Source organism: Cuculus canorus, chromosome 8 (genome assembly GCF_017976375.1).
Source record: "Cuculus canorus isolate bCucCan1 chromosome 8, bCucCan1.pri, whole genome shotgun sequence".
NCBI classification, from domain to species: Eukaryota; Metazoa; Chordata; class Aves; order Cuculiformes; family Cuculidae; genus Cuculus; species Cuculus canorus.
The window spans coordinates 5,131,073-5,359,120 of record NC_071408.1 but is presented as its reverse complement, the minus strand read 5'-3'; the positions used below and the strand labels follow the sequence as shown (position 1 = coordinate 5,359,120).

Below are 228,048 nucleotides of genomic sequence, written 5' to 3'. Positions count from 1 at the left end.
CCCCCTGCTGTAAACTGCTGGCAGGAGAAATGCTGACTCAGGAGCACTCAGCTGGAAGAAATTAATTTGGTTTTTAGCACCGGCATGGCCCCGTGCCAATTTGAATCACTCCTGTTCCAGGAGCGGAGGATGGCCCTGGTAAGTGCAGTTCTGCACCTCATTCCCCAGGGAATATCTTGGTGCCAAAACAAGATGACATATGCTGGTTCCAGGCAGTGTGGAGGTCAAGGGGACCCACCGTACACCTTTTGATAACTCAAAATGATTTCTTGGAAGCTTTTGGCCTCTCCTTCACAGGCCCATGAGGTGCCTTGGCTACTGATGCTACTTTCAGAGGCAGCACCCCGGAACTCCTGCCTACACCCAGGGACGATGCCAGCCCCATTTCTGTGCCACCGATGCAGTCACCAGCACGCTGTTAGTCTGGGAAAGTCTGCAAACAGCCATTCCTCCAGATCCTCAAGTAGGCAAACTCCCATTTCCCTGAGCTCAGCAGCCCAGCCCGATAAAGGATGGGATGGAGCCGCTCAAAGAAAAGGAGAAGAAAAAGCTTTCAGCACTGGCTCTCTGCCCATCAGATAGAGAGAGCACAGCTGCACAAAGTCCCTGAAGTATGGCTCTGGGATGGCCCCATGGCCCCAGAATGTGGCCAAGCCAGGCAGCAGTGGCTGCAGGGAGCAGCCTGTTCCACCCCGAAAATAGCTGCTAGCACTGGGGTGAGCCAGGGAGAAGAGGTATGACTGCCAAAGCCCATGTCGCAGACACACTAAACCTTTACCAGGCTCAGCTGCAGAAGCAGCTTCACCCCAGCACCTAAAACAACATCCAACCAGCTCCATGGTGTCTCCAGTACCTGTTCACGGTCACATTTCCTGCCTCAGTTACCTCAGCCATCAAAATCATACCCCTCCAGGCCTGGCAGGAGCCAGGCTGGGCTATTTCACATCTTGGGGCTGCTCCCCCAGGCAGGACAGGAGGGCAGCAAGGGGTGCCCCTGCCTGCCTCCCCACTTGCCTTTCCTGCCTGGGTGGCAACAGGGAGCCAAGTTAGCCCACAGCCAAGGAACATCTCCACTAGGCACTCATGCTGCCTGAAACTGTCTGGCATCTGCAAAAGAAGCTGGTCCCCCTGTCCCCAAGCTGCCAGCCCAGCAAGCACCTACCTGCATCTCTGCCTGCAGCTCTCGCAGGGCAACATTGCCATCTGCTGCTTGCTGCTTGGCAGGACACGCCAGCCTGCCTTTGCCACCCACCCTGGTGCTCCTCCATCCCTGCTCGCAGGAGAATGTCCCTGCAGGGACCTTCCAGCACACAGTGCCACAGGCACTGGGGCAGCTGCCACCCCCACACCAAGCCACCTTTCATGGGTACCCCACCGGCACCAAACCCTGGGGCAGCAAAGAGCTCACAGCTCCAGCCTGGCAGCAAGAAGGGAGCGGTGCTTCAGTCCCACCAAGTCCCTCCATGGCCATCCTACTCAGGGGCTGGGTATGTGCCCGGTAGGCTTATTTGTGGCTAACGAACATGCAACCACCCAGTAGCACAAAGACAGCAGAGTCGTGCCCCAAATCAGAGCTGTGCCCCCTGCCAACAGCCCAGCTTTGCAAACACCAGCCTTACCGCACGAGGAGGATTCATCAAAAATCTGTCAGCACATTTTAGAAGAAGGGCAAGCTACTCCCTTAAGCTCACTGGCATATTCAAAGCCAGCAACTGTGCTTTTACTCTTATAAGCAAAAATATAAGATCTCCGAAGCCAAGTGATAGCCGTGTCAGCAATCCTGGCTCCCTGTGGGTGCTGAACCTGCCAGCAGCTCCTGCCTGAGGTGGCTGCATGGCAGTCAGCAATAAGATATGACTGTAGAGCCTGCTTATTTACAATAAACAACTTGCAAAATACATTAGAAATGGATCTGGACAAGAACTACCGCCTTTGGGTCAAATCAGTGCCCTGAATTGCTGCAGAGCAAGAGCCAGGTACTGAGCATTGCCCTCAGCTCTGCTGGTGACTCACTTGCTGAATGAGAACACACACCTCCAGCTCCTTCTTCTACCTCGGGTTCTTCATTTTCTAACTCACAGCCATACCAAGAGCCATTCACTTATTTTAAACTTTGAAGCACCTACATATTGTTTCTACAGCTTAAGATAGAAGATGCCATCAAATGGAGGAGAAGAGTGGTAATTATCTGCAGTTCAGAGCCATTAGAAAAGAAAATAGGTTTCCAGATATATTTGTTAAATGTTTCTAAGCTGATCTTTTCTAAGAAGCTGTGCAGTTTATAATTGAGACTACCCAGCTGAGAAAGGAGGTTTCCAGAAGCAGGCCTGGGTTTATAGGTCACCAACACAGGCTAAGGCTGACAGTTGCTCTGATCTTTGAGAGGAACAGGGTCATGGAAGATAGCATGGCAACACGTTGCTGGGGGGTCACTGCAGGCAAAAAGCAGAGGAGAAATGTGGATTCCCCTTCCTTACATGATGGTGGAGACGATCCCTGAAGCCTGGCTGAAAGTCAACAAGATGTATTGCATGACGTGACCCCTGCAGGGGCGTAGATGACTTCTTACATGAATTTACCAAAGCAGCTGTGCCTCTGTAAGAAGCGGTATACAATTTCTCACATTAACCAGTGAAGGATGCCAGGAGGAGCAAGTACCAGCGCTGGTTGCTGGACGACACAAGATGGGGAAGCATACCATAGGGTTTGTGCAATTGCTGTTGTAGGAGGTAGAAAGCAGGGATGCAAGAGATTGCTAACCTTTATACTGAATAGCAGTGAGGTCTGAAGAAAGCACTAGAGTGAATGAATGCGATCCTCATTATCGATTCCCACTTTATGCTTGAACAGCAGTTGGATCCACCTGACAAAATACAGAGTGCTCGAGGACCAGCCGAGCCCAGCAGGTCCAGAAGGCTGAGGGCTCAGCTTTGAAATCCCCTGGTAGGATCCGAGACAACCAAGTGCTGAGCAATACACTCAAAAACTGATACAAGATGTGGAACCCAGCCCTTGGACCATGAGCAATACACTCAGAAAGAGAAGTTATCCAAGATGTGGAACCCAGCCCTTAGACTAAAGGGGCTTGCTTTGTAGGCCAGCTGCCGTGGCAGAAGTTGGAAGCAAGAAAGGACCTTGAACAGAGCAGGAATGTCAGTAATAAAATAATTATAAAGAAAAGATAAAATCTAATTTTAAGGTGTTTCTCCATCTCAAAGCAAGAGAAATTGCTTTTCTCAGCGGGAATGGGTATGTCTCCTATTATCAAGAGTGAGCACAAAGCTAACGAGTACATCTGTCATCTTCACTTTAGGGCTGCAATGAGTTATTGCAAGAAATCAGTAACATTCACACTCCAGGATGCCAAGATTAAGTGAGGTGTCTGAGCTTACATCGCTGTCAGGTCCAAAGGGTGCAGAAATACATGGTCAAAAGCAGCAGGGGGACATCAACATAACTGCAGCTCATGAGACCTGAGGGAAGCCGAGAGCCAGTGCCCTTTGTCCCTGTTGTGTCCTAAATGGGCCATCCAGACAGACGGTGACTGCTGGACAGGCCACTTGGCCATAGGCCTTGGTGCTGATGTGCCCACAGCCATGGGGGAGGGAGTGAATGAGTGAAGTCAGGCTTGTCCGAGAGCAAGACCACCTTCCCCTCCTATCAGGTCTGGCACCGAGATTTGATCTGCCATTGCTAAATGCTGCAGCATGATTTCCTACATTTTCATCCCACGTGGGCTCAGACACACCATCTGCCCAGCAGCTGCCCCTGGATCCCAGTCTCCCCATCTGCTGGCACCTGGACATACTGCAAGCACAGTTGTAGCACAGACCCCTGGGAGCTGACCTTGGACATCACCAAAAAGCAGGGACATCAGTGCCAAAACGGCTCAGGAGAGCTGCTCCAGCTGCCTCATCCTGATGACCCATAGAACCACAGAATAGTTTCGGCTGGAAGACCTTAAAGCCCATCCAGTTCAAACCTCCCTGCCACAGGCAGGGACACCTTCTGCTGGATCAGGCTGCCCAAGGTGCATCCAACCTGGCCTTGAACACCTCCAGGGATGGGGCCACAACTTCCCTGGGCAACCTGCACCAGTGTCTCACAACCCTCATAGTGAGGAAATCTTTCCTTATGTCCAGTCTAAATCTGCCCCTCTCCACTTTGTACCCATTGCCCCTCACCCTGTCACCACAGCCTTTGTAAACAGTCCCTCTCCAGCTTTCTTGTAGCCCCTTCAGGCACTGGAAGGTCACTATAAGTTCTCTTCAGAGCCTTCTCTTCTCCAGGCTGAACAACCCCAACTCTCTCAGCCTGTCCTCATATGGGAGGTGCTCCAGCTTTCTGATCATCCTTGTAGCCTCCTCTGGACCCGTTCCAACAGCTCCACCTCCTTCTTATGTTAAGGATTCCAGAACCGGACATAGTACTCCAGACAAGGTCTCACAAGAGAGGAATAGAGGGGCAGAATCACTTCCCTCGCTCTGCTGGCCACACTTCTTTTGATGCAGCCCAGGATACTGTTGGCCTTCTGGGCTGCAGGCACACATTGCAGGCTCATGTTGAGCTTCTCATCGACCAGCACCTCCAAGTCCTTCTCTGCAGGGCAGCTCTCCATCACATCACCCCCCATCCTCTACTGAAATGGGGGATTGCCCCGAAACAGATGTAGGACCTTGTATTTGGCTTTGTCGAACCTCATGGGGTCTGCTGAGACAGCCCCAGATTGTCCCTTCCTCTGGGGCTGTAATTTGGGTTCCCATCTGCCTTTATGCCTCTGACAGCTCCTACAATGGGCATAGGAGCAGCTTGGGCTGGGTACTATTTGGGCTCCCCCTCCACCATTGCTCTTCTGTAGGTGTTCAATGCAGTTTTAATCCCATAACCTAGCACTGGTAACCAGGGAATATACCGGGTGGATCTCAGAACAGTCCAGGAATCGCAAGGAAAAACAGAAGACTTCACAAAGATAAAAATGCACTTACCCGAGTGCTGTGGATTTTGTGGCATCATTTTCTTTCTAGCTCACTGTTTTCTCACCCAGGTTGTATGACTTCGTGCTTTCTTAGTATACAGCATCTCACAAGGCTTTCTCTCGGCTGCATATTCCACACAGAGCAGCTCTGCTGCAGCAAGAAATCAGCCCAGGACAACACGTTACTCACAGACCTGAGCAGGGAGGACAGTTTATTGTCTTTTTCCTTGACAGCATTTATCTCCTATTTCAAGAGTCCAAAGTGGAAAGCGATATTCATCAAAATTATCCTTTCCTTCCACAATATTTCTTTTCCTTTCAAGCTGATCATAACAGCATGCCTGCCCTGGGCAAGGAAAGCGTTCTGCATTGAGGGGGTGCCTCCAGATGCCCCTAAATACCCAGAGTGTCTGGAGGGGGACCAGCAACGTCAGACTCACCAGAGGACCACATCACCCTGGCACTACTTTTAGCAAACTCTGTCAAAGAAAGAGTTCATCCCTGCTCTCTTTGTAGCTCATGAACAAGCCTCAGCTGGCTTCAGTCATGATGCCCCTCTCACTGTAACGAGTTGAACCTGTATCCAAGAGCTCTTTCCATAACTTTCACTTGCCTCCTGGTTTTTGAGCCATCCCTGGCTTGTGTTCAGTGACAGCTTCTCCGCAGGTTCGAGTCCTGATGCTATTCCCCAATTCGAGTTAAACCCTCTGCTTCACAGAGATGCTGCCATGATTCTGCAAATGCTTTTTGCTGATATGGTGTGGTTTGCTCCAATGCAACAGGAGGCTACAAGGGAAGAAGCATGGGAATAAAACTATTAGGAGAAGGACTTAAGACTGCCAGAAGTAGGGGCATATGGAGAATAGTGTTTGGGAAGCCAATTCATTTCTATCCCATCCCCATAACTAATAATAGTCTCAACCCCAGGAGTGCAACAGCAGCCTGCTCATGAGTGCTGAGCTGGGTTTGGCTGAGATAGAGTTAATTTTCTTCACAGTAGCTGGTACAAGGCTACGTTTTGGATTTGTGCTGGAAATAGTGTTGATAATACAGGGATGTCTTTGTCACTGCTGAGCAGCGTTTACACAGTCAAGGCCTTTTCTGCTTCTCACTCCACCCCACCAGTGAGCAGATAGGGGGTACACAAGACGATGGGAGGGGACACAGCTCAGACAGCTGAACCCAACTGACTCAAAGGATGTCCCAGACCATATGATATTGTTCTCAGCATAGAAAGCTGGGGGAAGAAGAAGGAAGCAGAGAGACCTTTGGAGTGATGGCGTTTGTCTTCCCAAGTAACTGTTACATGCAAGGGAGCCCTCTTTTCCTGGAGATGGCTGAACACTTGCTTGCCAGTTGGAAGTAGCAAATTAATTCCTTGGTTTGCTTTGCTTGCACGTGTGGCTTTAGCTTTACCCATTAAACTCTCTTTCTCTCAGCCCACAAGCTTTCTCACTTTCACCCTTCCAATTCTCTCCTACATCCCCGTGGGAGTAGTGAGCGAGCAGCTGGGTGGGACTGAGTTTCTTACTGGGGTTAAACCACGACAGATGCTCGTGTACACTGTCACTCAGCTGCAACCTCGTGGCCCAGTCAGGACCGTCTCCAAAGAGAAGGGTTTGTTTGTCTCTGTTTTCCTGTGGGCACCACAACATTATTTCCTTCCAGTTATTGGATTTTGAGCCATCTCCAAGACACATGCTCTTGTTCACTGCATACAAGTTGTCTAAGAGAGGAAAACCAGAGACATGAGCACCCAGGGAGCAGATAGTGGAATGGTGACAGCTTTGTCACATGTTCACCCGGCAAACAGTACTGTGCCCTGCATCACCTTCAGGACGCTCCGAATGCAACCCGGGGTAAGTACCTCTTCCCATGTGCTCTCCTAGTTCTTAAAAGTAGGATCATATCACCATATCAGCAGTGAATATTTGCATGTGCAAAGCCCTGATCAGCAGTGCAGGACTGAAGGCTGCTCTGTAAGGTTTTTCTTTAAATACTACCTGTTGCCGGGATTTCCGAGGGCTTCATTTATTTATTTATTGCCAAGAACACCTTCACTTTGCGGCTGTCTTTTGGACTCAAAGGAATGATCCTGCACGTGTTAAAGATCCTGTATATAGTAAAAAAGAAAATCAGCTGCAAAAAATAAGGCAGTTGTGACACAAAAGGTGGACCTGGGGGCAGGTGGCAGTCTCACAGTGCAAGACGGGGGCAGAAGCTTGAACTGGTCTCATTTTCCCCCCAAACTTACCTCTTCCCTACTCTGCAATTTGCTGCCCTTGGCTGTGCTGACGCTGGGGGCATCAGCTTGCACTCTCCAGGTGCAAGCAGCAAACTACATCTGCATCCCCTAATTCCAAATAAAACAACAGTGAGTCCTTGGTGCTGAGATTGCCTTCGAAGTGAGTCAGCTCAAAACAAGGGGAGAAGTTTGATTCTGATGCCACAGAGGAGACAGAAATCCCCACTGTGAGGAAGGGAAAACCAAACAGCGTGTGCGAGACAGGCAGTAAGAGAAACAGGGAGGAAATATCCCTGTGGGAAAGCTCCCACACCAGGGAGAGACAGAAATACACACACTGGACTTGTGGGCAGGGAGAAACCACTCATGCTGTGGCCAAGGAACAGGCATATGGGGATAAACACATCTTGAAGGAAACGAAAAGCAGGGATTTGGTGCAACACATGGGAGATGAGTTGAAAGTCACAGTGTGAAGTCCTGGGAGGCTGGCAGGGGTAAAGCACCCAGCAAGCACTGCTGGCACTGGGGAAGAAGTGGAATAGAATCTAAAAGCCAGGAGCAGGCAAAAGCCTCCTGGCAGGTGCAGCGGGAGGCATAATCCAAGCAGGCAGCCAGCGCTCTCCGTTGCTGGTGAGGAGGAGAGGTGAAGGGCTCAGGCAAGGCAGCCCTGCCGCGTTTCCCAGGCTGCTCTCTGCAACGCAGGCAGCACAGTTTGGCTATGGAAAGAGGCCTCACCTCTGGAGGCTTTGCAATTGCTCCAATGGGTGCAGAAGGGTGAGCCAGGCAGCAGCACGCTCATACAGGATGCTCTGCACAGGGGGCTGCTCCGCACAGGGGGCTGCTCCTGCCCACCCATGTGCACCCATCAAGGTAAGGCTCTGCCAGTTGGAGCTGGGAGAAGGCAGGCAGGCAGCCTGAGGGCGATGGGAAGCAATGTGGGGGAGTGAATGCAGAGAAGACACAGGCAAGAGGTCACAGGGGTCTATCTCCTTCTGTGGAGACCTCCAAATACCTCTGGCACCACCTAGTAAACCGAGGGTGGATTATTGCCATTGGAAAGCTGCTATGGGGAAGGAGCTTCAACCTTGTGGTGTATGAGGCTTTCCCTGCAGGTGCTCTCCCACCTCTCTGCATCAGTGAACAGCCCCTAAACCACTGTTCATAGCTTTCCGCTTGGGGAGCAAGCAAATAGCTAAAAGCAGCATTGGCATTCCCCAGCTCTCACAAGGGCTGTCCCTGTCAGCAGCAGTCTCGCCCAGCCTTCAAGCCATCCAGCAGCCTCTGAACAAGGGTGCTGGGGAATAATAGTAAATCAGCATCCAAAGAGGAATTCACCGCACCTCTCCTCAGTGAGAGGAATGAGGCTTTTCCCTTTCTCTGCTGGGGTTTGCAACCAGTTTTGACTTCCTGAGAAGCAACTGCTCATATGTCTTCCTGCCCGCACCTCCCTGGCCTCGCAGCAGCATGGGGAGCAGATGCACATTGCTCCTTGGACCCCTCACACAGCATGAGCTCCACAGGCTATTTTGCACACACACGTGAGAGGAGGGCAGAGTCTGCTTACCCACTTGCAAAACTGCAAAGAGCACTGATGGAAATACAACTGTCACAGGCCCAACCTCTCCTCCTTGGCCCTGCACATCCCACAAACTGGCTGGCTGCATCTGGCTCACGGTCAGGGTCTGCTTTTAATTCTCCTTGAACATTCTGCATAAAAAGTGGGGTAGAAATGTGGCTGCATTGCTGCTTTTGTGCACAGGGGGAAGAGGCAGCTTGGCTTGCCCACATCCACTGCTGACAGCACATAGGGCATCTGCTCTGCTGAGCCAGCCCAGAGGGTCTGTCAGGCAGCTTTCCCACCTTCCCTGTCACAGCTCCAACCTGATGTCCTTGGTTTCTCACCTCCTTGCTATTTTTCTCTGGAAATGCTCTGCCTGGCCAGGTGACCTTTATTAAGATTGTATTTTTCATACTGCACGATTCTGCATTAACATGGAGCTCTTTTCTGTGCTGGGCACTCCAGGAATGGGAGAAGCAGCTACCACTTGCCTGACATTGTAACACATGATGTCCTTAGCCATTAAGAGAAACAGCCACCAGATCTGAAACCTGGCAGAGCATCAGGGCTCTGAAATTAATGATGTCTGCATTTTGTTTCCTGGTGGTTCTGTATTTGAAAAAAGCAGAAAAATAGCTAAGAAAGTGCAGAAAATGCTCTCAAATCCATGCTCTCAAATAAGCATTGCAGCCATCAGAAGAAGGAAAAAGCAGATGTGATCTAAATGTAAATCATGGTGACCAAAGACAAAACCAGTTATAGATTAAGAACAGCTGCCTGGTTGCTTTGTGCTCCTCATGCCTGTTCCTTTCTGCTACAAAATCCAGGTCCCCTACAGCAATGGCCCAGGCATGGAGAAGCCTTAGACACATCCATGTCTGATGCAGGTGAGGAGCATGGCAAGCCCAGAGCCCTCTGAATGCCTGGACCAGGAGTACACTACATGGAGAGGAGGACTAAGGCAATGCCAATGAGCAGGAGACTGAGGAAAGCAATAACAGTGATCCAGGGAATGGCTCAAGGGGGGATGTGCCTGGAGACCCACTGTGCTAGGAAGATGAGGTCTACAAAACCTTCACCCTCATCAATACCAATGGTGTGGCCAAGAAGCTGAAGCTACTGGTGAGCATTTGTGTCCTGGGTGGCGTACACAGCAATGGGGAACCCCTGAGCCTGCAGTGCCCATCCCATCCACCCTGTGGCCCCAAGGACACTGTGGTGACCCTGTGGAAAGGCATCTAGAGATGGTTGCTCTGGCCATATCACCAGCCCAGGCCAGGAGGTCCGTGGGCAAGCACTTCAGAGGGGCATCTCTACAATTGCCTGCAGTGTGGTTGGTCCTTCAGGAAGTCCATCAACCTGCTGAGCTACTGGGAGATGGACATCAGGGCCAAGCCCGACACCTGCAAGCTCTGTAGCAAATCCTACTCGCACCAGGGCACTTGCATACAGGCGAGCAGCCCTATCCGTATCCCTTCTGCACCAAAACCTACACGTGATCCTCAGACGACCACATCCATACCCACACCACCACGTGGCCCATCAGCTGCATGGCCACCCTCAAGCAGCACCAGCACCTCCATGGCATCCCCCTACACCGGCACAACACCCCAACGGCTTTCCCCATGACACCCCACCAGCCCCTCTGCATGGACCATGATATTCCCTGACATGGTGCAGAGGAGCCCTGGCCTCCCCAGCTTGGCTGGGGGAAAACCACACCTGGAGCTGTGAGTGCTCCTGCACCCCATGCAGCTCCTGGCGTGCGGTTGGTGGGAAGGAGGCAGCGGTCAGTGAAAAGCAGGTTGCCTAAGCACGGGGCAAAGAGGCAGGGCTCAGTCACTCAAGCATTATTTATTTCTGATCGCTCTCCCTGTAAGAAAAGAGGATTCCAGCTTGGCTAGCATGGGATCCATCCCCCTGGCAAGGCTGAGCACCTTGCTCTGGCTGTACAAAGACACTGCACATGTTTCATGGCACAGTGAAAATTCCATCAGCCCTAGGGTTAAGCAAATACACACCGGGTTTAAATTCCACATGGAAATGGGCAAGGGAAAGCAAACTGAGGCCCAAACCCTCCTGTGCTGCCAATGAGATGAGCGTTGCAAAACACAACCCTTTCCTTTCAAGCAGACTATGCTGGATACAATGGTTACAGGCAAAATATTTGCACCCCTTGCTCTCCTTCTGGGAGAGCCCGTTTCCAAAGCAAAAGTGCACTGAGTGTTTCTACCACAATAAGCTGCTTTCTGAGACCAAGAACAGGGACTAGACAGTCAGGAAAAATGGCCTTTCTCAGGTACCTGATAGCTGAGGCAATTAAAAGAATATTAAACTGCCATTTCTAACTTGCAATGTAAGAGAGATGTGAAGTGGTGAAATAATTAAAAGTTACTGCTGGGAACATCCTGTTCTCACCAATCTCTTGCAAAGAACAAAAGGACAAGAAGCATTTTGGGCTTCTTTCTTTCTTCCTTCCTTCTTTCCTGATAATTAATTGCTACTTATTGCTGGGCCCCCAGATGCAAGAACCCAAGTGTTTTCTAAATGAAGACAGAAATATTTAGTGGTTAGTACCTGGTTTATCCAGCCTCAGCGACAAACAGCCAGAGCTCCCTGCTCAAATTTTTCACATGAAGAGCTCAGAGCTTCATTTTCTGGTTTATAACACTTGCCTGAAAGGTCTTGCCAGCAACTGCCTGGGAGCAGCTCCCTGATGAAGCTGCAGTCCCATCCCTTGCTGTCTCTTACTCTCCAGCATCATTCATTTCCCCATCAGTCACACTGGTACCAGCTGCATCCGAGCCTCTAAGGCAGGGGAAGCGGTTCTGCAGATGAGAACCTGGCTTGAGCATCCTTCTGCAGATAGGGCTCATGCTGCCCGCTCCTCCCAAGAGTTCGGCTGGCCACCTCTGGAAAGGGACTTCCCAGCTGTTTTTCACAAGTCCATGAACACAGGGTTTGGGAAGGACACTATCTAAGTGTCTCATGGGACCAGAGGTGGGCCTGACAGACAGGGAATAGCCAGAGGACACAGCAGAAGTGCCTTGCTGATCTCTTTGTTGCAGCAAGGGCCCTGGCATGTGTGAGAAAACAAAAAGTCCCTTCCACCTTTCTCATCAGCTTAAAAAAATAGAGTGGCATTTATTACCACCACTGGATACCAGTTTGGTCAGGATCCAAGTCCCAGAATGCTCTTCACATGAACCTCATACTTCTTGACACAACTCCAAGTCATCCTTTGCCCTCATCATTACCTCCAGCAGCCATGCCTGGCTTATGTTTCAGCCCATCACCCAAGGACGTTCCTGCCTTTCTTTCCACCCCTCCTGCTAGGCCAACCCAACACCAAGTTCATTTGCAGGAGACAACAACAGTATGGGAAAGTACCTGAGAATTCCCAAATCAGGGTATCCCCAGATTTTAGTTTCTCTCATCCAGATCATGATTTTAGGACAATAGCCCCTTTCCCCCACAGGATAAGCAGGTGAGGGCTGAAGCTCAGGAGCGTAGCAGGCATGTGTTGCTCTAGAGTCCATATCACTCTTTTACCTGTCCAATCTCCTGCTTGCAAGCTCTCCCAGGAATGGTTTGGGGACCACCGGTCTGGAAGAACATGGAAGAGGCATGCTAGGCTGACTCTATCATTCCCACTGCCAGGGGAAGTGGTTGCGTTTTACAGGTCTGTATGCAGTCAGCCAGCAAGATCTTTACAAGACAACAGAAAAATCACTTAAAATTCTTCCTCATGGTGTGCTGATGAGAGAAGCAAGAAAAGAAATTACAGTAAAATATTAAATAAAAAGGAAGTCAGGTCAAAAGACAGGTGAGTGCATAATGCACTCAGCAAGGCTCTGCACTGGAAATTGCTAAAAGCCTCCCCCCTAAATTGCTTCCCCTTTTTGAGAGTGTGAATAAAACAGATCAAGCTAGGACTTCACAATGGCAGCAACAAATGACATCAATTTGAGTGAGCACATCCAAAGAGAGAGTTGTCCTTATTTCTAGTTTGGAGAGGAGCAGAGGCCTTTGATCTTGCTGCCTTAGACCTCTACAATGACACTGCTGCCAGTACTACACTCCTGCACTCTGGGAGGATGTCCCGCATTGCTTGGATGTTGCTTCTGGATTTCTTATCCTGTCCTTCACGGTGGTAAAAATGCGCTGAAGAGATGAGCTCTGGTCTCAGACCACTCGGCCGTGCTGTGCTATTGAAGGCCTATAAATGTATCTGTAAATGATGCTATATAAATGTGCTTATAATAAATGTGCTTGTATTGTAACAGTATTGTAGCTGCCAGGACTGTCCAGGCAGGAGCAGCCCAGTATTATTTTTCACTCTTGCACTGATTACTGTCTGATCATTACAAACTCAATTCTGTATCATAGTATGTAAACTGAGAAAGAAATAATTTACTTAAAATTGGGGATATTCCTTATGTTGACATGAACTTCCCAGTCCTGGTGCTATTTTAAAGCTGCTGCTATGTCTCAAGTGAATACACTGGAAATAAATACTCCATATCTACTCATGTGTGCCATGAACAGTCTAAAAGTAAATCTCTTGCGCTTTTAACTCTTGGTCTTGAGCCAATGCAGCTATTTGTAAGGATACATAGCATATTTCAGTGTCTATTACCATACATGAGAACTGGGCATCTGCACATGTCCAGAAGTGAAGCAGGACATGAGGTATTGCAACTACTCACAAATATCTTCCTGCACCTCAACGCAAGCCTGCAGGGAAACCTAGGGGAGAGTTTTGGTGGGTGAGAAGCAAAGGCTGGTGGGAGGCTTCATGGTGGGTGTGCATGCAGCCTCGTCTCCGTAGAGGTTCCATTCCACGTGCAGGGCCACAACCACAAGTGCAGACCTCAGCTTTCTCCATGTACTGCACTTCTGTCATGCTCGCTCGCTGTTGTGCTGTGACCTGGAGCTAATGTGCAGGTGGAGATGGGACCAAGTGACCACCACTCTGTACTCAGGAAATGCAGCCCCCAACATCCCAGTTCTCTGGGAAGGAATCACCTCCCAAAGCATGCTGCATCAGGTAAAAAATATCCCCAGTCTGCTGGATTTGGTGCAGGAACTAAGTCTGTGGTGTAAGCATCCAGTCTTTCCCACAGTGCTCCAACGCAGCCATGCTTTCTGGCAAAGCCAGATTTCAGGCAGTAGAAGCACTGTGCCAGCAGAAATGCTCCCGCAGGGTTGCACTGAACCACAGTACAGAGCACAGACTCTTCTCAATGCAAAAGTCAATGCCTTCTTTTTTTCAGGCTCCTGGGCCAAACCATTTTGCACAGTCAGCAGACAGACTCCTAAAAGCAAATTATCTTCTTTTTAAACAAGTACGGTATAAATATGATATACACTTAACAACTGGTCCAAGAGCTTCTTAAATGCAAGTATTAAAGACATAGATACTGGCAGCCTTCCTAAAAGGTCCCACAAGGAAGATCTGCTAGATTACACTTTAATCTCAGGTGTCTTGGGAGACCAAATGCTGTATCATGCCTTCTCCCAATTCCCCTTCCCAAACAATGAGGATAAGACATACATCACTCGCACCACTTACCAAGCAAAAGACGTCAGACCAGATCCTTAGTTTTATAACAACCGCTGACACCTCAGGTTTTTAGTAGCTTCTCTTTCTAAATTGCTGTCAGTCCACCAAGCAATCCAAAAGAACCTACTGAAGTCACAAAACCACCCCAGCTCACACCATCAGGGGCGTTTCCAGGAGCAGCAGCAATGCTCAAGGTATGGAAGGAAGAAGAAAATTAGCACAGCCTCTCTCAAGCAGAAAAAGAGAGGCTGGGCAAGCAGGCCAGCAAAACATGCCAATTCCCTTGGGGTAAAACTTAACTGACTCAAAAAAGAACAGCCTTGCATTGAGGAATATGTTTCTTTTCAAGACAAGCCAGGTAGTTATGGGAAATAGCTGTTAAATGGCAAGCTGGTGGCTACCTTACCTGTGTATGGCTGTGAGCCCAGGGACCTCTTCCTGAAGAGTGATTTGCAGCCAACAAGATGTGTGCCGGTAGCTTGTGCAGAAACAGACCTACTCAAATCAAATCAGCACTCCTGCTTTCAGATATGAAGCACATAATAAACTATTAAGATAAAACTCTTAATGAGAAAAGAAGTTGATAGCTCTGATGTTTTCTTCTAGCAGAGATACAAGAGGAAAGCCATTCCCCTGCACAAGCATTTTCCTCTGGAAAACAACATTCCCAGGTAGAGGGGGGCAGTTCAGCAGCACAGCCATCCTACAGTTAATTTCCAGGTAGGCTGAATGTTGGCGCAGAGACCAGTACTACCCACCTCGTGGGCTGGCTCCCATGCTGTGGTTGCTCTTTAAGACAACTCTAACCTTGCATAAGCCCACAATTTTTTAACTTCTCAAATCATCAGACACATTTTGGGATCACCAAAATAAAAACACTGTTTTCCTTTCTATTTCCAGTATGTTGTCCTAGGAAAATGCTATTTATCTGCCCTTCTGCTGGTGAGATTTCAGCCCCTGCTCATTCTCAGTATGTAAGAAGAAAAAACGCAGTGAAGGTTCCTTATACCAACAGAAACTTTACAAGATCGGAAGCAAATCATCATGTGCTGAAGCCTCCCTTTAAACAAAAGCTGCCTGATCCGGGCATTTCAATGCCCTTTGCTGAGATTAATTGTCAAGTGAAGTTTTACTCCCTGCTTACATCAAAGACTCCTGCTTCAGACTCCTCCACACTAGGAGAAGGCAACCAGCGTAAGGGAGAAGAATGGTCTTCAGAGGAGCAAGAAGCCTTAAAAGTATAAAGCAGTAGTAGCTTTTCCTTTGTGCAAGGTGCTGTATCTACGCCCCACATATTTGCATATTTAATGTGCAACACCTTTGTTAACAAAGTAAGAAAATGGTACCACGGCTGCCAAGGACTGGCCGATGATTCCTGGTCAGTGAGAGAGGTCAGGAGTACGCACAGTTGGAGCTATTATAACTTCTGAGTCTTCAGACAATTTTCCTGTGATGAAAAATGAGTAGTGAGGGGACAGAAAAACTAGCAAAGAGCAAGGGGTACTTCTATGCCCCATTATTCAGAAACACCACTCAGCAATCAAAATTACTCACGCAATATGGATCCTCTGTCTAGCTTAGAGCTCCCTCCCCGTGCCTGTTGAGTGAGTCCTCTGCAAAGGATAGCATCAAAGCAAACAGCTTCTTCCATGGCCTTTGCAGGTGCACATGAGCCAACAGATACACAGGTTATTCTGAACAAGGAAAAATGACTTCTGCTGAAACCACACACTTCAAAACCTCCCTGATGAAGCAGTGCTGTAGATCAGGTACATTTGCGCACCAACTCTCTGCCTGCTTCAGCTAGATATCGTGACGGCTACGTCTGTGGTAGGCCATAAGGAACTCAGATGGACACTGTGAGATGTCAAGGCCTGGGAGAGATTTCCAAATCTCTATATTAAAATGTAAAGTGCATAAGTGACGATCTCTAGGTTAAATTAAGCTCCAAGAGATTTCCTGTAGCTTACACAGGAGTTAGTGCAAGTTTCTTTAAAGAGGATCCCACACTCTTCCCAGAAGCCATCACACATTTTAATCTCTCCTTTCACACATCCACTTGCACTTCATATGCAAGTCAACCTTCCAGGCAAGTATCTTTTTAATAACCTCTTAGTTAAGCCTAGTAGTTCTCATTTCACCAACCATTTACTCTCCCCATTAAACAGATCTTTGTTCAAAACACTTTCACCGTTAGGCTCTTAGAGATACAAATTCCACCAACTGCTAACACCAAAACGCAGAATAACTAGATGTTCCCAATTACCGCAACTGTCTAAGCAGAACAGTCACACATCATAAAGGTGTGCATAGTGATGCAGTTTAATTGTATATTAAACCCCCTGCAGCAAGAGAATCGCAAACCCAAGAAAGAAGCAGGATGCTGAAAAGAGAAGACTATAGCCGACAAGTTCAAAATGGGTTTAGAAGATGAGCATAGAAAATTAATGCATGATAGCTTCTGGAATGGCTTTCTCACCTTGCTATCCGCCCTCTCTCCAAGTCATTTCAGATTGTGTTGAACAGCATGACCACTTCTCTCTGTAGATCTTTTAATCAGCATCAACTTTCATCCAGGATTTTTTTCAACGCAAAGACCTTTCCTCTTAGACAGGCTAAGCAGCCCTCAGATAAGACTGACCCTTTGCTAAGGGGGCCTTTTCAGAAACCTAAAATCACACTGAAACTACCTGCAGAGGGGAGCCTGGAGAAGTCTCACTCACAGCTGTAGCGCAGGGTCCAGAGCCATCCTGGCAGAGAGATCTGCGTAACAGAAGCACATCCTCTCAGAGACAACACAACCATCCCTAAGAAGCGGGATGCCAATCACTTCCCTAATGTGGAGACTTGAGGAATGAAATTAAAACCACACATTAGTGAGGCCTGAAGACTGAGTCTCCCATTCATAAGGAAGCTGAAGTCTTGGGGAGGACAGTGATCTGAGCCAAGGACCTCACATCAAACAGGACAGTACCCACAACTGCAAATCACCTGCTCTGCTGTTGCATAGGTGGAAGCTGCTGCACAGTCAGCACCCACAAACATTTTAGCCCAACTTCTCAAATATGGAGCTTGGATTCCATAATACTGCTTAGAAATCTAGAGGAAGGCAACAGACATTTTTCAGTCTATGAATTATGTAAACAAATGGCACAACCTGTGCTTTACATTAAACATCCTGGTAGCACTTACATTACCCTGAGGCTTTACTTTCACTCTATTGAACAAGTTCCTGCTGAAAAGGCAGAATGCATTAAGAAGAAATTAGTGAAGTTATGGCATCTGGCAGGAGGAAGGAAGCCAAGCTTTCCGACACAGAAAGGAAATTAAGGCTGCAACTTAAGGACAAAGTGGATGCTTCCACCACAGAGGTTAACTGTAGATTAAGTATCATTAATAAGTTCCAGAGTTAAAACTCCCACTGCCATAACTGAGGCAATATAGGCTTCTCTGGATTTACAGCCTTGGGGCACTTGGCAGCACCTGCCTGAGCCTGACAGGCTGGTTTCTAAGGAAAGTCTTCTTCATGAACCATTTGAATAGAAATCAAAGTGAAGAGTCTAGCAGACACTTTGGGTCGTACTCAGTCACATCACAGGACACAAACCAAGGTTTTGTTATAAGAAGTTTCCTTACGTGTGAAAACATTTACATGAAGATGATGCCTACGCAATGTGTAGCAAAGGTGGCTTAAATTTGGTCCTCCGCTTTCTGAATTTTGTGTTCTCAAACGTTTCCTACTGTAATACTCACTCAGCTGGACAGATTTAGAGTGCACGGTTACATCAGAGACCCAAATGTATTCAAATACCTCACCCCCAAAACATGTACTGTCATAGCAAAAATAAAGCTTTTTCCATTATTCAACTGATCACATGGAAGTGCATAAGGGACCAGTACTCCCTTAGATAGAAATATTTATGAAATACAGCTGGTAAATGCTGATTTTATTAAGGAACCGATTTGTGGTGCGTTTTTTTTTTTAATACTCAACATGACACTTCCTCTTCAAATAAAAAAAAAAAAGGGAATGGAATGGAAAGAAAAATCCAGCAGAATGCAAGGAAAGAAGGGATAGAGGGACAACTCCAGACTGTTCTGCCTTAGCAAAGACCTGCAACAGCAGATCTCCAAACCCAGTGCCAAAGAGCCATCACACTTGAGAGGGCAGGGCTAATTTGTACAGTGACCAAGACTGCAGAGAGAAGTCTCACAGCCCTTGCATCCTTAAAAAAGCTCAAGCTGATGAACCATCAGTTCAGCAAATTGAGACAGTGCTAGCACATGTGAGTCATTTCAGTCTTCTCAAGCCTCAAATTTTATTACTCAGTGATAATCAGGTTATTTTTTCATACAAAGCCAGTTTAAAGCCAGCAAGTGCAATCTGTACCAGTAAAAGTTCCAGAGATCTCCACGATGCAGCGTTCCCTGTCAGCCACTGGTGAGAAGTAGGTCTGGACTGGCCAGAGAGCATGCAGTGAAGTGCCTTCTCCAGCCCAACTGAGCAAGCCTCATTCAGGTAAGAAGCAACCAAGGAGACTATAATCACAAGTGAACTTTAAGAATTAAGATTTGCCCAATTTGTGTGTGCGCTCATGCCTCCAGAGGGTACCTGACTCGGTGAAGGCATGACCACAGTAACGGCAAGAGTAGGGCTTCTCACCGGTATGGATACGGTGATGGCGCTGGAGCGATGTCAGCCGGGTGAACGTTGCTCCACACTCCCTGCAATAGAAGGGGCGCTCCCCAGAGTGAGTCTGCTGGTGTCTTTTCAGTCTCAGCAGCTGGACAAACGCCACGCCACATTCCTGACACTTATAGGGCTTGTCTTGTCGATGGATCACCTTGTGTTTGGAAAGCAGGTTAGGCTTACCGAAACCTTTGCCGCATGTTTGACAGGCATAAGGTTTACAGTCATCTTCCTCAGGCTTTTGGGTTTCTGCACAAGGCTGATCCATATACTCAACAGCATGTTGGTCACGGTGCACTATGGACCATGGGTTCCTAGCCATGCCGTTTCCCAGGATCACCATGGAGCGCTCTATCTTGTGCACACTGCGTAGGTGCCTCCAGACATCAGCCGTGCGAATGAAACCCTTATCACACTCTGGACATTTGTGTGGCCTGTCACTAGAATGAATGAGCTTGTGCATTCGCAAATTTGCCGCACGGAAGAACTCTTTGGCACAGATGGGACATCGGTATGAGTTTTCCACAAGGTGAGTTCGCTTATGTTCCTGCAGCTCGCTCATATCCCGGAAAGAGCAACCACACCTCTTGCACCGGAATGGCAAAGCTCCCCCAGAGTCCTCATCAAACACATCAGCAAGAACAGTGTTCTCGCTATCACCACGTAGTCTTCTCTGCGGTTTCTTGGACTGCTCAGAGGAACGGTGCTCTAAATCTTCATCTTCATGCTGCAAGTCAAAGTCAATATTGGAAGGGACAAACACCCCAGCTGTACTCTCACCTCGTTTCTGGTGATAGGTCTCATAAGCTTCTTTTTCTTCACGCTGCAGCTCTGCAGGAAGCTCCTTCTTACTTGAAGGTCCTGCAGAGTTGCAACGAGGACTGGAAGGCTGCGAGTAATTCACATCTGCCTCCTCCTGGAGGCTAGGCATGTGGCCTACCTGCTTAGTGCTCTTTCTGGAATAATTTGCATGCTTCTCACCTGTGTCATAAACATTATTCTCAGAATTCCAGTCCATGTTCACATCCATCCTCCAAGGTGTATGCCGCATTCATCTGCAGCTCGTTGATGATGCGTAGATCAAGAGCTTCAGGTCTTTCATAGTAAGTCCATCCTATTCTCAGTTCATTTACAGCTCTCCCTAGAAAATAAACCACTCATTTAATCCATGATTTTTCTGTTATTAACATGAAGTTATCACAGCGAAGATTTCTTTTCCTGATTAAAAGAATGGGACAAACTATTAGTCATACTGCAGAAGAAACAGAATCATCTGCTATCATATATATATAAAATATATATTCAGCATAAAAAATACAGACAGACTACATTCAATGAAGTTAAATTCTCTATCATAATCCAGCCAAAATGATAAACAATTTCCATTTTAAACTCTCCTAAAGACAAGAAATCTTCAGAACCCTGGGGTGCAAATACTTTAGGCAAAGTCCTACACCACAGCTGTCCTCACCACTGTTCTTTTTCTCAGGACTCATGCTTTAATCCTTGATTTTCCTTTGCTAAATATGAATTAGGAGCACTCACCACAAGGTGTTTTCTTTCACAAACTAATTAGGTAATGCAATGAGACCCAGAACCTGAGTCAGTCAAACAGCAATGTATGGGACAGGGTCCTGCAAAGCTCAGGAGTGCCTTTCACCTCCCATCCTGACCAGCATCATTGTAACTCTTGACGGTATTTGTGGTCCCTGCGCCACTACTAGCTACCCCCGTGCAAAGAAGATACACGCAAGGAAAGGCATGAAAGAGCTGTCCAGAAAGCTTGCTAATCACCCTCCCAGTCTTCAAAGCACAGCTAGCAAATCCTCCAGAGCTGGCCCACTGGAACAGCTTCAAATGCACTGGATAAACTCCTTTTGCAGACCGGCCGTTCTAGCAGAAAATATGAGCAATGGTTGGAAATACCTGTCTGAATCACAAACTTTCTTGTGAAGAAGATGCTTTCATTTGTGCCATATCAAGTGGAGATTTGCAAGAGGTTTTCTACATTTGTCCCGGTGGCCTCCTGACAGCAGCTCCACAGGGAGATTTCACTCCTCTGGTTTAAACCTGCATTCCCACTGAACTGCCAGTCTAAGCTCAGAAACTTCACTTTTCCCCATCCTGACCGATACCTTGGCTGCTGCTCTGACCCCTACCTTCTCCTTCCCACCCACTCTTCATATTCCCTTTACTCCCATTGAACAGGTTGCCCAGAGAATTGGTGGCTGCCCCATCCCTGGAGGTGTTCAGGCCAGGTTGGACGGGGCTTTGAGCAGCCTAATCTAGTGGGAGGTGTCCCTGCCCATGGCAGGGGGGATGGAACTGGATGGGCTATAAGGTTCCTTCCCACCCAAACCATTTCATGATTCTATGATTTTCTTCCTCTTACTTGCTTTCCTCCAGGTAAGGCTTCTCCGAATACAAGCACATACAGATCTAAAACATATGTACGTAGAAACACACACATCTCTGTATCCCTGCGCACATAAAGCTTGCCTATTTACTCTTACTAGATTATAAAGACCCTATAGCGATGTGCATAAAGTGAAAGGCCTCATCCACCTCTCCAAAAGGCCAGCTTTGTTCACAGAATCATAGAATCATTTGGTTGGGAAAGACCTTTGAGATGATCATCGATTCCAACCATACCTGCACACATAGGTACGACACGAGCTGCGTTATCTCCATCTGTGAAAACAAACCTCAATTAGCCTTCTAGTCCTGATCCAGTGGGAGGTGTCCCTGCCCATGGCAGGGGGTTGGAATTGGATGATCTTTAAGGTCCCTTCCAATCCAAACTGTTCTATGATTCCTCACCTGTCACTGCCTGGAAAAGAAGAGCTCAAGTGACCCTCGAACTCCCACCCTTCCCGTTGATTTCCTGAGGCGTGCATGGTCCATCCCTCACCTCCTGCGAGGGGCTCAGCACCTCCAGCCTCACCGCGCCGTTTCGGATCCGCTATTCTCTTTGTGGAAGAAAAACTTTCCAAGGGATGCTGGCACCGCCTGGATGAAGAAAAACATCGTGACAACAGCCCGCCCGGCTTCCACGGGAGGCAGGGGGGAGGTTTAAATCGCCATGAAGGCTTCAAAAGGACACCTCAAAGGAATGAGAAGCCGGTGATGGTGCTGTTCCAGGCACGGCCCCCCCCATCGCAGCCCCCGCGCCGGCGCGGAGCCACCGGGAGCGGCGCAACCGCACCTGCAGCGGGGCGGCACCTCCGGGCACGGAGAGGGGCCTCCTGCTCGCTGGGAGCGAGGCCGGGCGGTCCCCCAGCCCCGGCCACAGCGCGGCGGCCATCGGCCTCACCTGCGAGCGGCGCCGTGCGGGGAAAGGCCTGCGGGGCTGCGTCTGTGCGCCCGAGCCCGGGGAGGGTTGGGTGGGAAGGGACCTAAAGCCCATCCAGTTCCGCCCCCTGCCACGGGCAGGGACACCTCCCGCGGGAACAGGGGCTCCAAGGCCCATCCAACCTGGCCTGGAACACCTCCAGGGATGGGGCAGCCACACCTTACCTGGGCCAGGGCCTCACCACCCTCAGAGTGAAGAAATTCCTCCTTATGTCTGGTCTAAATCTGCCCCTCTCCAGTTTATACCCATTGCCCCTCATCCTATCCCCACAAGCCTTTGTGAACATTCCCTCTCCAGCTTTCTTGTAGCCCCTTTCAGGTACTGGAAAGTCACTATAAGGTCTCCGTGGAGCCTTCTCCAGGCTGAACAACCCCAACTCTCTCAGCCTGTCCTCATATGGGAGGTGCTCCAGCCCTCTGATCATCTCGGTGGCCTCCACTGGACATATTCCAACAGTTCTATTTCCTCCTTCTGTTGAGTTCTGAGGAAACAGGTTCTGCTCCTGTAGGGAAGGCTGCATCCATGTCCCAAGTTCTAACCACACCAGTTCTGCTCCTGTAGGGAAGGCTGCATCCATGTGTCACACCCCGAGGGAGACAGAGTAGGACCCAGAACTGTATTTAAACATTTAGTTTATGATGTTACAATTCTAAGTCAAGAATATGAGCTTAAATCTAGACCAATATTAGCACCCTATAAGGATTTGTGAGGGACTATACGACCTGTATGGAGTTCAGTGATAAAGTCTTTAGATGTTTCCTCAAAGAAGTTGCTGCAAGTGAAGTTTCTGCAAGCGCTCCAGTGTTCAGTGTTTGTAGATTGTTGTCGTCGGTGGTGGATCTCAGACCAGCTGAGAAGGAGCTCTGATTAAGGCTTGCTTCTCTCATTCTCTTATAGTCCATTCTGGAGTGATAACATCTGGGGTACCGGCTGGCCCATCTCCTTTACTTTTGTCAGTGGTGCCGGACGGTAAGGGCCACAGTGGATTGCTTCCTGTCAGTGCAATCCCTACCAATGTGTAGGAATCCAGAAAATCCAGGGTCATAGATCAGGATGTTTCCATCACAAAAACTCATAGTCTAAATCATCCAAGTACAACATATGTAGATTTCTATTCACAAATCTTATTAATACTTTTGTTTTGAGGATCACCTCTGAGTCTTTGTTCTGTAGCTATGGTGTAAATCTAACAAGTCGTCCCCTCCCTTAGTCATCCTGACAGGCAAAGGAGTGGCAGAGACATAATGGCTCATTCTCCCCTATTCATCCTTGCTGCACAGGTGGGCTTTGATATGGACGCTGATGTGGAGTGGCCACCAGATCTCCATCTGGCCCCTCTCCACCCTGCGACTCAGCAAGGCAGCAGCCCTCTTCAGCAGCTTCAGGGTGGGGAGGGATATGTCACCATGTCCCGAGTTCTGCTCCTGTAGGGAAGGTGCATCCATGTCTCCGAGTTCTGCTCCTGTAGGGGAAGGCTGCATCCATGTCCCAAGTTCTGAGGAAACACACTCTGCTCCTGTAAGGAAGGCTGCATCCATGTCCCAAGCTCTGAGAAAACAAGTTCTGCTCCTGTAGGGAAGGCTGCATCCATGTCCCAAGTTCGGTGTCCCACTTCCACTTTGCATGAATATTTCCTTCACCCTCAGTGCCCAGAACTGCACTTGGGAACTTCAGGAAAGTCTCACCAGGGCCTTTCCTGCCTTATTCCTAGTGGAAGTCCTTTGCCTCACACATCCAAGGATCCCATTTGCCTTTTCCACAGTAGGATCACAATCTGCAGGGTTGCTCAGGCTCCTTTCCTCCATCCCTCACAGCCTATAACCCACCAGTTTGAGGCAGAAGTTATCGCTATTTCTCTACCACTGTTACTGGAAGACTTCTCATTCCCCTGTGGCTCTGCAGCCCTCCCTTCTGTTCATACTCCCTGTCAGCACATTCCATTCCCACATGTCCATTTTTGCATTCCCATCATTAACATTAACTGTTCAACAGGAGTCACCCAAGGTCTAAACCCTAAAGGAGCACCTTTGGGAAACTCCCAACAGCTTCTGTTTGATACAATCAGTGGTCACTCACCCAGCCCCCCTCCTGCTCTGCGTTTGTTTCCTCAACTTATCTTACTGACCAATTCTGCATTTCCTCTGTTCCGAACGTCTCTCCAAAGTCACCGTGCAATCTCACAGAGATTGTTCCTGCTTTTAATGCTGCAGTTATGTTCCACACTGGACAGCTAAAACAATACTCTTACTTTGGGAAATAGCCTTCTACAATTAACAGCAAATACAAACTCTAGATTAAAAATTAACAAAAGTGTACATTTCTAGCGAAATATGCAAATATAGCATATAAAAACACTCAATGTTCTGCTGTTTTGTGATCTCACGGATCTTTCTAAAAGTATTCCGCTTTTTTGTAATCCCACAGATCTGTCTGAAAATAAACACGAAACCAGAAACTATTCTGCTGGGAGTTGAGGGTGAGGAAAAGAAACGTACTGACTGCTTTCACACGCAAAAGTGAGCTACTTCTGAAAGCACAGTAAGTGGCAGTTCAGTTTCTTCACATTAGGCAGTTAAAAAATAATTTAGCAACATTCCTTTAATGGCAGTCATTGAATCCATGAGAAACCCACATGCTGCTTAGTATGGCAAACTTTGCAGAGAAAGAACTGTCATTCCAAGTCTCCCAAACTATGGAACAAAACTCAGAAGGTTTTCATTATTTTTATTATGATTTTTATGACTTTAAAATTCTTAGACATTTCTTACTGCTGGGCAGGGCCGTGGCTTTTATCCACCTCAACCCAAGATCATAGAATCATAGAATAGTTAGGTTTGGAAGGGACCTTAAAGTTCATCCAGTTGCAACCCACCTGCCGTGGGCAGGGACACCTGCTGGATCAGGCTGCTGAAAGCCCCATCCAACCTGGCCTTGAACACCTCCAGGGATGGGGCAGCCAGAGCTTCCCTGGGTAACCTGTGTCAATGTCTCACCACTCTCACGGTGAAGAAATTCCTCCTAATGTCTAGCCTAAATCTGCCCCTCTCCAGTTTATACCCGTTCCCCCTCATCCTATCACCACAAGCCTTTATGAATAGTTCCTCTCCAGCTTTCTTGTATGCCCCTTTCAGGTACTGGAAGATGCACGGAATCATATATGCTTTCCACCTCTCTTATGGAGGACAATCACACAAACCTGCCCTTCTTCATCACTTCTGCTAAGGCAAATTCCGGTAACATATAAGCACATGCAACACCAATACCTCCACAGCCAAGCATGCTTGCATGGGGTACAGACAATAAATGACCATGTGTAAAATATCCAAATCACAGTTTATTACAACTACGGCCTTAAAAAAATGAGAGGATGTATGGAGAGAAGAGATGGATGAGTCATTCTGGCCAAGTGGGCTGTGCAGCGTAACAGTGGCACTACTGCAAAACCAGCACCAGAGGGTGTTGATAATACAGACAGCAAAAACGTAACTTAAAGACTAGGTATGCAAAAAAAGCTCTAATTAAAAGTGTAGATGCCCAAATGAGTCCAGCCAGTCCTAATCATATCCAACAACTGGACATCTCTGGACTTCAACCTGATACAATGGCAGCATTTTCTCTTGCAGCTGCCAAGGAATAGCCTAATGCCAGCAAATAGTGGTCTTCGTCATAGGGATGCTGGAGGCAATGATCCTCCTCATCCCCCGCCTCCTCCAAAGTATCAATAAGAACAATGCTTTCATCATCCTCACTTATCTGAGTCTTGAGATTCCTCAGATTGTTCAGGGGAAAAGCATTCTAAACATTCACCTTTCACACTGCAAGTCGAAGTTTGTGGGCTGGTTGAATTAAATGTCTAGTAGCAACTTTCAAAAGTCTCAGTGTTCTTTATACTGCAGTTCTATATGGATTTCTTGTCAGGCTGAAGGTCTGCCAGGATGCACCCAGGATGAGAAGGTGGTGAGTAATCTGCCTCCACCTCCAGCTGCAGGCTGGCTTTGCAGCTCACCATTTCTGAGGCTTGTCTGGAACCACCTGAGTGCTCCTCACCTATGTGCTCCTCACCTGCGTGACAACTGCCATTAAGAGAAACCAAGTCCACCTCTATTACACAGTATCACACAGTGGTTACTCGTTAGTAATTGTGGAGACAGGCAGAATAAATTCCTGTGACCCCTCAGGGCCAGCTTCTTTCATGTCAGCATCCTTAGAATGAATTTCATTACCTGCCAGGCAAAGGTAGCATTTAAGATGTCAGTTTAATTGAAAATGCTTTAGTAGTAGTACATAATGCAGAACGCTCCAAATGATGCCTCTTAGATCGAAGACCCAGGGCAATTCTATTCAGTACATGTGTCTCTGTTGTTGGTCCGAGGTGAGACAGAAAAGGGCTTCTATGGCAAGGTAATAAAACCAGCAGGTACACACCCCAACACTTAGACCGACAAAAGTGTCAACATACTCATAAAATTCATGAGCTTAGTCCTAAAACCGGCCACTCACTTTCAATAACGAAGAACAGGCAATTCTACTAATGATTCTCTTTAAGCCTAAGATAAAAAATGAAATTTGAAGGTTTGATTTCACACAGGTTTGTATCCAGACTAATACACGTAGCTCTATTGAGTTCCACGTATTTAAATTTTAATTCCTGATACTGAGGTATTTAAAATGTCCTCTGCCTTCTATTTCATCTGCCACATTTATAAGCACGCGCTTTCATTAAATTCTGCATTCTAAGCCTTTCCCACTGTCCTTGATGACACTGAGATACCGAATTTTACAAGAACACCATCACAGCACCCTGAAAACAAGCTCTATCCTCAAGGGGAAGGAGGCGAAAAAACAAGTACAACACCTATCTCTTTACAATATATGATGCCTGTTAAACTTACGTTATCGGTGTTCTGTATCCTTCCTACATTTAGACTCCTAACACAGATATATGGATCCCAAATCCTTCTTTTTATTTATGCTACCTCGTTTTTATGTGTTTTAAATGTGAAGAATCTGTCAGAAGAGCATCTGTAACCTATTTGTCAGCTAGACTTGCTTTGGAATGTTGGGTTTTTTTTAAAGGATCAGACTCTACACTCTCAGGTTTCTGTTAAATTCACTAAAAAGTACAAACTTGCTTGATGTCCCAGTGGGGGCTTAATATTTTTATGAAGGATTTAAAATCACATCCTATCAAGTTTGAACTTTTGTTGGCCATATAGGTTTGTCCCCTGACATCTGGCTACTTTGTTTTAGGACTGCCACAAACACTTAAAACATGTGGAGGTTCACACTCTCCTACATAAAACAAGCAAACAAAAACCCAATCAACTTTTCTAAGTAGGATCTGAATTTAGAGAGACTTAGCTGATACATGGCTGAAGCTTGAACTTTAACTCCTCAGGGGAAGGACAGGCTTCCTTTAGCACACTGGACTCTGGCGAAAGGTTAGCAATAGCTGCTTACCATTACAGGCAGTGAATTTTAGCAAGAACACCATCACAGCACCCAACAGCAAGTGCTCTCCTACCCAAGCTGATTACACCACATGCACCAAGCTACAGCGAGCTGCGAACGCTTCAGCAGCACTCTGCTAAGAATCATAGAATCATAGGACAGTTAGGGTTGGAAGGGACCTCAAAGATCATCCAGTTCCAACCACCCTGCCATGGGCAGGAACACCACCCACTGGCTCAGGCTGCTCAAAGCCCCATCCAACCTGGCCTTGAACACCTCCAGGGATGGGGCAGCCACAGCTTCCCTGGGCAACCTGAGCCAGGGCCTCACTACTCTCATGGTGAGGAAATTCCTCCTTATGTTTAGTCTAAATCTGCCCCTCTCCAGTTTACACCTGCTCCCCTTCATCCTGTCACCATAAGCCTTCACACAAGAGTGTGATTAGAAGAAGGTTTGGGATCTCTGATGCTGTCCTCTCTCAACTCACCTGGAGCAAGGAATTGTTTCACTGATTTGAGCCAGCTCTGTAATTGGAATGTGCTTTTTCTCTGCGAAGCTTGCCAGAACTTTCTAGGTCTTTGGGTCCCGGTCAACTCAGGAATAAGGCATTTGGGAGAAACAAACACATTGAGAAAGCAAGTCCTAACTACAGCCAAAGTCAGAGAGGAGTACAAAATCTAGAGCCAAGCTGTGAAGAACATAGAACAATTAACTGGAGAGAACTAGGTGAGGGCTACAGAAAGCATGTTAGTAAAGCAAAAACATTCTGGCATGCTCTTGTTTCTCAAGCTCGCATTTTTTCTTTGCACATAACCCTTGAAACGGAGATTTGTAAATGGTGAGATAGAATGTCAACTGCAATGTGTTAAACCAAGATTAACGACTAAAATAACGATAATAACCATCATCTTCTTGTCAGTCACGCTTTCAAGTCTCTGGATGGGATTAATTTTACCCTCCTGGATACGTGATGAGATTCCAGGAATAATAATGGAATTCCAGGAATAATGACAAATGCTTGTAATTTTGTGGAAAAGTTATGAAGACATCTCAGTGTATATAAAGTTCTCTGAAATCACTGTTGGATAGAAGCACTCTGAGGCCAAATCCCAGGTCTTCTCCAGTGCTGCATGAAGCGTACCTGCCTGAAAAGTTAAATTAAAACTATTAAGAGTAAATTTCTTTGTTTCACCACTCAGCATAAAGGATTTTCACTGCAGAACCTGACCGAGCGTGAGTGGGATGCTCTCTGCGGGCGCTTCGGAATTACAGCGGTACCTGAGCGAGCAGCTCGGACACAAACGAAGCGACATTCCCAGCGCCAACCGCAGGCTCTGGGGACACAAGGGACAGCAGGACCCCCTTCCCCGCGCACGTAACCCCGCCCGCTGTGCCGGGACGGGCGGGAACCCCCGCCCCTTGCGCACACGACCACGCCCCTCGTGCATGGTCAGACAGGAGGCCCCGCCCCCAAGCATGTGACCCCCCTCGTAGAGGCATAACTGGGAGCCACGCCCCTCCAGTGTAGAGACGGACAGGAGGCCCCGCCTCCTATGCGCAAGGCCACGCCCCATATCAGGACTAGCAGGAGTCCTCGCCCCCTGCATATGTGGCCACGGCCCCTTCGCGCAAGGCGAATGTGAAGCCCCGCCCCCTCACGCGGCCCCGCCCCCTCGTACCCAGACGGGCAGGAGGCCCCGCCCCCCGCGCAGGGACAGCCGCGGGCACCAATGGACGGCCCCGGCGGTGACGCACAAGGAAGCGGGATCTGTCACACACACCCCGCCCAGCGCTGGGGATGGGGAGGGACCGGCCCCGACGCGACTACAGTATCACTGACCACCCTGGCACCCCCCCAATGACTGACACCAACCGGGGACAGCCCTTGTGACACCTACAGTATGACTAATACCACCCAGGACCGCCCCTGTCACCCACCCAGTGACTGACACCACCAAAGACCTCCTCTGTCACACCCTCTATGTGACTGACATCACCAGGGACCATCCATGTAACACACACCCCTCCAGTGTGACTCACACCACCAAAGACCTCCTCTGTCACACCCTCCATGTGACTGACATCACCAAGGACCGTCCATGTAACACCACCCCACCCCTCAGTGTGACTGTCACCACCAGGGACCATCCATGTAACACACACACACACACAGTGTGACTGACACCACCGTGGACTGCCCCGTCACACACTCTATGTGACTGACACCACCAGCGACCATCCCTGTCAGATCCCCAGTGACTGACACCACCGGGGGCTGCCCCTGTCAGCTTCCCAGTGTGACTGACACCACCAAGGACCTCCTCTGCCACACCCTCCATGTGACTGACACCACCAGGGACCACCCATGTCACATCCCCAGTGTGACTGACACCACCGGGGACGGCCTCTGTCACCCTGCCAGCGCGACTGACACCACCAAGGAACTCCTCTGTCACACCCTCTATGTGACTGACATCCCCAGGGACTGCCCTTTTCACCCTCCCGGTGTGACTGACACCACCCTGCTCTCCCTTCCCAAGGTGACTGACACACCAAGACCACCTCCAACACCCCTCACTCCTCTGAGGCTGACACAGTGTGACTGTCACCGGGAGACCAGCCCTTGTCACACCTCCAGGACAGCCAGCCAGAGCCCAGCTCCCGCTACAGCCCCTCCGTGCAGCTGACGTGCTGGGCACCAGTGCACCTTCCCTTCCAACACAACCCATCCTATAATTCTGTGAAAACAAATGAAATACCCCATCTCTGTCCAGCCCACCCGCTCAGTCCTTCTCTGAAACACACCCGTGAGATGGGAAGGATATTTGCCTGCTGGAGGTCTTGAAAATAAACACTTAAATGCCCACAAATTCCTTAGCTGCTGGATGAAAATCATTGGCATGCAGCTGCAACAGAGTTAGGGATGCTGAGGTGCAGTGGGAGAGTGCTGCTTTCCCTGGACCTCAGCCTGATTCCATGCTGACATCCTGCATCCCAGCTTCTCAGGATTCCCCCCAACCCTGCCCTGCAAGTCTTACACAGGTTCCACAATTCTAGGGACAACTTGTTACTAATCAAAAGTCATAGAATCATGGAATAGTTCGGGTTGGAAGGGACCTTAAAGATCGTCTGCTTCCAACCCTCCTGAGATGGGCAGGGACACCTCCCACTAGTTTAGGCTGTCATTTCATAGAATCATAGAATCATTTGATTGGAAAAGGCCTCTGGGATCAAGTCCAACCCTACCTGTCCACTACCAAACCACATCTCTGAGCATGTCTATATGTCTTTTAAATACCTCTAAGGATGGTGATTCAACCACATCCTTGGGTTCCAGTGCCTGAAAACCCTTTCAGTGAAGAAATTTTTCCTGATATCTGATCAGAACCTCCCCTGGTGCAATTTGAGGCCATTCCCTCTCATCCTGTCACTTGGTACTTGGGAAAAGAGACCAACACCCACCTCCCTACAACCTCATTCCAAGGAGCTGTAGACAATGATAAGGTCTCCTTTCAGCCTCCTTAATCAAGCTAAACAACCCCATGTCCCTCAGCCGCTTTTCATAAGAACTGCGCTCTAAACCCTTTGCCAGCTCTGTTGCCCTCTCTGGACGTGCTCCAGGACCTCAATGTCCTTCTCGTAGTGAGAGGTCCGAAAGAGAACACAGTATTTGAGGTGCACCAGCACTAAATATAGGGGAAGAATGACTTCCCTGGTCCTGTTGGCCACGTTGTTTCTGACACAAGCCAGGATGCTGTTGGCCTTTTTGGCCACCTGAGCACACTGCTGGCTCATGTTCACACAGCTGTTGACCCACACTCCTAGGTCCTGTTCCACCAGGCAGCTTTCCAGCCACTCTTCCTCAACGTCTGAAGACTGAACACTCTCCTGGGAACATCAGTTGCCCCAGCTTATCTGTACAGCCTTCATCATGGCTTGTTACAGACAGTCAACGCAAAGTTTTTCTTTCACATAAACCCTGCACATTAACACACATCTTAACAACACAGAATGTTGAAGATGAATCCTGAATTTAAGAAGGATATGGAGCTGCTGGAAAGGGTCCAGAGGAGGCTACAAAGATGATCAGAGGGCTGGAGCACCTCCCATATGAGGACAGGCTAAGAGAGTTGGGGTTGTTCAACCTGGAGAAGAAAAGACTCCAAGATCTTAGAGCAGCTTCCAGTACCTGAAGGGGCTACAAGAAAGCTGGGGAGGGGCTGTTTACAAAGGCTTGTGATAGAGGATAATGGGTATATAAGGAGAGGGACAGATTTAGACTAGACGTAAGGAGGAATTTCTTCACTATGAGGGTGGTGAGGCTCTGGCACAGGTTGCCCAGGGAAGCTGTGGCTGCCCCATCCCTGGAGGTGTTCCAGGCCAGGTTGGAAGGGCTTTGAGCAGCCTGATCCAGTGGGAGGTGTCCCTGCCCATGGCAGAGGGTTGGAACTGGATGGGCTTTAAGGTCCCTTCCAACCCAAACTATTTTATGCTTCTATGATTCTATGTCTAATTACGGCATGGAGCTCCCCCAGCAGAGGCCATGCCCCCACGCCGGGGTCTGGCATGCCTGTTGCACTCTCTGATTTATTCTCAAGCCAGCTGAGCTGCCCACAGATAACAGAGAAATGACTGCACGAGAGAGTGTGAGTACACAGTGTATGTGAGCAATCCCCTAAATATACCAGCTCTATGGGAGAAGCCTCCAGATCCAGAACTCTCTGCTAAATCAAGGCAGGGGTATGATGCCTGTGCTATGCAGATGAGCTGTCATATTGTCTCCCACACAAGACCGTCTCCAAAGGAACCTACACCTACTGCAAATATCCTGCAGCATATGGACATTTATAGGTCAACCTGGAAAAAGCGAGAGTAATGATTGTCCAAAAAAAGCAGGAGGAACCCAAATAATTTCCCGATGTTATTTTGGAAAAAGCAGACACGGAACAGGATGAATTATACATACCTGAGAGCCGTTAGAAAATGTCAAATCACCTCTAAAATGCATAAGAACAAAAAAAAACCCCTCCAGCTTTCTTGTACAAGAGGAGAATGCAGTATGTAAATAAGATTCCCTAATAAAAATTTGTGCTGGACTGAATTTGCAGGCAGATTCTAATCCTCTCTGGGGCTGGGGACAGAGTCTGGGGTCTTATTCTCACAGCCAGAAACACCATCAGGCTGAAACTCATGCAGCAGAGCTACACTTCCATTGCAGGAGTAACCGTGATGTATAATCCAGGAACTCCTCCTGCAACAATTTCAGAGCAAACCTAGAATATTTGTTACCCTTTCGAAACTGAGCTGGAAAAAAAAAAATAACTTCTGGTGCCAACTCTATGAAAACAACACATGTGTCTTGACAGCATAGTGTTAGATGATTTAAAAATGAAGACCTACCAACAAGGCAATGTTCTAGTGTTGGGGGAAGAAGGGGACTGGCAGACCCTGAAGCCTTTTTGCATTTTCAGATTCTCAGTGTTCACCTCCAGCATGTACCTGCCACATCTCCCAGCTGTATGCACCACCCTTAGTGTATTCTTCATTCAAAGCTTCAGCCTCTGCGAAGAGCTGAACCTTCTGTTGACTGATGCTTCCGCTGAAGGACTGAGATTTCTATAATTAGCGTCAGAAAGAATTTGAGGAAGGAGCTGTCTTTTTTTCCTTTTTTTTTTTTTTCTTGGTAAATTTGGATGTTGCACATTTTCAAACAAAACGTTTTACTTAAACATCAGCACATGGGTTCATAGTTGCAGAGTGGGAAAGAGGAGTGTGTCAGTAGTTGGAAAAACATTAAATTTGCAGGGAAGCAACAGAAGTGTTTGCACAGAAGGAGGGCATCTGCTTGCATTCAGCTGTCAGGAAGCTTGTACAGCAGAGACTTACCCTTTATAAGGGAAACAAAGGGGGGAAAAAAAGGAAAAACTATAGAAACACCTGCTTTCCCTTCTCTCGTATGTGTGCAGACTCTCATTAGATGAATTACTGGACCGCAGTTTGATCAGTGGAGACCATCCCTTGCCACTAGAACAGAACATTCTCACCTCTGGTGGGATCTGCACGCCCACTTGCAGCGCTCTGCTGGGAACAGTGTTCACAACAGTTGCATCTCGAGGGAGAGGATCCCTCTGCCCTCAACGTTTTGGTCACAGCTGGGATGACCAAGGCATCTATCTTTGCACGTTTGTATTAATGCCATTTCATTTGTCTCCTTTTTAGTTTTCTTTATTATAATCCTCCAGAAGAGTCAAACCACTAACATCCCTTGCCAACAGGCAGGGATTGAGCCCAGACTGGCCAGTTTTTAGCCTCTACAGTCTACCATCTCCCATGAAAGAGAAACACAGAGTGAAAATGGTGACACGGGACTGGGCACACTTGAGGCAGCAGAGAAGCTTTGCCTTTAGCCCTGCAAACACTCCGTAAGTGCCCTTCTCTAGCAAGGGGCTGCATCTGTACTGTCCCACGTGTACGAGGCAACTGTGGCACGACTGGCAAGGTCTGTGCTAACATCATAGCTTTCCAGGCTGAACTGCTCCAGCAAAATCCCTTTACACTGCCCACAGCTGCTGACTGCCCGAGAAGGATGCCCAGCTTATATTAAACACACAAATATCCCAGCAAAACCTCTCTAACCTATGAGGGACAAAAGGTCTGGTTTGATTTGCAGTTAGTAGCCTTCCCGACCTGAAGTCTAACAAGCACAATAGGATCTTACACCAGGGAGACATCACACGATGCTTACCTGAAATAGAGGCTTCTATTCTCCATCTGGTAAGAAAACAAGCTTAACATTTAAAACTGTCTGCAAGACAGGAGCAGATGAAGTCCTGAATGAGTGCAGAAGGGAACAGAATGTAATAAAACTAAGGAGGTAATTGCTGATAGATTATCTGGAGACACAGACTAACATCAGACAAACCAGGAGAGAGCTTAAAAATAACCGATAACCAAAGCACTGCTCTGGCGCACAGTGTGGTAACAGGCGATCTCGTTCTTAACATCTCTCTATTTGCTTTTTTTGAAATGCTGCAGTTCCTGAGATTAAAAAACATCACTCGCACCAATCCAGCTAATGTTATTCACATCAATGCTCTACAAGTGCATCTGTGACTTTGCACAGAAAGTAAAACTTGCTTTATCTAAAATGATCAACTTGCCAAGCAAAATGTAAGTTGTCCTACTTCTTTTTTTTTCCAAGAGAGCTGAAACTTGAGCTAATGAGTCAGAAAATGTAAAACGATCGGAAAACACCTGGAAAAAGAGGTTAAAATAGTTATTCTTGTTCAGCTGAAGAATCTATTGGTTATCTGTCTTAGATTTAATTAGTGAAAACCATGAAGATTGGCTAGCTCAGCACAAAATTTCTGACCTGAGCCAATTTCATGTTTGACAGGATAAAATACTGCTACTTAGAAGAGCTAGCTGAACAACACCTACGAAGTGTGCATGCTGATGAGCTTCCAGAAGGGAAACGGCTTTACAAACCCAGCCCCATTTTGAGGAAACATGTTTGAGAGATTCAGTAAGTGTGAGGAGCAATGGGCGCACAGCCTGGGTTCCCTTCAGGTACCCAGGGCTGCTCTGGGGTGAGATTCTGACTGCTGTAGCCTTTTGGGTGACTCTTAAACTGAAGGATCATGGGCAACACAAAGCAGCCAACATAATGAAAGCCACTGTCATAGGTAATAACTTCAAGATTCCCAAATTGCTTATAAGTACATGATACTCATATAAAAATTAATGACCCATCGATTGCAAACAGCAAAGTACGAAGCAAAACCAGATTTGTTGATGCATCTATTTGCCATTTGCTGCCTCTCCTCACACTAAAAGTGTTTCTGGTTATGGTTACTGTTAATTGGTTTTTATCTAACAGTGGAGCCAAGAGGTTTCAGCTGAGATGGGGTTTCACAGTGTTAGGCAATTACACAAACGTCCAAATGCACAAAAATTCCCTGGTTTGTAATCTGGACAAGGCAGAACACAATGTGTTATCTTGAGCCCAAAGAGAGGTTTCTGATCTTGGAAAAAAAAAATAAAAATGGGTCTGACTGGCTAAGGAAGCATCAGGAAAGGTGAAAAAATGAATCACTGCTTCCTTGTGCTTCGTCTGCTACAGCTCACAGATTAAAAATTCAGCCATGGTTGCCTGAATTTTAACTCATCAACAGGAACACACAGAAGCATCGTATTTTCAAACACTCCACATCTTCTGAAGACATTCCTCCTAAGGAGGGCTTCCTTGTGCAATGTCATTATCTCCGACAGATCTGCTTTGGAAATTTCCTCTCGGGGCTCCTCCAAGTTGACAAGTGAATTCTCTGCATCAGAAATATTTATTCAGAGGCTGCCAGGCTCATCAGTCACTTCCTTGAGAAGGAGGCAGTCCCAGGGGAGATTCTGCTTTTCCTCCTCCTATTGCCCCTGTAAAAATGATGCTGTTGAGGGTACAATAACTACAGCCACATGGCCAGGCCACTTGTCTCTCTGTGCCACCGCTAATTTCTCAGTGTCAGGGCTGGGAACAGCACTGCTGGCTGGCCTTAGTCCTTACAGCTAAATCACAAACACAACAAAGGCTAGAGAGCAACCTGGATTAACCTAATACAGTCTTCCAGCTCCTTGGGCACGCTCCTGCTCTCAGGGTTAGGAAGAAAGGACCCTGCCGACTGCCATCCTCTGACACAGGACTAAATTTTTGATACCTATCCAGGCAGAAGGGAAAAACAGACACAGAACTGTGCCCCCAGCACAGGGTTGCTTCATACGTACCTTTGGTCTGATGGTAATTCTTCACGGACTGGACAAGTGATTTACAGCATTGCCGTGTAACATCATCGGTGGACAAGGGGAGGATGGCTGGATCTTGGGCAGCATCCAGACTGCTGGGCTACCAGAGGCCTCTAACAGCTCCTGATTTACTTAATGAAGAGCTCATTCCTCCAGATTTGATTGCCGCTTCATCATTCATCATTAACAAAGCACTTAGATGTCTTATCTCTGAACAGTGAGATTTCTTGTATACACATAAATCAGCCTTTCTCTAGCAGGAAAGCTCAGCTTTCACCTAGCCAACTCTTTCTGAATGCAAAGGCTCTGCCACAAGAAGGAAAAACACCTTCCCCTTTTCATTCTCAGACATACTACATGACAGTCTTTTCCCTTTGAAATCTCATTCACTACTTTTCATTCCATGTTCACCAATTATTAAAATGATTTTGCTTAGACAGAGACAAGCAAAGTATAGTGTAGTTTCTTCCTGGGTTTTTTTTTTTTCTGTCTTCTGTGTTTTTGTCACCCAGATGAAGTTGTGATTCCATCTCTTTGAAATATGCCTAAGAACTCATTTGTCATGATTATTCCACTTGCAAGCTGGTGCTGCTCTGCTACACAACTGAAACCAGATGAACCCAGTGGTGAACACGTCAGCTTTTGAAAGGTGCCACAGGAGGAAAAGCGTTATTAGTTCATCCCGCTAACAAAAGTATCATGCTGGATTTTCAGCCTCACAATTACTGCTGTGTCTATGGCTTCTGAAGCCAAAAGATGAAGATTCATTAATTAATAAAAGAAGCTGGGAGATAATCTTGTGATTGAGTTATTGGAGTGGGACTTGGGAGAACTGGGTTGATTTCTCGGTCCTGGACTGGCTGCTATATGATCTCATTCAAATCACTGCATGGAGATAAACGCACCATGGTGGTATTACCAGCTCCCCATAGGCTGCAGACACTTTGGGCAGGGACTGCTGCACATTATATTTTTCATTATTACCAGCTGGAACCTCTCAGTTCTGCTGTAAGACAAGTGGAAGAATAATCCCTCAACTCCAAATGCATTTTCCCTTCTGCAACTGGCCTTTGCTCAAGCTTCCCATTTTTCCAGAATCTCCTATAGCTGATTAAATCAGTCCTTTTAATGTTTTTTTTTCCTTTTCTTCTGTTTCCTAGTGAATGGCTTTACCTTCTGTCTGTTGCAAATGTGAACAGTTTTAATTAGGTGCTGTTGAAATGTCTTTTGCAGTTTGGCATCCTGTTTGGTTTCTCTCCTCTCGTTCTCTTTGCAGTTCTGTTCCTTCCCACATTGCTTATGTTTTCTTGTTTGTGGAAGCTCTTCTTTATATGCATAATTTAATCATGCTGCACTTCAATTTCGCCTCTAATAAGCATAAATAGGGAAAAGGGCAAGTGAAGCCCATCTCTCCAGATGCTCCTTAAGTATTCCTCTTTTCCTCTAGCGTGTCGCTCAAATGTTATGGGTTTCTAGCTGAGCTCAAGGACAAAGCACTCAGCTCAGCTCAATGGATTTGTTGTCTTTTCAATTATATTCCTAAGTGACTTCATTTCTTCTATGACTTCAGAGATCAGACTGCACCTACACCTTCAGCTGAGGTCCAAAACAGCAGGGAACTCAACAAAGAACCAAAACCCCAGGGGTGGTGCAATTAAAGCCAGTTCCTTATCCCCTCCTTTTTCTGCTCTGGAATTGAACTAATGGATTTCATTTTTGCTCAAGTTATCCTTATTGTGTCAGCAACAAATCTATGTGGTCTTCTTTCCCTGCAGAGATTCACTACTGGTGTCTTGTCACTTCATCCTCAGTGCTCTACTTTGTGAGCACTGGATATCGCAAGTCATTTTTCTGTATTAACCAGATTGCTGTTGATCTAGTTACATTTAGCTTATCTAGGGAAGTCAGTAATTGCAATTAAGCTGCGTTATGCATTTACTTCTAGTTTTATAAGAGAAGATTGACTTTCCCTTTTATTCTTCCTGATCTCCAAGAGCAATACTACAAATATCATTAGAAATAGGGCTGAACTGCACGGCAGAGGTCTGACAGCTCACCTCACTAACACAGTGGTGTGGTCATCTACACCAATATCTGCTACAGGAAGAGAATTTTAACCGGCTCCACACACAACCTCTCAGATGCAGCCTGTGTAATCTCTCCCACAATCTGCTCTAGCATTTATCCTATACCTATCATGACCATGTTTTCTTTCCTTCTCCTGTCATGTTCAAACCGCATCTACTTAGCTATTCTTTAAGCCTACAACTTTTTCTCCCACCAAGCCCATGTGTGATGAGTGGGATCTTTACAGACGTGCAGTTTGTCATCAGATCTCCCCCTTTCCTCCCTTCCTAGCCTGCTGCCCTGAGCCGGTCCCCATAGCGAAGTGGCAGAGGGCAGGCGCTGTGTCCTCTGAGCAGCCCAGGTTTGGGCTGAAGTCAATTCCACCAAAAAAACATTGTTTGTGAAGCAAGGATTAGCAAGATGAATTTTATGAGAACTGGATAGATTAATAGCGACACTTCTTTGAAATTCATTTTTCTGAGGCTTGACATAAACCACTCAAGCAATCGACTCCCTTCATGTTATCAGGGACAACTGCCTTGCTGCAATGAAATCATTTAGCCATGCGTGCAAGAAGAGAGGATTAGACAGAAGAAGACTCGATGTGTGATGAATGGGATTTACAGGCAAACCGGAACACTGCACAGTTGCTGCCCTGCCGCTGTCCATGGAAGGGTAACGAATATGGAGTTGATCTCTGGCACATCTTGTCCTGGTGATAATTCTGGTCAGATGGTGAATGATGTTGCAAGGCTCTACTTTGTGTTTTGGAGTACCACCAAACCCCTCTGAAGGTGTTCTGAGGTGGGATACTTTCCTTTATCCTGACCTTGGGAAGTACATAGGCTTATCCCTTCTTCCACACCTTCTTTGCAGGAGCGCTCCAGTGTGGCTGTTCACAGCTAGCTTGTTGTAGCAATTCCATCTCTGCAGTTAGGACTTCTGTCTTTATGCTTTCTAGCCCAGGTAAAGAAATTAATTTATGTTGTTGTGTCTTAAGCTATATTAGGACACATCCTGTAGCTTCTCCCCACCTCATTCAGCGAGTCCTCCTAGCTCTGTCCCGAGGGAACACTTGTTGAATTTGATTCTCTCCTGTTCTTAACTACTTATTGAAAAAGCAGCAGCCACATGCTGGAAGCTGACAAATCTGTTCTAGGTCCACGGTGAAGAACCAAACCATTAACAAGTAACCTTTCAGCCACAGTGGATGAGATCCATGCCCTAAAAATCAATTTCTTCAACTGCATTTTTCAGGCTTTCTTTGACTGCTTTGGAGGATTCAAAGCCTTGATCTGATCTGTGGCTTGAGTCCTTTTTTTCCGAACAATGCATATGTCTTCTTCAGGCTCCAGGCAGAGACAAGAGGGGCCAAACCACCAAGAAAGGCTCTGGGAATGGGATGGCACAGGCAAGAGCAAAAGGCTGTTCAAGAAACTCTTCTCAGAGCTGCTTTCTGCTCAAGTTTTCAAACCCAGCATTGGAGTGATCTCCAAAATTATTCAGTATGCAGTTTACCTAGCATGAGCTTTCACAAGTTCTAGATTTGCTCATGCTTAACTGAAATAGGAGGAGCCGTGGGTAACAGCTCTGACAGGCACAGTGACATTTTCTTTCTACGAGGGGAAACCTTAAAGACCCTCATGCCTGTTAAGGTCTGACTGCTTCCAAATTTCACGTTTACAAGGGAAATACGTAAAAATATCTACACCTACTGGAGGAGAAAAAGAAGCTGTGGGAAGTGAAAACCCTATCTTCAAAATCAAGGCCGTTCAAATCACCCTTTGCTTTTCAAAGTGCTGGGCAAAAAGCTGCTGTCTGATGTTTGCATGTGCAAAGTCACCATACAGAAAAGGAAAGAGGAAAGATGTCTTTGGAAGGACAGCAGTAGCTTTATGCACAAGAAAACACGTGGCTCCTTCCAGTCTGAGGTATGTCATATAACACATGCCTGGATGGTGGAGCTGAAGGCATCGCATCCAATGGGATTTCTGGCTGTCAAAAAAAACCACTTTGGGCAAAATAGATCAGTGGTGTTAAAACTAATATTGGGATCACCTCAGCTGCAATGCTTGGTCTGCCCAAGCTTTTGGTGACCTTGCACACCTCCCATCAGTGCAGGAAAGCTCAGTGTAATATGGAGGTTTCTTTTTGCTCCTGGGTCAATGCCATGACTTGTCTAACCCTCACGGTGTGACTGTTCAACATCACCACATCTGCAGGACCAAGTGCACTTCTTGTGACAACATAGATGCAGAGAGTAAGTTCCAGTCTAATGGAGGGCCTGAGATGGTGCACATTAAGAAAATCAGCAGTCACAGCAGAGAGAAGGATACCAGCAGCATTAATATAAGGGCCAGGGAGCCCTTACAGATGACGATGACATGGTTAGATAAATTTAGGGTGGTACTGCAGATTAAGTGCATGCCACTAAGCTAATGAAAGCACAGTCTGCATTTCCAGTGGGTCTCACTGGAGTATTAGCAATTAGCTTGTTTCTGCTGATCAGGACAATGGTAACGGTGGGGCAGCAATGTTAGAGAGCAAGAAATACTCTGGGAAGTAGTGATAGATAATTTCAAGAGACCCTTAAAATAATGCTATGAAAGAGATGTAGATTAAGCTATAAAAACTGACCTGTAGTGTTAACTCCCTTCTTCATCATAGAAAAAATCCCATGGTCAACAAGATGTTCAGCTCTACGATGAAACAAGATGGATAGGTGCTTAATTAGAATGAAAGATGGGGAAAATAAATAAAAGATTAAACTCTTTGAATGCATGGAGGGCAAACCCCAGCCAGCAGGACCTCTAAACCTACACTGGCAAGAAAATAGACACTGCTGATCTGGCAATAGGAAAAAAGCACAGAGGAAAGAGTTCTGGGTGCTCCAGTCACACCGTGAGCTACATCAGTACCTGGAGTCAGGCTCCTCTGCTGCTTGCTCCTGGTACACCAAGACTCTGCTCTGGGAATGAGAGGCTTGTCCTGGCCATGGCAGCAGAGCGAGGCTGTGTGGCTCTCCCCTCCATTCAAAGTTATCTCCCAACTGCCAGCTAGAAACCAGACACCACAAACTCCTTTGCTTATTCGCCTTCATCAATATTTTAACAGATATTGGGTTTTACTGTAAGAGACATCACTTCTTGTTAATTTGAGTGCTGGAATTGCGCTGGCAGGCAGAATATGTTGGCTCCAAACAAACCCTGAGGGGAAAAGGGAAATATATTCCTAAGAACAACAATTGGAAAAATCTAATTCAATAATAGATTTTGTTTGGTATCATTCTGGCACCAGCAGTTATCTTCCTGTTATTTTTAGGTTCTGATGACGCCAACAAGTTTTGTGTTTTTTCCTTTATGGGGTTTTATTGTCGCTGCTATGCAAAAAATCCCAAGGAGAAATTTTCCATAGTTTCATTGAATGAAATTGCAATTATTTCTAGAATTTAAAACTTTGTACTTCTAGATCCTCAGCAAAATACGCAGAGGTTTGCCTGAGACCAGAGAGGAGGACAAGAACTTCTTGATTAGCTTTTGGGGGAGGATAGAGAGATGAGACAAGGACAGAAAGCAAACACATGTTTACCTAGCAGGAGACTAACAGGGTTTTAAATGAAGCATATTACACAGCCCAAGAGGCAGAAATTGTGTTTATAAATACAAAACAAACATCAAAATCATCTTGTTTCATGTGACAGCCTCTTTCTTTGTGTTTTTCTTTCCAAGGGATTAGTCACAGAAGTATTTATTTGGGGATATTTGCTGCAGCAGCGATACAAACCGGGCACCAAATATTACGAATGCCTAGTTCAGTATTGTTTGCGCTTTCCACTAGGTCGTGGAATTCTTGATCTGTAAATAATGGGTGTTTTGAAGAGCTTTTCCCCATGATTTCTTTTGCTTTGTTCATCACGAAGAATTTTTTGTGTGTGTTTGTGCTAAGTGGCGTGACAGCAGGGTGGACGTTGCAAATCCAGACTAAGTCAAGAGGAGGTTGCAGGGAAAGCTAAGGCCAGAGGAAACCTCTCAGCATCCCTGTGCAGCACGGTACTCAGGGTGCTGTGACGGGGGAGAGGAGCAGCTGCTGGACGCCAAACCCCTTGCCTTTCTTGGCTCTGAATTTAGGAACAGTTACAGATGGACACAGTCGGTTGATAGCGACAGGGCCATGCAGTTCCTGAACTGTATTGCCTGATGCAGACACCCACTCACCAAGGTGCAAACGGATGCTCACCTAGCTGTAAGCACAACTGCAGCACAGCTGAGCATTGCAGTACAGCTGAGGTATCTCCATCCTCTTCTCCATTACTGCAGACTTCTTATTCTTCAGTGGAAAAGCCTCTTCTCTCGTTTCATTACTGTGGAGGACCAAACAGAGAGGGGTTTCACTGAGCATCCTCATCTCTTGCCTGGACTACTTGGCCGACGGAAAAGCAAGAAGGAAACAAAGTTCATCAGATGATTCTCTCAGGAGCTGCTCCTGTGAGACTTCACCTGCAGTACTGTGTTCTGTTCTGGAGCCCTCAGCACAGGAAGGACATGGATCTGTCAGAACAAGTCTAGAGGAGACCACGAAGATCATCTGAGGGCTGGAGCACCTCTGCTATAAGGACAGGCTGAGAGAATTGGGATTATTCAGCCTGGAGAAAAGAAGGCTCCAGGGAGACTTTAGAACAGCTTCCAGAACGGAAAGGGGCTCCAGGAAAGCTGGGGAGGGGCTCTTGAAGAGCGAGTGCAGGGATAGAACGAAGGGGAATGGTTTTAAGCAGAAAGAGGAGAGATTTAGGCTATATATCAGGAAGAAACTTTCTCCTGTGAGGGTGGTGAGACACTGGCACAGGTTGCCCAGAGAAGTCACGGGTGTCCCAGCGCTGGATGTGTTCCAGGCCAGGTTGGATGGGGCTTTGAGCAACCTGATCCAGTGAGAGGTGTCCCTGCCTATGTCAGAGGGTTGAAACTGGATGGACTTTAAGGTCTCTTCCAACCCAAACCATTCTATGATTCTATGTCTCCTTTCAATAGTGACAACCTGCAGTCCAAGAAAGGACATTATTGTTCCAGGGCTGGCCAAACTGAGTTAGTCAAACATCTACAAATGAGGGAATTGGTACTTAGGACCAGCGGGATCGGTATCTCCTCATCACATTTACTGCCAGATTTGAGGAATTTCATGTTGTTCCCTGAGCACTTGGGATGAAGAGATCCTGGTTATAAAACTGCTTGGGTATGAGGAATAAGATGCAAACTGTAAATTCATGTTTTTAAGTTTGTTCAACTTAGATGTCACTTTTGGTCTTTGAGTTATGCAAAATCAGAGATTTTTCAGGGGTTAATAACATGTAAATTCTTTCTGAGTTGGTTTTTTTCTTCCCCTTCCCTTTTCTTTCTTTCTTTTTTTTTTAATTTTTACAATTACAAAAAAGGTATTTGCAAAACATTTTTTTTCCCCAGATAGCTTCTGGCTGCTTTCAAGCTGAATCTTGGCAGTCAGCATGCATTTCTTATTCAAGAACAGACATAGATTCTGTACTTTAAAACTTGCGGTGGGTACAAACCCAAGAGATTTTTTCTTTTCTTTCAAATCTGCATTAAAAATCGCATGATTTTTGTGGTTTTTTTTTTTTTTTTTTTAAAGGAAAAGCTACAACACAAATCCGTAGGATGTGTATTAACAGCCAACGAGCCACGTATTGCCTGGGTGGCTCCTGTAGAGAGGGTTTTCATCAATAATGGAGATCTGGAAGCTGATGAATTTTACAGTGGGACAATGTAATATTAGGAACCAGAATGCCTTGGATGCAAAACAGAACTGAGGATGTGTGGCTCTTTGTATGTCTTGGACCTTGTCCAAAGCCAGCCCACATCAGCCCTGCCTAGTGGTGTTACTGCTTACCGGTCTGTTGGGATTTGATGATGGATGCCCATGAGGTGAAGGACTTGGAAGACTGATGTTCATTAGCATCGCTGGAGGGGAACCACTTGGCTGATCCTGCTCCTTCTGGGCTTTTTCATTTATCACCTATTTCCCTGGAGGGAGAAACATCAGAGAAGAGGAAAACGTGCACGTCTAATTTTAACTTTGAAGTGGGGGAAATAACAGTGGGTTTCTTCCTGGAGCTCCTTCTTATTCCCCCACCCCTTTGCCCCAAATATCTTTGCAGACTTTTTAAAACCTAGTTGGTTTGAATATGCACAGGCTTCTTAATATTTGCTAGGACCAGTGCCTTTGGGTAGCTTTTTGAAAAACATGAGAAATTAACATTTGAAAAGGTATTCCCACACACTCTTTGAGCAGGAATTGTGGCTTCCTTCTCCACCCACTTTATCACTAAGCAGCTTGGAGATAAATAATGGAGACTTTCACGGCCATTGTGGTTAAAACCCCTCATCCTCTCTGGGATAATCTCTCCAGCGTGTCTTTGCTGAGCAGCAAAATTAGATGGGGAGCGGCACCTAGATATCCACGTATTATCTCAGTCATTGCAGACAGTTGCCTACGGACCCCTGCTTAAAAAAGGGTGAAATGGGAAATGCAGTAAATGAAGAAAGCCACATACAGAAACACTCACCTTTCAGCCAGTGCTGGCCCTGCCAGGTCTCTGTTGCTGGGCACCACAGCCATTAGCACTCAGTAAGGCTGGAGAAGATGCTGTGGTTCCTTGCAGCCTGTCCTTCTCATATACAACCTTGGGTCCAGACACACAACCAAGTTATGGCAGCTTAAACCTACCTCCTGGCATCTGAACAGGTAGGTCAAGCCTGCCCTGGGCAAGGCAGCCTGCTTTCATAGAGTTGTAGAATCACCAGGTTGGATAAGACCTCTTGGGTCATAGAGTCCAACCACTCCTATCTGCCACTAAACCATGTCCCTGAGCACCTCATCTACCCATCTTTTAAACCCTTCCAGGGATGGTGACTCCACCCCCTCCCTGGGCAGCCTCTGCCAGTGCCCAGTGACCCTCTCCATGAAGAATTTTTTCCTGATATCCAGTCTGAGCCTCCCCTGGCACAGCTTGAGGCCACCCCGCCTTGTCCTGTCCCCTGTCAACTGGGAGAATAGCCCAGCTCCCTCCTCTCTACATCCTCCTTTCAGGTAGTTGTAGAGAGTAATAAGATCTCCCCTCAGTCTCCTCTTCTCCAGGCTAAACAACCCCAGGTCTCTCAGCCGCTCCTCATAAGACTTGTTCTCCAGCCCCTTCACCAGCTTTGTTTCTTCACTGGACACTCTCCAGAGCCTCAACATCCTTCTTGTAGTGCCCAGAACTGAACACAGGGTTAGAGGTGTGGTCTCACCAGTGCCGAGTCCAGGGGCAGAATACCCTCCCTGGACCTGCTGGTCACGCCATTTCTGATCCAAGCCAAGATGCCATTGGCCTTCTTGGCCACTTGGGCCACTGCGGGCTCATGTTCAGCCGCTGTCAACCAACACCCCCAGGACCTTCTCCTCCAGGCAGCTCTCCAGCCACTCTCCCCTAGTCTGTGGCTGCACAGGGTTGTTGTGCCCCAAGTGCAGGGCCCGGAATTTGGCCTTGTTGAACCTCATGGCATCGGTCTCAGCCCAGTGGTCCAGCCTGTTCAGATCCCTTTGGAGCCTCCCTACCCTCCAGCAGATCGACACTTCCTCCCAGCTTAGTGTCGTGTTGTCTGCAATCACTACTGCTTAGGGTATCATCACGTGAACACACTGCGCTTGGGTGTAGGGCTTGAGTTAGTAGTTCCTCCAACTGCACATCTTGGACTGACAGAACAGCTTGCTTTGGAGTGGCATGGAGAAGGGACTAGAGGCCTTGCAGGAAGAACATGCCTTGAGGCACAAGTTTGAGAAAGGGTCATGAGAGAGCTTAATGTGTAAAAAGCAAACAAATATTTCAGGTGACCTACTGCACCAAACACAGAGACGAAATTTAGACTGTTGAAGTGCAATATCTGGGAGCCAAAGCCCTCCTGAGGGCACTTTTCAATGCAGGTGTGAGCAGGTAGCTGTGAGCAGCACCTTCACAAAAAAAAAGGAAAGAAAAAACAGACCCAATTTGCCATCCAGGCCTCAGTGTTTTCTTGCCCATTTTTGCATGTGCACCAATCTGCCAAGCCAGATGTACAAATGTGGTGTGTGGGCAAACAGGCACTTGTATGGGCAAACATTGCCTCGATGCGTGCGTTCTTGTGGGCATGAAATCAGACAGTACACAGAGGCGACGAGGAGAACTGGGGCTGGGTGAAGGCTGGCCCTTCTCCCTGGGCACAAAATCCCTTTCTCTACTCCCGAAAATCAGGAGCCTGGGACAGCTAAACTCAACAAGACTTGGAAAGCTGGGTGATGTCCTCTTTTCAACCAGTTTCCCCAGCAGGCTGAACAGTTTCTGACGTTGCCTTGGGCTTTGACAGGCTCCCATGCCTATCCTGAAAGCTGTGTGTGACTAAATTGCACCCAAGGTGATGTGATCAGCTTGGATGCGAAATGAATCACATCAAGGTGCTTACCTCATCTCATGTATGAATTCCTGTCTTCTTCAGGCCAAGAAAGGACACCCAGGGAAGCGGGAAAGTGCTATACCACCCTAATATCACAGCAACACTGTTTATCTTCTAGCATCTATGAATAACCTTGTATAAGCTGTTAAAAACAGGTGTGAAGTAATGCATTTGCTACACTTTCACAAGCTAATTGGGAGCTTTACAACAAATGACTAGGTAATTAACCAGTGTTTCAACCCCAGTAATCATGTATTGTAATTCTAGCAGAACCACAAAAACTCTGTAATAGTCACTCCTTTTGGAAGGAAGAACCATTAGCATTGTAGTCTAAATTCCTGTTCTTAAAGCAAATAGAATTCTCCCAGAAACAGCTGTGGGAAGGGAGTATTTTCCATGCTCAGTGCTCTTGGACCTGGCAAACTCCAAATACCAGCCCTGACAGCTCCAGTGGAGCCTCTTGGCAGAGTGGGTAGGGGAACGGGTGAGATGGATTTCATCCAGAGCAAGCCTTAGCTGCAGGGTAGCTACACGTGGCTGGTATGGGCTCAACACAAAGAATTACTTAAAGAAGAGTGGATGGGAACAAAACTCTTATAGCACATCCTTCATGGGCCAAGGAGCCTCTGGCCAATGTGATGGGCAGCAGGACCAAATCTAAGTGGGGAGAGGACACCAACTCCTGGTCAGGGCAGAAGACCCTTTTTCCAGAACGAGAGAGTCAGGTGCCACCATGGACTCATCTTTGTGTCAAAGGCCATTTACATCTGATTCAGGGCCCAGTTCACCCTGTCTGGGTGGAAAACAGAAACAGCTGAGAGCGTCCTAGACGACCCCAGGTTCTGAGCATTAGTCTACTGCAGCTTGTTTTGGATTTAGCAGCCAACACAGCCCCTGGAAAGGTCCAGGGTTGCTGAATATCAAGGGTGAACTCGCAGCAGAAGAAGCTGACAAACACAGCTCCCTCCTGCAGCTCTGAGCACGCTTTAGTGCACTGCTCTGTCTGGTGCAGAGGATGCCAATCTGGCACTGAATTCCTCCTTAAAAACATTCTTCTCTCAGATCCTAAAGCATCTCCCTCCTCCCCCCATAATAAATAAACCAGCTAGAAAACTCACAGGCTGCGGGCAGGAAGCTCTGTGAGATGACGAGCTCCAGCGTCCCACAAAGGCGGGGGCTTGTGCATCCTTCTGTCTCGTGGCAGTTTCCGGCTCCTTTGCATCACACCCTGCAGCTCCTGCTCTCCCCCCACAGCTAACACGGAGGTGACTCACATGCACCCTGTAGCACTGTCGCAGTGGGTGCAGTCAGGACGCCATGACGTGACGAGCACTGGGTGACCTTCAAGAGAGCCAAGGTTCTGTAGGGCTGGTAGTTCACTGTGGAGATGTGAAATCTGCATTATTAACTCTAGGAAGGAAGGATTTCCCCCCCATTCAGCACCCCCTCTACCCAGCTGAGCCAGGAAGAAGGGCTGTGTATGTCTGGCGTCAAGTCCAGCAAAGTTGAGAGAGCCAAGAAAGGTCCATCTCAGCCTCCGTCTCCCATCAGCAAGGGCAGGACTAAGGGATGCTAAAGCAGCTCCCGTTGTTGCCAGGGCAGCTGAAATGTCTCTCCCTGCCTAAACCTCATCTGACCTTTACAGGTTCCCCTTTTTCCTCGAGAGCAGAGAAGCAAAGTGAAAAACAGAGGCTTTATTACAAACTGTACTTGTTTCCATAGAGATTTGCTTAGAAAAATACACAAGGCAAAGATGGAGGTTAGTGAGGTGAACACAAGAGCTTGTCCTTGTGCATCATAGGAGACGTCTCACCCACCTGCAGCGTCCAGCAGCCTCTCTTGGATGGGCCTGAGTGTCAGTATGTGGCAAGACCTTCAAGTCCATTCCTGCTGGACACAGGAGCTGATGTCCTCTGCCACAGCAGATCTGCTGGCTGGTCCTGGCACACCTTACTGGGATATCCACTGGGCAAATCCCACCAAAGCTCAGAGGAGACGAGGCCAACTGTGAAAAAGCAAGAGGATGAAAGGCAGAAATGACATTTTCTTAAGGGAGAAAATGAAAGTGTGAGGCAGAAAGCTGCCATCCTCCTGCTGCGAGGGGCATGGACAGCACAGAGCCCACCAGTCTGGCAGATGTAACGTCCCACCCCACCACTGCAGCATCACCCTGCAGCACAGCAGCTTCTGGGAGAAACCTTTCTACATCTCTATCCATGCTAAGCGTTGCTCAGCTGCAGTTGCTGTTCTGCGAGGGATAGGGCAATGCATCAGCGTCGGTGGCTGCCTCTGCCCAGCTGTCCCTTTGTGGGATGTCTTCTGATGGAACTTTGCCCATTTCTTCTCACGTGCCCAACAGAACACAAGCGACTTCCAACGCTGGTACAACACCGCTGACACCAACAGTGTCACCAGCAAACACACTGAGAGCTGCCACTTCTGTTTAACGAGAGATGGATAGAGAAGTTTCCTTGACTCCACAGAATACAGGATTTTCTTGTTCTCTGGTGAATTATGATGCCTCTGGAGGAGGCAAAAGCACAGATACAATTAGATTGTCTCCTATTCACCTTTAATCAGCTCTCTGAGGAAAGAAGCTCTGTAGGAAATTGTTGCAAACACTTGATGATTCCCACAGCTTTCCAGAGAGAGAAAAAGAGTTGCAAGACAGACAGGCAAGGTGGAGAAAAAAGAAGCGGGAAAGGGCAGGCTTGCAGGATCCTACACCAGTGCCAACCACCAGTAGGTGATATTGGCTCAAACTGGTAAGAAGCAGCTATTCCCCTTATCAAGTAGAGGATTGGAGAGATACTCTTGTCCCACTATTTGGTAAAGGGCGTATGTAGATGCAAGCAAGAAATTAAAGAGATAAGAGACTTTGTCAGAGTGTGATATACTATCTCGAGGAAGGGCAAGCAAAACCCAAGAGCACTGTCGGGGTGGGGTCAGGCTTGGGGATGCTGGCTTTCAGCTAGTGAGGCTGGACTGCCACAGCACACGCCTGTGCCAAGGGATGGGTCTGCGTGTACCAGGGTAGGGCATAACCTACACTGCCCTCATCTGCACGCATCCTCCTCTGAAAGCAGGAGTCCTTCCCCTGCACATAGCCTGAGCTTTTGGGAGCCCACAGGATGACTTCAGCGTTTGAGGACTGCCTGATTCTCTGATGGGAAACCAAAGATGGGTTTTATTGGCACCTTCAGCTGCCTGGAGTCTCTCACATGTGTACCAGGCTGATCCATGAACGAAGGTGTTAACTGCCTCCCAACGCTACGTCCCTCGGGTGAGGTGACTGTTTTTACAGAACAGGGATATATGAATGGCAAACAAATTCCTCAGCTAAAGAAACCCACGGATTCACAAGAAGAAAATTACAGCAGTCTCGAGAGGGGCACAGACTTTGCCGCACAGGGAGAGAGACCATTTGGGGCCAAATGAACCTCCTCCTTTGAAGAACAGCAATGACTCAGCTCCACCAGCCTAGAAAAACAAGCAGACGGAGCTGGGCACTTTCTCGGCACAGGAAAGCCTCGCCGGGGAGGGAGCAGGAGGCGGTTGTCGCTCGTCTCCAGCCTCTGTGAGGCATACAAAGAAGAGAAGCCAACTGTCCTGTTGTGCCTTCCAGACAGTGGGACAACCTTCAGCACCAGCAACCTCCCAGCCACTCTAGAGTTCCCCCTGGAGCGCTAGGTGCCCCTTTGCTCCCTCCACTCCTGGCAGAAAGAGTGGCAGCCGGGCTAAAACCAACTGCTGCTAAAACCCTCCAACAAGTGGGTTTGCAGGCACACACCGCCCATGGGAGGAGAAAACAGCGGTGCATCAGCTTTTCCCAACAGGGCTGGGAAATTAAAATGCAAACAAGATTATTCAGTAATATCTTAGCTGGGCACATTGAGGGATCATCTGGCTTTTGCATTCCTGTAAAACAAGCTGTGGAGCCTGGCAGCCTCCTCTGCATAACCTTTGTTTAAAAAGAAAGAAATTCAGCCACCACCCATGGGCTCGGTCTGCAAGACCAGCACCCAAGAAGGCACACAGCAAGATAGCTGCAGAGTGACAGAGCATCAGTGCAGAAAGGGCAAGGACAAGCTGCTTTGCACATGCCCGCAAGCTTCAGATGCTGTTGTAGTTTGAGGTAAATCAGAGTCAGTTTTGTGACTAACTCTGTAAAGTAAAACTAACAGTGTAAAGTTACTTCATTTTTCTGAAAGCTAACAGCGTGTTTTAGAGAGAGTGTTCTTCTCTAAAGTGATAGCACAGGGCACTGGTATGCAAAAAGACCAATGCTTCTACTTAAACTTAACCAAGGCCATCCTTGAGCTGGTGGAAAAAGGCTGGACCTGCGAGGAGGGGTGAACAGGACAGGTGACCCTAAACCGACCAACAGAGAATTGCATCACATCTATGTCATACTTGGCATAAACCTGAGAGACCACGAGGGTGTCACTCTCTTCTGCAATGGCCAATGTCCAGTGAGGACATAGTCTGTCCGGTTGTTCCTCATCCTGAACATGTGTGTTCCTGAGCTCAGGTCCCTCCTGGCCACGGAGCCATTCCTTAGTGTCTATAGTGTTTGTGGTGACACAGAGTCATTGAGGGGTGGGATAGGGGCCTGATCTCAGATATTTGTTTATACTTTATTACTTTCTCATTATTTTCATTATTGTTATTGTTATAATTTCATTAATGCTGTAGTTTTAGTTTCCAACCCATAGGTCTTTTTCCTCTCGTTTCCTTCTCCCCTTTCCCTGAGGGGTGTGCTGGGGAAGGGATTTTGGAGGCTCCACTGAATGGTTTTAGCTGCCAAACTTGGCCAGGTGGAGCTAAACAGTGACAGATGCCCACAGAAGACAACAGTGGCATCACACAGAGCTGACCAGAAACTCAGGCCACTTGGTCCTCCGAACAGCAGCTGGTATTCCCAAGGGATGAGAGCCATGAGCGTGAGTCACCCATCCGTGACAGTCCTACCGCTTAGCAGACACCAGGGGACAACTGGAAGTGCAGCAGACCGAAAGGAAGAAGGAGCAGGTTTCATTTAAAAAACACAGACATTGTGTTCACTTGAATGGTTCAGTTGAACTGACCAAAGCCCGGTAGGATCCACACCTGGATGAGCAGGTTGTCAGGCACGCGCCGCGATTGCTGTGGTGATTCAGCCAAGAGCACTCCACTCCCTGACTCAACGCTGAAACATTCCTGCTGAAGAGCTGGTGTGGTCCCTACAGGAGAGGCTGTTAGGAGACGCTCATGGTGATGGCTGCTGATGGAGAGCTTAGAAAATGCCGCAACCGCATTTTTGTGGGGGATCTTTGCCCTCCTGCTCCATAAAGCCCCTGCTGGGTGAGCTCTCAAGGTTGCCGCATCTTCACGGAGCGCCTTGAGTCATCTTTTTCAGCTGCAAAGCCATTGCTGTGCAGCCTCTTCTGTTGAAGGGGGAAGCCACACGAACTTCTGTGTGACTGAAAAGCCACGCTGGGCTGGGACACACAAGATACATCTCTTGAGTAACATCCCCATAACACCATCTCCCTGTAATATCCCTGATTCAACCAAGCCACAAAGCATGGCCCAATCGCTGGCTGCGCTTTGATAAGCTGTGGAAGGATTTTGAGCCTTCATCAAAATATCGGCAGCCGTCCTTGCCCCAGGGAGCATCACACCAGCCAACGCGTGGCACGGGAACCCAACCAGGCATGCAAACAACCAGTCTGCGGGGAGCCAGCCCTGTGCCAGGCAAGCTCAGACTGCAATGGGCAGGCAACCACTGCCTGTAAGGCAGGCAAGCAAGCTGCCCGCGAGCATCTGCTCTCACTAAAGACACATTCTGCTCTCTCCACCCCTGAGATCGCATGCGGCTGGGTTAACTCATGCTTAGACCCAGAGCTGGGGTGCTCATGGCTGCAAGCAGAGCGTCTTTCCGTCTTCGATGAAGCTATTTGTGCCTCCATAAAATAAGATCTCCTTCTCCCACCCTGAGCTGACACGTTTCAGGGAGCAAGGGCTGCCCCCTCCTGTGTGTCCAGATGGCAGCACCCCCAGGGGCCCCATCTCTGCTGAGAGGCAGGCTGTTACTGCAGCACGTGGCAGCAGTGAGCCCACGGCTGCTTGACAGCATCAGAGGAGCACTGAGAGCGCTTCTAGTGCAAAAGTGACAGCACCTTGCAACATCTGCCACCATGACCACACGAATACTCTGCACAAGCATCACAGCCCTATGGAGGAGTACGAAAGAGAATCTGTGGCAGCTCACTCCTCTTATTTTCTCTAGGAGCAGTTCATCCTCATGCTCCTGGGAGCTGTGTTTCTCAGGACAGGGTCTGCATAATCATCTTCAGCCCTGCTGCTCTCCTTTTGGTTTGATTTTGCTCTCTCTTCCTTTCCACACCCATCATCCATTTGTTAGCACAGTGACATTTAATCCTGCACTGTGGCCCATTCAACCAGCGGCACTGAGGTATCAAGCCAAGCTGAGGTTTGGATTAATAGACCAAAACCCACTAAAATCATCCCACCAGCTGGTACACCCCCTGGTTCCCAAGCCACTGCTCACAACTAGCTCTGCTGTGCTAACACCAGGAGGGCTATGGGCTCTGCCAGCTGCCCAGATTGCCCCAGCAGGTCAGCGATATAGAAACTCATGGCCATTTAGTGCATCCTGTGCTGAGTACACCACAGGACCCACGTTTCTGCCAGAGCCCTAGAAATGCAAATTAAAACATGACTGCTTAAGGGAGATTTTGCTGTTCCCAGGCTCTAAACGGAGCTGCACTTCACAGCTGTCCCCGCACGCCAGTGTCAGACACAAAGCACGCAGATAGGCTTAAGATAGAATTCCAGGTGCATCTTGAAATAAATCTGTCTGCAGTTTTACCACTTACCTCTCAGTTGTCCTCTTGGTCCTATCGCTCTCCGTCTCACTTCTCTGACTGCCAGGACCAAGGAGGAGTGGTGGAAGCTGACAGGGAATGACCCTGTTAAGAGTAAATCCTTTCTCTGGGGGTACAGGAGGGGCTGCTGGAGCAAACGGTGAGGAACGAGGGAACTGAGCAGGAGAAGGACACCAAGGAGGATCCCTTTTTGTGACCTTGACAAATAGAAGCCCTCCCTCCTCCTTGCAGTACATCCTGGCAAGGAACCACATCATCAGCATTGGGGTGGGGAGGTTGGTAGCTGGGCTACCGTCTTTACTATGTGGTGTCTTTGCTTTATGGCACCAAGACAAGGCTCCATGCTGTAGGAACAGCCAACGTCAGGCCCATCCAGTTCAGTCCACATTCCTTATGGGAACATTATTGCATCCTCTGTGCCTCCCTCCCTCAGCACGAGGAGGAAGCCAATACACCATGGCTTGGTTTTCTCTTCTGCAGGACCCAGCCTGTGGGCGATGAGGCTCACTCCTGCATTTCCACCAAGCAAATGAGAGCCCTCGCTTTGCTTTGGGCTTCTGGAGGTTCTTATGAACTACAGAGAAACATGAACTTATTAAAAATTACAAACACTAAATAAGCTCTTTCTGCCTAAGCCCCCGCTTTATATTCAAGCTATCATGACAAGCACTTTTCCGGAACGAAGGATACAGCATTCTCCGTCTGCAAGATGTCTCCTTTTGGCAGCACTGGCACAATCAACAACTTGTTCTACTCATGGCTGTGAAATTTAGCCTGGGAGGTCTGCCTATCCCTCCTGACCTCCAATTTCCCAACTAAAATAAGCTTTTGTTGCTGAGATAAGAGCCAGACTCCCTCCCCTTCCCCAACCTGTTTGTAGGACAGTATCCTCCCAGCTCCCCTTTGCCTGCAGCACTGCCAAGGGTGGTGGAGCCAACCCCTTGCACCATGAGCTAAGGGAAACTGCAAAATATGGAGGGGGGGGAAAAAAAGTCTTATTTTCTGGTCTGATTTCAGGCAGGAGATCATTGTAGAACATCACTTATCCATTTCCTTCCCAGACTGAAACCTGATCTGTTCTCATGGCCTTTAATAATATCTTTGAGTTAATTTGCAGGAGCTGCAGCAGCTTGCATCCAAAAATATGACTGAGCCTCACTCTCTTGATGTAGAGGCAAGTCTGAGGGGTAAGTGAGAGTCCTGGGGTCAATAGGGGCAGCAGCTCAGCCCCAACACACACAGCCCTGGCTGAAAGTCCCCCCGATAACCCTTGCAAGCAAAGCAAAAAGGTGTTTCTACAGGGGGGGAAATTAAAGGAACGGTATAAAAGCATTCAGGCAGTGAGCACCAGCTCCTGCCAAGCCCAGAGGAGCAAAACCTTACCCACTAGGAACCGCTGTTCTCAGTCTTACCATCTTGTGCCTCAGTTTCCCCATATGTGAGCAGGACTGGACTAAGGGATGCTGAAAGCCTGCCCTGGCTAGAAGACAGACCCATCCTCCCTGTGATTGGCTGCACATCCTCCAGGAGAAGGGCAGCTAGAACCCCTCAGCCTCATCACTGTTATTTAAGAGGTGACTTAGAGGCCACACCTGGGGACTGCAACATCTCCACCCAGCACAGCTGTGAAAGGGCTTCCAAGCTTGGAGCCAGCGCGGAGCCTTCTGCAGAGCATTTCACAGGAGACCCTGGGCTTGCTCAGTGCTGGCAGCTCTGTCTCCAAACTGCCCGAGCCTCACGGTAGCACGTGCGCGTTGGTGGAAGGTGTGTGCATGCAGCAAGTGCAAACGACAGGGCCTGGGAACAGCTAATCCCAGCAGGGGCTGCAATTTTTATCCGCAAATTCTCCTTCTGCTCCACTCTTCTACAGCCTACTTGCGTTGGCTGAATATTTCTAAGGGGTCCCTCTAGCATGGGGGTGTGGTGGAGGCAGGGCAGGGCATCAACAGCTTTACAGCCAGAGGCGATAAGCAATCATAGAACGAGTTCACGCTGATATTAATTGAAGTGTAGCCCTCAGAGTTAGTGGCTAACCCCAGCTTTGAGCCAGTCATCTCCCTCGCCCCTTTTCTTCAGGCAGGCGTGCTCAGGGAGCACACACAAAGGAGAAGGAGGTCTAATGAAAGCTGCCTGCTGTGGCGGAGATGACTTCCCAGCCATTAGCTGCTGTCACCAGAGTATATCTCTAAAGCTAAATATGAGAGCAATACAGGAGATGGGAAAATTAGCAAAGGAAATCGGGCAGGTCAGCCTCTTTTCATCATACAAATGGGGGTGGGCTACATCTGGGGCACTATAAACCTAGGTGGGAGCTGGCAAAGTAGCTTCAAAGATCTTTTCCCTGTGAAGCGCTGGGCTCTCCAGCATCCAGGGAGGCTTTCCTGCCAGGAGGCTCCTGGGGTGCAATGCGGAGGAAAGGCAGCCTTGCTCAGAAACGTCCCGTCGGATACATTTAAACACCCACCAGCTTCTCACAGACAGCAGGAAGGAGCTGATCGTGTCAAGCATCAAATTGCTGTTGCTTGTGCAGTCTGAGAAGCCGCTCGAGGAGTTAATGTAGAGAAAAAAAGAGGCTAAAACAAGAAGAGAGTGATGGCACATGTGACTGATAATCCCATCTGCCCATTTTGCTATCAGCCATAGGTCTTCATCCCTGCTGGCGCTGCTGAGATGTTGCAGGCGCAGGAGAGCAAGGTGGTTCTCTGCAGCACCCGTCCGCTCGACGCAACATGGGAAGATGTCCCTTCTTCCAAAATAGCACCAGGCAAAAGAGGGAGCCAAGAGGAGTGAGTGGGTATAGGTGGATTTTTCTGCCTGGCTTTGCAGCCCTGATACCTGCTGGGGCATTTTCTACCCTTAAGTGATGACTGAGACTTAGGGGCAAGGATGTTTGTCCTTGCAACAGGGTGGTCCATCCACCGTGGGAAACACATAGCTGGAGAGGCATTTGGGGACACGGAGCCCACAGCAAAGCCCCTGCTCGCAGGCCTGGTGTGGATAGCTTGGGCTGTGGGTGGCAGACTGGCTGTGATCCGAGGCCGCATCCTTGAGTGGAAGCAAGGATTCATGGCCTGTCTCATTGCCCCCCCATCGCACCCCCTCCGCTCTCCCTTCTCCTGCAGAAAGCAGCTGCAGCTATTTCTGCTGGGAGGTGTAAGACGGGGCTTTGCCAAGGGGCAGGGGAAGCTTTGCTGATTCACAGCTCTTTCGCACAGCTCACACTGGTTCCCTAATGCGCTCCTAGCTGCTAAAGGAGGTGAGACTTGCTGATACGGCGCAATATCACATGCTGCAGAAACAGGGGCTCAGGCTGGGACAGGTCCTTAAAAATCATGCCTGTGTAAATGAAGCTCACCCTTCGATCAGCGAGAAAAACCTAAAAAATCTGGATTGCACATCTCCCCGCAAAGTAAATTAACAATGAAATGATGATGCCATCTGCAAGCCCTTGTCAACTCTTCAGAAGCCATGGGAAGGGGCAGCTGGGAGCTGAGGCTCTGGCTGATGGTGCTGCACGTTCTGTGCTTTGCCCAAAGGGCTCAGCAGTACAATGCTGTGACTCCAAGGCCTCCTGCTTGCCCGGGAATCATTTGCTGAATTTAGCATAGGATTAAACTCCGCTGAGAGGTGTAAACCTCCAATTTATTCACCTCCTTTGCTCCTCCCCTTTTGGAAAGGAAAAAAAATCCCACATCCTTCTTGATGACCATGATGCAGATCTGTGAAAATCAATCTGAAAATCACATCGTCTATGGCAGATTGCTCCTTAAATTGACTGACTGCATCCCAGGGGAGGGTGTGTGGGAGGGAGAGAGAGTCTAGCTTAGGCCTGGCTTTAGCAAATAACTGCGCATCCTTAACCCTTATCACTGTCTCTTGCCAAGGAGCACCGATACCTCTGCTGAAGTTTGCCAAATCGGTGATCCGGGTGCATCATATCCATGAGGTGGTCCTTAGGACAGGTTGCTCCTATACTGGACTGCTGCAGAGGCATCCAGCTCTCAGCCCTGCTGTGACTTCAAGATGCACTGGGTGATTTTGGCTCAGCCCAGCCCTCCCAGCACCTGATTGTCTATAGCCAGTGGTGCCCGGCCCCTGGAGAGCCCTGCTTTGGTGAAAGAAAGGTGTCAGCTGGGGAAGGAGAGCAATTAACGCTTTTTGCATTCATTTAGAAGGCAGAACTGTGTTGGGTTAGGGTGATTTTTATTTTTTTTTAACTATCTACACAGAAATAGCAAAGGCAAATGATCATTGGGCTCCTTCCTATTCAGCAGGATTTAACCAGGAGGTGGGGCAGTAGAAACTGGGACAAGACAAGACCATGGAAGAGGCAGGGATGAGACTAGCCCTGCCCATCTCCTTGCTCCCTGCTGACTGCAAAGCCAAAGGTGGCACAATGCAGTCACCCAAAATCACCTGGTAGGTGGTATTTGCCAGCTTACTCTTCCAGGTGATGGTAGGGGCCAGTTTCCAGGGCGGACCAAGGGATTTCACCTGCTTGCATGGGGTCTGACCAACGTAGCCAGTGCAGATGTGCAGCACTACATCACCGAGCAAAGAAGATCGTTCTAAAAAGACATAAATAAATGAGAACAATGAAAAATAGAGGTGCTGGACCAGGCTCGGCTCTTCAAGCCCTTTAGGAAGGATAACCCTCATGAGTGTATCTCATTTCCCTGGGGAGCCACGAGAGCGCCAGAAAGGAGCAGTGATTGCATGTGCTTGCCCATGGAGAGGATGTTCACCCGTGGAGAGGGATAATGACCCGTGGCGGGGGATGCTTGTCTAGGGAATGGTTAGCACTGCCAGCTCACAAGCCAGCAATGCCACGTAGCTCCCAGCATGAGTAAGCACCAGCCCCACTTCAGAGCCCACACACATCCTTGGTACTGGGAGAGCATGCTTCTAAGTACCACCGTCAGAATGGAAGGGGAGGGGGAGGATGAGAGCCATTCCTGGCATCTTCCCTGAGCCATCAGCTGTGTCCCCAGAGGGAGCAAACCCTTGTCCATTCAGTCTTGTACATATGGATTTTAAACACCTCTCTGGGACTGGAAAAATGAAGACAAAAGATTTTATTCTTCCAAGTTTCCCAGTCCCATCCTCCCCCCTTGCACCTTCCTCCCCCCCAGTACTTGTGTTTGACTCCAGCATCCTCACATCCAAGTTTCCCTTGTTTTTCTGGAGGAGTGAGCAGGCTTTTGACTGAAGGGGTCTTCCACTGCCCGAGGACTGGAGCCCCACTTCCCTCCCACCCCCCACAGGTTGCACAGTTGCTGGCATCCTGCCTTAAAAATAACCTGGGGAGCCTTTATGATAGAACCAGTGACTGTGGTGTTACTGATGCGGTAACAGTTACCCCGTGCATCAGTGCCAGATGATGCCACGCGCCTTCATTTGGCTTTGCGAGGGGCAGCAGGAGAAAAGCAGGGCAAAGACAGAGAGAAGAAAATCTAATGAATGGGAACTCTTCCCAGGAAGGGTGGTTTCTCAGGAAGAAGAGCCAGGTTACAGCGTGATAATTTGCAGCAGCACCAATAAAAGGACTGTTTGTGGCCCTCAGGTACCTGGATGCAAGACAAGCTGTGCACAACACTCCCTGCAATGCCAGGACCACAGGCAGGGACTGTTGCCCTGTCCCGGGAGCCCCAAACCACCTGGGTAGCTCTGCCAGGACCTGGGGCTGCAAAGGGCCATGAAGAACCCATGAACAAGGTGAGGGGAGCACACACAGGCGCGGTCTTGGTGCTTCTGGTGGTCCTGTCCCCTGCGGCTCCCCAAGACTGGTGAGGAGGAGCAGCTCCAGCACTTCTGCCAGCCACACGCCAACAGCATCTGTTTCTGGGGTAGTTTTATTCCCGATTTATCCCCTGTCTCCTGAAGCTATTATAAGCAGGTACAATCTGCATTGCCATTGTTATTCAGATGATGTACAGATAATTTTAACCTTTCTGTTCCATTTGTCAAGGGGCTTTTTTTAGCCTCTCTGCCTGCCAGGCAGAGCACTGGCTCTCTGACAGCAAAGGCTCCCCATTTCACAGCATCAGTTTCTCTTTCTAGGGTGAAGCTTTGCCTTCCCAGCGTTGCTCCAGATATCTTTTTCACGGCCCCTGATATGCTGGGGGTTTTGGGGAAAGGTGGTAGAAGAAGTTAAGCATTCAGCTAGCTACATCCATCACTCGTCCTGGCACCAGCCTCCCATGGGATGTCCATCAGAGTCTCAATTTCAGAGCCTTGGGGGCAACTAGTACTTGAGACGCTCACTTCAAAAGAAGTTAATGCAGGACTTTTGGCTCACAGAGGAGAAGGTCCTCTCCTTAAACTGCTTCCAGCACCAGTGCAAAGCCCTTGGCGATGAAAAAAGCATCAGCATCCTGCCGAACCTTCCCCACAGTCAGGACATAGATCATTTTTTTGGCTAAAAGATAGGAATGTGCTTCCCAGCCTGAAAAATGCTGGGTTTTGCTTCCAGCCTCTGGCTGTCACTGCATCCATCACTCAGGCAAGTGCCCTCAAAGCTGGGCCATCTCCTGGGTTATGGCCCTACGGAACTGTACAATTACCACTGAAAACATGCTTTCTAGCACTTCATGACCCAAAGAATTGGAAACCAAACCTGGCAGCATTTGGGAGATAAAGGGAAAGATGCACAAAGAGAAGGGCAACGGAAAGCCATTTCCTATAGGTCACAACGTTTGGCCCTGGTGGTACCACACGGGGAGGGGCAACAACGTGTGGGAGACACACAGGATAAGCTCATCTCAAAGTGCTCCAGAGGAGCAGAGCAACTGACTTCATCCTTCCTTAAGCAATTCCTGGCACAGCACCCTCCCATCACCGGGAAAGAAGAGTCCTGTTGAAAAGCCATAAAATATCCCCGTCACCCGTGCTCAGCCTGCAGACTGCCACAGGCTGCCGACTCGCTTTTGACTGCTGGAGAACTTTCTGTACTTTAAACAGCTCTGCAAAAAAAAAGAAAGATAAGACCTGACTTCAGCATCTTTGCTTGACAACTCACCCGTGAGCTTTGGACCAAGCAACAGCATCTGAATCCACTTGACATCTCCCAGGCGCAGGCATGGAGGGGCAGCCAAGTTGTTTGAATCCCCCAAAGCTCTGGATCCCAGCAGGTTTTCCAAGCCCTCAGTTTAAAGGCTGGTGCTCTCTTGTGTTTCTCCAGCGATACGAAGTCACCACAATGCTCTCAGTTTCCCATAGCCGCTTTGCCACTGTTAACAGGCTCCCGGCTCCAGCTCTCTTGGTGCCCCCAGACCCTCTGAGCCTCCCATCTGGCAGGTCTGGAAGCAGCCAGGCACGAGCCACAGCTCTCCCAAGGTGACAACCCTTCCAAAATGTGCTCCCTGCCTCCCCCATCTGCATCCCCCCCACCCCTCTTGGGGACCAGAGGGGCGCCAGGGCAGTTCTGGCAGGGGATGGCACCTATCCTCATGCTGGGGAACACCCCATCCTGTGTGATGGGGCTGCCCAGCACAGGCGGTGTGCCACCCCCTTCCTTCCATGGGCACCTTTTGCAGGGCCCAGCATCTCACCCGGGGTCCCACCAGCATGAGGGGGTGCCAACGAGACAGGGTCCATGATGGTTCTTTACAACAAGGTTTTATTTTTCTTTCCTTTTGACAAAAAAAAACCCAAAAAAAAACCAAAAAAACATTGAAGTTGTACATTGCTGTCAGTTGGTTCGGTTCCCCATTTGGGGCCGAACGAGCAAGTTATGTTACAACATCCTGCCCCAGTGCCAGCAGGCTGAAGGCAGGGCATCTCCCACCCGCCCTCACTTGGCCCCAGGAGCTGCCAGCCCCACACCAGGGCATCTCTGCCCTCCGAGGCCTCACAGGGTGACAGGAAGATGAGGGTGGGACAGCCAGCCTGGCGGAGACAGCGAGGCTCCATGCTCTGGGGCTGCCTCATGTCCCCACACACCCTCCACAGTCCCCTCAGGAGCTCGGCAGGGCTTTGAGCCCAGTCCCAGCACCAAACTGGGAAACGGTTGCATGCTACTGGTAAATTCCTGCCTGGGCAGGTGCTTGTCCTATGCAGGCAGAGGTTGAAACGCAACCTTTTCTAGCCTTCTTCCTATGGTCAAACACAGCCAGCAGCGATCGACGGTGAGTGCAGTGGCAGATCCCCGGTGTCCATGAGGTGAAGAAGTCCAAGAGCCCATGGACAAGAGATTGTACGGCAGCAAAGTGAGTCCAGTGTCTTGGAAAGAGAGACACAGGCTGCAACGGCACCTCAGGGCTGGTTTTCCTTCCCCCTCAATACAGTCTTTTCAGTAGTTTTGGGGGTGGTTTTTGGTTTGACCAACGTGCTTTGGAGGTGCCACCTTGTCCCCGCGGGTCCCTGCCTGCCCTCTTGCCGCAGGAGCAGGACCACTGGCTATTGCAGGAGAGACAGGAGTGGGCCATTTTCAGACCCATTCCCAGGGAAAAAAGGGGCTCCGGTTTGCTTCATAGTTTCTATACATTAGTAAAACACAGGCCTTACATGCCAAAAAGCTCAGGTTTGGAGACCGCAGCACCGCAAAGGGCTCTCCCCCAGCCCGTACCACCACTGCAGAGCATTGCCGCGCACCGCTCGCCGGCCCAGTGCTGAGGCCAAGGGAAGAAAAATGCCCAAAGCTTGAAATCTGCATTAAACGTGCCCCCTTCTTTGAGAGCATCCCTCCCTCCCACCCACCCAAGAGGCACAGACACAAAAAGCCGCCTCCTCCCCTCCCCGTGGGCTGTTACTCAGAGCCCGGTGTATTGTCAGACACCTTTCTGCATTTAGAAGTAGACGATGCCGGCACCTATATTTAGAGCACGTACGGCATCATCTCCCCCGGCTCCCAGCACCGCTGCATCCCTGGCCTCAGCCCCCGCACGGCCCCGCACTGCCCATCAGAGCCAGCTCCCCCAAACTCCAGCACAAAGACCTTCAGGTCGAAGCCACAGACCACTTAGAGGTGGCTGGATGGGACAGGTGATGCCCCAAAGGGGACAGGAGATGCCCATGCCACCAGCCAGCACTAGGGACCTTCCCCGTGGCTGCATGAGGCATGGCTTGCCCCCAGGCACTGAGATGAGGGATGCAGGAGCTGGGCAGGAGCAATGGAGGGGGTTTCCCAGGAATTTTTTTTATCATTTGGCAGCTGGAAGTGTCTGCTCCGAAAGCGTGGAGTGAGCAGGGACAGCCAAAGTGCCACCTGCCAGCAGGGACTGATCAAGGCAGCAGGAGGTTTTGGCCCCGAAAGCAAAACTTGCTCCTTGGGTGCGCAAAGGACAGTTCGACCATTAGAAAGAGGGTTTGGGTCCACGATCAAGCCCAGGAACCAGCAGCCTTTGGAGCTGGCGGGATTTGCTTCTCACAAAGCAGAGCTCGTTTCGGGGAGCTCACAAAGCAATTGGGACAGAGGCCGATCGGCACATGCAGGATAGGGGCAGTGTGCGCCTATAGCATTTCTTTTTTTTGGTCAGGAGAAGATATGGGTTATCCCAGACCGTGGGGAACAAAGCGAAGCCTGGCCAGGGCTGTGGCTCAGCTGGCTAGAGGGGCGAGAGGGGCTAGAGGCAGCCCCAAGGACCCAGACCACAACAACTCACAGCAGAGAAAAGCCACGGGCAGGAGGAAGGGCAGGATGAGGATCATGCCCAGTCCAACCACACCAGTCCGACCTTCAGCACCCTTCCCTGAGGCTCCAAAGGCCCAACACCCTATGGCTCCCCAGGACAGCGCTTGGCCGGATGACAGACACAACTCGCTGCACGCCCAGCAGAAGCACCCCAGTCATCACCAGTGTGAGCCACTCATCACCACAAGGACTCCAGCATCTCCCTGGGCTGGCAGGTAAAGCATCACACCCACACCAAGGGTACACATAGATTGTTAGAGCTGAGGGCACACAATTACCAGATTAATTAATGACCAGCACTGGAAGGTGGCCCTGTACTCCATCTTCAGTATTTGGAGGAGGTACAAGTCACCCTGCTCACTCCCTGGATCACAGTGCTCTTACAAATCTCCGCTGGCTCTCGAACACCCACCTGCCTCCATGCGGGGGCCATGGGGTTTGCAAACCCCACCACCCCCACGGCACGTCCCCTCCAAAGGGGGGGAGCAGGCAAGGGCTGCAGGGGAAACTGAGGCAGGGGAGGTGCTGAAGTCGGGCTCCTCTGCTAAGAGGCCAGATCTTAGGGTACCGTCATAAACTCACATCATCTTCTCTCCCCTGCGGACACAGGAATCTTCTTTTCCTGGGAAAACACAGTAAAAAGGCCTCTGAGAGATTTGCCATCACCCCGTTGGCACCACTGGTGCCAAATGAGCCGTATCCCAGCGACAGCCTCGGTCTTTTCCCTTGGGCATTCCATTCCCATTGGCACTGCACAGCATGGCCGGCAGCAGAGCTGCCCAAAGACCCCCCACCTCTAACAGAGAAAACACAGTTCCCACTGCCAGAAACATCTGGGATGGGGCGAGGGGAGCTGGGTGACATTCCCAATGCAACGGGTGTGCAGCAGCCCCCCTGGCAGGCTCGGTCTTGCCCCCACCAAGTGGGGTGCAGGCAGTAAAAACCTGAAGGAGGGTCCCCAGGGCTTCTCAGATGACTAAAACAAATTCATGTATGTGTATATCTTTATATATACAGCATATAAATATATATACACACACATACCGTATATACACACAGGCACACCTAGAATTCTCTGTATAGAAATAAATATAAGTCGGTGGGAGATGAGATACATTCGGCAGCGCTGAGCCCCTTGCCCTGCTCCTGCCTGCCCCAGTACAAACCAGTTGGCTTTGGTTTGCCTCCCATCCCAGCAGGCAGAGCCACTCTGGACTACCTGGTTGAGCCTGACCCCGCAGTCCCCCACTCCCTGTCATCACGTCTCACCCCCTCAGGGAGGGACATTCAAAGCCATAGCAGCATGAGGTTGAGCGACAGAGCGAAGGGGACCCCGGTACCCCTCGCTGGGACTCTCCAGCCTCATCGAGTAGAATATCATCAGGATGAACCTTCCTGGGGGTCCCGCCGTGGGGCAGGGAGCGGGGCTGCAGCTGGGGAGGCTCTCACTCGCACCCAGTGAGGCCGCTCCACCACCCATCAAATGCTTCTCTGTGCAGAAAAAAAAAGTGATAGTAGTAAAGGAAAGTCGACAGATTTTAATTTTTTTTTTGCACAAAGATTTTTTTTCTCTTTTTCTTTTCCCCCTCCATTCTGGTCGGTTTGGTTTTCTCCTTTTCCCCTGCATTTGGTTTTGGTTTTGTTTCATTCCCAGGCGTGGCAAAGAGCATGCATTGGAGAGGGGCAAGGCGGCGGTGGGGCGAGGGAGAGCTGAGACGGGGTGGGGGGCAGCTTCTAGCACTTGTCATCTTCCTCGGTGTCACTGAGCACGTCGATGCTGGCCCCACACATCATGCCCTGCCCTGCTCCTCGCCTCCGCCGCCGATAGTGCCCGTTGGGCATCTGCCAGCTGTGCCGCAGCGGTGGGGCTGAGCCGATGGTGTTGGAGCGGCCGAGGCTGGTGGCGACGGCCGCCTCGAAGGTGAGCGTCTCCTCCTCACCGCAGTCTGAGGCGTGCGAGTCGTCGTGCAGGGCCAAGTAGGGCTCTGAGATGTAACGTTGTGGGGTGGACTGTCGGCTCTGCTTCCCCGCTGGGGAGCTGGAAGACTCGGTCAAGCCGGCAGTGTTGGGCTCCAGGGTGGAGGAGAGGAGCGGGGACCCCCCCTCGCTCTCCTCGGGGGGCGGCGAGGTGTCTCCGGCGTGCCGCAGCATGGACGCATAGGAGAGGAGGGGACGCGGCTTGGGGGGCACTGGGGGGAGCTGGCGGCGGCCTCGCCGCGGGGTGCTGGTGTCCGAGATGGAGGGGATGGAGCTTTCACTCAGAGAGCCCGTTCCCTGCAACACACCAAGAAATGCTGGGGAATACATGGACAATGGGCAGTGCCATGCGCCCACACCTCCCCCCCGACCCTCAGCATCCTCCTGCTTGGAACAGCCCCCACCATGCCCTTGCCTGCCCCATCCCTGCCTCCGGGTCTGCTCCAGGGGTGAGGATGGTGTCTGTTCTTAGTGGTCAAAAGTAGTAAAAGCACCTGCAAACTCAATGCAGGAAGAGCTTGTGGTTTGCCAGCTCCTGGGCAGCATCTCCGTGGGCTTCAAGCACATTCAAGCACTGGTATCTCCAGGCTTGTGTAGCTGGGACAACTCAGTCTTGGCAGGGAGAGGATGCCACAGTGGTGACAGCATCAGTGTGGAGAGCCAGCTCTCTCCCCAAATGCTCTGCAGCGTTCCTAAGCAGCCCCAACCTGCTCAGCTCCCAGGGGACATGGGAGTGCCTCACTGGGAGGAGTGCCGAACTCCCAGAGTAGGGGCTTATCTCCCTGTTTTTTGGCTCCTTTTTGGCAAGGAGCTTTTTCTATGCTTCCTTTTGTGCTTAGAAAGAGGGTTTTGTCACCCACCTGCCTGTTGGGTGTCTGTGACCTGCCCTCGCTGGGTGACCGGGACTCGCGCCGCCGCTCCGGCGACTCGTCCTGTGCCTGGGGACTCCTCTCTTCTGAATTGCAGCGGGAAATATCAGGGGACAGCAAATGCTTGCGCTCTTTGGATCGGCCCCGCTCCCTGCCGCCCGAGCGATGCCCATCGGATCGGTGGCCTGCAGAAAAAGTCCATCAGTCCCCACTGTCCCATTCCAAGGAACAAAGGATGCTCAGCTGGGGTTTTTTTTTGCATTGGTGGGGGATGGGGCCAGCTGCCCTTGCTCACCTGAGTCAGCGTTGAGGCGTCGGGCGGAGAGCTGGAGTGAGGAGTGGTAGCTGCGCCGGCGGGACTTGTAGGTGTTGTCACTGCTGCGCTCCATGGAGAACTCATCCAGCCAGGAGCTGTTGGTGCGCTTGTCCCGGATGGTGGAAAACGATCGCCGCATCGAGCTGCTGTCTGTCACCACCTGCAAGTAACCCCGGCCAGCAGGGAAGGAGGTTAACGCCAGGGATGGTGGTGGAGCAACTGGTTCATCCGCCACCACCAGCATACCCGTCCCCGGGATGGGGAGATTCAGGGTAGCGAGGTGGCCAGCCCGAGCACAGCCCCCCAGATAACCTTTGCACAAATCGGGGCTGGGTGAGGAAGTGGGGTTTAGCTTTTGCGTTTGTGGGCTCCCCTGCCCCAACCAGCTTGGAACTGTGCTCCACAAGCAAAGCCAGGGACTGCGATTCGAGCCAAGGCGTTGCGGTGGGGGAAGAACAGCAGCACCCCGCCCCGGCCGTGAGGACACAGTGGGGACTGGGGTGTTGTCCCCAGCTGTATCAGCACCCCTCAGCGCCTTGAAAACCAGACTGAGTGAAGCAAACAGAGACGTCGAAGAAGAAATCACTGAGAGGGAGGGGAACCTCCGGTGCCTCTTGCTCTGTGTTTATTTCCCTGACTGCTGCCACTTTTCCTGGGGCAGTAACTGGTCCTACTTCGTCCTTCTTTATTCCTGTGTCCCCTTCACCTGCACTCAGCCCCTTTCTCCACACTCATGCTGTTGTTCTATCATCCCTCTCCTTTCCTTTCTTCCTTCCATGCTTCCCCATTCTACTTTCTCCTCTCCTTCTAGATTGTGTTCTCACACATTTTGTGGAAAACATCACCTTCTTCTATATTTTCCTTTACTTTATTCTAGCAGCTTTTTTCCTCCGCAGCCTAGGGCCATTCTCCCTATCTCCTCTCCCAGGACTATCCCCTCCTGATCATCCCCCTCACACTGCCAAATGATCAATAAAGTCCACAAAGCAAAGCCTCCCTTGCTCTTCATACCCCTCCAAAGTGCCAGGACACGTCACACAAGCACCAACACCAGGACCTCTGTGAGAAAGCAGTCCCAGAGACCTCACAGCCAAACTGAACCCCTTAAGAGCATCTGTGTCTCAGTGGAGGCTGAGTACAAGACAGAACAACAGAGAAACTGGAGAGACAAACGAGGAGGTGAGATGTGGCCTGGGTTCCCCCGGACAGATGGAGAAGCATGTGCTTTGGGACAATGGGAAAGAAAGGAAAAAGTATTTCATCACCTGGGCTGGGACTCCTCAAACCTCAGCCATCATCCAGAGCTGGAGAAAAGAAGGGGTGTCCCACTGCAGGGAAGCCTCCAACCTCCCAGCATGGCCCTCCTCCACCACGAGCCACCCACATGAGCCAGGAAATCAATTCTCCTGGTTGCTGGTGTTACACACGCAGGGCAACACCAGTTTTCCTACTTGTGCAGCACCCAAAAGATGGGGAGATGGTCTGATATTGGGGTGCTGAGGAAGCTGTGGGGCTCAGGAATCGCTCAGCGTGGAAAGAAGTCCCAGTGTTACCTGGTAGGCTTTGCTTGCACCCGGCACCCGTGGTGGCTTTTCTTGGTTTTACCTGGGGATCCACAGTGAGACGAGGCATGGAGGAGGCCCTCCCAGAGACAGCATGATCCTGAGTGTCCACGGGAAGGTAGCTGCCACGGTTAGAGGGCTGCACTCTTTGAAACTCCCTAACCTCTGGCTCCTGGAAACAAACACACAGCCAAGCTCTTGGGATGGGGTTGGAGCAGGGCAGCGCGCTGCTTCTGCCCCATTTACAGGGAATAGCCCTGCTCGCTCAGCCAGGAGCGGGTATTAAGTGGGCCAAAAAGGAAGCCTAAGACATATCATCTGTCACATCTCGGCTGAGAGATAATCTCTGATTCACAATCCATTGCAGGTGAGCCCAGATGTGGTGCTTCAGGCTTGCCTGATGTCTGGTTCATCTTGCACCTCTTTCCTTCTGACAGCGGCAGTGGAAACCCTGCCTGAATCTGATCATGACCTGACTGCAAAGGCTTTAATGCTGTTGCCAGAAGGGGACAAACGTGTGGGATTTTCTCTCTGACCCTTCTTTCTGGACACACCTCTATTAAAAGAAAGCGTGCCGACAATAGCACCTTTGCACTCTAATTTATTCCCAATTTATGACACTCAATTTGGTGGTACAGGGAGTGACCCTTGAGACCTGCTGAAAGGTGACTTTGGGGAAGAGGTTGTCATCTGCCACCTCCCAGCCTGCAGGGTGGTGGCATGGGCAGGGTGGCCAGGGCAGGGGGTGCACGGAGTACTACAGACCCTGGGGACACGGACCAGGCACAGTGATACAACACTGCATCCGACAAGCGTCAGGTTGGTGCACGAACGCGCACACACAGACATGGAGAGAGAGGTATATATAGATATGTATATATATATATACACACGCAAACAGACACTGCCGGCCGGCATGTGTGTGAGGCCGGAGGGGTGTGTTCCTGTTGGAGACAGTTTAACAGCTTGGTTTGGGACTGGGGACACCAGCACTGACAACAAAATGAACATGAATTCAAGAACACCAGATACCATCACTCAGCACGGGGGGTAACCCACTGAAACGAGCGCTCAGTGGAAAAAAAAGAGAAGCCTGTGAAGAAAAGGATATTTTACTGCAGGACATCAGACCCACATCACAGCTCTTGCCCCAAAAGCACTTGCCTGGCCTCACCAGCCAGAGCTGGTCCATGGATGGCTGCGTCCCCTTGCCCAGACAGAGGCAAGGGGCCAGAGCCCCAGCTAGGGGACACGCAGGGATGTTCGTCCCCTGCTTTGGATCCATGTGTGGCACAGCAGCTGCCATCGCTACACTCTGCTCGCTGTTATAGATGCAGGGAGCAGAGTTTCACCACCATGCCAGCAGTCCTACACCCCACCTCCCCACGCCCACCAGCTCTGGGATCACAGGTGAGCGCCTGCCAGGCAGTGCATGACTTTACCAGAGACTGGTGCTCCTGGAACTGCTCGTGGGCTGGATCCATACACGCCAGCTGGAAGATCTCCTGTGGTGAGAGCGGGCTCAGCGAGGGGAACCCACTTCGGCCGCTCCTGTAGAGACAGTCCAGCTTCAGAGAGGCCACAAGCTGGGTGGTGCCATTGTTGGGCATCACCCCTCCAGTGGCTCAGAGATGGAGAGCACCCATGCTTGTCTCCCAGGCTGTCGAGTCCCCCAGGACAAACATCATGTTATTTGGAGAGCTGAAGTGGTGCCCAGGCAGAAGAGGACACCAGTGCCCCAGGTCCCACAGCAGAAGTGGGGACACACCAAGTGCAATGCCTGCAGCTCTCACCATCTCATTAGAGTCATAGTTGGGTTGGAAAGGACCTTAAAGATAATTGTTCCCACCAGCCAGAGTGCTGGGATTCTCCACCAACCCCACACCACCCAGGGACCCACCGCTCCCAGGTCCATCCCAGACCTCCTAGGTAGGAGAGCTTGCAATAAGTGTTGGGATGGTCCCGAAAGAAGGTCTATGCAGACACCTGGCCATCCCCCTTAGCCACCCCTGCTGCTGTTGGTGATGCTGATGCACACCAGCTACCCAGGATCCTGCGAAAGCTTTGTGCCAGGAACTTTCTGCCCTGGATTGGGTTTCCCCTGCCCCTGGCAGCTCTTTAACCCCCAGTGCTTCTTGTTGCGAACTCCAGAAAACAAAATGAGGGCTGCAGGAACAGAAAAGAGACAGGTCTGCCTCCTTTCTTCTCAAGGCAATACTCACAGGCCTGAGATGGTGTCCTGCTGGAGGTAAGGCAAAGCCTTTGCATTCGAGATGATTTCCTGTGGCAAGGAGGAAGGCTCCATGCGCTGGAACATGGGGGCGTTTTTCTGTATTGAAGAAAGGAAGAAGCTGAGACTGTAGGAAATGCAGATAAGCTTTCCAGTGCTTCCCCAACCAAGCCCCCACCACTTGGGGAGGCAACAGCATGCTCATGTTTGCTGTTGGTGACCGAGGAAACACACACACATGCCTTGTAGTCACCAAACCTCAACCTGCGCTGCCATCTTCATCCCTTGACTGCATTCCATGCAGCTGGCTGCACGCTGGGTTGGGATGTGGTAGGAAGCAGCACCGTTACTCTGAACATCCTCATCCTGCCCACCGCGGGCTCTCGTGAACCTCACCTGCTCCTCCAGCTGCTGCCGCTGCTTCTTCGCTTTGCTCTGCTTGTAGTAATCCATGATCATCATGGCTGCATATATTTTGCCAACAGTCAGGTCAGAGGCTGAGAGCATAAGAGGGGAAGGAAGGAGGAGACACTTTTGTCTTAACAGAAACAGCAGGTCTGAAGGCACCACCGTGGATCTTGGGAAGAGCCCTGCTGTGGGTTACCCCAGTGATCCTTAAACTCTGCTCACCGCTCCGAAAGAGAGAGAGTTGAACACTCCACAGGGGGATACACCGCATGGAGATGGCTTGAAGGCATCATAAACCACCAAGATGCACATCATAAGATATAACAGAGCAAGTGATTGCTCCTTCCCTTACATGCTCTACAGATGATTTACAGGAGATTCTGGGTTTGGCAGAGTAGATCACTGCAAACGGCCTGTTTTTCAAGACGGTTCCGAAGCAGCCAGGCAGAGCAAGGCAGAAGCCAGCTTGTAGCATCGTGAACTCTCTTCCCACTTCTTCCCCAGCTGGGAACAGATCTGACCAGTTCCCACCTCCCTTTGGGAAGAAGTTGCTGCAGGTATGATGGGAATTGAGCCGCGATGACAGACGCCACAGAGACTTACTTTTTGGCATGGGTACCAAGAGGTCGAGCATCTTCTGGGACAGGTGAGGCCAGATGGTCAGGATCTCCTTTTGAAGCTCAGAATCTAACTGCTGCCAGTCTGCACCACCTTGAATAACAGGAGAAAGAAATGGCCACCATACATGAAGACTTGGCTCCAAGATCCAACTGAAAACATTACTTTCCCATCCTGAAGTTCAGAAGCAACAACCAGCTTTCTGGGCTGTGAGGGCCATCTTGCATCAGTGAGCCTGGTCTCCTGCTCTCAGAGGGAAACTTTCCTACCATCCTTTCCATATGTGCCTCCATCTCCCCATCCCCTACCCTCCCACTCAAAGCTGCCATCTTCAAGCTTGCTTTGGGCCCGTCTCTGCAGCTCCAATCCTACTCCAGCCCACACACACCTGCTGCTGCCCCACTTTCTCTGGTGAGCAGATCATGTACTGGTGAAAGAGCAGCTCCACTTGGTTGAAATCCTTAAAATACTCGGTGATCCTGTGCAAGGAACGCAGAGCTCTCTGACCAGTGGTGAAGGGATTTGCTGAGCTTAAGAAGACCCAGGTTCCAAGGGAACCATCAACACACACCAACCAGAGACATACAAGGCTGGGGCAACTCAACTGAGCTGTCGGAGGCATGGTTCAAATCTCTGCTTTATCTACATGGACTTGAACTCAAGGAGCTGTCTGAGCACTGGGCTTTTGCTGATAACTTGCCCTGGGTTGAGTTTTCTTCCAACAGCTGAGCTGTTCCCAGGGGACGCTTTATTGAAAATGGCATATTCCTGCAGAAAGCTTTTGATCTGATGAATCAGAGTGTTTCCAGTGCAACAACAAAGCAGATTTTCCTGCTCTGAACGTTTTATCTTCCTTAAGAGAGAGATTTCTGTGATCTTTTCCCTCTTGGTTTGGTTTTGTACATGGAAAGGAAAGGGAATACTCTCTCTCCTCTCTTTACACAGTGGACATCAAGATGTTTCTGCTTTCTAGAAGCAGCTTCTAGTGGAAAACTGGCCATTTCCTCCTTAAAGAAATACAATTTTTTTTTTTATACAGAGTGGCAGAAATTTGCCTGCAAGGTAATCACTTCCATCCACATACCAGGCTCTGGGCAGCCAAACCCTAATTTGCCTGTGATGTCCTCAGCCTGCCCAAATGATGAGTGCTGGTCACACCAAAACTCTCCTGGCTCGGTCTCCTCTCTACCCCACCGACTCTACCTTTGGCAATTTTGATGTCCAAGGCTGTGCGTATCAGTGCCATCAAGGTGGAGGTAAAATGGACCGTCATGTCCTCAGCCACAGGCATGTTCATCAGCACCAGTCTCTGTGCAAGAGAGAGAAGAAAACAGCGGACGGAAAACAATATCGAAAAACACATCGACCAGGCTGGAGGAAAAGAAATTAAACATTAAACAAAAGGGAAAAAAAAAATTAAAAAATAAAAAGCAACAAAGAGTGTCATAACAGCACAGCCAAAAAAGAAGGGCAAGGATCACCCCGCCACCCCCCTGGCTCCTTCCACCCCAGGACACCGGCTCACTGCCTTCCAGGGCTCCTCCTGCACCCCAGGAACAGCCCCTGAGCCCCCCTCCCCACAGAACCTTTGGGAAGACACGCCTGATCCGTCAGGGATGCAGGCATGGGGAATGCTCAAGAAGAGGAGAGGGGCTCAGGTTTCCATTCCCGGGTGGTTTGGCTTTCCAGCTCTCAACCCTTCCCACCTGGGGCAGGGGAGAGGAGGGTCCCTAACCTTCAGGGACTTCAGATCAGCTGGATTCCTCTAGCATGCTACATACTGGCGCTCCCTTTTTGCGTCTTTCAGAGATGAGGTTTGCCAGCACATGCACAGGGTCCAAATTATCCAAGGGTGGGGAAGGAAAGGAGGGGTAGAAGTGCAGAAGGAAAGAGAGAAGGGCAACCAAGGCAGGTTAGACACGCCATGCTCCTTCGCCACCCTGGGCAGGCGGGGTGCAAACTGAAGTGACCAGATCCACTTTCCAGAGAGTATTTTTTGCTTTGTGAATACCTTCGGTCAGCCCTTCCTGGCCCATTCCTTTTCCCCTGGCTTCTCATGTTCTTTCCCTGCCTTGAAGCTTTCCTTTTTGTCCTGGAAAAGCACGATGCTGGATGTATGCATGTGTGAAGAAACACCTGGGAGCTGGAGAGGGTGGCAGCGTGTTTGCAAGTGTGCAGAAATCCCCCCTTCATCAGCCCTGAACGCTGCTCTGAATGCAGGCAGCAGCCCATGGCCAAGAAAAGCTGGTTTGCTCCAGACCTGGGCAACACGTTGCTCTGTAGCTCTGGGTCTTGTCCTAGCAACTGCTGCCCTTACCAAAGCCACACAGCTCCCATCCCACACCCTTCAGGGCTTCCTGTTCTCCTGCTCCATGAGAGCTGGGAGCGTGCTGTGAGCTAGCTACTGAGCACCAGCCCCAGGAGGAACAAGACGGTAAAACTCAGAGACACCTTTTGAAAGCACCTAGCTTTGCCTTGCACGTGCCATCCTTGGGAGAGCTTGTGGTGATACATGTGGCCTCTCACGCGCTCAGAGCTGCTCCTACGAGATACGTCCCTGCTGCACACCTGCTTCCCATCTCCATAGGCCTGAGCTCCATTTCTGCGTTGGCCGCAGCAAGGACAGTTCCAAGCCCAGGGGATGAGCTTGGGTCAGTGAGCTCCTGGGGTCATCCCACCATCCCAGCCGTGCTACAGGCTTGCTCTTCACCTCATCTCCTCCAACCCTCCTACTTCCACGCTATTGCTGATCCTGCCTCTCCTCTTCCACTGGGGTCTTCCACCTCAGGCTTGCAAGTGACAGCAGCAGTGTCACATCCTTGGGCTGGCCAGCACGGCCAGGACTCTTCTGAGCACACCTGGTTCCTCAGGAGCGAGCTAAACACGCGTTGGATGCCCCCAACGCCTTCCCAGGTCCCGCCAGCACCACCTCCCCCAGCTCCCTTGAGCCCCAGCTCCTGCTTGGCTCTAGCCCCCGTAGAAGGAAGGGTTGATCTACCTTATAGGCCACTTTGGAAGGACATCTCTTGCCGAGGCCTAGCGGTGGTGACATAAGAGTCAGCATTTCATACATCTCAGTGTAATGGATTCGGCCACTGCTCATGAAGGGGGAAGGGGAGGGAGGGAGATGCAGAGAGAGAGGAGGCATTCCCAGAGAGCAGAAAAACGTACAAACAAAAAATAGTACAGGAAAACAGGAGAGAAAAAAAAACAAACGGACAAACAGGAAAAGAATAGGAAACCCGTTAATCAAGGCAAATCATACATGAGAGACTGTCCTGATGTCGATTTATAGCACTGCTCACACAGACCCAGGAATGGCAGCAGAAAGCAACTCACCCCTCTTCTCTCTGCTGCTGGGCTAAAGCGCCTGTCTCACTAGCAGTCTGGGACTCCTTCTCTGGTCTCAACCCCTCTCCTAAAGCCCTCCAGCAGCCCCCAACTTGTCCCACAGGTTCCAGGGCTGTGTGCGAGTGGTATAAATCAGATACACGGCACTCAAGCCATGGGTTATTTGAGGTAACGGTGGTTTGCACCACAGTGCTCTGTGGCCTCCGTAGCGTCTTCCCTCCCGGGGGGGATGCCTGGATGTTGCTTTGCAGTGCCACCTAACCCATAGCCAGAAGGCTGTGTATCCCCAGCTCATAAGGTCTATGCAATTGGGAGGCAGCATCTTGCATAGAAGGCAGTGGGCCAGGGTCACTTGTCAAAGGAAGATGCCCAGTTGCTTCCGTCTGGCTCTGCGGATGGACCACTTTCCCACCATGCACCAGTGCAAAAGGCATGCTGAATTGGCTGAAAAAACAAAACCGGGAGGAAAAGTTGTACATGCCATGCTCCCGCCCTGGCTCTCTCCCACATGCGGCTGCAAGTTCCACCAGGTTGGAGTTTAAAGAGTCTCAGCAGAGGCAGCTGTTTGGGCCTTCCAACATTGGAGTTCGTTTGGGATTCCCAAGGGAGGCAGCTAGGATGGACCCCCACCTCGTGCTCCTCTGCTCTGTAAGGACCTGCCTAGGGCTGCTGCAGTGAGGAACGCTACTGAAAACGGGCCACCCAATGATGACTTGAGTCCTCTGCTGGCTGAGATGTTTGGGCTGCGCTCCCTCTCTCTGCATATCCAGGAGGCTGCTCAAGTATATCTCCCAGGGATCCTGAGCTTGGCCACCTCTTCTTCCCCTCACACCAAGCTTCTAACCAGCGCTGCAACATCGAGGATGGTTAGTGGACAAGAGCAACCTCGCAATAGGAAGGGCGTCAACCCTTTCAGCTGGACTGGGAGGATGCTGCTGGAGAGGAACCTATCTCAGCTAGAGTGGTCTGGGAGAGAGGGCACTGCCAAAAAATCAAGCATTCCTTGTGGGATCCTGGCCAATTCTCTACCTGTGGGCTGAGAGCAGTGTGAAAAGGGGGGAAGATGATATCTCTCCTCCTCAGGGGGTACTGGCTGGCTTGGAAGCAGCCCCCTGTCCAGAAAGACCCCCATCAAGTTATGTCCTGACATTCTGGATGTGAACTAGGGATGGTGATGATCCACAATGGGAGCTGTTTGGGGTGCAGGCAGAGAACAGGCTGGGCAAGCCATCGCTTTTGAGACCTGACACACCTAAACAGGTTAGAAAGAGGATTGATAACAATGCTGGAGACTGAAGTGGGATGATGAAGAGGAAATAGCCAGGTCCAAGAGTCCATAAGCAGTACTTTGGCAGAGCTGGATGTGCACAGACAGGAGGTGTCTGAAGGGGAGAACGTGAATCCAAAATTTTCATGCATGAACTCCGTGCAAAAAGGAAGCAAAATTGTGATCTTCACGCAGAGGAAACAGCAGGGGAGGATTTTAGTGTACCAAGCACATGTCAGACACTGCCTTTTGTTCTGAAATTCTCTGCACAATAAAGGAGGAATGGATTTCCATGAAAGGAAGAGTTTGCATCAGTAACCAAGACAGATCACGCAAGAACTGTGTTGTTTTCACAGAAGGGCTGCACGCTTTGCTGCTTCTCAAAGTAGAGAACTTAAAGCATTTTGAGCAGCACAGCATGCCCAGAATCCACATTCCCATGGAGTGAAGCACAAGAAGGCAGGTGGAATGACATCCATCTGAACAGGATGACTCCCAAGAGCTGATCCCAGCACGGGCACGTCCTTGAAGCCAATTAATCTCTCATGCATCTGGATGGAGATGTGCCATAACCACAGGATGGTCTGTAAAACTGCCAGGCAGCAATGACTTGTTCCCAGTGCTCTGAGAGAACCCTGTGAAGGATGAAGGAGGAAATCCGAGGGACATCTGTCCTCCTGTGGTTGGGAAATAAGTACTGTGCCGTACAAGGCCATTTGGAACAGAGCATCAGAATAGCAAGTGATAAGAGAATAGATTCAGGAATAGATGTCCACGGCAACATGAATGTCTGTGGAGCATTTGCCTGACCCGTGACCATCTCAAGGGCTACTTTTAGGGGGGCAACATGATGCCTTGGCTCACTTTTGCATGACTGCTAGCAGCAGAGGCGGTGAAGAAAGGCACAGACAGCCCCAAGGAGTGGATCGGGCTGCCAGTCACAGCAAGATTTGGTTAGAAGACCTGCTCTCCCCAAGATAAGGACTGATCTTGCTGAACATTAGCAAGAAGTCTTCCTGCATCAATACCTCTTTGTTAGCCTACCTACGGATGGCTTGGTGGATACGCTTCCATACCATGCAGCACCACTACGTTGTGCCCTAAACTTGCCCAAGCACCACCTTGTCCAGAGAAGGCTGTCCACCACTCCATAAACAAATCGGTGGTTATTTCTTCAATTTGTTGTCGCATTGCTTGGCAGGACAGAGGTGTGGGCTCCAGGAAGGTGAATTCGTGCACTGTGGTATGTAGGACAGGCTCACCAAACTGAAAGGTGAGCAAGTTGGGTTGGCATTTTGGGATCTGGACCATAGCGGCAAGATGCAATGACAAATGTGTGTTTTCTATTTTCATCAGTTGCCTTTTGGGAATTGTTCCAGGGCAACAGGAATACTTGAAAATCTCTCTTGTCCTTGAAATACCCCCATGCGAGGGGAGGAGGAGAACAAGGTACATACAGAAGAAACAAGGATGGTCTCTCTCACGTGACAGGAGGAGCTGATCTCGCTTTCTCTGCCTCCACCTCCTCTTGTATTTATCCACCTTAGATTCTGCCCATCCCACAGACTTAGGAGAAAGCCTGGACTACTGCAGAACTCCTGCTTCCCAGGAAGTATTATAGATACCCTTCTGAGCACCAACTGATCCAGCTTAGGAGAGCAGCATTTGCCAGTGAAGACCTGATGTCAGTTGAGAAAGACCAGAAAATCATTCTGAAGGTGTCTTCAGGATCCTGAGCAAATGTCCTCAGGAAAGCCACCATCCTTTGCAGGGGTGCAACAGGGAAGAGGAGAAAGACTGTAATGAGCTCCTCCTTGAACAGATGAGTCATTTGAGATTCTTGCAAGAAATCCCCTATACCTAAATACCTCTTCATAAATGAGACAACCAAGACTCCAGGTCTTGTCTTGCTCGCTCTGCTTTACTTCTGGCGGCCTACTTCAAAATTTGAAATGTGTGCATCGTCCTCATGACCAGCTTTGGAGGCTGACAGAACTGCTCCAAGGATGCTGGCTGGAAAAAGTATTTCTAATGTGGTGAGAAGGATGTGATGGCTCCACCATGCCACACCAAAGAATCCTCTTCCCTACAGAGCCAAGACCAAGGGCTAGGGGCGTCTAAGTTCCCCTCATACATCTCCTCAGATGCTGCGAGGGATGCAGAGAGAAGAGCACGCTCCGCAGTTCATCCTTTCGTGCCACGGACACAGATGTAGGCATCACGGCCTATGGAGTTGGACTCAATGATCCTTGTGGGTCTCTTCCAAGTCAGGTCATTCTGTGATTCTGTGATTGTGGCACTTCAGAGAAGGTGGTAGGCACAGGATTTTGCTCAACTGTCACCCCAAAATAAAATTTAAAACCATGCAAGTCAGAGAGACAGACAAAAGGAGGCCAAATTGCTGCTGTGGACTCATGGCTGGGAGCTTGGGTCAAGCAGAGGGAGAGGAGCTGTTGAGCTCCAGAGGTATGCTCAGGTGTCACCACCTCCCAAGCAGATCCAGCAAGTTAAAGGCAATACTAGCAAGAGTCCTGCTCCCCAGAGATATGGTTGTGTGCCCTCAAAGTGCCACACCTGAGGAAGTGTCTGCAGGTACAGCACAGCACCCTCCACGGAGAGAGAGAGGTCACCCAGTTCTCCCTATCCTCCTCCCAGCCCTTACTCTCCAAAACAATGGCAAAGTCCCCAACATCCTCCTGCCTTTGCTCCCTCATTCCCTCTCCAGGAGTAAACCATATCTGAACCCCAAAAAACCTCCTGCTCCCACGTGAGGGTGCATTGAGAAGCCAAGCATGATGGTGGCATTTGGCCTGGCACCCTCCAAGGGCTGTCTGCACCAAGAGAGCCGGGGCGGGGCGCTGGACGGGGGACACAATTTGTCAAAACCCACCCTGGGAGGCTCTAAGCCCCCCTGGCCCCACTCGTGCCTCCCCTCAAGGGGGACAGCTGCTGGCTCTGGGAGGCCATGGACCTCTTTAAACTCGAAGGAAAGCAACGTCAGGGTTCCCTCAGGAGGTGCGGTGGTGGTGGAGCAGGGGGAAAGGAGGGGTGGATGGTGCGTCCCGTGGCCAGGTTGTGGCAGAGGACTGGGAGGCAAACCTTGCACGCCACCCTGTAGGGGCAGTTCTCTCCTAGGCCCAGAGGAGGCGAGATCACCCGTACTAATTTGTACATATCCTTATACGAGATCCTGCCGCTGCAAAGGAAGCACAGGTGGGTTAATAGGACACTGAGAGGGTGGAGGGGGGGATGGAGGGCTTAACCGCAGGATGCTGTGGTCATCTGTGGGGCAAAGCCCCTGTGGGTGCATGGCTCTTCTCCTTCTGGCTTTGTCAGACCCAGAGAGGAGAAAGCTGTGAGCATCAGCTACTGCCTTCTTCACCGTGAGTCACCTCATACCTCCTCACGTAGACCCATCTTGACCCTGGAGAAGGACAGCTTTGGCAGTGAAAACCAACCCATCTCCCTTCCTCTTTGTGCCCTCGGCTGCCTACGCCTGATGGGAGAGGGCTGGAATTTCAGACAGGATTAGCTGCAGCTTGGTTGGGTTCTAGCCACCATGAGACCTTTGGATGGAGTTGTGTCCCATTACACCACCAGAGAGCCTGCCTTAACACAGCCAACTCTCTGGTCCTCACCAGGTCTCAGGGAGGTTGGCAGCTGAGTCACTTGTATCTCCAATATCTGGGGAACCTGAGACAGGGAGAGATAATGTGACCAGCTGGTGACCAGCGGCTATGGCACTAGCATCTATTTCCCTCACAGTTCAGTCCTGTGCTTTGACCACCAGACCACGCTCTGCCAAGGGTACACATTATTTGAAGCAAACCCTCCCATACACACATCCCTTCTCGCCCACAGAAGCACACATCCTTAGGTCTGGATGTAGTCATCACAGGATAAGGCCCCGTATCCCTTCTGTACCAGCTGAAATAACAAAGCAGTCGAGGCAGAAAGCTGGCTGGAAAGGATGCAGGGGCCATCAGATGCTGAGCTCCCCATGCTGCTCCAGACCAGAGCCCTTCAGGAAGCAGAACCACGTAGGGTAGAAATGCTGAGGTGCAGCTTGCTGCAGCCTCCTGGGCATCCTTAGACAAGCTTAGAGGGAAACCACGCAAGGAGGCAAAGATCAGCACCACCATCCTACCCAGTGCCTTTGCCTCTGGTTTCTCCTTATTCTTCTTCCATCCCTTCTTCATCGCTGGCCAGAGCTAGCCCAACTGTCTTGGTAAAATCCAACCCTGAGCCCCCCCGGTGTTGAATGGCCTCCCCAAGAGACCTTCATGTGATAGTCCCTGGTGTCAGGATGCAGAACTGCTGCCCCACTCATGTGGTGGGGCCCATTCAGATGTACTCACCCATTCCTCACCCAGTAATGGGGGCCAAGGTTGCCCCCACGGGCCCAGCACCACCGACTCCTGTGCACATCCCCTAACCATCAGCTACATATCGTGATGGAAGAGCATGGCTCGCTCAGAAGTCAGAGTGGTGCGTGGCTTCAATGGAACAGCTCAGGGATGCTTTTACAGTGACTGTCCTGGTGTCCCCAGGCACCAGCGTGGGGAGTGAGAGAGAATGAAGTGCCTGGTGTGGAGAAATACTTCCCAAAAGCCACACGAGGAAAGCCCAGCACTGAGCAGCTGAATTTTTCACTTCTCTCCCCTCCTCTCCCCTCTCTAGTAGGCCATCGGGACATCTACTCACCCATGCTGACCTCATCCCCCTTGCACAAGGCATTTTCACCCTCTAACAAGCAAACCCGCACTGTGCAGGGAGGAACCTGGTCAGCACAGAGCCCTCTGCACAGGGTTGGAGAGAAACAGTGGGGGAAACTGTGTAAGGAGCTGACGACCTTAGGCATAAAAATGGACATCAGCAAGTGAAGGCGAAGAGTCTTCAAAGGGAGAGTGTGTGGCTACCAAGGGCTCTCAAGCTAAGATCTCTCATGGTCCGTAGCACAGCAGTCATGGCTCCAAAGAGGCAGTCTTTGGGCTGTGGGAGGGCGGAACGGGCCACACAAGGCACCCTCGAGGTGCTGAGTGGAGGGCAAACATGCTCCCAGGGCTGCCAAGTGCTCCACACTGCCCTAGAGATGCTCCAGACTATCCTGGGAGGAGCGGTGGAGAGCAAGTGCTCTGCAGCAGCGGAAGCAGAGACAAAGCCCAGAAACCTATAATATATACGGCCCGTGTGGACTTGTCCCGTTGTTGGGAACACACTGCTGCCTGCAAATGGGAGCCTTGTTTGCTGGGGTCCTCATCAGCAAAGGCATGAGTGCTGGAAACAAAGTCCTCCTATCTCTAGAGGGGTGAGCTGACTGGCCAGCATCGGAACACGATTTCCCAAATCCGCTCCAAACAAGGTGACTTGGCAGGAGCCTAGAAGACTTCCAGAATCTCCCCATAGTTGGGCACAAGCCACACTCAACCCCGCTCTGGTGAGGAACTGTGGGTGTTGAGGACCAGGCGATGGAGCTGATCTCTGGGCAGAGGCACCCTGCTGGTGCATGGGAATGGGGAAGGAGGCTTAGAGGAACCTGCTCACTGGCTGGGGAGGAGAGAAAGAGCAGGAATCTCCAGCACTGAGGTTAAACACCGTGGCATACAGTGAACATCACCCAAGATGTCTGCGCCACCAGGTCTTGTGGGAACCAGCTGCTGTCCTTGTAGTGACTGCAAACAAGAACAGCCCTTCCCTGACTATCCCAGGCATCAGAGCCAGTTTCCAACAGCAGAACTTAGAGGCGTCTATTTAAAACCAGCTCTGAAAAGTTGCTTGGGAGAGAAGGAGCTGGCTACATACCACGCGGCTCTGTCATACTCTGCCCAAATCCGGACAAATTCATCTAGATGGTGAGGTCCCAGGATGGAGGAATCACGAGTCAGGTATTCAAAATTGTCCATGATGACTGCCACGAACAAGTTGAGCATCTAAGTGAGAGGGGAAAAGGCAGAGAGAAAGGAAAGTGGAGGGGGAGGGAGAAGGAAAGGTAATCGTGGGAAGATGGAAGATGTCTGATGACCCCATGGCAGGGGTGCAGGTTGGGGTCTGATGAGAGGGACGTTCAGGGCTCTCAGGGAAGAGGAACTCACCAGGAAAGAGCAGAAGAAGATAAAGGAGACAAAGTAAACGTAGGCTAGGTCAGTGCCGCAGCGCTCATTTTCATTCTGCCCAGACGTCGCCGTCGTGTCTGGCTCGCAGCCTTTGCCCTCCAGGCAGGACAGCATGATCTCCTGCCATGCCTCTCCCGTGGCACTCCTGTGCCCAACACAGCCACAGTCAGCACTTCATGGTGGTACAGGATGAAGCCAGACCAAGATAAACCCAGCAGAAGCCTCTCAAAAAGCTGTGCAACCCTGTGCCCAAATTAAACACATCTCCAGCGTGCAGAGGAGCAAGGCACTGGGTCAGCAGTGACCAAGCCGGACCTGCACAAGTCCTGCACCCCCCCTCCTGGCATGGGGGGCCAATTTCCCCCCACCAGCCAGCTTGTCCAAAGAGCTGGGAGACAGATATTCATTTTGGGTCAGGATGGGGAAAAAAGGGAGTTCTCGAGGTCTTGCGGCTGTGTGTTTGCTGAAAAGCTGACTTCTACCAAACAGCCTGCATTAAGAACTGCCCAGCCCAGCTCCTGGCATGCCTGCACATAAAAACACTGTCAAAAAAGTTTTCTATGGTTGCTTACCTGAAGAGGAGCATGAGCGAGCCCAGGAAGCTGCGGAAGTTGTTGTGCCGGTTAATGTGGCTTTCCTCATCTAGTTTGATATTGCCAAAAACCTACAGGAGGGAGAAAGGGGCTCAGCGCTTCAGGCAAGAGCATGTTGGCCAGAGAAGCAGCTCATCCCCGTGAGCACACATCCCTGTGCTGCAAGGACCAATCCTGCCCCAGGTCCATCACCCTCCAAAGCAACCAACAAACGCCCTCTCTGCACAATTCCCCATGGAAAAGCATCCCAGTGCACAGCCAGCACGTGAGGAAGTTGGTGCAGAGCAGCTATTCGTGAAGGAGACTTTTCTCTTCTTGGCAGGGTTGTATGGTGGGTGGCAAAGGCTGCAAGAGGCTGAGCTGCTATGGAAACAGGAGCACGGAGGACCTAGGCTCAACCAAATCCAACCGATCCACATCCATCCTTCCAGGCGGCATGTGAGCACCACATGGCAGCTGGCAGTCCGAAGCGTGCTGGAGGTGCAGGGACAAGTTGCACCACCGTCGGTGGCTCCTGGAAACTCAAGGAAGCCTCTGCCTTCGTGTTGAAATGATCCGTGATGGCAGGATCAGGCACAGTGGTGCAAACAGGCAGGGGGAGCACTCAGTGAGGGAAGGACAGACCAACTACTAGACCAACACAGACAAGCAGACAGCTGGGACCACTGTCCTCAGGGCCAAAAGAGGCAATGAAGCCTCAAACATGGACAACATCCTAATAACGACTCACAGCCAAGGCTGTGGTGGGATATAACGAAAGTTCATCAAGCGCCTCAAATAGGAAAAATGTGCTGTTATTACTGTTAAATATTTATTCCACTTTCCGTGAACCTAAAAATACACTAACTGCAGAGTATTTTTTTCCCTGTACAGGTTTTTTGGAATGTGTAATTGTGGAATATTTTCTGCCTCCAGCTATTTTGCTCAAATAACGCCCACAGACTTTACTGCTTGGGGATTTGTTCACAATGGTGTTAAAAAAAAAAAATAAAATAAATCAAATACTACCACACAGCAGGGAGGGGAGCTGAGTCAGATGGCAGTTGTTTAGCATGCAGAACACCTGGAGCCGGTGCTGAGATGTGTAGGACAGAGCAGCCAAAAGCAGCCACGCGACTCTCGGGGTGGGAGAAAGGGGGTGGAAAAGACTAAACACTAGCGCTGCCAAGCAGCCCGAGCAGGGGGCCACCTCGCTGCCCACTGCCTCCCCAAAATCTGCCTGTCCTAGCAGCACACATCAGGCGACGGCGCTGGGTACTGCGGCAGCTCGCTCATCAGGCAGCTCAGGATCGCAAGTGTTCGTCGTCGAGGATGCTTTGTCAGAACTTCAGCGTGGGATTTAGTCATCGCAGAACTGAGCCAGTCCCACGGCACGTGTGGAGCTGAGGGTTTTAGCTCACGTGCTTCTTATTTACCAGCTGGAGCCTGGAAAGCTCACACCTTCCCATGCTCTGCAGACCTCCCACCACCTGGCAGGTCATCACAGGTACCTAAGCACGACAACCCAAGCAGACCACCAGTGGCACAGCTACAATATAAACCCTCCACAGAGGCATAAGGTGGATGGCAGGCTGCAGGGATCTCTGCCGTGATCCAGCTGTTCAGATGGGAGAGGCAGAAAGCCGCTTGCCAGGTCCCTCAGGCATGAAAACAATTTCTGGGGGCTGCTAGGGAGTTGGAGATGGAGTGTCATTTCTGAAATTGAAGTGCCTATGAAATGAAGGTGTGTCGGTTGGAAGCAGCTGCTGCACAGGACGCTCAGCTGTTCCCCGAGGCCATACTTCTACAGGTACAAGTAGGCAAGGCAGCTGTGGAGCTTGACTGAAGAAGCTTGGTGGTAGCTCCTTCAGGGTATGCAGCTCTGCAGCTCCCAAACAAGCTGTTAAACCCTCAGGACCTTCCCGGACTTCATGACCGAGTGAAGCACTGGCAGGTGAGCATAAAGCTGGCTGTTGTGCATAATGCTGAGGACATGCTGGTTCAGCCTGTCCGACCCAGAGGGAAGCGCACTGAGATGTCTGTGCTCACCTGCATTCCAATGATTGCATAGATGAAGAAAAGCATGGCGATCAAGAGGCAGACGTAGGGGAGAGCCTGCAAGAGAAGCACATCAGTCATCCCATTTAGCACAGGTTCAGCTCCAGAGGAGTACAAAAAGGACAGCAAGCAGCTAAGCTGTGCCAATCCACCTCTACCACCAGCTGACAAGTCAGCAAGACCTTGGGGACAGCCTGCATTTGAGAGAATCACCCCAGCACCATGGCCTAGGAGGAGAGCAAGGGTACGTGTGACTTACCTTGAAGGACTGTACGAACGTCCAGAGCAGTATGCGGATGGTGTAACCCTGGCGCAGCAGCTTGATGAGCCGAGCAGCCCGGAAGAGCTTCAGGAAGCTCATGTTGAAGCTGCTGGTGTTCACTAGCTAGGAGGAGATGAGAGGGTCAGAGGGAGATGGGAGCTCCTCACCCCACAGCAGCACACCCCACTGCTCCCAGCCCTCGCTTCACCTTGGTATCCGTCAGAATAATCTCTGTAATGCTGCCAATGACGGTGATGAAGTCAAAGATGTTCCAGGTGTCCCGGAAATAATTCTACAAAAGAAAGGAAAGAGGGAATGTGGGTTTAAGCTCAGGGATGGTAGATTTGAAGGGCATTGGGCCACGGGCCAAGGCTGCTCATAGACAACAGTGGCGGCGGAGACCTTGCTGCCCATTTGTATGCAGCCAGGGTCTGGAGCATCTTCCTGTGTCTGAGAAGGTGGCAGACCTGAGTGTCTGCAGTAAGCAGCTTCTCCTGGGAGATGACTCACACATTCAACAGGACACCCTGGTGAACGGGAACAGGAAAAGCGGCTACAGCCAGCCCCAGTGAGGCTGCAACAGCTCATCACACCGACCCTCACAGCCATGGGGCTGCTTTTCCTTCCTCGTCATGGGCACCCAGACCCCACCTCAGCCTCTGTTTGAGCAGCAGCTGGTGCAAGACTGGGCTTGACCATGGCTGGGAGCAAGGAGGGTGGCTAGAAACCCTTCCTGACACTGGACATCATCTACCAGTATAGGTTAGAAACAGGAAAGAAACTATAAAAGAGCAAATCTGACAGTTGCTCATAAGCAGCAAAGTGCAGCTGAAAGAAAGGCAGTCTGTGGCTTCAAATCTGAAATGGGCAGCTGGGTACTTGAGGGCTGTCAATTAAGCAGGGAGGTCTCACTGCTGCTCAGGTCTTGTCCAAATGATGTAGCCCAAGGACAGCAATGCACTGGTACCTCGTGGTTCCCAGGGACAAGGGATTGTAGCCACCAGCAAGACTGCAGCAGCAGCTGGCTTTTGCAGAGCGGCTCTACAGAAAATACATGGTCCAAGCACCACAGAAACAAGGCAAAAGGTAAAGAAACGGTGTGGCTTCTCCCATAAGCACCCAGCAGCAGGAAGCTGAATGAGAACCTAAGGAGTGTTTCCAACCTAAAAGCAGCTCTTGGGCTGAGACGTAAAATAAATAGCAACAACCTCACATTATTAACACCTTCTCTCTGTGATCTGTGTGCTGCCAAAGACCAAATTAACACCCTTGTCTAGAACAGGAGCAGCAACTCACCAGGAAGCCAAAAGCAATGATCTTGAGGACGCACTCCAAGGAGAACACCATGGTGAACGCAATGTTCAGATACTTCAAGGCCAGCTCATAGGTGTATGGAGCAGAATAGTACTGACAGAAAGAGAGAGATATCACTAGCCAGGAGGGGGCCTGCCAGCCTTTTGGCTGATGTGAATTCCCAGGGAAGAACTGCAGTGACCCATGTTCCTTGCTCTAGGTGCCTCAAGACCATCTCCTCCTTCCCCATCCCCCTCCCAGGACATCTGCCACTGTTTCTAAGAAGGAAGCACAGAGTAAATCCAGATTTTTCTGCAGTCGTTAAGAGATTCAGATCATTTAGGTCATCTGGTTTTGTGAAGATCTCGCCTCCAGTTTGGGGCATGTGGTGTCTCCAGTGACTATGCCAAGGGAATACATGCTAAGACTCTGTCTTAAAGCATCTCCTAATACCAAACAAAATACCCTCTGGTCACATTCCGACTGATCCTTCTTTTCCCCAGCACCCCAAACAGGACAGGCTCACCCTAACTGGCTCACCTTCATCATCAGCACCACCGTATTCAATGCTATCATAGCCATGATGGTGTACTCGAAGGATGGGGAGACCACAAAGTGCCAGACCCGGTACTGGAAGGTGTGCCGGTTCTGGGGCATGTAGCGCGTGAGGGGCTTGGCGCTGATAGCAAAGTCAATACAGGCCCTCTGGAACAAAACAACATGCATCAGACCCTGGCCAACGGTAATGTGGGGGACAGTGCCTGCCACGCTTCTTTCCTTCATAGGCTGGGCAGGCAGGTGGCTTACTGGTTGCTTATAGCTGGGGAGCTCTGGGCTCCCAAACCCATCTGTTACCCCAGAAAACCCACTAAAATGTCCTATTTCCCCATCTCGAGACTGTACCTCGTTCTTCTCCAGACTGCACTCCTCCATCATTTTGTCTCCTTGCTCTTGGAACGTAATGATGATGAGAGCCACAAAAATGTTGACAAAGAAGAAAGGGAAGACCACAAAATAGACGACATAAAAAATGGACATCTCCATGCGGTTGCTGCGGCTGGGCCCACGGTCCTCCTCTGTCACGTCCACCGAATGCTGCAGCACCCTGTGGGCAGACAAGTGAAGAAAAGCAACCAGAGATATGCCCATCAGGACTGCCTCGTGTGATACGTCTCATGGGATCCACTTCGTACAGCCAGGTCTGTCTGTCCACACTTGTAACAATGATATGATAAAGCTCTGTCTTAATCTGCTTTACAAAGACAAGCCTACGTTATTGCTATGACTTGTTTTACGGTGGTTTGCCCGTGCTTCTGATGGAAAATGGATTTTCCTGTGCTCTGCACACAGAGAAAAAATTGCCCAAGCTCACAGAGCATGGAGAAAGGTCTAGTCCTATGGTTGTCTCTAAAATTGACCTAAAATATAGCTCAGGGCCACACAGGACATGGAATTACCCATCACTCACTCCCTAGGGAAGAAGACAACCCCAGCCACGGTTCCAGCTTCACATGGGGGTTAGAAAAGATCTCATGTCCTGACATAATTTCTCATCCTTCCTCTCCTCCTACCTGCCCAGCAGTTCCTCTCTCAGTCTCACTTGAGCGTAGCCAGTTATTAAACCAATCACCCTAATGAGGGGGGGGGGGTGATTATCCCTATTCAAGGGGATGGGCAGAGCAGAATACTCACTGGGGCCAACCTTCGCCAGTGGAAACTGTGAATAAGGTGAGCAAAGCCCAGATGATATTGTCATAGTGAAACTCGTGGCGTTTCCATTCCCGGCACTTCACCTCCATCTTGTTCTTCTCGTGGTCCACATAGTTCCCTCTGCAAGGTTGGGAGAGAGCAGTGACCTCACTTTTTGAATTGCCAGACTGTGAGACAGTGGCTCCAAACCCTGGAGCAGTGTGTGTATGCAGTGAGGGAGGGAACACCTCTCCTCTTACTGGGCTGGGGGGAGAAACAGGGAGAGACTGGATAACAACTAGAAGAGAATGGCAAAGAATAAGGGAAAGGAGAAGGAAGAAAGAAGAGAGGAAAAAAACACAGGGCTCTGCATCCCGCCTTTGTACAAGGATTCACAGTGCTGAAACAGCAATGGGGATGGGGCTCACCCCATGCTGTCCACCCCAAAACACGCTGGCCAAGAGCAAACCATGACCACGGACTTAACTGGGAACCCAAAGGGGACATTACCCAGCACCCTGCCTTTGCCAGAGGTGTCAGCAGCATCGCATCAGACCTACTGAAGAGAGCACCTACATGCAGTCCTTCTCTGTGTCCTTAGAGCTGTCAGTACAGTAGAAAAACTTCCCCTTGAAGAGCTGGACGGCAATGACAGCAAAGATGAACATGAAGAGCTTGTAGACAATGAGGATGTTGAAGACGTTCTTCAGGGAAGTCACCACACAGTCGAAGACAGCCTGCAGGAGAGGGCATTGCTCACCGTGGAGAACCCACAGTCTTAGCAAAGGGACCGAAACCTTCCTTAAGACTACCATGGGTAAAGACATTTCGCACTCCTGGGGGAGAAGGAGGATACGGCTAGGCCTTCTCATGGGCAAAGGGCTATTTTATGGATGTATCCGAGACCTGGAGTATACCCCAGCATGCACACAGACACGGAGCAGCCCTTGAGGCAGCCGCAGGGATGGATATTTATACCCTCCAACATTCTCTGCAACCAGGGTAGCAGACAGGGGACCGCCCCAGTGATGAAATTAGCAGCAGCACTCAAGACCAATTAGGAAACACTTCTTTGTTTCACATCACCCAGAATAACAAGGCAGAGCTAATACTTCTGCTTGCAATAGCAGCATCTCCCCAGGCTGTGCTCACAGCCCTGGTTCTCATAGCACTTTAAGAAGGAGACAAATGTCCTTATCCCTGCTTCACAGTGGAGGCAGAGGTGTCCAGAAATTAACTAACATGGTCTGCATCCATCCACCGCTCAGGAAGCAAAAGCTGGGGTCAAAATCCGTGTCTCTGGGGTACCACCCTGGGTCTCATCCATCAGCCATATAACCTCTTGTGAGAAAAAAACCCAGGGCTTCCTTGTTCTCTTACTCATCTATCTTCTATATCCCATCAGCTAAGGTAGGGAAAACCATAATCCTACCTGCATTGCTCAAATAATCTCCCTGTTTGGTGGGAAACCCCTCTCCGGTGCAATACCATGACAATACAGCACACAAAATCCCAAGTTGTTTGTAAGCTGCTCTGGTGAGAAAGATCATAAACTCTGGAAAGAGACCTGAGCTCTTCCAAAGCTGGGGCAGCTTTTTTCATCAGAAGAGCATCTGGGCTCCACTTTCGACTCCAGCCCCACTTTCCCTGACACCTTACTCTGACACCTTGCAGAGATCCAGGCTTGCTTTTAACAACTCATTGCATCTCCAGATGTGAAGCAGCTTGAAGGGCAACGTGTTTGAAAACAGGGCTCCTGAAAACAGTGAATGCTTTGAAAACTACTTGTTCATCGCTCATGAGCAAATCAGTGTGTGTGGTCCCTGCACCAACCAATCCATGCCGGAGAAGACAGATGTACAGCAGGAGATGGGGATCATTACCTTCAGCTTTGGCAGTCGCTTGATGGTTTTCAGGGGCCTCAAGACCCGTAGCACACGAAGAGACTTGATGGTCTTGATATCCCGGCCCTTGTTGGTCCTACCACATCGGAGGGAGGCACACGTACCCAAAAATGAAACGGAAAGACAATAACCCTAAAGACCTGGGGCTGGATGCTCTGAGGGTTTCAACTGATGACAACCCTCCCCAGCACACGTAAGGATGGGAACACAAGGGCCACAAAAGTGTGACTGCTGAGCACTCAGCCCACCCAAACGAGTCTCCTCCAACACACACACTGACAGCTGGCAGAGATGAAAAATCAAGCAATCCTCTCCTCCTCGGGGTTAGCACCTTTCCCCTTCGCTGGGGAGGAGCAACATTAACAAATCCCCTTAGGAAAGCAGTGACATGGGGCAGGGAAGGTGATGACACACTCTCCCTAGGCAAGGCAGTGCTGTCCTTCCTTGTGTCCCCAAGCCACACTGCTCAACCAGGGCAGAAGATTTGCTTCCCTACTGCAGGTATGTGCTATTTGCAGTCAGGGCTTGCAAAAGGCCCCCACTGTTTCAAATTGTTTTCTAGTATTACTACTGGTTCCAAGAACTTCCTAATAAAATGAGGGAGATGTACTCAATGGTGTCTACATGCAGGTCTCTTGCCAAGAGTTTTCCATCCTGGTTTAAACTCAAGATTCACGGTCCTTGCGGTCACCTGGGGAAGCACCAGCTCTGGGCTTGGTTTCTTTGCACTAATGTTTCAGTTTTCGTCCTTTGCCCCATCCCTGGAGGTGTTGAAGGCCAGGTTGGATGGGGCTTTGAGCAGCCTGATCTAGCGGGAGGTGTCCCTACCTATGGCAGGAGGGTTGGAGCTGAATTAACTTTAAGGTGGCTTTCAACCCAAACCATTCCATGGTTCTATGATTCTATGCTGTCTCTTACAGCTTTCAGCCTTATTCCATCAGCACTACCTGGCTTGGTCATCCTGGTCTTTCATCTCACAACGCCTCAGCCCTTTCTTCCCTCTCCAGATCAAGGCTACGCTTGCCTCCACCCCAAGTCAGCTGAGGGAGGCAGAGCTTACTGTTAAAATTACTTAGAAAAGCAGAACTAAGACCCCTCTTGGCCCTCATTTACTGAATATGGTGATTAATCCCAACCACAACATGAGGGCTTTTTTCTTGTCTTTTAGCTAAAGCCCATGGGCTGGACCCTGGCCTGGAGTAGAGAAGTCCTGGTAAAAGCAGCAGTTTGTGTACACTGGGCACCCTCAAAAGACGCCAAGAAAATTACAACAGTCAGTCCCAATTACACAGCTCCTTTGCAACAGGGAGCACCATAATGGGCTTAATCATTAAGAGATGTAAACAAAGCCACTAATTAATAATCATCCCGAGGAGCACAGGCCCACAAATGCATGGAAAGCAACCGTACAAACAGCCCCAGGACTCACTTAGACCCTCTCATCTTCTACTTTGCTCAGTGTCAGGGCCTAGGTGAGTGGTTGGGGCACCTGACTGGGCGCTGGGGCGAGGATTTGAGGGCAGCACTCAGCTGGTGTGAGCTGCTACCAAGGGCAACTCAACTGCAGTGGTTTACATCTACTTAAGAGAACCCTCTTTAGAACTCAGGATGTCCCTGCCCATGGCAGGAGGTTGGAACTAGATGATTTTTAAGGTCCTTCCGACTCAAACTATTCTATGATTCTATGAAACGCCCTGGTATTTGCTTGGGATTCAACACAGATCTGGGATATAGAGCTGCATAACATCTGGAGGAAAGCCTGGCCTTGCTGCATCTATGGCCAAAGCTGAGCTATCCCCAGGGCCCTAATCTTGGCATGAACCACGTCCCGTGCCCTTGCAGAACCTCAGGGCTGAAGTCCTTGCAGTGCTTCAATACCAGCAAAGCCCCTTCCAGGGCAAAGCCTTCAACTCTGCTGCAGACTTCACTTTCCCCAAGCTTGCTCTCCAGGGTGTGTTCCACACCGTCTTGATGTACTGTGCAGACACCGAGATCCACGACTCAACCAGCCACCTCCAAAAGCAAGTCCTTGCAAAGAAAACCTCTCCTGCGCTTCCCTGGAGCACATCATCTTTAATGCACTCCAGGACAGTAGAGGGGTGTGTGCAGAGCAGCATATTCTGATCTCTATGAACGCAGCTAAGGACCAGCACAGGTGTTGGACAGACAGACACCCGCCTGCACGCATCCCCCTGCACTCCCCAGGGTGGCACCCTGCAGCAAACCGAACGGTATAGTTACCCCAATGCATTCCTGTCAGCGATCCAGCCCGGCAGCCACCAAACAGCACCAACAGAGAGAAGGAAAAAGAGAGAAGAGAGAAAAAAGATAAGAAAAGCAGTGGGGGAGCCGCGTGCAGATGACCACAGCCTCTCGGGCAGCCCAGACCCTCCAGCAGCCCTCTACCACCCCACACCTGAATTGAAAGGCACAATGAGTAGACCATACTGTGTCCTCCGGGATGGAGCTTATGTCCAGGTAGAGACTCATCCAGAGAGCTGGGAGTCTCTGCTCTCCCTGCTGGAGGTTTTGGGAGGGAGTGTGTGTAGTGAAACTTTTGCTGAAAGAGGAACCTGCAGAGAGCGGGATGGTGGGTGACAGCGGGCAGGCGCGTGGTCCTCCTCAGTCAGGAGTTGGGGAGGGATCTTGAGGTTCAGCCCCAAGCAGCCAAAGGCAGCTGCCCCCAAGGGAACCCTCCTGCAAGGCCACAGTTGCCACCCAGACAGGCTAACTTTAGTAAATCACCTCCATCAAGAAATCCATCGCTTAAGAGGCTGAGCTGCAGCACAGGATCTCCTGCAACCCAACAGGACACTTGCTCGGACAAGCCAAAGTGGTCTACAAGGTCCCTAGTAGTAACCAAACCTTCCCCGCTGATTCAGGTCAGTCACTACCACTTGCAGGCTGAGGGCTCAGCACTGGGGTGAGCCTATGAAGTAAAACATTTCTTACAAAACATAAAAGCAACCTCAGGCCTTGGCCACGTTAGTGAAGCAGGTGGAAGGTGCCTTGAAAAGGTGATTGTCTAACTCTGCAGCACTTCTGTGATGGGCTATCAGACCTCTGTCCTGACCAGCCTCATATCAGGCTTTTTTTGCCATATACAGGGGTCCCTCTTGCTTCCCAGACACCAATAGTGATGAGCAGAAGGAGGTGCTGCTTGGCAAAGAAAGAGGCAGGTGTGCTGAGTACCTCTGTGTGGAGAAACTCTTGCCCTTACCAGCCAGGCAAGATGACAAGGGCTACAAACCAACCACCCTTCAACCTTTCCACCGCTCAACCTTTTCGGCTGCTGCAAGCCTACGGGCATAGATATCACCAACTCTCGGCAGCTCCGCAAAACCACAAGCAATCGCTGCTCCTCTGTGCAATGCCTCCTCGGAGAGGGCCACGGGAGGCAAAAGAGAGCAGGGTCTTTAGTTATGGTTCTGGGTATTTCAGCTAATTTAATTTGAAGTCTTAGGAGATTTAGAGTTTTATATTGGGCTTTTTATTTAGGCTGCATTTGGATTGACGTATTACCCTTCCATGCAGAGAGCTATGGATGAACCGAGATGACCTCTCGCTCAGGATGTACCATCTCCAAGAGGGCAGTGGATAAGCCACGACTGCACATGGAGACACGGCTTTACTTGTGGGCATGTGCTCATTGGTGATTTCAATGTGGCACTGACTGCCAGTCGATGATGGTGGCACCACTGAACCAGCTCAGAGTTGTGCCCACGGTTACCCAAGATCCTTGCAGGTAAACCATACCGCAGTGGGGAGGCAAAAAAACCGAACAGCACCATGTGTCCCAGTACTTCTACCAGCAAGCACTGGACCTGGTCACCAGCCATTCTCATCCAGGTAGTGGCCACAGTGACTCTGTGGGCCTCACTTTGTTCACCCAGCACCATAGAGGAGAGGAGGGACATGGAGGACACGTTGCCTCCATGGCCCCACATCAAAGACCTTACAGAGGGAGAAGAAAATAAGAGGGATTCAGATGTCACTGCCAGTTTTCTCCTCTTGAGACCAGGATGGAGGGAGGGTAGGTGTCAGGTTGGGACATGTATAACTGGCAAACACCCTGCTGCTCCCAGGGCTGTAGCGGTGACAGGCTGCCAACGGGAAAGGCAGGTGTTCTAATAAATGCTTTATAATGTATAAATCTATCAGCGATCACTGCGGTTCCTTTGTTCCCCTCACCTCTGAAGCCATGAGATCACCTCCTCCGGCAGGAGGGACCATCAGATGTGGGGGAGATCAGGTATACATTATAAAGAGCCATCATCCACGACACAAGCAACTCAATATCTACCCAGCTACAGCTACAAGAGTGGGCAGGTGACATAGATGCTTGCTGCAAACATATGTGGGTGCTGCGGCTGATGGAGATGCTTGTCCTTGAGAATTCAGCTATGCCATGCCCAAAAGGACCTGTCCTTCCCTCAAGCAGGGTTGGAAGGGGCATGGCAGCTTCCCCACATGCTCGGTGGTGGCACATGGGGACCCCACCATCGCCAGGGCAGGGGCCTCTCCACGAACTGTGTCACCTTTGTGGGATGGGGAAAAAGGGACAGTAATGACAATGAACACTGATTACAGTACTGTTGGTGGTGGTGAGGAGCACCCATCCACACAGGAGCAGGCTGAGCCATCAACCTGCCCTCCTTTCTTGGAAGGAAAAGGTTCTTTTGTCCTCCGCCTCTCAAACCACCCAGCGCATCTTCAGGCTGCTGATATCCTTCAGCCCCAGTTCCAGACATGATCTGAGGGGCTGCCCTGGCAGAAGTGGGATCAGCCAGACCCTGGAGATGCTTGATGCATCCTCATGGTGGCCTGGGTGGCCTCCTAGAGGCTCTGAGCAATGTCCTCAGCCAGGAGACCTGCCCCATGTCCCTTCCCCATGCCAGGGTCGGTGGTCAGCCCTTCCCCTGCCAGGGGCTGGTTCATCTGTGTGCTGAGTGAGCTGAATTCTCCCGTGCTCTTCCTAAGGAGAGAGCAGCAGCTGAAAGCACCAGGTGAAGAAGGGGGTGAGGAAGGCAAAAGCAACGAGCCAGGGAGGGTGCAAGTGGGCGAGAGTGAGGGGAAGGAGCTACGACCCATCTGGGGCCAGGTGAAAGGGATGGATTACAGCCTGTAATCCATCGAGCGACTTCGGGGCTCACACCCAGCAACCCCAAGAGCCTCGCACGGTACCTGAGCTGTGGAGAAGGACAGGGCTCCAGTCTGCGCTGCTGCCAGGCCCTCCCCTCTCACCAGCACTAACGCCACTGCTGCCAGTGTCAAGGCACAAAGAGAGAACAACAGCGTGACAAAGGAGCGTGAGCTAAGCCTCTCTTCTCTTCTCTTCTCCCTCCTTGGGCACCAACGGAGGGCAGCAAGGGGTGCTCGTTACCAGTGAACCTCATGATAGCACCAGTTGTCCCTCCTCAAGCTTACACTGCACCGCTTGCCCCAGCCAGCAGCTCAGAGGAGGGCAGAGCAGCATGAAACTCATCCCTAGATGTTTCTCTCCTCCGTGGCAGATGTCTAGCTACCTCGTACCCACCTGCAGAGGAGGACTCGCAGGTGCCACAAGCTCAGTACCAGAGCCCAACCACAAGGCCATGCTCAGCAGGAGCACATTGCAGAGCAGGCATGCAGCACCCTGTCGTTGGCATGATACAGTGGGGGATGTGGGCACAAACCCCACCGGCTTCATGCCCATCCCCATCCAGCTCCAGGGCAATGCTCTTCCTTGGAGCAGAGGAAAAGCCACAGACCGGGGTACCGTTTCCAGCACAAACTTGTTCAGAGGGCAGCTCCAGCTGACAGGCTGCTGGTTTTGCTGTCTCTGTGTGCCCTGGGATGCATACCAGGTATACAACTCCAGCTCTGCCATCGTTAGGTCTTTTTCCCCCCCTCTAATAGCCCCTTCTGCCCTCTGTGAAGTTCTCTTACACCACCAACCTCTCCTAGCAGCTCCAGCTTGCCTTGCTTGCCCTCTGCCTTCCTGCTCACCAGCATTTGACAAACAAGGAGAAATATATTTCTGGAGCAGCCACACACCATCCCAGAAGCTGAGCAGAAGGGCGCAGAGAAATAATAATAATATCAGGAAAAGCAGGATATAGTAGCTATAACACACAGTTGCATCCTCCTCCCACCTCGGCCAAGGGAAGGCAAAAAGCTTACAAAGACAACGGCCACTTACGCCAAGGCAAAAGCCACCAGTGCTCCCACCACCACAATAAAATCCAGGATGTTCCAGAGGTCTCGGAAGTAGGACCCGTCCTGCAGGATCAAGCCCTGGTCGATCATCTGCAGGGAAGGAACAGTGAGAAAAAAAGGCAGGGAATGAGCAGCTTGGTCATCAAGCAGAAGCAGCCACAGGTGGGATGTGCTGGGGACAGGGCCATCGCTGGGGAGTAGTGGATCTGTCCCTGTACCCCAGGTGTGTGTCAAGGAGCAACAAATTCGAGGAGCCTGGACACTGATAAAAGCAGGAGGAGCCTGGCACTCTCAGCTTCCAGCACGAAGAACCAGGCTTTAAAGTCTCCGTTCATCCAAACTTAGGACCAGAAGTGAAAAACTGAGTTATTTTGCCCCCGCTGCAAGGATGCCGTGGGACTGCACTCCTGGTGCAGCCAGTCTGCAAGGGTTCTTACCTTGATAACCATCTCGAAGGTGAAGACGCCAGTGAAGACATAGTCAAAATACCTCAGGACCTGCAGAGAGAGGGCACAGGTGCTCTGCAGCCACTGCCAAGCAAACAGGCTCACTGGTGCCCACCCAGACCCTGTGAGCAACTCGGATCTGTTTGCTTCCCCCAAACCCAACCCGTTGCCTAAGAGTTCAGGACAGCCTTAAACGCAGCCTGTGTAGGCGAGAGGGAAAAACATTTCAGTGTGCGGTGCAAGCAGCTCTGAAATCATGCTGTGAGCCGGAATCATGCTCCCTGATACCAGTGCCTGTGCACACCAAGCATCTCCTCGGTTTAAGCTATTTTACTGTTGACAAGGTGACTTGGTCGGCTCGCCAATCTCTAAACTTTGTGTGTGGGAGGCTGAGGGGGATTCCCAGGGTTTGTAGAGTAAGGTAATGGGGAAGAAGTCAAATCCCACAGCACGGTGTGAGCACTGCCACAGGCTGCCTGATCCATCTCCCACATATGCCCCACCGTGGAAGTTAAAATCCTACAGGACCCTCTGTCTGCAGGATAAGGGGAGCAGGGGAGGTTTGCAATCACTTTGTTGCGGTCGGAATTGGTAAGGACAGGATCCTCTGCCGCGAGGGCGATGCTGCTGGCGGCGATGACCAGGAGGATGCACATCTCAAAGTAGCGCAGGTTCACGATGTAGTGGCAAGCCCTCCGCACCCTGTGGGGAGACAGTCCACACTCTAATCTGTGAGACTCTGGCATGACCCAGGCATGACCCACATGTAGAACCCATTTCATGTCACAAGTTTCCAGGGCAGAAAGACAGGCAGAGAAGCCTGAGGAGGAAAACAAGGGAGCCCAAGGGTGTTTCGGGCTTGCTGAACCCTTTGCTCAGCTGTACCAGCCCCCACCCACTCTGTGGCCAGCCAGGTAGAGTCCCTGAGAAACTGGGGGACTTGTTCTTCCAGGCTGCTGAGGTTGGGCAAGAGATATGGAAGAGCAGAAAACTGCGGATAAATTTAACGAGCACTGAATAAAAAATCATACCTAGCAATCAGCAGTCAGGAAAGAAAACCATGAGCATGGCTGACACAGAGGGAGAGCACTACCGGGCTTTGGAGAACACCATGGCTTGTTATCCAGGCTGCTTGGGAGATATTCAACCCCCTTCCCAAAACAATCCCCTGTTTCCAGTGATGTCTGCCGTTCCTTCCCCTTGTCGCCCTCCCTAGCCCCAGGCTCCAGCAGTCCGAAATATATCTCACGGGTTGGTGGTGCTGAAGATGAACATGGAGCTGTGTGGCACCATCGCTTTGCCTGTCTCGCTTTTCTCCTTCTTCCTCTTCTTCTTTTCCATTTCCTCCTCATCCTCTTTGGACTCAGCTTCCTTTAAGGGGCTGGCTTCGCCATCAGTCTTGTTGCTAACTGCAGGAAAGCGAGAGCCTTTGCCTGGCCTTGCACCCAAAGAGCACCCTGGGGTGTCCCTGCCACCCGGGCACGTGCAGCCCCCCCTGGTTTCTGCTTTGCATCCCCATGCTGTTAAGGTGAGAGGGACCAGAAGGGAAGAAAAGACACGAGCTGCTGGGATGAAGCAGGTGAAGGGGGTTTTAACAAGGCCAGCTTTCACAGTGCTGTTTAATAACACCATTTAAAGCAGCTCACCTTGACAGTGAGGATGCTGTTAAGAGGTTTGAGTGGCAACGAGCTAGGTGGAGGCTATGAATGTGTTAGGAAAAACAGGGGATGCAAGTGTTTTGCTCAGACAGGAGGAAGGGGAAAAGGGGGATCGGGCAAAGGTGCAGGTGGAAAGGAGGTGAGAAAGGGAGAAGGTCCCCAGGGGAAGGCGGCACATCATCAGTGCATTCAGATTCCCCTGTAAAACTGGGATGCTGGAGGGAGATGAACAGCAAAGAAAGCCTCCCCAGTTGATGGATGCAGATAGGAAAAGCTATGCAAGCAGCTTTCCATCCCCGCAGGGTCCCCAGGGGCCAGCAGATGGGCTCAGGAAAGAGAGACGGGTCCTCACTCTGTACCACAGCGGAGTCGTGGACATCAATCATGATGGTGGTGCTTTCCGTTGCCTTCTCAGTGTTGGGGGTAATGGAGGAGAGGTCGGGCTCGCTCCGGCTGACGGTGCGGCTGGCCTCCAGTAGCGCTTTCTCGCTGGTGTCCATGCTGCTGCAGTCCTGCTCCATCAGGCTGCCTGTCTTCCCCTGGGGGGGCTCAGATGCTCCTTGCAGGGTACTCCCCTCCGCAACGGTCCTGACCAGCTCAGCATCACCAGCAGGGACCCCGTTTGTCCTGCAGAAGACAAGCAGGATGAAAAGAGGTGTGAGAAGATAAACGGAAAGGACAAAGAGCTGTGGGAACTGCAAGATGGTCTCCCCGAGTACCAACCTGATGGGCTCCCCGCTTGCCTCCGTCTCGCCCTGAATCAATGTCTCTGCTGCAGCTGCATCCCCGTGCCGGTCCCCATCCTGTGCCCCCTCCACGGGGCTGGTCTCCTCCAGACCCATCTCCTGGCTGGCTGAGAGGCTCCCCAGGGTGCTGGCCGGCTCCTTCCCCTCAATCCGGGCTCTGCGGTGCCGGCTGCGCCGCTGGCTCTGCCTCATCCGTGCCCTGTCCTCCATGCTGCCTCCTGTCCCATCCTGCTCACCCGGCTCACAGTTCCCATGGCATGATTTCTGGTGCCATGGCTCCTTGTCACGCTTGGCCCGGGGTGATGGGCTCCTCCTGTCCTCACCACCGCCGGGGTTGGCCCCTGGAGCCGGCTGCTCGGGTCCCTCAGCTGATGGTCGCTCACCCTTGCTGCCCTGCTCCTCGGTGCATTTCTCCAAGGCAACACCATCGCCCAGTTTCTTCCTGCGGAAGATGCTGGCATGGGGGTTGATGAGGGACGGCTCGTCCTTGTTGATGCCCTCCTGGCTGGACATCTGCATGTGCCGGCGCAGCTGGCTGGTGCGCTGCTCCCACACTGACATGTGGTGCCGCCGGCGACGCTCCCGCCTGCAACAGGGGACAGAGAGGGGTCAGCATCATGGTCACCCACCCTGCTGCTGGTGCTTCACCCCTCCAGTGAAGCACGCATCCTGGATTTAATTTGGGAATGATGGGGAGAAGGAGATGCCATCCCTAGGGCTACAGGCTGGGCTCCTGCTTCATCCCCTGCCCTTCATCCTTCTGGTGCTGGCAGGGGATGGAAATGGGGCTGAAACTGTATTTCTGCCCCTTCAGAGAAGTCAGGCTGATGGAGAAGCAGTCCCAGCAGCCTCAAAGCTTCTCTGAAGGATTCAGGCAGCACACTCAGCTTGCTGGGAGCAGCCAGCATCCCGGCCTCCCCCATCTCAGCCAGGCAATGACCACCTTCCTTGTGCATGGGGACTCCTAAAATATGGGCGATGCCCTGTTCCTGCAGCCAGGGATCCCACCTCGCACTGGGGATGTCTTTGCTTTGCTCGGAGCTGGCTCCTTTTTGGAGTGGCACTGCCCTAACGTTACAAATGACAGTGTAGGGGACAATGGCACCTGCCGACAAGGGCAGCATCCTGATGGGATGGGGATGGTAAGAGGAGAAACGATGACAGATACAAGACCTGTCTTTCTCAATGAGACATGGCCACCCCAGCTGGAGCACGTCACCCGGTGCAGGAAGCTCCGTCTCAACCTATGCTCAGCCATATCCAGCTGGGACAGTCCCTCAGCCAGGACAGTCCCTCAGCCAGGACAGTCCCTCGCCTGGCACATCCCAGGTAAGAAGCCAGCCCCGTGGCTTGGGGAGCAGTATTTTTGTCTGCCTGATGGGGAAGGACCTATACTGGGCTTCTCTATCTTGCAGGTGTGTTCTAGGGAGGGCTGTGCTACGCCATGAAACCTCAGTGCATAAAATGCACACACGAACACCCTGGAAAAGACAGACATGCCCTTCCCAGCACACCAAGGCACACGGACACACCCGCAAGCCCACACATGTACAAACACATACCCTGCTCACCCCCAGAGCACGCGTGACACATGCGTACTGTGCGACACACACACGAGAAGGTTAGGCACGCACAAAACCACGAGTGCACACACAAATCCACAAATGCACACACACACACACAAACAAGGGTGCAAAGGAGCACACTGAATACAGGTGCGCACACACACACACACACAACTCCCCCGCCAAGGAGGCTGGAGGGGAGCGGTGTGCACCCCGGCCCCGTGGACGCACAGAAAGCACAGGAGCCACAGACGACACCCGCCCCCGCGGCCCACATACAGGTGGCTGCTGCGTGGTTCCCACATCGACATGTGGTGTCTCCTTCGCCTGTCTCTTCTGGGGAGGAAAAACAAACGGGTTCAATCCCCCTTTTATCCCTCCTTCGACTTGTGTGGGCAATGCAAAGAGGCGTCCCCCCACCCTGAACAGCCGGCATCTCTTTGCCTATCGGCCACCGGTTCCTGGGATGCTGGAGTGCAGCAGCCAGCAGTGATTTCCCTGCACGTACACGCTTGCACACCAGCAACGAGCTGCCCATCCAGCTGCCCACGCTCACACTCACACGCTGGGATCCATTTTGTGGGGGCCATGGAGCCTTCTCCACGCAGTGCACAGGTAGGGTGGTGCAGGCTGCAGCCTCTCAGAAGCCCTGGTACATCCTCTGGTATTTGACAGCCCTTTCAACCTTCTCCAAATCCCCTTCTTCCAAGCAAGATACGGCAATGTGAAGGAGGAAGCAACGCATCAGGTCAGCCCCAAGCTGCTCAAAAGTATCACTATGGGTTGACGGTGCCTTGAGACCGCAGAGAGGCACACGAAGCTCCCCAGCAAAAGCGAGGCTCGAGCCCAGGGCTGAGATGCCACAGAGCCGCTGCCACCTGAGCAGCCCCGACACAGGAAAGCTTAACAGGGCTGTCAGTGCCCTCCATCCCCACCTACTTCAGGCAGCTGGGAAGATTCAAGGCTTTCCCGTTTGTATCAGCAGAGAAAAGATTCAGATATGCATAGCTCTGAGCAAACAACCACGAGCATACGCAAATGTGCATGCAGGGATTTACAGGTTTTGCTTTTTGCAAATGCTGTGTGTGTGTGCAGGGCATTCAAGCAAATATAATCCAACCACATGGGACCGAGTGCCTGCGTGCATGCAGAGCTCACGTCAGCAAGACAGGACTCTTCTTGCTGCCATCCTGTGAGTGTAACGGTACCCTCAGCCCTCGGGTGAGTCACGCTGGCAATCGCCTCCTTATGGCCACGTGCACAGAACAGCCCGGTGCCACGCTCAAGGGAGAGGGTGAATTGCACAAGCGAGCCACGCAGGCAGGACCTGCGGGCAGGGATCCACCGCCATCCCCACAGCAAGTGGCCGAGCCTTCAAACGCATCCACGCACCACGGTAGGCACCAACACATGACAGCATCCGCATGTGTCCATCTGGCCACCCACTCGTCAAACAGCCCCGAGCCATCTGCACCAACGGCGCCCAAGTACAAATACAATACTCCGATCGGCACCGCAGCCACCCACGCCAACCTGGCCACGTGGGAGCAGTCATCCCTGAGCACCACCGGACCTCTCTGCCAGCAGGAACGCGTGTACAAAACCTGCCTGCGCTGGGTACCCACATAGAAATGAAGCCATCTGTGTCTGCGCACACCCAAACACAGAGATCGGCTCAACTTCACCATCCTGAGTTTCCAACAGCCTTTTGGAACCAGCTCTGCTCTGGCTTGTCCCGTGCTCTAAGGTCCACTCCAGCCTTCCCCACCTGCTGGCATCAGTCTTGCACCACCAAAGGCACATCAGACCTGATGCTGGAGATGGTCGCCCCCATGGCATTGCATCCCCTTCCTGCCCCTGTCACTACCCATTCGGATGAGGGGGAGGAGCTCAAAAAAAGGTCTGCAAATATCAGTACCTCCCATTTCAATGCCATTAGAACAACAACAAAAGGATAGAGGGATCTGTTTTCCTAACCAGATATATCCAACAATGGCCAAAAAACTCCAGCAGGGATGGGCACATAGGCAAACCCCTAGTGCCCTACCAGGTTCAATCTCCCCCTCTTCCTCTCTATCTGCCCATTCTCAAGCCTCTTCTGCAGCCTAAACCCCTCTGTTCCCTCACTTTATCAGACACATCCCCGCTGGTAGCCAGAGACAGTTGTGATGCACAGACTCTGCCATCTCTCCCCCAGTACCTGGACAGGCACAGTTTTATTGCGAACCTCGCATCAACCCCAAAACAGGGCAATATTTGTGGCTGCTGGGAAAGCAGACAGGGCTTACAAATACCCCTGCTGCCCCTAAATCCACAGGCGATGCATGCAGGATGGGGGACCATCACATCCCACCCCTGCCAAGCCAGGGCTGATCCAGCTTTGTCGACTGTCTCTGACCACCCCCACCCTGGATCGGAGCTTGCCTGAAGACAGCGGTTTCTCTCAGCAAATCTGCAAGAGACTCTGCTGTGAACGAGCTTAGCTGGGTTTCAAAGCACAACGAAACCTAAAATTCCCCGGGAATTCTATAAAAATAAAAAGAAAAAAAATCTTTTCAGCTGTACTGAAATGTACTGTTTTGGGAAACAAATCAAAACGCCTCGTTCCAATGTTGAATTTGAAAGTTTTATGTGATTTAGACCTGCAAAATAAAGGGGAAAAAAGGCATCTAGAAAGTAAAAAAACACAATTTTCTTCTGCTGAAAAGCAGAGACAAGGCTCCTTAACACTGTGCCAGGGGTTTATGTGGTTTGGGGCTTTTTTCCTTGCCCAAATCCGATTTTTGTACAATCAAATGCGGTTTCACAAACCCGCTCTATCTCTTATAACTGCATTCATTACCAGGAAAGGAGCCCGAGGGGGATTTGTGGCACCACTGCTTCCCTCTCCCCCAGCCCTGGCTGCAATCCCACAGCTCTGCCACAAAGGAACGCTCCCTTGGAACAAATATTCCCCTCCTCAAGAAAAAACACTGAGATACCTTCCTCCTCTCCAGCTTCCTTCCTCACTCCAAGCAGCAGCCCTGAGTGCTTGAGCTGTACGTTTGGGGTGGGAAGACTCTTTTAGTGGATTTTTGCCATACCCGAGCACTGAGGATGCTGCTCACGACAGAGGTGGGCTGTGAGGTGAGCAGATCCCCACTCTGACACCTCTCTGAAGGCACTGCTGCTTGCAGGGGCCATGCTCCTAGATCTCCATCCATCCTCAGGAAGGCATCCAGACAGAAAGTCTCCCTGTTTGGGGACCCTTTTATCTTGTGGCAGCCCCCAAAACCAGCTGTGCCAGGCTCTGCATCATCTCTCCACCCTGCTGGGAAGCCCTGCTGGGCTCAGAGGGGCACTCACTCGATAGCAGGCATGTTTGGGGCAGACATGGGGCTGACTTCTTTGGCTTTCTGAAGGGCGTGCTTCTGGTTAAAGGCCTCCTCTTCCTCCTGCTCATCCTGCGGAAGAAAGGGGAGTTGCTCAGTGGAATATTGGGGTTTCAACAGAAGGTGCAGCCATTGGAGGCAGGAAGGGAGGCACAGGGCTATCTTAGATGCCAAGTTTTGTGGGAGAAAGGAGGAACTGTATTTCCAGAGATAGCCTGTATGTTCCTCCCTGTGGGGATGCGACTTCCCCACTACGACAGATATCACTGAAGGCACGAGTGCTACTTAAATAAGTGAACCCAGCCCACCCCAGGCAAGAGCCAGCCTGTGAATGCTAGAACAGCCCCAGACAGCACAGACCAGCTCAGCCCTCCCTTCTTCACAGTCACAGGGGTGAGACAGGCATCCCCTTGATGGAGTGGGAGGCAAGGCATCCATGAATGACCCCAGCAGAAACCGTATTGCTTTAATGAGTATGGTTGTGTCTCCAGAGCAAAAAATGTCATTAGGAGTCATTAGCGTGCATTCAGCCTTTTTAAAAACTCAGCACTCCCTTAATTGATGCTTCTGGTATGCTGTGGGGCTCTCCCACCCCTCTCACCCTGGTGGCAGCCAGCAGCCCCTGGAAGCTCCACCTGCACCCGCCGCAGGAGGACAGGGAGCCCTGCATGCATCCCTCAAGCAAACGAGCACCATGCCCCATTTCTTTACACCAGCACGGAAGCCTTTCAGAAAACCCCAAGGTCCCGAGCGACAGACACGGGCTCTACAAAAAAAAAATGGGCACCACGGGATCTCTGGTCCCCTCCGAAAAGCAGCAATGACCCTTGCAGCTCTCGCCAATCACTGTTATCCAGATGGTGCCCTAACATTTTAGCATTCCTCAAATATTTCCCAGCATGGTCTTAAAAACAGCTAAACCCAATAATGTTCATAAGCACCATTCTGAATTGCATCTTAAATCACGTCCAGTGCCCTATGAGCAGATGGGGAATAAATATTGACACGACTGGAAAGCGCTTCCCGCTCCACATCTCCAGAGCAAATAACTGTCCCTGCATCAGAACCCATCAGATAGATGGAGGCTAACAAAACTAGGAGCTTAAAAGAAGAAATAGTTAAGCCACATTAGACAGGAAGCATGTGTGTTCCTGGAGAGACTGGCAGGTTTAAGCACTTTCCTATATCAAAGCATAAATGGCTTTGCTCAGCGATACAGGTTTGTGTTTCAGGGGAGCACCCTGGGTACCTTCGCAGAGGAAGAGCCTCCACTTCCAATTTGATGCAATTTCTTCTCAAGGCAGGCTGAGTAAGGGACCAGGTGGCCCTGGCTCTGGAGTGAGGACAGCCATAGGCACTGTTCCTGTTGCCTCTCCCACCAGCCTCATCCTTTAATGTCTTCACAAGAGAAGAAAAAGGAGTAAAAGGAACATACCTTGGTGAGCTCCTGAGCGTTGGCCAGGTTGTCCACCGCAATGGCCAAGAACACGTTCAGCAGGGTATCTGTGAGCAGCTAAGGATGCACAAGCCACTTGTTAAGGACACGGGTGTCTGCAGCCACCAAGTAAGGGTGGCCCTGATGGTTCCTCATCAGATCAGTGAGAAGCAGCCAAAAGGACAAACTCCTCACCCATCTCATACATATAGCCCTCTGTGCATCTCCAGGCATCTCCTTCTCTATGTTTGGAATATCCAGGGCTGCCACATGTGTGACAGGACTCCCTCAATTGGGAGAGAAGGAAGGAGCAGTGGGCGGGGAAGAGAGTGCCTCCATAGATGGAGATGAGTTGGGGTTGTCTCCACTAAAAGCACAGCAGCCGGGTGGATACAGTTTCCAAACAACGTGAGCACGATGAAATAGATGGAGGACCACATGCCTGAGCGAACGCCTCCTTGGGAGCGGATGCCATTGTACATCACCTCGTTCCAGTCCTCACCTGTCAGGATCTGCAGGAAAGCAAGCCAGCAGCTCTGTCACCCACACATTCTCTCCACCTGGACAGACCGCTTGACCTATCCCACCCACACGCAGGAGCTGAACACGGAGACCCTGAGCAGTGGATAACCCAGCTCTACAGCTGCAGCACTTGAGGGAGATGTTGAAGACTGCTGAGGATTTAAGTGTCCTCAGAAGAGTTTTTAAACTGTACCATCTTGCATAACAGAAGTGGAAGAGTTTCCATCCATTGCCATCTGCTTTGTTACACAGGAGGAGACTGAGGAAGCAAGTTATGTCCTAAGAGCTGATGAAAGGGAACTTGTTTGGTTTAAAAAGCCCCTTCCAGCCAGGTGGGAGTGAGCAAAAAGACCCAAGACCCTTTGGTTGCGTCCCCTTGCAGATCAGTTCCTACCTGGAACACCGTCATGATGGCTGCAGGGAAAGTGTCAAAATTGGCCGACGGCGTCCCATCAATGAAGTTAAACCTGGAAGCGAAATCAGGAGGACATAAACAGGCTGGAGTGCCAAGGTCGTCAAATCCTTGCCTGCTGTGCTGCCAGCTCTCTTGTGCTTAGAAGGACCTTTTTCCACTTCAAGGAAGATCTTCTGAGCATTTGGCGCTGGAATCCGAAAGCTATCCTGGCCAGAAAGACCCACACAGCCCAGAGGCACCTGCCAGAGCAGGGACTTGGGTATGTGAGAGGTACCACTGTTAGCATCCGGATGAGGGGCAGGGCTACAGTTTCCTTAGGCACCTAAGAGGGCTCTAACACCAAAAAAATTCCTTTTCCCTAGACTTAAAACCTACCTGCCTCCAAACAATTGCATTCCTAGCAGGGCAAAGACTACAATGAAGAGGAAGAGGAGGAAGAGAAGGCTGATAATAGACTTCATGGAGCTCATCAGTGAGACCACCAAATTCCTCAGAGATGCCCAGTACCTAGAAAAGAGAGACGGTGCTGGAGCACTTGCAGTGGTGCTAACAGGAGAGCAGGAGCGATTGCATCTGGGCTGCAGGCAAAGACCAAGGCAGAGGGTGACAGGCACGGACGGTTGGTACATACTTGGTTATTTTAAATATTCGCAGGAGTCGAAGGGCTCGTAGGACACTGATCCCAAAAGAGGTTCCTGGTCTGAAGATAGCCCAAACCACTTCAAAGATACTCCCCACAGTAACCTGAGAAGCAGACAGAGCCACGAGTCAAAGACAGGCTCAGGATGAGCTGTTGCAGGAAACCTGCATGCACCTGAAGACAAGGCACCCACAACCCTGACCAGAACTTGGTGTCTTAGTCTGGCACTGGCAGCCTATCCCAGCAGAAAGGGTTCCCATGCCTGCTGCAAAGGGACCATTCTGTCCTTCCCCTTGATGCCTTGCACTGCAGACATCTGCCAAACACCTCCCTCCCCACCCACAGCATCTCTGGAGCTGCTTACTCCGCAGTCGAAGCAGTTGAAGGAAGAATGGAAGTAAAGGCGTGGCCCCATCCCGTACATCTTTAAGGACATCTCCAGAAGGAAGAGCCCAAGAAACAGGAACTCTGCATAGTCTGAAAGAGAAAACCCAAATGTGCTACCCATGGGGCATGGAGCTGTGAGGAACATACTGCGTGCATCTGCCAGTAGCCCACGTAGCACATCGCAGAGATGGGACAAGGACCACACTGCTTCCCGCAGCTCTCTCAGACCAGAGTATGGGATAAGGGAAGCTTGTTTGTGAGGAACCAAATTGTGTGTAACAGAGCACCAGCCCTACCAATTAATCTTTCAGGGTGGGTGGACTGATGTCCCAGTGGTCTGAGAAGATCAGACATGGCCAGCATGGAGCAGAGCAGCTCTTTAGCATTATACAATGGTGGCAGAGGCATCTGCAAAGATATTAACCACACGACACCGTAGGGAAAGATTAGCAACCTGGATTTAAATCATTGCATGGCTGGAACTTGGCCAGGGTAACCAAGCCGAACAGCCAAAAGCCAGTGAAAAGCTTTTCCAGCTATTTCATGAACATTAGCAGGCAACAGTCTGGCTCTTCACCTTGTCCAAAAGATGCTTCTCACCACGACCAGCTGCCATACCACACCGTGGCATGCTGGGAACCTGGCAGGCCTGAGTGTGCTAATGCAAATTTGGGCAGGCCCAGTGCTTGACAGGGACATTTTGAAGGTGAGTAAGAATAACACGGCTGAGAAAGCAGTACTGTCCCTCTTGTAGCAGCTCAGGAGTAACACATGGCTGCCATGGGGTTGACTAAGCTGCCCTGCAGTTAGCACCATGCTACGATAGACCCGGGCGTGCTGCCTCCGAGACCTGTCCTTGTGCTATGGCCCGTGGTGGGCTGGGGGATGCTCCAATAACTGGTTTCAAGCTTGAGATCTTTACACTATGCTCTGCATCAAAACTTTAACCAGAGAGTTCCCCCGTGATTGGTTCCATCCCTGCAAACTCACATCTTTCCAGCAATTGCTTGTGGACACTCGAAGATGGATCTCCAGCAAGCTTTCCATCACCACTGTTCCTAGTTCTAGGATAAACTCAACTGAGGCCTGCAGTTTGTTTCTCTCTCTTGACAAACACATTGGAACTGAAGGCCATGAGGCCAGTAAAACTCCCCACAGAGCTGAGACAGTCATATGTGGCCAACAAGGCCAAGGGCAAATCTGAATTACATGGCTACACACAGTCCTTCTTTTCATCAACAGTGAATGTAATTCAGGTTGTTCCCCACTCAGCTCCATACCACCATGGCTCTGGAGGAATTCATCCCTACATGCCCTGGGGCAGGGAGCAAGGGCATACTGCAACCTTCACCCACTGGAGATGAAAAGATTGCAGGGGGATTTGCCTGCCCACACAGGTCTGTCACACCTACACAAAGCCCAGGGACTCACAGAGGAAGTGTGTGAGCCAGGCTGGCTGGTTGTGATGGACGATGGCCACACAGGCAGTGTTGAGAGCCACCAGGCTCAAGACGATCCAGTAGAAGACCTGGGATTTCACCATATGACGAACGGAGATGCGCAGGAGTCGCTCCTTGTGCCGTAAGTAGGAGGCTCCATCTACTCTGGCTCCTTTGAGTCCTGAGTGACTCAAAGGGTTACCTAAGGGAAAAGAGCAGGGAGAAGGAGTTGGATGTTCCAGTCATGGTGAGAGAAGGAGTTGGGTGCTCCAGCATTCCCTGAAACGTGAGATTGGACAAGCAGCTCACAGACACTGCTCTTATGGCACACGACTTATCCAGACAGTTTTTATGTGGCAGAGGGGTAAGCAGGCAGTTTGCCCTCTTTGCTGCAAAATTAGCAGTGACGGCTCATCTGTGACAGTCTCCACATGATAAGTGCAACCCTAGCAACTCAATAAGTTAGCAAAGGTTTTGGTCAAGTAAGCTCCAAACTGCACTAACCCAAGGTTGGATGAAGAGGTCTTCTCTGCGCCAGTCTCCGCTCGCCCACGGAGGAGATATCGACACAGTGCTCATCACTTGAGTCACGGTTCATGGCATCCGTCCGGTTCCTTTTGATGGTGGCTCGCCTGAGCACTGTGAAGAGAAGAGGAATGGGTGTTGAAGCCACAGTAGCCCAACTCTGCCAGTAGCCAGCTCAGTGGACAAAGACCTGGTGATCAATACTTAGCTATCTCTGGTCTAGTAACAGGATGGAGACACCCAGGTGACACTATTCTAGAGGTATCTCTTGTGTGGGCCCAACACCTCCTGGTTTCCATGTTCTCTCAGGGGTTATGCTGTCAATCCACCTCCCCACATCCCTCTCTTGGGCTGTAGACCCCACTGGGGCATTCCCAGACCTCCCATCACAGCTGGAACTACAGGCAGGCAGCCGGAAGGGCAGCCGGAAGGGCAGACAGATTTTTAGGCAGGGCATAGCTTCTCTTACCTTCTAAGGCTGAGGTCCCAGAATTTTTGTTCTCTTCGGCCAGCATGACTTCCTCTATGCAAAACACACAGTTCAGTATCAGGAGACAAAACACTGTTGGCTGAACACATCAGATCTCACCGCTTTGTACCTAAGCATTTTGCCCAGCTTGGAGATGGTTGCCTTAGGCTGCAAAATCTTGTCAAGCACTGGTTAAGCATTTAAAAGCTAATACTGGAGGGTGGCAGGTGGCAGCTATCACTCATTGTAACAGGAAGAAAAATTACTTGTAATCTACCCTTTTTTCCCTCCAATGTAATTAACCCCACTAAAAAAGTTGAACAGCACAGACAGGTCAGCGGCTTAACATCCCAACCCAGGACCAAAGCTGAGGTCTGGGGCTCAGAGGCCATTTCAAGCTACCCATTCTTTTTCAAGTCTGAACATTAAATGAAAGTGTTAATCTTCCCTTCCCAGAGATGAATGCACTGACCTTATCCCCGTGAGAGGCAAGCGAGGACACAATCTGTGACAGTTTGGGGACCAGAAACTATGGTCTGTTGCATCTGGCAGGGTGTCAGCAGGAATCATAGAATACTTTGGGTTGGAAGGGACCTTAAAGCCCATCCAGTTCCACCCCCCTGCCATGGGCAGGGACACCTCCCACTGGACCAGGCTGCTCAAAGCCCCATCCAACCTGGCCTGGAACACCTCCAGGGATGGGGCAGCCACAGCTTCCCTGGGCAACCTGGGCCAGAGCCTCACCACCCTCATGGTGAAGAAAACCTTCCTTATGTCTAGTCAAAATCTGCCCCTCTCCAGTTAATACCCGTTCCCCCTCGTCCTATCACCACAAGCCTTTGTGAACAGCTTTCTTGTAGCCCCTTCAGGTACTGGAAGGTCGCTATAAGATCTCTTGGGAGCCTTCTCTTCTCCAGACTGAGCAACCCCAACTCTCCCAGCCTGTCCTTGTATGGGAGGTGCTCCAGCCTTCTGATCATCTTTGTAGCCTCCTCTGGACCCATTTCCAGGAAGCTTGGGAATCTCTACCACCCTCAGCCCTTTCCCGGGTCCAGGAGCCCTGAGGTGGGAACAAGTGAGTGCATCCCCTCCAGACTGCTCCAGGAACACCTCTAGGTAGAAAACCACTGTCACTTCACTGCTTTACTTGTCAGACACTCACAAGTGCAGGGGACTCCAGCAAACATCAAGAGAAAGGAAATCATCACAGAGCAAAGCTCACAGTCGTGATGCTCACAGCCTCCCCTGAAGCTGTAATATATCTCATATTCAAAATATGAGTTTCATGCCCCAGAATGTGATGTTTCATCAGCTGTTAGCAATGTCTTTGCTTGCAGCCTGGCTGGACCATTACACCATCTGGAGCCGACGTCATCCTTGCACTCAATGCCACCATGAGAGCACCTGTGCAGCTTCGGGGTTGCACTGGATGATTCTCGCTCGTCCCTTCCCATCCCCACCACTCTGCCTGACAGCCTGTAGTGCCCGCCGCTCCCCCAGGAGCTCCCCTGGCCCACCAGCCTTTACCCGCTTTGTCTATCCAGGCCCGGTAGCCGTTGAGCTCCCGCTCGATCTGCTGCTGGCGCCGCAACTTCATGAAGGCTCGGCGGTTCTCCACTCGCTCACGCTCTTTGGCAAACTCCCTGGGGAAGGGCAGAGGCCGCTGGTGAGGGCACGGCTGGTTGGGTAACAGGGTACGCAGGAGGCTGGGGGCATCGGAGGGCCAGGAGGGGAGGCAGGGACCAAGGGCGAGCACTAGCCAAGGGCGACTGGATCGTGTTGGGGCAGTGCATGGCCATCCCCAGCCAAAGCATGGCCAGGGGATGGATGAATGATCAGACAGGCCAAAAGGCTTCTTTGCAGGAGAAAAGGTGTGGATGCACGTGAGCAATCACTCTGCTTCGCCACTCAGCCTTGCATGCCTCGGCTGGGAGCCACTGCCCTTCGGGGAGGATGCTCCCAGCTGCGCCTGACTCCAGAACCAGCTCAGCTTCTGTGTCCCTCTTCAGGAAATAAAATTGGGCATCACAAGGAGGCAACAAGGGGATGGAGAAGGGCAGGTCCTGCCCCCTGCCTTCACCACCTTTTCCTCTGAATCCCTTCTCCTTCTCGCCTCTCTTTGGAGGATTTTCCCAGGGCTTGAGACATCCCTGCCATCCTTCTCCACGCTTCAGTGTCTCACATGAACTGTCCAGGCATTATAGTCCAGAGAATGACAACAGCTTGGCACCACACCAAGCAGGAGGGCAGGCAGGGCCACGTGGACTCTGTGCAGCCAAGGAAGGGCAAGTCAAACGTTGAGCAACACAGGCCAGAGCTAACGTCGTGCCCGCTGCTCATTCAGCCTCTAACACACATGGTGCACAGATGCACTCATATCCATGTGCTTACATACACAATCACAAACACACTCCTTGGTACATAATAAATACAATTTCACCTGTAGCTCAGCCGAAAGGAGTGCAAAGATACCCACATGAGTTAGGGCTACATACACGTTCTCAAGCGGAGTTAAGACGCAAGACTGCACTAGTAAGCATGGTCTGCCTTCTGGTACACACACACTTGTGGCCATACACAGAATTGTCCTTGCAGGCTGCCCTCCTGAAGGCAGAGGTTTTCACCCACTCCATATGAAGCAGAACCCAAAGCCCTACGCATGACTGCAAAGGCCATCACATACAGGGAAACAGAAATATTTGGCAATAAACACAGGGGTGGCAATGCAGACAACCTCCCACCCACGCCACGGGTAATAAGTGAGACAACACAGCCGGACCTGCTTCTAGGAGGTCTCATAACTCATGCTTGCACACACCATGTACCTTGGGCATCTCAAACTACACGTTATACCTTTATTAACCACATCTGCAAACAAGGAGCATCCCTCACACCAGACATTCCCCCAGCATACCCTTCCTTCCTTGTAACAACATCACAGGGATGTGGTCTGTTGGCTGCAGATGCACATCCCATTGCTGAGCCCCATCAGGCACAAAGCCCAAGCTGCCCGTGCATTCAGCCCCCTCCCGGTCCCAATATTCTCCCAGGGAACTGCTATTGTGAAGAACAAGTGGAACCATTCTCTCTGCAAGACAAACATCTTTCTCGCTGGAGACTACCAGCAACCTCCAGCCTAAAAAAAAAAATATATATATATATATATATTCAAAAGAACTGAAAGAATTGGTCTGTCTGCTGCAGAGAGAGTTCAAGAGCATTACCCTAGCTGAGCTATTACACCCTAATGCTGTGTGGGCTTTGGCGCACGCGTGCGTGTGTGTGTCTGTTTCTGTGAAAAGCCTTGAATGTTCCCTGCATCTCTTGTTTAAGATCCCCAGACAATTCAAGCATTTTTAATTCCACCCCAGGAAGGTGAAGTTTCCTGCCGTTCTGGCATTAAGCATCAAATGACTCTCCCCTTCCATCGGTGGCTTTCAGACTGAAATGAGACTTTCTTCCTAGGGCAGGGAAGGGGGAGAGAACAAAAGGCAAGAAAGAGAAAAGCAGCCTAAGTGGAAGGAAGAAGGGCGGGAAGAGATGGGGGAGAAGGAAGGACTTCCCACAGCCAGCGGCAAAACGCACTCTGTTTTGCCATCCCAAACTCCCTCCTTGCTCTAGCTGGAGGAAAGGCAGAACCTTTTTGGCTGTGCCATCACCCCCCACGGGCCTTTGTCTGTTAGCAAACCGGGATGTCAAGGAATGAGAAGGTGCCACCTGCAGCCAGAGTTAGAGGAGAAGCTGCCCCTCTCCCTCTGGTTTGGTCCACTGGTCCTCCCATCCCCTGAACCTCTGCCCCACAGGCCATAACCCCAGGCCACACAGCTCCTTGGCAGACTTTTTGCCACCCACACCCTGCAGATAGGTTCTGCGACCAGGATCACCTGGAAAGCTTCCCCTGATTTACACCAGCTGGGAATCTGGCCCCCTCTCTGTCACCTCCTGCATGCCTATCCCACTGTTTTCCAGCCCTTCCACGTCTCCTTTTGCTGCTTGGTGAGAGAACCCATCATCTCATGTCCATGATAAAACCCTGAAGGCCCAGCTGAGCCTCCAATCATCTTTTCCCACAGGAGGGAGTGGAAGCATCTTTTCCAGCGTTCCTCTCGTCGAGCACCACTTCCCTCTACCCAACTGTTTGCTCAGAGCCCTAATTTGCAAGAAGCTGGTGCCACACACATGCAGGGACAAGGTCTGTGCAGCTGAGGCAACGTCTCTGAGGGAGACACTTCCCACATGCTTGATCCCTAATGGAGCTTAATTGCTTTTGTCCATTAGAAGGAGGATGGGGTGGCAGAGAGGGGAGGGGGAAAAAAAAAAAAGTTAAACTGAACTTAATGAATTATTACATTTCAGAGAGACACGTTACCGAGCAGGGCAGCAGCGGGGGCTGGTGACATCTGAGAGTGGGTAGGCGATGCTGACAGATCAAGGATTGCTCAGAGCCAATTTGCAGCAGCGGGTAGAGATAATACTGTATGTGAGTGAGAACGGGGCCAGCAATGGTGACTGACAGGCGCTTGGGAAGGCTCCAAGTCACAGGCAGGGTGGCATCGCATTGTCAAGAGAGCCAGGCGCCTGCCTCCCATCGAAGGGCTCTGCTCCCTGGCATGTTTGGGTTACATTGCCAGTAATGGCCCAGTTTCGCCGTGCAAAGAGCCCAGGGCTCAGTGCTGCCCAATGAGGTCCCCAGGTAGGAGCTCAGAGGACTCCTGCAGAAAGCATGGTCCCCACTGGTAACACCTCCACTTGTCGACCTGTTCTCCTGGCCCCAAATTCTCATGCCTCCAGCATGAAAACAGCCACCCATGACAGCTGAGCTCTACTTGTGTTGACCGTGTGTCATTGCAGCCCTTCTCCACCCAGCCTTGTAAAGCTGAAGGCACGCAGCAAGCAATGGAGGTGAGCGCTGAAGGTCGTGGTGAGGCTGGGGAGCAGTGTGCCATCTGTCCTCCTGCACACGAGGGCACCATCCATCCACACGCCATGCCCGGCCTGACGGGGTGATTGGAGCACAGATGGTTCGCTCCTCCTCTGCGTGCAAATTCTCCTCTATACCCTTGGCATTCTCCTCGTGCAGCCTGAAAGCATCTCCGCTCTCAGAGGTCTTGGGGGATACCACCACTCAGCCACCTTCCTCCCCAGGTTCCTGCACCCTTGCTTGCACCTGGGCAGCGATACTTTTACTATATCAGTGTGCTCTTCTCAAAGGACTGGAGAGCCCAGCTTTAATGGGAGAACCCATGTGGAAGCATCCAGGGCGAAAATAGGCCCCTTTTTTTTTTCCAAAAAAATAAACCCAAGCAAACTGAAAACAAAAAAAAAAAACAACCAAACAAACCCAAAAAATCCCCAACCACAAGAAAATCAACAACTAAAACCAGTTAAAAAGAAAATATCACAGATAATGCAACTCACTTTTCTCCTTTTTGGAGCTTCTTTGAGCCAGAGTAGGCATATAGTGCTTGTCACATCAATAATGTGCCTTCCATGCTTTGAAACAACAAGCCAACACTCTTCAAACGCATCAGTTCATCACCTTTTCCATCATTGAAGATGTCTCCAACAAACCAGTTACCAAACGAGCCTTAAAATGACACGCGGCAGCAGAAAGGATGGGGTATGAAGAGGAGAAATACTGGATTACATGCTGAAGATGAGGCAGCAATACATTGCCATGAAAAAAAAAGCATATATAATGGGATGTATAACAAGGAATGCCATCTGTAAGACATCAGGTAATACTGCTGCTCTCCTCAGCTCTAGTGACATCTCAGCTCATGGCTCTGCTTCAGGTCTGAGCACCGCAGTTTGAGGAAAAACCGCCTTCGACTCCAATAAGGTGTCACAGAAGGTTATGGGCCAGAACTGACAACAGACAGTTTGGAAAACAGCTGCAAACCGTGGGGATCAGATGGCATTTACCCAAGAGGTGTAAAAGGACTAAAGGAAGAGTGTTGAATTAGCAGTGCAGTCTGTAACCTGGTGCTTCAACTTAAGTAGATGGTGGCGAGCAGGCACAGCAGAACTGGGGTTGCATACCAGGATTATTGCACTGACCAGGCAGCAAAGGCTCAAGGAGGGAGCCCAAAGGGACAAAAAACCTCTCAGTTGAGGGAAGATGTGTTTCATAGGTCTTCTTTGAAGAAGGCCACATGTTTTTTGGATAAGGGTAATCGCTTGGTTTAAGTTTAACTGAATTGCCAAAAGAAGTCAGAGGTTGGATGGGGCTCTGAGCAACATGATTGAGTTGAAAATGTCCCTGCTCATTGCAAGGGAGTTGGAGTAGATGACCTTTAAAGGTCTCTTCCAATCCAAACCATTTTACGATTCTAAGATTCTTTAATGAATCTGGACTGTTTCATCAAAGTCTTTCCATCAAGAGCTAACCGGGGAAAAGAAAGAACACAAACAAAAAGAAAAAAAAAGGAAAATATCCTATTTCTTGTACTCCCTTTTAGCAGTGGCCACTAGCTTTTGATCGCCCCTGGGTATATCAGTGAGCGTTACATGTTCACCACATGGTGACAAAGCTGCAGCAAGAAGCGGAGCATACAGCTGACGATGCTAAAGAGAACACGTTTATAGAGCACCAGCAGACACACAAGTTGGGAAATGAAAAGTTGACAAGCTGTTGGTGACATCAAATGGTAAAACGGGAAGGAGCTAGGAGATACCAGCCCTGAGATCACCCATTATATCACTGTCCCATTTAAGAAGGGGCAGATGCTGATGGTTACCTTCTACCTCGGATAAAACTTGTGATTTACATCAGATATTCTGACAGGTACTTGCTGTTGTCTGTCACTTCTACGAAGTCCTAAAGGGGGTTGTATTAGATAGGACTGATACTAAACAGCGTGAACAATTCAGAAAGTCCTCATCATGCTCTTCTGCATTGATGCCCCACGCGAAGAGGGGAAGTGAACAAAAATAGCAACAGAAGGGAAAGGCAATGACAACATGAAGACGCAGGGAGAAGGCAGCCCAACTGGGAAACTGTCTGTACAAGTTGAGAGAACACAGAGGCACTCCAGGTGAGGAGCCACCAGAAGCAAAGTAAAGACTCCCAGCATTAAAGAGCTCTCTGTATAAGCCAGTGTCTCAAAGAGATATGGGCCGCTGCGGCTGCACAAAGGGCCCAAAGCAGCAGGGATGAGGTCACCCTTGGCCAGCTATGCCACCAAATGTCTCGGGTCCCAGTATTGGGGAGCTTTGAAGATGAAGTTCAAGAATTCAAATAACTGCCATTTGACAGAAAGCCAGAACAGCAACGGAGACACTGAAATGACTCAAAGAAGTGAGAAACACAAGAACTCAGACTTTGCATCTGCTGATGGGGAACATATTCCACTGAAGAGCAAGGACTCTAAGTACCTGCCCTGTCCTCTCCAGTAATCCTCATTCCTTGTCCACAGTTAGCTTCAGTCAACAGGCTCTCATTCACCCAAGAGCAAGTACAACCGTTGCTCGGGAAGATGGTTGGGCATCCGCCGCACCTTGCCGCAAAGCCTGTCCCTCACCAAAGGATCACAGCAGAGATGCCAGTCCAACCTCTGCATTTCAGGGTGGGATCAGTTCCTCTCTACATGCTTCAAAAATAAGAAGTATTCCATTATCAACGGGAGAAAAGCAGGCGTGGATGCTTGCTCTGCGTTCAGCTCAACCCTGCTGTGACCTTTAAAAAAAAAACAACAAGTTTTCTGCGACACTTGGGCTGGGCCCAGAGCACCCAACAGTTTGGAGAGCTTGTTGCTTTGAAGTTGAGAAAAATAAACGGCAAAGAGGATCACCAGAAGAAAGGAGATACCGACATTCCAGTTGTAGTGGCTCAGTTTCAACACTTTTTCCAAGGGTAGCAATGCCAGGGTTTAGCATCTCTGCCCTCCTGCTTCAAGAATGCTGCTAGTTGCAATGCTGCAGCAAAGACAGCACAGCACGGCCAACTCATGCTGCAAGAAGAGAGGAGACAGAGGGTCTGGTAGCCCCAGCAGCAAGAAACAGAGATAGAAGCTCTGGATTCTATTTTGCTCTTATCAGGCAGGGCTGGTAGGAGCAGCGCAGCTTCACTGCTTCAAGAGCCCCGGGCTTTGTTCGCAATCACTCCCACTGGCTCATGCAGTGCTGGGAAAACATCACTCCTCTCCTTCCCTCCTATGCTCCAGTTTTTATCCCCATGTAAGCAGAGAACAGTTTTATAGTACCCCCTTTGCAAGCGACAACAATCCGCAGAGGAAAGGTGTGCAGCCAGTACTGCAGGTGAGTTACAGCAGAGAAAAAAAAAAATCACTGCTTTTCAACATTTCATCACGTTAACTTCCTAGAAACTTCCAAGCACTCTAATTTACGCCTTCAGCACACAAATACAATGAATTCAGAACCAATCATCAAGCGCGAAACCCACAATGCAGCTGCTAGATATGTTACTCTGCCACTGCAAAACAAACAAACAGCCGCCTACGATGTACAAGGAACTGATAACACTGTGTGATTCATTTGGGGCATCCTGTCTACTTCACCCGACAGCAGTGCCCAACACCCTCTTGCAAGGATGGAGTTGGTTATGGAGGAACCAGGCATCTCCAAAGCCACCCCTAAAGCCATCCCCCAAGTCTAAGAGCTGTCACTGAATGATGGAAATTGCAACAATCTGGAAAAAAACAACTCCAAAAGCAATCCGTAAGCAAGAAATATCCGCCGCATGCTTTGTTGAGAGAATCAAAAATAAGTCTTTTTACTCATAGTCCTCAGATAACAGCCAGTCCATAGAGGAGATTTGCAAGAGGCATGAATAAGAGCAAATTTGAAGGAGTTAAGACATGCTGGCAAATAATTTGTGAAGAGAAATCAAAGGGGAAGTCACTGAGTTGTCTCTTTGTTGTGTATTTTTTTAATCCTGTCCGGCTGGCTGTAAGAGGAGCCATTGTTCCCTGTACCACCGGGGGGAACACAGCACACCAGACGCACGTGTCTATTGTCAGGCAGCTTGTTTGCAATAGGCTTGGAGGCTCTCCGCAGAAAGGTGGTACAGCAGAGCAAGGCAGAGGCACTCATTGAATATGGATGCCCACCTGGCTGCTGAATATAGATGAAGAACTCAAAGACTCCTTTGCCTCACTTATGTTCAAATGCCACATTGATGACACAAGAGCTTCCCCCGAACAAAGCAACAAGCGTGGCCATTTCTTGCCAAGCACGGCCCAACCAATGTGCATCCCATAATGGTTCGGGGGGACCTGGCAGGAGGCATCACAGCCCATCCTCTCCATTACAACCACACCCCTATCCAAAAGTGGTTCCAGCTAGCGAATCCCCATACACACAACGGGCACAGATATTTCACCTCTCATCTGAGCCACTCCCCGAGATGCTACAACCATTAAGGAAAACAATGATGCTTCCAAACTGCCACACTTCCAATGCAATATTTTCCAGGCACGTTTGTTGGCATTTTGCTATCAATTCGCAATCTCCTCGCAAGCTTTCCTGCATTGTAGCAACACCTCTCCCTACTTCCCCACTCCACAAACCACCTACCTCCAAGACATTAACTCTCTTCCCAGCGTTTCTGGCTTCCAACCACCTGATCCAGCTCAAACACACAGGGCCCAGGTTTTGCATAGAGCTGGTACCCCCTCACTGCCTCCATTGAAAATGTACATTTGTTCCTTCAACGTCCTTATTATTAATTGCTATAAAACTTAATTTTATTCATCGTTTGTTATGCTTCAAAATTGGATGGGGGAAAAAAAAAATCAAATGAAGTGAAGTGAAAAGATTTCAGAGATGGTACAGAAGGCTCCTGAAGGAGCTGAAGAAAACTCTCCGGAGACTGGGAACACAGCGTTAACCCAACCTGAAAGAAAGAAGATCTTAAGACAAAGAAATCTTGCCAAATTGATCCTTTAATTATAACATTAGTCTTTTCTTTCAAAGGCTTAGTGCATGAGCTGGGGGTGGGGGGCAGAAAAGTCTTAAAGGGAGAAAAGACTTAATATCACCAGGATGAGTGGAAGCAATTAGGAGGATTTAAATTACTCTCTTGTTTGGTACAAGGTAGATGGATTTCATTTTCCTTGCCATCGTGCTCAACTTCTTGCTCTGCCATCAGCTTCCAGAGGTCTTCTCCTTGACAGACCCAAGGACCCAGTCTTCCTAGGTCAGACAGCATCCCCTTCCACCGTGCACATGCTCAGCTGTTGCTGCAGACCACAAATACAGGTGATTACAGCAGCTTTGTCACTCTGGAAAGGGGCTGGAAATACAAGACTGGATAGGGGAGTTCACCAGCGCTCCAGGTCTACCTCAACAGGAAGATGCTGCAATGAATGGAGAAGGGCTTTACTACAGGGGATGAGAAAAAGGAGAGAGGATTCAAAACACAGCTTGTATGGTCTCAGAAACTCCACATGACTCCTCAGTGTTATTCATTCAAGCATGGCTTATTTTTTATCTTCACTTTTTCACCTTCTTGCTCACAGTGACGAGCTAGACACGAGCCATCTTCTTTCTGGAAGGGACAAGGCAGGCAGGACCACTGCAGTGGCTTGGACAGGACCAGTGGTGAGCTGTGGTCATTACTGGCATGGCATTACTGCTGCTGTGGCCCCGTGCACGCCACAAGTGGAGGGAACTGAGCAGCACAGCTTTTAACCAGTTTCTTCTGCTGTGGAGATGGAGCACGAGCACACAGATCCCAATTGTTATAAACGAGAAACAACTGAACAATAAAAATTTGCAAATCTCTGGTAAGGGGCACACGCAACTTTTTGCACCCCCAGACTCAAAGCCAATCGACCACAGGGCACTGCCCACAACAGGCCTCCTTGCAGGGCAGGAGGGGTCTCATCCACCTCTCCTACCCATCCCAGAGCAGAGATGGCTGTGGGATGCAACCCTTTCCCTGCACTACAGCAGTTCTCCCTAGGAAGGGGCGCAGAGCTGCAGGTACATCCTGTCCTACTGCAGCAGGATGCTGGTTTACACCAACCTCAGGCCACAGGACGGCAGCAAGCAACACTTGATGAGTCTCAGCATCTTCCTGAGCTCTCAAATCCACCAGCTGCCACATGGCAGAAAATAGGGCATTTCAGCTGATGCTCTATCTTCGCTTGCTCCCACTGACTCTCTTCTGCCAGGATTATTTCAGTAGCTTGTGTAGCTTTAAAAGCTGAGCAGTCACATCTCCTTGGGCTTCATACCTGCTCTCAAAGAGGAACGGGGCCAATATTTTTTTTGCTCCCTACTTTCAGTTAGAATTAATTGATCTGTAATTGCACCCATAGAGGGGGAAAGTTAATAGACACAGTAATAAATGCCAAAGCCTCAGTGGAAATGGCTCTCCAAGCCCCTGCCTGGAGGGACTCCATCTCCTCTTATTAGCATTGCATGAAATTCCAGTGCATGTGTGCATGTTAGTATTTAGAGAGAAAAATCGAGGAGCCTCAGTATGATGGAAATCATTTCTTTCCCTCTCCCACATACTTTGTGCTTAGGAGCAGATGGATCCAGGCTGTTTACATCACGGAGGTCATGCCTCAGCTTAACAGTTGGAGAAGTGACTGTTGGGAGAGATGCGCATCGCAACCAGAAGATTGCTAAATCTGGGCTCTGGCAAACTTCTGATGGTGGCAAGTTAAACATACAAATGTCCTCCTGCAGCCTCTTCACATTCAGGACCTGCCTTGGGCATCTGATTGTTTCCCCAAAGAAAAACGCTGCCGAAACAAGAGCAGAGAGGCAGCTTTGCAGGAGCTCAAGAGCATGAACTTTGAGAAGGCACCTAGAAATCCCAAGCGGACCTTGTTATTCACTGGTGCAGATGGCACAGTTTGCAAGCAACGTGGGTCCAGGTTTCTGCAAGCAGGCTACCAGGACTCACCACTCCCTACTCCACCCTGAGTTAGCAGAGCAACTGTGATTTCAGCTAGCCTGGCACAGCTGCCTGCCTTCCCCAGATCAGCGCTGTAACGCCAGGGAAAGGTTTCCTTCACATGGAGATGTTTCCATGGAGCTCATCCCCTAAGTGGCCTCCTTCCAGCTCAGCCCAGCTGTGGGGCGCACAGGGGATATCCAGCCAGACCCTGGCTGCTCATCTAGCTCAGAAGCAGGGCAACGGAAATGTCACGCTCCCCCTTCTGCAGCAAGGTCTAGTGCTCTCTTCTGACACAAGAGGATCGCAAGAGTGTTAAAAACAAGAAAACCTAAGCAAGCAAAGCAAAGAACGAAGCCCTCTTTATTGCACTCAAGGACGTACGTACATTGTTGTGAGGCAGAAGTACCTTCTCCTGCCTCACACCACTCTGCAGCTCCAGCAGCAGCTTTGGCAAGAGGGTGCATCACCACCGCCGCAGTGCTGCATCCACCGAGCTGCAGGGGATGCCTATGGCTGTGGATGGGCAAGAGGGCACGTGCAGTGGCCTTGTCATCAGGTGGTAGAGCCCAGCTCGCTGCCTCTGTTCACCTCACTCAGCCCTCCGGGGAGCTGAGCAGTCACACTTTTCCCTAGGTATCTGGCACGCCATGAGTGCATCTCCGTTGCCAATTAGGCCACCCACCCACTTGCATCCTTCCCCAATACAAACCCTATTAGCGATAAACAAACAGTCGAAATGCCAGCCGGTGCCTGGGAAGAGCCCTAGACAACTGCATCCAATTCAGGGAGCATGGGAACCGCTGCCTCACACAGTCCTGGCACAGAAAAGGACGGGAGCTTGGACATTCCACCAGCCACCTCACGGATCCTCCTGCCAGTAGCTGGCTTGCAGGCCAGAGCTATGCTACCCTGCCACCAAAAGCTTTGGTGTCCACACAACACACCATGCTGTCACATTCAATGCTGCAAGAAGGGGCTTTTCCAGCAATTGAGCCCTGAGCTTCCTAATTTCCCTTCTCTGGATTTTTTTGCAGGAAAGCTCCTACTTGATGCTGACACCCATCTGGACTTTGCTCAAATTCCCAAGATGGATGTGACATAAGAAATGAAAAAGCCACCCAACACTGCTTGGATGAGTTTATCCTCCACTAGAGCTCCCTTTCTGCAGGTAGCATGAAGCCCTTCCTGCAGCCTGACCCCAGAGCCCCAGCTGTCAGTTGGACTCCAGACTGAGAGCTGGGGAAATGCAACACACCCAGCAGACCTCAAAGCTCAGCCTGCTGCTCCAGAAGCACTCCTGAAACCACTACCACCACACCTCAACTCACAGGGACACTTAGGACAGGGACAGAGATTACCAGGACCAGTCTCCACATTGACCCTTGCATCTAATAGTTTTCTAGCTGGTCAAAAGAGTGTTACTGTGGCTGTTTAGGAAAAAAAAGAAAGGACTCCTTGCTGCACGCAGGGTGCCCACTGCCACCTGCAGCAAGGGCAGAGGAGCCCACATCCCAAAGCAGGAGAGGACACAACCTCCCCATGCACCAATCCTTGCCAGCGGTTGAGGATGTGCTGACAGAACCACAGTTTATTGTCATGGAGACAAGAAGCCTTTTTCTCCCTAAACTCAGCTTAGCAGCTTGGATTAAAACCTCCTTTCCCATGGGAAAAGCAGAACAGGGACAGCTGCACTGTGTCTGTGTCTCTAGCTTCTCCACATGCACACCAGGCACCCCCACCCTCCCCAGTGTGCATCCTCCACTGGTGCCACGCACATCCTCCTAAGTCACTGCATCACTTCTACGTGTATCTCAAATCTATCTCCCCCCATGCCCACCACAGTTCATCATCAAGTGAACACAAACCCCACTATAAACACATCCCAGACTCAAACACATTTCCATAAGGCTCCCCCAACATCTGTCCCTTTCAGCAGGTTCCAAGCAGCCAGAAGATCAACAGTGACCATTCCTCGCAGGTGAGCAAAGCCATGAGCTCTTCAGCAAAGTAAAATAAAGAGAAGGCATCTTCAATACTGCCCCTTTCTCGGCTCTCCAGGAGCCGAGCAGAGCCAGGGAGCAATCCCTCGCTGTGGGGCAGGCAGGGATGGAGGGGACAAGGGAACCAGGCACTGCGGTCCTGGGGGGCACAGTGGTACAGGGGGCCCACCTTCAGGCTCAGAGATACGAAGAGGCATGGCCAGGAGGAGAAGGACAGTGTCTTGCTTACCCTGACAGCACTCCCAGGACAAGGTTGAGGACAAAGAAGGATCCAATGATGATGAGAGGGATGAAGTACAGCCAGTTCCAGGTGGCTCCTAAGGCATCATTGGTCTGGAGGGGAAAAGAAAAAAATGTGTGATGGTACATTCAACACCAGCACCCAGGGCAGAGGGAGAATGAATCAACTCGGGAACGGTGGCGACTTTCTCTGCAGGGTGACGACACCAGGCACCTCAGGGTCATGCAGCTATGCCCACCAAGCCTTGACAGGCACCAGGCAGCCAGCTATGCAGGCAAGCATGGCCAGACAGGGCCTCCTGACAAGTGTCCCATGGCATCCTGCCCCAGCCATGCTCTTCTCCACAGTCTCCAGTCCTCATAAGGCAGGACCGTGCTCCTCTTCCTCCTCCTACCATCCCTGCAGGGATGGAGGACTTGTTGGACATTGGCTCAGTCTCTCAGTGGTGGGGAGGCAGTGGTGCATGGCTGTGCAGCCCAAAATCATGGTGATGAGGGCAAAGGGGCCACCCTGAGAGTGCCTCCCCCAGAAGTAACGATGCCAGTTAAGAGGGAAAGATTTATGAAGTGCCTTAGGGTCAGGGAAGCTGCCAGTTGAAGAAAAGGCAGCCAATGCTTGTCCTTCCACACACAGGAGGGAAAGGGATTGGTGTGGACAAGCCCCACACCTTCACACGAGCATTTTGCTGACAGTATCACTGGTAATAAATCACGGACACCCTTCCGTCCTGGGTATGTTACCCCAGCACCAAGGAGCTGAGAGCAGAGAGGAGCTCTAACCATAGGGCAAAGCCCAGGAGCTAACAAAGCTGCTGGCAAAACCTGCTCAACACCTCCAGACATATATTCACTGAGGCTTTTAAGAAAGCAGTGCCCCTCTGTACCTCGCAGCCACTTCTCAGGCCCCATTTGTCCTCCGGTTTCAGGCATGGCACACATGACGCGGGGCTGGAGGGTGATGCAGCAGAACGTGACTGTCTGGGGGAGTTGGTATCAATCTTATTGCAATGAAAGACTCTTTCTCTTTTCTCTCTCTTCCCCCCTCTCCCAGTGCTAATTAAGCCCTCATCTTCATCTGAGTCATTGGCACCACATCTCCCGGTCAGCCAGTGCAGGAGCCGAGATGAGGCTCTGCAAGGCAAGAAACACGTCTCTGAGAGGGAAGAGAAAGCCACAACTCTGCAGTCTTCCTCTGTGACTGAGGCATCAGTGGGAACTCCAGCTGGGCATCCTCACCACCCTGACACTCGGCCCAAGGCAGGAAGGGTGACGCCAGCACATCCTACTGCAGGTACCAACCAAAGAACTGGGAGAGGGATGCCAGGAGTGCCTGACACACAGCAACAATAAGGGCTTAGAGATAGGGGAAAGCATCTGGAAAGACTCACTGCCCTCCTCCTATGGCACCGTGGAAACCACACACATCTTCTCAAGTTTTTGCAGCTTTCAAGATCCCCAGTCCACCACCAGCCCCTTTCCTCAGGGCCAAGGGAGAAGCGAGGACAGGGAAGTGGGAACGATGCATGGGAATCCCATACAGCCAGCGTTCATCACTGTCCTCCAGAGACACCCAGGCCACCGTGCTCTCTGCTTTAACAGCACCGTTTGCCACAGCATTAGTCTTCAAGTCATCGTGCACCCCTCAGCCCAAGCCCAAGAGACCCCCCTGTGTCACTCAATCTCCCCCAGATTTTGTCAACTCTACTTTAAAATCTCACTATTACTTCTGGAAGGTCCCTGGAGCAGATGCTCTAATGGCTGCTCTAATTTTCAGCCTAAATTTATTTGCGGTCATTTTATATACCACTCCATTGTTTTGCCAGTATTGGCCTTTGGCTGAAACGGCTCTTTTCCTTCCCATTTCCCATCCTGATGTATTTATAGATAGCAATTCATGGCCATTCTCAGCCTACGCTTTTCTAGCCAGAACAAGGTTTCTCCAGTTCTCTCTTGCATGATTGGCTCTCCCTCCCTGTTTTATCAAGTACCCCTTTCCCTACTACAGTCCAAGCTCATATCATCTTCCCTGGACACAGCAGACCCCAATGAGTGATCCTGATGGGTCCCACTCCATCCTTGTACGATGCTACTGAGACTGTCATCCTGCTTGCAAACTTCCCTCCTCCTCCAGAGCACCACTGGCCTGCAGTCACCCTGCATTCACTCGCTCCTCCTCCACACTGCTACTTCCCAATCAGCAAAACCTAGGCTCCTAGAAGATATCTTTGCAGTTCCTCAACGACCACATGGCTTTCCATTTCTCACTGCGTCCCACATCTCTTCCTCCAGCCCGGAGTGGCAGGCTCTGTCCCCCAGCTCTAGGAAACCAGCTGACCCTGGAAACAGGAAAGCCCGTGACTCATCCCTGATGAGCCCCACTGGTCACCACCAGTCACTACGTCCCCTCAACACCACTCGGCACCATCCCCATGCTGCTCAATTCTCTGCCAGCCTTGCCTTCTCCTTCTCCCCTTCTCTACTTCACTAACACTTTCCCATTGCAAAAGCTTTACTACAGAGAGCAGCTCTCCACGTTTCCAGGTTTCTGATGCCAGGTTAGCCTGGCATGACCTACCTTTGGCAAACCCATGATTCATTTTCCTCTTTTGCCTTCCAAGTCTGTTCTGGAAAGACATGCGATCGAGGTCAGGCTTATAGTCCTATTCCTGCCTGCCTTACTTTTTCTCCCCTCCTCCCCTCGGTTTTAAATATAGGCATTGCATTCGCTATTCTCCAGTCAGATGGTGCCTCCCCCAACTCGATGGAGTTGTTAAAAATACTTGTTACCAGACCTGCCATTTCATGTGCCAGCTCCCTTCGAGTGCTGGGGGGGGGGGGGAAGTCATCCCAAGCGCCAGGCTGATGGGTGTGATGGTCTTGGCGCTTGGCTTCCACATCAGTTGCACTCGTGGCTATGGCCTCATTCTCACTATCCAGCCCTTTTTGTTCCCTCTGTCTTTGTGTTGACCAAAAGATGGTATCCATCTGTACCCAAATCTCTCCAGCCGTTGCTCCACTGTGCTTTGCTCCCATCTGCAGAGGTGGAGAACTACTCACCATCCCATTGAGCATTCTACATGAGATCCATGTCAGTGTGACTTTTGACAGCTCCTCAACACCTCTTGACTGAGTAGCCCCTTTTCCCATCCTTTGTTCTTAATATCCCTCCATAGGTTCATCAACTCTTTCCAGCCTACCTTCCCACAGGTTTTTTCTCCGTTGATGAAAGTACCAGGTCATCATCGCGTACAGAAGTCAGGATAGACACAAGGAGTTTAATCCCCAGATTGCACGAATGAGGTAACTCCTCTTATAAAGAAATTCCTTGCTCTTGCCTCAGCCTTGCAGCAATGTTCAGCTCCTTGTGCAGCAGACCACGTCCCATCACTCACCCAAGCCTTTTGGGCAACGGACATACTGCCTGACAACTGATATTTGCTGCTTCTGCCATTCTTTTTAACACAACTCCCTTTTCGTTACGCACCCCACCAGCCTAAACTATCACACCTAACCTCTCCCATGGCCACCACACCAAAAAACAAATTTACTAATGCCTCCAGGCACACCGGAGACACCAACACAACCAACATGAGCTTGTTGGTGCAAGACCCTTGTGCAATAACGGAGCTGGCACGGCGGGTCCCTATCTGGCAAAGAAGTCCGTATTGGCTCCTGGTTCTCAATCCTCAGCATGAGGTTATTCCTGTGGCAGCTCTTGTGTTGGTATTTTTGGTTTTCTTGTGTTTCGTTTCGTTGTGTTGTTGGTTTTTTTTTTTCCCAAAGGGCGGGAAAAGGCACAGGATGCTGCAAAAGCAGGTCTCACTCGGGGGGCCAGAGATCTAAAGGAATCTAAATATATACCCGAGTCAAATGCAAAGCACAAGCTCGCAGCCCACACGTACCCTCCCCCAGGCTGCGCTTGCATGGGAGACTTTAGGATTTCTTTGCTATAGGGGAAGAGGGGAGAAAAAAAACAAACAAAAAACCCCAAAATTCAATCTCTCCTACCTAAAAATAAACAGAGAGCGTGTTCTGCCTGTGTAGGTTGTCTTCAGAGGCCACTCATTGCCCACCAGCACAGGGAAAGGAACTGAGGTCTGGTAGACCGAGGGTCTACCCATCCAGTTCATGGAGAAGCAGGACACAAGGAGACACCGGACTTCATTCACACACTATTCCATCTTTGATGATTCCCTGGTGTCTAGAAACAGGGCTGGACTCCCACTTCAGGCTTTCCCTGAAGAGGAGAGGAGCTTCCTGCCTCTTCCCCAGCAGGAGGTACATCCTGGAGACCTCCATGACCAGCCCGGCCAACACCAACTGCCCATGCTGATACCCTGTAGGCAGTTGGGTCCCCTCTCTCAAAATCCATCCGTATTGGGAGAAAGCCTCTGTGGTTTCTGTTTGGATCCAGACCAAACCAGCACATACTTAGGCTTGGGTAACGTACGTGCATTACCGTAACCAGCTGGCCGTGATGTGCTGGGGATATGGCAGTGCTGCGCTACAAGGGTTGGCGTGTGTGTAAAAAATCCATGGGACCTCCAGGGGCACGGGTAGCCCCATCCTGCTCTCATCACAGTCTGTTTCCAGGGATTTTTCATCCCATGGAGAGCTTCCATGGGGACCCAAGGCTTTGCCTGCGTTGCAGAAAGGATTGAATAGGCAGGGACAGGGTGACCAAACCCTTCCAACCACCACAGCTGGACAGGAGGGGTCTGACTGTCCCCTCAGCTGCAACCCTAGTGAAGGGGGCTTGGGGTTGATGAGGAAAGCTGGTATCTTGGGAGGCTTTGCCCTGGGCGCTGTGCCTGCAATCTCCAGCACTTCCCAGGGGTTTTCTGCCCGGCACAGCGGCAGAGCAGATCTGCCAGGACACCACAGCTTCCATAATTTGTACACTGAATCCCCAATTCTGCAACTCCCAATGGTCTTTGCCTGACGGTGACACCTTGCCAATGGCTGATGCCATCCCCCCAACATTACCTCCATAGCCCCTGATGTGTTCTTCCCCGCAAACCTTAGCTGCGTCCCACTGAGAAACACACACAGACCAGTAGGAGTAGCCTCAAAATCTCCATGCCCCAGCAAAAAGGAGGGTAAAAAAACTTTAAAAAATAGCTTACAGCAGACTCCTTGGCCTAACGAGTTCCCGCAAGACCTTGGCACCCTCTTCTGCTCCCCCTAGACCAGTAACAGATCTCTTTCTTCCCTTTAATAGCCATAATTTGATCTTCGGCGTGCAGGGCCATGCTTCACTCCCTGCCAGCCCTGCCTGGTATCCATCAGTGACCCCTGCGCTGGACAAGATCTGAATGAAAATGCCTTGCTTTTCCAAATCAGGTTAATGAGGAAATTGGCACATTTCCTTTGCAGGGCTGGGACTGGCCCATGGTGGGATACATCCTGCCCTGGCTGGGTATCGAGGTCTCCAGGCAGGATGAGCACCTCCTGCCCAATGTCCTGCCTGCTCCACTGCCTTTCGCTGGCTCCGGGGTGCATTTGGGGTGCTGGGGGCAGGCAGGAGTCCCTGCAGAGGAAGCCCCAAGGATGAGGGCATGCTTGTGCCTGCGCATGTGTGGGAGCAGGGAAACTGGAAAAAAATAAATGCGTTTTACTTTTCTATTTTCAAAATGGAATGCAAAATATCCACTGCTAGAAGTGTGACTAAAAATCAAGCATTTTCAAAGCATTTGCCACAGGCATGGAGGCCAATTATTGCTCTGTTCTCCCCTGATTCACCAAGGAACTACACTCAGATGCCCCAGCATCAATCCATAGATTCTAACCTGACGTGTGCCGCCAGCTCCTCTTCCTCTCCCCCCAGCCATCCTTTGCTGTCATTCTCTGTCTGCCTCCACCTCTGCTCCCAAACCTCCACCTTCCTCCTGCCTGGACCCCTCCTGTGCCTTCCCAGTCCCAGATGAGGACATCCCCCTAACTGCCCCACAGCCAGGATGAATCGTTCATGATATGGTATTTGTAAAAGCTCCACAGCCTTCGTTAAACCCAACACTTGGCCAAGGCAGCGCTGGTGTTCTCAGCACAGGTCCTACAGGTCCTCAGCATTGAGCTCGGACACGTGCCAGCACTGCTTCTGCTGCTGGATCCGGATCCAGAGCATGCACACTGCAGTGGGGCGTGGTTTCCATGAGATCAGTTTTGGGGAGTGGGGGTTCAGTGGGGTTTGGTGATTGCCAGGCTTCATCTCTGCTTTGTTTTGAGTGTGCTACAAGCTCAGAGAGCTGTCTTGGGCCCCACCATGCATTTCCTAGGCACAGAAACCTCCTCAGCTATAGCTGTGACGCTCTGGGGCAACGGACCCACATATGACCTCAGTCAAGAAACTCAACTCACTCAAATACCCCTTAATCCAGTCCTAATGCAAAGCAGCACGTGCACCAACACTGAGGCATGGAAACAGCTTTGCAATGTCTCACCAGCACCATTTCCAGCACCAAACCTGATAATAAAATTACAGACCCTGGGCTTAACAAAGATGAGGAATGGGGACCAAGCAGCAGAGTCCTCCTGCCACCTCCTCTCGAGCCTGGAGTTGTTGGGCAGTGTTGAAGAATGGGTGCTGGAGTGTCGGTATCTCCACCGGCTCCTCAGCTCCCCCATTCCTGCCAGCAGACGGTCTAGGAGTGAGACTTTCCCGCACGGGCGGGGAGGAGGGTGTGGGCAGGGAGCTTATGAGAGAACATGCCTGCAAAGCTGGGGATCCAGCAGACACAGTTTGTTTCTTGCTGTGTCATTTCAGCACACACACAGAGGGAAAAAGGGAAAAAAAAAAATAAAGCAGGAACATTTGGCAAGCTGGAGAGGGTCTGGCTATGCTGAGTGCAGAGAAAGAGTCGTTTTTTCCAAAGGGAGAGGAGAGTAAAGCAGGCTGGCTGCCGCACACGTGCCCGTTGGGATTGGGCTCCAGCACCCATGGCTGGCAGCACGCAAGCTGCCAGCTTGGGCTCCAACAGGAGCCATTTGGGGAAAAACAGCTCGTTTCCTTAAAAGTTAGGAAGGTTTTAAACCTTGGGGGTGGAATTTGAAGTCTCCTCTCTGGAGTCCTCGCTACCTCCTTAACCGCATTTAAAACTCTCCCTATTTAATGCTGCAGAGGAAGAAGGAGGAAGGGGCTCCGTCCTGAGATGCCACGAGTTCAGGGGACTTTTTGGCAGCCCTTGTCCCCCCGCCAGCACACCGCACACCTCACTTCGCTCGCACGGCCGGGAGCCGCCAGGAATAGCTGCAGAGGCATTACGATCTGTACTTGCTACCGAGCTGCTAAGAGCACTGGGTATTGATTAAATTTTCATACCTCCCCAACAGAATATTTTGTGTGTGGTGTGTTTTAATTTAAAACACATAAGAAGGGACTCCTTTTCCCTTTGCAAGCATTCCAGCTTGAGAGCCTGGCATTGTCCCAGGGCACAGAGGGCTAAAAAGCCAAGTGGTTTTCCTCCTTTACCATCCCTCCCATCTCCTCCACCCTCCAGCCTCTCTCCCTCCTTCTCTCCCCAGAGATCATCTCTAGCCCGCGTTGCTCCTTGCCAGGAGCCACCATAATCCATCGCACTCCCAACCACACCTTCCACAGTGCTCAAAGGAGCAGCAGGGCAGGCTCAGCCCACAGCTGCAGGACCACTGCTATACTGAGCTCCGTCGGTGGTCTGCCCAACACCGTGGTGTCAGGGCAAGTGCTGTTTCTTTGCATCACTGGCTGTCACTGCACAGTTCACACGATCCTCAGCAAATTGCTGGCACTGATGCAGCTCTTGCCCTGAGACCAAGGACCCCAGGGGACAGACGACAATGTCCAGAGGAGTTGCAGTAGCTCCTGGAAACCCTGGGGCTCAGGGAGGTTTCCCAGCTTGTTTCAGGTTTGAGCAAACCCCTAAAGGAGCAAACTCCTCTCTGGTCAAGCCATTAATTTTGCTGGCCCCTGGCTGCCACACACGAAGGCAGGCACTGCTTTCATTCTCCAAAAAGAAAGAGGAGAAACCCACTCAGACTTGCACGACGCTCAGGTTCCGCTCACGCTGTTCGGGTGCTTCAGGGAGAGAAGCTGAGTGCAGAGCATCCCAAAGGACAACCATGACATCCTGGGAATTCACGCTGACAAGCAATTTTGTACATACATACACACAGAGAAAAATAACTGCTTTGAAATGATTCCCCCTGTGAGCCTCACAGAGGCCACTCAACTAGTGCAACAGTGAGCAGAAGAATGGAGCCTTGCTCCTATCTCTGATCCATGTGCTCCAGCACACCTGGTAATTCAACACACCTCCCTTTTTCAGCAGCTCGAATTAAGGCTGCCCGAACAGTCCTTGTTTCAAAAAGAATGGACGTTTCACCACATTTGAAAACCAGGTTCCAGCAGAAGATCTCAGGTTCAGTGCTTCACAGTCAGAACCAGCCCAAGCCGACTTCCAAAAACCCCGTCCCTCATTCAGCAGCACAAAACCTTGACTTCTGCACATGGCAAGATTCATCTTGCATATGGTGCAATTCTTCTCAGCCCTTTTGCACCCCACATTTAGAAGAGATCCCAAACAGGGGGTGGCAGTGAGCTCCACCGCTCTTGCACGGTGCCCTCTCCTTGCACGCTTCTGGCTGCAGTGCTTCAGGAGAGCTGGAAGCACGTGGTGGTTGAGTCACACTCCTGCAAAGCCCTTTCCTTGCAGTAGCTCGCATTTTACAGCCGCTCTTACAGAGGCTCTGCTGCCCAGCTCTGCATGCGCGGCTTGCGCTTCGCACCTAACAAGCGTCTTTGCAACTGCTTGGCTGCTTGCGGAGGCTGTTCAGCTTTGCAATGGGCTACAAGACCTGCACACCCCAACTCCCCTGAGGCTACGGCACACTTATCTGCCCACAACCATTGGCTTTCGGTAGGTATCTTGCAAACTGCCAAATGATTCTCTTTCCCCCAGCAACTGCTCTCCTCCTGCTGCAGAAGCACCCAGAAGGCTTCCAGCACTCAGTCTTGGCATCTCCTAAGGCTTCTTCTACCTTCTTGCCCTCCTGCTTCCCTGTAGTCCCAATCCCTTGTGCCATGAGAGGCCTTTGGGGTTTATAGGCAGCAACTCTGGCTAGTTAGGCCTTGCCTTGTGTTTTTAATTAGCAGCACAGCTGCTCTTTTGGTACTGCTTTAATGCTTGTCCCTTGCAAGTGCTTTTACCCATCTTTGCTAGCGGTCGTAGCCCTGTGCAAAGTCAAGCTGGCTCCTTGCGTGACCTGGCTAGGGCTTGGTTACCACCACCGTGCAGGCACTCCTGCCTGTCTGCAGGTTGCTCTGACTCTTGGGACTTTACTGGGACCACACCATTAGCATCAGGAGTTCAACTTGACAGCCAGATCCATAAAGGGAAGCAGGCTTTCCCTACACAGCAGGCTCTGGTTCTCTGTACCGGCTGTGCTGCACTTGTGAAGCACTCAGGAGCCTCTTCCAGCATGAGCAGAGGCTGCCCAGGACCACAACTGGGCATTGGCCACCTGCAACCACGTGCAACCTCAGTAACCACTCCAACCTTGCAGCAGCCTCAGCCTCCAGGAGCAATGCTGGCAGAAGGTACAGGCAGCCCTGACTACCCTGCTTGCATCCATCCACGTTTGCATCATTCCCACAGCTATAAGCAATAATCTTTTCCACGCACTTGTGTTTTCGTTTGTCCTGGACTAACTAATTCACAACTAGAGGCTGTAGGTCCTGTGCCACGTGGCTGGTGTTGCAAATTCTGGCAGTTCCAGAGAACTCAGAGCGATGCTCCAGGCAAGGGACACAGTCAGGACAGGCAAGGGTGACCCCTCTCCCTGCAGAGCCCACCAGGCCAGCCCACAGCCGCAGCACACACTAGCCACGGGTGGTTTTCTTCCCTACTCGGCTCCTGTCAGCATGGGGGAAAAGGAGAGTGGCAGCTCCTGGCAAGCCAGGCTCCTCCTTATTACCTGCACGCACAGCGGCTCATCACTTCCAAGGGGGAAAGCAAATAAACAATCTCAGTAGATAAATGCAGCCTTCTCAAGTCAGTGTTGCTGAGGCAATCATGATTTCAAACTCCTGTTTGCTCTCAGGCTCAGCATCCGAAGCCACCAGCATCACCAAGCAGGTGTGCCACACCTGGCCAGCCCCGTGGTACCACCAGCAGCCGCTCCCTGCCAGAACCCAGCATCACCGGCTCGTGACAAAACTGCAAGCCAGCCCCTGCCCCGTGCCAGCATGCAAGCAGAGGTGGAGAAGTAGGACACTGAGCCTCTTTGCCAGCACTATTTTTCCCTCTGGTCTCTACAGAAATCAGGTTTGGTCTGGAGCCAGCCCAGGGAAGGGGCATGTGCTCCAGTATGAGAGAAAAAAAACAGCAATATACTCCTTAACCCTGTTTTTGGGCTATGGAGACACTCAGAGAAGCCACAAAGCCAAAATGCCCCTCAAAAAAAATAGAAGTCCTTCAGGTTCCCAGGGACAGGAGCTGGAAAAGCTGTAACACCCGACGGTTTAGGGCTTTTTCTTTTCTTTTTAACCCATGCCATTGCCTTTGCCTAGCAAGACAGCATTTCACACAGGCGAGGCTGACAAAAACAATGCAAAAGGCAAACACATCCAGGAAATAACACTCGTGGAAAGTACCATGGGGCCGATTAGCTTTTTGTGAAGCTATCTGCAGATTCCAGGAGCCACGCTTCTCAGGCCCAGTACAATTGCGGAAAAATGGATTTTACAATCACGATACAGTTACACATGGGAATACTCTAGTAAGCAGTTTCTTTGAGAGACTGCTAAAGTGGTTCTTCTGCAATCTTCCTCTCCTCTGAAAGGCTGTGGCATTAACCTGCAAGGATGCAGCCTCCCATCTCTTTAATCTAGCGGGAAAGCAGAGGTTCCTAATGTTACCCCAAACCTGGGGCATGTGTTGGACATGGTCTATGTAGTTTAGTAGTGGCAGCCCTCTCCAGTTTGCTGCCGCGAAGGATGAAGATGATGGTAAAGCATCTCAGTGGCTTTCCATCTCTATCAGCCCTCCTTCAACATCCCCCATGGACCGCGTGTGCCTCAATTTTCTATTGAAAAAAAAAACACCAAACCAGGCAGAAGGCCATTTTGATGCCTCCAAGCAGCAAAAGGACTGAGCATCCACAACCTTTGTCACTTAGAGGCACTCTGCAAAACAGCCCGTGCCACTGCAGAGCCTGGGAGGCACAGCCCAACAGTGCTGGGAGTGGTGTCTGCTCTTTGCTGCTTCCCAAAGTGAATCAGCAGCATTTTACTGTACCAAGGCCCCAATCGTCATTGAATTAAAAGCCAAGGAAGGTCTCTAATCCTTTCCATTACAGATAAAGTAATAGCTGGTTCTTTGCAGAGGAGCTGGAAAGGGAGGCACCTCATGGTCCTGGCCATCAGGGACACTGTGACAGAGATGTCTTCCTGGCATTGTGACTGGTGCTGGGAAAAGCATTCAGACACCGGGACTGTAGTTCCACAGTGACTTGGAGACCTTTAATTTTGCAGCTCTGGTGGTAAACAGGGGATCCCGCAGGGTGGATCCCACGGAGCATGGTTATCAGTGCTCCCACCCTTGTCCCTAGTAAGACAGAATCATAGAATAATTAGGGTTGGAAGGGACCTTAGAGATCATCCAGTTCCACCTTCCCCCTGCAATGGGCAGGGACACCTCCCACTTGATCAGGGTACTCAGAGCCCCATCCAACCTGGCCTGGAACACCTCCAGGGATGGGGCAGCCACAGCTTCCCTGGGCAACCTGGGCCAGGGCCTCACCACTCTCATGGTGAAGATCCAGATGATGGGTGAGCAAATCCCTGATATCAAATGATCAGCACCAGCCTTCCCAGTAAAGACACCCTAAATGGTTGGGGACCAGACCTTCTCAGGAAATGGCAGTACAAACCCACGGGGTCAATCAGACCATAAATTGCCCATCCATGTCGCTCACCGGCTCCTTGCACACTGTAGCTGTGGCTCTAGCACAAGGAATGCTGCTACTAATTGCTGCAGGGGCCAATGGACTGGAAAGAGGGGACGGGAGGTGCTGATGGAAGCAGCCCCAGGCTTCTGCAGTCATCCAGTCATTAATGCAAGAAACAAGGTAAAGGGTGGTTCGCTGGTGCCGGGCACGGGGAGTGCTGGGCGCGCACGGGCTGCTCTACAGCGATGTGAGCAGACAGCAGCTGCCCAGCCGCATTAAAGGCAGGGGACACACACTGCCAGGCAGGAAAAATTACCTTTCCTGCTATACTCAATTATGCCGGGGCAACAGGCACTGTAGTCAAAGTCTCTAATCTCCCTGATATGCCAGAAGCAACCAAGAAATGGTCTTTTTTGGTCTGACCTCCCAGGTGGATCAATCCTGCCTAATTCCCCCACCAAACCAGCAATATCCAGACATCACTATCTCCTTTAGGAAGAGGAAAACAAAATCCTTGTGGCAAGATCAACCCCTGGCTATGAACTCTCCCCTTTCTACTGGGTTAGAACTAACTTTTTTCCATAGTAGCTGCTGTAGTGCTGTGGTTGGGATTCAGTATGAGAATAATGTTGATAACACACTGATGTTTTAGTTGTTGCTAAGTAGGGCTTATATGAAGTCAAGGACATTTCAGCTTCCCATATTCTCATGGCAAGGAGGTGCACAAGAAGCTGGGAAGGAGCACAGCCAGGACAGCTGACCCAAACTGGCCAACGATTCCATATCATATGATGTCTTGCTCAGTATTTAAACTGAAAGAATTGGCCAGGGCAGCAGGATTACTGCTCAGCAGTGGGCTGGGCATCCCTTAGGTGCTTAGGTGGTGAGCAATTGCTTTGAACATCACTTGGTTTGGGTATTATTATTATTATTGGGTATTACTATTCTCTCACCCTTTTTGTGCCATATCAAACTGTCTTTATCTCAATCCACAAGTTTAACTTTTTGTTTCCCATTCTCCTCCTCATCCCACTCGGGCAGGTGGTGGAAGGTGAATGAGTGGCTGCATGGAGTTTAGTTGCCAGCTGGGGTGAACCACACAACCCCAGTCTAGGTGTCACAGTCCATCTGCTTGCACATGCCACCCTAGAAGGACTCCAGAATTAGGACCCCAACACAGACAGCACAGTGCCTTCACCTGGGGTTCAAAACCAGCTTTTTTGGTTACAACGAAGTGACTACCAAAGCATGTTTCCCCATTAAAACCCATCCAATTTGCCTCCCAGGGAGAAATGCCACTCTGCAAATCTCCAGGTGTTACAGGAACCAGGGTATAAAAGCATTCCTGGTGCAATGATGCCAAAATTGATGCTGAAATTAGGCTGGGAACAGGACTAGCACAGTTGCTTCTAACCCATAAACTGAAACGTACACATATGGACAATCACTCACACCAATATCACACTTTGTGATCTCCTTTTTTTCCTGCTTCCAGCTTTGCCCCCACGTCACTGCCAGCGTACCCCAAGGGCTCGGCCACCGGCAACTTAAAGCAGCTGCAAACCACAGGAACCATCCCAACCATTCTCTGCTTCTTCAGCACCAACAGAGGCATAAATACCAACAATCCCAGCTCCTTGTCGTACTCTGAAACACCGCCTCTGCTCCAGGCAGGAGTTCTGAGCCCAGCTCTGGGTATTCCCGAGGCCACCACAGGGATGCAGGCACATCCCACCACCTGCTCAACAGGGACTGGAGGTCAAGCAGTTCCCAGAAACCACATTCACTCCCAAGGAGTGCGGGATGCAGAGCAGGGAAAGGAGAGGCTCCTTAGGGACAGCCCTTGAGAAGGTGGCTTGCTGCAGCCCGTGTCCACAAGGTTTTGCTCTCCTCGATGCGTTGCACAATCAGCCCAGAGATGGGAGCCAAGCCCTTAGAGCTCCCTTTGCCCAGAGACATGTAACACATGCCTCTTTATTCCCCATCTCCTGCCCAATGGGAAGGATTGACTCCCATCTTCATCACAAAGGAAACTCAGCATCTCACAGGTTTTGAGGGCACAGAAGTACCATCTCAGGCTCCCCGTCCCAATGCCCAGCTGCCCAAAGAGACCCCAAAGCAGCTCTACTCACATTGTACAGGACTGTGGTCCACCCTTCCATGGTGATGCACTGGAAGACGGTCAACACAGCAAATAGGATGTTGTCAAACTGTGTGATCCCATCGTTGGGACCGATCCACTCCCGGCATTCATAGCCTGAGGGGCAACCCTGCACCCCACATGGATGAGGGGGGTCCAGCTCCTCTAGTTCACCTGTGAGCACACAGCAGAGAGCCAAAGGAGGCAGAAGTAAGAGAGAGGAAGGGGACAGGTGTGGGGAAGAGCTTAAATGCAGACAGACTTGGGGCAGAGCAGGACATCCCGCTGGGACTACCCCTGGCTACACACAAAGTGCTCCCATAAGAAACTCGGACATCCTGAATGCAGCTACGCGATGCCTGGCATGCATGAAGCAAAATGCAGGATCTTCTCAGCCCTGGGCTTCCCACGATATCAACATGCGCTCATCCCAGCTGTTTTCCACCCACAGGATGCATAGTGAGTGCAGAGCCCTTCTCCCCACCTGAATTGTTTGTGTAGCAGGCTCGGTGCAGCTTCCCACTGTAGAACTCCAGGCCGATGATGGCAAACATGAGGATAGCAAAAAAGAGCAGCAAGCCGATCTGGAGGAGGGGCACCATGGCCTTCATGATGGATTTCAGCACAATCTGCAGGCCTGGAAGGGGAAAAAGAGCACAGCTCAGAGCAGTGAATGCAAATCCCTTGTCTGAGGCAAGTCCATCTCACCTGTGGTAAGAGTAGGCAGAGAGAACAGACACCAGACAGGTGCAAGAGGCCAGCACAGCCTAGAGGGTCCCTTCGGGTAGCTGAGAACCACAGAGAAAAGCACCAACCCAGGGAGAGCAGGGGGTGGGCAGGCTGCAGAAATTCCCCGGGAGAGCTGATTCCTGGATCTGGTCCCATCTCTGCTGTCCTGCCTGTCCTTGTCCCACCTGGACTTGGTGGGACTGGCCCATGCATCTCTGTTCCCCTTGCTGCCCTCAAGGCGCAGATCCAGCACACCACCCAGCCCGTGTCCAGGACAGGAGCACCAGCACTGGCAGCAGCCTGGTTTCTTTATTTAGCCCCGTGCCAGCAGATGAAATCTTGCAATAAACTGAAATCTCCCTTGAATAAACCTCAGTCCTGAAAGGATCCACCCACCGCCTTCTGGCCAGGGAAGTGGAGCTCCCCGGCAGGCCCCAGCAAGCTGCTGAGCGGAGCCTTGTGCCAGCAGAGAGGGCTGGGTGGGGGAAATGCCACCTGGGGACACCAAACTCTGCTGTCCTCCATGGGTTACCCAAAGGATGGCCGAGACGGTGGAATGTGTGATGCCCACTCCGTAGGGATGTTTGTTCCCCTTCTCCCAGATTGCACCCTATGTCTGAGGTGGCACAAGGACCCCTCTCACTCTGGCAGGCAGCAGAGACAGATGGAGACACCCTGAGAGGAGGATGAGGAGCATCCAACTTACTGGGAATGCCTGAGACAAGCTTCAGAGGTCTGAGCACACGCACGGCCCGCAGAGTCCGCAGGTCCACATGGGTATTGAAGTGTGTCCCAGCAGTGGCGAGGATGCTGTGGGCAGAAAAGGAGAGAGCAGAGTTACCCTGGGTGCAGCTCTTGGTCACCCCAGTGCCAAGTCATGTTCTTACACCAGGCTGGAAGGAGGACCACCATGTCCCCAGGCAGACACAGAGATTCAACAGCTCCAAAAGCCCACATTGCCAGTGAGCTCGTTTGATGTTGGCACCAAAGCTCATGGGTCAATCCAACCAGCCGAAGCCAGACAGCCCTGCTAGCCCTCATCAATACCCGCCACATGCCAGGATGGCTGGGATGGCCCTACACCACAGAGGAGGTCATCACCCGTGCTGTGCAGTCACACTCTGGGGTCTCAACAATATCAACACGGTGCTCATGGCCACGGAATGGATTTAACCTGTCCTCCAGGCAGGAGGCACATGGACTAGAGATGGTGCCCCAGAGACGGGGGTCACTCCCCTGATGGTTAGCCATGCTTCCCTGGCAGCACACCTCCATCCATCAGTTGCTTTGGTTTTTTCCAGATACGGAGCTTCCTTGGAGCCCCACCACTGGGATTGCTGAGAAGCAGCCGAGAACCTCACACGCATTCAAAAATCCATAGTAATGAAAGTTTGATGACCTTGGAAGGCAATCAGCAGGCACAAGGAGGACTCCAGAGGTTTTCTTTTCAAACACAAAATTTTTTTTCAAGTCTGTCTCTGGAAAACAAATTGGGGCAGAAGTGAAAATACTCGGGGCCTCAGTACCTGCTGGGGGATTGGGATGGTGTGGCTCAGGGATGATGGCAGTGCCGTGGGAACGCAGACAGTGATGCCAGTGCTGATGGCCTCATCTCCCTTCCAGACGCAGTCCCCAGGGTGCCAATGGAGAAGGCAGGGGATGGGAGAGAATGGGACAGGGAGGAGAGTGGGACAGAGGGAGGCAGGGCTGTATATAGCAATCCAAAGACTGAGAGAAATTGGGTCATTGTTCCACTAATTCATCTAATTACAGGCCAGAGCAGCTCTCTGGCACGCTGAGCAATTAGCACTCTTTCTCTCCCCTCTCCCTGAGGTACAGCAGGTACCAATCTGCCCCTCCAGAAAGGCGGCTGGGTTTCCTAGGATACCCCAGCAGCAGGATTGCTCTCACATCAACAAACCAGGCTCTTTCAAGTGCTTTTTCTGCCTCCTCTTTCTCCCTGCCCCAGCACAAGGGGTCAGCCGCAAAGCCTGGCCCCAGCAGAGGTTGGGATGAATTGTCCTAGCATCACCCCACATCTCCCCGTATATCAGTCTACTTATCTCCAATATATATAGGGATCTTTTACCCTTGATGGCACTTTTTTTTCGCCCGTGCCCCAGCCTGTGACCAGCCCCCACTACCCACGGGGTTGATGGGAGAGCAGAAAAGGGACTTAATTAAGTCAGGAGCACCTAGAGGCTAGGGAGAGCTGCCTTGTTAAATTGGTTGTAAGATCAAAATCAATAAGTACGATAAAGCACGGCCACTCAGCAGCACGTGGGAGAGAGAAGAGCACGGGTGCTTTCATCTCTTTCACGCAAGCTGCCAGCGAGAACAGGGTAACCCAGTGCTTCCCAAAACACCAGCGTAGAGGACGTGCTGTGTCCAACGCTGCATTGGAGACCCCGAGACCCTCCTTTGGCTTTTGCTTCTCACATCCCAATGCCTGGTGTCCAACCAGCCTCCCAAGGGACGGAGAAGAGGCATGTGCAGCCCCTGCATTGACTCAATCTGGGGCCGAGCATCTCCAGGAGGCCAGGGATGCCTTTGGGCTGAACACAGACTCCAGCCTGGGGGGTTCACCAATGTGAGCCCAGTGCTGTGAAAATCGCAGCTAGAAAGCTCCCAGCAGCAGAGTGGGATCAAAAGCTCTCTCCTACCACCATGGATCAGCACAAACTGTGGTCCTACAGACGTGGGTGGAGTGATGGAGGTGGAGCCATCACCATTCCTAGCCCCACCACACATCTTCCCCTGGGGCAGGAGCATCACCTGAGGTACCACACGTCCAGTATTGCAGAGGGGAGAGAGCTCCCTGACTGCAAAGTCCTCCGCTAACCCAGATTTGTTTATAGGGCTCGGGAGCCGTCGCACTGAGCCTTCAGGCAAGGTTCAGGCGATTTCAGGGCACTACTTCCCAGTGCTCCAAATTAGCTGCTAAGAATGGGACTCCTCTGTGGCAAGGTGACATGCTCCTTGTCCTCACAAGGGGACAAGGGACAACACGAGCTCCTTTAGAAGGAGGTTTGGACAGATCGCCAGGGCAAGGCGGTTGCGCTACAGATGACAAAGATGACTCCTTGTTACGACATAAGTGCCTGTGCATCCTTTCGCAAACACAAGCACGGGTCCCACAGAGGATGGATGCACTGGGAACATGTTCTCCTGGAGCTGCACCCAGCACGTTCATCCCTCCCAGAACACCGAGGCACCCCAGAGCCTCTAAGTAGGGTCTGAACAGCCCTGGACCACCTTTAGACCAGTTGAGGTAGCTGGAAAGAGCCAAGCAAACTTTCAGGCATGCAAGGATATCCTCTTTCTGCCCTTCCCAAGGCCTTCAGTGGCTCTAAATAACAATCATCACCTCTCCCCAACAGCCAGGCTTCACTAGCACACACAGACACCACCACCGCGTTACCACTAATAACAAATATAACACTCAAAACACAGCCTTCTGCTTTGGGCTTCAGCATCTCACCATCTCACCTGTTAATTGCTCATTAACCCTCTGAGCATGCCTTTTTTTTGCAGAGAGCCACCTGTATCACACAGCACGACCCATTTCTAATTTATTTATTGACACATATTAAGGTCTCTTGTAGCTCCTCAAGATGTGAGGCACAGAGAAGGGATTTGGGCCATGACACAGGACAGCAGCTCCGGTGTCTGCCGAACAACTTAAACCCTACTCGAACACTTACAATATCCACGTCTGATGTGCTAATAATTATTCTTTATTTTTAGGCAAGGACCCAAACTAAAATTACATCTCACCATCCAAGTTATTTGAAAAAGCTGCCAGATTGGGCTATAAAAATCCCAATGATCTCATGCTTTTCATCATATGTACTGGAGAAAAAAAGAAGGGGGGGAAAAAAAAAGAAGTGAAGGCGTTTTTATAGGTCACCCAGGCAAAGGGGTTAGTTTTACTTCTTCAGAAGAAAGGGGGAAGAGACTTCAGGTGGAGGAAAGAGCAGAGTGAAGAGCTATTGGAAGAATGCAAATGAGAGAGGAGGCAGGATGGGAAATATATGCTAATCCCCAAAGTATAATTGAATAGTGAGCAATCACCAGCAGACAAAAACATGCTTTCAGGGAAAAAAAAAAAATCCGATTCTTTGTGTTTGCAACCAGGATGATTATTTTATTTTATTTATTTACAGGCTGTGGAGGGAAGGGCGAGCTCCCTCTGGGCCCGCTGCACCTGCAGGCTCTGGGGCTGGCTGCCGGCAGCGATGCTCAGCCCTCGGGCATCGCTCCAGCTCGCAGCAGCTGAGCAAAGCGCACGCCCTCGCCTCCAGCTAAAGACCAGCACCTATGGGTTTCTTTTCCCAGAGGGTGAGGGGAAAGAATAATGACATTTAAAATGACTCTCTGCTCTTTGGGACTTAGCAGAATGAACCATGAGTGATGCTCAATGACCCTGCCCACACAAAACCCTCTTACTAGCACCAAATTCAGGCACTATCACACACTACAGCACCCACCGTGCCTCCACTGCCCGTGCCAAGGGCTGCACATCCCACCCGCTCCCATCCTCATCGTCGCGTTGAGAGCAGCACCAGCAGCCCTGAAGCTTAGACAGCGCACACAGCTCGGGGCATGCTGCGAAGGTCTTCACACCAGGGACCCCAAGCAAAGACCAAACCCATTAATGTGATCATTCATGTGATCAGTCCTCGACTCATCCCCCTAAACTGAGCATCCGTTGACCATTTCCATCAGGAACCACTGCAGAGGCGCATGCAGACAAGCCGTCCCGGCAAAGGGCAGCTCCCAAGCTCTATGTGGAGGGAGGTATGGGCTGAAACAGACTAATTGCAGCTCAAAATCTGGGACAGGGAGGATGCTGGCTGGCTGATGCACAAATTGGTATTTATAATTAAGTGGAAAGGCCCCTCAAGGCCTGCACTGCCACCTGACTCTACAAGGGAGACTACTTCATAATTAATACACTGGTCAAACAGCTCACAGAAAGTAAGTTACCTGATGAATTTACCCCATTCTTGCCCTTTGCTGCTGGTGAATCAATCCCTCCTCTCTCCACATCACAAGCAGCAAGGTGGACTCCATGCTCTTGGGTCCAAACCCTGCTTGAGGCAGGGCCAGCGGGAACAGGTTGCCCACCCCAAAGACGCCCCAGCAGAGCACGCTGCTCCTGCTTTCAGGATGCCAGGAGACTGGGAAACAGCCCCAAGTCCTACCCTCAGCACAGTTCAGAGCAACCTCAAAGCCTCTATCATCTTTGCTCGCTCTTTCTAGGTTTTGGGGCCGTGACCCAAGTGGATTGCACTGCTGCAAAGCTGTCTTTCCTGGCAGCTTTGAAAGCTCTAAAGTGAGCACCAGCAACTCCCTGTAAAGTGTGATGAGGGTGAACACAAAATCTGCCTTCACCAGCCTTCAATCTGGGGGAACGAAATCATCCCCGAAGGCCAACTCTTCCCAGAGAAGCCCTCAGGATCAGGTGCAGGATAGAGCACCCACCCTGCGTGCCCATCCTGTGCCTCCCTCCCACCTCCCGCCCCTGCGACACTTCTCAGCAGATGCAGGATTTGGCAGGGGGAGGAGATGCTGGTGAAATTGTGTTTGCACAAACTAGACCTGGTGGAAACAAAGTCATTGCCAAGACGTTGGGGATCCAGCCCCACAAAGACAAATACAGCACACGTAACTGCATGGTGCAGCAGGAATTGGCGGAACTCACACCAAAGGAGAGGTCCACGACCCCAGGGATGTTCACCCAAGCCTGAGTGATACCACCTCCCCATATGAGGATGTGGTGGAAAACAATACTTTTCCCCTTCCCTCGAGACAGGGTTTTATCCTGCAGCTCCTCTCCCAGAGCGAGGTCCATGGCCATGCAAAGAAATGGTGTGCAGGGACTTTGCAGCTTGGCCCCAGGCTTTATCCCCCAGGAGGACGAGGGCTTCACACCAGCCTGGGAGCCCAGGAGAAGGGTGTTGGGGGTGCAAGAGGAGCCCCAGGGAGCACACAGGGTGCAGGGGTGCCTGCGGAGGGAAGGCAATGCCCCCCAGGATCCGCAGCCCGTGGGAGGGACTGACTCACTCCACAGCAGCTGCAGGAAATCAACCACCAAGGAAAGAGGAGCCAGGAAGAACGGGGAGAAGCACATGAGCAGCACATGGGCCAGATCCTGCACGAGGGAAAGGAAGGATGCTTGTCCCCTCCAAAGCCAGAGCTGTGGGTCTGCATGCTCAGGGGGTCACACCATGTCCCCTCATCATCCATCCCAGCAGCATGAAGCCTTTTCCCTCATTGTCAATCCCTTCCCCTCACCAGGTGAGCAAAACAGCGTTGCCTTTTGTAAAAGGTGTGGATGTCAGGCACGTCCCGTTGCCATGACATATGGCACATGAATCTTTCACAAAGCTGGAAAATTAATTATTCATCCAAACGAAAGACCAAACACTTTACTAATTGTCCTGGAAGGAAATTGCTGGGAAGGGGGTAGGAGGTGAGGAAGACATCAAGTTGGAGACCTGCACCATTCATGAAAGGAAAAGAAGGGAAGAGTTAAAAAAGTCTTGGCTGGTGTGATCAAAGCATCGCACTGCTTTTGGACTCAGGGTTGCCTCTTTACTGGTTTATCTTTTAGGACAATACTCTTTGCAACAGCACGTGTTCCAGCGGAATAATCATGTCAGGATGCTGCACTTGTGCTCCAATTTAACGCTTGTTCTCCAACCCTCATATCCACTTCCCCAAGCTCCCTTGCCTGGAGGTGTACTGTCCTCTCTCTGTTAGGAGAATGCAGGTGTCAGCTCTGCGGGAAGAGTCTGTTCCGAGTCTGAGCGTGCACGTGCACACGTATGCTTTCACACATGTGGGGTGCGAGGCACGCTGCTGGGGGGCAGTGCCCCAGACCTCGAAGGGACGCAGCATATGAATACGCCCACACAGAGTTTCTGCCAGCACTCATTCAAGGACCACCCCACTCCATCTCTGGACCTCTGAGACTAAAAAGACCACCTAAGACACCAAAACTTGAGTTGTGCAAGGTGCATTAAATGCCACAGCACAAAGCATCCTTGCCTCTGCCATGGGGGATTACAAAAAAGGGCGCTTTCCAGGGCAGTCACCTCAAAATCCAGGCAGCACGACAGCAAGCGGCAACTTGCCCTCCTTGTCCCCATGCTCATGTTGCAACCCTGCAGTGAAGAGGAAAGCAGCCTCTTATGAACCACTCTCTCTTGCTTCACTGCAGCCACAGCTGAAAATCAGGGCATGGGTGTACGCAGGATTTCACCAGGATGTCAAAGGGAGAGGCCAGGCTCACAACTGCCACCTGCCTTTGCAAGGAGAGGACTTTGGGTTTTGGGCCAGCCTTGGAGAGCCGGGCTTTCCTCCACCAGCACAGGCTGGTGCCCTCGGGTTGGCTAAGGGCACCGCTGGCGATCATTCAATTCCTGCCTTCCCTTGGCCATGCTCCACCCCACAAAATCCCTTAATATAAACCACAGTGCCCTAGGGCTTCACAAAAGGCATCCAGGTGTAGCGGCTGTTATTAAACCTACCAAAAAAACCCTGACGCCAGCTCTTCCCTTTAGCAACCCTGGTGTATTTATCCTGGTTTTAGAGCAGCTGCTTCCCCAGCTCCCGAGCAGCACAATTTCGCAAGGGCTTTTTGATTTACATCTTGATTTTTTTTTCCCATTGTTAGAAGTGTTCCCCCATCCCTTCACCTCTCACGTAATGTGTTATTGTATTACTGCTGCAACTGGTATAAAAAAAAATAAAAAGCTATCCTTCTCAGGCATTGGAGTATGTGAAGAACACACCCACCTGGATTTTTTTCATTTTTTTATTAAGCCCTTCAAATATGGCATAGGACAAGGCAGGCTGGATTAGGATGCTCAGTCTTTACTCGTTACACTAATGGGACCCAGAAAGCAAGGACCTGATGCTCCAGTTGCTAATGGTTGAAGGTCTTTCAACCTCTCCCTCTCAGGACCACCGATTAAGAGGTCACTAAGTTCCTGCTGCCCTTCCTGACCATTTCTGGGAAGTTTTCCCCTTTTTTGGTCCAGAACATGTTGCTTTGAGCAGGTCACGAGCACAGTTTCAGTGCCCAGCCAGCTCCGGTTCGTGCGTAGGCAAGGTAAGCATCTCCAAGTCCCAAGGGAAACACAGACGTTCCCCTCCCCGGCACAGCCTCAGAACAAGTGAAGGTATTTTGTGCACGTTTTTGGTGAAAATTATTTTTAGCTGGGGGAGAACAGGCTGTTTTTTCAGGCAGCGATGATGATTTGGAAACCACAGGTTATAAACAGAGCGGGTTTACAAATGTGACTATTAGTTCCCCAGTGGAAGCTTTAGCATCAGGGAGTTCTAGGTGGGCGTCGATTTCCACCGAAATGGAAAAAAAAAAAAATGGATTTATTGACATAAAAAGCAAACACCAGTTGAACCCAAGTCAGTGCCATCCATTCCTTCACAGGGTCTCAGGAGACCATTCATTGCAGCAGCCCCTCACTGGGCTAATTAACACCAGGGGGAGCGCACTCAGGATATCCCATTCTCATGGAAACCCCAACACGGTGTCTGGAGCGGTGACATCTCTCTCTTTGGACACATGGCAAAAAATAAGATCAGAAAGGAAAAGTTACACTCTGTGTCACCCTCAGAGATACAAGAGCCAGCGAGTGTGATGGTCAGGGTCCACTGGGGTGGGTCCTACTCGTGTGGATATCCTCTCTGAACCATACTCATGGGAAGCATCAGCATCTTAAACCATTGACCACATCCCAAGGTGAGCACTACCCTATACCTTTAAAGCTCGCAACATTCCCTCCACCCCTTGCTGAGTGGTGGCAAGATCTCAATGACCATCAGTTCTCCCAAGATCAACAGTCTCTATCCAGACACTCACGTATTAATTAAACCTGAAGTTTTAAGCTGCAAAGACAATCCTGAACCTGCTGGTCGCCCGCACACATCCCTCGTGCAGACTTCACCACCCGCCTTACACAACCAACACAGCATGAACCGCCAAGTGCAAACCCTCTCCCACAAGCTGTTTGCAAGTCATTTGCCAGCCGAGGATTATTTGCTGAAGAAATTTGCCGATAATTCAGCAGATCAAACAGGCAAGAGTTTCTTGCAAGGGAGGTGCAATCATGGCACTGAAGAACAGCAGCTTTTATCAGCACCGCATGGCAAAAGCAAGAGCTGAATAGCACAAAGAAGCCCATGACCCGGTCCAGCTGATCCCTCAGTGACCCAAAACTGGTCCAAGATGAAAAGCTGTGGGTTGTCTCCTCTGCCCATCACACAACAGAATTCACCCTGAAAGCCCAGTTAAGCCCATGCCAACAGGTGCTGGGACCACTGTGGCTAAGTTGAGGGTATCCATGCATTTTGTGAAGAGGGTTCCACCCCACTGGAGCAAACATCAGGATACAAGGGTGGAGAAGCAGACCGTGGAGGGCTGTGTGCCGTAACTGGCAGTGTCAGGGGGACTTGGGCACCTCCTGGCAGGACGGCCGGCGTGGCACTAACAGCCCTTCATGGACAATTGATTCCTTGGCACACGGCCCAGTGCAGAGCAGCACTGAAAGGAGCTGGAGACGCTTTTGCGAGTGAGTAATTACCGAGCGCTGACTCAGCACCGTCTCGGTTACAGCCAACTCACCTGGAGCCCCAGGGAGGGCAGGGAGAGGTCCCAACAAACCCCATCTTCCCGCCCAGTGCTTCCCCTTGGCCAAGGTCCCAAACAATGCCCAGACCAGGAGGCAGCTGATGGGCATTTCCCAGCCACCCGGTTGCTTTCTGCACCTTCAGCCCAGCACCACAGCTGCACAGTGTGGCTGAGACATCGCCTCTTGTTGGTATCAGGATTGACACACATCTCACGCTGTCCCCAGAGCCATGAATAGGGTTGTAGCCACTTTTGCCCAGCCCAGGAGCTGTGCCTGGCTGCTGTCCCCACAGCAGCAAGCCCACCTGGGCACAGAGCACTGCCCCAAGAGTTACTTTGCAGATGCAGTAAAGCCAGAAGCATCTTGTGCGATGGCTGCAACACCTTCAGGCAGCCTGTTTGGTGTCCACCAAGAAGCATCGCCCCACCACCAGTACACAGAGATACCCTGCCTTCACAGGCAGACACGGTCCCACTACCCAGCAAGGCCATCCATGTCTGCATTGGACCAAGGGAGTCAAAACATTCCCAGTGGTGTCCTCATCAAGCCTTCTCTCAAGCACAATCCCAGCCTACACCTCTCCACTGTGGACAAGCAGTACCTATTGCCACACCCCTGGCAGCACTAGGCTCAACATCCCTCTTTCCTCCTCCAAATATCCAAACAGTGTCACATCTGACATGGTGCCACCACCCTGCAAGCCAAGAGACAAGACTGTCCAGCAAGCAACTCAGGAGAGACCCTAGATATCTCACCTGGCTCTTGTGCCTCAGTTTCCCAGCCAGACCTGCAGGCTGCTCTGCACCCCGCAGAGCTTGTGAAGAGCTTGGAGACCCACAGGCACCATCAGGTTTTATGCATCAAACCAGCTCCTCCGCACATGGTGTTTCCACCAGCATGCAAAAAGAAAGTGTCACAATCCACTCACTCCTTCCCCAGGACCCCTTGGTGGCTGTGGGCAGTCCCTGCCCTCCATACAGTGAGGGGTTGGGGGCATTACCCTAGGAGGCTGCTGCTCAAGCCGATTGCCAGTGTTGGCTAACACAAGCCCAAATGGCCCTGCTCGTCTCTGTGTAATCGGCACAGTCCGTCACACCACAAGTAGAACTCCAATCTAGGTCACGTCTAGGCAGGCGATATCACCAGCGACACAATCAGCATCTGTTAAGTTGTGTGTGCTACCACCCCCAGCATCACTGCTACACACTGGGACGCTGAGCGAGCATCACCTGGGAACGCAGCCCCGCATGGACTTCTTTCTCTGAACACCAGCACCAGGCCAAGGCTGGAGAGTGCTTGGAAAAGTACGAGGAAAAGAGATTTTCTCCTTCCCCACGTAGGGACTGACCAAAATCTCCCCCAGACCACATCCAATTGCTTAACAGGCCATGCCCCTATCTTGTCTCCTTGCCCAGATGGGTGATGGGTGCCCGGCCACCAGCTGAGGAAAGCTAGACATGATGCCCTCAGAGCCAGTCACCCAACAGGGAACCTTCTTTCACCATCAGCGACCCACAACAAATCAAACACAGGAGCCTCCAGCATGGAGAACCACTTCCTTTGTTGTGATGAAGAAAAACCAACAACAGCAAACCAGGGCCTTGCCCCATAGCCTGGAGCTTGTGTCCCCACCATGACGAGCTCCTGCACCCAGGTGCCCAACCCCACCCATGGCCCCACGCTGCTCAACTCACCCACTGAGGACCACGATGAAGTCCATGACGTTCCAGCCATTGCGCAGGTACGAGCCCTTGTGGAAAACGAATCCCAGAGCCACAATCTTAATCCCAGCCTCAAAGCAAAAAATCCCAATGAAGTAGGGCTCTGTCTTCTCCTGCCAGAGGTGAACCAGATACACAGTGAGAGGGGGAGACTAGGCAAACACAATTCCAGCCATTTCACACTAACTCATGTCCCATCCCACCTTCCCCAGCCCCATCCTCCCTCTGCCCCATCTTCCTCCCTTTGTGAGTTTTCCCAGCCCTTCTTCAGCCGGCGTCAACATCAGAAACAAAAAGTAGGGACTAGAACACACTCAAGTTGCCCAGTCCCCCTTCCCTACCGCACTTTTTAAGGGGCTTAAACCTTCCTGAACACTTTCCATGGAGGAGTGTGTGACAGCAGCCTCAGGAAGGCTGGAGGAGCTGGTCCCAGAGGAAATCACCTGCCCTAACACCTTGTAACCAGAAGAATCTGGCAGGTAGGATGGGGTGGCTTCCTTTGGCTGATGGTCCTGCTCACCCGCCAGACCCCCCGACACAGGGCAGAGAGGGACGGACACGGGGTACTTACTAATCTCCGTGACATGGGTGTCTTGTCATCCTCAGGGAGGTGCTGCTCCAGGGCCAGCACGATGCAGTTGGCAATGATGGTCGCCAGAATCATGTACTCGAAAGGAGTGGAGGGGAGTTAAGGAGCAGAGAAGAGGTGAATGACGTCCCCAACCTACCAGCCCACCCCTGCCCATCCCTCATTTCTTCTGTTTGTAAGCCACCACCACCGCTTTCCCCACAGGAATAAGCACACATTGTGGCCGGGATTCACCACCTGCTGCTCCCGAGCAGGAGGGTGAAGCCCACTTTGGTGCTATTTGGAAACAAGAGGGGACAAGAGAACTGAGGGCCCTCAGGGCCTTCCCCACTGGAGACCTACTCAGTCTCATCACCTCCCTCTCAAGGCAATAGGACATTGAACCGACAGCCTTTGCTTGGTTGTGAACTCTCTTAGGAGAGAGAAGCCCAGAAGATAGACACAAGCATGAAGGTGGACAACCAGGTTCTGATCAGGTTGGGCTTCATCTGGAAGGGAGCTTTATCCCTGGCAGTGTCACAGAGGCTGTCCCTGGCATGGCATGCTGGTGGCCAGGGCCGGCACATCCCTGCATGCCATGGCCTTGCTGCCTGCCTTCTCTCTCCCATCATGAAGCAGAACTCAAGGAGGCTTGGAGGAGAAGGTGTCATAGGCTGGAGGCAGTGCCAGTCCTAAGACACCCCTGTGGGAGAGAATATCTGCACAGCCCAAGGAGGACAGGGCATCCCTGGCAAGTCCTGGGGATCTGACCTGGATCAGTCCACCCCGCGCCCCCCATCAGCAAGGTAGACATGTCCTGAGAGCCAAGGGTCCCTGGCCAAGCACTCTGCAGGTGGCAGGCAGAGCCCAGGCAGCACCGGGAGCTGCAGAGCACGAGGCTGAATGTTTCCAGCTCAAGATGCTGATGGTACCTGGGTCCAAGCTCCACTTCTCCCCAGAAGAGCTGTCCCAGCTCAGCCACGCTTCAGCGAGACCCCAAGAGGCAGCAGCACTTTATCAATAGGATCTGGGTGGACCCTTATGAGCAACCTAAATCCTACAACCATGTATAGGGCTATGACCCCTCTCTGGGACCAATCCTGCACCAGAACAAGTGGCAGCAAATGCTGCATCTGAGGACCTGAGCCAGCAGAGAGGGGATTACCACCTGCCCAAGGCTCCTGTCTGTGGAAAGGGGATGTGATCCCACCTAGGATACATTTGCCCATAAAGGAATCATCCACACTCCTACTATCTCAAGCCAGCACAAGCACCAGGACCCTGGATGAGCCCTTCCCTACCACATCAAGCTTCTCCAGAGCTCGTGGCTTCAGGTTCATGCCACTCCGGCTGGGAGGTGCTGAACACCCATGCCACCACCCCTGGGGAAAGGGATGATTTTCTTTTTTGTAGCCTTGACTTTTGGCCATCAAAGTGCTGGCTGCAGAGAGATAGTTTAAACAAGTGGCCCTGAGCCCATGGGCAAGCGAAGACGTCCCAGTGCTGGCCATGAGCATGGGAAATTGGAAACTATTAAGTGACTCCACAAGCAACAATCTCATGCCTGTCGTGGTTCATGGGCAAGGTAGGAGCAAGGCCATGCATCAGAGCAGGTCCCTGGAGAGCTGGCCAGGAAGCAGAGCCAAGAAGAGCCTGCAGGAGCTGGGATGCATTTAGCCTAAGAGGGAGGAGAGCCAGGGAAGTTTCAGCCAAGGCATTTAAAAGGCCACTCAGTGAAATTAATGGTTGCTAAGTTAAAGGCAAACCAAAAGAGAGATCGCTGCAGCGCTCGCTGCTGTGGGCTTGGACATCAGTGCCAGCCCAGGGCGAATTGCAAGCAGCTCCTCATGCTCAGGGAGAGGCCAGACACCAGAAGTTTTCCTCTGAGGCTTCATACAAGTGAGGATTTCATCACACAGCTCCTGTGAAAGCCACACACGTTCCCTGCTTCCCACCTCTGGCCACACACTTCAGCTACTACACAGACCACTGCGCTTGGTCCCGAGCCACCAGCCTATTTGGGGACTTTTGTTTCATTTTCCTGAAAGTCTGTGAGCAATTAGCACAGGCTTAAAAGAAAACAGTGCGTTAGCGAGTCGGTGCAGCCGGTTCCCCAGGCGCTAGGCACATTTGCCTAGATGAGAAGTGTGAGAACAGCACGGCGTGTCCGCCTGTCTGCCCCAGCGTCGCTGAGCATCCTGCACTCCTCCCCACCACATGGGCATTTACCACAGCCTCCTCCCTCCTGCGGCCGCTAGTCCCACAGGGGGAACATCAAAGAGGTGGAGAGAAACTCAGATTTTCCAGAGCCAACAGCACGGGAGTCCTGTCTGGCAGTGGTTGGGAGGCTCAGGACCACCTCCGATAGCTCAGTTTGCCCCTATATTTCCTTGCTGGCTCCAACATCTGGCTCAAGAGCATGAGGACAGTGCACATCTGACACAGCCTCAGCACAGAAACACATCCCCGCTCCATCTCTAATGAGCACAAGGCACATGGGTCAGCAGATATTAAGATTAAGGGAAACAGGGCAATCACTGCCCTAAGCAGCAACTTAAGCACAAGATCACTGCCAAAAAGTGACTCTTCAAACCCTGCTTGCCCAGATTTCCAAGCATCCAAACCCAGGTTATTACATCTGGTTGAGAGCTGCAAGGTAGCAGCCTTGTGGAAACAAGCTCCAGTTGCACCAGCTTTTGAGAGGCCAAGGGTAAGAAAACCCTCCTCAGGGGACAGTAGGAACATCCAGCTGAACTGGGGGAAATTTTGTCAACACGCTTCACTTCTACCAAGCAAGCATCCTCCCAGCTCGAGGCTGGAGCTCACCGGACAATGGTGTCACGCCTTTCTTTCCTCTCTGCTTAGATGTCTAATTACACAACCTTCCAGTAACCCAAAACGCAGAGTAGCACTTGCCTCCCTCCAAGCCCAGTAATGAAAGCCGGTCTCCCTCCAGCTTTCTCCTCCCCCTTCGTCTGGCTTCTCCTGGAGGATCATTAGGGAGCCGATAAAAATAGGTTTTCTTATTGATTTATCTCCTTTACCCAACTCTCTCTCCCCTGCATCGTTGACTTGTTTCCTTAGCAACTCAGCCGATCCCAGTGTACGCCACACCTGCAGCTCCACACTTTCCTCTCAGTATGTTTGAGGTAGGGTAGGTGCCTTCAGGCTACACGGACACCCTCCGCCTCACCACCGCCATCCAGATCCATGCCATGGCCCTCACGGAGCAGGCACTGCAGGCTAACAACCCCCATGCCTGGAGCTGGAGCTCCATGGTGGGTCTACAGGGAGCAGCAGGGAGGTGTCCAGCCACCAGTGGACGCCTGCTTCCAATTATCTTCCCCCTTTTCACCTCCCCCTCCAACAGGGAGCCAAAACCAGCCCAGCCAGAACATCTACACTGTTATAGCACAGAGTGTGCTCAGCTCCAAGACCTGAAGATGGATTTATAGTGCTGATGGCACGTTGATGCAAACTCTCAAGAGGTTTGGTGCAAGATAAATCCCTCCTCAGATGCGGGCAAGGACCAAGAGCTGCGGAGAGTCCCCCTTCATCTCTCCATCTCAGCGACTGTGCTCTGTCCCTGCTCCTGAGCAGGCAGATTGGGAAGGAGCAGAAGACCCAGAAGAGTGAGGCCACATGGGCATCTCCAAAAGGGCTCTTGGGGAAGCCTGCCTCAGGGGGTCAGCAAGAAACGCAGGAACAATTTAACCTCTTCCCCTGCCTGCATCATCCAGTGCAGTTCCAACACCTCCTAGAAATTTAATTCTTCATTTCCCACTGTTTCCCAGGCCTTCCCCAGGACCTGCTGTGCTGAGGGGCTTTCCCTGCTCACCAGGTGTCAGTGAGAGGGAGCTGCATCTGTTGACTTCACCTTCATAGAATCATAGACTCAGACATTCGTTTGGGTTGGAAGGGACCTTGGAAGATCACCCAATTCCAATCCCCCTGCCATGGGCAGGGACACCTCCCACTGGATCAGGTTGCCCGAAGCCTCATCCAACTTGGTCTCAAACACCTCCAGGGATGGGGCAGCCACAGCTTCTCTGGACAACCTGTTTCAGATTAAAACCATTACTTCTTCTACTGTCCCTGCACTCCCTGATAAAAAGCCCCTCCCCAGCTTTTCTAGGACCTTGATGGTCTCAATCCTATCACTGCTACCTGCCCCACACAGATGTGGCATGACAGGAAGAAAGACCCACCTCTTCAATATCTCCATCCTTAGAACACCCCGACTTCCCTCCTCTCAGCCACAAACTCCAGCAGGAAAGCGAGCACCTCCTCTCCAAGTCTGTTTTCCAAGAGACACCCAAAATGCCAGGGAAAGTCCACGAACGGTCCTAATTCAGCTCTGGGTTTCCCTAGCCCTACAGCACCTGCTTGGCTTGCCCCTGAGGACAAGGGGGATTTTCCCCCAGCAGATAAGGCTTTCCCACGCCCTCGAGCAGCCACAGAGTCGTGGATCCTTGGGACCATCCCCATCCCTGCACTCTACCACCCAGCACCCCTGGCCCATCTGTGCTTCGCTGGGGTCAACAGAAAATGATGTCCAGGGGGACAAGGTGCTGACAGCCTCCAACTCCTCCAGCAATGCTCTGGATGTGAGCCAGCTCCTCTGCGCCCATTATGTACAGCAAAACAGGCTCAGGAGAGCGAGCGTGGGCTCAGGGCTGTGCTCACATCTCTGCACAGCTCACAGGGAGCACCCAAGTGAGACACTCAGCCTTGTCTTAATCACACTGCATGGATGTGCCTCAGCTGAGGAGACCCCACTCACGATCTGCAGCTGTAGATGTTGATGCTTATGGCTCTAAAACGTGGTGGTGTGATCCCTCAGCAGGGACTAAACCGAAGGCAGTACCAGTCAGAAGCTGCTTGAGGCACAGCTGCCCGCGGCACAGCTGCCCGCACCGCTACTGCTTCCAAAGGGATGTGGGCACAGGGTGCCACGTGCAAACAGTTCCGTGGAGAAGTGTCTCTTCCTCCCCCACCTAACCCTGCGCTTAAAAACTGGAAATCAAATCTCTTCCTCCCCCTTCCCCCTTTTTTTTTTTTTTTTAAGGGGAAAAAAAAAAAAAAAGAAAAAAAACAAAAAGAACCACATCATGTGATTTTCCTGCCTTAACATCAGTTTTTTAACTTTGGTTGCCATGGCAACAGGATGCAACTTGGTGTCACCATGACAACAGCTGCTTCTGTTTAAATTCACCATCTGACAGGCAGCCTCGCTCTCTCCTGCTGTCAAGAAGATGTACCTGCCATTACACCTACTCGCCCCTCCCCAAAAAAAAAAACATTTTAGAAATCTGATGAATGAAGGGCACAGAAAACAGCCTTGGAGGGGAAAAAAAAAAAAATAAACCAAACCAACATGTTCTTGTGTAGCACGAAGAGTGAGCTGCCCAAGAATGGCATGACATGGCGCAGCTCTTCCCAAGGGGACGCGAGACCTGCCAAAATCTTGGCTGGGCAAAAAGCAAAGGTGGAGGAGATGCTTGCCCAGGCGTGGCATGACACTACCAAGGTCCCTGAGGGGCAGCATCCACACAGCATCAGAGATGCCCAGGACAGAGGGGGAGTTATCATGAACCAAACAAGTCAGGCATACACGGTTGTGCATCTCATAGAGGAAAAAAACCCTACGTGTGTTGGACTGGGAATGCGCACTGGGGCTTTGCAGATGCCCTGGCTGCTCTTGGCCAAGCCCTGCACCAGATTTGGTCCTCAAAGGGGCTGAGGTAGGAGAAAGCCCTCACTGCAGCAAGCAGTAAGGTCTCCAGAGAACTGATGGACATCCCTCACCCCTGCCAAACTACAGGGACAGGTACAGTGGCCAGCGTGTGCCCGCAGCTGGAGGCTGTCCTTGGGGACATAGCCAGAGCCCCACAGTGTCATCTGGTGGTTCTAGGGCGGGAGAAGGATCTTATCCAGGTCAAATGTGATTAAGCGGATGAAGAATGGAGCAGATATAGATGAGCTGCAGCCCATCTCATGTGCTAACTGAATTGCAGATTTCCAGGCAGCCAAACAAATGAAATCAGTGCTAAAGGCCTGGCCATCAGCAGGACAGCCGGCAGGACAAGGGTTTTTTTCCAAAGAAGAAGACGAGTAGATGTTCCTATAGCCAAACCAGCAGCTGCCTTACATTTTGAGCAGGACCAGTAAAAAGAGCAGCTCCAGAGGAGGTAACACCCTGGGCTTTCCAGCAAGGAACTCGGCAAAGACTTGTCTCCCCAAGTAGCTGCATCCCAATCCCAGTTGCTCGTATTTCTCCTCCTTCCCCTCCATGCATCATCCCTATTTACACTGGAAAGCCAAATTGCAGAGGCTGCTGGTTATAATTATACAGTTACCCAGCAGATATACAGGCCTGAATCACCAGTTATTTTTAGCCCTATTACCTAGTCAACTGGAGCTGGATGAAGAAGAGCCTCCACTCCTCCCCGCGCTCCACCCAGCCCCCTTGACATCCCTCGGTGCCATGCCCGCTCTGAGTCGCAGCGCTGGGACCAGCCCAGCTCCCTCCCGAGGCCAGCAGCTCTCGTTGACAGGGGCCAAATTCCACACTCGCCTACCCAAATCACCCTCGGCCAGGAGCGATGCCGTAGTCTCCAGGCCAAGCAGCTGAGATGCTCACACGTTTTCCCCGGCTCTACCACAAGGCACCAGCAGCGTGTGCCAGGGTACAACTACAAGGATGGGAACAACTTGTCTAACCAACCTCACCAAACTCATCACCAAAAAGCCTTGTCCACCCCCAAGCCCGCAAGAGTTCAAGTGGTGTAGAAGAGCCCCAAGATGGATGAGTTTCTTGGAAAGAGAGAGATGGCAGCTAGGTGGGGCATGGCCAGGGATGCTCAACTCCCACACCTGGAGCACGCTCGTTCCCAGAACTCACAGGGGGATATGTCATTTACTTCTGGAAATAAATTATAAAATGAGTCCATCTCCCTCATGCATTGCAAATGTCAGGAAAGAATAATGCTGGGGAGTTTTTACCACGCAGTTGGTGAAGCTCTAGTCTCTAGGAAACAGCGGCTGCCTAGAGATGAGACATCACACCGGCACGGGACCCTGGCCCACGCAGGGAGTGCCGGGCCAGCAGCAGCACCTCAACTCCTTCTTGCTTTAAATGAAAGCTGAAGGGGTGAGGCCCTCCACATCACACTGGAAAAGCACGCGAATAATTTGGCATATTCTGGAAAAGCAAGCAAGACAACCTGGCCGCTGCCCTGCACAGCTCCAAGCTGAGCTGCCACGTCTCCTTTCTCACTGCCACACCAATGCTCCCACAGCCACCCACCACCACTGGCAGGGAGAGATTTAGGGATGCCACGAGGAATAATTCAGTCTCTCCAAGCTGCCCCTTCATCCCCAGGTCACCTCCCCAGCCCTGGAGGCTTTACAGCTTTCCATCCCCGGCCTGGCAGAGGCTTGACCTGACACGTTGCAGATGCAAGGATGCTATTTCTCTGACGATGCTCAGCAGGGTGGGTGACCTGCCCTGCATCCCTGTGCCTCACCAGGCAGTTTCCCCAAGATACCTGTTGCACTGGAATGAGGCATTGCTGCTTGGCATCAGGGAAAGCTCTCCTGCGCCCGCCGGAGGAGCCAGCAAGTTAACCAACAAGTTGCAGAGAGAGAAAACAGCAGCAGCAAGAGCTGCATGTAATCGCCACTGCAGAAAACTGCACAGGGAGGGACCTAAAGCCAAAGCGTGGCCACACTGAAGTTTTCAGGCTCGCCTCCTCAAAGGGGGCAAAGCCCAGGAGGGGTCTCTGGTGCTGAGCCTTGGCTGATGGAGAGCTGCGGTGCTGGGCACCAGCCAGGGCACCCAGGGCCACCCGCAGGGAGGGTGGGAGGGGAGAGAACCATGAGGGGGTGTTTGAAAGGATGGAGGAGCAGGGAATCCACCCAACCCTAGGCGGAGGGGTCTCTGGGATAAGCCGCGGTCCCCTGCGCCAGCCCCCCATGAGGCACAGTCAGAGGTTCTCAGCATCTGCCGCAGGGAGGGGGCAGCCAGTTCCCAGCACCACTGCCGGGGCCGGGGGCTGCAGAGCGAGGACGGCCATGCCCCTGCCAGGCAGCAGCAGCAGCAAAGGGAGCACATGCAGGGCTGGTGCAGGAGGGGACAAAGCCGCCACCCAGCAGGGACTGGAGTTTGCATGCTCCCAGGGGTCTGTCGTCGATGGCATAGGTGGCTCCAGGTGGGGTGGGGTGGCAAAATTCCTGCAAGACATTGAGGCACGGAGGAGGAAAGGCCACAACCCACTCCGCCAGCCACACGGACAGAGCATCCTAAAACAGTGTTAAACTGGCACCAGAGCACCCCTCCGTGCCAGCACAGGAGGTTTCCAAATCCAAACTTGAGGAGGGGCTGGGGGGCTCCCCATGAGAAGAAGGGGCTCAGCTCCCTGCCAGGCACCGAGCAGAGCACAAGAGGGGAAGCAGCAACAGGGTGAGGAAATCATCCCTGGGGGATGGAGGGGGGACCGGGCACCCCTCTCCGCGTGCCAAAGGAGAGCAGAAGGCAGGCGCTTACCTGCTGGCTAATGCCACACGCACGTGTCCTAGGTGGCCACCAAGGCAAATCCAGGGAGCAAAGGGGGGCACAGAAAGGATATGGCCAGTCGATGAGCTTCTTGGCATATTTCCTGACTATGTTCTCTTCTCCGAAGAGGAAAAGCGATCTGTTGACGGTGAAGCAGTTTTGCCGGACGGGGATGGGGTTGTACAGAGCCATAGTCCGGGCTCTCTGCGCTTTGGTTTGCTTGAAGGCTCCTGGGGTCCCTCCTGCAGGGGCAGAAGCTCCTTGCCGGCTCCGGTTCTGGTCGGAGCCCCCATCTCCAGAGCCCAGCCTGCCAGCCACTGCCTCCCCAAAGCAAGCCATCCTGGAATAAAACACACAGGTGAGCCGAAGCAGCACCACTGAGGCGGTGAAGGAGGGGGAGAGAAGAGGGAGGGGGGTTGTGGGGTGCAATCCCAACCACAGCCCCCTCCTCCCCAGGTGATGCTCAGCTCCGTCTCTCCTCCATCTCTCCAAGGGAGCAGAGATGCTCAGCTCCGTCTCTCCTCCATCCCTCCAAGGGAGCAGAGATCCGCGTGGAGAAGGAGAGATGGATACGCACGGCACCGGCTCAGTGGCACGGCATGGTGGGCAGCCAGCTGCCTCCAGCCCCCCCACCCTGACAGCCAGACGGGCAGCGGGGAGGGCACGGAGTCATCCTGCATGCTTGGCAGAGGCCGCAGCAGCTCGGTCCCTAAGCACCTTCTGCCACGAAGCAAGGGGTTAAACCCAGCCACATCCTCGCCTTTGCTCTGCTTGCAAGCCCAAACCAGCCCTTTTTAAGCCCCCTCCACCACGTCAAGCCCGAGGACTGCCTGCCACCAGAGACCAGGCCGGGAAAAGGGCTGGATCCAAGTCCTTCCATCCGCCCCATCGCAAAGAAGATGCAATGTGGTACAGCACCCAGCGCAGCGGAGGGGAGGCCAGGGGAACAGGTTGCAGCGTGGTCCAGCCTAGTTGGAGCCAAGTGTCCAACTCCCTCCTCCTGACTCCATCTTCAGCAGCTTGCGGGAGCCCGGCCACCCATCCTTTGGGTCGGGGGGGGCAGCGGGCAGGGATGGCAGGACGAGCCCCAAGGCAGGCACCTGCTGCAGCAGGGATGCTCAGCCTTTCCCTGCCGGGGTAGGAGCGTGCAAATGCGATGCCGGCTTCCCGCAGGAGCCGGGGCCACGAAATTAAAGGCTGCCGCGCCTCTGCAGCTCAGGGACAGCTTTGCTTTAATGAAGTCAGTGGCAACACACGCGCACACGAGCGCGCACACACACACACACACGCACACACACGCCCGGCTCGCTCCCTCGCTCCATCCAGTGCATTCTTTTGGCAAGCACAGGAACTGCCGCAAAGGAAAGTCAGAGGCGAGGGAGGGTCTGAAGGGAACAAAGGCAATAGGGGAGCTCCCACCCTGCAAGAAGCACCCCCTGCCCCGGCTGCAAAGGGCTCTCCAGCACACGGGTGCTCCTAGGTGAGTGGCTAAACCGGGGGGCAGGAGGGGAAAAAGAGGGGGGGACGGGCTCTGCCCCCCTTCTGCCTGCAAGGGAAGGCAAGAGGTTTCCCCTCCATCTCAGCCCGCCCCGAGCATGTCTCTGGCTGCATGCACCATCCCTCCAGCCCTGGGAAACTTCAGGGTTCCCTGCCGGAGCCGCCCCGATGCCACCACACTGGCATACAGATCAGCACACTTAGCACCCTCTGCCTCAGGATTTTCTTTTGGATGCTTGATATAGGCTAGAAGAAACAGCAGCTCATCAGAGAGGTGTAAACAACTGGGTCTGGATGCATCCCTGCAGCGGCTACAATGGGGATCCGGAGGGGGAAATTGGCCCCAGGGCCAGTCTGGCAGTGGCCGCACTCTTCCCTGCTATTGTACAGGTAGAGAGACTTGGCTGGTGCCGTGCCCTCGCCTCTGCGGCCATGCAGATGCTGAGGTCACCTAGGGATGCTCGGCGTCCCCTGGGCTGGGCCAGACTGCCCACCAGCCTTTGGGGAACTCACCGTGCCCTCCAGGCACACACAAGGGGTTCGTGGGTCCCCAGGGATGTCCCCAGTGTCCTCCCTACCCAACGGGCAGGGCACCAGCCTCACTGCTCAGCACACTTGGCTACCCTGCAAGCTGTTCACATGCAGGATCTCCCACCCCTTCTATTCAACCCTACATCCAAAGGGCTTCAGGGTCTTCAGTGCTCAATACGTGCTTCTCCCATGGGAAGAGCACTCACAGCTCCAGCTAGCATCACAAAACACCCCACATCCCCACTATGCTCTTTCCCTGTCCACCCCACCATCAGCAACCTGCTCTGCAAACACAGCAGCTGCTGCCCCGTCTCCCACATCTGCTGCGCAGCAGCCAGGAACACTCGGGGCAGCTCAAAACAAAAAACAAACACCCCCCCCCCCCCCCCAAAAAAAAAACTGGAAAAAAAAATAAAAGAATCAAAATCAAGTCTTTAATCACATTAATCGTTAGTTCATTTAGGCAAGGGCTACTCCCTCAGTGCAGCTCAGCAGCACCTCACCACAGCCTTCCCCACCCTGCAGGCACAACTACCATGACTGAACAGCCTTGGTGCTTGCTTTTTGGCCCAGGCTCTCACAGGTGCATTGCCCGCAGCTCCCGGGCTGGCTGGGCAAGGAAGAAGAAGGATCAGGCCCTCCACAGCAAGAAAACTAACAAATGTTCACAAAAAAAAAGGGTGTGGGTTCATTCCCCCAGCCTCAGCCAGATACCAGGAGCTCACCAGCTCACTACAACGCCCATCTGCTGCATCTCTAATCAACTTTACTTCTCCAATTAGCCTTATAACAGATAGGGGTATAACTGGGGGGGAGAGGAGGTGTCAGCAAGCCCTCCGAGCTCTGCCACCACTACACTGCAGCAGAGTGGAGAAAGGGTGTGCAGATCCCTCCCAGGCCACCAGCCGTCCCTGGCACAAACCGGGGTGACCCTGGGCTTTCATTCCACTAACGATGGGCAGCAAGGAGGCTACACTGGCTACCCAACTAATTACAGTCTCTTCGATTCATTCCAGGCAAAACACTGCCCTATGCGAATCAATTATGATTTGTGGCTCATCCATCCCTTTGCCTCCTCTTCTTTCTCCCCACCACCAGCAATACCACTCTTCCCACCTTTCAACCCTTTAAACCTCTGTTAATTAGCCCGAGGCTGGGCCGATTGCCAGAAGCAGATCTTCAGCCCCACAGAGCTCCTGTCTGTAGTCCCCCAGCCTTCTCCCATTCCCCTGTGCCTGCAGGCACGCCTCTACCCAGCCTGAATCATAGAATGGTTTGGGTTGGAAGGGACCTTAAAGACCATCCAACTCCAGCCCCCCCTGCCACGGGCAGGGACACGTCCCGTGGTGCTCAGGCTGGTACCCAGAGGCTGAGGAGGATGGGGAAGGCTGTACCCAGCACCCTCCCCAGCTCAGAGACACCACACCTGCCTGATGGCTCAGCGCAAGGGGCCGAGGAGAAGGAAGGCAGCATTCCCGTTCCTCTTGGCTCCTCAAAGCAGGGGTGCAAGCCTTACCTGGACACTTCTGCTGGGGCAGCAGACTATCCCCTGCGTCCAGGGGTTCACTTCCAGCTCTACTCTATATTCACTGCTGCAGAGCAAAGCGAAGGATGACCCCGCTGGGAGCCTCTCTCCTGCTCAGACAGTGCTAAAGGATGGGATATTTATGAGAAAGCAGCTCCTTAAGGGAAGATTGAAAGCGAAAAAAAAAAAACAACAAAAAGTCCTGGGCTATGCCAGGAGATGCAGGCTCGTTTTCCCAGGATGTTTATTGCTGTTCTCGTCTTGACCCTCACCCCAGCACGCTGGAATCGGTGAGTCAGGGAGAAGCACGGCTGATGCCGGCACCATTCAACATGGCACAGAGATTCGGAGCCAGCTTTGCGGGGCTGGTTGAGGGTTTGGGTTTGGTTTGGTTTGGTTTGGGTTTTTTTTTTTTGTGGTTGAAGGAAATCCAAGAAGAGAGAGCAACAGCAAGCGCTGGGACAGGGATGCGCTAGGTTTTACACATGTATGGGCTTTACACCTAGATGGATTTTACACATATATCACACTCCTCACCTTGATAACGCCATCCAAGCCTCTTCCTTGCCTTTTTCCCTGCCCTCCTAGCATCGCAGCTACCCCTGCATGGCATCACCGGAGACACCGGGCCGGTTCCCGGGGAGAACCAAACCCCCGTTCCCTCCGCCGCAGGGATGCTGCCGGGCTGCCGCCGCTCCGGCATTGCCATCTAGCGGCTGTTCTCCCCTCCCTGCAGCCCCCCAAGCTCCCCAGCTCCTCCTCCGGCATCCGAACAGGCCCCCCTTCGTCTGCCCTTCCCGAGGGGTTCTTTGAAGCAGATGCACAAAGCCTCCCTCGCAGCTTTTGCATCCCTTCTGTCCTCGCACTGGAGCAGCCTCCGGCGCACCCCAGGCAACCCCAAAATCCACCTGTGCATCGCTGGGGACGGGCAATATTGCTAAAAGCATCCTCTGCCGAGCCCCGAGTGGCTTTGGCTCGGAAAGCCGGGGCTGCTCCCCATCTCGGGGACAGCATCATGCAGGAGACAGATCCCCAGTGCAGCCCAGGCAGGGTCTGGAGCGGGCGACAGGCTCTGCTTTGGTGACTGATATTATTCCCAGGAGTTTTGATGAGCTGCACTCATCTTAGAAAGTGGCTTTTGGCATCCTGATTTGATTTTATTTTTAAAATAAAGCTTTAGTTATGTTGGGGGGGGGGGGGGGAGGGCAGGGAAACGGGATCAAATTAAATCATCTACAGTGCTCTGGCCAAATTTCAAATTGGGACTGGATAGCTGTGACTCAGAAGCATGTTTATAACCGTGCAGAACTGGAAGGTGGTTTTTTTCCAGGAACAAATTCATTACCTGCTGGATTAGGAAGAGATGTTTTCCCCATTTGCAAAGGGGAAGCCCTGCCAAGCCGAGCAGGGTCGAAGCATCCCCAGGCAGGTGCAGCTCACCCACGAATATCCAGGATGTGGGTGAAGGTCCAAGCAGCTCCAGGATAGTGGCTCTAGAAGATGCTACACCAGTCTGTGCTTGGTGTTCATCTGTGCAGATGTTGGCAGCTGTGGTTTGGGCCACGACAGCCCTGTTGGCATCATTCTGGCTGACAAAGCCCTGAGCCAGGCACAACAGGCTCAGCTATGCTGCAGGGACTCTGTGCTCTGGTGCAGGAAGGCAACTTTCACCCAAGCCAAGGCTGCTCTCTGTCATCTGCTCGATCTCTTTGATAACAGCCTTGCCCTACTCACGGTTCTCCCGTGAGCTATCAGCCTCACCATGCCTTTCCCAGCACTAAAAGCAGAAACGAGCAGCATCTTCTTGCAGAACTGCCTGGACACATTCCCAACACAGACCCAGAGGGCTGACTTCTCAGGGTCAGCAGCATAATTTATTCACTGGGAAATTAGACAGCTGGAAAACTAGAGAAAGCCAGCAAATTTCACACCGAGCTCTAAATTATGCATCCAGATTTAAGCAACTGCCACTACTCCACGAAACTTCTCCTGGTCACTGGGCTGAAGCAGCCCCACCAGGTGCCACACAGCAGTGGCGGCAGAAAAACTTGAAACGGTTTTAAGCTGGAAGTGTCATTTGCTGCACACTGCCATTAAACATACTTGTATTCACAAACACTGCTAGTTTTAATTACCAAGACCCAGAAGTCCAACATCCAGTCTTGGCTCCTTCAAAATTAATGAGGTACGATCCTGTTAGGCTCTCTTTTCTGAGATGGAGGAATAACTCTTTGGAAATAGGGATTTTGGTTGCTATATCTCCCCACAACAAGCTCTCTCACAAGCAGGAGCACAAGTGGTGGAGGCACAGAAGTAGCAGGGCCATAGCAGCTCGCACCCTGCCTTCCCCTCTGCAGTCCCTTCCCGAGACACAAGATGCAGCATACCTTCCATTCCCACCCAGAAACCCCCTTTCCTAACCTCTCTGCAAGTGTTTGTCTAAGAGAATACAGCTCAGAGCATCTCTGGCCTCTTTTATTTTTTTAGAACACTTGCCAGTTAGCAGCTGCCAAACAAAATGCCACACAAACATGAGTGGAGTTCCTGGCAGGTCCTACTCAAGGTTCTCAAACCCATGACACCCAACATCTCCCAACAGGACCCACCAGTCCCCCCGCTTCTCTAGGGGCGAGATGCTGATTGCACACAAGCCACACTTTTTCAGGGAGCTCCAAGCAGAGCCCAGAAGAAAAACCATGAGCCTCTATCCCATTTCCTCCTCCCCTCGCTACACCCACGTAGATACTTCCCAGTGGCTTGGTCTGCTCTAACAACCACCTGTGTGAACAGGGGCAAGACACTAAAGGTGTCTCTGCAGTCAGAACAGGGATCAGGCACTGCATATAATCTGCTTCTTGTGCTCTCCCCAAGTGCTCTTCAGCGCTGGTCAGGCGTGCCAAGATGCCAGTGCCACCGCCTGGCACCAGGTCCTGCTCAGGTGGCCTGAGCGCCAGGGCTCACCACCTCCCACAGTGCCCTAGGATCACAGCACCCCAAGATAAACTCTTCGTGTACCTCTTGAAGCCACCAAAAGTGTCCAAACACACCGCAGAGCCTTGAAGTCAGATGTTCCGCTACACCATGTCACTGTGGGAGTACAGAGCAGCTCATCCGTCAGAGCTGCCAATAAAGTAGAATCATAGAATAGTTTGGGTTGGAAGAGAACTTAAAGCTCATCCAGTTCCAACGCCCCTGGCATGGGCAGGGACATTCCACTGGCTCAGGCTGCTCAAGGCCCATCCAACCTGGCCTTGAACACCTTCAGGGATGGGGCAGTCACAACTTCCCTTGGTAACCTGTTCCAGTCTCTCACCACTCTCATGGTGATGAAATTCTTCCTAATGTCTAGCCTAAATCTGCCCTTCTCCAGTTTATGCCCTTTCCACCTCGTCCTATCACTACAAGCCTTTGCGAATAGCCCCTCCCCAGCTTTCCTGTAGGCCCCCTTCAGGTGCTGGAAGGTCGCTATAAGATCTCCTCTGAGCCTTCTCTTCTCAGATCCTGCCTCCAATGTCAAAGAGGGATTCAGTAACCAAATGGCCACAGGCTGAAGGAGCTGGGAGACATTTAGAAGACAGCCAAGAAACCTCCAGTCCTGTGCATTTATGGAGATGGAGTAGGGCTGTGCATCCAGCTCTGTGAAACCCACAGGAGTTGGTTCTGGTGCCTGGTCCCACTCTGTCACCATGAAGCTCGATGCCTACACTTACCCACCTTGCCACAGGCTGCTCAGGTCTTTGTACTTTCCAAAAGCCCACACCAAAAACAAGGGTCACCACCTTTGCCACTCCATACACTATCAAACAAGCACAAGCGTTTGCCAACAGCTCAGAAGCTGGCAAGACCCCATCCCCTCCGAACCACAGCAACCAAGGGCTTTGCACTGCTGCTGGCTGCAGTGATGCCATGCAGGAGGGCAGTATCCCTGAGACCTCTGCTGCCTTTCTCGTATTTCCTACTGAAACACCCCATGCTGAGTGTTTCCAAGGACTGCAGCGCTCCTTTGGCTAACTCTGCCTTAGACTGGGAGGCTTTGCTGCTCAGCTGAAGAGACCTGAAATAATCACCCATTAATAAATTGCCCATAGTGCCCTGCTGCTTTATTTAGCCTTAGGAGTTGGCCTCTAATTAGCATTTGCAGCCACATCCTGGCTGCTCAGGGCAGGCATGCAGCAATCCCACCTCTCTGAGAACAGCTGTCTGTCTGTCTGCCTCTGCTTTTCTATCAGATTAAAGCAAATTTCCTTCCCTGCTTCCAATCCCCAAATCCTTCTGCACCACCTCTCCCCTCTGCCGAACCACAAAGCGTCTCAGGCCCACACTAACCAAGCTGGCAGCAGGCAGGATATAACCTCTCCACCCTCCTCAATCTCAGATGGCTCCAGTTTGGGGCACTGCCACTTCCAGAGAAGTTGACTCAAGAGGATCCAATGGGGAAAAAGTAGGAGTAGTTGCGAACGTCAGTGCCAAAACGATCAGGGCTGGGGGGCATGGGTAAGAGGAGAGAAGGAGAGAGGGAAGAAACACAGACCTGGGGGATATCCTCCTTCTTGACATCAAAGTGCAGGGCTCAAGGGGGCAGATTCTGCCACAGCCAAACACCAAGCTGCCAAGCTTTATGTGTGTGTGGGGAACGAGGAGGCTGAGCTCAGAAAAGACATCCCCAGGGCCAGCCATAGACAGTCAACATGAGAAAGCATATTTCTAGCCTGCCAAAGTGTTGGAGAGGGATTTTTAAAACCCTTTTTTTTTTTTTTTCCAACCTCTGCAAAGCAGAGGAAATCTCTCGCTTTCCCCATCAACATCCTTATGTCTCCTCTGATGCAGCAGTGTTAGCTCCTACCAAAGCTGGTGGAAGTTTGTTTCCTCTCTTAGATCACTTCTTCACCCCTGCAAAAGGCAAGTCCACACCTGAGGAGCACTTGACACTTTCTTTGATCCTCTACCTGCCCTGCAAGGCTCAAGCCAAATGAACACAACAACCACAGTACTATCAAGCAGGTTGACAGAGGAACCTCCTGCTTTTAGGCTGCAAATACCCTCAGCAATAAAAAGAGAGCTGGATCAGTAGCCCCCCAACTTCATTTGCAATATAGCAAAGCCAAACTCACAGTCTCAGCTTTCTCAGGAGCAACCTGCTAGGAAACAGGGTGCCTTCAACGAAATTACATTGTCAGGACAAGAGCCAGGAGAAGATAGAGCTGTTGAAAAATTCTTCCAGCAAGCTTGAACTTGCACTGAGCAGCTGATGCTCAAGACAGCCAGAGAAGCCCCATCCCTGGCGCACAGCCAGGAAGGAGATGCTGCTTCCATCTTCCAAACCTGTGAAAGAGAAAAGGCCAAAGAGCAAAACCTCTCTCTGAAAGCTAGTTGGTGCTGGGAGGTGCGAAAAAAACCACCCCCCTTGCTGCAGCAACAGGCAGTCATCGGCTCGACATCCTCTGCGAAGGCAAACACCCTCGCCCATCACCAGCAAAGCACAGCTGAGCATGTCTTGTGCGATTCCTCAATGGGAAAAAAATTAATTGAAGAATTTTTCAGGCTTATTTCCACTCAAGCAAATGTACAGAGAAGACAGTTACAACACTTTAGCTAGTTTTGCTGTCTCGTAAGTTGTAGTAGGAAAAAAATGACCCCTGTGAAGCTTCTCTGATGATAAAAAAAGAACTCAAGGTTTGTATCAGAGCTCACGAAGACGATGTGTGTTTCGTTACAGAATCATTTACCACAGCTGCGTGCCTCAAGCTTGCAAGAAAGCTGCTTCCCACCAAGCAAGCCTCATGCAGCTAATAACATCATCCATGAAAGATGAGACACAACACCGGCTCTTTCAGGTGTGTTTGGGTAAGAAGGATGCCACGCTGATCTCCTCAGGCAACTTGTGGTCCCCCCACAGCCGGGGATGAGCATCAGCATGTCTGTCCCAGTTCGAGAGAGCCTTGCTGGTGTGTACAGCACCACCCCAACCACAGAATCATAGAACAGTCTGGGTTGGAAGGGACCTTAAAGATCATCCAGTTCCAACCCTCCTGCCATCGGCAGGGACAGCCCCTCTTATATCAGGCTGCTCAAAGCTCCATCCAACATGGCCTTGGACACCTCCAGGGATGGGGCAGCCACACCTTCCCTGGGCAACCTGGGCCAGTGCCTCACCACCCTCATAGTGAAGATAGTCCTCCTTCTGTCCAGTCTAATCTGCCTCTCTCCAGTTTATACCCATTCGCCCTCATTCTATCACCACAAGCCTTTATGAACAGTCCCTCTCCAGCTCTCTTGTAGCCCCTTCAGGTACTGGAAGGTCACAGAAACATTAATATGGTTTGGGTGACCCATGCACACTGCGCCAAAAGATCAGAGTGAACTTTTCCATCCTTTTCATTCCATTCCCATTCCAATCCATCCATTTACATACTTTGCAAGCATGCAAAAAGTAAGCGGGGACAAGAAATGCATCTCTCTCCTTTCTGCTTTTCCAAGAAAGATCTCTTAATATTTCAAAGGCCACCTTGGAAAATCAAGAGATACATCTGAAAGCCGCTTTAGTACAATTTCAGGGACCTCCCTAACTTCACATTGATTTTTTTCAGCTCCCACACAGAGCAAGAGGTCCAAGACAGGGATTAACGTGTCATGCACGAACACAGCAAACCCTTTGTGAACTAGGAAGGACCGACTAGCAAGTTCAAAAGAAAATCCTATAAGCCCTTCAGAGACAGCTGAACCGAGATCTTGTCCCACACATACACACCACCACTGGCATTCCCTCACGCACAGTAAGGTGGAAGTGCCATTCCCACAGTACAGGTAGGTCTAGGAGGAGCAGGTCTCTCTGGGGACGAATTATGCACTAATCCTGATAGCTGGGTTTTCACCAGATTTTCAAAACCCTTTCCAAGTTTGAAGAGTGTGGTCTGAAATGAAGAAGTGCGTAATGAGACATCTATGTTTTAAATTGTAAAGCACTGAGTTAAATAAAACCATTAGATACCTCTTGAGGTCCCTTCCACCCTGAATTATCTTATTACCCTGTCATCTCTGAAATACAAATAGCGTAAGGGGGTGGGGTGTAGTAGACCTCAGAAACTGTGAACAGAAATAACGTGCACTATATATACTTGAAAGGCTGGAAAGCACCTCTCCCACAAACATCTCCGGGCCAGCAGACAGCCCTCCCATCAGAATCATATAAGGACAGCCGGGGGCTGCCTGGGAGAGGGGAATAGGTTGGATTATTCCAGGGGTGGGGAAGGATGAGGGTGGAAACTTGTACTGAATACCAGAGATGTCACTACATTCATGCTTGCAGTGCAGGGAGACAATATAAAACCAGGACTGATAAAACAGAGAGTTGTGCTGCCATCCAGAGGGGCTTCAGCATCCTGGAGAAACAGGCAGAGGAACAGTGTGAAGTTCAGCTTCATGGGAAATGCCACGTCCTTAGGAAGAACAACCCAGTATATGTTGGTGGGGAAGCAGCTTGGCTGAGAAATCCCCAAGGGACCAGGTGGACACCAAACTGACCATCAGCCAGCAGTGAGCTTTTGCAGCAAAGGTGTCCAACCGCCTCCTGGGCTGCATAAGGCAAAGCATTGCCAGTATGCTGAGATGACCCTTCCTCTCTGCTCAGCCTCGGTGAGACACATCCAGAGTACTGTGCCCCCTAGGACAGGAGAGACACCGACTTACTGGAGCAACTCCAACAAAGGTGACTAAAAGAGTAGAGCATCTGCCCTACAAAGAGAAGCTGGGAGAGCTGGGGCTGCTCAGTCTGTTTGGAAAAGGCTCAGAACAGGTCTTATCACTGCATAGGAGGACCTGATGGTGGGCAGTAAAGGCAGAGCCAGGCTCTCCTCTGTGGCAGCCAGTGAACGAACGAGACACAACAGACAAAAACAGCAATAAAAGAAAGTTTGTTTATACATAGGAACAAACTTTTTGACTGTGAGGTGAATTGAGTATTTGGGACAGGCTCCGCAGAGTGACTGTGGAGTCTCCATCCTTAGAGATATTCAAAACCCACCTGGACATGGTCCTGGGCAGTCTGCTGTAGGTGAACCCGATTGAGATCCTTTCCCACCTCACAACATCCCAGTGATTCCATGCTCCTGAGCCCTGGCTAGCCCCAGGCCAAAGGGGAAGCTCTTTCTGAAGGTCTTGGAAAACACAACCAGCCCCAGCACGGTGCATGGCTTCACCACAGCCTTGAGATGAAGATCTCCGACACCCACAGCTGTGATCCAGCAAGGGAGATAGGAATAAGATGTGCCAGGATGCGGTGACAAGATGTGAGGCAGTAGGTCCCAAGCAGAGAGATCCACCAAGAACCCCCTCGACCTCCTTGTTCAGCAACCAGCTCCTAACAAGCCCAGCTCCCCAGAAGAGTGGCCTCAGCCATGCAGAAAGGATAGGAACCGACTGTAACTGCCCTCCCTGCTGGCAGCCCTTCTTGAGAGGCTTTGCAAAGTCACCTAAATTCACTCAGAAAGGAATTCCTCCAGGGTGTGCCAGAAACCCAGACTTTGAGGCTGTTCAGGGAAAGATGCTGCTATTTCCATGCTGTTGCCAGGACATTCAGCAGAATTCAAGTTCATTCCAGGTCAGTAGAAAATCTCCTCCTCATGTATCAAAACCTTGGACTGCACTGTGAGGAAGCAGGGAGAGCGCAGGGAGGTCCAGGATGGATACTTCTGAGTGAGATGCTTCCCTGCTGCTGAAGGCCAATTTATCATAATAAGGCAATATTTCACTGCCCATGGGCTTAAAGTGTACATAGTCCTTTCCGCCACATCTTGCAGGGAAAAACAGAGAGTCCTCTTAACTGAGAGATGCTCATTAGGCTCTCAGAGAGCTTAATTGCCTTGGGTTAGAAAGGGCTTGCATGGGAGACATGCATGTATCTGCAGAAGGGATGCTCCAAGGTGCAGGAGCCTGGCTTCGGCTGTCACTGACATCTCAGGGCTTTTGTCTGCAGAGCCCCTGCAGCTCCTACCAGCTGCCTGTGCTGCCATGACTTTCCACCCAGCCCTCCTAAGCTCCAAGGCACACAGCAGCAGGCATCTGAACAGGAGCCCACGGTGGGGAAGGATGCAGCTAAGATGCATCTGACAGAAATGAAGACTGCAGAGGTGCTGGAGAAGTCATCTACCTCCCAGGGCAGGGAGGTATGAGGAGGTGATGGGCATGCTGGTGTCACAGCCAAGATCTCAGGAAGGGGTGCCAGAGTGCTTTCTCCCTTCCCCAGAAGCAGCCACAGAGGAGCAAAGGCTGCTGTTTCACCATTCCCTCCCATAGTCGACACTCCAGCCCCTCACCACCAGCTCCAGGCTATGGCAGGACGGTACCAAGCAGCCCTCCACGGAGCCCACTGGGCAGGAGCTGCTGAGTAGAGGCTGCTGCTTACAGCACAGCACATCCAGGCAGGGAGAAGATGATGGGTTCTGGTCCTCCCAGGGCCACACTGCTTCCAAAGCAGTCCCAGCCCAAGGGCATATCGCAGGCAGCCTTGGCAGCACAAGGAGCAAACAGAACTGCCACCCCACGCGTGCTCCTGCCCTCTCCATCACTGCAGCCAATTAAACCCAGCTGGTACGACGTGCTGGGGAATGTGCTGGGAAGCCGTGATGGAGCTGGCAGCCCAGCACACACCAAGGGGACCTTTTGTCTCATTCAGCAACAAGGGAAAAAAAAAAAAAAAAAAGATTTTTAAGAAAAGAATGTTAGCTTCATACGTAATCTGGGATGCAGAGTGTGCACAGAACCAGACAGACTGCCAAGTCATAAAGAGCCACTGAGATCTGTTAGCAACACCCTGTGCGTTTTCACAGTTTCTTCTGTTCTCTTTCTTCTTCCAATAAAGCCGCATGGAGGCAGAGCTGCTGTAACATTATGCTCCAGCCCAAAAGGCTCCCCACGGTTGGTGCTGCAGGTACCGACCTGGGTGAGCAGCAGAGAGCTCTCCTGTCCTGCCAATCCATGGACCACGCGCTCCCAGATGGACTACAGGGAGATCACACCATGCAGGGGAGACCTAGCAAACTCCAACAAAGCCATTAACTCCAAGATGCTACAAGACAGGAGGTGGCTTTTAATGATGCTATCCTTTAGGAGCACTGTCCTGTACTGTGGGCAGAGAGCATCATTTCCTACAGGACACTGAAACCTGCCACCTGTCACCCAGGTACTCCAATGCTGAATTACAGCATCCCATCCCCACACTATCCTCTCCACACTCTATCAAGACCCAGCTGCTTTCCTCACTCAGCTTGAGGCTTTTCTGGGTTGCTCCCCAGGTGTTTCTGCCTGTCTTGCCATCAGCTGAGGATGCGGCTGCTCAGCCTGGAGAAGCCACAGGAGGTTGCGTTTGCCGATTTTGACAAGGAGCTTTTCCTTTGAGCTCTCTCTCAGACACACACACAAGGTCCAAATGATCTGCCAAACGGATGTGACAAAGACTCCAAGGATCCCACCACGACCACCTCACACAGAAGCAGCAGGCCAAGCCCTGTGGAAGCACAGCAGGTATGTCCATCCCCGATCCCAGTGCGTGAACAGTGAGAAGGAGGGCAGGACATCAGAGTGGGACAGTGGAAAATGGGTTTTATCGTCTGCCTTGGGCTTAAGTCCCCCACAGAAGAACAAGGTAGGCTGGTACACACACCCTTCACCATAAAGTTAAGCATCCCACAGAACCACTGCCCCACACACACTCCAACAGCATGTGGTGGATTGTGCTTTCTGCTCTCTGCCTCAGTTTCCCCATTAATAAATAGGGAAAAGTACATTCTCCCCCTCATAGTTTCATTCCACCCTATTAAGGGGCAAGCATGTTTTACTCATGGGTATTTTCACTGGCAAAAGGCAACAGAGATGGAGGCTTAGTAGGGGTCAGAGCTGCTGATGCTAACACTGATGGGCAAGTAAGAAAAAGCCTTCATTTGTCTTCTCTTCCCTCATTGCAACCCAGCACAAGAGTGGCTGCACAAATCTGGCTGTACATGAGGAATGCTGCATCTAGAAAGACAAAGCTACTGCAAAGCACTGGCATCTCCAGCTCCTGTGGTGTGACTACCAGGCTGAGGGCTTGGGCTTCTGAAAGGAGAGAGCCCCACAGTCGGATCTCAGCAGCAATGAGCCCGGGCGAAGGGAGGACAGCCCATCCCAAATTTGAGGGATGCCTGACTTCAATTGACTTCCCACAAACACCCACAAAACCATCATAAAGCAAACCGAAATGCCAAAACCAAGTATCCAGGAGCTGGGAAACGCAAATGTTGGACCCTACCGGCCTGGAGAGGGAGAGGCTGGGATGGCAGCCGCGCCATGTGCATATTCCCATTGCACTAAAGCCATTAGGCTTTGTGTTTCATTTACTGCTAGAAAGAGAACCCTAGGGTGGGAAAAGGGGCACATCCTCATGGTACGAGCAGGCTCTGGATTCATCTCCCTGCCACGGAATAGAGCTGTAGTTATCCAGGCAGTTAATTAGCGAGCAGCCCTTCTAGGAACTCACTCCGCCAGCCGACAATTAACGAGGCCATCTCTCTGCTTCCTACCCAGCCATGATTTATTCATCTGGCATCCCTGGTGGGTCACGAAAGATAACAAGGCACCGAGCACTTGCCGAGCCCATATGTCAATTTATTTTCTCTGTGCTGGACTTCCTGAGTCACCAGCCAGGAGGTTCCCTGGGCACAAAGGGATGAGCACTGAGCGGAAAGGGTCAGGAACAGCCCTCCTCACTGATGGGCTGCTCTCCAAAAAAAAAAGAGGCAGGAACAGCCTCACCGTTATCACAAGCAATTTTATCATGCAAAGCATCCCAGAGAAATCCCCCCTGCTTCAAACAAGCAGAGCACTGACCTAGATCTCACTGACCTAGAAGCCACGTCCGATTAACGCTGGGGCTCCCACCTCCTTCAGGTGTTTTATAATACATAGATTATTCCCCAAATAAAGCGTCTGCGGCAGGCAGCTGCTCTGGACCGGTAATTTTGGAGCAGGATGTTCTACAGCGTCTTATCCTGGGCAGTTTTGCTGAGTAGACACGAGAGGGAAAATCTTGTCAATCAAATGCACGATTGAAGCGCGCGGCTGCAGTGAATGCCAGGCAAGGGAGAACAGTGCAGGACTTAGAGACAGGGCTTTTGCAGCACTTCCCAAACTACAGGAAGAAGTTCGTTAAATGAAAATAACAAGCAAAATAAGAGGATTCTAGCTCTGCCAAGCACTTCCCTTCTGCTTTCCCAAGTTCATGAATGGTTCTGCCTTGCTCTGGTTCAGCGGACCTGGCCAATTCCTCAGATTAAATATATATATACATATAAATATTGTATAAATATAAATCCCTTTGCAGAAGGGCTCAAGCCATAGCAAAAGCAGAAGGCAATGACCCCAAATGCACCGAAAATTTTCACTGCAGTCAGGGGAAACTGTTCTGAAAACTTCTAGCATGAAGAACTTTCAAGTTTCTTCTACATCCCAGTAAGTGCCCCACAGTTTGGGGAATCACTCCATTGCACCATCAGATGCCACCCTCCAGCTCAGAGCCAAGAGAGGCGTCTTCAATCTCTCAGTCTGACAAACATTGGCCTCCCAGACACGGCACACTGCTATCTCTCCCTGTCTCTCACACACACCCTGTAAATTCACATCATCAGAAATATACTGGGGTCGAGCCAGCTCAGGCCAGCGAAGCCCTGCAGGAACACATGGACATGCCGAGCCCCGGGACAGGATGGCTGATGCAAGGTTCCAGCGGTTGAAGGCAGGATCACGCATCCCATCAGTTTTAAGAGTACAAGGTGAGGAAAGAATCCAGAAAAGTTTTAGCAGGACAGGAAATGAACACCATAGAATCACAGAATAGTTTGGGTGGGAAGGGACCTTAAAGCCCATCCAGTTCCAACGCCCCTGGCATGGGCAGGGACACCTCCCACTGGCTCAGGCTGCCCAAGGCCCATCCAACCTGGCCTTGAACACCTTCAGGGATGGGGCAGCCACAACCTCCCCAGGCAACCTGGGCCAGGGCCTCACCACTCTCATGGTGAAGAAATTCTTCCTAATGTCAAACCTAAATCTGCCCCTCTCCAGTTTTATACCCATCCCCCCTTGTCCTGTCACTACAAGCCTTTGTGAACAGTCCCTTCATGGCTGTCTTGTAGCCCCTTTCAGGTACTGGAAGGTCACTTTAAGATCTCCTCAGAGCCTTCTCTTCTCCAGGCTGAACAACCCCAGCTCTCTCAGCCTGTCCTCATATCGGAGGTGCTCCAGCCCTCTGACCATCTTTGTAGCCTCCTCTGGACCTGTTCCAACAGCTCCATAACCTTCCTGTGTTGAGGATTCCAGAACTGGACAGAATCCTCCAGATGAGGCCTCACAAGAGAAGAACAGAGGAGCAGAATCCCCTCCCTCGCCCTGCTGGCCACGCTGCTTTTGATGCAGCCCAGGACACGTTGGCCTTCCGGGCTGTGAGCGCACACTGCCGGCTCATGTCGAGCTTCTCATCGACCAGCACTCCCCCCAAGTCCTTCTCCACAAGGCTGCTCTCCATCGCATCATCCCTCATTGTGTACTGACGTTGGGGAAATGCAGCTCTGCTCAGGAACATGAGGAGATCAAGCACAGTTTTTGTTGGCTGATCCACGGAGGCACGACACCCCCCAACCCACCCCATGGAGGACGGGGAACGCTGCCCCACTCCTTCCAGCTGCCCACCTGGGCTGGGGGCTCGCCGGTACTTACTCCCACTCCTTCCTCCGTGCCTGCGGCGTGCTCTGCATCTTGTGTGCCTCGTGTGCTTTGATGATGTCCCTCTGCTCAATCAGCCCGCCTCGCCGGCGCTTGATGACGTCCGGGCTCACCGGGACATACTGGCCAAGCCCCAGGTCGAAGGTGCTGCCCGTCTCTGTGCTGGCATCGGCATCCCGGGACCGGGACTCATAGAGGGCATCGAAGCTGGCGGCGCGCGAGACCAGGGCTTCGGCCAGACCCTCGGGTTCCAGCAGGTTGCAGGACTGAGTGGTTTGCATCAGACCAAGCCGGTGCTTGCGCCATGTCTCCTCCTCAGGCAGAGCCAGGATGTAGCGAGGGGAGGCAGCATCCAGCTCAGCCCCCCTGCCCGGCGCCGGGGCGCTGATGGAGCACGTGCCAAATCCCAGCATCTTTGGTGGTGGTGTAGCTCATCACTCTGGAGGGGCACAAGACAGAAAGGGAAGGCTCAGGGCACTGATCCATTTGCCCCCACAATTCCCTCCTCTCCTCCCACACCAATTGAAAGTCCCATTTCGCCTGCATTTGTTGGGCTAGATCCTCTCAAACCAGGCACAAGAGCAGCCCCTCCAGTCTATGGGAAGGGGCAGCATCTCCTGCCTTACAGCTTTCCTCCTCCTTTCTAATCTGGCCACCTCTGCACCTCTTGAACCTGCAGATCTCTGACCCCGCAGCCTGGGTAGGCTGGACCACATGTGATGAGCCCTCACAGATGGGAAAAGAGGGGGTTTGGGAGACCTGAATCAAACTACCCTGGGCTGCTTTTGCTTTTTTTTTTTTTCCCCTTGCTTTTGTAGGAATTGGAAGGAATAAAAAGGCTTGGCATGGCACAGCTCAGCTGGGAACACAACCTATAACCCACAGCACAACCCTCCCCATCGAGCTCTGCAGGCAACCATGCACTTGCCAAAACACAGGATGATGCCAAGCACTGCCCCGCACTCGGCTGCCGCTGTGGGCAGGGGCCGTGCAAGCGGCACGTGTACTGGTAGATGGTGCAGAGCCCTTGCACGGTGCCTCCCTGGCGGGCACCGCACTAGAGTACCCCTGGTCAGAGCATCCACGTCCATCCTCCAGGATGAAGGCCAGGCAGACAGACAATGGCTTAGGAGGCTGGATATGGAAATATCAGCATGTCTTTGACTCGGGAGCTGTACATCGGAGCAAAAAGGTGCAGGAATCCTGCCAGAAACGCTGCACCAAGCTACACTCCTTGGCTAAGCAAAATAAATGATGTGCTATAGACAGGAGGTGCTTGTGCCTGAGAATACACCAGAAGCCTCGTCACGGTGAAATACTTTATTCTCGTGTTAGAGGAGCTCCAGCCAGCATAAAATTGCTGTGGGAAGGGCTTTGTTCTGGCAGCCCCTGAAATTCCCCCCTCAAGCACTTGCCCATGATGGAGGTGAAAGAGGGGATGAGAGAAAAGAGCAAGGCAGCATTACTTCATCCCAGGGCTGTCAGCCCCTTCAAAACCACAGCCCTGGCACAGGGGAAAACAACCCAGCAAGGGAAAGGAGGATTTAAATCCCCCAAAATATGGCAGTAACACAGCAAATGGAGCACATCAGTCATCTTAACCCCTGCCCAGGGTGTTGTTTGGAGACACCTGAGCTCTTCCTCCAGAGCAAACAGGGAGGTAAGAACGGCTATCGGGAAAAAAGGCTGGGAAATCACCACACAAGGAGCCAAAAGAAATTAAATACAGAAAAAAAACCCAAGAATGACTGAGAGAATAGAGTATGTACCCCCATCCTAGCCAAAATAAACATCCCTACACTGTAGGGGAAGGCACATACAGCCCATCCAGGGAAGCATCCCATTCCCTGCAGCCCTGTGGTCCAGCACAGGGAATCTGCCCAGCCCAGGAGATAGCCTCCAGAAGGAAAAAGGCAATTGCCACTAAGAGCCTCGCCAAATTAATTAGCACATCGATAAGAGGAGTTTGGCTGCTCTCACTGAAAGCTATAAACAGATTCTTCACTACTTTGCTTACTCGTGTGACTGCTTTTTTTAAAGGCATTAGTTACTTTTTCAATCCAGTCATGGGTACCTTTACAATTTCTTATTTTCTTAACATAAGCCTTTCCTCCTCATATTCCTTTGCTCATTTTCAACCCTTCCCTGCTAAACCTTAACTCCTTGTCCAGCCACACCAGGTTTTCTTCAGGGTTTGGGGACTTTTTTGGGTTGTATTTTGATTTTTTGTGTTGTGTTTCCGGTTTAAACCACCATTCTGCAGATGTGTTTTTTTCCCCTGAGCATTTCCTCAGGAAGAACGGGGGAATTTTTGCATACCAAGCACAAGCACTCTGGGATTCAGCCATGACACGGCTGCAGCAGAGCCATGGGGACAATTAGCTAAGGGCAAGTGAAGACACATCCCAAGGGCAGGTTCAGCATTCTCATGGACGTTGGCTCCCTGATGCCCACCAACGCATCCCACTTGAGGTTTTCTCCAGGGACACAAGTGACTCCCAAGCCTGGAGACAAGTGAAAAAGCTCAAGCAGAGCCCTCAAATGAAACACTGAGAAAGTTTGAAGAAATAAATAGAAATAATTAGCTCTGTCTCCGCCTAAGCAAACAAGGCTCACGCTGTCAGCAGAACAAGCCACGTTCCCTCCAGAGAAGTGACAAGTAGAGAACGGAGGATGCCAGAACATTTTGTTAAGGAGAGCTGATGAGGCTACGTGCTAACGAGGATGCTTGCGGGATGCCACGGGCTCCGTACGGAGCATTTGACACCAGGGCACCTGCCCCTCTTCCAGCCTTTGGTCCCCCCCACCTACACCAAAAATAAAGTCACTTTATTTTTACACAAAAGCCAAATTATTGGGAAAAACAACACATTCGTTCATATAATTTGGCTTCTGCTGTTTAAATGCCAGCGCTGCCTCCTGGAATACGGCAACCTATGGGAAACCAACACACAACCAACAACTCTGTGTTTTTCAAAACACAGAGTTATCTTCTGATCCCATTTGTGGAAATCTACAGCTCAGTATCTGCCAGGAGACCGGGCTGGGGCTGCAGCTTGGATCACAGAGTCAGACAGCAGCCCTGCTTCTACTCTGGGTTTCCTTAATACCATACAACTTGGATGTGTATCAGCGCCTCTGAAACCTTCCAGCTCAAATCAGCCTTTGTGTGGGAACAAACCCAGATCTGCAGCGCAGCTCCCTGTTAACAGCTGGGCAAAAATTAATTTGCAGCTCTGTTAATGAAAATTATCATAGTATAGTTTGGGTTGGAAAGGACTTTAAAGACCATGTAGTTCCAACGCCCCTGCCATGGGCACAGACATCCCACTGGATCAGGCTGCCCAAGGACCATCCAACCTGGCCTTGAACGCCTCCAAGGATGGAGCATCCACCACAGCCTCCTTGGGCAACCTGGGCCAGTGTCTCACCACTCTCGTGGTGAAGAAATTCTTCCTAATGTCAAGCCCAAATCTGCCCCTCTCCAGTTTATACCAGTTCCCCCTCATCCTATCCCCACAAGCCTTTATGAATAGCCCCTCTCCAGCTTTCCTGTAGCCCCTTCAGGTACTGGAAGGTCACTATAAGGTCTCCTCAGAGACTTCTCCAGGCTGAACAACCCCAACTCTCTCAGCCTGTCCTCATATCGGAGGTGCTCCAGCCCTCCAATCATCTTTGTAGCGTCCTCTGGACCCATTCCAACAGCTCCATCTCCTTCTTACGTTGAGGATTCCAGAACCAGACACAACCCTCCAGATGAGGTCTCCCAAGAGAGGAACAGAGGGGCAGAATCCCCTCCCTCTCCCTGCTGGCCACGTTTCTTTTGATGCGGCCCAGGACACCGTTGGCCTTCTGGGCTGCAAGCACACACTGCCGGCTCATGTCAAGCTTCTCATTGACCAGCACCTCCAAGTCCTTCTCTGCAGGGCTGCTCTCAAGCACATCATTCCCCATTGTCTACTGAAACTGAGGATGGCCCCGATCCAGGTGCAGAACCTTGCACTTGGCCTTGTTGAACCTCATGAGGTTCTCACAGCTCCATTTCTCCAGCCTGTCCAGGTCCCTCTGGAGGACATCCCGTCCTTCCGGTGTGGCAACTACACCACTCAGCTTGGTGCCATCCAGAAACTTGCTGAGGGTGCACTCAATCTCACTGTCAATATCATTGATAAAGATATTGAACAGCACCGGTCCCAGTACGGACCCCTGAGGGACACCATTTGTCACGGATCACCATCTGGACTTTGAGCCATTGAGCACTACTCTTTGAATACGACCATCCAACCAGTTTCTTATCCACCTTACTATCCACCGATCAAATCCATCTCTCCAATTCAGCAAGAAAGATGTTGTGGGGGACTGTGTCAAAGGCTTCACAGAAGTCCAGATAGATCACATCTGTCAGTTTACCCGTGTACATTTAATAATTAAAACCAGGAAAAAAATAAACCAGCATATCCACGTGTTTGACTCCCCCTGTAGTACCACACGTGGTTTTCCACAGGTGACTCCAGCTGATGGTTACTGTCTGTATCAGGGGCACATGGCAAGAGCACGGCACATGGCTCCAGGCAGACCCTACTTTCCCCTGCTCACCTGACTGCTGCAGGAGCAGACAACATCACTGCACAGGAACAGTGTGTTTGGCTTCATTTGATACAGGAGAGCCAAGGAATAGCTGCTGTTGTGACACATAGTTGGCTTTCAATAGCAGAAAATGAAGTTTTGAGGCTCTTATCTCCCAAATTTCAGTCTAGAAGTAATAGGAGTCGGGGAAATTTATTGTTTGCTCCTGCAGCAGAGAAGTCATCTAGATAAAACCACGGCCGCAGGGCACTGGGAGCTATCAAACCGAATTAGAGGTTGGGTATTCAGCTGCTAAAAGGGGGGCACTTGTGCTTTCACCTGCAAGGTATCTGGAAGCAGTGCAGTGCTCCCAGATGCTCTCAGCACAACTTGGGACATCTAAGGACATGGACCACCCAGCTGTGATGATGCACAGCCAGAGCTCACCCTGTCTAATGGAGATCTCATTAGAGAGATCACACCCGGCATCCATCCATCCCCTCCCACGCTGGGATCGCGATGGCCAAACAGGGGCAGCACAGTGAGCAACTCTTGCCCGTTGGCCTGTGTGTCAACACAGGCTCCAACGGGACACAGACCAGGACAGCATCCCATCCCACAAACCACTGTGAACAGCCTTTTTGAGACCTCAGCACCAGCAGACAATCGATGGAAGGAGAGACATGCACAGGTCCTCTGCAGCATCCTTGAAAGATGACTACGCACTGCCAGGTGAATCAACCCGTTATCTCAACGCAAACCGCACACCACGGCCAAGGAACACAGCCTCTGCAGGCAGGAGACCCTGGACTCTCACACCATACTCATTTTTCCCTTCTAGCAGCTGATTAACTAATACAGAGCTACAGTGAGAGGCAGGTTCCCAGCAGCACCTGATCTATGAAGCAGAAATTCCTTTTAGGGGTTTTCTCTGTGTATGTATTTGTGTTACAATAGCAGCAATCAAGTTTTTAGCCAAGTAAGTAGGTATTACCATAATAACTACACTCAGCACTTAAGGCGCTGGGTGAGCTCTTTGCTTCTGTTATCTGAATAATCTTCCCTCAAACTCCCAGAGTTAAAGCAGAAAAGCTTAGTGCTGTGCTGGCTCATGGGGCTGATCTTGCCCAGGCAGCACAAGAGCGTGGCTCCACAGTGCTGAGCTCCAGCACTGCCACAAGCCCCGAGTGAGTAAGGAGGCAGAGACCCCTTCCTGAGAGGACCCAGGGCCTTAGCCCAGGGTGGACAAACCCTGGTTGTGTCAAATGCACAAGCAGCAAAGCTACCAGAGTCCTCCAACCATGGTCCAGCAGCTCAGCAGCCTTCCTGACAGATGTGGGGGATTATTTTGACAGCAGCTTCTTGCTCTGATGCTGCTCCTTCACCTTGTGAGCAAGCATCCCTTCTCTCTCCTGAATGAGCAATGAGGGAGCACAACAGGGACAAGAGTGAACCCCTCCAGGAAATGTATATATATAGAAGAGCATCTTGGATGCTGTCCCCAAACATTGCGGGGACACCCTGAGCCAGGCGGGGTTTCTTTGCTTCACCAGCCCACAGGGGAATATTTCATTCCCAAGCTTGGCTGCTCTTCCTGGGAACTCATTTGCTCAGCCCTGCTCCATCCTTCCCAGGGCATAGGGGTGCTCCAAATCCATGCCCTGCCACCCCTTCCCTCTAGCTCGCTAACCTGCCTCTCCTGGGCCACAGAGACCACTTAGTTTTCAGGACAACGAGATGCCACCTGCCTCTTTCTGCCAAGCCGTGCTTACCCCGAGCTGCTAATTATTAGTCCCCGTTCAAGGGGAGAAGGTGAGCTCACGCGGTGCAGCCAAGCAGAGCACTAAACCTCAGAGCTCTAGGAAGACATCCAGCGTGGGGCTCCTCCAAACAGAGACAGATGGGCTGCGAGAGCGACTGATTCATTCTCGTGGCCTTTTCCTCCCCTGCCACGTGCACTTCCTTTCGCAGCGGCACAGATGCACGGTGGGTGAGCCCCACTCGGGCCAGCTCTGAATCCCCCCCAAGTCCTCCAGCTCCTCCGTCTCGCACCGCAAGCGACGGCTGGGTCTGTGCAGCACAGAGGCTGCGGGAACCAGCTGGTGAGGGTGAGCTATTTTTAGTCAAGTCATTTGTTGCTGGGGAAAAGTTTATTGGATTAAACCCCCCTCCCATAGCCCCCACCACTGTTGGGTTTGCAGCAGCTCTGCAACCCATGGATGGGAGCTTTGTACACCACCAGTAAGAGAGAATTAGCAAGATGAGTTTAAAAAAAAGAAAAGAAAAGAAAATAAGACACACACACAGGCAAAGGCTGCCTGCACAGCCCTGTGCCTATGCTCCAACGAAGGTATAAGGTTTGGGTCAAACATGCCAGTACAGGAGAGCCCGGACAAAGCAGCATCACACAGACCAGTAGAGCCTGTTTGGGGCAGAGGGACATGCTGCTGTCAAAGAAGGGCTGCTTGGCTTGTTTTTCAAGAAATATTCATATCTCATCACTCATTCACACATAATAAGCTATTTTCTGAGCCTTCACTACACCAGAACACAACAACAAAGACCCCTGGAACAACTGCAAAGATCAGATGTAGGAAACAGCACAGCTTCGCATATCCAGGGGCTGCTTCAGGCCCAGAGATGCTCCAGCACCAGACAATCTTTTGTCTAGGAAGCTGCTTTTGTTCTGCCATGTCTGGGTTTTCAGGGCTGGTGTGATGCTCCAGCAGCAGAGCTTGCTCCCTGGGGCTGAGCATTGCTCTGCTTCCCAGGAAAAGCCACTCTGAGCCTGGATGAGGCCAGACTGCTGCTCAGACCCCGCCACAATCAGGCGACACCTCGAAGGCCAGTAAGCCCAGGCTGGGTGCGAGGGCTCTGCCTGTGCCAGCAGAGGGGTTACATAGCCCCGGGTACCAGAGCCCTCCCGCAGAGCGCCGATCCCAGGGGAGTCAGCTTTAAGAATACCAAAACATAAAATTATCTCATCTCGCCTTTATGAGCAACCGTTAAACAACCCCACTATTATTTATATAAATGTACATCAAAGAAATCAGCCCTCCATCTCCAGCAGAGAGAAGCAGGAGAGACAGAGACCGTCAAGCGAGCAGGAGCCCAAGGATGCTTGCAGGACACGGCCAAGGACAGGCACAACGCTGCTGGGGTGGCAGCAAGAGACAGGGTTCTGGCTGGTCTGACATAGGGATTGTAATGATGGGGCAACGCCAGAAGGGACAGGAAGGTGTCCCAGTGCTTGGGAACACCCATCCTGATCAACAGCCTGATGCCTAAATTTCTTTCACATCACCTTTGAGACCGTACCCATCTCTCCACCTCTTCCTGTGCCACTCGGTGCCAGACAAGCAGATGTTTCTCCATCTCAAGGTAAGTACATCACACACCCATCGCGCCTGCAACCTGCCACCCCGAATACCAGCCCCACACCAGCACTGACACCCATCAGCATCCCAATTTCCCCCGCAAAGGCAGAGAAAACACGCGCAGGACAAACTGAGAGCATGCATGCCGTCAGCCACAGGCAGAGATGGGGAACACAAGACAACGCCCGGTACAGCTGAGCGTTTCCCTTCCTTGTACAGGTCCTTCCCACCAGTGCAGCCACAGGGAGGGGTGTTGCTCCAGTGGCCAAGCAAGTGCTGGACTCAGGCTCGCCTGGCACAGCGCTGCTGCTCTGCAAACAGCACAGGACCAAGCCTGGCAACAGAATTAATTGGGGACAGGACAGCAAGCAGTGATTTGTGCAACAGCAGTGTCTAGAAACCAGCGGTGCTTAGAACTATATGTACACACAGGCAGAGAGCATGCCCTTCACAGTTTGCTTTCCAAAGAAGGGCAGAGTCGGGACTTAAAGAAAATTTCCAGCCGTAACCACTGGGCCACCTTCCAGGAATATAACTCTGCTCCTGCACAAGACAGCAAGCTGTCACCCCTCCAGGGCCACGCTGCACTCCTCCCTCCCCTCCAGCTCCCACTGCAAGCAGGTTTTTCCCAGAAAGGTACAACGATCCTCCTGGGCTGCCTGTCATTCCTGCAACGCAGGGCAGACAGCCAGCGCCAACATAGAGCACGCGTATGGAAACCTCCCCGAGTTGATGAGCCTCAAAACCATTCCCTCACCCAGCCACAGGGATGGGGAGAGCAGATTCTCCACATCCCAGCTTGTCATTCCCTGGATATTGGGTGAGCCAAGAGTTGGTGCGTGCAGGTAGTGAAAGATAGAGCACCACCAACCCTGAAGAGAGTCAGAATTTATGCTTTAATTATGAGACAGCAGCAGATCCAGCTCTACATGTCAACTCTGCTGCTCCTGCACCCAGGGACGTGGGAAGCAGTGCTGCCGAGCGCAGTACCTTGGTCTGAGCTGGCTCATTTCGAAGAGGACAGGTGACCAAGCGACATCAAGGTTCAGCGTTGGTCTCCACCACTCTCATCCCAAAAGCAACTGCAAGAGTTGCCAGGGTATAGAGAGGAGCAGGAGCTGCCAGCGCAAACCAGGGTGTTAGGAGTTGCCGTACAACGGAGAAAGAAAAGGCTTTATAAAATAAATAGACTGGCCAGTGTCTGGGATGCTGCTGACACGAGCCAGCCCTTGCTCCGGAGCACCCGAAGTGAGACAGCAGGCAGAAAGGGGCTGAGAACAAGGCATTGCTTTTGTTGTAGGAGGTCGGAAACCCAGGCCAACTGGAAACCATGGATACAAAGAGGTTTTGAAGTAAATACAGGATGGAAAAACAGGGAGCCATGAAGCACTCAGGACTCCTGAGCAGTGCCGCGAGAAAAAAGTTTCTTCCCCTGTGCTGATGCAAGCTGAACACATGTAGTTGCAAGGTGGACCATGAGACCTGGGAGCTGCTCAATCTGGGCTCCTCTGAAGGTGGTCACGGACCTGGATGGCACCCTGTGCATTCTAGGAATCGCCAGCACATGACCTGATCCAGGCTTCACACTCCACCTTATAGCTTCTCCAAAGGTATCCGGCTTAGCCAGAAACCACCTACTAGGACAAGGCAAGAAGGACACAACGCACCGCTTGGACTACAGCGTCTTGGGAGGACAGCATCCCACAGTCATCTCCTTCCCACCAGCAAGGAAGCTTAACAAATATAACAAAATTCCTGTTTAACCTGGCAAAGCCAGAGAGAAAAAGTTCTAACTTCCAACAGTGCATTCACCAGAGTGACTCATGAACCAAAACGTGTGTCATTGCTTAATAGACCTGCAAAGGCAATTATAGGATCATGCAAACATCAGATTGCCGGCACAAGGAGTCACAGCACCCCTGAGAGGTTAAAACAAAGGGATGTTTTAAAGGTGAGCGATGGCAGGCTTTATTCTTCTTTGACTTTTGTTCTCTTTATGTACAAAGACTCATTGAGAAGGTCTCATTATTTGTGCAAAAAAAAAAAACCAGTCTCTTGCACAAATTGCACAGTGAAGAAAGGAAGGGGATAGAGAATGAGTCTGTCCTGCCATGCTGGAGACAAGGAGAAGAAAGCGTACCACGCACCCTCTGCTGTGAGATCCTGCAAGCCACAAGGACAAGGCAGAGCCCCTGACAAGATGCATGTCACACAGTCGGGCCAAATTACTGGGTAAATAGAGCAAGACCTTCCCAATTCAATCTAAAAGGAGAAAAGGCATGTTTTCCTTTTGCTCCCTTACCCAGGTCTTCTGAAACCCTTCCCTGCTTACCTTACAGGCTGCAGAGAACAGAGTGGATTTATATTTTAGCTTCTCCTGGCTTGAGTCGGGTAGGGAGAAACGGACAATTAAAAGGTATTCCTTACTTGTCAATATAACAGATGTGCAAATTGAGCCTTGAGGACCTTTTAGCAAGCAATTAGCTTCACTGCTGGGTATGAAAGCAGCCCGGGGACATTCTGCTAAGCCCGTGCCCTTCCTTCTCTCCTCATCCTCACCTGTCCCTGCCACCCTCAGCCCTTCCAAGCTGACACACACGCACACACAAAGCTCAGTTTCTCCCCAATCTCCTATGGTATGGGAGATGGGAGGGGAAAAAAAGCTAAACGTTTACAGTGAGCCAAAAAGAATACAGTAATCCTGCTTTTTCTGCTAGGACTAATAACCTCACTCAGCAAGTGCCCAGTCCTCACCTCCCACCCAACGCATACGCTCCCATGATGTCCCAGGAGCCCCTGTCCTCCTCAGGAAAGACCACTAAATGCCCCAGGAAAGCCTGAGTGCTTCCTTCTGGCCCCTAAAGGCAGATGGGCTCCTGGACCCCATGAGGGGCTGTGGGCTAAGCCAAACTGGACACGAGCCCAGCCGCTTTGCTGAGGTGCCAAATGAAAGGCTAGCACTTCTGGAAAGCGTGTGGGCAGGAGGACAGGCACATCGCATGGCATTTTCAGGCACTGCTCTTTCAGAACCCCAGCCACCACCCCAACCTCCTCCCTCTCCAGCAATGCAGCCTTGCTCCCAACTCCTGGGGCAAATTCCCCCCTCCGAAACCCAACCACAACGGTGCTCATTGCCCACTGTCTGCCTCGCTCCCTTAGTGCTGGCAATTCCAGCATCTCCCTTTGGGATCAAAGCCACCACCTTATCGTCAGGCTCTCTCTTCTCCTCAAAATGTCTCTTCTTTCAACAAGAGCTCATCCAGCTCCACTTTTCCTTCTTGTATCAGTTTGCTACAATTGCTGGCATCAAGCTGTTAATATCCCCTCCCCTTCTCCTCTTCATTTGTGGCATTATTTCATCGCTGCTGTTTCATCCCTCTGAAGCACGTTACTCGGAACAATTCATACCAAAGCAACCTTCCTGCCAGATAGCTGCTTTGTGGGACATTTACGCATGGTGCAAAACGAGCTCAAAATAAGGATGAGACTAATTTGTGGAGCAGAGGAGAGCAGACACAGCCAGGAATAACAGCCTAGCTGCAATCACAGAGATCTGCACTGCTGATAGCCAAAGCCCAGGAAAACCTAGCAGGAAAAAACACAACATACACCCTATTTCTTACACCATTCCTTATATTTCTTAAGATGCGTATCAGTCCAGGCTAGCATCCTCTGCAGTCCTTGCTGAGCAGCCAGACCAGGCACAGAGCACAAAGGAGCTCTGCTTTCACCAAGGCTTCACTTGTTAGTCTTGTCTTTCTACTGAAATGATGACTGACAACTGAATTAGCTCATAACTCTATCATGAAATTGGCCCTTTTTACAGCAGCGTATTTGCTTGGAGCTTGGACTTTACCGTATTTGCAAACATCGGCAATCACGTTGCGGAGCACGGAAGTGGCTGCTAATCAGTGGCCCCTTCATCAGGCCCTCTCTGTCTCCAGGAAGGCAGACAAGGCGCTTCCACGGGTGGCACACAGCTCTTTTTTACACTAGGAAACTGCCATCTGTAATTTTTAGACATCTCAAGGCTGGCTGAGGACCGGCGGTGCGAGACTGCCGGCGTATGTCACTCAGCATGCAGCCGCCTGAGGGTTTCTCCTCCGGCACGTCACGGCTGTTCGGCACTACTGTATAATTTGGCACTGCCCCTCCTCACGACCACCCTTTCGTGCAAGCTTAGACTGGGCATCAGCAGAAACCATTTGCTTTCAGAGCCTCGGAAACAGGCAATACTATTTTGGGGAGCGTCACACCCCCTCTCTCCCCTTGCCCACTCGCTCTTTCCTAAATAGTTTAACACCATTGATTTTCCCATGCCAGCCAGCCATCGTCTGCCGGCAAGCTTCAGAGCACCAGCAAGCTGAGGGAATCCAAGAAATTATTCTTCATGGTCCCAGCCCCTTGCCTCCATCCCTCCAAGTGGCAATGACCAAAATTCATCCCTCCCAGGAGGGCTACCACGCTAACACATCCACCTTTCCCAGGCTGGAGCCGATACACGACTCCCATACAATATTTAGGGTTTAAACAAGGCAGTTTTACAGGTTTACACCTCATTTGTATGTTAGCCTCCAACAGAAATGCTTGCAAGGGCTCCAATCTTCCCTCAGTGCCTGTTGATCTGTTTTGGGATGTATTAAAACCCCCACCACGCTACATGCTAGAGCAGAAACATCATCTGGGAATACATTCCTGCTCCCTTGGGGTTTACATCCTTCCTTCTAACCACAATGGGCTGGACAACCTCTACAAACAGCTCCCAGAAGAAAACAGAAGCTGCTTAAAGCCTACAAGCACCAAGATAGGATTCTCAGTTTCAAAGGGCACACAGTGCCGACTCCACAAGGGTCAGCACTACAGGTGGGACCGGTGCGGCAGCAAAATCAAGATTTCCACTAGAGCAGAAGCTGCTTGGACAAAGCTTCTGGCCTCCCCCAGCTCCAAGAGCTGCTCACAGGCTCTGCTCCATGGCTACTCAGCACTGTCACCCTCCACAAGCAATGCTCACCTCATCATCCCCTCTGCAAGTGATGCTGAGCTCATAACCTGCACTGGGGTCCAGGGAAATAGCTGAGAGCAACTGGTCGGTTCTGGTCTTTTTTTTTTTTTGCCCAAAGCCTCTAAGTGCAACCACTCAAGCATCCCAACGGGAAGGAAGAAGGCTTTGTGTCCAGGCCTTTCCCATTCCCTCTTCTCCTTCCCTTCCTTAATGAGGGATTGTGTCCAAGAAAGGGAAGCACCAGTTGGACACCAAGACAAACCTGTCCCATCTCTCCTCTGAGCTGAAGTACTGAGCATCTTCAAGCCGAGTACAGATCACAGCAGACATCCCACGTCCCAGCCACTTCCCACACTCCCTCAGGACATCTCCCCATCCGTTACTGGCTTTGTACACACAGATCACCGTGCAAGACAAGCATCTGCACTGCTCCCAGTATTCACCCTTCCCATGTCTCCCAAGACACCCAGCGCCAGAGCACCCACTCCCCTCCTCCAGCCGCTCCTGGTGTTCACGCTTGTGGCTCATTTCCACCATGCTCATTATTTCATTTTTTTGCATGGAAAAACCTCGCCTCAGACATTCAGCAGCGAAGCTTGTTAACAGCAGCAAGCACACAAAGAAGTTGTCAAGCCATCGGCTAAGAACTTCCTGAGCAGTCAGCAGCCCTGCGGAGGAGGAGAGGCAAAGCCGGCTGCAGATCCCACCCAGCCACTTCTAGACACAAGACGGTGCAGCCTCAGCACCCAAGTTACCCCACTGGAGAAACTTGTTGGAGACAAGAAGAGTCCACAGTAGGTTTAGGTTCTTTCCAGCCACCTCAGATCTCCAGCAAAAAGAGTTGAATCACCTGTAGCCAGGTGTGGGTGCAAGAGTAAGCCCTGGTTTTCATCCCACTGCTGAGAGCTTGGGGTCTCCTGTACCACCGCAGCAAACAGCCAGGAGTCAACACCTCTGGCAGAAGATCCTTTCACCTGCAGGATTGCTCATCCCATTTGAAAAAAAAAAAAAAAATCAAAGCAAGCAAATCGGATGAGGACCACAGCACTATGCACACATCTACGGCTCACTGCCTGCTCCACATGTGGTCCAGCACATCTGGAGCCCAGCAAGTAGTGCTACAGGCACAGATCCCACTGCACAGCTCAGCTCCCTGAGCAGGTTCTAACCGAGGATACAACCTCTACAGAGGCTTGGGTGCTCTTCACAGCCCATGGAAGCTTTAGCATGAGGCCAATGCAGAATGTTTCTAAAAATCCCAGCCTGCGAGACGTGGAGCACCGTGTACATACGGACTGCATGAAACGGCTAACAGACCGCATTTATTCCAAGCTTGTTACTCCCATATGCCACGGAAAAAACAGCCCAAAGCCAGAGCAGTGATAAATTTCTAAAGCTACTGTAGCAAGGAAAAACAAACCGCCGGCAGTAGAAGCAGCCTCATGCATCGCTCAGAAACTCCCTGTGCTGTGAATGCCAAATTATTAAATGAAAAGGAAAAAGAGGGGGAGCAACCACCTTCCATAAGAGACTGCTATTGTGTTGCCTTTCAAAAGGACAACACTAACGGGGGTCCGGCGCTGCTGCTTTCATATTCAGCATCCACTGCAGCAGCTTGTTATTGAAGTAGTAAAACCCGCACCTTCATCAAAGGAGGGCACAGGGATGCAGGATGGTCCCACATTGCTCAAGTGAGAGTGCAAACACTGTGTTTCACCTAAATGGACTAAACACCAGGGCTTGCAGAAGGGACAAGGGCTCATCTTAAACCCAGCAGAAGCTGTCCTGCTTTCACCCATCCTTGTCACTGTGCTGCATCCTCCCAGGTGATTTGCAGGTGTCCCATCCCAAGCGCCCAGTGGCAGCGGTGCATGGCAGTGGACAAGGGACAGGGGCTTCGCACCAGCCAGTCATAGAATCACCGAGTTGGAAAGGACCCACTGGATCATTGAGTCCAACCATTCCCAACACTCCCTTAAACCACGTCCCTAAGCATAGAGCTGCTGATACTCCTCAGCATCGTCAGAGCCAGTTTTGACCCAGGCGTTAAGTTTTCCAGGAAAGCCTCTGGCAGCAAGCCCCTCGCTCCCCGCCAGCCTTGCAGCAGCAGCACAGCCCCAACACATGCTGACAGGGTGCAGGAGGGCAAAGCCCACGGGTGCCCACCTTCAGCTGCAAACTTCAGGACCAACTAAAGCCCCTCCAGACCCAAAGCAATCTTTGTTAAAAATAGACCCTACCTATGACTCTCCCAGTTCGCACAGGCATCGTCACCTTGGCCCCGGCGCACTTCCCAACGTGACTAACACCAGGAGTGTGTGACTAACACCCTGTCCCGTGCTGGGGAAGGGAGACGGTGCCCAACAGCACATGCAAGCACAAGCGGGCGGCTGAGCCACAGCGTTTTGGCTGAAGTGAGCTCTCCCTGTTCTTCCTCGCAGGGTTTCTCCACACATCTCACCCACCCTGCTGGGCACCAACCATCCCAGGCTGGGAGAGGGTCGTGGTGGTGCTGCTTGGCTGCAGTATCCAATCCAGTCCAGCCCTGGTGCAGGGCACACCCGCAGAGCTGCAGTCAGGCTGCCATCCCAATCTGCTGGCTGTGCCCGACGCATTCTGCAAATCTAATGAGATTTTGGTTATTTCTGGTGCCTGGAGGCAGGAAATGGGGGAAGCCTCAGCTCTCTCAAGAGGAAGCCCCAGCCTCCACGCTATAGAGATGCAATCCCATCTCAGCTATAGAGATGCAATCCCAGCTCAGCACTCGATGAGCATCAGTGTCTGACAGTCCCTAAAGCAACCCCAGCCACGGAGCCCTCGGGGAGAAAACACACACCGAGGAAGATACTGATTTACTGAAGAGTCAAAAAAACAAGCACGACCTGGCAAAACGTGAGAGTTTCAGGAAGCAATGAGAAGAACTGCACTTGTTTGGCATCAAGATGATGAAACAGAGGCCGCAGCATCCTCAACCACACCAAGCATTGCTGAGAGGCCATAAAATAAACCGCTCCACAGCCTAAACAGGACCAAGACCACGAGCACCTTCCAGCCCTCCTTCCTCTCCTTCTTTGGCCCCAGAACTTCAGGAAACAGAGACAGACCTGAAAATGTGAATACAAGAAGCACTAATAGAGTGGTTGTTTTTCAGAACGCAGATCGTGATTTTTACTTGTTTCTGTATTGCAAAGCAACATTTGCATCTCCTTGGCCAGTAGAAAGAGCAGGATACAGCAGCCCAGAGCCTGCAGCCTTCAACCCTTGAACCCACAGAATTAGAGACATCCCCCCCCCCCCAAAAAAAAGGGGAGAAAAGGGTGTAAAATCCAAGCAAAGACGTTTAATGCAACCAGTACACATAGAGACATTTCAAGCCACCCGTACCTCTTAGCCTTTAGGAAACACATTAAATACTCCTCAAGAGAGCTTTTCTATACCATGCTGGGAACCGTGGACAGCCCAAGGGAGGCTATTTTTCTTCTTCTCCCAGTGATACACGGCAACAGCCACCGGCAGCCCCGGTGATTTAACAGCAGTGGTGCAGAACACACGTGAGGTGCCATCATCACACAGGCAGCATCTATTTCTGTTGACTACATCCACCCAGACCTGCCTCACCTAGAGGAGCCCCACGTTGAGGCAGGGCTTGTGAAGGCTGGCACCCAAAGTTCCCCTTCAGTTCTCACTTTACACACCCAAATATTGCCACACAGATGGGACCTTCACCGGCACTTCTAAGCCAAGTATCCTTCCTATCCCAGTACACCAGTAAGTTAGAGCACCACAGCAAAACAGCTTCACCTAGGCAGATATAAGCATTTCTCAAAGCAATCCCATAAAGCAATGTTAATATTGATGCGCTTCAAGAGCCCGAGATGGGGTGATCAATTCCTGATGCAGGGTACTCATGTTTTCTAATAGCAATAATCCAATGTTACCTGGAAGCCTCAGTACTTACTCTGTAGCTCCAGGAGTTACATTTGAATTATTTCTCAAGTCTGGTCTCCTCTAATATATAAAAAAAACCCTGAATTATTAAGGGCACCGATGAACAATAGAGCAAGATGAAAACATCCTAAGTTGCTCTTTCATATCTGTCCAACTTGATTTTTTTTTAAAAGCGTTTAAATCCTCACTTTCACACAACACCGTTCCTGCCGCAGGGAGCTCCAATCACAGCATAAACCTTTTTTATTAATAAAATACATATTTGATCTAACAGAGCAGCTTCAGCCTTTCTTCTTCTCGTCACCTCACTCCAGCTCTCCACTGCAGGTAAGATACCCCTCTGAAGATAACAGGACTACAGAATCACATATAGGTGCGTGCACACACACTTTCCTTTCTCCCCCTCTTCCAGGCACACAGAAACAAGCAGCAGCACCCCAGAGCCCCCTTCCCTTCCCACGTTCTCCCTGGCAGGAGGAGCACAGCGCTGCTGAGAACCAGCTTCCTTCCTCACTTCGGTGTAGAGGCATCACTGTGCATCAACTCCAGGAATTGCCCCCATCCTCTGCACCCTGCATGCCATTCCCTGGGATGCAGAGCACCCCAGCAGCACCCGCACCCCTCACGGTTACGCATGTAGAGCATACAAAAAGTCCACCGTTACAAAAGCAGCTTGGCACACCTTCAAGATGCTCCGGTTAAAGCATCAAGCTCTTCTCCATTACCTGCACCCCGGGGAGAAGCTGCTTGAGGAGATTCACAACACAGGAGCTTCCCATCTCAATACCCAACGCCTTTTCTGAAAGCCTGTGCCAAGAAACTTGCCTGTTTTGGCACGTGAAGACTGTGATGGGAGCCTGGGTGGGATCAGTGCCCGAGCTGCTCCACAGCCCCTGGCAGAGGTTTGTGTTTCATGCCAGGGAAATCATCCACACCTTCGGCTTGCTTCCTGGGGTGAGCGGCACGGTATAGACGATGGGAGCAGGAGAAAAGAAAGATTGCATGAGAGCTTTCCAAAATTAAAAACAATAAGAAAAGCCTTTGGGGAAGAGGCTGAGATAATTAAAACATTAATTCAGATTGCAGGTTTTGCTCCGAGTGAGCTCGAGTCACTCCAAGAGCCCAACGATGAAAATTGGTAGCTCTGAGCCTCAGCCCCAGGTATATCAAAGCCCTCTCCACCACCCCAGCAGCCCCCTCCGGGGCAGAGGCCAGGAAGCTGCCTTAATTCCAGAGGGAATCCTGAGGAAAACAAGCTCCAGCTTTCAAGGAGCAGAAAGAAAATTAACTACCTGGAATAACAAGTAGGAAACAGGTGACAGCTTTGAGGCTAATAAACCCTCCAAGCAATACTAACAGCTTTGTGTATGAGCAAAAGAGATGAAGCGACTAAAAGTCACGACAGTCACAAGTAAGGCGAGTGAGACATGAGAACGTCTGAGTAAGTTTGGCAGTTGGCTGGAAACAGACACTGGAAAAAAAATAAATCAGGCAGAGCCACTGGCAGCATCCCCGCTGCCCAGCTTGGTGTCCAGCTGCAACCCAGCTATGTGGTGCTAGGAGAGCAACACCTCTCCAAAGGTCCCCCACAAGAGCAAGGACCAAGGCTGGTGTTTGCGCATTACCATAACTCTTTGGGAGATGGGGAAAATCCTGCAGCAGTGAGAAATTCTCCCTTCCAGACCTTTAACAATGCCAGCCCAGGATGCAGAGGGGAGTGGCGCATGGGCCAGGAGAGACCTGCTCAGCAAAGAAAAGCATCAGCCCCAGAAGTTGCTGGGAGGGAAAAGTGCCAAAAGAAGGGGGAGGAAGTCATTTGTAGCCGGTAGAAACCCTCTACTCCAACACAGCAGACACGCTTCATTTCGATTTTCCTTTTTATATCATATCCATCAGAAGAAAAACACCACCAGGTTTAAAAAATGGCTTTTGAATCTAAAAGCCTTCAAACTTTAATTTCCCATTCCAAGATGCAACAGCAAATTCAGGTGTTTTCAAAGCTTTTACCCTCTCCTCACGTCTCTCTACTTGTTCTTGAGAATTTGCCTGGTGCAAACCAGCTTTAGTCCACAAAAGCATTTCAGCTTCAACCAAACTGCTGTCTCTGAAGACACGGAAAGAACCGTGTGTGGTCAAGACACTGCAATACAGCGAGTTGGTCCAACACACAGGACGCTCACAGACTCTCCAAGACAGGAAAGCGAGCAGTAGAGAGTTTGAGAGAGGCCAAGGTTAGAGAACAGGATGCAAGATAACAGCTTTCCAGCCTGGGTCAGAAAGAGGTTGGAAAGGGGTAGAAGAGATGCACAGACTGGTTTGAAGGTGAACGTGGATGAAGCAATGGTGTCTCGCCAGGCCCAGCTGCTCGCAGTCACTGCACCCATCCAGCCTCAGAGCAGCTGGGAAGGGAGCAGAGCCAACATTCGACCCATTCCTGCTGCTTTTCCATCTCAACATCAAATTTGGAGGCAGCCCGGCTGCCACCAGGAGCAGAGGGGCTGCCGCTCCTCATCTCCTCCAACCCCCTCTTCCCACTGCCTCCCCGGCTCTCTGCACACAAATGTTCACCCTGGCACAGTCTGAGCTCACACCAACAGCAGAGCAGGCGACAGCAGGCAGGTTCCTCGGCTCCTGGAGCAGAAACACAGGAGTTGCAGGCAAGGAGAGAGGCCAGCAGGATGGGCAGGACTGCATCACATCCAGCCCCAGCGGAGAGATGGGGGACCGGGAGCAGCCTTGAGGGAAGTGCCAGCCTCCACAGATGGAGTAGGGAGGCAGGAACACCACAGAACACAAAGCAGGGAGGACCAAGAGAAAGGATTTATAAAGGATTTATGAATTCCCACATAGATGGGAAAAGCCACATGAGCATCATCTTTTCAGAGGATGCTGGTGAAGGCAGTGGCCGGCACACATCGGCACAGAGTGAGAGATCATCCCGGTCTCCCTTTCCTCCTCCCAGGAATCTGGCACCCTGAAGAAACCTGCCCAGCCTTTGCATTTTGCAAACCTCAGCTCTAAAAATAACCATCGGTGCAAGTGACACATTTTGAGCAGAGCCGGCAAGCGGCAGCCCACAGAACCAGACTCACTTAGCATCAGTGAAGATGTGTTTTGTAAACAGGTTTTTTTTAAGGTTGCTTAGTAAGCTGCTGATCAAACAGCCAAAACTATTGTCTGATGCGGCAGAAACGAAAGGAAGACCCAACAAGAGGGAAAAATCCCACGGAGGAGGACAGGACATGGAAAACTCAAGGACTGGACCCCGTTTCTCAGCACATCCCTCATATCTCAACTGACACTTTTAAGATGGAGTTTTGCAGCCTCTATTGCCCCCTCAGAAGGGTCCCAGCTCCAACTATGCCCATAGCACCAATATTCCCTCACCAACTGCCTCCAGAGAGCAAAAAAACTGTCAATACAGAAAGCAGAGCTGCAGCAATGGCCAGACAGAGCAGACCACCCCCATCCTGGGTGAGCAGGGTGCCACCCTGCCCTGCTGCTATAGCAGCTCCCCAGGGGCTGGGCTGATTGGCAGAGCAGGTGGAAGAGTCACCCAAACTGTTGCTCAGTTCATCATGATAATTAGCCGCCGTCTTGAGTGACTCCCATTAGTTACAGCCTGATTTTCTCAGGCACAGTCAGCACGTAAGATTTCAATTAAAACTCACCACTCAGCCAACTTAAAAGTAGCTACCCTGGCCCACCACAGGGCTCATCCAGGACACACAAACATGCGGGAGAGGCGTTTGCTTCCTTGAAGGAACCAGCTCAGTTCTAAACTGGGTCTTATTTCCCAAGCCCTGCTCGGGAAGCCTCAGAGAACACACACTGGCTCTGCAGAGCAGATGCTCTACGGCTGGAGGGGAGAGGCTTGAATTTTTCCCACCCGCTGCCAGGATTGGATTCATGCCTTGAGCACAGACCGAGGCCGGGATTTCTCTCTGGAGCTGTGCCTGCACACTCCCACCACCGCACGAACTCCCACTCCCAGCAAGACTCGCACCCCGTGGCAGGCACTCCCTGGATTTGGGGAGCAGGCTCACTTCACCTGCAGGAAAAAAAGCACTCCAAAGCTCTTTGCTAGCAGTGTGAGCCTGCACAGAACCCTTTGCTTTCCAACACCGATCCCCAAAAGTCTCCTAAAAGCACTCGCACTGGTCCCAGTCAGAGGGCATAAAGTAGATGGACCCCTCGCTGCACCGAGGGTAACAAGGGGTTAAAGCCCACCTTCTGCCTGCAGCTTGGAAAAAAAAGCTGTCAGGGAAAAAAAAACAAGGCAGAAGAAATGCAAAGGCTTTACTGAACCTGAAAACTTCATAAAAATAGTAGCCACAGCTTAATTGGCCCTCTGCAGTGATCTGCTCCCAGGGATAAGGCTCATCATCGCCCAGGGCTGCCTACACCTCCCTGCTTTAAGGCACCTTCCCGGCTGCTTTGGTGCTTATTTATAGGCAAAAGAAGAATCCTCAGTGGATTGCAGGAAGAGATGAAGCTCAAACCTTTCCACAGGGACCTGGACAAGTTGGAGCTTTCTGCCATCAAGCTAAGTGAGGGAAGCAGCACTGGAGGGAGCAGAAATCAGGCTCCGGCATCTCAAGCATCTCGTCTGTGCCATCAGACAGGTGCTTTACAACAGGATCTCTCCCATTCCCTGCTTGTGCAATGAAAGGAAAGAGATTATTTTGGTACCAAAGAAATAGAAGAAAACCTGAGCCTGCTGAGAAGCATGGAGGCTTGCAGGTGTTGACCGGGACAGCGAGGTTGTGCACCTCCGCAGGGAGTGGGTGTTTAAGTGCCCACGCTGCCTTGTTTAAACAGCTGCTCGGGAAACCCAATATTTGATTTACATCCACACGAGGTGGGCTCCAAGGCAGGAGGCACATGAACCGAGCACAGAGAGTACTAAAGAGAACGCTTCTCCGTGGTGAAGAGGAGGAAAACATCTCTTCTGAGCCAATAACTAACACAGGAGATGGACACGGTTGAATAATCCCCTTGGCATGGTATTTTGGGGGAGAATCCTAGAGCAAAGCTGAGGGGCAAGCGAGCCCCTCATTTTGCAGAAGACACATCTCAATATCACAGGGGAATTGCAGAATAATCACAGAATCACCAGGTTGGAAAGGACCCACTGGATCATCGAGTCCAACCATTCCTAACACTCCCTAAACCATGTCCCTCAGCACTTCATCTACCCTTTCCTTAAACACCTCCAGGGAAGGTGACTCGACCACCTCCCTGGGCAGCTGTTCCAGTGCCCGATGACTCTTTCTGTGAAGAATTTTTTTCTGATGTCCAACCTGAACCTCCCCTGGCAGAACTTCAGGCCATTCTCTCTAGTCCTGTCCCCCATCACTTGGGAGAAGAGCCCAGCTCCCTCCTCTCCACAACCTCCTTTCAGGTAGTTGTAGAGAGTAATAAGGTCTCCCCTCAGCCTCCTCTTCTCCAGGCTAAACAACCCCAGCTCTCTCAGCTGCTCCTCGTAAGACTTGTTCTCCAGCCCCTTCACCAGCTTTGTTGCTCTTCTCTGGACACGCTCCAGAGCCTCAACATCCTTCTTGTGGTGAGGGGCCCAGAACTGAACACAGTATTCGAGGTGCGGTCTTCACCAGTGCCGAGTACAGAGGGAGAATCACCTCCCTGTTCATGCCTGGGGGGGCCTCTGATCCAACTTGCTGCTCAAAGCTAAGTCACAGCCACACCAGAGATATCAGAAAAGGAGGAACCCCGAAGCCTTCAGCAGGCTGCCATCCTTCTGCCCCCCAGACTCCCAGCTCCGGCCTTCCCTGATCATTTCTCAGCCTGACAGAGAGCTTGGCAGCCTCTCCCCGGGCACAAAGCCTCACGGCTGTGACTAATGGTATGTTTTGACATCCCTGAAATACTCTAGCACTTCATTTCAGCCGCGGGGAGCAGGAAGGAAGGAGGGGACCTGCTGGTGGGGAGCCGGCACCGGGTAGGAGGGGCAGGAAGAGCTTTTGCAAGAGCAACAGGCAGTGATAAAGCAAAGCAGCATGGAAAAGATGCGGGAGATGGCCAAGGGGCGGGTTGGGACCTGGAAGGCACCCGGGAAGCCTGTCTGATCCGGTCCTCGCCTGTTCCTTCCCTGGAGCTCTACAGAGGTGCAAGAAAGCCACTGGATTTCTTTAACAGTCCCAAACCACCAATTGCACTGCTTGTGTGGGGACACAGGGATGCTCTACCAACTCCTAGTGAGCCACTGCCTGGTGGCCAGGGATGTAGGATTGTCCCTGTCCCCTGCCCAGGCAGGCAGGAGAAAGCAGTGCCTCCAGAATCCTTCAGCTCTGTGCTTTGGGTTCTCTCCAGCAGTGCCAGGAAGGCGACAGACTGTGATCCCTGGGGTGGTTAATTAGCAAGCATCTTCCTTGTGTTAAAACAGTCACCTCCGGCCCCAGGAGGGGCAGAGGAGACACATCCCCAGGAGGGGCAGAGGAGCAAAGAGCATCCCAGCCACCAGCTGAGCTGCTGGCCGTGGCCATCTGCTAGCCAGCAACACCAGAGAGAGGAGCAGCCGAAGCCATGGAGAGGATCTGGCTTGTTTTCCTGGCAGCTCTTGCTCATCACCAGCTGCTCCCGCTGGGGCTCAGGCAGTCCTGCTGCACCCCAGCAGGGGAGAGGGAAGAGCACGCCACTCGGGTGGGCCTCCAGACCTCCACGTGTGGCCCTCAGAAAAATAGAGTGGAACATAAAACAGCCTTAGGCCCAAAGCGTCCAAGGGAAGAGCCCAGGGGATGGGTCAGCACATCACCAAACTCACCCCAATCTAGCCAGCAGAGCACCCCAAGCAGAATAGCCGTCCTCCGGGCTGCATCACCCTGGTGTCCACCCATCCGTTTGAGCGGTGAGCACCTTCAGTGGCATCCACGGATCAACCCAAATGTGAGATGCAGAAAGTTAGCAGAAACTCCAGCCACCGTCACCTCGGTGCCACTCGCAGAAGTTTTCTGGGGTCACTGTGAGCAAGGAGCCCAGCGGCAGCAGTAGTGGTGCTGGGCGACAGGTGGAGGACTATTTTCTCTTTTCAGCTGTCACTAAAGTCATCAGTGTGGCTGTGTGTGAGTGATTCACACCAGTGTATGAAAAGCCTGTGACTCACGCACTGGATGCAGTGGGTGGGTGCATTGACTCAACCACACCGGGGAGGGGGCGCGGGGGGCTGCAGGCTCACACGGACACGGCGACAGTCTTGTTTGCATAGGGTTAAAGGCACCACCAGCCAGGAAATCCCCAACACATGCTCAGATGAACCCGAGGGAGACTCCGCACCTCAAGCATCAACCTGTTGCCTGTCCAGATAGGTGCCAAGGTGCAATCAGGATGGACCACGCTCTCACTCAGCATTTTTCGGAGGAAAGGCTTACACTGTCCTGTGTAACCCTGCAAAGGAGGAAGAAACCTCCAGCTGTTCAAGAGATGCAAATACATCCCAAACTACTGTGAGCAAACTTTCCAGGTACACCAAGACTGCCAAGGAAGGAGGAAACTTAGCCAAGCAGAAAGTAAGACCAGAAGGGAACTCAGTGCCAGGGGACAGCCTACTGCCACAACCATGTCCTCCACCTCCCAAACCTGCAGACACATCCAGGGGAGCATAACCCACCAGTGACGAGCCCCGCCCTGTGGCTCTGCCATGCCCAGCCCGCCAGTGCCATGCAGCTGGATAGACCCCCACAAAAGCCAACTGAAGGGACCCCAGATCTCAGTTCCCTGGCACCCCACCGCTGCCATGTACCAGCAATGCTGTACAAACACTTTGGGGAGAGGGAGATGAAGGGAACCCCTCTACACGCTCCCATGGGGCTGGTTCTTGGTTTCCAGTTACTCAATGAGTGGCAGCAATGCCCTCGTGTTGTCAAAGGTGCCGTCAGCAGCAGCCGAGACTGTGAACGCGTGTCTCATCTCGCTGACAGCGCCTTCCGTAATGCTGCGCCTCATCTGCCAAACAACCCTGGCCGTGGATTTGGACCAGCTGAAAGCGTCACCACATCCCACAGCATCCTGAGCCCAGATCTCCCCATCTGCAGCAAAGACCAAGCATGGCCTCGCATCAGCATTGAGAGCTGGATGAGATCGCTCATCCAGGGGAACGTAGCCTGTGGGGGAAGACAAGGTGGTCCAGGGTACAAATAGCACTTGTCTGCTCAGGATCATGGTGGGGAGTTCTCTCTGGATCCCCTCCAGCCACGCAGAGGGCCAACAGGAGCCACAAACACCAAAACACACGCTCTGCAACGCAAAAGCGGCCAGAAGAGCTGCAGGAACAAGGCAAACCCTGATTTTGGGGAACCTCATTCATCATTGTCATCAACACCACCCAGGCAGGGGCCAAAATTAGGAGCAGCACTCAGACCCACAGAAAGTGGGGACTGGGTGCAAGAAGGCAACACAAAACCCTGGGTGCCCAGGGCAGGCAGAGGAGGCTGCTGAGGGCACCCACACAGCCTGCGCACTCCCGGGGAAGAGAGGAGACCTGGCACCTTTGGGAGGCCTTGGGCTTGCCGAGGAGGATTGGAGCTGATCCAGCCCATCGTTGGCCACCACCACAGCCCCTGCGCCCATCAAGGGCTCTCCAGGGTGCTCTGTTCCCCGAGACAGAGGAAGAAAAAAGGGCTTACACACCCCCCAACCAGGTTCACCCACCCCACCTGGGGCATGAGGCAGGGCATCCCCTGTCTCCCTGCTCTCTCCTGAGGGCTGGGGACCCCCCACTCCCCAAGCCACCCCAGACCAGCTGGTGCCACCTGGGACCCTGCAGCCACCCCTGAGCCCCCTTCTCCTGGCCAACGAGCCACCTTAAGCAGAGTGCCGAGGCTCCCCCCGCTCCTAGACTACCTTAATAAAAACTTTGTCGAAGCAGAGCTGCTTTGCCAGGCACCGGGAGCCTGGGCAAGGAGCAAAACGGGGAGCCCGGCTGCAAAGTTGGGGCGCCCTCCCGAAGCGCAGCTGCAGCCTCACCTGCGGAGAGCATCCCTCAGCCCCCCTGGGCCACTGTCACCGCTGCTACCAGCTCCTTCCCCCGTCGTTCTTCCCCGAGGAGCCGGTGCGAGGTGTCCCTGGGGCTCAGGGCATCCCCGGCGGGCGGGAGGAGACAAAAGCCGCCGGGAAAGGGAGAGGAGGAGATGCTCGAGGGGAAGAGGAGGAGGAGATGCTCGAGGGGAAGGGGAGGAGAAGGAGGTGCTCGAGGGGAAGAGGATGGAGGCAGCCCCAACTGGTGGGAACTGCCGTCTCCCGGCTGTCCCCAACAGGTAGCAGCGAGGAGGAGGAGGACACAGGAGCGATGTCCCCACGGCGACTTTGGGAGGTCCCCAGGGCCACCAACCCTGCCAGCAGCCACCGCTTACCTGGACACAGAGGCATGGCTCCTGCGGGAGAGCTGGGCGAGGTCGGGATGTTATTCCAGAGGCATCATTTGTAATGGAAAGGGAGGAAAAGAGCCAGGGAGAGGGAGGGGAAAAAAGGGAGAGAGGGGAGGGGAAGGAGGGAGGGAGAGACAAGAGGAGCAGGAAAGGAAGGAATGCGAGAGGAAAGGGGGAGGGGGTATAAAACGAAATAAAAAAAAAAAAAAACAACGAGGAGAAAATAGAGACAGTTAAAATCTGTCTCCTGCCCACACAGTGGAAAAGAAATTTCTGACAATCGGAGAAAGGGAACTCGCACATATACCAGAGGGGGCAGGCAGGGAATAACAAAGGAGAGAAGGAGCTGCGCTCCACCAAAATAGAGCCAGAACTGTCCGGGCACACCCCTTGCACACACACACACAAACACTTGTGCACACACACCCTGGGGAAGGAGGTGCGCAGCCAAGCAAAGAGCCATGTAGCTGCCCAGCCAGGCCGCTTGGGCCACCCCGGGCTCAGCCACCGCCCAGAAACCCACACCCTGGTAGCTTCAGGGGGTTCAATTTGATCAGCTCAGTCCCACACCAGGGCTGGTGGCAAAGGACCTCCACATGGCCCCATCAGATGGTGTTGGTTCTCCCCAACCCCCTTTTCTGCACACACCTGGGGCATGGAGACCGCCACAGCTTCTCCCATAACAAAGTAACCATGAGTTTTCCAGTCACCACATATCCATGCAAAATATAACCCTGTGCTCTCTGCCCTTCTCCAGTATAAGGCCACCCCTTAACAGGCAGGCAAAGCAAGGGCAGTTGTGGGGACAAGGGACGTGGAGGTATATGGCCTTCCAGATCAGCCAGAGATTTACTCCACAGCATCCGAGGGCTGCCAGCGGGAAGGGCTTGCATTGGAGACCTCTTAAATCATATTTGCAGCCCGGTTGGCAGAGATGCACCCACAGCGCTCCTGTTTGGGCTTCATTTTGCCTTCCAAGATGCCCCAGGCAGCACCCATGGACAACTAGGCTTGAAGATGCAGGGCGAAGGAGCTCGAGGTGACACTGCATGTCAGTCAAAAGACCCGTAGCACTGTGTCAGATGCCCAGTGATGCTGCCAAGAGGCTGCTGGACTGAGGCAACACGCAGCTCTTTTTATATTAGCCCTTCACATGCGCAGGGAGAAGCCCTAGCACGGTGCGGCTCAGCACGAGCCTATCTGATTTGCACAAGAGTTCCCAAAAGCTTGTAATTGCTGGCTTCTCTGGAAGCCAGCCCACCGCAGCTTTAACCAAGGGTTGTTGGGTGGCTGAGATGCCCACCAGTGCCTCTCCACCTCCTCCCTTTCCTCCCACTACACTGGAAAGCATCCCAACAAACCCTGGGCTCGGCAGCGCCCAGGAGCACTCTGGACTTCAGAAGCTTCCAGGACTGGACACTGGCAGGATTGCTAATGCTGTCCTAAAGCTTCCTCTGTCCCCGTGCTTGTGCTGAGCCCCAGCGCACGCTGCCACGTGCCACACAACCTCTGCCCCAGCGCATAGCACCCCAACACGGGGCAGTCACGAGTGGCACAGTGGGTGCACATCACCCCAGAGAGCGCGGGCAGTAGTCTGTTTAGGGACAGGTTGGGTTACTTTTGCTTTGCCGAGATGCTGCATGGCTCTGCAGTGCCTCACTGGCACCTCCAGGGCTGGGGAAGCAGAGCCAGGTGCCCAGCCACCCCCTCGCAGGGATGCCCGCTTGTGCCACCCAGCCTGGGTGCTGTCTCTTTAAAACCTTCATCCCTGAATCTGAATGAAGCTAAGGGAAGAAAATCCTGGAGATGAGTGCTTCATTTAAATGTCTCCTCCAACACTCCCATTCATTACCGCGCTCCGCGAGCGTGCTCCTGCCCTGGCACGCTTCTTCTACCTGCTCCTCAGGGAGGAGGCACAGCATGCCTGCTAATACCCATCCTCTTCAGGATGCACAGAAATTCCTTAATCTACCACCAGGACAGTGCACGCCAAAATCCCAAATCCAGCCCAAGCAAGGCCATCCTGGCCCATGCAGAAGGGAAAATATGCTGCCAGAGGGCCCATGCACATCAGCAACCCCACTCCTCACCCTTTCTCCTATGTTGTTGCAACAAGCTGACACGGGGAGGGATGCAGTTGCACCCTATAAAGGTGTATTTTCTGCCTCCCAAAAGTGATTTTGCCCCCCTCTCACACACAGCCCTTCGTGCAAATCCTGCCTTGTGTGGCTTCCCGGCAATTCAGACCACCCCAGTGCAGCAGCCAGCCTGAATGCACGGAGACAGCGATCTCTGTGACAAGCCCAGGGACTTTATTTAAATAAATATGTATGTATATGCTGTTACTTTGGGACTGGTGATGCCTTGGATTCCGATGTATCCATGGTTACTGCTCATGGTGGGAGCTGGGGGTAATTGAACTCTGGGGGTTCACCGTTCATCGCCCAGCTCCCTCTTCCCATTCCTGCAGCTCCGTACAGCCCTTCTGCCTTCCCTGGGAAGCACCAAGGCAAGGCAGCTCTCTGCTTTCTGCTAGTACAGCGGGAGGGGGAGGAGAAGCGAGGTTCTCCTCAAGAACTCGTTTATGTGAATAATTTTGTCAGCTCCATAGATGATTAGACACGAATGCAGATCAGCTTCCCCATCCCAAAAGAAAAGACAATCCTGATCAGTACTGAGATGAAGTCAAACGTCTCCTCCCACCACCCGGCTAGACAGGAATGAAATATGGAGAGACGGCGTCAGGAGCAGCGCCGACATCCCCGTGTTGAGCTGCTGCTGTCTCGGGGAAGCAAGCGGCAGAGGCAGTGGTGCCCACCTGCCGGCAGCAATCCCTGCAAGCTTGAGAGCTTGCAAAAGCCTCTCTCAGCCGTGCAGGCATGCAGGGGGCAAGGTGAGCGCCACAGGTCAGCAGCACAAGGCACTGGCTGGAAAGAGCAAAAAAATATAGAACTGCAAAGCCCAGCTAGACAGAAACGAGCATCTTTTACATCCAGGAGCATCCAACTTTGCTCAACCTCAAGCTTCCTGGAAGCTCCCAGAGATACCTGATCCCATCATCCAAACCCAGCACAGTTTCCCTTGCAGGCGCTACCTGGTCTTGATCTGTTTTCACTGCTCACTTACTAACCTCTTATTCCCACGTAGCAGCACTGTGCAGAACAACCCTAAGGACCTCTAAGCTTTTTAATGTTGCTTTCCTTCCACGCAGCCCAAAAGCCTAACTAGCTCTTCTCCTCCTCTTCCCCACTCAGAGCCACAAACACTTCAGATGCAGGCTAACAGAGAGCAGTAAAATACAACCTCTTGCAGAAAAAAAATAGCCCAAAAAGAACTGGATTTGTCTTGTCTGGGAATCAGAAGAGATGTGATAGCAGTCTTCAATTATGTAAAAGGCTGCTACAAAGGGTGCGGGAATAAATTGCACTGCATCCCCATGGGGAACAGGACAAGAAGTAATGGGCTGTAAATTGTAGATTAGACACTGGGTAAGAAAAAAAACATAGCAGCAAGATTATTTAAGCTTTAGGAAAGAGAGCTGGGGAGCTGCTGGGATTTGAGAGGTCAGACAAGCCCTAATGAGAAATGGTCTGGAAAAGCATCTCACATTTTGAGACAGAGGAGTGGACCAGAGCCCCTTGCAAGGTACGCTTTTGTCCTGGGTTTTTAGCACTCAGTGGCTGGTTCAGGCTGGCTTTGCACTGGTTTCTGCAAAGCGTGAGTGGACTAGCAGGGATAGAACAGCATATCGAGGACCACCAGGCAGGTACCACCTCCCCAGCCATGGGAGTTGCAGCAGGAGGACATCGCCCACACTCCGCTTCCCAGGAGGAATTAATGGTGCAGTACAACTCTGCACTCCCACTGGGTCATCACTACCTGTAGAGGTGACAAGTCTAACGTGGGTCAGACAGCCCAGCTCCTTGCTTTGTTAGGCCCATCTTATTCCTTTAGTTTCATCCTCAGAACGGCTTTCAAGTTGATCTGCATATTTTTCTACTAAATGGTTATGTGTGTATTTCAAACAGAGCTAAAGAGACAGGAGGACATCAAGCGCAAGGCCAGCTCGAAAGCATCTTTAAAAACAAAGAGTTTGTGCGTATCTAGAAAATCCTCCAACTCAGCAGAGGCCACGCAAGCTGCCAAATCGTCAGCTGGTCCAGCCAAGCAGTGAGAGCTGGAGAGACCCACCAAAAAGCCATAGACATTCATGGTGAGCAACCTTTGCTTTCCTGGAGAAAGGAAGTTGCAAATGCCTCGGGAAAGGAAGTCATGTAAGGATTGCCATATGATTTCCATGGCTGGTAAACTCACACAAACCTGTGAAACCTCCTCGGGTTAGAAGAAAATCACCTTTCGGTAAATGGCAAATGCTACCTCTGATGCCTTCATTGCTTGTTCCCCAGGGCCTACGTACACCAAATCCTTCTGTTTAACAACAGGACAGCCCATGAAACTTGAATCATCATTAATGTTATTTACTCTCTCACGATAATATGAACACTCTAACAAGGACTGAAATGGGGAAAAATGGGCTAAATATTTAGGATTTTATGTAAAGCGAGACTAAACTTTACCAAAGTGGGAACTTTTCCAACACCAGACAATCCTCCCTGATTAAAAAAAAAACTAAAAGCCACCAAATAAACCCATCCTTTAGTAACAGAAGCTTCCGAGACCATGATGCAGAAGAAAAACAGTGCAGTGGGACGCAGACAAAAGCGCGGACCTCTCTCCTTTGAGACTATGCTTCTGGCCAGCTGAATCACAGGGAAGCTGCGCTCTGAATGGAACAATCAAGAAACACTTCATTTGTCTTCTGCTTAGAAAAAAAAAAAAAAACAAAACTTTTCACCTATCAGCTATTGCAGACTGCAAGAAAAGAATACCAGCAAATTCCCCCATGGATGCTCTGACCAGATTTTGTCAGTTAGGTTAAGGAGCACCAAAGAGGTGCAGACCCCACCTGGACCTGGGAACGCTGAGCCCGCAGGGGAGATGCCTTTGCCCTGCCTGCTGCTCCAACTCAGACCTGTAGTTTATATTCCAGTTACAAAACAAGCACTGCTCTCGATTTCCAAACTCTTATCTTTTAACTGAAGCATATATTTTTCCTGGCACTCGTTCTGCTTCAGTACCCAGGGTATAACTGCACCTCTTGTGTTTAAAATGTATCTGCCATCTGGAAAGCACACAGAGACCCGTCCCCTTGCTTCACTCTGCTCTGACTGCAGGTGCCTGGATTTAAGCACACAAACATTTTTATCTGCTTCCCCCCCCCACCCCTTTCCCCGTGTCTGAGCTGTTTGACTAAAATCTGAGCCATTTCTCGAGGTCTGTCTCACAGCCCAGTCAACACAGAGGGAATCTGTGCCAAAAACCCATTTCTTTCTGATCTGATTGTTTGTTTTCCTGCCTTTCCAGTTTGGGATTTTTGACAGGGAGCCATGCAAAACCAACTGCTCATTGTTTACTGGGAAGCCTGTGGCTTCGTTTTAGTCATTTCACTCGCAAAAAGACTCGAGGATCTGATGGGAAGTCAATTAGCTCCTCGCAGTAGCCGGGTGTTTTGCAAAGCCATTTGGTAGCCACACGTGCAGGAAAGTCAACTCAAACAAGCACCCTGGGACATCATTGCCGGATCAGACCAAGGATGCTCCTCCTGCCCCTCCCAGGTAGCTGTTCCCACAGCTCACGAGGCTGCTGGTGCCTACAACATCACCTTAGCTGAGGTACCTCCCCAAATCCACCCCTGCTCCATATCTGAAAGCCACAGCTGATCAGGAAGATTTGGAGAGAGGCACAACAGGGTCAGAGTGCCCAGGAGGGGCAGCCCACCAGCCTTGCCCCCAGGTTCATCACCTGGACAGCATCTTCCCATCTCCTGCAAAAAGCACACCATCCTCCTCCCGCTTGGGTAGGATGGCCAAGTCCTCACCTCCATTTTGCTACAAGCATTTAAGGGTCAGAGATCAAGTTGCCCCTCCGTGGCAGTCCAAATCGACCTGGCTGCGTGGTACTTCCCCCAAACAACCTTTAATCATGCTTTTGATTTCACTCCAAGCTAACTTCTCAGCATCCCCCTGACTGCAGACTGGAACAGGGCATGTTATTCTAGGAGAATAAATAAAAGCAGGAGCAAAATCCCTCAATACCTGCTGGCTGCTCCTCCCCAACCCCAGTGGCTATCAGCCAGGGCTTGGTGGATCTTCCAAATCAGCCCCTACTCCCTTCCAAGCCACCACCTCCCTATCCCAAGAACTGCACACAACCACGACCAGGTTACCAAGCATTTTCAATTAGCCTTTACATCTCCTGTCCTCTTCTCCATCAGCTGCAGATCTACTCATCTTTGTTGTCTTTCACGTTACTAAAAACGTTATTGAGAAGCACAGCTTAGGGCTGAAACTGAGTGTCTCCAAAGACACACACCTTCTAATGTTTCACCACACTATAGTAACACTGAAGTGGACAAGAAAATCATGATGTTATGAGCAACACCAAGTTAACCCATTATGGCCCCATCCTGATTTCAGCTGGGATAAAGTTTATTTTCTCCCTAGTAGCTGAAATAGTGCCGTGGTTTGGATTTAGTATGAGAATAATGTTGATAAAACACTGGTTTAGTTGTTGGTAAGTAGTGCTTACACCAAGTCAACGACTTTTCAGCTTCCACACTCTCCAGGTAAGGAGGTGCACAAGAAGCTGGGAGGGAGCACGGCCAGGACAGCTGACCCAAGCCAGCCAAAATGATGTTCCATACCATGCAATGTCATGCTCAGTGTATAAACTGGGAGAGTTGGCCAGGAGGCTGGGATCACTGCTCAGGAATGGGCTGGGCATCAGTTTCTAGGTGGTGAGCAATTGCATTGTGCCTCACTGGTTTTATGTATTCTATTATTATTATTATTATCATCATCATTCCCTCACTCTTTTTCGCTGTCCTATTAAACTGTCTATCTCAACCCACGAGTTTCACTTTTATTCATTCTCCTCCCCATCCCTGTGGAGATGAGCGAGCAGCTACACGGAGCTTAGCTGCTGGCTGGAGTTAAACCACCACCGACCTCTTTTCTATGACCACCTTTTGACACAACGTTGTATGTACTTGCCCGTATGAAACATCTACCTTCAGCCCACAGCAAGAGGAGCGTTTTCCAGAGCCAAATCAGGGTGGAGGATGCTGCAGGTTGCCCAGTCTGCCTCAATTCCCCCCAGATTCTCTAGCACTGACCTGGACAGAAGCAGCAGGCAGTCACAGTCTGAACGTCACTCTAACTTCAAGACCAAGGAACCACATGAAACTCAAAAGCTACAGGATAGTCCTCCCATCCCAAATATATCCATCCAAACCCCTGAAGTTCAGTGGCCTCAGCAAGTATCATGGGCTGTGCCCAGTCCATTCATTTGGGATACCCTGAAGTTTGGCAGCTCAAATCTAAATCACCTCCGTTAAACAGGAGAGATTTAGCATGCAGCATCCTTTCCATTCACTTTAACATCCAGAAACAAACCAGGTTTTCTTTTCCAACTCTTTAACCAAGGGATTTGCCGAGAGACACTGGCTCACCCAGTGAGCTCTGGTCCCATCACTGCTCGTGGATTGGAAGCCACATGGCAGCAAAATGACCTTCATGCTGCAGTGCGGGTGACTACAGACTCATCCTGCCAAGTCCTTAGATAACCCCCATGCTGCCAGCCTGCCCCAGCTTTATCCAAAGACACCGAGACCCTCTGAGGAAAGCCAAGAGCAGGTGATGGCTATCCCCAGGGAGCTTCTGCAATGCTTTCATGGGGACTGGCACCCCTCAGAGCGGCTCAGACTTTGAGGCACGGTTCCAATATATGATAAACAACAATATTAGTGAAATAACGTCTAAACAGATCCAACTGGGATCCTCCTGCCAGCAGGCAGGGAAGGCTTCTCGCTGCAGGAGGCACCCAGAGACGTGTACGAGCAACAGGGGAATAGCTTATAATGCTGAATAGCTTTTACAGCATCTCTCTTCTGATGCAGCTCATCTCAATCCCAGTCACCAAGCAGTCTCTCCTCTATGCCAAATAGACCTTTTCTTTCCCCATTATGGATCAGTCAGGGCTTTTGTGGATGCATATTTGCATACTGCCTCTTAGAAAAGTATCTTTTAAAGTCTCTGCTATATTCCCATGCCTGCCTAGAGGGAGATTCATATTTTAGCCCCAAGGACTGCAGCTTTAGGCAAACCAGTCACAGACTCCATAAACACCTGAGTGCTGCACGCCACCTCTGTCCCAGGCGTGCAGCACTGTCTGGGGGGGGGAGGGAGGGGGCTGATGTGTGAGGGGGCTGCGGCGGCATAAGCAGACAGCACTCCCAGCACTGCCTGCAGAACCATAGCCCAGTTCCCAGTGCTTCCATCTAATCCCCAAGCTGCTCACATTAAACCAGCACATATCCTAAACCACAGCTATTATACATCACTCTTATCCTTCTGCTTGCTGGAAGTATTTACAATGGGTGTTAAAGCATTACCGAAGCGGTTGTCAGCTAGCGTATTTATGAAAGCTGGGATCTCCGAGCCAGCTCTTATCAGGTTTAATACAGTTCTCCCAGCCTGTCTGTCAGCAGAAATGAAATTTCAAGGGGGCTTTGAGAAACTTCATGTCCAGATCATTCAGCTAAATCCAGTGGAAGCTGGTAAGCAGTGAGGAAAAAAAACAAACATCAGCCTGCAGTTGTAATGGTACGTGGAATGGCACCACAGCTTCCTTTAGCTAGTGGCTAGTTTGTCAGGCCAGGTCCGGATCGTTTCCCAGTGCCAGCAGGATGCTGGGATGTGCTGGATGGCCTGGGTGATGGCCTATCCTATACTTGGGCACTGAACTTCCCCCAGGTAGTGCTAATGTATCCATGCTACTCTAGGACAGCCCGGCATGACGAAGTCCAGGTTTAAAGCTGACCATGCCTCGGGGGCATCTGTGGTCTCAAGACTACATGAAAAATGACTTTAAGCTGGCAGGGGAAATACAGAGGTGACGGGTGCCAGGTATTGGCTTGAAGCACAGCCCGTTACCCAGCTGACGGGGAGCAGGAGCTACTGTGTCACTTTTAAAACCTAAAAATTCATACCTGGATTGAGCAACAGAACAACGGGGGAAAAAATTGCTCTCAAGACCTGAGCCCCGTTGGGTCTCTGTTCTCACCTCCCGTTCTGCCTTCCCCAGCCACCTCGGATGCAAGACCTGCTGGACTCACCCCAATCCACCTCACCCGGGCAGGACTTTAGAAAGCTTCTCCATATTTTCCTTGGGTCTCACCTTACAGGAGACGCCTTGGGCTGCCTGCACCATCTCCTGTGGAAACAGCACTGCCATGGATAATGAGGGCACACGGAGGGAGAAGCCGGTAGCCAAAGAAACAGCAGAAAACGCCTGCAGATCAAGAAAACAGTCATAAAGTAAAATGAAGAGCTGATGGCTTTGCTCTGAGGAAGACAGCGAGAAGATTCAGCTTTTAATCCCAGGATTTCAGAAGATTCAGACAGTTTGCTCCACTGCCTGTTTCACCCCACACACCTTCCTCGCAGCTTACATTCGGGTAGTTTCAGCTGAAGGCAGCGAGGAGCTGAGGGAACTGTTGCTGGGAAACTGTTCAGAAACCCTGGCTAGACGAGGCACCTGCAAACACAGAGCTGACGGTACCCAAGCAGCACAGGCTGGCACGAGCAACAGCGGCCCAGTGATCCCATCCATCCATGTATTTCGGCAAACCATCCACTTCACTCCAGCCCAGATAGTTGCAAATTAGATCCATATTTAGGACAGGCTGAACAATGCTGATGGTAATCAGAACAGCATATCTGCTGAGCGAACAATAATCGATAACTTGGTCCCCTGAACCCCATCAAAGCGTTTGGTGTGTCCGTGTGGAGGTGGCTTCCGCTCAAAACGCCCAAGTGCTGGGTTGTGTTTGTCTCCCCTTGAGCTGTAGGAGCCCAGACCAGCTTCTCCTTTTCCACCTCCAGGGCAGATGCACTGGATGCAGGGCTCAGCATCTTCAGGGAGTGCACAGCTCAGTGCCAACAGTAACCTCAGTACCATCATTCTCTGTCCTGCTACAGAGCAGACAAAACTGCTACCCTGTCAGCACCCGCGTTTCTCCTACCTGCCCTTGGGAACATGTTTGAGCCTGCAACAAGTTTTACTCTTCCGAGTGACCGCGCATTACCCATCTGCACCGCAGCCCTCGGGGATTTTGCCGGCTAGCCCCAGCCTTGCCGAGGACACGCAGAGACCCAGGCTAGGCACAAAAGGAAGCAGTTACAAGCTCCTTCAAAAGGAAATACCGTTTCCCCCACAAAACTCTCCTTGCACTGTCTTGATAAACACGCTATACATATCTTGTGCAAGACCGATCTCAAAACTTCCATTTCATTGGATGCACACAGACCTCCCTACTGTAAAACAGGCTGCTGAGCTCCACCAGCTCCAAAGCACTAGAGCCATCCCATGTGAGGGCATCCACAGGGCTTCACTGGGGTGGGTTTCTGCTCCCAAACCCCACCCAGCACAGCTCATCTCCACCCTGCTGCCATGGAAGGACCTTACTTGCTGCCTGCAGGAGGAAAATGCCTTTCATTCTCACCACTTCTGCTCTGCGGCAAACTAGTTCAGTGCAGACAGCAGATGGTTAAATGAACGTTTGCCCCCGTGAGGCACTGCCTTGAGGGGTTTTGAGCTTCATGCAATTCCCTCAGCGCCTGATACCAGAGTTTTGAAGAGCACAACATTCATTTCTCTTGCTCTGAAACCTGCAGTTGCATAGCTGGGGTGCAGCTGCCCTTCTGCTGCCAGGCAAGCTCTCAGCTAGCCAGCCTGGGGGGGATCTTGGCCACAACTGCCAGAGCTCCAAAATACAAACCTTTGAGGTTTAGGGCAGCAGAAGACCCAGGTGCTTGCCATGGGTTCATGTGATGTGACAGAAAGACCCAAGGATGATCCCAAACGCAGCAGAAATATCCAGGGATGGAGATTTACCCCAGAGAATCGCCACCAATCCCCTCTCCACTGCCCATTTCTTGAAAGAAATAAGCAGGAAAGCTCTGTGCAGCCCCCACTCAGCCAGCAGAGCTATTTTCTCACCCCACGATTTGGTTTCCCTGCAGATGAAGGATGCCCTTCATCCTCCTCGCTGCGCCTCCTGCTCCAGGTGAAGCAGCGGCTGCACATGTGGGGCACTGATCTCAGCTGGGGCCTCTGAATGCCGCCGCGCAGCACAAATAAAAAGTGATAATAGGAACTGGAGGGTGAATTAAACATATGAATCACTTCCTCTGCTGGCTTTCCCTTCTCCTGTTGTTTCTCTTATCCCCTCAGAAAAGTCCCAAGGAGAACATTAATTTCCTTTTCCTCCCTCCTCTGCAATGAAAGCCAAGGGGGGTACTTTTTCCTCTCCTTATTTTCAGCTGACAGCAACAGAGCTGTGTTTGTGCTCCTGAGACCATTTCTCCATCACATACAGAAGAAAACCCTTCCGGTGGCTTTAGCAGGGAACCAAAGGCCCCTAGTTGCCATGAGACGGCCACAGCCCCACAAAGAGCTCACCCTACCTCTCCTACTGCCGCCTCCATCACTTACAGTCCATGTGGCTCTAAAAGTACCCTTTCAGCCCCATGTGGCTCTAAAAGCACCCTTTCAGCCCCATGTTCCTGGAGGGTGGGTGCATGAGCACCCCAAGGCTTCTCAGCACATCGCAGCACTCCCTGGATGAGACTGGCCACAGCAACACTAGCTGCCAGGAGCCTCCAAGGGCACCAGACAGCCCATTTCCTTGGGAAAAAAAGATCTTTCAAGCACAAAAGGCCATTTTCCCCACCGGTTCACCGCCAGCCTGGGACCAGGGCAACACCAACACAAAGGACATCTTCTTCAGAACCTCGTGTTGGTTTGCAGAGAAAGCTGTGGCTCTCCTGCCATCTGCTCTGCCCTGGAAACAATCCTACCTGCAGGGTCTCCTGCCAGGCCAGCCTGTAATTACGACCAGTGGAGAGGATTAGCTCGGCCAGTCCCCAAGAGGGCTCTCATCCCCTTCCCCGATGGCTCATGGCAGCATCATGCTCCCCTCCATTTACCTTGGCTGCAGTATTGACTGCTCCAGCGTAGAGCTAATTACTCCCTGCTGCCAGAGAAACAAGCCAAGCAGGGCACCTCAAAGCAGCAGAAAGCCTGGCAGGCACACGCAGTGAGAGGACATCCTGCTACAGCTGAAAGCAGACGGATGCAGCCTTCACCACCCAAAACCCCATTAAAAGCCTCTGCCCACAAGCTGGGGATGTAGCACAGTGGGGGAAGGCTTTGGCACCAGCTTTTCCTCCTGCTCTGGGATTCCTGGGCTGTCCTTCCTTGCTCTCCTGCCAAGTGAAAGTGCGCAGAGCAAAGCAGGGCTTGCAAAAGCCCTAAGCCAGGCTGTGGTGCCAACACAAAGCATCAAAGTCGCAAAGCCCTTTTGGTTTATGGATACCAAGACCGCTCCAAGGGTGCAGGAACCCAAGAGAGACACCTCATCTCAATAGCCTTCGGTAGCCCCAGGACCATACGCATTACATGCCCAGGGATCTTCAGTGCAAACCTAGGAAGGCACCAAGTGTTTGTGATGGAAAAACGAAGATGCATTTCTCTGCCACAGCATCACCCAGGCAGAGAGCAGGGATGAGCCACCAGACAAACCTCCCCCACACCAACTGTGCTGCCTGAGGAGATGCTGCGTTTCCGCAGCTCCAGTATTTCAGGTCACTTCAATGCATCTGGGAATGCAAGGATTTCAACTCTGGGAACACTCCAAAGCACAATTCAAGATTTCCATATTGAATAATCACCTTTTCCTTGCCTTCTGAGACAGCCGAGTGCTGAAATGCTGCAGTTTTCTAATGGAGAAAACTGTTTTGTCAGCTCAAGGAAGACAAAATTGATGCAACCTGAATTTTCATCCACCTCCCCGAACACGTGCTCCCCTCAGCTCCTCCCATGCCCATCGTGAGGCAGTCTGCAGGCTTCTTGTGCCTCAGGCACCAAGCAAAGTAATTTCTGCCCCAATCCTTACAGCTATGTCCAAAAAGAATCCAACATCCCAGTTACAAATGGATCCTCACCGTGGCACCAAAAGATCGTGTCATAGCAGGCATCACCTCCACCTTTAAGAAAGGTCCAAGTAATCGCAGAGCCAACTGTTGCATTGCAGCAGCAAAAGCAGGTTTAATCACAACAGCAGGATTTTACAAGTCCTTAGGAGAGCCCACAGCAGATCTATACCAGGTCTTCCGCATCAGAAGTGTTTTCTCAAGCTGCAGGTAGTTTAGAGCAAGAATTTCAAGAAAATTCAGAATATTGCAATTTATCTGAATTTTTCAAATGTTTCTGCCCAACACTCCGTGAACAACAGGTTCAGAAAACTAAATCATCAGCTTCCTCAGCCATAAACTGAATTAATCCATCATAAATTAATAAGAACATGCAGTATAAATAGGAATAAGTGACAGACAATAGGCATACCGAAAATTCAGCTCTGGGGACCAGCCCAAGCACCTGGTGGCATTGAAAGTCCAGAGCTGTGGCTGTAAGGGAACCAGAAGAAGAACTGTGGTTGGGACCATAGAGCCCACACCAGGTATGTGAGCAGCATGAAGGCAGGTGACATCTCTTGTCGACAGAGGACCAAAGTCCTCTGGGCAAAGCAGTAACAGTTTACACACGCGCATTTCTGGGCACTACGGGTGCTGCAGCTGCTTGGGAAGAAGGTGGAGGAAGCCTCAGTGTCATCACCAGAGGTGCTGCAGAAGTCCACAGTGCTGGTCTGCTGGCTGGGAGGTGCTGCGGTGGGGAGCCTCAGCTTTAGGTAAGGCTGGCGCACCACTCATCCCAGCTCCACAGGGACAGTGAGGAGCACAGCAGGGCATCAGGCCAAGAGGTGACTGCAGAGCTTTCAGCTATGGTGAAACCAAAAAGAGCAAGGACACAAGTATGAGCAATAGTGGGATGAGAGGCGGGGAGCCCAGAGTGGTTCTGCTATCTCCATTGCTACAAAAGCCCATGAAAACAACAGCCCTGAACTCATACCAATGCACAATGAATTTAGAACAACAGACAGATCTTCTCTTTTGTTTTTTTAGATACAATATGCAATTAACCTGTGGGACTCATCACCACACAGCTAATTGAGAGCAACAACTCAAGGGAGCTGCAAACAAAACAACAGTGATATGCACAGTGAAGAGCATCCATGCTGACTGGGGATGGGAAAACACATCCCCCAGGGTAGTCTTCTCCACTAGCATCCCACAGGGGTGTCCACCAGAGAGCTATCACCTGGGGATTTGGGTGTCCTTGCCAAGGGCATGGGTTGGATGCTTTTTTATCAGAACAGAGGGAAACCAAGGAGATGTAGCAACTCTTCTGTGCTCCAACAACCGCACCTGGTATGGAGAGTCAGCCAGAGCAGGGCTGTAGGCAGGCATGGCCCAGATTTCACACAGGGATAAGCCTCAGAGCAGGGTCCTTCCCAGCCAAGGGAGGCCATGCTGACCACTCTGGGTCAAGAGAAGACCAAGCCTTGCTCTTTGTTTCCATCTTTCTTTACACTTATGCTCTCTTGGAGGCCACATCCACCACCCCACAGCGCAAACAGACATCACCATACCTGCAAGCAGGAGATCTGCATCCTAAAATGGTCAGTGCCTCCCAGGTGAGGGACAGCACACAGCATTCCCAGTGCATACACATGTGACTCCCTTCACCATCAGAGAGACCATGGCCAGCACAGGGCTGCTCTCCAGAGGACTAGTGGGTTGGGATGCTATCCTAGTAGGTACTTGGGCAGGATTTCTGAATACCCACATGTCAAAAATCAACATCAGGAAAAAAAAAAAAGAAAAAAAAAGAAAAAAATACCTAAAACTGCCCTCTTGGAGCAATCTGGTTCCTGCTCCAGCAGCCTTCTGCTCACTTATGTCTCGGGAACACAGAAGGAGAGAGAAGATTGCTAAATGCAGCCTCTCTTCGCAGGGCTGGGATTGCTTTTTCTGGCTAAAACCTACTGCTGCTGGCTTATGTACCCAGCCATACAGCACCACCCTGGCCATCTCCGAGGACAAATACCAGGAGCCTGGGAGCAGGGAGATGTATTGCACAGGTCTCCTTCCCTCAGACCTATATTTGGGAGTCAGCAGATCTGCTCAGCCCCTCTCAGCCACCCTTCATTTTCAGGAGGATCATCAGGCAAACCCCAAGCCTGCCACCGCTCAGCATTCCAGAGGAGCTCCACCAGCAGCCTGTCCCAGCTCAGACCCTGACAACTGCCAGGGATGAGGAAGGCAAACCTTTCCAGATACTTTTGGAGGGAGTTCCCGAGTTCGCCATGCAAGGCAGCACATGTCATCCCCAGCAGCCAGAAAAAAAATGACTGTTCAAATCCACTGCAACTGCTGCCAGCGAGGAGAAATGCCTCCCAGAGTCCATCTCTCCCTTCTCTGCATCCCATCTCCCATCTTCAGAAAGCCATAGCCCTCCTCTAATATGCCTAATCACATGCCATGTTATTACTAGGAGCCTTTAACCTGCATCAGGCTAATGGAAATGATGAGTTGCTTCTTACCTGCAGAATCAAACCTCCTCAGCCCAGTGTGGGGCGATGCCACCACCTCTGATGACCCTCCCTTCAGCTCTCAGAGGCTGCAAACCTTGTGGCAGAGGGCAAAGACAAGATCCTGTCAAGCTCGAAAATCAGTGCTAGCAGCGTGGGCAGAAAGCAAAAGGCCTGACATGCTCAGAGCCAGAGGGATAGAGGGCTGAGTTGGGGTTGTTCAGCCTGGAGAAGAGAAGGCTCCAAGGAGAACTTAGAGTGACCTTCCAGTACCTGAAGGGGCTACAGGAAAGCTGGGGAGGGACTTTTTACAAAGGCTTGTAGTGATGGGACGAGGGGCAATGGGGATAAACTGGAGAGGGGCAGATTTAGACTAGATCTAAGGAAGAATTTCTTCACCTTGAGAGTGGTGAGGCCCTGGCCCAGGTTGCCCAGGGAAGCTGTGGCTGCCCCGTCCCTGGAGGTGTTCAAGGCCAGGTTGGATGGGGCCTTGGGCAGCCTGAGCCAGTGGGAGGTGTCCCTGCCCATAGCAGGGGCGTTGGAACTGGATGGGCTTTAAGGTCCCTTCCAACCCAAACCATTCTACGATTCTATGACATCTGGGCTACGCAGATGAAATCCAACCCACCACCCCAAAATCTCCTGCAATGGCCAGCAGCAGATGCTTAGAGAAGTGGAGGAGAACAGGGCAAGCATGTAGCGATGCTTCCCAAAAATGCTCTCCCAGGCGTTTTTTAACCACCCCTCAAGCTCAGTTGTTTTTTTTTTTGTTTTGTTTTTTTGGGTTTTTTGAGCATCCACAGTACTCTGCAGCAAGGAATTCCAACTGCTTATCACCACTCCAGACAGCTCGCTTGCCTGGACCATACTGCTTCCAGCTGAAGTCCCTTAGATCTCACATCAGAGTCCAAACCCAAGTCATTCCCACAATCCCTCTCTGGGTCACTGGTGATTTTATAGCGAAGCAGACTCAGTCACACCCCTAGACCTCTTCTTCCCCTTCCCTAGAAAACACCCAGCAGGCAAGCTGCCAACAGCAGGAAATCTGTTGGCTGGCTCTGTTGGCCCAGAGAAGAGCTGGCCATAGCCTCTTACACCTTCCATGTATGTAAGACGAGGCACAGAGTACTCCTGATCACCGTCCAAGAGGATAACCGAGTTCAGCAGCTCTTTCCAGACAACACAGCAGCTAATGATGCTAACAACCATCTCCCAGCTGTCTGGTGGCCCCGGGTCCCTGACCCAGATGCCACAAACTGTTCCTCAAGATGCCGAGTCCCTCAGAGCACAGAACAGAGCGGGACAAGAGCAGTCAGGAGTGACAGCAGCTGGAAGAGGCTGTTTTACAGCTCAAGAAAGACAACAAGACAAACATTAATTTCAATTGACTCATTCTGCGCCATGAGGTTTTTATTTTATTACTCTCTGCCATCTTCAGAGTAATTTATCAACCAGAGGAGACGTTATTGAGCAACTAAAATGAATGCTGCTGCATCTGGGTGCTCAGAGTGACAGCTGGTGAGGGGTGGGAGGGTGCCAGGGTCCAGTGGGACAGCAGGAGACTCTGGAGCAGCCAGGCTCCTGGGTTGCAAAGAGACAGGTCTGAGGACACGGTACTGGGAGATGGCTTTGGGTACATTTGTAACAGGCAATAAGCCAAGTAGCTGCTGGCAGTGGGACATCCCATACAGCCACAGGTAGGAGAGCAGCTTGAGGATGCTCAGGCACAGTAGGAGCCTGAGCACAGGCTCAGAGAGGATCCACGGAGAGGATGTAATGGGACACAAGCATTCAGGCACAGGGTCCTCCTGACCTAAGTCTTCACAGAGCAAGGACAGCACCTTGCACTGCTCCACCCCAAGTGCCTGGCTGTGAACCACTTTTATTTTTAAAACAGAGCGAGGAGAAGATGCCAAACAAATAGCAACCCCATGCTCCAGTACTGGCAGAGCCAAACCTGCCTGGGAGCCAACAGAGCTATGTGCCTCTCCTCTAGCCTGGTCCTCCCAGGGCTCAGCCTCCAGCCCAGCAGAAAGGGCCACTCAAAGGCACCAAGATCATAGAATCAACAGGTTGGAAAAGACCTCTTGGATCATCGAGTCCAACCACTCCTATCTGCCACTAAACCATGTCCCTGAGCACCTCATCTACCCATCTTTCAAACCCCTCCAGGGATGGTGACTCCACGCCCTCCCTGGGCAGCCTCTGCCAGTGCCCGATGACTTCTTTCTGTGAAAAATTTTTTCATGCTATCCAGTCTGACCCTCCCCTGGTGCAGCTTGAGGCCATTCCCCCTTGTCCTGTCCCCTGTCACTTGGGAGAAGAGCCCAGCTCCCTCCCCTCTACAACCTCCTCTCAGGTAGTTGTAGAGAGCAATAAGGTCTCCCCTCAGCCTCCTCTTCTCCAGGCTAAACAACCCCAGCTCTCTCAGCCACTCCTCATAAGACTTGTTCTCCAGCCCCCTCACCAGCTTCGTTGCTCTTCTCTGGACACGCTCCAGAGCCTCAACATCCTTCTTGTAGCGCCCAGAACTGAACACAGGATTAGAGGTGCGATCTCACCAGTGCAGAGTCCAGGGGTATAATCACCACCCTTGGATCACCATTTCTGATCCAAGCCAAGATGCCATTGGCCTTCTTGGCCACCTGGGCCACTGCTGGCTCATGTTCAGCCGCTGTCAACCAACACCCCCAGGTCCTTCTCCAGGCAGCTTTCTAGCCACTCTCCCCTAGTCTGTAGCTGCACAGGGTTGTTGTGCCCCAAGTGCAGGACCCAGCATTTGGCCTTGTTAAACCTCATGCCATTGGTCTCAGCTCAGCAGTTCAGCCTGTTCAGATCCCTTTGGAGCCTCCCTACCCTCCAGCAGATCGACAGACACCTCCTCCCAGCTTAGTGTCATCTGCGAACTTGCTAAGGGTGCACTCAATGCCTTCATCCAGGTCATTGACAAGGATATTGAACAGGACCAAGACGTGACAACTCGCTGCATAAATCCTACACGCTGCAACACCACCATGATGGGCCCCCAAGGGGGAAGGGTTCCCCAGACACCCCCTCACCCTGCACCCTCCCTGCTGCACGGGCAGGAGTGGCTCAGAAGTGGGCTTAGGGCCAGGCAATAGGAGGTGAAGTTGAGTAGAGGTCAAGCACACCCTGAGTGACCGTGCGTGTGGCAAGGCTCAGCACTGAAGGAAAGCCTCGAGGAAATGTTGAGTTCAGCTGTCGTGAGATAATTGGGAGGCAAAAAAAGCCTGTGCAGTGGACCAAAAATCTTTCACGAGGGATTGGGGCCAGTAAGCATCCCTGGGTCACTGCCAGCACTGCCCGCCCAGGGATGCCCAACTCTCCAGCCTCCACCGGAGCAGCTCACCGTGGGCAGGAGCCCCATCTGCCGGCTTGGCCACAGAGGACACACATCCCAGCTCATCAGGATGAGGGGACATCAACAGGAACACGGCACCCAGCACTGCTGTGGGTTCTCTTCAGAGCAAAAAAAATGCCTGTGGTGGGTTCGGGGGATGCTCCACAGGAGATAAGCCCACAGAGAGCCCTCCACAGCCCACCAGAATCCAGCCTCACCAGGACACCAAAGCCTTACCCAGTGACTCGCCTGCAAAACTCACCTGCTCTTGCTCACTGTTGCCGAAAGAACACGCACTGCTTTGCTCTTCAGGTACACAAATGCACCCAACCTTCACCCAGACGCAAGAGTGATGTTTTACCCATCGCCCCTAGCAGCCCCCAGAGCCTCCCACAGCGAGCAAGGAACGAGCCCCTGCTAACACCTCGCTCAATGCCATGGCACACAAGGCACCAGCAGAGAAGGTGGGCTGCAGAAACCAAAAGGCTGATGCCAGTTGAACAGAAACACTAAATATTTACACAGCCTGCCATCAGCCCCCAGGCGAGGAGGTGGCAACTGTACAATTTAAATGCAACCAGCATAACAATTTTTGTGTAACTAGAAGTGCAAGAAAATTACTTAAACATACCCAACGTGGGGGATTAAACTCAGGCAGGACAAAGGGAATTGAGCGCTTGGGCAATGTAAAGAAAAAGTGCAGCTCCCGAGGTTTTAGCAGTCACAAGGTACTGGTGGCCCCAAGTCACAAGGGCACCCCTTGCCGACCCCCCAACAGAGCCAGGATTGGGGTGGAAGGGCACCCAGCTCCCCGCAGCAGCACCAAAGGGGTTCCCAGGTGGAAAATACCCATTTCACAAGGGGCCAGAGAATAGCAAGGTAGGGGAGGCTGTGGCAGGGGGAGGCATTTGACGGCAGCAGGATGCAATCACTAAGACTGGAATCCAATCAGGACTCGGGAAGCTCACAAAGAAGCAATATGTGCAAGGTGACTGTTAAATGGTGCCTCAAAATAAAATGCAAGTAAACTCTTAGTGCTACTTGTTCACTGTTCCAGGCACTTAAACACTACAGACAAGGGACACTACCCCACAGTCAGTGCCACGTGCTACAGCAGTTGCAGGATCACAGCTCCAGCAGCACAGCACACAGGAAAGACTCCCAGAGCTCAGCACAAAACCCACCATTCCCACACCTGACACTTGGCAGGATCGAACCTTACCTGAACTCCCTGTCCTCAGCTGTAAGCCGGGCAGAAGATGTCATTCCAGTGCGACCACACTCCTTGTGCCTTCAAGCACCAGGCAGGACCAAGGAGGCTCCTCCTGGTGAGCAAGAGAGCCCCATCCTCCAGACAACTCAGCTAAGAGCTAAGAGCACTGGACTCAGCTTAAATGTAGCCTTTGGTGTAGGGTGTGAGTGGAAACCCAGGTGAGAGTACTCGGGACCCTGCCATCAACTAGCCCACTCTGCAGGTGAAGAGCAGCTCCTCTTGGCTGGATTTAAAGAGCCAAAGAGGCTCTATGCACTGGAGAAGATACCTTCCTTGCTAGCTGGCAACCCAGGTGAGGTGAAGGAGCAGAGATGCTGAGTGATGGGACATCACTCACACCTGGTGTGGGCACATGCCACTGTCAGCTGTGATGCTCCCAGGTGAACCGAGATACTCTACAGCAAATAATGCTCAGGTGTCACCATGGGATAGCAGTGGCTCAGCAGCCAGGGCCAGAGAACGCAAAGTAACACAGTCACTCACTGCTGTGGCAGCTCTCTCAGGGAGCCTTACATCTCCTGAAGGAAAGCAGGTTGACACCGTCCACTTTTGGCCCCAGGGAATTATTCATGCCAAGAACACAGTGATGTGCACAGGGTCTGGAGCAGACACAGGCAGCACCAGCTCTCGACCTGTCCCATCCCAGTGTCATAGATCCCAGTAAAGGATGCTACAGACATGGGGTGCCTTGGGGTGTCCTTAAAAGCAGTGGTCTATAAGGAAAGCCAAAGTTTTAATCATTCCCATTTTCTAAGACACACATTAAAGGAGCAGGCCACCCCACCAGGTGCCGAGCATCTTCTAACAGCCAGGAGAGTGGGTTCAGCAGCTCCCTGGAAAAAATGAGACTCCCCATGAGATAAAACACAGACATGCAAAGGTGATGTTTCAGTACCTGAACGGAGGGTACAAGAAAGCTGGGGAGGGACTTTTTACAAGGGCATGGAGTGATAGGACAAGGGGGAATGGCTTGAAATTGGAAGAGGGAAGATTTAGATTAGACACTGGGAACAAATTCTTCATGATGAGGATGAGGAGGCCCTGGCACACGTTGCCCAGAGAAGTTGTGGCTGCCCCATCCCTGAAGACGTTCATGGCCAGGTTAGATGGGTCTTAGAGCACCCTGATCCAGAGGGAGGTGTCCCCACCCCTGGCAGTGGGCTTGGAGTGGCTTTGAGGTCCCTTCCAACCCAAACCATTCTATGATTCTATCACGTGCAGACGGGCACTCCAGGGGTGCGATGGCACATCCAGGTCTGTCCCAGATGCTCTCAGGCTGGAGCCACCGGACAGCCCTGGTGCCCCAGGGATGGTGTCCCAGGGAGAGGTCTCCCAGGGAGACAAGCAGCGCTTGGCAGCAGCCAGCTTTTCTCTGGCAAGCTACTGCCGACCTCCACGAGAGGGCTTTGCTGTACAAGGAAACGAAATAAGACAAGCTCCATTTAAAGCCTGCTTCCAGCTAGGTCGTGTCTTTTCCCCACTTCTTCTCCCTGACAGCTTAGCAGGCTGCAGTGGTACACAGTCAGCAAGGATCAGACCCAAAGGCTCTGATGATCTTCGTATGTTAGTGACAGCATTGGAAATAGCTGCTTATTTTCCTTCCTGAAGCCTCTCTTGTGTAAGCTGCATCCCAGGCTGTGGCTGGGTGAGGGCTGAGCCCGATTTTCCCAGGGGTCTCTGGCACCAACCCTGGCCCCCAAGCATGGACACAGCCTTTGGTGTTAATGCACGCATTTGCAAAATGAGCCGGTCACCACGTTTTGGGAGGCACAGGGCTGTCAGCCACAACTCCTCCCACCAGAGCTGAGCGCTTTGAAGCACATATGATGACGGATGAGGCAGTGCCCTTGTTCCCACGCACGTGGTCCCAAAGGTAAGCATCTGTTGGGTTGCCACCGTGGGAACTCACAGGGCAGAGGAGTAGCAGGAGAGAGGAGGATGAATCTTCTGCCCCTGGCACAACCAAAGGAATTCACCCTGATTTCCATACACACTCATGCTGGTCTTTAGAAGGAGACGTGAATCACTGTGTAGGTGTGGAGAAGCTGCAGGCCACCGGCTCTGGTAAGCGATAGCAGAACGTTGCACCTTGCCTGGCCAGCCCTGAGTGTGTCCTCTCTCAAGCCCTTACAGGCACAAAAATCCTTTCTCTGAGCAGATGCAACAACGTGGCTGGGTTTGGGCAGTACTGCCTTAACTGGAGACCACCCAGGAACAGGTCTCTGAATATCAACCACGTCCAGAACAGTGGGGTTTTGGTTAGGGCAGCCCCTACATCTCATGGAGTTTGAGTCCCGTGAAGACAAAGCCTGGCCCATCCATCGCAATTCCTGGCTTGCTTGATGGCCAAAGCGACATGCTGTCTCTCGAGGTCACATCACGCCTACGCCCCTGATCTAACAAGAACAGACATGCAGAGATGGGCAGGGAACCACAGGGGGGTATAGTGGCTGCTTTTGCGTGCTGGTTGCTTCTCCCGAGGTTGCACTCTGACAAGAGTGCCAGACCAAGCCACAGCTGGGCTCAGAACCACCCTACCTTCTCTCAGCACTCCAGAGCTTCTTCCCCTGCAGGAAACTCTGCAGGCAGAAGACACGGCCAGCTCTGCCCAGCTGCGGCACCGGGACCTCCACAGGTCCAGAGCCAGGCATCACGCTGCCACAGGCACAAAACACTGTTGACCCCAAGCTCAGGTCCTCTGGGGAGTTGAGTTGACCTCCATCCCAGCTCCCTCCATCCTTTAGTGCACTGGGGTGGTGGAAGCACCAAGCCAGGAGCTGGGGTTTGCCCCTGCTGGTGGCACAAAGAGCTCCACTGCCTGACACCTTGTCTCTGGTTGTGCGTGCCTGCTCTGCAGCACGGATGGGCTCATATTTGCCATCCTCTGCCAGCAGCCCACAAGGTGCCCCTCAGCAACGGCGTCTGGCAGAAGGGGACAGCCGTGTCCCAACATGGAGAATGGGAAAGTGCAGTGCCACCACCAAGTGACCGTGGCTGGAGGGTCCCAGCCACTGGGACAGCACCAGGCTCTGCCATGGCATCGCCCGCACCCCCCAAGCACCCATCTGTGCCAGGAAAACCCAGGAGGTGCCTTAAAAAGAGCAACAGTTTTCCTCCTTTATTTTTTCGGCCAACCTGTGAAGGTGACATTTTCCACCGACAGGACTGCTGGGCTGCCACCGTGAGCTGAGAGGGAAGGAGCAGGCTGCGACCAGGAGTGCAAGGCACTGGGGTGACCTGGGACAGGACTGACCTCAGCACGGCGAGGCTGCGATCAGCGCCCAGTTTCATGCTCAGCTTTCTATGCAGCACACGCCACCTTACAGCCTTACTCTGTGAGGACATGAGAGGCGGTTCCTTCCTCCTGCCACTTGTCACACCATTTATTTTTAACAGCTCTCTCCCTGCTCAGATATGACCCCCACCCCCAAAGGATAGTGTCTCCCAGCACCAATCAGCCCCGTGCCACCGCTCTGAACCCAGGGTGGCCGGTCCCTCCCCGCCTGGCCACCAACCAAGGACATCACGTCACACTCCCTTGAGCTGAAGGTAAACACTCACTCCATTGCCCTTTCCAGGAGGGGAATTTCGGCCAGTCCAGTGCACCGGGGGCACTGCCTGGGCTAAAGGGGGACAAGGGTGAGCAGGAGGCATGTGTGATGCTGGCCACCACCTTGCAAATTGGCCCTTTAACACAAATTCTCCCTGGAAAACCTCAGCAAGGATAAGGCAGGGAGAAATTCACCCCGCAACAGGCTCAGCAACAGTGGCCTTCAGAGACAGAGCCGTGCTCCAGGAAAGGATGGAAGAACAATGATGTGAATATCCAGCGAGGCTTTTACCAAGCTCCCCCTGGCTGGTGTTTACATCCCTCTGATATTTGCTTTCCATTAAATACAAAAGCCACCAGGCAGGGCCACTTGCTGCCCACAGCAATTAAGCGAGCGGCAGCTGTTTGCCAGTGGGCCCTGATACCAACACACACTGAGCAACAGACCCGGGAAGGGGAGCGCAGTCCCATTAGCCCCACGCAGGGTAAATCCCAGCTGGAAAACACCAGCAAATGCTTTGCAACTCTCCTTGGCCGCCCGCATCGCTCCACAGAGCAGGAAAGTAAAGCTCCTGTTCCTTCCTCTGTCCATCCTTCCGTCCCTCCTGCTTTCCCATGGGAGCAGTGCCTTCCTCCGGATGTGACTCCTCCTGGCCTCAGCCCACGGGGTCAAATATTCCCCCTGGAGCAAGAAGAGCTGCAGTGGGCAGCAGCCAGCTCAGCCCTGGGTCAGGGGAGAGATTTGGGTTCGGGGATTTTGCCCTCACTTCTTGTTGATGTTGCGCCCCAGCTCCCATAAAGCACTGCCCTGGGCCAGTGCTGGGTGAAAAAACACATAAATTCCTCCCGCCTTGAAAAAAAGCAGCCCCATTGCCATGGAAACATAACACTGCGCTGCTCCCGCGGCCCCCGTCCGCCCAGCTGCACAAGACAGGGATGCTTGGCACCCCCAGCACTGCACTTCAGGGGCAAACCCCAGCTCCTGGCTCGGTGCTTCCACCACCCCAGTGCACTAAAGGATGGAGGGAGCTGGGATGGAGGACCACGTGCACTGGTGAAGCCCACCTGTCTATGTTGCACAGTGCCTAGGTTTGCAGAAATCAACCTGGGGAACTGAGCAGGACGTGGCCAGCAGGGATTCTTTGCCTGTTGCCGCCGAAACAGCCGCTTTCTCCTTCTGTTTTCTAGTGATGCTCCATCCAAAGTCTGGCTGGGACCCCAGCTCCACAACGGACAGTACGGGGGGAAGCTGCTCCCATCGCCGCCTG

The 228,048-nt window shown here is 51.4% G+C and overlaps 2 protein-coding genes and 1 long non-coding RNA gene across 6 annotated transcripts; 1 reads left to right on the top strand and 2 right to left on the bottom strand.

The window, feature by feature from the left end:
- Window positions 1–18,381: 18,381 nt before the first annotated feature.
- LOC104058152 (zinc finger protein 420) lies at window positions 18,382–22,407 on the bottom strand. 3 transcript variants are annotated; one of them, XM_054073220.1, is made up of 2 exons: window positions 22,348–22,407; window positions 18,382–20,175 (listed from the first exon to the last, which is right to left on the bottom strand). In XM_054073220.1, the coding sequence occupies exon 2, from the start codon at window positions 20,083–20,085 to the stop codon at window positions 18,910–18,912; it is 1,176 nt and encodes a 391-aa protein (XP_053929195.1). In that variant the 5' UTR covers window positions 20,086–20,175; window positions 22,348–22,407; the 3' UTR covers window positions 18,382–18,909. The 3 variants fall into 3 exon arrangements, with proteins under 3 accessions (XP_053929195.1, XP_053929194.1, XP_009557914.2); XM_054073219.1 differs by lacking the exon at window positions 22,348–22,407 and adding an exon at window positions 21,946–22,263 and having other exon boundaries at window positions 18,382–20,252; XM_009559619.2 differs by lacking the exon at window positions 22,348–22,407 and adding an exon at window positions 21,946–22,263.
- Window positions 22,408–63,712: 41,305 nt separating this feature from the next.
- On the bottom strand, window positions 63,713–203,085 carry CACNA1E (calcium voltage-gated channel subunit alpha1 E). The gene is made up of 50 exons (XM_054072648.1): window positions 202,969–203,085; window positions 176,705–177,149; window positions 159,486–159,751; window positions 150,858–150,964; window positions 150,260–150,399; window positions 139,610–139,713; window positions 138,659–138,811; window positions 138,167–138,348; window positions 124,102–124,205; window positions 111,525–111,640; window positions 109,998–110,051; window positions 109,508–109,642; window positions 108,996–109,205; window positions 107,542–107,654; window positions 107,169–107,281; window positions 106,913–107,044; window positions 106,517–106,589; window positions 105,995–106,112; window positions 105,601–105,668; window positions 104,140–104,237; window positions 101,074–101,130; window positions 99,207–99,815; window positions 98,836–99,110; window positions 98,075–98,234; window positions 97,398–97,527; window positions 96,817–96,876; window positions 96,363–96,469; window positions 92,423–92,434; window positions 90,161–90,257; window positions 88,854–89,014; window positions 88,281–88,418; window positions 87,492–87,693; window positions 87,129–87,293; window positions 86,592–86,702; window positions 85,504–85,587; window positions 85,293–85,418; window positions 85,025–85,090; window positions 82,976–83,067; window positions 82,383–82,548; window positions 82,093–82,220; window positions 74,671–74,767; window positions 72,876–72,981; window positions 71,658–71,765; window positions 71,043–71,143; window positions 70,639–70,745; window positions 69,859–69,967; window positions 68,460–68,588; window positions 66,834–67,014; window positions 66,530–66,723; window positions 63,713–65,966 (listed from the first exon to the last, which is right to left on the bottom strand). The coding sequence occupies exons 2-50, from the start codon at window positions 177,121–177,123 to the stop codon at window positions 65,427–65,429; spliced, it is 7,323 nt and encodes a 2,440-aa protein (XP_053928623.1). The 5' UTR covers window positions 177,124–177,149; window positions 202,969–203,085; the 3' UTR covers window positions 63,713–65,426.
- On the top strand, window positions 160,335–173,128 carry LOC128852851 (uncharacterized). Of its 2 annotated transcripts, none has more exons than XR_008450941.1 (3): window positions 160,335–160,891; window positions 168,681–168,798; window positions 172,821–173,128. It is a non-coding gene; the product is annotated as an uncharacterized LOC128852851 (long non-coding RNA). The 2 variants fall into 2 exon arrangements; XR_008450942.1 differs by lacking the exon at window positions 160,335–160,891 and adding an exon at window positions 163,155–163,254.
- Window positions 203,086–228,048: the final 24,963 nt, after the last annotated feature.

What these genes read in the sequence shown, in the direction of transcription:
- LOC104058152 (XM_054073220.1), bottom strand. Translation starts at nt 20,085, where the DNA reads ATGCGGCATACACCTTGGAGGATGGATGTGAACATGGACTGGAATTCT.
- CACNA1E (XM_054072648.1), bottom strand. Translation starts at nt 177,123, where the DNA reads ATGCTGGGATTTGGCACGTGCTCCATCAGCGCCCCGGCGCCGGGCAGG. An exon ending in ATGCAATCATTGGAATGCAG is followed by an intron (nt 83,068 to 85,024) that starts GTGAGCACAGAC and finishes TCCCTCCTGTAG; the next exon opens with GTTTTTGGCAATATCAAACT. An exon ending in TCGCTCATGCTCCTCTTCAG is followed by an intron (nt 82,549 to 82,975) that starts GTAAGCAACCAT and finishes TGTTGGGCACAG; the next exon opens with GAGTGCCACGGGAGAGGCAT.